This window comes from Tachyglossus aculeatus, chromosome 14 (assembly GCF_015852505.1).
Source record: "Tachyglossus aculeatus isolate mTacAcu1 chromosome 14, mTacAcu1.pri, whole genome shotgun sequence".
NCBI lineage: Eukaryota > Metazoa > Chordata > Mammalia > Monotremata > Tachyglossidae > Tachyglossus > Tachyglossus aculeatus.
The window spans coordinates 4274723-4493228 of NC_052079.1; the positions used below are offsets into that span (position 1 = coordinate 4274723).

Sequence of the window (218506 nt, forward strand, 5' to 3'; positions counted from 1 at the left end):
TCTGCACATAGTAAGCTCTCAATAAATACGATTGATTGATGTGAGGGGTAAGAGGGGTAAGCTCACCTCCTCCAGGAGGCCTTCCCAGACTGAGCCCCCTTTTTCCTCTCCTCCTCCCCATCCCCCCGGCCCTACCTCCTTCCCCTTCCCACAGCACTTGTATAGATATTTGTACAGATTTATTACTCTATTTTACTTGTACATATTTACTATTTATTCTGCTCATGATGTGCATATAGCTTTATTTCTATTTGTTCTGATGATTTTGACACCTGTCTACATGTTTTATTTTGTTGTCTGTCTCCCCCTTCTAGACTGTGGGCCCGTTGTCGGGTAGGGACCGTCTCTCTCTGTTGCCGACTTGGACTTCCCAAGCGCTTAGTCCAGTGCTCTGCACACAGTAAGTACTCAATAAATATGATTGAATGAATGAATGAAGTACTTAAGTGCTTAAGAGGAGCAGCGTGGCTCAGTGGAAAGAGCACGGGCTTTGGAGTCAGAGGTCATGAGTTTGAATCCCGACTCTGCCACGTGTCTGCTGTGTGACTTTGGGCAAGTCACTTCACGTCTCAGAGCCTCAGTTACCTCATCTGTAAAATGGGGATGATGACTGTGAGCCCCATGCGGGACAACCTGATCACCTTGTATCCCCCCAGCGCTAGAACAGTGCTTTGCACATAGTAAGCACTTAATAAATGCCATCATTATTATTATTATTATTAAGGGGGTACAGACCCAAGTGCACATGTGATGCAGGAGGAAGGGCAAATAGGGTGGTCATAGCCAGAGTTTAGAGGGATATCACCAACAATTGAAAAATCCAGCCTAGGGACTGGGTGGCAACTAAGAGAGGTGGGTTAGGAGTAGGGCAATAGGGATGGAGGCTATCTGACCCACACCTGCAAAAGCAGGTTCCTTCTTTCTCTCTCCTTGCCTCACGCCAGGTTGAGGGCCTTAAGAGCAACAAACTGTAACAAGATAAACTTAATTCCAGTCATCAATCATGGCACTAGGAGGGCATATTTGGAATGATGAACGGCAAAGAAGTTGGTCTGACAGGAGGATAGCCAGATGCCAATGCAGTTACTTTTTCACTAGCTAATCAAGCTGTAAAAGTACTGAATCAGCCTTGGAAAGCTTGACCAGAAACTCAGCAACCAGCCTCAGAGGCAAGATGAGTCCATTGAGGATTCTGGGACAGGGGTTCCCTTTTGAACCTTCTAGACTGTGAGCCCATTGTTGGGTAGGGACTGTCTCTATATGTTGCCAACTTGTACTTCCCAAGCGCTTAGTACAGTGCTCTGCATACAGTAAGCGCTCAACAAATACGATTGATTGATTGATTGAAGTGAGAATCTTGCTCCAATGCTCATAGAAGGACTGCCCCTGCAGCAGAGGAATTTCTAAAAAGGTGGAATTCTAAAATGTACTTACTTGAATAGGGGTACTGCTGGGGTCTCTGTCTTTTTGAAGGACAAAGGCAGTCTGCTACAAATACCATAATCTGTAGGAAAAAAACAAATAAGGGTTTGAATTCCTCCTCGTTCCTCACAAAACTACACTAATACCTCAAATTACGCCATTAACTTTTGAGGTAATCAGAAAAGAGGCTATACTCACAAGTCCCAGGACAAGTCCTGAACACAGAGTGACTAAAGCAAATATTACATATGATCCCCAAACTGGTATTCCAAGATCTTCTGTGAAATAGTTATGGCAGTGCTAGATGCAAAAGAAGAAAAAGAAGGGCACCAAGGAATTGATCATTTAAAAATGTAGAATCAAAACATTTTGCAGTGTTTAAAGCCATCTAGAGCTGCACAGGTCTTTCTGAAGTACCAAAGTACACGACTCCTCTCAAAGACCTTGGACGGCTGACCCCTCCTCACCAGAGTGCTGTCATCTACTTCAATGTGCCATCACCCTTGGCCATCCTGCCTCCTCTCTGTTGCTCAAGCCTTCTTCCTACCTGACTTGCCTAGAAAAACCTCTAGTTTTTCAGACCCCTTCTAAAAAGTCACCTTTTCTAAGCTGCTGGTTATTCTTCCTGCTTCCCACACTTGCACAGGGAATATGTCTTCTGCTTCTACTGCATCTCCCAAGCATTTAGGAGAGTACTGTGCCTTCTGTAAGCTTTTGATACATATTATTCCGACTACTACTATTTCCCTCATGTTCTTAACTGTTTATTTGTTCACCTCTATCCACTTAACTTTACTACTTGTGGGTGTTTGGTCTTTTGTATGGATTAAATGCTCCTTGAGGCTAGGGAGCATGTGTTCTCTAGTACCTAGTGCAATCCTCTGCTTTCAAAATTGTTACTTTAGAAGCCAAACTTGAGCACATACCCTAATCCACATAGATAGCTGAAAAAGAGCCGACATGCTGCTCATCCTGAAAAAAAAAAACAAAAAAAAAAATAGATTAGGAAACAAATAGTCTAATTCTGCACCAGAATGAAAAATAAAATGGATTATTTAGCCTTTTCTAGACTAGATTGTGGATTTACCACTGATTTTCATCACTGTAAGATAATGGCTTATAGCAGAACTTCTTGTAGACAAAGTTATTAACAACCACATAACTTTTCCATAACGTAAGCATGTGGGCCCAGTTTTATTTATTCTCTCTTTTCCATTAATGTAAGCTTTCCTGTCCTTCCCTTCCCATTCTCCCTCCTAAACTGTAGGTCCATAGGGACTGTGTCTAACCTGATTATCCCTTATCTACCCCGAGCACTTAGTACAGTATTTGGCTCCCAGTAAGTGCTTAACAAATACTACAATTATTACCAAGAAGTTTTAATACATTTAGGCCAGTCTCCTTTATCAAATTTTCCAGGTTTTGGGGCCGTGCCAAACGTTTCTGAAAATCTTGGGTACTAATCCCTCCTTTTTTCCTTTTTCCTGCCTCTCCTAATGCAATTCTCATCCCTGCATGAGGAAGCAAGTTCCCTTTATACCTGCAGAAACTCATTCAATTTGCCACCTCTGTTCCAAGCTGTTCATCCTGCCCTACAACCAAACGCAATGCAAGTAGCTAATAATAATAATAACAATTGTGGTAATTTGTTAAGCGCTTACTATTGGAGAAGCAGCGTGGCTCAGTGGAAAGAGCACGGGCTTTGGAGTCAGAGGTCATGGGTTCAAATCCCGGCTCCGCCAATTGTCAGCTGTATGACTTTGGGCAAGTCACTTCACTTCTCTGTGCCTCAGTTACCTCATCTGGAAAATGGGGATTAAGACTGTGAGCCTCCCGTGGGACAACCTGATCACCTTGTAACCTCCCCAGCAATTAGAACAGTGCTTTGCACATAGTAAGCGCTTAATAAATGCCATCATTATTATTATTATTATGTGCCAGGCACTGTATTAAGCACAAGGGTAGATCAGGTTGGACACAGTACTTGTCTCACCTGGGGCTCACAATCTTAATCCCCATATTACAGACGAGATAACTAAGGCCCAGAGAAGTTAAGTGACTTGTCCAAGGTCACACAGCAGGCAAGCGGCGGAGTCAGAATTAGAACCCGGGTCCTTCTGACTCTGAGGCCCATGCTCTATCTACTAGGCCATACTGCTTTTCAAGGAGATGAGAGATGCCCATGCCTGAATATTACTCATGGCTCAGACCTAAACGACATCCTCTTTGGGTTCCCTCGTAACCTCTGGTTCAACCCAAGCTCTCTCCACTCCAGCCTAGCAGGATGGAGTAGTTTTATCAACCAGACTGCTGGGAGACTCACTGGTGTAAAGAGATTTTTCTGCTAGTGCCACATATGGCCATCTCAACATAAACAGAGAGGAAATCTATTCTGCCTACGCATATAGAGTGCCTATAAATAATATATACAAAATAGATCCCCTTTTCTCCTGGGGAATTTTAACCTCTTCTTAATGGGCCTCTTGATTCCAGATCAGCTAAAATAAAACAATAATCTGACTTTATTCCCACAACTCACTCTGTAAATCAGAACAAAATTTAAATATGTTTCAAAAACACAAAATATTACCTATGGTCTTGCACTACAAAGCTTTATCCATTTAGTAATTTATATTTTCACTCCTAAATTTCAGTCCATACCAACTCTGTTACACTGTACTCTCCCAAGAGTGTAGAACAGTGCTCTGCGCCCAATAAATATGATTGATTGTGCCCTAGAAGGTGACTTAAGAACTGGACATAATAACAACGATACTTACAGAATAGAACGGGGCCCAAACCATGAAGAGACAGGTTCAATACTCTTCCATTCTTTATCGCTTATGAAGTTTATGAAGTCCTTTTTTGTTCTTGGACCCTGGTACCTCCTAAATTCTCCATCTTTACAACTACATTCAAGGAGACAGACTATGAGTATATTTGTCATACCTACTCCATAAGCTCTGCATAGAATACCATCAGTTGATGAAAAGATGTGTCCCTTCCAGTAACTTCTGTGACCCTTACTATTATGTTTCCCCCCAAACTTGATATTGAATTGTCACTTATTTGTAAAGCCTTTAGTATTATCCAAAAGGTCAAGTGTTTTGATGATCTTTTACAAATTAGCCCAAGGCTAAAGGGTAGCTCTGAAGAGCATTGTAAATGAAAAAAAAATCATATCTCTATGTCTATGTTTACATGAAATCTGAAAACTTCCTCATCTTCATTACCACTAATCTCACTTCCATTAAATGATAAAAATCCAAACTATACGAGGACCATATTTATTTTACTTTGCACATACTTACTGATAGATGGTGGGGAGGGCAGTTATGATGAATCGGCCACTCAGTCCTGCAAATGGACATAAAGGCTTGAGAAACGGAAAAAGGAGTCTGGCAAAAGAGAATTTTCTGGCCTTCAGAAAGACTTCACCACTCACCCTCTTCAAATGAATTATTTATTTCTCAGAGTCAAGGACTCAAACAAATTTTAAAAAAAGATCAAGTGATTTACACTGTTACATTTATCTGATTTCCTCTGTATTCCCTGAATGTTAAATGATTATATTTTAAAGGATGCCAAAGCCATACTGTTCAATTAAACAACAGAAGATAATCTTAGACAAAGTTTCCCTAAATTGCTTGTACCATGAAAAAATTTCTAGGTAAATCTAGAAGGAAAAGCAAAAGTAAGCATGCGGTAATAAAAATCGGTGGGTCGGCAGAATAAAATTCAGTAGGGTGCCCAGTTTGGAGGAGTAGGAAGACACACACGCTCACCTGGCTGCTCTGTGACATCCACCTTTGCAATGTTAACTTCCAGATCTTCACCCCACTCGGCAAAGTTTTCCCATTCTGGTTGAAGGTTCTGACAAGCAGGACACCACGGCGCATAACTAGGAGACAGCAAAAGTCTAAATCAAATGAAGCTTGAGGGAGGAGGCAGAGGAAAATGGCCTTCCCCCTAAATAGCACCTCGTGCGATAGAGTGGGTTGCACTAATAATAATCAGCACGGCAAATATTAATAGACACAGTATTTCACCCAACGAATTCTCTCCTTCCTAACCCTGTCAGATCATCCCGTTGGTGTGTGGCAAGGAAAAGGAAAATTTCCGGTTCCAATTTTTACTCCTGGGAAAACAAATGGTTCCTAAGTTCACAACAAAGCATAGTCAAGTGTCAGCTTGACAGTAAAGGCAGTTCTTAGGACTCGTGAAATTCAGCGTAGAAAGAGAGCACCCCTGCTGAGAAATCTGAAGCTAAAAAATCACAATGATTCATTCATCTGTGGGGGTGGAAGCTTGCAAAGTGCCAGGGCAAATCTTTGAGTACCATGAAGATCGGTGTGGTTATGTGGGTTTTCCTCATCCTACCAAATCTGTACTGCTTTCACGCTTGAACATTATGAATCAGCATTGGTTTCTCTTTGCCATTTCATTTTGAAAATGTTCACCTCCAACTCCACAATCCCTTCGGGCCATCCTACTCTATCTTCTACTTAGAGAAGCAGCGTGGCTCAGTGGAAAGAGCCCGGGCTTTGGAGACAGCGGTCATGGGTTCAAATCCCGGCTCCGCCACTTGTCAGCTGTGTGACTTTGGGCAAGTCACTTCACTTCTCGGGGCCTCAGTTACCTCATCTGTAAAATGGGGATGAAGACTGAGCCCCCCGTGGGACAACCTGATCACCATGTAACCTCCCCAGTGCTTAGAACAGTGCTTTGCACATAGTAAGCGCTTAATACCATCATTATTATTATTATTATTCTACTTTACTCCAAAGCTTACAGACTTTGACTTTCGTTAATTCTGAGTCACTTGTTCTGTTTAGGACATACAGAGCCGACTGTTGGGTAGTGACTGTCTCTATATGTTGCCAACTTGTACTTCCCAAGCGCTTAGTACAGTGCTCTGCACACAGTAAGCGCTCAATAAATACGATTGATTGATTGATTTTTTTTAAATCTCTCTCTGCGCTCAGCTTTAAAGGTTGACATTTTAGAAACAATCAGAAAATTCAGGCTAAACAAAACAAAAAAGACTCTCTTGATAAGAAACTCCCTATTCGTTCAATCTTATTTATTCAGTCAATCATATTGAGTGCTTACTGTGTGCACAGCACTGTACTAAGCGCTTGGGAAGTACAAATCGGCAACATATAGAGACGGTCCCCAACAAACAATGGGCTCACAGTCTAAAAATAATAATAATTACGGTATTTGTTAAGTGCTTACTATGTGCCAGGCACTGTACTAAACGCTGGGGTAGATACAAGCAAATCAGGTTGGACACAGTCCCTGTCCCACGGGGAGTTCACAGTCTCAATCCCCATTTTACAGATGAGGTAACTGAGGCACAGAGAAGTAAAGTGACTTTCCCAAGGTCACACAGCAGAGAAGTGGCAGATCCGGGACTAGAACCCATGACGTCCTGATTCCCAGGCCTGTGCTCTATCCACCACGCCAACTGTGTGCAAAGCATTGTACTAAGCGCTTGGGAGAGTACAATATAACAATAAACACATTCCCTGCCTATGCTATAATAATCCTAGAACGTAACTCTTCATCTAGCAGCGTGGCTCAGTGGAAAGAGCATGGCAACTGTGTGACTTTGGGCAAGTCACTTAACTTCTCTGTGCCTCAGTTACCTCATCTGTCAAATGGGGATTAAGACTGTGAGCCCCACGTGGGGCAACCTGATTACCTTGTATCCCCCCAGCGCTTAGAACGGTGCTTGGCACATAGTAAGCGCTTAACAGATACCATCACTATTATCTATGTACTGAGCACTCTATCCTCACAGTCTCGTCTAGGTTTGTTCATAAAGTTTCATTCCTTTAATAATAATAATAATAATAATGTTGGTATTTGTTAAGCGCTTACTATGTGCAAAGCACTGTTCTAAGCGCTGGGGGGAACACAAGGAGATGAGGTTGTCCCATGTGGGGCTCACAGTCTTAATTCCCATTTTACAGATGAAGAATGAGTATCCACCTTGTATAGGCAAGGAGTTCAAGGTAGAATTTACCCAGCGAATGAGCTAAATTTAGCAAGTAATTTAACAGTCATGAATGCAGACAAATATATCCCCTTAGCAATATATATCCTTATATATTAGCAATATATATCCTTAGGAAAATATATCCTTCCTGCTGTGGTACCTTCAAACTACTCCAACTTTATGCACAGTGATCCTGGTGAATTCCTAAAAGATTTACTGTTTTTGAGCCTGCTTATCCAAATAACTATTCTCTTTTTCAAGCTTACTAAGGCTGGATTTTGGTATTGCTGGCAAAGAGGGGGTGAAGTGGGTGGTGGGGAGACATGGTGGTCCAGATTCTTGCCAGTCTTTTTTGAGATTAACAGAGAAACAGGAGAAAATGATACTTTCTGCTTTCCCTCCCACTTGTTTGCAATTCATCATCACGCTTCAAAGGGTGTTGACACTCTAGCACTTGTGCCTTTTAACTAGGCACTTTAGGACGAGGGGTTTGGGGGATAAAATCCTTCTACCTTTACCTCGCTTTGAAAAACCCGATTTAAGATTTTGATTTTACGCTGTTGTGGCGATAAAGCTTTCAATTTCACAGCCACTAATTCCGGAGGACTGGCCTCACATTTCAGGTGTTTTAGATTAAACACTTAGCACAGTGCTCTGCACACAGTAAGCGCTCGATAAATACGATTGACGATGATGATTAACTACAATACAGGCAGAAGTGAGCAAAGTAACTGGTTGCCTGGTACAGATCAACTCACTCAATCACTCAATCAATCGTATTTATTGAGCGCTTACTGTGTGCAGAGCACTGTACTAAGCGCTTGGGAAGTACAAGTTGGCGACATATAGAGACAGTCCCTACCCAACAGTGGGAAGCCATAAGGTGTAGCGGTCTTCTTTCATTCACAGGTGCGGTTGAAAAGACCAGCGTGTGCCTGACATTGTAAGCACAGAGACAGTACTACATCGTGGTGATAAGTTTGCACCGTACAGCTCCTCCAGCTGTCTGCACACTGGAAACTTGAGAAGCAGCGTGGCTCAGTGGAAAAGAGCCCGGGCTTTGGAGTCAGAGGTCATGGGTTCGAATCCCGGCTCCACCACTTGTCAGCTGTGTGACTTTGGGCAAGTCACTTCACTTCTCTGGGCCTCAGTTCCCTCATCTGTTAAAATGGGGATTAAGACCGTGAGCCTCACGTGGGACAACCTGACCACCTTGTAACCTCCCCAGCAGCTTAGAACAGTGCTTTGCACATAGTAAGCGCTTAATAAATGCTATTAAAAAAAAAAAAAAAAAAACAGGGTGCTTATCTGTCTCCAACTCCCAATCTTCTGGAACTTCTGCTCACAGAGGGTAGAGTCCCTCTCCACATCAGGCTGGTCCACCTGCTGCGGCTGGCCCAACCAACAGTTTCACAGGGGGTTGTCTGAATTGGGGTTTTCACTTTGCTTCTAAAACTGCTTAACTCTCCCTCCTCTTCCTCCTCTTGCAGCTGCCTGGGGATCCCTGTGCTCAGCTTCCCGTACCACCGGTTCCACAACGCTGAGGAACTGATGATTTCGGCACCTTGTTGTTGGTCACCACTTCCTCTTTTACACCACTTTTAGACTGTGAGCCCACTGTTGGGTAGGGACAGTCTCTCTATGTTGCCAACTTGTACTTCCCAAGCGCTTAGTACAGTGCTCTGCACACAGTAAGCGCTCAATAAATACAATTGATGATGATGATGATGATTTTTGGACTTTAATAATAATAATAATAATAATGATGGCATTTATTAAGCGCTTACTATGTGCAAAGCACTGTTCTAAGCGCTGGGGGGATACAAGGTGTTCAGGTTGTCCCACGGGGGGGCTCACAGTCAATCCCCATTTTACAGATGAGGTAACTGAGGCACAGAGAAGTTAAGTGACTTGCCCAAGGTCACACAGCTGACAATTGGCTTTAAGCTCCTTAAGGGTAAGAATCATGTCTTTTACCGCTTTTTCACCATCCCAAGCACTTAGTATAGTATTCTCCACACAGGAGGCAGTCCATAAATACCACTGGTTGATTCTTTAGTGCAATGTGGGTTTTTCCCCTGCCTGGTTCACAGGCATTCAGGTTTCTTCTTTAGAGAAGCCTGTCTTTATTTACTAATCATATTTATTGAGTGCTATTCTGTTTGCAGAGCACTGTACTGCACGCTTGGGAGAGTATAACAGGCCCACCCCCTGCCCCTGCACAGTAAGTGCTCAATAAATACGATTGATGATGATGGTGATATGTATATATGTTTGTACATATTTATTACTCTATTTATTTATTTATTTTACTTGTACCTATCTATTCTATTTATTTTATTTTGTTAGTATGTTTTGTCTTGTTGTCTGTCTCCCCCTTCTAGACTGTGAGCCCACTGTTGGGTAGGGACCATCTCTGTATGTTGCCAACTTGGCCTTCCCAAGCGCTTAGTACAGTGCTCTGCACATAGTAAGCGCTTAATAAATGCCATGACATATGCATTACTCTATTTATTTTACTTGTACTTATCTATTGTATTTATTTTATTTTGTTAATATGTTTGGCTTTGTTCTCTGTCTCCCCCTTCTAGACTGTGAGCCCACTGTTGGGTAGGGACTGTCTCTATATGTTGCCAGCTTGTACTTCCCAAGCGCTCAGCCCAGTGCTCTGCACACAGTAAGCGCTCAATAAATACGATTGATTGATTGATTCTCCGTCTCCCCCTTCTAGACTGTGAGCCCACTGTTGGGTAGGGACTGTCTCTATATCAATCAATCATATTTATTGAGCGCTTACTGTGTGCAGAGCACTGTACTAAGCGCTTGGGAAATCCAAGTGGGCAACATATAGAGACGGTCCCTACCCAACAGCAGGCTCACAGTCTAGAAGGGGGAGACAGACAACAAAAATCAATCAATCAATCGTATTTATTGAGCGCTTACTGTGTGCAAAGCACTGTACTAAGCGCTTAGGAGGTCCAAGTGGGCAACATATAGAGACGGTCCTTACCCAACAGTGGGCTCACAGTCTAGAAGGGGGAGACAGAGAACAAAAATCAATCAATCAATCGTATTTATTGAGCGCTTACTGTGTGCAGAGCACTGTACTAAGCGCTTGGGAGAGTCCAAGTTGGCAACATCTAGAGACGGTCCCTACCCAACAGCGGGCTCACAGTCTAGAAGGGGGAGACAGACAACAAAACCAAACATATGAACAGAATAAAATAAATAGAATAGATATGTACAAGTAAAATAAATAAATAAATAGATAGATAGATAGATAGATAAATAAATAGAGTAATAAATATGTACAAACATATATACATATATACAGGCTTGCCCTCCCTCTGCCCATCCGCCAAGCTAGCTCTCTTCCGCCCTTCAAGGCCCTGCTGAGAGCTCACCTCCTCCAGGAGGCCTTCCCACACTGAGCCCCTTCCTTCCTCTCCCCCTCGTTCCCCTCTCCATCCCCCCATCTTACCTCCTTCCCTTCCCCACTGCACCTGTATATATGTATATATGTTTGTACATATTTGTTACTCTATTTATTTATTTTACTTGTACATATCTATTCTATTTATTTTATTTTGTTAGTATGTTTGGTTTTGTTCTCCGTCTCCCCCTTTTAGACTGTGAGCCCACTGTTGGGTATGTATATATGTTTGTACATATTTATTACTCTATTTATTTATTTTACTTGTACATATCTATCCTATTTATTTTATTTCGTTAGTACGTTTGGTTTTGTTCTCTGTCTCCCCCTTTTAGACTGTGAGCCCACTGTTGGGTAGGGACTGTCTCTGTATGTTGCCAACTTGTACTTCCCAAGCGCTTAGTCCGGTGCTCTGCACATAGTAAGCGCTCAATAAATACGATTGGTGATGATGAAGAGTCAGGCGAGCAATTTTCCTTCAGTCGCAACACTGCTATTTATCTGAGAACTTGTGAATAACAATTCACAAGATATCATCATCATCAATCGTATTTATTGAGCGCTTACTGTGTGCAGAGCACTGGACTAAGCGCTTGGGAAGTACAAATTGGCAACATCTAGAGGCAGTCCCTACCCAACAGTGGGCTCACAGTCTAAAAGATATGTACAAGTAAAATAAATAGAGTAATAAATATGTACAAACATATATACATGTGCTGTGGGGAAGGGTATGTATATATGTTTGTACATATTTATCACTCTATTTATTTATTTATTTTACTTGTACATATCTATCCTATTTATTTCATTTTGTGAGTATGTTTGGTTTTGTTCTCTGTCTCCCCCTTTTAGACTGTGAGCCCACTGTTGGGTAGGGCCTGTCTCTATGTGTTGCCAACTTGTACTTCCCAAGCGCTTAGTACAGTGCTCTGCACACAGTAAGCGCTCAATAAATACGATTGATTGATTGATTGATTACCTCGCATCATCATCATCATCATCAATCGTATTTATTGAGCGCTTACTGTGTGCAGAGCACTGGACTAAGCGCTTGGGAAGTACAAATTGGCAACATCTAGAGACAGTCCCTACCCAACAGTGGGCTCACGGTCTAGAAGATATGTATAAGTAAAATAAATAAATAAATGGATTTATCGCCTGTTGCCAGCTCGGACTTCCCCAGCGCTTAGTCCAGTGGTCTGCACACGGTAGGCGCTCAATCAATACGATTGATGATTGATTGATCGATTGACCCCCCCAACTCACAACTCGATCATCCACTCGCCGTCCAGCAGGTCCTTCCAGTTGTCGTCCGTGATGGTCCGCACGTCGCTCCGCCGCCGGGCCCGGACCCCCGCGGGGGCCGCCGACAGCAGCAGCAGCAGCAGCAACGGGAGCAGCCGCCATCCTGTCAGCTGAGGCGAACGGCAGCCGACGGCCGCCATCTTCGTCACCCTCCCTCCCGCCCTCAGGGCGCGCGCGCGCACGCGCACTTCCGCCCTCCCTGCGCGTCGCGAGACACCCACCTCACTGCGCATGCCCCCCGCCCTCCTGCCGCGTCGCGAGACACTCACCTCACTGCGCATGCCCCCCGCCCTCCCAGCGCGTCGCGAGCACCCACCTCACTGCGCATGCCCCCCGCCCTCCCTGCGCGTGGCGAGACACCCACCTCACTGCGCATGCGCCCCGCCCTCCCTGAGCGTCGCGAGACACCCACCTCACTGCGCATGCCCCTCGCCCGCCGGCGCTGCGCATGACAGGGGCCGGCCGGCGCGGAGGACGCAGCAGCCTGTCCGTCCCAGTGCGCATGCGCGCCCCCTTTCATTCATTCATTCATTCATTCATTCATTCATTCATTCGCATTTATGGAGCGCTTACTGTGTGCGGAGCACTGGGCTATTTCATTCATTCATTCATTCAATCGTATTTATTGAGCGCTTACTGTGTGCGGAGCACTGGACTATTTCATTCATTCACATGTATATATATTTGTACATATTTATTACTCTATTTTACTTGTACATATCTATTCTATTTATTTTATTTTGTTAGTATGTTTGGTTCTGTTCTCTGTCTCCCCCTTTTAGACTGTGAGCCCACTGTTGGGTAGGGACTGTCTCTATATGTTGCCAACTTGGACTTCCCAAGCGCTTAGTACAGTGCTCTGCACATAGTAAGCGCTCAATAAGTACGATTGATTCATTCATTCAATCATATTTATTGAGCGCTTACTGTGTGCGGAGCACTGGACTATTTCATTCATTCACATGTATATATGTTTGTACATATTTATTACTCTATTTTACTTGTACATATCTATTCTATTTATTTTATTTTGTTAGTATGTTTGGTTTTGTTCTCTGCCTGCCCCTTCTAGACTGTGAGCCCGCTGTTGGGTGGGGACTGTCTCTATGTGTTGCCACCTTGTACTTCCCAAGCGCTTAGTACAGTGCTCTGCACACAGTAAGCGCTCAATAAATACGATTGATGATGATGATGATGATTTTTGGACTTCAATAACCATAGTAATAATAATAATGATGGCATTTATTAAGCGCTTACTATGTGCAAAGCACTGTTCTAAGCGCTGGGGGGATACAAGGTGTTCAGGTTGTCCCACGGGGGGGCTCACAGTCAATCCCCATTTTCCAGATGAGGTAACTGAGGCACAGAGAAGTTAAGTGACTTGCCCAAGGTCACACAGCTGACAATTGGCTGTAAGCTCCTTAAGGGTAAGAATCGTGTCTTTTACCTCTTTTTCACCGTCCCAAGCACTTAGTACAGTATTCTCCACACAGCAGGCAGTCCATGAATACCACTGATTGATTCTTTAGTGCAATGTGGGTTTTTCCCCTGCCTGGTTCACAAGCACTCAGGTTTCTTCTTTAGAGAAGCCTGTCTTTATTTACTAATCATATTTATTGAGTGCTATTCTGTTTGCAGAGCACTGTACTGCACGCTTGGGAGAGTATAACCGGCCCATCCCCTGCCCACAGCGAGCTTCTCTTCCTTCTTTGCAGCCACTTTCATATTGTCCTTCTCAGCCAAGTGAACATTCAAAGCTCCCAAGTGGCATTTAAGTGTTTATTAGGTGGCAAGCATTTCCTCTGGTTCCTTGTCTGTGTGATTAAGCATCTCAAATCTATTTTTACATCAACAAATAAATGGGTTTTGGAGCAAATTAAACCAAAGTGGTCTTTGGAAGGCCAAATGACTCCGTTAGCATATTTTGGACACATAATCAGATGGACTGATTCTCTGGAGAAGACACTAATGCTAGGAAAAGTCCAGGGAAAACATGGAAGAGGCAGACCAGCAGCTAGATGGATAGAGGCCATAACAGCTGTGTGGCTTTGGGCAAGTCACTTAACTGCTCTGTGCCTCGGTTACCTCATCTGTAAAACGGGGATTGACTGTGAGCCCCCCGTGGGACAACCGGATCACCTTGTAGCCTCCCCAGCGCTTAAAACAGTGCTTTGTACATAGTAAGCGCTTAATAAATGCCATTATTATTATTATTAGAAAGGTTGCCGATTATGACAGAGGGCAGGACGTTCTGGAGAAAGTATATCCATGGAGTCGCTATGAATCGGAAATGACTCGGTGGCACTTAATAATAATAAAAATAATGTGGCAAGCACTGTACTAAGTGCTGGGGTGGATAAATCAATCAATTGTATTTATTGAGCGCTTACTGTGTGCAGAGCACTGTACTAAGCGCTTGGGAAGTACAAGTTGGCAACATATAGAGACGGTCCCTACCCAACAGTGGGCTCACAGTCTAAAAGGGGGAGACAGAGAACAAAACCAAACATACTAACAAAATAAAATAAATAGATATGTACAAGTAAAATAAATAAATAGAGTAATAAATATGTACACACATATATACATATATACAGGTGCTGTGGGGAAGGGAAGGGGGTAAGATGGGGGGATGGAGACGGGGATGAGGGGGGATAAAGTATAAAGAGATTGTTGATAAGAGATTAATCAAGGAAAGCCTTCTGGAGGAGATTAGATTTTACATGGTCAGTTTATAATAATAATAATAATTATGGAATTTGTTAAGTGCTTACTATGTGCCAGGCACTATACTAAGCACTGGGGTAGATACAAGGAAATCCGGTTGGACACAGTCCCTGTCCCATGGGGGGCTCACAGTCTTAATCCCCATTTTACAGATGAGGTAACTGAGTCAGAGAGAAGTAAAGTGACTTGCCCAAGGTCACACAGCAGATAAGTGGCGGGGCCGGGACTAGAACCCATGACATTGCCGACTTGTAATAATAATAATGATAGCATTTATTAAGCGCTTACTATGTGCAAAGCACTGTTCTAAGCGCTGGGGAGGTTAACAAGGTGATCAGGTTGTCCCACGGGGGGCTCACAGTCTTCATCCCCATTTTACAGATGAGGGAATTGAGGCCCAGAGAAGTGAAGTGACTTGCCCAAAGTCACACAGCTGATAAGTGGCGGAGCCGGGATTTGAACCTGTGACCTCTGACTCCAAAGCCCGGGCTCTTTCCACTGAGCCACGCTAAATGCTGCTTCTTCTTGTACTTCCCAAGCGCTTAGTCCAGTGCTCTGCACACAGTAAGCGCTCAAGAAATACAATTGAATGAATGAATGAATATATCCTCCCCCTCCCCATCCCCCCCGCCTTACCTCCTTCCTCTCCCCACAGCACCTGTATATATGTTTGTACGTATTTATTGCTCTATTTTATCTGTACATATTCATTCTATTTATTTTCTTTTCTTAATATGTTTTGTTCTCTGTCTCCCCCTCCTAGACTATGAGCCCGCTGTTGGGTAGGGACCGTCTCTAGATGTTGCCAACTTGGACTTCCCAAGCGCTTAGTCCAGTGCTCTGCACACAGTAAGCGCTCAATAAATACGATTGAATGAATGAATGACGTCCTGACTCTCAGGCCTGTGCTCTATCCACTTGGCCATGCTGCTTCTCAGTTGTATTTATGTAGGTTCTTTCCTATGAGAAGCTGAGTAATAATAATTATGGTATTTGTTAAGCGCTTACTCTGTGCGAGGCACTTTAACAAGCGCTTAGTACGGTGCTCCACACACAGTAAGCACTCAATAAAATACCATTTATTGATTTTAATTTCCTACCAGGATATTAAGTCGCAGTCCACCCCAGTGAAGTACAAAAAAAAAATCAGGTTCTTCATAGGATGCTAGCCAAAAATCTAAAAAATGAGAAGCAGCGTGGCTCAGCGGAAAGAGCCCGGGCTTTGGAGTCAGAGGTCACGGGTTCAAATCCCGGCTCCACCAAGTGTCAGCTGTGTGACTTTGGGCAAGTCACTTCACTTTTCTGGGCCTCGGTACCTCATCTGTAAAATGGGGATGAAGACTGTGAGCCCCCCGTGGGACAACCTGATCACCTTGTAACCTCCCCAGCGCTTAGAACAGTGCTTTGCACATAGTAAGCGCTTAATAAGTGCCATTATAATTTATTATTATAAAAATCCCTATTTTTTCTCCTTTCCTGTTCGTTGAGATTTCACTATGCAGTCTCTCTTGAAAATTTCTTTCTGTATGGGTCTGCCTCTGAATAATAACTAAGCAGTGGAGAGTATCTCCTTGTTTTTTTTTTCGTTCAGCCACTAGGTGGGAGAAAAGATGTTTCTCTAGGGAGAGAGCAAACAGTAGCAAGATGCCATTTGTTAAGCGCTTACTATAATAATAATAATAATGATGATGGCATTTGTTAAGCGCTTACTATGTGCCAAGCACCGTTCTACGCGCTGGGGTAGATACAAGGTATGCAGGTTGTCCCACGTAGGGCTCACAGTCTTTATCCCCATTTTACAGATGAGATCACTGAGGCCCAGAGAAGTAAAGGTCACACAGCAGACATGTGGCGGAGCGGGGATTAGAACCCACGACCTTCTGACTCAGGTCCGTCGTCTAGTCACTACACCAGGCTTGAAAAACTGGGTTGCCAAAACCTCGTCCCCCTCTCCATCCCCCCATCTTACCTCCTTCCCTTCCCCACGGCACCTGTATATATGTATGTATGTTTGTACATATTTATTACTCTATTTATTTTACTTGTACATATCTATTCTATTTATTTTATTTTGTTAGTATGTTTGGTTTTGTTCTCTGTCTCCCCCTTTTAGACTGTGAGCCCACTGTTGGGTAGGGACTGTCTCTATATGTTGCCAATTTGTACTTCCCAAGCGCTTAGTACAGTGCTCTGCACATAGTAAGCGCTCAATAAATACGATTGATGATGAGTACAGTGCGCTACACTCAGTAGGTGCTCAAATAATCCCAGCTCCGCCACTTGTCTGCTGTGTGACCTGGGGCAAGCCACTTAACTTCTCTGTACCTCAGTTACCTCATGTGTAAAATGGAGATTAAGACTGTGAGCCCCATGTGAGACAACCTGATTACCTTGCATCTACTCCAGAGTTTAGAACAGTGTTTGACACATAGTGAGTGCTTAACAAATACCATAATTATTATTACTACTTCTTTTCCCTTGCCCCACAATTAGAAGGTTTTAGATGGGACCTGTATTGCTATGAGCCATTTTATAACTGGCTCTTCTATTTGGGCGATATTAAATTTTTCTACTCAGGGGATATTTTGCAGGCAACATTCAAGTTCCAACTGATTTTTCAATCAGCAGGATGAAGACCGTGTGTCAGGGATCAATCAATCAATCAATTGTATTTATTGAGCGCTTACTGTGTGCAGAGCACTGTACTAAGCGCTTGGGAAGTACAAGTTGGCAACATATAGAGACGGTCCCTACCCGTCAACACGATAGTCAACACGATGTTGAGTTTAGCCATTTTCCATTAGATCCCATCTTCCTAAGACAGAGAAAGGTTTTGAATGAAAGTGGATCAATTTTTTGCTAGGAAACGGGTGTTCTTCCTCTGAAGAGGGAAACTTACTTTTTCCGTGTTTAAGCATCGCATAGAAGAGGGAACAGCTTGGTTGAACAAGAAGGGGCCGCTTTAGCAAAATGTGAACAATAAAACCTCTCAAGGGCCACTGTCCACTTACTAAACTAAGAGAAGTAGATTCAGAAGATCCTGGGTTCTAATCCCAGCTCTCCCACTTGTCCATTCTGTGACCTTGGGCAAGTCCCTTCGCTTCTCCGTGCCTCGGTTACCTCATCTGTAAAATGGGGATTAAGACTGTGATCCCTTTGCAGGACAGGGACTGTGTGCAACCCAATTTGCTTGTAATCCACCCCAGCACTTAGTACAGTGCCTGGCACAAGTAACACGTAATTATTTATTCTCTGTGCTTCAGTTGCCTCATCTGTAACATGGGGATTAAGTCTATAAGCCTGTGACCAACCTGATTATAGCATGTGTCTACCCCAGTGCTTAGTACAGTGGCTGGCACACATAAGCACTTTAACAAATCCCATTAAAGAGCAAAATTAACTAAAATAGGAAAGGTTCAATTGGGTCATTAACACAAGATCTTTTCTCTTCTACTTTGTACCTGCCTTCACAGATGCTATCCAGCCCAGAACAGGCCTGGGCCCACCCACCCCTAGCCCCAGAGACCCCCTCAGCCTTGGGATACTTGGTATGGCTAATATTTTAACCTTCCCCTACAATGTCAAGTCCTGCTCTGGGTTCAGGGGGAAGATCCCGGCTCTAGGAATCAGGAGGCCTGGGTTGTAGTCCCGATTTTCCAAGTAGGTGAATGCCCCAGCAGGGTTTCTGACTGAAGAACCACCGAGGGCATTATGGAAGGTGGGTTGGCCCAATTGGAGTCCTGAAAAACAGCCTGCTAATGTAGGTCAAGAACTCTGCAGCAGCTACACAGTCGACCATCTGCTAAATCCCGGTGCTACAGTGCAGAATTGGCACTACGCTACTGTCCACTCGGCCAGAACTAGGACCTATTAAAACTCTTCCTGCACAGTCGCAATGTCCTGCGCCCCTGCCTTCCTTCTCACTTGGCTGCACGCTTGCCCCAGTTGGAACCCGACGGTCAGGGAAGAAAGGATGCGAGGGGCATTGCACAAACCACCAGGCACAATAATCAATTCTTTCGTGCGTGTTCTTGGCAGCAAAGTCCCAGGACCAAGGCTTAACTATCGTTCTTGGTGAAAGACTCCATTTTACCACTGCCATCACCGTTCTATTTTCTAGCTTGGTCAGGTATGAGATGGGAGGGAAATAGAGAGGGAGGATGTAGAGAGGGAGGTAGTGATAAAGAGAAGGGCAGAGGGAAGACAGAGGAAGGGAGGGAGAAGGGGGGAAGAGAAAGACGGAAGGAGAACGAGAAAAAGGGAAAAAGGAAAGTAGGGAGGGGAAGAGAGAAGGCATATACCAATTGGGAGCAAACCTGGTTACATCTATGGGAAATGTGCCAAGCCAAACTAATTAGGTTATGTTGTAGCCAAATGCACAAAGTGGTAGTTTCATTAAACTCAGAGTGGATGGAAATTCTTTTTAAGCCTCCTTCCGAGAAAGAGATTGGATGGAGAACTAATTACATGGACACTAGATGGCCTGGAAACTGAACTTCTCCACAGAGCTGAAATATGATTTGTTTTTTAGTTATCTTAGAAATTGTCTTAGTGCAACAGTGAATCTAGTGATTAGAGTGGAGGATAAAATAACCATGAACTCCTTTGAGGGGATTATAAATTGTCTGGAGGGGTTTTTTTCCACGTTTTAACGTGGTAGTTACTATGGAGACCACTGGAGGAATAACCTTTACAAACTCTAAAGGCAAATGGCTTAACTAGAAAGAAAAAAAACAGTGTTGGTTTCTGTTCTTCCTCATTTGCTCTCATTCTGATAAAACTTTCTTATTTATTGAAAGCAAAATTGCTTAAAACCTTGCCTGAGCTTTGCAGACTAACGTCAAGAGTGTGCAAAGTTAATCTGTTAGTTTGAATTCAAAAATCCAGCAGTTACCAAAATGATATGTCACAGTGCATCAAAGAAGAGGGAAATTCTTTCTGTCAGACTCAACTTTCCCACTGTTGCTGGTGGGGAGGAGAGGGTTAAAGTATATCCACAGAGATTGTGTCTCCTCCTTCTGCTTATAGGTGAGTACTAAGACATCAAAGCAGCGTGGCTCAGTGGAAAGAGCCCGGGCTTTGGAGTCAGAGGTCATGGGTTCGAATCCCGTCTCCGCCAATTGTCAGCTGTGTGACTTTGGGCAAGTCACTTCACTTCTCTGGGCCTCAGTTCCCTCATCTGTAAAATGGGGATGACGACTGTGAGCCCCTCATGGGACAACCAGATTACCTTGTATCTACCCCGGCGCTTAGAACAGCACTTTGCACATAGTAAGCGCTTAACAAATACCAACATTATTATTATTATTATTATTATCAAAGAATGCAGATGGGCTTCTCATGGTGAGGTGAGGCTTTGGATTGGAGCCGTTACTTGTCCGTGATCACAGACTGCCCACCTTTTTTTTGGTCTGTCTCCCCCTTCTAGACTGTGAGCCCATTGTTGGATAGGGACCATCTCTATATGTTGCCCATTTGTACCTCCCAAGCGTTTAGTCCAGTGCTCTGCACACAGTAAGCGCTCAATAAATGCGACTGAATGAATGGAAATCGGATGAGAGAGTGTGGATGATTCTTTTAGACTGTGAGCCCACTGTTGGGTAGGGACTGTCTCTCTATGTTGCCAACTTGTACTTCCCAAGCGCTTAGTACAGTGCTCTGCACACAGTAAGCGCTCAATAAATATGATTGATTGATTGGATGATTCAATGTAAACCATCCCCACTGCAGCAAAAACAAGTCAAGCACATGACCTGCTGGCAATCAGACATACCTTGCCCATTCTAACCACCATGTCTGAGTGGGGTTCACCTTCATGGCAAGTGACCAGAAAGAGTGCATGGTTTTATGCTAACAGGCCTTCATCATCATCATCATCATCAATTGTATTTATTGAGCGCTTACTATGTGCAGAGCACTGTACTAAGCGCTTGGGAAGTACAAATTGGCAACGTATAGAGACAGTCCCTACCCAACAGTGGGCTCCTTCAGTGTTGAAGAACGCTCTTGAATGCAATCTTTTTGACGGGTAACTCTCTGTTAATGGTAGCAATCTTGCCGCCAGCAAGGCAGCTGTCGGCAAAAGTCCCGCCTTTCCCCGATCGCTCAGCTCTTAAGGTCTCCCTACTGGGGTGGGCAACAGCTTTAGTTTCTGTGCCAGGGTGGGATACCCTAGGCAGCCAGCCCCTCCCGAAGCTCAAGAGTATCTTGACGGGGCCTGTTCAGGCTGTGGGAACCCAAGGCCAGACCTGGGCTTGCTATCGGCCAAGTGCTTACTACGTGTCAATCAATCAATCAATTGTATTTATTGAGCGCTTACTATGTGCAGAGCACTGTACTAAGCGCTTGGGAAGTACAAATTGGCAACACATAGAGACAGTCCCTACCCAACAGTGGGCTCACAGTCTAAAAGGGGGAGACAGAGAACAAAACCAAACATACCAACAAAACAAAATAAATAGGATAGAAATGTACAAGTAAAATAAATAAATAAATAAATAAATAGAGTAATAAATATGTACAACCATATATACATATATACAGGTGCTGTGGGGAAGGGAAGGAGGTAAGATGGGGGGATGGAGAGGGGGTGTACTAAGTGCTGGAGGACATTCAAGTTAATCAGGGTGGACACAGCCCATGTTCCATGAGGGGTTCACAGCCTTAATCTTCTAGACTGTGAGCCCACTGTTGGGTAGGGACTGTCTCTATATGTTGCCAGCTTGTACTTCCCAAGCGCTTAGTACAGTGCTCTGCACACAGTAAGCGCTTAATAAATACGATTGATTGATTAATCCCCCTTTTACAGATGAGGTATCTGAGATACAGAGAAGTTAACTGATTTGCCTAAGATCTAATCATCAGTACAGTGTGCCAGCACTGTACTAAGCCTTTGGGAGAGTACAATATAACAAGAGTCGGAAGACGCATTCCCTGACCATATGGCTTAGTGGATAGAGCACAGGCCTGGGAACCAGAGGGACCTGGGTTCTAACGCCGGCTCCACCACTTATCTGCCTTGTGACTTCGGGCAAGTCGCTTCAATTCTGGGCGGCGGCGGAGGTGGACACGTTGGGCGAAGCGCTGCGCTCCGTCTCCCCCATCCCCCCCGGCCCGGACATGGACCCTGCCGGTGAAGGTACCAGGGCGGGGCAACAAACCGCCCCTCCAACCACTTAGTCCAGTGCTCTGCCCTTAGTAAGCGCTCAATAAATACGATCAAATGAATCCGACTCTATTTATTGAGCGCCACCGTAAGCGCCTGACAGAGGAGCGCTTAGGAGGCCTTCCCAGACTGAGCCCCCTCCTCCCCATCCCCCCCGCCTTACCTCCTTCCCCTCCCCACAGCACCTGTATATATGTTTGTCTGTATTTATTACTCTATTTATTTTATTTGTACATATTCATTCTATTTATTTTATTTTGTTAATACATTTTGTTTTGTTGTCTGTCTCCCCCTTCTAGACTGTGAGCCCGCTGTTGGGTAGGGACCGTCTCTATATGTTGTCGACTTATACTTCCCAAGCGCTTAGTGCAGTGCTCTGCACACAGTAAGCGCTCAATAAATACGCATGAATGAATGATTCTCCATGTCTCAGTTACCTCGTCTGTAAAATGGGGATTAAGACTGTGAGCCCCATGCGGGATAGGGACGGTGTCGATCTGATTAGCTTGTATCTACCCCGATGCTTAGAACAGTGCTTGACACATAGTAAGTGCTTAACAAATACCATCATCATTAATATCGTACCAAGCTTACAGCTCAGGCCCTTCCACCTCTGAGCTCCTTAGCAGCGCGACAGCGCGTCGAGGAGCAAAGGGAACGTTGGCCAGCTATCAATCCACCAACAGGAGCAAGTGGAAATAGATTGGGCCCGATGAGAGTCCCCTGCTGCGATTTTAATTCGTCCGAGCCATCCTACTACGCTCCTTCCTTCTCACCTCCAAGAGCTGAGGTTGACTCATTCAGCAGTGTGACACACTCACAAGGACGGGCTCCGTGGGGGTTCTGAGGAAGGTGAGAATTCTGTCCAAATGACTTATGACTTATTCATCGTGGAAGCTCATTTGTCTCTCCGGGACTAATACTGGAACACTCCCCGCTCTGGGCAGCGGGACACCCGTGGGTTATGCTAGGGCAGGAGGAGTTCAGTGAGGATGTCATTAGGAGCTCCTTCTGGAAGCAGGACAGAACTTTGACTTTTTTACCTCATCTGTGAAATGGAGATTAAGACCATGAGCCCCAGGTGGGACAGAGACTATATCCAACCTGATTAGGATGTATCTACCCCAGCGCTTAGTACAGTGTCTGGCACACAGTAAATGCTTAACAAATACCATAAAAAAAACCTCATTGTATTCCCTTTTCCCACGTGGCCTGAGGCCCAATTTGGCTCAGTCTTTGCTCTAGCCTCAGTTTGGCTATTCAGTCAGCCCTGAGATAATAATAAAAATAATAATAATTCCCGCTTAATAATAATAATAAGCATTTATTAATAAATGCTATTATTATTATTATTAAGCACTTACTATGTGCAAAGCACTGTTTGAAGTGCTGGGGAGGTTACAAGGTGATCAGGTTGTCCCATGGGAGGCTCACAGTCAATCCCCATTTTACAGATGAGGTACCTGAGGCACAGTGAAGTTAAGTGACTTGCCCAAAGTCACACAGCTGACAATTGGTGGAGCCAGGATTTGAACCCCTGACCACTGACTCCAAAGCCTGAATATGTTTGGTTTTGTTCTCTGTCTCCCCCTTCTAGACTGTGAGCCCACTGTTGGGTAGGGACTGTCTCTATATGTTGCCAACTTGTACTTCCCAAAGTGCTTAGTACAGTGCTCTGCACACAGTAAGCTCTCAATAAATACGATTGATTGATTTATTGATTTCCACGGCCTTTCCAGAGATAATCTGCTCTCATTCATTCAATAGTATTTATTGAGTGCTTACTGCGCTAAGCGCTTGGGAGAGGACAACACATCAATGAACAGACACATTCCCTGCCCACAATGACTTACTCTCCACTGAACCCTTGCTCTAGCCTCAGTTTGAATTTCCAGTCAGCCTTGAGATGATCTGCTCTCAACTCAACACGAGACAGGGGCAAAGGAATGGGGCAACACACAGATAGTTGTCTCCTCCTAGTAGCCTCTTCACAGCTTGAAGCGAGATTGATGTAAGCACTTAGTACAGTGTTCTGCACACAGTAAGCACTCAATAAATATGACTGAATGAATGAATCGATGTCTGCCTCAGCGGAACTGTGAAGGCACAGACTCCAGAGGCTTCCTTGGTGACTAGCAACCAAACTTCCAATAACGGGGAACGTCCACCCAAATTGAGTTGTCTGGTCACTTCAGCCTCTCCGTGGGAGCAGAGGGCACGACTATCCCGAGGGTGGTCTGACTATTTACAGATAGTGGGAGAGGGAGGATAGTAAAACAAATGCATCAGGAGAAAATAGCTTCGTAAAAACTTGAATATACAAATGCACAAATGTACATGAGAAGGTGGCTAATAAATACCTTTAAAAAAAAAATCTCTGGAGATGAGCTAGTGTGTAAATATTCTGTGTCCTGGACCACCTCTTGGCCCAGCTATTGGAGAACATACGTTTGGAAAGGTTAGAGTTTCATGTGAACTACTTCCCAGTCACAGGGGAAATTCTTAAAATCAGGCCCCTGAGTTCCTTTCCTGACCAGAGGCACTGGCTGTATCAAGCAGCATGGAAATAAATATTGAGTGGTGGGCACAGCTGGCTAATCAGGAAACTGAGTGTCTCATTCCTGACCTTCCTCAGCTAAGCGAGAAAATCTCCTTCTCGATTCAAACTGAATCTTGCGCTTGAAAATTGAAGGCACTTTCTCTTTTGCCCTCTGTTTGATCTGGTCTGTTCTACCTGAAATAAAGGCAGATAGTAATTAACGTCAGTAAACACAGGGATTTTACCCAGGGATATAGTGAAACCAAACAAAAATACCAAAGCCAAGGTGAGGTTTGGTCCTCCTAAATCATTGACAGGGGCAGGGGAACTAATTGCATTTGTGTTATTGGCATTTGATTTCTGTTTCAGCTGTTAAGGCAGTGTACTGTCAGAAGGTGTGAAAAATCGTCCCAAATACTGCATCAAACAAACAATAGTATTTCTTGAGCACCTATTATATACTGAGCATGGTACTAAGGACTTGGGAGAATACAATAAAGTTAGAAGATGGAGTTTCTGCCTTCTTCTGAAAGCCTTAAGGAGGGTTCCAAAAAGCTGTATGCATCTCACTGAGAAAAAAAGTTGTAACCAGAAACAGATGACTTGGGTAAATGTCATAAGAAAAAGGATAAAAATGGAAATCTGTATGAAAGCCAACTTTGCCATATTTGAACTCAGAGAAAATTATGCAGCCAAAGTTGTTGCAAGGGCAAAACAAATCTTCCCCCATCGGAGTGGGAATAGAAATGGCAAAGGGGGACTCTGGAAGGAAACAGAAGAACTGGAATCAAATGAGATTTGCTCCCTTTATTCATCCCCTCTCCAATCCCCACAGCATACATATTCATTCATTCATTCAATCGTATTTATTGAGCGCTTACTGTGTGCAGAGCACTGTACTAAGCGCTTGGAAAGTACAAGTTGGCAACATATAGAGATGGTCCCTACCCAACAATGGGCTCACAGTCTAGAATCAATCAATCAATCAATCAATCGTATTTACTGAGCGCTTACTAAGTGCAGAGCACTGTACTAAGCGCTTGGGAAGTACAAATTGGCATCACATAGAGACAGTCCCTACCCAACAGTGGGCTCACAGTCTAAAAGGGGGAGACAGAGAACAGAACCAAACAGACAGAGAACAGAACCAAACAGAAGGGGGAGGGGGAGACAGACAAAACAAAACATGTGGACAGGTGCCAAGTCGTCAGAACAAATAGAATTAAAGCTAGATGCACATCATTAACAAAATAAATAGAATAGTAAATATGTACAAGTAAAATAAATAGAGTAATAAATCTGTACAAACACATATACCAGCGCTTAGAACAGTGCCTTGCACATAGTAAGCGCTTAACAAATACCATTATTATATAGAGGTGTATATATAGATATAGCTGTAATAATAATAATAATCAGGTCAACCACAGTCCCTGTCCCTCATGGTGCTCACAAAGTTTTACTTGTTTTGATATGTGAGCCCGTTGTTGGGTAGGGACCGTCTCTATATGTTGCTGATTTGCACTTCCCAAGCGCTTAGTACAGTGCTCTGCACATAGTAAGTGCTTTCCACTTAGCCTGACTGCTTCTCTAAGACTGTTCACACATTAAGACTGTGAACCCCAAGTGGGACAGGGACTGTGTCCAACCTGATTATCTTGTAGGTACCATTGCACTTAGAACAGTATATATATATGTGTGTGTATATCTATATCTACATACAGCTAACAGTTGGTGGAGTCAGGATTTGAACCCATGACCTCTTACTCCAAAGCCCGGGCTCTTTCCACTGAGCTAAGGCATTACTCAACCTCCATGAGCCTCAGTTTCAGCCCATAAAATGAGGATAAAATACCTGTTCTCCCTCCCTCTTAGACTGTTTGTCTCTTGGGGGACAGGGTCTGTGTCCAATCTGAATATCTGGTATTCGTTCATTCATCCATTCAATCGTACTGATTGAGCGCTTACTGTGTGCAAAGCACTGTACTAAGCGCTTGGGAAGTTCAAGTCGGCAACATATAGAGACGGTCCCTACCCAACGTATCTGGAAGCAGCGTGGCTCAGTGGAAAGAGCACGGGCTTGGGAGTCAGGGGTTGTGGGTTCTAATCCCGGCTCTGCCACTTGTCAGCTGTGTGACTTTGGGGAAGTCCCTTAACTTCTCTATGCCTCAGTGACCTCATCTGTAAAATGGGGATTAAGACTGTGAGCCCCACGTGGGACAACCTGATTACCTTGTATCTCCCCCAGTGCTTAGAACAGTGCTTGGCACATAGTAAGCACTTAACAAATACCATCATCATCATTATTAATATTATCACAGTGCTTGGCCCCTAGTGGGCAATTAATAGACACCCTCATCATTAATGAGCATTGAAATTCAGTAGGGAAAGCCTTGGCCACTATAAACTCACACATCAAACTGAGATTAGGCAGATGCTGTGAAAAAAGTTGGATTCATTTCATTCATTCAATTGCATTTTTGAGTGCTTACTATGTGTAGAGCCCCATACTAAGTGCTTAGGAAGTACAGTTCAGCAACAAATAGAGACAATCCAATAACCCAAGTCATGACAACCCTACGGCCTCTATAAAAGCCGATGCACTTACACTGACTCTCAGCATGTAGGTGATTATGTATAATCCATTGTACATTCAACGATTCGTTCAGCTATTCTATCTTAATGTACTCACCCTGCCTCAATGAGTCTCACTCCAGCTGCATTTTGGTTCTCTTTCTTGCTCCTTATATTTGTAAATCACTTGCACCTGCATGCTACCCCAATAGATTGTAAGCCACCTAACAGAAGAGGGGCTTGTTTTTTGCTTCTGTGCTCATTCATTCAATTCAATTCATTCATTCATTCATTCATTCACTCATTCATTCATTCGCGCTTAGTACAGTGCTCTGCACACAGTAAGCGCTCAATAAATATGATTGATGATTCAATCAATCGTATTTACTGAGCACTTACTGTCTGTTTTTCTCCATGCTTCAGTAAAATGCCTCACCACAGCAGGCAATAAATCAGTCAGTATTTATGGGAAAATGGTTACCTTTAACTACCAAGGACTGCTAATACTTTGGGAATTCAGGGACCAATTTTCTATAAATAAAATAATTACCTTTAGAAAAACATTAATGTATGGTAATGTATTCCCCAGACTTAAATGCATAAAATGATAGCAATTACTTAGAGAAATTCAAAACATAAAGAACCATTCAGTGAAATTCAAACAGATGCACTAATTAACTTTGGAGTCGTCCCAGTTTACCACATCAAACCTACAGGTAGAGGTTAATTAAAACCTTGATCTTCGTGAGTGAAACGAGGGTCAATACCTTGCCTTCTTCCAATTTGCTCTAAACTGTTGGTACATATTTTAGCATCAATTTAACTACAATCAATAATATGGCTTAAAACAACTTCCACGCTGAGTGTTCGTTAGAAGGGGTCTCTGGTGAGAGGTGTCAGAAATTTGGCTTGTGGGAAGCTTCATAAGCTTTTTTTATGGGGGCTAATGTTCACCCACTCATTTTCTTACTGGAGCATCTTTATGACAAATGTGTCCTACTAAGAGCAATGTTCGATTCATTCAATTAATCAATCAATCGTATTTATTCAGCACTTACTGTGTGCAGAGCACCGTACTAAGTGCTTGGGAGGGTACAATGTAATAGGCTGGTAGACACATTCCCAGCCCATGAGCTTACAGTCTAGAGGGGGAGACAGATGTTAATATATATATAAATAAATTACGGATATGTATGTAAGTGCTGTGGGGCTGAGGGGATGGTGAATGAAGAGGGCAAAGCAAATCAGGGCGGTGCAGAAGGGAGTGGGAGAAAAGGAAATGAGGGTTTGGCCTGGGAAGGCCTCTTGAAGGAGATGTGCCTTCATTAAGACTCTGAAAGTGTGGAGAGTAATTATCAGATATGAAGAGCGGGGGCAATCCAGGCAGGACGTGGACGAGGGGTCGGCGGCAAGATAGATAATAATAATAATAATAATAATGGCATTTATTAAGCGCTTACTATGTGCAAAGCACTGTTCTAAGCGCTAGGGAGGTTACAAGGTGATCAGGTTGTCCCAGAGGGGGCTCACAGTCTTAATCCCCATTTTACAGATGAGGTAACTGAGGCCCAGAGAAGTTAAGTGACTTGCCCAAAGTCACATAGCTGACAATTGACAGAGCCGGGATGAGATCAAGGTACACTCCAGATACAAAAGACGAATCAATCAATCAATCAATCAATCGCATTTATTGAGCGCTTACTGTGTGCAGAGCACTGTACTAAGCACTTGGGAAGTACAAATTGGCAACATATAGAGACAGTCCCTACCCAACAGTGGGCTCACAGTCTAAAAGGGAATCACTTGAGATCTTTCACCGGTTATTCACCTATCGGTATGAGGATTCTTGAACTTTGGATAAGAATTTCTATGAGTATTTTTCTCCCCAGATCATATCCTCCCCACTTCTACCTTAGGCACTTGCAACCATAATCACCCATAGCACTTCTATACGTTTTGACATATACACTCTATTGAGAAGCAGCGTGGCTCAGTGGAAAGAGCACGGGCTTGGGAGTCAGAGATCATGGGTTCAAATCCTGGCTCTGCCAATTGTCAGCTGTGTGACTTTGGGCAAGTCACTTATCTCTGTGCCTCAGTTACCTCATCTGTAAAATGGGGATTAAGACTGTGAGCCCCCCGTGGGACAACCTGATCACCTTGTAACCTCCCCAGAGCTTAGAACAGTGCTTTGCACATAGTAAGCGCTTAACAAATACCACCATTATTATTATTATTTAAACACATACTCATTCACATAGCCATCTTTCCACTCCCCTCTTCCTCTTATTAAGAAATTTATTTGTGTCTGCCTCCCCTTTGAGATTGCCAGCTCCTTAAGGGCAGGGATCATATCTTCTAACTCTACTCTGCCCACAGTATGAGCTTGATATATATTATTTATTGATGGATGGATGATAAAAAATCACCAGTGGTTTCTGCCACACTTCCTATTCTCCCATCCTTCTGGAAAGTAAGGAAAACAAAATCATAGAATCAACAGCTGGATGTCTCATCACTAGAAACTAGTGGTGTTTAACAGTTTCATATAGCTTGATCTATCCACCCTTTGGGCAAGTAGATCTGAGAGGAAGCTAAACTAGTACTACCTCATCTATCCGATTAATGAAACAGAAAAGAAATGGGAAAGCAAAATGGATCTTCATTGCCCTGGATCAATTATGAGACTTAAGATGCAATTCTGCTTATTGCTACAGGACTCCAGAGAGAACAGGTAAACCAGCTAACTACAGATCAGCCCAAAGAGTTGTTGGAAATAGAAGAGAAATGATTCTAAAATGTATCAGGTCGTGAACACAAGCCTATAACAATAATAATCACATTCTTCCTTTCACTATTCCCAGAATGCTGAAACCCAGCAGTTAAAAAGAGAAAACATGAGTAAAGAAATTTCCCTCTAATGAAGTGCCTTTTGCTGTAATAATTGGATTTGCACTATGAGTGAAGTGATTATGCTAATTCCCTCCCTTGCTTTAAGAGAAGGCAATTGAGAATCAGCTGCAGTTTTTACCCATTACATGACATCCCAACCCTTGGATAATGAGGAGAGGATTTTGTCAAACCTCAAGAAACCAAGATATGACTCTGACAGTTCAAGGTCTGGGGAACTGCAGTTTCCCTGCCCCAAAAGATCCCTCAGACCATGACACCTCCGGGGTTGGGAGGGGATAGGAGGAGTTGTGTATGATCTGATTAGGCCTTCCCAGACTGAGCCCCTTCCCTCCTCTCCCCCTCGTCCCCCTCTCCATCCCCCTCATCTTACCTCCTTCCCTTCCCCACAGCACCTGTATATATGTATATATGTCTGTACATATTTATTACTCTATTTATTTATTTATCTTACTTGTACATATCTATTCTATTTATTTTATTTTGTTAGTATGTTTGGTTTTGTTCTCTGTCTCCCCCTTTTAGACTGTGAGCCCACTGTTGGGCGGGGACTGTCTCTATATGTTGCCAATTTGTACTTCCCAAGCGCTTAGTACAGTGCTCTGCACACAGTAAGTGCTCAATAAATACGGCTGATGATGATGATGATCCTGTAACAATCCCAGCACTTATTACAGTACTTAGCACTGTGGCACTGTATTAAGTGCCAAGTGCTGACACAGCACTGCCTAGTATATACAGCATGGGCCTAGGGGTCGGAAGGACCTGGGTTCTAATCCTGGCTCCGCCACTTGTCTGCTGTGTGACCTTGAGCAAGTCACTTCACTTCTCTATGCCTCAGTTACCTCATCCGTAAAATGGGGATTAAGACTGTGAGCCCCGTGTAGGAGAGGGGCTGTGTCCAACCTGGTTAGCTTTTATCTACCCCAGCGATTGACACAATAAGAAGTAGCATGGCTCAGTGGAAAGAGCACGGGCTTTGGAGTCAGAGGTCAGGGGTTCAAATTTCGGCTCCACCAATTGTCAGCTGTGTGACTTTGGGCAAGTCACGTCACTTCTCTGGGCCTCAGTTACCTCATCTGTAAAATGGGGATGAAGACTGTGAGCCCCACGTGGGACAACCTGATCACCTTGTAACCTCCCCAGCACTTAGAACAGTGCTTTGCACATAGTAAGCGCTTAACAAATGCCATCGTTATTATTATTATTTATAAGTAAGTACTTAAATACCATCATCAACATCATCACACAGTAAGCACTTAACAAATGCCACAACTACTAGAGAAGCCAGCTGCTGCATTTCCCTTCAGATTGATAGTTTATCCAGCCCCAACCATAGATCAATCAATCAATCATATTTATTGAGCTCCTACTGTATGCAGGCTACCATACTAAGCGATCAGGGCCAAGAAGCTGCTCCTTGAACAGATTCCTCCTGCTTTCCCTGCAGAAACCTCCTGTCGGCTACTCCCCAGACCCACTTTTTAAGCTATGTGTGGGAGTCAACCTCTTCCAAAAATCTGAGTCACCATGAGGAAAGAGAATTGGGCTCAGCGGGTGTTCTAGATGAGATCTGTCATCTCACTGGGAAATCAGGTCAGGAAATATTAACTTTTAAAAAGTGCAACTGGTCACTAGGTAGCTAGGAAGTTAACACATAGCTAGGTGGTGGGGGGAGACAATAAGCAATGGGTGAAGGAACTTTGGATAAGAATTCAGGAAAAACAGGATGAGGTGGAAAGAAATAATGCCAAATAAAGGTGAGGAGAAGTAGGTCTAGAAGAGTCCTGTGAGAAAATCCATTCTCTAGTTAAAACCCCTGGGCATATTAAATTTGCTAATTATTCTATTTGTGTCAGCCAAATAGGTTGTTATTTTGACTATGCCCTATTAGTGTCAAAAAATTCCTTTGGGTTTAGCAAGCTCTCAGGATTTCTTTTGAAAGAGAAGTAGCACGACCTCCTGGAAAGAGAATGGGCCTGGGAGTGAGGGGACCTGGGTTCTAATCCCGACTCTGCTTGCTGTGTGACCTTGGGCAAGTTACTTGCCCAAGATGGTATTTGGGCAAGTTAGAGAAGCAGCACGGCTCAGTGGAAAGAGCCCGGGCTTTGGAGTCAAAGTTCAAACGCCAGCTCTGTCGACTGTCAGCTGTGTGATTTTGGGCAAGTCACTTAACTTCTCTGGGCCTCAGTTACCTCATCTGTAAAATGGGGATTAAGACTGTGAGCCCCTCGAGGGACAACCTGATCACCTTGTAACCTCCCTAGTGCTTAGAACAGTGCTTTGCACATAGTAAGCGCTTAATAAATGCCATTATTATTATTATTAGTATTACTTCTCCATTCTCCTGTTCTCCCTTCTACTTAGACTGTGAACCCCATGTGGGACAGGGACTGTGTCCACCTAATTAACTTGCATCTACCCTAGCATTTAGAACTGTGTGTGACGCATAGTAAGCGCTTGACAAATGCCATATAAAAAAAAGACCTCCAAACTCACCCTCTCAGTAGCCACTTGTTTACCGTATGATTTTGGGCACGTCATTTAACTTCTCTGTGCCTCAGTTAGAGAAGCGGCGTGGCCTAGGGCAGAGAGCACAGGCCTGGGAATCAGAAGGTCATAGTTTCTAATCCCGACTCTGCCACTTGACTGCTGTGTGATCTTGGGCGTGTTACTTCACTTCTCTGGACCTCAGTTTCCTCATCTGCAAAAATGGGGATTCAATTCCTGCTCTCCCTCTTGACTTGACTGTGAGCTCCTCTCCTGTCGCCACTTGTCAGCTGGGTGACTTTGGGCAAGTCACTTCACTTCTCTGGGCCTCAGTTCCCTCATCTGGAAAATGGGGATGAAGACTGTGAGCCCCCCGTGGGACAACCTGATGACCTTGTGTCCCCCCAGAGATTAGAACAGTGCTTTGCACATAGTAAGCGCTTAATAAATGCCATCATTATTGTCATTATTATTATTATTATTATTATTATAACCAGACCACCGGTATCAGTAGTCTCCTGTCCCCGGCTTCCAGCTCCCGGCCACTGGCTCCGGCTCCTGACAGGAGGAAAAGGATGGTCCATCTCTGGCCTCTTTCCTCCCTCACGCCTAGCAGGCTTATGTTGCCATGGCTACCCACATTCACTCAGAGACACACACTCGGACACACAGGCTCACTCGCACGCGCACACAAACACACATATCGGCTCTATGTCAATCATAGACGATGTGTCTTCTTCTTGGGTTGTAATTCAACCCCTTCTACTAGGGATTGATAGGTCTGAGGAGCAGCATGGCCTAGTGGAAAGAGCAACGGCCTAGAAGTCGGAGTCAGAGGACCTGGGTTCTTATCCCGGCTCTGCCAGTTGCTTGCTGCGGGAAACTTGGGCAAATCGCTTAACTTCTCCATGCCTCAGTTTCCTCAACTGTAGAATACCTGTTCTCCCTCCCTCTTAAGACTGTGAGCCTCACAGGGGACAGGGACTGTGTCCGACCTAATCGACTTGTAGCTACTCCAGCACTTAGAATGGATTTTGACACATAGTAAGTGTTCAGCAAGTACCAAAAAATAAACAAACATCTGACGGGATGCCTAGAAACGTTTGTAATCCAAACAAATGCCGCTTGATGCCTTATCAGAACCATCCAACTTGTACTTCCCTAGCGCTTAGTACAGTGCTCTGCACACAGTAAGCGCTCAATAAATACGACTGAATGAATGAATGAATCCAGGAGATAGACCTTCTGAAAACCTGGTGTGCCTTGCCCAAGCTCCAGATTCCTGCTGCAATGGCTCCAGCTTTCTGAGGGGAATGCACAGACCTCTCCCTTTTCCCCCTCCTCACTTCTCGTCCTTGGTGTCGTTTGAGGAATTACTGAAGGGAGAGATTTGGAGCTGGAATGGTGCAGAACTCCCCGCATTTGCAAATGGAAGAGGGAAAAGGAACTGTTGGAAGGAAAGCTAGCGGCTCGCTGGAGTGTTTTGTTTTTTGTTTTTTGTTGATGGTATTTATTGAGCGCTTGCTGTGTGCAGATCACTGTTCTAAACGCTGGAACTTGTACTTCCCAAGCGCTTAGTCCAGTGCTCTGCGCACAGTAGGCGCTCAATAAATACTATTGAATGAATGAATGAATGAATTTATCCTCCCCACCCCCCCGCCTTACCTCTTTCCCCTCCCCGCAGCACCTGTATATATGTTTGTACGTATTTATTACTCTATTTAGTTATTTTATTTGCACGTATTCATTCTATTTATTTTATTTTCTTAATATGTTTTGTTGTCTGTCTCCCCCTTCTAGACTGTGAGCCCATTGTTGGGTAGGGACCGTCTCTAGATGTTGCCGACTTGTACTTTCCAAGCGCTTAGTCCAGTGCTCTGCACACAGTAAGCGCTCAAGAAATACGATTGAATTGAATGAATGAATGAACCTGCCTGTCCAGTATAAAACTGGATACCTGGCCGCTGGTAAAGAGGGTTAGAAGGCTGACTTTTCCTTCGGCCTTCCTTCCCAACCATTTGAGGTAGGAGCGACAGTGAAAAATCTGCTCACGTATTTGAGGTGCCGGCTCTGCCGGTGGAGAACACCAACACTCCCTCCCTCCCCACCTCACATGGAGATAGGAGGCCCGGCTACTGATTTAGAAACTTCCTTCTATTCTCTACTAATCACAGTCTCAGTACATTTGGGATCTTTTTTTTAGGAGAAAAGCATAATGTTCCAGTCCTAAACATCAGTTTCTGTGGCAACCTACGTCGTCTCTTTCTCGGTCCGGCTGAGAAGGGTTACATCTTAAAAGATGCCATTTTGCATCACTTAAGAGAAATCTCTTACGAAAATTGGTACGAAGAAAGGTCTCCATGCAGTCAAAGTAACAAGCAAGTATTAGCTGCTGTTATTCCTGAATCCAAAATCCTCTGTGCTAGGGTGAGGTTGACACACTTGAAGAATTTAGAACTTTCCGATTGCTGACCGGAATTACTGAAGGGAGAGGCTGGAGTTAAGAGGAAATAGGAATAGCAGAAGTCGCCCTGAATATAGTTTAGATTTATCAATAAATCGGTATGCGGTTTTATCTAAAATCTACTTATAGAATACAGCATGAACCACGGCTTTCAATCAGTCGAATAAGTGCTTGGGAGAGTAATAATAATGATTAGTGTAGCAGTGTGGCTCAGTGGAAAGAGCTCGGGCTTTGGAGTCGGAGGTCATGGGTTCGAATCCCGGCTCCACCACATGTCTGCTGTGTGACCTTGAGCAAGTCACTTAACTTCTCTGAGCCTGTTACCTCATCTGTAAAATGGGGATGAAGACTGTGAGCCCCCTGTGGGACAACCTGATCACCTTGTAATCCCCCCTGGCGCTTAGAACAGTGCTTTGCACATAGTAAGCGCTTAATAAATGCCATCATTATTATTATTAATAATAATTATGGTATTTGTTGAGCACATACTATGTGCCAGGCGCTGTTCTAAGCACTGGGGTAGATACAGGATAACTGGGTTGGACGCAATCCCTGTCCTCCATGGGGCTCACAGCCTTAATCCCCATTTTACAGATGAGGGAACTGAGGCCCAGAGAAGTTAAGCTACTTGCCCAAGGTCACACCGCAGACGAGTGGCAGAGCCAGAATTAGAACCCATGACCTTCAGACTCCCAGACCTGTGCTGTATCCACAAGGTCATACAGAAGACAGGATCTTTTCCCTCAGAGAGTTAATACTCTCCCAAGTATCAGTACAATGCTCTGCACATAATTGAAGTTCATTATATATCATGAATCATCATCAATAGTATTTATTGAGCACTTACTATGTTCAGAGCACTGTATTGAACGCTTGGGAGAGTATAATACAATAGGGTTGGAGACACGTTCCCTGCCCACAATGAGCTTACAGTCTAGAGGAAGAGGAAGACACTAGTATACATAATTTATAATATATAATTTAAAAATCTGTACATAAGTGCTGTGGGGGGGTACTACTGAATGAATGATTTATATAGATGTGCAATATTTTACATTTTTAGTCCATGAAGAGAGGTATTTTTAATTCTCTCCCCGTATGCCCCATGTTGAATAACCAGACACGACATTTTTACATTTTATATCTGGGAATATTATTCAAAAATCAGTTCTATAATTACCCCCTTTACGTTTTATAATTGGAATAACTTTCTCAGGGCTCTTTGATGTTGAATCTTCCTTTTCCTCACTGAGATCGAAGCAGCCCACCAGCTAAACTTCGTCTTTATTATTTTGAGAAAGGCTTTGAGTTTTAATTACAGTAATCTGTAGAGGGTTTCTTTAGTGACTGAAAACACGAACCGGAATATTTGCTGATGTGCTGTGACACCAGGCAGAGAGCCCTCCCACCAGACAATGCGGGAGGATAATCCAGGCCCCGCATCGCAGTGCGAATGAAATGAGAGCCTCACCAGAGCCACCGCTGCCTTTAATGAATATTTTCTCATTTGCATGGCTGGGCATCTGACAGACGGTGTGTTTACATGCCCGTGGGAAGAAAAGCAGAAATTATTTGGCATCAACAGTGGCTTCTATTTTCGTGGCTGGCAGAGCCTCGATTCAATGCATTTTAATAAGTTCCAAACAGAGCAGGAGTTCGAGTCAGAGGAACGCCGGGAAAAGCCAGGTGACATGTCCTTATTACAGGATAATATATGTGTTCGTCTTCTGGACCAGTCGAGTCTTTCGACTGAAGCCTCTCTCTCCTCCGAAGTGGACTGCTTGGATTTCCACTGGGTGCGATGCACTATGCCAAAAATTGTGGGTTCGCACTTCAGGTTTGGACGTTTGGGAATCAATCAATCATCATCATCAATCGTATTTATTGAGCCCTTACTGTGTACAGAGCACTGGACTAAGCGCTTGGGAAGTACAAGTTGGCAACATATAGAGACGGTCCCTACCCAACAGTGGGCTCACAGTCTAAAAGATCGCTCGATCAAAGGTATTCATTGAGCACCCAGTAGTGAAAGTGATAATATCTATTGAGTGTCTACTGAACACTATGCGTTTGGAAGGCTATTATAGAACCCCAAGAATGTTCCCTGCCCTAAAGGAACTGAGTTCGACTGAGTGCTAAGTCTTCTAGACTGTGAGCCCACTGTTGGGTAGGGACTGTCTCTATATATTGCCAATTTGTACTTCCCCAGCGCTTAATACAGTGCTCTGCACACAGTAAGCGCTCAATAAATATGATCGATTGATTGGACTAAGTACTTAGAGAAGCTGCATGGCTCAGTGGAAAGAGCATGGGCTTGGGAGCCAGACATCATGGGTTCTAAACCCGACTCCGCCACATGTCTGCTATGTGACCTTGGGCAAGTCACTTAACTTCTCTGAGCCTCAGTTACCACATCTGTAAAATGGGGATTAAGACTGTGAGCCCCACGTGGGACAACCTGATCATCTTGCCCCCCCAGCACTTAGAACAGTGCTTTGCACATAGTAAGCACTTAACAAATTCCATCACTGTTATTATTACTTGGAAGAGTACAAGAGGCACATATTATTACTAATGATAATAATAATAATAATGATATTTGTTAAGTTCTTACTATATGCAAAGCAGCTCATTAAGCCCTGGTGCAGACACAAGATAATTAGGTTGGACACAGTTTCTGTCTCAAATGAAGTTCGCGGTCTACGTAGAAGGAAGGACAGGTAATGAATGAAGGACAGGTAATGAATCCCTCTCTTAGTCACATACTTCTCTGTGCCTCAGTTACCTCATCTGTAAAATGGGGATGAAGACTGTAATTCCCACGTGGAACAAGCTGATTACCTTGTATCTACCCCAGTGCTTAGAACAATGCTTGGCACACAGTAAACACTTAACAAATACCAACATTATTATTATTATTATTCACTGGGCCCCACTTGTAAAATGAGGATTAAGACTGGGAGCCCCACGTAGTCAGGGATTTGCTTGTATCTACACCAGTGCTTAGTACAGTGCTTGGCACATAGTAAGCACTTACCAAATACATAATACATAATATAATAATAATAATAATTATTATTCTTTGTGTTAAGCCTAATCCTGGTGCACAAAGGGTTCATCGGCCATTTAGCAGATCCCCCTGCTCCCCACTGGATACAGCCCCGTGAGCAGGCTGAATCAGGAGGCTGCTTTCCATATGGGAAGCAGTGTGGCTCAGTGGAAAGAGCCCGGGCTTTGGAGTCAGAGTTCATGGGTTCAAATCCCGGCTCCGCCAACTGTCAGCTGTGTGACTTTGGGCAAGTCACTTCACTTCTCTGGGCCTCAGTTACCTCATCTGTAAAATGGGGATTAAGACTGTGTGCCCCCTGTGGGACAACCTGATTACCTTGTAACCTCCCCAGCGCTTAGAACAGTGCTTTGCACATAGTAAGCGCTTAATTAATGCCATCATCATCATCATTATTATTATTACAGATGAGGAAACTGAGGCACTGAGAAGTTAAGTGACTTGTCCAACATTACACTGCAGACAAGTGGCAAAGCCGAGATTAGAATCCAGGTCCTCGACCCCCAGGCCCGTACTCCATCCGCTAGGCCGTGCTGCTTCTCTGCGTGTGTGAGTGGCTGTGTCCACAAAAGCTCCCAACCTCCATGAGTGAGCAGGGCTTGCATTAGGCTCCAGAGGCTCCCCAACACCAATAGCCCAGCTAGCCTCCGGTGGCCTTATTGCTCAGATCTCTTCCCACTGGGAAGCACGGCAGAGACCAATCAATCAATCAATCAATCGTATTTATTGAGTGCTTACTGTGTGCAGAGCACTGTACTAAGCACTTGGGAAGTACAAGGCGGCAACACATAGCGACAGTCCCTACCCAACAGCGGGCTCACAGTCTAGAAGGGGGAGACAGAGAACAAAACCAAACATACTGACAAAATAAAATAAATAGAATAGATATGTACAAGTAAGATAAATAGAGTAATAAATATGTACAGACATATATACATATATACAGATGCTGTGGGGCAAGGAAGGAGGTAAGATGGGGGGGATGGAAAGGGGGTTGAGGGGGAGAGGAAGGAAGGGGCTCAGTATGAGAAGGCCTCCTAAGACCTTAAATCAATCAATCAATCATATTTATTGAGCGCTAACTATGTGCAGAGCACCGTACTAAGCGCTTGGGAAGTACAAATTGGCAACATATAGAGACAGTCCCTACCCAACATTGGGCTCACAGTCTAAAAGGGGGAGACAGAGAACAAAACCAAACATACTAACAAAATAAAATAAATAGAATAGATGTGTACAAGTAAAATAAATAAATAAATAAATAGAGTAATAGATATGTACAAACATATATGCATATATACAGGTGCTGTGGGGAAGGGAAGGAGGTAAGATTGGGGGGGATGGAGAGGGGGACGAGGGGGAGAGGAAGGAAGGGGCTCAGTCCGAGAAGGCCTCCTAAGACCTTAAATGCCACAAAGACCACAATGCAAAGCTTCAGAACAGCCTCCCCCAGGCTCGTCCCCACTAATAATAATAATAATAATGGTATTTGTTAAGTGTTTACTTTGTGCAAAGCACTGTTCTAAGCGCTGGTGGGGACACAAAGTGATCAGGTGGTCCCACGTGGGGCTCACAGTCTTAATCCCCATTTTCCAGATGAGGTCACTGAGGTCCAGAGAAGTTAAGTGATTTGCCCAAGGTCACCCAGCTGACAAGTGACAGAGCCGGAATTCGAACCCATGACCTCTGACTCCCAAGCCCGGGCTCTTTCCATTGAGCCATGCTGAACTAATGCGTTCCAGCTTCCGGCTCCCTCACCTGTTGCGGGATGGGGCTGCTCAGCCTGGTCCAGAGCCTCCACTCAAGGCCCCAGTATTCCAAATCTCGATCAGATGGGGAAGAGGTTCTCTCTAATTCTACAGCACTTTTATTTTTCCAAAGCTCTTTTGCATCTATTATCTCCATTAATCCTGACAGCCTCATTATTATTTGCATTTTAGATGAGGAAACTGAGGCACACATCATCATCATCATCAATCATATTTATTGAGCGCTTACTGCGTGCAGAGCACTGTGCTAAGCGCTTCGGAAGTACAAGTTGGCAACATATAGAGACAGTCCCTACCCAATAGTGGGCTCACAGTCTAAAAGAGTAAGAGATTAAGTGGCTTTTCCAAGTTCACGCAACAGGCTAGTGACAGAGCTGGGATTAGATTTGGGGTCTCCTGCCCTCCTCTCCCTCCCCTCCCCAAGTCACTCATTCATTCATTCATTCATTCAATCGTATTTATTGAGAGATTACTGTGTGCACGGCACTTCACCAAGGGCTTGGGAGAGTACAATACTACAATAAACAAATTCCCATGCTCTCATGCTGCCCCTCTGCCAAGATGTCCTGCTATCATCATCATCATCATCATCATCATCATCATCAATCGTATTTATTGAGCACTTACTAGTGCATGGAAAGTACAAGTCGGCAACACATAGAGACAGACCCTACTCAGCAGTGGGCTCACAGTCTAAAAGGGGGAGACAGAGAACAAAACCAAACATGCTAACAAAATAAAATAAATAGAATAGATATGTACAAGTAAAATAAATAAATAAATAAATAGAGTAATAATAAATAAATAGAGTAATAATATCCCATTACTATCAACCAATCAATCCTATTTATTGGGTGTTTACCTGGTGCACAGCACTGTATTAAGCACTTGGGAGAGTACAATATTACAGAGTTGGTAGACATGTTCTCTATCCACAAGGAGCTTTTCTGAGCTTCTTAATGAAGCTTTTAAATCTTACTACTTTAAGCCCAAAGGATCAGTCCAACCCTATTTTTTCCACTTAAACTCAGAGTTTTCTTCCTCTTTCTAGCATAGATGCAACTCCCTCCCTCTCTCTTTCTCTATACCTACACACACATATGTTCTTATAAACAGACAGCTATATTTGTGCATTTGCAGTCATTCTTGGTATATAACGATAACGGCCTATTCAGGCAAGGGCTGGCAGAGATTTATCATCAATTAGATCTTGTTCCCCAATAAGTGATGAGTCAGGCATCCTACACAGAAGTTTAGTAATGGCTTTTTCCCTCTCGGTTAATGAAAAGGAGCTATTATATGTTGTTTGCAGCTTGCAAATGAGAGAGGGAAGTTGAAGAGACAGGTTCTGCATAGGAATGAGTCAGGGGAAAAGTTGATCACAGTAGAAGGCAACAAAACCACCTCTCCATGAGACTTTTGAAAATCCCGGAGGGAGGATAGAGCACAGGTCTGAGTATCAGAGGACCTGGGTTCTAATTCTAGCTCTGCCATTTGCCGGTTGCATGTTGAAGTCACTTAACTGGACCTGGGTTCTAATCCTGGCTCTGTCACTTAATTGTTTTGTGTCCTTGGGCAAGTCACTTAACCTCTCTGTGCCTCAGTTCCTTCCTCTGTAAAATGGGGGTCAAGATTGGGAGCTCCATTTGGGATAGGGATGTGTCCAATCCAATTTGCTTGTATCCACCTCAGCACTTAGTACAGTGCCTGGCACAGAGTGAGCACTTAAATGCCACAAATATTATTATTATCTTTCCTGTGCCTCAGTTTCCTCATCTGAAAATACAAATTCAAACCTGTTCTTTCTCCTGTGCAGACTGTGAGAGTCATGCAGGAGCAGGACTGTGTCTAAATTATTATTATTATTATTATTATTATTATTATTATTATTATTATTATTATTATTATTATTATTATGGGCACCAAACTCCCTGTATAGGAAAACAACATTGTTTTTAGTTGTTCTGGACTTCTAATTAGATAGCACTATTGTCTTTAACAATAAACAGGCTTAGGAAAATAACCCTAGCCCTTTGCGTGCTCACATAGCTGTGTATACCTGTTTAAACTACCCACGATGCACCAGCACTTAGAACAGTGCTTCACACATAGTAAGCGCTTAATAAATGCTAAAAATAAAAAAAAAACTGGGTTTGGGAGGCTGAATGACTTGGAAAGAAACACCAACCTATCTATAGTCTTTCAATCAATCAATCGTATTCCTATTCGTATTTCCATTCCTGTTGGACCAATCATGGTGAAATCAGTCCCAGAAACAGAGTGTAACCATTGGCCAGAATCAATCAATCAATCAATCAATCGTATTTATTGAGCACTTACTGTGTGCAGAGCACTGTACTAAGCGCTTGGGAAGTACAAGTTGGCAACATATAGAGACAGTTCCTACCCAACAGTGGGCTTACAGTCTAGAAGAATGTTCCGAATGTTCCGAACACTAGTGTGTCCATTCAATTATCAATTAATCAATCAATGGCATTTATTGACCACTTACCATGTACTGTGTGGGAGAGTACAGTACAAGAGTTGGTAGACATATTCCCTGCCCACAGAGGGGGTGACAGTCACTGAATAAATTAAGGCTATGTACATAAGTGCCTTGGGGCTGAGGGTGGGATGAATATCAGTTGCTTAAAGGGTACAGATCCAGATGCATAGGCAATGCTATTCTATTTATTTTATTTTGTTAATATGGGGGTTTTTTTTGTCTGTCTCCCCCTTCTAGACTGTGAGCCCACTGTTGGGTAGGGACCGTCTCTATATGTTGCCAACTTGTACTTCCCAAGCTCTTAGTACAGTGCTCTGCACACAGTAAGCACTCAATAAACATGATTGAATGAATGAATGAGAGGGAGGAGGGAAACTGAGGGCTTAGTTGGGGAAGGCCTCTTGGAGGAGATGGGATTTTAATAAAGCTTTGAAGGTGAGGAGAGTGGTTGTCTGCTAGACAAACTATATAAAAGATACGTGAGTAGAATCCAAAGACTCCTCTCCGGTCCACTTTCTTCTCTTTCATTCAGGGGTCAAGGATAACACTTCCCTTCACCTAAGCCATAGGACATGCTCCATTACCTATTAATGACATGTTCTTTGACATTTGAGGTAAAGGGTTCTTCAAGAAGGACGAGATCTTTGCCCAGGAAAATTTTAAAGGTTCAAACCTCACCATTGGAACCAGGAGTCCTGACTGCCGCAGCCTGCTGAATCCCAAGGCCCTGGGGGAGTGGTCACCCTTGGTTCCAGGGAGAAGGGCCGATGGGGACTGGGGTGCAATTTAGGACACTGTTGTCCTTTGCCTAGTGTCTGAGCCATAGCTAAGATCCCTTTCCCAAATGCCTCCCACACACGTTGAACAGCTGCTCGGGCTCAACTTAGCACTAAAAGTACGACAAAAATCATGGTTTCATTTCTTCTTACCACACAGCTTGCCTATGTTCGCTGCGGACATCAGCACCGGCAGCCTCCCCTGACAGGACCTACCAGAGAAAATATTGTTCTTGGGCTTTGCTGGAAACTCGAAATTCTTATTTCCATAGCACATAAAAAAGGATCCAGCTGCAGTAAGACAAAAGCATCGTTAATAATCACTTGTGCAGCATCTTTTGTCTCAGAGACAACCTCCAGGCTTTTCTCTGACAAAACGAGCGTAGGCTGATTAATTGGGTCACCTTTTTTAGTTTGCTTTTGTTTCTTTATGGCATGGCTAGCACTGAGGAAGTACAACAGTAGCAAATCACTTGTCCCCTGCTCTCAAGGAGCTTATATTCTAACAAGAGAATATATTGACATTGATGGGTTCTTATTAAGCAATTAGCTGTCCAAGCACTGCACTAAGTGCTGGAGTCCATAGAAGGTAATCAGATCACACACAGTCCCTGCCTCACAATCTAAGAGGGAGGGAGAGCTAGGATCATCACCCATTTTACCGATGGGAAAACCGAAGCATCGAGAGGTTAAGTGACTTTCATTCATTCATTCAATCGTATTTATTGGGTGCTTACTGTGTGCTGAACACTGTACTAAGCGCTTGGGAAGTACAAGTTGGCAACATATTGAGATGATCCCTACGCAACAGCGGGCTCACACAGCAGACCAATGATGAGCCAAAGCTACAACGTGGGTCTCCTGATTCCACAGACCTACGCCCTCTCCATCAGGCCCACGCAGCTATTTCGTCTCCAACTCGCTCTTGTATTTAGATCCTGGAATGAAAGCGTTCTATAAAGAGGAATAGATTTTTAGGAGATGGGACAGTCTGAAACAGCGGGTTTGGAAGTGTGGAGGGTGGCCCAGAAACAGGACAGATCCAGACTTTGGGAACCTGAGGGATGGAGTCCTGAGCCAACGTGTATCTTCCTGCACATTCCACTTCCACAGAGGGGCTCTTCAGTGGCTTTGAAAAAGCAAAAGGCTTGTAGTACTTCCAAAAAACATTTTTTTTAATTGCATATGGAGTGGGGGGTTAAGCTGAATTTCATGAACAAAACCAACACCATGCTTGCTTCTTGCTACACAAACATGACAGGAAATAATCCAACTTTTCCGGGCAGTTATTCCTCTCTGCTGCTCATGCCCCTGCCAAGCCAGCCTTATGTGTTATGTGAGGGGGAGAGAGATAGGGCAGACTGACGTGGTATCCCTTCTCCCTACATTTCTCCAAAGACAAAGCCTACATTTCCCAGGTTCCGCTGGGAAGGAGAGTCAATCAAGCAGGAGGGGCCTTTTAAATGAAGGAGATGGAATCACCTACAATCTGTCTGCCTCTTCCCTTATCTGTCCATTTTGCTTTTGAGAGAAAACGAGGTAAGGAGGATTTTAGTCAAGCTAAAAGGAGGTTTGAACTTTAGGTCATTCATTCATTCATTCAATCGTATTTATTGAGCGCTTACAGTGTGCAGAGCACTGTACTAAGAGCTTGGGAAGTACAAGTTGGCAACATATAGAGACGGTCCCTACCCAACAGAGGGCTCAGGTCCAAACACTAAGTGAAATGCATCTATCCAGTTCAGCACCTTCCAGCTCTAAAAACCTACATTGGACTCACACTGTTCCCAGTTCCCAAATCCCAGCTGCGGATTTGGCTCCCGATCGTGGAACGTGTTCTCTCTGGAGCAGTCTAATGGGCAGGGCCCCTGCCCTCAGCTTTCAGTCTTTGATCTCCAAGGAGCTCAGACCCTGGGTCACTGGGGAGACCCATATTAGCAGCAGCAGTCCATGGTTCAGAGATTAGACTGTCCCAGGCAAACACCCTGAGGTAGACAGGATGAAACACACACCTGCACACACCACATCTCCACCTGCCGACCTCCAGCACTCCGGGGCTTAGTGAATAGAGCACTAGTGAATAGGACCTGGGTTCTAATTCTGACTCTGCCACTTGCCTGCTGAGTGAACGTGGGCAAGTCACTTCATTGGACCTCGGTTACCTCATCTGTAAAATGGGGATTAGACTGTGACTAATCGTCTAGACTGTGAGCCTGATGCTGGGTAGGGACCATCTCTATATGTTGCCAACTTGTACTTCCTAAGCGCTTAGTACAGTGCTCTGCACAGAGTAAGTGCTCAATAAATACGATTGAATGAATGAATGAATGATTAAGACTGTGAACCCCACATGGGACAAGGGCTGTGCCCAGCCTGATTAGCTTGTATCTACCCCAGCACTTAATACAGTGCCTGGCACATAGTAAGCACTTAACAAATACCATTCAAAGCCCCCTCCCCACAAAATAAAAAAATCCCTTCAGGGGAAAACCCAAGAATCCCATGGAATGATTACATGGACTCTGCTACTTCTCAACATTCTCTTTAAACTCTTAATTTAAGAAAATCATATCAGTGAAAAGAGAACTTAGAGTGGCACGGGGCCCTGCATCCAGCAGGAGCTCAATAACAATAATAATAATTAATAATAATAACAGTATTTGTTAAGTGCTTACTATGTGTCAAGCACTGTTCTAAGCACTGGGATAGATACAAGGTTATCAGGTTGCCCCACGTGGGGCTCACAGTCTTAATCCCCATTTTACAGATGAGGTAACTGAGGCACAGAGAAGCTAAGTGATTTGTCTAAAGTCACATAGCTGACAAGTGGTGGAGCCAGGATTAGAACCCACGACCTCTGGCTCCCAAGCCCGTGCTCTTTCCACTAAGCCAAGTTGCTTCTCAATCCTAGTGATGGATCGAGTCCTCCATGTTTCTGTCTTCCATTTCTTGGACACATCTGAGTCCAAGAGAAGAAGCATGGCTCAGTGGCAAAGAGCACAGGCTTTGGAGTCGGAGGTCATGGGTTCAAATCCCAGCTCCACTAATTATCAGCTGTGTGACTTTGGGCAAGTCATTTCACTCCTCTGCGCCTCCGTTTCCTCATCTGTAAAATGGGGATTCATTCATTCATTCATTCAATCATATTTATTGAGCACTTACTGTGTGCAGAGCACTGGACTAAGCGCTTGGGAAGTACAAGTTGACAACATCTACAGACGGTCCCTACCCAATGGCGGGCTCACAATCTAGAAAGGGGAGACAGACAACAAAACATATTAAGAAAATAAAATAAATGGAATGAATATGTACAGATAAAATAGAGCAATAAATACGTACAAACACATATACAGGTGCTGTGGGTGGGGAATGAGGTAAGGCGGGGGGGATGGGGGGAGGATAAATTCATTCATTCATTCAATCGTATTTCTTGAGCGCTTACTGTGTGCAGAGCACTGGACTAAGCGCTTGGGAAGTACAAGTCGGCAACATCTAGAGACGGTCCCTACCCAACGACGGGCTCACAGTCTAGAAGGGGGAGACAGACAACAAAACATATTAAGAAAATAAAATAAATAGAATGAATACGTGCAAATAAAATAACTAAATAGAGTAATAAATACGTACAAACATATATACAGGTGCTGTGGGGAGGGGAAGGAGGTAAGGTGGGGGTGATGGCGAGGATAAATTCATTCATTCATTCATTCATTCAATCGTATTAAGACTGTGAGCCCACCGTGGGACAACCTGATCACCTTTTAACCTCCCCAGTGCTTTAAACAGTGCTTTGCACATAGTAAGTGCTTAATAAATGCCATCATTATTATTATTATTATTGTGTTGAAGCCCGCCTTGATTGTTGCCCCCTGGAATCCCTGCAGAAATGTGACCCTCTGAAGTTGCATCATGTGAGGCCACCCCACTAAGCAACACAGCAGATAGACCCGCAGTCGGATTCTTCATGCTTTTTCCTAAGTACTAGCCACCCACGGCTGTAATTATCCCTTCGATTGGAGGCGTAGCACAATGAAACCAACAGCAGGCTTCACCACCCCTCCAGCTTATGTAAGCCGCCTCTCCAGAAAGGAACATCCTGCAGGCTTTGAACCGATCCCACATGGAGAAGCCTCCGGATCCAAAATAAGAAACTCGCTCTGAGCAATGAGGGGGAAAAAACATTTCCATACGTAATTCTCGGCAGTTAGAGCCCTTTAAGGATGCCAGAGACCCCAAGCCACGGACTCCCTGGGGATTGGACAAAGCTTGGAGTCTCCAATCGTATTCACTCCAGAATTGCGCTGGGGGAGACCCTGCTTCTTCAGCCAATCGCAGGAGGTGGCCAAGCCATAACCAGAAGCCCCAGAGGTTGCCACGGCAGTCCAGGGTCTCAGAGATCAATCAATCAATCAATCAATCATATTTATTGAGCGCTTACTATGTGCAGAGCACTGTACTAAGTGCTTGGGAAGTACAAATTGGCAACATATAGAGACAGGCCCTACCCAACATTGGGCTCACAGTCTAAAAGGGGGAGACAGAGAACAAAACCAAACATACTAACAAAATAAAATAAATAGAATAGATATGTACGAGTAAAATAAATAAATAAATAAATAGAGTAATAAATATGTACAAACATAAATACATATATACAGGTGTTGTGGGGAAGGGAAGGAGGTAAGATGGGGGGATGGAGAGGGGGACAAGGGGGAGAGGAAGGAAGGCCTCCTGGAGGAGGTGAGCTCTCAGCAGGGCCTTGAAGGGAGGAAGAGAGCTAGCTTGGCGGATGGGCAGAGGGATTGGGGGCATTCCAGGCCCGGGGGATGACGTGGGCCGGGGGTCGATGGCGGGACAGGCAAGAACGAGGCCTAACGGTGAGGAGATTAGCGGCGGAGGAGCGGAGGGTGCGGGCTGGGATGGAGAAGGAGAGAAGGGAGGTGAGGTAGGAGGGGGCGAGGGGATGGACAGCCTTGAAGCCCAGGGTGAGGAGTTTCTGCCTGATGCACAGATTGATTGGTAGCCACTGGAGATTTTTGGTGCCTATGCAACAATAATGATGGCCTTTATTAAGCGCTTACTATGTGCAAAGCACTGTTCTAAGCGCTGAGGAGGTTACAACGTGATCAGGTTGTCCCACGCGGGGTCTCACAATCTTAATCCCCATTTTACAGATGAGGTAACTGAGACACATAGAAGTTAAGTGACTTGCCCAAAGTCACACAGCTGATAATTGGTGGAGCCGGGATCTGAACCCATGACCTTTGACTCCAAAGCCCGCGCTCTTTCCACTGAGCCACGCTGCTTCTCTATGCAATGTCATGGAACAAGTCAGCGAGCTGTCCAGGGAAAACGTTTCGGCTTTTTTTTAAATGATACTTGTTAAGTACTTCCTATGTCCCTATTCTGGGGTAGGTACAAGCTATTCAGGTTGGACACAGTCCAATGTCTCACTTGGGGCTCACAGTCTTAATCCCATTTTGCAAAGGAGGTATCTGAGGCCCAGAGAAGTGAAATGACTTGCTCAAGGTCACGTAGCAGAAAAGTGGCAGAGCCAGGTTTAGAACCCAGGTCCTTCTATCTCCCAGGCCTGTGTTCTATCCACTAGGCACACTGCTTCCCATAGAGCACTTGCAGAGGTGAGTTAGGCGAATCCCCTGGCCCAGCCTTTTCAGCCTAAAAAAACCTCTCCAAAGGCACAGACCTGTAGGTGCAAAGGTTAAAATCTCCCCTCTTCGCCTCAGCCTGATCATGTTTAGCTATAAGCATTGCTTATATCTAATGGGCAATCCATCAATCCACCTCACAACTGTCTTGAAACTGACTAGCTGCAGCTCTTAAAATATAATAATAATAATAATGGCATTTATTAAGCACTTACTATGTGCAAAGCACTGTTCTAAGTGCAGGGAATCTTGGAACGTGCTGAGATGGACTGCGAAGGATCCTTTTCTCCAGAGTGCAGAATGCTTATCGAGATGCTTTCAAGCAGGCACAATGGCAAGGGCAAAACAGTAAGTCAGGTGACCGTCCTCACAGTGTAATTGTTGAGAAACCAATCTTATTATCATATTGGATTAATAATAAGAATAATAATAATGGCATTTGTTAAGCGCTTACTATGTGCAAAGCACTGTTCTAAGCGCTGGGGGGATACAAGGTGATGAGGTTGTCCCACATGGGGCTCACAGTCTTAATCCTCATTTTACAGATGAGGTAACTGAGGCTCAGAGAAGTTAAGTGACTTGCCCAGGGCCACACAGCCGACAGGTGGCGGAGCTGGGATTCGAACCCATGAACTCCTCACCCTGGGCTTCCAGGCTGTCCGTCCATCCCCTCGCCCCCTCCTACCTCACCTCCCTTCTCTCCTTCTACAGCCCACCCCGCACCCTCCGCTCCTCTGCCGCTAATCTCCTCACCGGACCTCATTCTCACCTGCCCCGCCATCGACCCCCGGCCCACGTCATCCCCCTGGCCTGGAATGCCCCCGTTCCCTCTGCACATCCGCCAAGCTAGCTCTCTTCCTCCCTTCAAGGCCCTACTGAGAGCTCACCTCCTCCAGGAAGCCTTCCCACACTGAGCCCCTGCCTTCCTCTCCCCCTCATCCCCCTCTCCATCCTCCCCATCTTATCTCCTTCCCTTCCCCACAGCACCTGTATATATGTATGTATGTTTGTACATATTTATTACTCTATTTATTTATTTATTTATTTTGTGCATATCTATTCTATTTATTTTATTTTGTTAGTATGTTTGGTTTTGTTCTCTGTCTCCTCCTTTTAGACTGTGAGCCCACTGTTGGGTAGGGACTGTCTCTATATGTTGCCAACTTGTACTTCCCAAGTGCTTAGTACGGTGCTCTGCACATAGTAAGCACTCAATAAATATGATTGATTGATTGATTGATTGACCTCCGACTCCAAAGCCCATGCTCTTTCCACTGAGCCACGCTGCTTCTCATGATTGATTGATGATAGGGCACCTGGGCTGATGATATGAGAAGCAATATGGCCTGGTGGAAAGAGCATGAGGCTAGGAGACTGAGGTCCAGGTTCTAATCCTGACTCTGATCTTGGGCAAGTCACTTAACTTCTCTGTGCCTCAGTTCTCCTCTTTGCCCCCCGACTTAGACTGTGAGCCCCATGCAGGACAGGGGCTGTGTCCAACCTAATTCACAGTTCCCAACCCCTCTGAAATTCCTGCTCTCTCTTCACTCCCACGTTCACCACGAAAAGCTGGCACCCATGCACTGACCTATATTATTTCATACACAAGACAACATTTCTCCCTAAGAAACATAGCTCATTTTTTTTTTCTCAGGTACTGGACATATCCGCCATTGATATCCCCAGAGGATAGCAGGGAAGTAGAGAGAAGATTTGTGGAAGCTGGGAAAAAAAAAAAGGGACTTGTTTTATCCCTTTGGACAGTTAACTAATAATAATAATAATAATAATGGTATTTATTAAGTGCTTACTATGTGCAAGGCACTGTTCTAAGCGCTGGGGAGGTTACAAGGTGATCAAGTTGTCCCACGGAGGGCTCACAGTCTTAATCCTCATTTTACAGGTGAGGGAACTGAGGCACAGAGAAGTTAAATGACTTGCCCAAAGTCACACAGCTGTCGACAATTGGCAGAGTCGGGGATGTGAATCCGTGACCTCTGACTCCAAAGCCCGTGCTCTTTCCACTAAGCCATGCTGCTCCTCTACCAGAAACTCCATTGCAGAGAAAAGTCACACTGAAACATTTAAAATCCTGCTTTGTCTGTTACGAGGCGAGAATGGTCATGTAGAAAAAAAACAATTAATAGTCATGAAAGGAAGTAAATGATGTTAATTATCTTTACCAGGCCAGCTCCCTCATAAATTATAGGTTTAATGAATGATTGGACCTTAGAAGAAACAGTAATAATTAGATGAGAGGAATGTAGTAATTCTTCCAAATCTAGTAAATTTGAAAAGGTCAATTTAAAATTCCTTTCTGTAACTTCCGTGACCTCATACTTTCTTCCAAAAAATTACCTCTCCTGGAAAACACACGTCCTCAGGAAAAAGAAAACTATTTCACAACCTTTTGAGGACCTGCTATTATAGTTATTTCCACCCAAACAACACTTATAACAAGCAAAAACGGACCTGAGGCCTTCTTCAGGCTCGCAACTTCATCTGGTTTTGGTTGGGGAAATGGTTGGCATGCTTCTGTCTTTCGCTCCCTGTGGGCCTAGCTGAATTTGGTGCTTCCTTCATCATGCCACCTCCTAGGATCTTTTCTTCTGGATTTTTCTATGGGAAGGGTTTTAACTATTCATCTTTAACAAGGGACATGAGTGCTATTTTTTCTACCAAACGCGATTTAACAGAATTAGGGAATTGTTATCTTCTGTTTTTTCTTTCTGTAATGTTTCATTGCCAGAGATTGTAAGAAACCGAAGGTGTTTAATACCTTTCAACAAAGAACTAAAATACCTGGAAAATATCCATTCATTAATTCTCAGTAGCCATAGGGTGGAGAGAGTAGGAGATATTAATTCTGTTTCATAGAGGGAAAAACTCGTATTCTCATGTGCAGTGATAATTTTATGTGGATTTGACATTGTGGTATGAGCTGTTGGATCATTTATTTTAGACCTTCCTTTTCTTTCTTCGAGAAGTGAGATCATTTTGCCCTTTTCTAATCTTGTATAATACACACCACCCGTGGATCAATCAGTGGCATTTGAGTGCTCACTGTGCTCACAGCACTGTACTAAGTGCTTAGGAGAGTGCAATAGAATAGAGTTAGCAGACATGTTCCTTTTCCACAACGAGCTTACAGTCTAGAGGATATAAAAAAGAAAAGACTTATTTACGTTCCACTTCTTCAGATCGGTTCCCTTGTTCTTATTTACGCGTATTGTAGTGCTTTGGGGTGGGGGTTGGTTGTGGAGGCTCTTGAGTTCTGATTGGTCTTTTCGATTTAAAGTTCTCCATCAAAACCTGACAAGCTGATCTTTAAGCCATTTTCAGCTCATCAATATTTATAAAGATGGTATCATTAGTCTAGTAGCCTTTAGAGAACGATAATGCATCCAGAAATGGGGCCCTTTGGCTAGGCAGGGATAGGAGCTATAATCTGTAGAAATGCTTCCACTAGGTTAGTTATCATGAGTCGATCTTCATTGTCTTCAGGCTCGGTGAGTGGAGAAATTACAGACTCTTCTTTTCCTGGGAGGATTTGAAATTAATAGTCGAAAGAGGGCAAGGAATTAGATGTCAAGGCCAATGCAGGGCTGAGTCTGTTTATTTAGGAATGTACAGCCCTGTCTGGAATTGGGATTGGACACAGTGACCTCTCGGTGATCCTTCCATCCTTAAAATCTTTTATCATTTAGCCATATTTCTACTGACTGAATCCATTCATTCCATACCACTTCAGTAGCCCTGTCTGTTTTGTCTCATTGGTTTCAATCCCCACAGCAATTACCTAAAAGTGAAGGCAGTTCACCTTGGCAGTACTTTCTCAGCACTTTATATATCCATTTTAAAGGACAAGTAAGAATCATAAACATCCATTGCTCCATCCTCACAAAACTCCAGTAAGTCCAGAGAAGCAGCATGTCCCAGTGGAAGGAGAATGGGCCTGGAATTCAGAGGATCTGGGGTTGAATCCCAGCTCTGCCCCTTATCTGTATGACCTTGGACAAGTCACTTAATTTCTCTGGGCCTCAGTTCCCTCATCTGTAAAATGGAGATTAAGACTGTGAGCCCCATGTGCAACAGGGACTGTGTCCACCCTGATTATCTTGTATCTACCCCAGCACTTAGAACAGCGCTTGACATTTGGTAAGCCCTTAAATACCATTTTAAAAAAGCTGATTCATTCATTCAATCGTATTTATTGAGCGCTTACTGTGTGCAGAGCACTGTACTGAGCCCTTGGGAAGTACAAGTCGGCAACATATGGAGACGGCCCCAACCCAACAACGGGCTCACAGTCTAGGGGGAGATGTGTAGGTCTCAAAACCTACTAAGGAAAACAAATCTATTTTTTTCTTATGCATTTTAAGGCTAACAGTATTCCACCTGGCTGTTCTTAAAACAGAAAGAACATTTAGGACCTCAAAAGTAAAAGCCCCAACATCAAGATATGGCGCTCATGAAGTCTGATTCTCTCCTTCATTGAAGAAAGGAGAGGGAGAAAGGGGGAGAGGGAGGAAGGGAGAGAGGGAGAGGCAAGAGGTGAAAGAGGAGGAGGAGGAAACACAGGTTAGGACAGAAATACTACATGAATCAGCACCAACTGAAAACACCTACTTTGTTTCTGTGGAGATTAAAGAAGGAATTAATTTCCATCGCCTCATCCGCTCAACAGTCACCCTTAACTCTTCTGTTTATTCACCTTATTCATAGCTCTTACATACATATACACATTTATATAAAATATTGATTTATGTTAATTTTCACTTATTCATCTATCCTCCCATACCTTTGCTGTCAACAATTATATCTCGTTCTTTCTCCCGCTCCCACAATTTATAAATAATTTAGGTCAGCCTGTCCCTCCCATTAGAGTAAAAGCTCCCTGAGGGCAGGGGCTTTGACTCTTAACTTTTATGGAATTCCATCAAGCTTTTAGTACAGTGTTCTGAAGACAATATAGACTGGTTTTTGGTGTGAAGACAATGCAACTGAATCCATGAGAATCACTTAAACGCTGTGTCCGTGAAAACAGTCAGTCAATTGTATTTACCGAGTGCTTACTGTGTGCAGAGCACTATACTAAGCATTTGGGAGAGTACAATATATCAATAAACAGTGAGTTTAAAGTCACAATAATGCATCTTTTCTGGGCTCTTGCCACTTGGGAGAGCACGCTCAAACACCAGTAGTTTAAAGTGGAAAGGTACATCCTGTCACGAGCAGGCCAGGCCCTGGATTTGTTTTTACAGTAGTGAGGATTCGCACTGCACCATCCGCATTCCCTCGTCCAATCCTACGTCCAATCGGTAGTATTTACTGAGCACTTACTGTGTACAGAGCACTGTACTTGTTGCCAACTTGTACTTCCCAAGCGCTTAGTACAGTGCTCTGCACACAGGAAGCGCTCAATAAATATGATCGATCGATTACTCTATTTATTTTACTTGTACATATCTATTCCATTTAGTTCATTTTGTTAATATGTTTGGCTTTGTTCTCCGTCTCCCCCTTCTAGACTGTGAGCCCACTGTTGGGTAGGGACTGTCTCTATATGTTGCCAACTTGTACTTCCCAAGTGCTTAGTACAGTGCTCTGCACACAGTAAGCGCTCAATAAATATGATTGATTGATTGATTGATTGTACTGTTTGAGAGAGTACTATACAACAGAATTAGCAGACATGTTCCCTGCCCACAACGAGGTTCCAGTAGCAGGATGCAATACCAGTTGGCTGGCTGGAAGAACTGGATTGAGTCTGTGATCACGGAACCAAGTATCCCTTTTAGACTGTGAGCCCACTGTTGGGTAGGGACTGTCTCTATATGTTGCCAATTTGTACTTCCCAAGCGCTTAGTACAGTGCTCTGCACATAGTAAGCGCTCAATAAATACGATTGATGATGATGATGAAACCTCAGTGGCAGCATTGGCGGCAACCTCCTGCACAACTAATGTGAATCCTGAGTATATTTTAGTGAGGAAATCATTCATCAATCCACCAGTGGTATTTATTGAGGGTTTACTGGGGCCAGGGTGTACTGAGCACTTGGGAGAATACAACAGACCTGGTAGACAAGCAGCTTTTCTGGGCTTCATAATAAAGCGTGGCTTAGAGGAGAACAGCGCAATGGCCTGGGAGTTGGAAGGACCTAAAACAGTGCTTTGCACATAGTAAGCGCTTAATAAATGCCATTAAAAAAAAAAAAAGGACCTGGGATCTAATCCCGGCTCTGCCATATGTCTGCTGGGTGACCTTGGGCAAGTCACTTAACTTCTCTGGGCAGTAAACAGTTACCTCGTTTGTAAAATGGGGATTAAGAATTATGACCCCCAGGTGGGACAGGGGCTGTGTCCAACTCAATAATCCTATATCTACCCCAGCACTTAGAACAGTGCTTGGAACATAGTTAGCACTTAAATACCATAATTAGTTTAAATCACACTACTCTGAGCCCAAAGGAGCAGCCCAACTCTAAATTTTCCCATTCATAAGAAAATCCCAAAGTTTTCTCCCCCTTTCTAGCATAGATACAACTCCTTCCTTCTCTTGTTCTTCCTCTATACATACACACACAAACACACACTCCTGTCATGTAAACACACAGGTATATGTATAACCATTCTTGGTAGATAACGGTGACAGTCTATTCATGTATGGGCTGGCAAAGATTCATTATCAATCAGGTCTCATTTTCCATTAAGTGATGAGTCATATTACAAAAGAGCAAGGGCTTGGGAGTCAGAGGTCATGGGTTCAAATCCTGCCTCTTCTGCTTGTCAGCTGTGTGACTTTGGGCAAGTCACTTCACTTCTCTGTGCCTCAGTTACCTCATCTGTAAAATGGGGATTAAGACTGTGAGCCCCACAAGGGACAACCTGATCACCTTGTATCCTCTCCAGCGCTTAGAACACTGCTTTGCACATAGTAAGTGCTTAACAAATGCCATCATTATTATTATTATATTAACTAGGAAGAGTTACTGATTTTTAAAGGAAACAGAATGTGTAACAATGCTTTTTATGGGCTACTCTTTTTAACCCCTGTACAGAGAGAGGTGTGAGTTTCAAGAGGACCCACTCGGCATTAAGAAAGGTGTTTTCAAGGGTTTCCTTTAGTCAGATCCCCAGATTTCAAAGCATTTCAGTGGTGAGTTATCATATCCATAACTGGGCCCATTAGACCAGGTGCTCAGCCTAGATAATTCTAAAAAAAACCACTGAGCATCTGGCCTATTTATTTTAAGAAGAGATGTGACTCTTTTCTAATTTGTGTAAGTGATCACAGCATCCAATATGGAACATGCTTTGGGTACCAAACTGGAGAGAAAGAAAGGAAAAACAGCTGAGGTTCCAGGAAGTCTTACCCAAAGTTGAAATGAGAAATAGGCCCACGATATCACTCAATCAGGGGGGTTTGGAATTGGAGATTGACAATGATGACTAGTCAGAAATGCTTGGCCCCAAGTGGACTGCGTGTGACTATGCCATTTTCAATCCATTGTATTTACTGAGCACTTACTGTGTGCAGAGCGCTCTACTAAGCACTTAGGAGAGTCCAATATGACAATATAGCAGACATTCTGGTTTTCAGTCAACAGTATTTACTGGGTGCAAAGCACTGTACTAAACTCTTGGGAGAGTACAGTAGAATTAGACAATGATCCCCCCTGCCTTACCTCCTTCCCCTCCCCACAGCACCTGTATATATGTATATATGCTTGTACGTATTTATTACTCTATTTTATTTGTACATATTTATTCTATTTATTTTACTTTGTTAATATGTTTGGTTTTGTTGCCTTTCCCCCCCTTCTAGACTGTGAGCCCGCTGTTGGGTAGGGACCGTCTCTATATGTTGCCAACTTGTACTTCCCAAGCGCTTAGTACAGTGCTCTGCACACAGTAAGCGCTTAATAAATACGATTGAATGAATGAATCTGTAGAGAAGTAGCGTTTCTCAGTGGAAAGAGCCCGGGCTTTGGAGTCAGGGGTCATGGGTTCAAATCCCGGCTCTGCCACTTGTCAGCTGTGTGACTTCGGGCAAGTCACTTAACTTCTCTGGGCCTCAGGTCCCTCATCTGTAAAATGGGGATTAAGACTGTGAGCCCTACGTGGGACAACCTGATCACCTTGTAACCTCCCCAGCGCTTAGAGCAGTGCTTTGCACATAGTAAGCGCTTAATAAATGCCATTATTATTATTATTATTATTACCCATGCCAGTTTTCCACTGTGGCACCCAGGGCCCTGCTTCTGACATGTCCTTTGGCCTTGACAAATTTCAGAACTTTGGGAAGGTTTGGTTGTGACTAGATTCTTGAGGACCTCGGGCAACTGAACTCTGAAGCCCCTGACAGCCAGGCCTGTTGGGCGCTGAACTTTGTCTTATATGCTGCTTTTGGCAATAAACCAATCAATCCTGTTTATGGAGTACTTACTGTGAGCAGAGCACTGTACTCAGCACTTGGGAGAATACAATATAATTTTGCACTTACATAATTTCCCTATTCCTTGTATTTCTGCCACCAAACACTTCCCCACCTTATTCTTAGGTTGTGAGGCCTTAAAGGGCCAGGGTCCATATCTAATTCTCCCCTCTGTATTTTTCCCCAGGGCTCAGTACAGTGTTTTGCACACAGTAGTAGGTGTTTTATAAATACTGCTACTTCTACTCAAGGAGTATGCAACCAAGGGGGCGAGATGGATACTAAAACAAATCACAGACAGGAGGAGGAAGGAGATGAACATGTGTCCTTGAGATGGTGCTAATAATAATGAATAATAATAATAATAATGATGGCATTTATTAACCACTACTATGTGCTAAGCACTGTTCTAAGTGCTGGGGAGGTTACAAGGTGATCAGGTTATCCCACGGGGGCTCACAGTCAATCCCCATTTTACAGATGAGGTAACTGAGGCACAGAGAAGTTAAGTGATTTGGCCAAAGTCACAAAGCTGACAATCGGCAGAGCCGGAATTTGAACCCATGACCTCGGACTCCAAAGCCCGGGCTCTTTCCACTGAGCCACGCTGCTTCTCAAGTATGCAAGGGTTTTGCAAGCTTGTGGCCTAGGGGATAAAGAAGCATGGGCCTGGGCATATGATCTTTTCACTAGGCCACACTTATGAAGATTCGGAGAATAACTAGTTATTTGTATGAATCAAAACATCTGTAGTCACACAACCTAGGAGGCAATTACAGGACTATGGACTATCAATCCTCTGGCTTCTGGGTTAGCGCTCAATAAATACGATTGATGATGATGATGATGATGGGCACGTGCTGATCACCAGATGGAATAAAAACGACTCTCCCTCATCTCTTCCCTCACCTTCCCCTTAGCAAGGTAAAGCATGACAGTGATTCACAGCTTTTCTCCATTGTCTTCAGTTACTTGGGGATTTTTATTTCCTATTAAATACAACCCAGTTGGGGGGCTGTTTTAAGCAAGCTATTATCAAGTTGTGCGTCATTAGGGGAAAAAAAAAATCTTCAAAAGCTTGCCAATCTATCTCAAGGAAATAGACTTGAGCTAAGTGTATGAGGAAATGGTGAAATTCACATCAAGAGATTTTGGAATTCATTTAATTACCTAAATCCTGATCAAATGAAGTTAGGGATTGGACCATCGGGGAATACTTCACAACGGAAGCTTTAGATACGGAATGGAAACATATTTGGTTCCAATCCCCCCTTTATCCACACAATACCACTGATTGACTTCCCAAGCGCTTAGTACAGTGTTCTGCACACAGTAAGCGCTCAATAAATACGATTGATGATGATGATTGACAAGTCATGTGCTCTTCTGGGTGAGGAATAGAGAGGAGCCACTTGAGTGCCAGACAGAGACAGCATTTAGGGCTAAAGTGACCACTGCCCATTGCCGTTGTTTTGCCACAATCCAGCAAGTTGTTCATTCATTCAATCGTATTTATTGAGCGCTTACTGTGTGCAGAGCACTGTACTAAGCGCTTGGGAAGTCCAAGTGGGCAACATCTAGAGCCGGTCCCTACACAACAACGGGCTCACAGTCTAGAAGGGGGAGACAGACAACAGAACAAAACATGTAGGCACATGTCAAAATCGTCAGAACAAATAGAATTATAGCTATATGCACATCATTAACAAAATAAATAGAATAGTAAATTTATACAAGTAAAATAAATAGAGTAATAAATCTGTACAAATATATACAAGCGCTGTGGGGAGGGGAAGGTTGCCTTGATACTGGCTGTTCTGGCTCGTGCGTAGGGAAAGTGTCTGTTGTTGTATCGTACTCTCCCAAGTGCTTAGTACAGTGCTTTGCACACAGTAATAATAATAATAATGATGATAGCATTTATTAAGCACTCACTATGTGCAAAGCACTGTTCTAAGCGCTGGGCAGGTTACAAGGTGATCAGGTTGTCCCACAGTCTTAATCCCCATTTTACAGTTGAGGTAACAGGCACAGAGAAGTGAAGTGACTTGCCCAAAGTCACACAGCTGACAATTGGTGGAGCTGGGATTTGAACCCACGCCCTCTGACTCCAAAGTCCGCGCTCTCTCCAGTGAGCCACGGTGAAGTAATACGATTGAATGAGTGAATGTGTAGAGCACTGTACTAAACACTTGATCAATCAATCAATCAGTCAGTCGTATTTATTGAGCACTTACTGTGTGCAGAGCACTGTACTAAGTGCTTGGGAAGTACAAGTTGGCAACATATAGAGACCTGATACAATACAACAGAGATGGTAGACACAATCTGTGCCCACAAGAGGCTTCAAGGGCAGGAAACAAGTGAGTTTCCCGTACCCAGAGGTAACATCCCTGAAATACTGTCTTTGAAATTCACCCCCTCCAAACTCCAATCAATCAATCAATCAATCATATTTATTGAGCGCTTACTATGTGCAGAGCACTGTACTAAGCGCTTGGGAAGTACAAATTGGCAACATATAGAGACAGTCCCTACCCAACATTGGGCTCACAGTCTAAAAGGGGGAACTCCACCACAGGTTGCCTCCCCCCTCAAAATGTAAAGTGCCAAGTGACACCCCTAGGCATTGTTTCCTCACCTTTAACCCTACTGCAACAAACCCCAGCAAACTCCATTCATTCATTCGTATTTATTGAGCGCTTACTGTGTGCAGAGCACTGTACTAAGCACTTGGGAATCAATCAACCAATCGTATTTATTGAGCGCTTACTGTGTGCAGAGCACTGTACTAAGCACTTGGGAAGTACAAGTTGGCAACATCTAGAGACGGTCCCTACCCAACAGCGGGCTCACAGTCTAGAAGGGGGAGACAGACAACAAAACATATTAAGAAAATAAAATTAATAGAATGAATATATACAAATAAAATAACTAGAGTAATAAATACGTACAAACATATATACAGGTGCCGTGGGGAGGGGAAGGAGGTAAGGCGGGGGAGATGGGGAGGAGAAATTCATTCATTCAATCGTATTTATTGAGCGCTTACTGTGTGCAGAGCACTGTACTAAGCACTTGGGAAGTACAAGTTGGCAACATCTAGAGACGGTCCCTACCCAACAGCGGGCTCACAGTCTAGAAGGGGGAGACAGACAACAAAACATATTAAGAAAATAAAATTAATAGAATGAATATATACAAATAAAATAACTAGAGTAATAAATACGTACAAACATATATACAGGTGCCGTGGGGAGGGGAAGGAGGTAAGGCGGGGGGGATGGGGAGGAGAAATTCATTCATTCAATCGTATTTATTGAGCGCTTACTGTGTGCAGAGCACTGGACTAAGCGCTTGGGAAGTCCAAGTTGGCAACATCTAGGGACGGTCCCTACCCAACAGTGGGCTCACAGTCTAGAAGGGGGAGACAGACAACAAAACATATTAAGAAAATAAAATAAATAGAATGAATACATACAAATAAAATAACTAGAGTAATAAATACGTACAAACATATATACAGGTGCTGTGGGGAGGGGAAGGAGGTAAGGCGGGGGGGATGGGGAGGATAAATTCATTCATTCAATCGTATTTATTGAGCGCTTACTGTGTGCAGAGCACTGGACTAAGCGCTTGGGAAGTCCAAGTTGGCAACATCTAGAGACAGTCCCTACCCAACAATGGGCTCACAGTCTAGAAGGGGGAGACAGACAACAAAATGTATTAAGAAAATAAAATAAATAGAATGAATACGTGCAAATAAAATAACTAAATAGAGTAGTAAATGCGTACAAACATATATACAGGTGCTGTGGGGAGGGGAAGGAGATAAGGCGGGGGGGTGGGGAGGATAAATTCATTCATTCATTCATTCATTCATTCAATCGTATTTATTGAGCACTTACTGTGCGCAGAGCACTGGACTAAGCGCTTGGGAAGTACAAGTTCCAGCGTTTAGAACAGTGTTTTGCGCATAGTAAGTGCAGCGTGGCTCAGTGGAAAGAGCCCGGGCTTTGGAGTCAGAGGTCATGGGTTCAAATCCTGGCTCCGCCAATTGTCAGCTGTGTGACTTTGGGCAAGTCACTTAACTTCTCTTTGCCTCAGTTACCTCATCCGAAAAATGGGGATTAAGACTGTGAGCCCCCTGAGGGCTAACCTGATCACCTTGTAACTTCCCCAGCGGTTAGAACAGTGCTTTGCACATAGTAAGCGCTTAATAAATGCCATTATTATTATTATTATTATTACCATAAAAAAAATACACTCCAGCGAGCCGCACTTAGTCCAGTGCTGTGCACACGGTTAGCGCTCACTAAGTACGATTGAATGAATGAATGTTGCCAGCTTGTACTTCCCAAGCGCTTAGTCCAGTGCTCTGCCCACAGTAAGCGCTCAATAAATACGATTGATTGATTAGTCCAGTGCTCTGCACAGAGTAAACTCTAAATAAATACGGTTGAGTGAATGTTGCCAACTTGTGCTTCCCAAGCGCTTAGTCCAGTGCTCTGCACACAGTTAGCGCTCAATAAATACGGTTGAGTGAATGTTGTCAACTTGTGCTTCCCAAGCGCTGAGTCCAGTGCTGTGCACACAGTAAGCGCTCAATAAATACGATTGAGTGAATGAATGAACGTTGCCAACTTGTACTTCCCAAGAGCTTAGTCCAGTGCTCTGCCCACAGTAAGTGCTCAATAAATAAGATTGAATGAATGAACGTTGCCAACTTGTACTTCCCAAGCGCTTAGTCCAGTGCTGTGCACACAGTAAGCGCTCAATAAATACGATTGAATGAATGTTGCCAACTTGTGCTTCCCAAGCGCTTAGTCCAGTGCTCTGCCCACAGTAAGCGCTCAATAAATACGATTGAATGAGTGAATGTTGCCAACTTGTACTTCCCAAGCGCTTAGTCCAGTGCTGTGCACACAGTAAGCGCTCAATAAATACGATTGAGTGAATGAATGAATGTTGCCAACTTGTACTTCCCAAGCACTTAGTCCAGGGCTCTGCCCACAGTAAGCACTCAATAAATAAGATTGAATGAGTGAATGTTGCCAACTTGTGCTTCCCAAGCGCTTAGTCCAGTGCTGTGCACACAGTAAGTGCTCAATAAATACGACTGAATGATTGAATGAATGTGAATGAATGAATGAATGAATGCGATTGATTGAATGAATGAATGCGATTGATTGAATGAATGAATGAATGAATGCGATTGAATGAATGAATGAATGCGACTGAATGAATGAATGCGATTGAATGAATGAATGAATGCGATTGAATGAATGAATGAATTCGGTTGAATGAATGAATGAATGAATGCGATTGAATGAATGAATGAATGAATGCGATTGAATGAATGAATGCGACTGAACGAACGAACGAACGAATGAATGAATGAATGAATGAATGAATGAATGAATGAATGAATGAATGAATGAAACGGGGAGGGCCCCGCCCTCCGCGCGCGCCCCCCTTCCCGGGCGCATGCGCGCCCAGCCGAGTGATCGGCGCGCCGGCCGGCTGCGGCGGGGGAGGAGACGGACAGGGGCGCCGGCCAATGGCGGGTCGGGGTCCGCCGTCCCCAACCAATGGTAGCGGAGTCCTGGGTCCGGGGGCGGGTCCCGCGGCGGGGGGGGGCGTGTCCAGGGCGCCGGCCAATGGCGGGTCGGGGCCCGCCGCCGCCGACCAATGGGAGCGGAGTCCGGGGTGCGGGGGCGTGTCCCGCGGCGGGGGCGTGTCCCGCTCGGGCGGGCGGCCGCCTCAGTCGCTCCGGGCCGCGGCGGCGGTCGGAGCGTCCGCGGGGAGCGGAGCCGCCCGCCGCGCCTCGCCGCCGCCGGTCCCCGATGGACGAGATGGAAGAGGAGCTGAAATGCCCGGTGTGCGGCTCGTTGTACCGGGAGCCCATCCTGCTGCCCTGCTCCCACAACGTGTGCCAGGCGTGCGCCCGCACCATCCTGGTGCGGACGCCGGAGGCGGGCTCCCCGCGGAGCCGGCGGGCCTCGGGCGCGTCGGACTACGACTCCCTGGACCTGGACAAGCTGAGCCTGTACAGCGAGGCGGACAGCGGCTACGGGTCCTACGGGGGCGGGCTGGCCAGCGGGCCCGCCACCCCGTGCCCCAAGTCGCCCGGCGGGGCCCGGCCCGCCTGCCTCACCTGCCCGCAGTGCCACCGCAGCCTGGTGCTGGACGAGCGGGGGCTGCGGGGCCTCCCCAGGAACCGCGTGCTGGAGGGGGTCATCGAGCGCTACCAGCAGGGCCGGGCCGCCGCCCTCAAGTGCCAGCTGTGCGAGAAGGCGCCGCGGGAGGCGTCGGTGCTGTGCGAGCAGTGCGACGTCCTCTACTGCGACCCGTGCCGGCTGCGGTGCCACCCGCCCCGCGGGCCCCTGGCCAAGCACCGCCTGCTGCCCCCGGCCCAGGGCCGCGTCGCCCGCCGCCTGGGCCCCCGCAAGATCTCCACCTGCAGCCACCACGAGCTGGAGAACCACAGCATGTACTGCGTCCCGTGCCGCCTGCCCGTCTGCTACCAGTGCCTGGAGGACGGCAGGCACGACAGCCACGAGGTCAAGGCCCTGGGCGCCATGTGGAAGCTGCATAAGGTCGGTTCCCTTGCCCCCGCCACCCACTGCCTTCGGCTGGGTGACTTGGGGCAAGTCACTTAACTTCCCTCATCTGTAAAATGGGGTTGAAGACCGGGAGCCCCCCCACATGGGACATCCCGATCACCTTGTAACCCCCCCAGCGCTTAGAACGTGCTTAATAAATAATAATAATAGATTGCCGGCTTTCTGACTTCGGGCCGGTCGCTTCCCTCATCTGTAAAATGGGGATGAAGACTGTGGGCCCCCCCACATGGGACATCCTGATCACCTTGTAACCCCCCCCCCCCCCAGCGCTTAGAACGTGCTTATTAATAATAATAGATTGTCGGCTTTCTGACTTCGGGCCGGTCACTTCTTCCCTCATCTGTAAAATGGGGATGAAGACTGGGAGCCCCCCCCATTAATAATAGATTGTCGGCTTTCTGACTTCGGGCCGGTCACTTCACTTTCCTCATCTGTAAAATGGGGATGAAGACTGGGAGCCCCCCCCCCACCATGGGACATCCCGATCACCTTGTAACCCCCCCAGCGCTTAGAACGTGCTTAATAAATAATAATAATAGATTGTCGGCTTTCTGACTGCGGGCCGGTCGCTTCCCTCATCTGTAAAATGGGGATGAAGACTGGGAGCCCCCCCCCCCCCCCCCATGGGACATCCTGATCACCTTGTAACCCCCCCCCCCAGCGCTTAGAACGTGCTTATTAATAATAATAGATTGTCGGCTTTCTGACTTCGGGCCGGTCACTTCTTCCCTCATCTGTAAAATGGGGATGAAGACTGGGAGCCCCCCCCATTAATAATAGATTGTCGGCTTTCTGACTTCGGGCCGGTCACTTCACTTTCCTCATCTGTAAAATGGGGATGAAGACTGGGAGCCCCCCCCCCCACCATGGGACATCCCGATCACCTTGTAACCCCCCCAGCGCTTAGAACGTGCTTAATAAATAATAATAATAGATTGTCGGCTTTCTGAGTGCGGGCCGGTCGCTTCCCTCATCTTTAAAATGGGGATGAAGACTGGGTGCCCCCCCCCCCCCCCCATGGGACAACCTGATCACCTTGTAACCCCCCAGCGCCTAGAACGGGCTTAATAAATAATAATAATAGATTGTCGGCTTTCCGCCTTCGGGCCGGTCACTTCCCTCATCTGTAAAATGGGGATGAAGACTGGGAGCCCCCCCCCCCCATGGGACATCCTGATCACCTTGTAAACCCCCCCCCCCCAACGCTTAGAACGGGCTTAATAAATAATAATAGATTGTCGGCTTTCTGACTTGGGGCCGGTCACTTCCCTCATCTGTAAAATGGGGATGAAGACCGGGAGCCCCCCCCCCCCCCCCCATGGGACATCCCGATCACCTTGTAACCCCCCCAGCGCTTAGAACGGGCTTAATAAATAATGATAATGGATTGTCGGCTTTCTGACTTCGGGCCGGTCACTTCCCTCATCTGTAAAATGGGGATGAAGACTGGGAGCCCCCCCCCCCCCCCCCGCCATGGGACAACCCGATCACCTTGTAACCCCCCCAGCGCTTAGAACGGGCTTAATAAATAATAATAATAGATTGTCGGCTTTCTGACTTCGGGCCGGTCACTTCCCTCATCTGTAAAATGGGGATGAAGACTGGGAGCCCCCCCCCCCCCCCATGGGACATCCCGATCACCTTGTAACCCCCCCCCCCAGCGCTTAGAACGGGCTTAATAAATAATAATAATAGATTGTCGGCTTTCTGACTTCGGGCCGGTCACTTCCCTCATCTGTAAAATGGGGATGAAGACTGGGAGCCCCCCCCCCCCCCCCGCCATGGGACAACCCGATCACCTTGTAACCCCCCCAGCGCTTAGAACGGGATTAATAAATAATAATAATAGATTGTCGGCTTTCTGCCTTCGGGCCGGTCGCTTCCCTCATCTGTAAAATGGGGATGAAGACTGGGAGCCCCCCGCCATGGGACATCCCGATCACCTTGTAACCCCCCCAGCGCTTAGAACGTGCTTAATAAATAATGATAATGGATTGTCGGCTTTCTGACTTCGGGCCGGTCACTTCCCTCATCTGTAAAATGGGGATGAAGACCGGGAGGCCCCCCCCCCCCTCGCCATGGGACATCCTGATCACCTTGTAACCCCCCCAGCGCTTAGAACGTGCTTATTAATAATAATAGATTGTCGGCTTTCTGACTTGGGGCCGGTCACTTCCCTCATCTGTAAAATGGGGATGAAGACTGGGAGCCCCCCCCCCCCCCCCATGGGACATCCCGATCACCTTGTAACCCCCCCCAGCGCTTAGAACGTGCTTAATAAATAATAATAATAGATTGTCGGCTTTCTGACTTCGGGCCGGTCACTTCACTCATCTGTAAAATGGGGATGAAGACTGGGAGCCCCCCCGCCATGGGACATCCCGATCACCTTGTAACCCCCCCCCCCCCCCCCACCAGCGCTTAGAACGTGCTTAATAAATAATAATAATAGATTGTCGGCTTTCTGACTTCGGGCCGGTCGCTTCCCTCATCTGTAAAATGGGGATGAAGACTGTGAGCCCCCCCATGGGACATCCCGATCACCTTGTAACCCCCCCAGCGCTTAGAACGGGCTTAATAAATAATAATAATAGATTGTCGGCTTTCTGACTTCGGGCCGGTCACTTCCCTCATCTGTAAAATGGGGATGAAGACTGGGAGCCCCCCCGCATGGGACATCCTGATCACCTTGTAAACCCCCCCCCCCCCCCCCCAGCGCTTAGAACATGCTTAATAAATAATAATAATAGATTGGCGGCTTTCTGACTTCGGGCCGGTCACTTCACTTCCCTCATCTGTAAAATGGGGATGAAGACTGGGAGCCCCCGCCCCCATGGGACAACCTGATCACCTTGTAACCCCCCCCAGCGCTTAGAACGTGCTTAATAAATAATAATAATAGATTGTCGGCTTTCTGACTTCGGGCCGGTCACTTCCCTCATCTGTAAAATGGGGATGAAGACTGGGAGCCCCCCCCGCCATGGGACAACCCGATCACCTTGTAACCCCCCCAGCGCTTAGAACGTGCTTAATAAATAATAATAATAGGTTGTCGCCTTTCTGACTTCGGGCCGGTCACTTCCCTCATCTGTAAAATGGGGATGAAGACTATGAGCCCCCCCCCCCCCCCCCCATGGGACATCCCGATCACTTTGTAACCCCCCCAGCGCTTAGAACGTGCTTAATAAATAATAATAATAGATTGTCGGCTTTCTGACTTCGGGCCGGTCACTTCACTTCCCTCATCTGTAAAATGGGGATGAAGACTGGGAGCCCCCCCCATGGGACAACCTGATCACCTTGTAACCCCCCCAGCGCTTAGAACGTGCTTAATAAATAATAATAATAGATTGTCGGCTTTCTGACTTCGGGCCGGTCACTTCCCTCATCTGTAAAATGGGGATGAAGACTGGGAGCCCCCCCCATGGGACAACCCGATCACCTTGTAAACCCCCCCCCCCCCAGCGCTTAGAATGCGCTTAATAAATAATGATAATAATGTTGGTGTTTGTGAAGCGCTTACTATGCGCCAAGCACTGTTCTAAGCGCTGGGGGAGATACAAGGTCATCAGGTTGTCCCACGGGGGGGCTCGCAGGCTTCATCCTCATTTTCCAGGTGAGGGAACTGAGGCCCAGTGAAGTGACATGCCCAAGGTCACACAGCCGACAAGTGGCGGAGCCAGGATTTGAACCCATGACCTCTGACTCCAAAGCCCGGGCTCTTTCCACTGAGCCACGCTGCTCTCCAAATAAATGCCATTATTATTATTATTATTATTATTATTATTATTATTATTACTGGGCGCCCACCGGACCTCCCCGCCCCGCCGCCGCTTGCCGGCTGGGTGACCGAGGCGCCCCCCCCCCCCCCCCCATCTCACCTCCTTCCCTTCCCCACAGCACCTGTATATATGTTTGTGGGACTGTCTCTCTATATTGCCAACTTGGACTTAGTACAGCATTCTGCACACAGTAAGCTCTCAGTAAATGTGATTGATTGATTGACACCTCACCTCCTCCAGGAGGCATTCCCACACCGAGCCCCCTCTCCACCCCCCCGCCTCACCTCCTTCCCTTCCCACAGCACCTGTATATATGTTTGTACCCAACAGTGTACTCACATAATATATATTATATACGTATATATACATATACGTATATATGTTTGTGGGACTGTCTCTATACGTTGCCAACTTGGAGTTCCCAAGCGCTTAGTACAGTGCTCTGCACACAGTAAGCGCTCAATAAATACGATTGATTGATTGACACCTCACCTCCTCCTGGAGGCCTTCCCACACCGAGCCCCCTCTCCATCCCCCCGCCCCCGCCTCACCTCCTTCCCTTCCCCACAGCACCTGTATATATGTTTGTACCCAACAGTGGGCTCACAGTCTAGAAAAATATGTGTGTATATATATGTATATATGTTTGTGGGACTGTCTCTGTATGTTGCCAACTTGTACTTCCCAAGCACTTAGTACAGTGCTCTGCACACAGTAAGCGCTCAATAAATACGATTGATTGATTGACACCTCACCTCCTCCAGGAGGCCTTCCCATACCGAGCCCCCTCTCCATCCCCCCGCCTCACCTCCTTCCCTTCCCCACAGCACCTGTATATATGTTTGTGGGACTGTCTCTATATGTTGCCAACTTGTACTTCCCAAGCGCTTAGCACAGTGCTGTGCACTCAGTAAGCGCTCAATAAATATGATTGACACCTCACCTCCTCCAGGAGGCCTTCCCACACTGAGCCCCCCTCTCCATCCCCCTCCCCCCCCCCCCCCCCCCCCCCCGCCTCACCTCCTTCCCTTCCCCACAGCACCTGTATATATGTATCAATCAATTGTATTTATTGAGTGCTTACTGTGTGCAGAGCACTGTACTAAGCGCTTGGGAAGGCCAAGTTGGCAACATATAAAGACAGCCCCTACCCAACAGCGGGCTCACAGTCTAGAAGAGGGAGACAGACAACAAAACCAAACATATTAACAAAATAAAATAAATAGAATAGATATGTACAAGTAAGATAAATACATTAATAAATCCGTACAAACATATATACAGGTGCTGTGGGGAAGGGAAGGAGGTAAGGCGGGGGGGTGGGGGATGAAGAGGGGGCTGAGTGTGGGAAGGCCTCCTGGAGGAGGTGAGCTCTCAGTAGGGCCTTGAAGGGAGGAAGAGAGCTATAAATGCCATCATTATTACCGGGGCCATGGCGCCGTCCCAACCGCCTGGGAGACTGCTCTAGCCGACCAGTAAACCGACCCAGGCCCTGCCCACGACGGGCTCTAAGAGTAATAATAATGTTGGCATTTGGTAAGAGCTAGCTCTCTTCCTCCCTTCGAGGCCCTACTGAGAGCTCACCTCTTTCAGGAGGCCTTCCCAGACTGAGCCCCCTCCTTCCTCTTCCCCTCCTCCCCTTCCCCCCCCCCCCCCGCCTTACCTCCGTCCCCTCCCCACAGCACCTGTATAGATGTATATGTTTGTACATATTTATTGCTCTATTTTATTTGTACGTATTTTATTTTGTTAATATGTTTTGTTTTGTTCTCTGTCTCCCCCTTCTAGACTGTGAGCCCACTGTTGGGTAGGGATCGTCTCTATATGTTGCCAACTTGTACTTCCCAAGGGCTTAGTACAGTGCTCTGCACACAGTAAGCGCTAAATAAATACAATTGAATGAATGAATGAATGAATTTGGTAAGCACTTACTATGTGCAAAGCACTGTTCTAAGCGCTGGGGGGGATACAGAGTGATCAGGTTGTCCCATGTGGGGCTCACAGTCTTTATCCCCATTTTACAGATGAGGTAACCGAGGCTCAGAGAAGTTAAGTGACTTGCCCAAGGTCACACAGCAGACAGGTGGCGGAGCTGGGATTTGAACCCATGACCTCTGACTCCAAAGCCCGGGCTCTTTCCACTGAGCCACGCTGCTTCTCTAAAGGTCCATATACCTGTCATTCTATTTAACAATAATGAGGTCCACATAGCTGTCATTCTATCTATTAATAATAACAATAAGATGGTGAGGGCATTTATTAAATGCTTACTATGCGCAAAGCTATGTGTATCCCCCCCAGCGCTTAGAACAGTGCTTTGCACCTAGTAAATGCTTAACAAATGCCATTATTATTATTAAAGCACCGTTCTAAGCGCTAGGGAGGTTATAAGGCGAGCAGGTTGTCCCACATGGGGCACACATCCCTCATCCCCATTTGACAGATGAGGGAACTGAGGCCCAGTGAATTGACTTGCCCAAAGTCACACAACTGACAGTTGGCGGAGCCGGGATTTGAACCGGTGATCTCTGACTCCCAAGCCCGTGCTCTTTCCACTGAGCCACGCTACTTCTCTATTTATTCTGTCGGTTTTGACACCTGTCTACTTGTTTTGTTTTAATAATAATTTTGGTATTTGTTTAGCGGTTCCTATGTGCAAAGCACTGTTCTAAGCGCCGGGGAGGATACAAGGTGATCAGGTTGTCCCATGGGGGGGGCCCCTCACAATCTTCATCCCCATTTTACACATGAGGTAATTGAAGCACAGAGAAGTTAAGTGACTTGCCCAGAGTCTCACAGCTGACAAGCGGCGGAGTTGGGATTTGAACCCATGACCTGGGACTCCCAAGCCCGGGCTCTTTCCACTGAGCCAAGCTGCTTCTCTTTGTTTTGTTGTCCATCTCCCCCTTCTAGCCTGTGAGCCCGTTGTTGGGTAGGGACCGTCTCTATATGTTGCCTACTTGTTCTTCCCAAGCATTTAGTACAGTGCTCTGCACACAGTAAGCGCTCAGTAAATATGATTGAATGAATGAATAGAGGGTCCCTCCCCGAATCTGCCTTCCCACACCCTTGCAGGCACACTGGACTCCGTCAAGGCGTTCCGGTAAGTGTGCATTGCCGGGGGAATAATAATAATTAATAATGATGGTAGCCGTTAAGCGCTTACTATGTGCCAAGCACAGTTCTAAGCGCTGGGGTGGATACAAGGTCATCAGGTTGTCGCACGTGGGGCATTTTTCAGATGCGGTAACTGAGGTCCAGAGAAGTGAAGTGACTTGACCAAGGTCACACAGCAGACAAGTGCGGAGCTGGGATTAGAACCCACGACCTCTGACTCCCGAGTCCGGGATCTTTCCACCGAGCCACGCTGCTTCTCTAGTGGGGCTCCCACCTCTTCTGGTGCATTGCAGGAAGCTGGCACTCTGTCACCAGGGAGAGTTAATATGTTTTGTTGTCTGTCTCCCCCTTCTAGACTGTGAGCCCGCTGTTGGGTAGGGACCGTCTCTAGATGTTGCCAACTTGGACTTCCCAAGCGCTTAGTACAGTGCTCTGCACACAGTAAGCGCTCAATAAATTCGATTGAATGAACCAGGGGGACCCTTCTATACTGGGAGCCCGTTTTTGGGTAAGGACCGGCTCTATATGTTGCCGATCCGTACTTCCCAAATGCTTAGTCCAGTATTCTGCACATAGTAAGCGCCTAATAAATACAAATGAATGGAAGGACCATAGCTTTAATTCCATTTGTTCTGACGACTTTTAGACTGTGAGCCCACTGTTGGGTAGGGACTGTCTCTATATGTTGCCAACTTGTACTTCCCAAGCGCTTAGTACAGTGCTCTGCACACAGGAAGCGCTCAATAAATGCAACTGATTGATTCAGTGCTCTGCTTGTAGTAAGCATCGAAAAACTACCATTGATTGAGACGACAGAATTGGTAGGCATGTTCTTTACCCACCACAAGGTTACAGTCTGAGAGGAAGACAGACATTAAATAATTTCTTCACCTGGGTCCCTGGAGAGGACCATATAACCCTAATTCCACTGTTACTGCACATTAGGTGCTTCAACCTTTTAGAGGCATCAGAGATACAGGCCCAGCACAGCCCATCAGTGTTCAGTGTTTGGCTTGAGCAGAAAGAGCAATTGCTGTTAATAATAATAATGATGGCATTTGTTAAGCGCTTACTATGTGCCAAGCACTGTTCTAAGCGCTGGGGTAGATACAAGGTAATCAGGTTGTCCCACATGGGGCTCACAGTCTTAATCTCCATTTTACAGATGAGGGAACTGAGGCACAGAGAAGTCAAGTGATTTGCCCAAAGTCACACAGCTGGTCAGTGGCAGAGCCGGGATTCGAACCCACGAACAGCAACAGCAATTGCTGTTCCATTTGCTCTGCAGAAGCTCTGTTTTTTGGTAAAGATTTTTTTGTTGCAATTTAGTGGCCTGAAATTGCTTCAGATTAACTGGTGGAATCTTAACAAATGTTGAGGCAGTACTACTTGGTAGTTTGCATTTTAATTAGCGTATATTTTACCCTCATGGCCAAATAACACCTCAGCTTGATTTTCCTAATTAAAATCCCGTATCAGGTCTTTCTATTTATTTTTGAAATATGTAAACCGTAATTCTTTTTTTATTTGAAGTGATTCCCCAGCATCAAATAGCATTTATTAAGCAACCAACTGCAAGTGATGTCATGTTAGATACTGTACGAAGGTAAGCACAGTCCCTACCCTCTGGTTTCAAGGCTTAATATCATCTAGTTCTACCTTACCTATTTGCTTTCCGCACCAGTTTTTCCTTAACTCACTGACTTTATTCCTCATAAGCCAAACCATTTTAGCTGCCCCTCGCTCTCACTCTGTCAGTCGATCAATCAGTCAATCATTTATCGAATGCTTACTATGTGCAGAGCACCGTACTAAGCCTTTGGGAGAGTACAGTATAAAGGGATTGGTATTCCTGCTCCCTGCCCACAAGGAGTAGTGTGGTCTAAGTAGAAAGAGCATAGGCCTCGGAGTCAGAGGACTTGAGTTCTAATCCCCGCTCCGCCACTTGTCTGCTGGGTGACCTGGAGCAAATAATAATAATAATGATAATGATGGCATTAAGCGCTTATTATGTGCAAAGCACTGTTCTAAGCACTGGGGAAAATACAAGGTGATCAGGTTGTCCCACTTGGGGCTCACAGTCTTAATCCCCATTTTACAGATGAGGTAACTGAGGCCCAGAGAAGTGAAGTGATTTGCCCAAAGTCACACAGCTGACAATTGGCGGAGCTAGGATTTGAACCCATGACCTCTGACTCCAAAGCCCGGGCTCTTTCCACTGAGCCACGCTGCGTTCTTGGTGCCTCAGTTACCTCATCTGTAAAATGGGGATTGACTGTGAGCCCTGTGTGGAATAGGGACTGTGGCTAACCCAATTATCTTGTATTTACCCCAGTGCTTAGAATAGTGCCTGGCACATAGCGCTTAACAAATACCACTATTATTATTATTATTATTTTCATCATTGAGGAGATTACAGTCTAGAGAGGGAGACAGATATTAAAATAAATTATGTATATGTGCTGTGGGGCTGAGGGAGGGGTGAATAAAGAGGGCAAATCCAAGTTCAAGGGCTATGCAGAATGGAAGGGGAAGGCTTTTTAGAGATGAAGTATGATCTAGTGGATAGAGCCCAGGCCTGGGATAAAGAAGGACCTGGGTTCTATTCCCTGATCCTCCAGTTGTCTGCTGTGTGACCTTGGGCAAGTCACTTTGCTTCTTTGTGCCTCAGTTACCTCATCCATAAAATGGGGAATAAGACTGTGCTTCACGTGAGACAGGGACTGTGTCCAACCTGATTAGCTTGTACAGTGCCTGACACAAAGTAAGAGTGTAACAAATACCATAAAAGAAGAAAGGAAATATGATTTTTAATAAGGCTTTGAAGGTGGAGAATGTGATCACCTGTCAGATCTGAAGAGGAAGGGAGTTTCAGTCCAGAGGCAGGACGTGGCAAGATAGACGAGATCGAAGTACACTGAGTAGGCTGATGTTTGAGGAGTGAAGTTAGCGTTCTGGGTTGTAGAAGGAAATCAGCCTAGTAAGGTAGGCAGGGTGACTGAGTGCTTTAAAATCAATGGTATGGGGGTTTTGTTGGATGTGGAGGTGAATGGGTAACCATTAGAGGTTCTTAAGGAGGGAGGAAATATGGGCTGGATTTTTTTATTCTTATTTTTTTCAAGACAATCGATCCGGGCAGCACAGTGAAGTATGGACTGGAGTGGCGAGAGGCTGGGTGACTCCCCTGACACTATCACCTCCCCTCACCTTAGGACTCCTTCCCTAATCGTATCAGACAGATCACAACTCTCTCCTCATTCAAAATTCTCCTAAAATCCCACCTTCTCCAAATGGCTTTCCCCAGTTAATTTCCAACACACTGAGCCAGATCATCCCTGCAGCCTCATTGGTATTCCTAAACGTATCTAAACGTAAATCCTCTGTAGCACTCATATGCCTACTCAACTCATTTATTTTGACTACTGTAATTATTAATATTTTCATGATTGTCTCCCGTGCTAGAGTGGAAGCCCCTTGGAGGCAGGGAAGCAGTATGGCTCAGCAGAAAGAGCCCAGGCTTGGGAGTCAGGAGGTCACGGGTTCTCAGTTCCATCATCTGTAAAATGGGGGTGAAGACTGTGAGCCCCATGTGGGACAACCTAATTACCTTGTATCTCCCCCAGCTCTTAGAACAGTGCTTGGCACATAGTAAGAGCTTAACAAATACCATTATTATTATTATTTCATTCTTCTGTATTTACTAAGCACCTTAGTACAGTTCACTGCACAGAGTGGTCACTGAATTATTGTTACAATTACATGACTCTGGAGTGTACACTCTAGTGGAAAACAGTTTTCTGGGTCAAGAAACAAGGATAAATGGGCAGAGATGAGAGTATAAAGTGAATGTAGAGCATTAATGCGAATGGCTTTGGAGCTAGAAAATGTGACCTACTTGTCAGAATAGGTTAGCATGGGTAGAGTCTTGCCTCAGGACCTTCTAGAGGAAAGAGGAGGAGAAAGTGGCATTTTAAATACTCCTTTGTCAATTTTTGTGTCAATTTTTAAATGCACATTTCAAAGCCACTTAAATGTTGAGGCAGCACTGTTTAAAGGATTGAGGGGAGAAAAGCCAGGGTATGTATGATTACAGAATAATTAATTCAACAATGTCACTGATTGGCACTGTGATTTTACAGAGGTTATTTGACTTTTACTCTTAAAGTAAATCTTGGACTTGCTTTTTTATCATTAAATAGATTTGTCTCAAAAATCAGTCTGAGTGTAATGATAGGCTTAACCGTCACTTGACTTTAGAATTATATTTCTGGGGAATTGAAAAATTAAGTAGTCTTGAGGCAGTTGATTTCTATATGTGTGGTACTTGAATTTAATTTTGAACAAAGCTTGATTGAAGTAGTTCATCTGGAAGACTTGGGAAATAATTTTGTATTTGGTAGCCATTAGTTTGCTGCCATAGCCTAGAGTTTCAACTGGACACATTTTGTCGCGAATCCTAAATTTTGTGAGATATTTGGTCACATTTCGTAATTGCAGTTTAATCGGAAACAGATTCCATTCAGTTCTTATTATTTTATTGCTAATGGGAAATGGGATTTGATGGGTTTGGTACTTTTCACAACCTTGTGCACAGTTGCTTGTAGGCATTTAATTAATTATTGTATTTTTTGTTGAGACAAGAAGTTGAGTGTGTATTGAGCCATCCAGTGGAATTAGTAAGACATAGTTTTGCCATGAATTTAGATTGCTTTCCAAAACGAAAGTGTAGTGAATGTGCCTTTTAAAAAAAAATAGGCAAAAGTATTTTTTACACTACATATTTCTTGTATGTTCTGTGTGTTCTGCCTTGTTATTGAGAACAAATGAAAAATATTGAGAAACATAGATAAGAAGATGCAATAGAAACAGTCTTAAAAAAAACCAGACACATGCCAAAATAAAGTGACAGAAAGAACCTGAGATCTATCTTTTCAGTCTCAATCTTTGACATGGTTAATTTTCAAGGATAAAGCTCCAGGCCCCTGCCTGTCCAGCTCATACTTTACTTTGTTGCTCAGACCATCTTTTTAAAATGTTCTGCACATGCTTCTCCATTCCTCAAAAATCTTCAAAAAGTACCCATTCCTGTCTTCTTCAAATATAAACTCTTGAGACCAACAAGATCCATCCCCCCTAGCTATCCATCCACTTGATTGTACTCCACTTGAGCTTGCACTGTGGTTCCTCATCACACTCGCTGTGCCCTGCTCCTGACTGTCTTACCTCCAATCCTTGATTTCCCCACGTCTAATCCTTGGCTGTCCCAACAAATGCGCCAGGCCCCAGCTCTTTCCATCTTCAAAGCACTTCTGAAATCACACCTCCTCCAAGAAGCTGTCCCCATTTCATGTTTCTTTGCTCCAGATTATATCCTCCCAACTCTCAGCTCAGCACTTCTTCATTCACAACTTCCCACTGCTCTTTTGTACAAATCAATGTACCTATTGTATAATAATAATAATAATGGTATTTGTTAAGCGCTTACTATTGCAAAGCACTGTTCTAAGCACTGGGAAGGTTACAAGGTGATCAGGTTGTCCCACGGTGGGATCACAGTTTTAATCCCCATTTTACAGCTGAGGTAACTGAGGCACAGAGAAGTTAAGTGACATGCCCAAAGTCACACAGCTGACAGTTGGCGGAGTTGGAATTTGAACCCATGACCTCTTACTCCAAAGCCCGTGCTCTTTCCACTGAACCACACTGCTCCTCCTTTCTGTGAATTATATTGTGTCTGCTTCCCCTTTTTGACTGTAAACTCCTTGTGGGGAGGGATCCCATCTCCTCCCTCTGTTGATCTCACCCGAGCATTTAGTACAGTGCCCTGCAGAAGGTACTCATTATATACTATTGACTGATGGATTTTTACATAACATTGTTATAGTACTAAGGGTGGGATTTAGAGCATCAAAGAAAAGCATCAGAGACAAGTTGATAAATAATATTTATAAATGGGTCAGATTACACAGAGCACATGTAGCATTTCTGGCTACCCCTTCAGTGCGGATTACACATTAGAGCACATGCAGCATTTCTGGCTACCCCTTCAGTGCGGATAGGTGTAGGTTTAAACATTGTAGGGAAACATTTGTAAATGTGCCCAACTGATCTATTCATTGTCGTATTTGTTGAGCACTTACTGTGTGCAGAGCACTGTTTTAAGCACTATATACTTGTGAATGGAAGCCTGAAGTTGTGTTGTGTTGGTATTAGGCGTGCAAGAGATTTAGAGGATGGTGAGAATCACCAGTCAGTTTGAGGAGGCTTGGTGGAGGAAGTGAGATTTAAGTCATGCTTCATCATTAACGAGTTTCTGTCACTTTTCTTGGGGGCAATAATACTGTCCTACTGAGAGCTCACCTCCTCCAGGAGGCCTTCCCAGACTGAGCCTACTCCTTCCTCTCCCCCTCCTCCCCCTCACCATCCCTCCGCCTTACCTCCTTCCCCTCCCCACAGCACCTGTATATATGTATATATGTTTGTATGTATTTATTACCCTATTATTTATTTTACTTGTACATATTTATTCTATTTATTTTATTCTGTTAATATGTTTTGTTTTGTTGTCTGTCTCCCCCTTCTAGACTGTGAGCCCGCTGTTGGGTAGGGACCGTCTCTAGATGTTGCCAACTTGTACTTTCCAAGCGCTTAGTACAGTGCTCTGCACACAGTAAGCGCTCAATAAATACTATTGATTGAATGAATGAATGAATGTTCTCATTTTGGAACTGAGATGTCACTCCCATGTGGTTAAAGGTGGAGACTCTGCCCGTTGTACATTCCTTGCCCCTTTGCATCACTTCCCTCTATTTAAATGTAACACCACTTTTATAACAAGCTTTTCAGGCCATCCAACTGGAAATGAAGTGTTTTTTCTTCTCAGACTGGACGCAAACTTGGCGCAAGTAGAGGCTGCGGGAGAGAGGTTTTTGTCTCCAAATCGTCAGGGAAACGGAGGGACTCCATCCCATCTAAATAGCTTGTAATTATTCCTGAACGTAGCACATAGAGCTTAATAAATACTGTACTACATGAAAGTAGGACAGAATGGAGATCTGTGGGCCTAAGTTCTGTAACTTTTAAGTAATCTATCTAGGGAATAGAAAACCCAGACCATTTGATTCCCATTTCATTGTTCTTACAACACCATCAGCAGTTGTTAAATTGATTCATTGTGGATGGGAATAATCCAGGGCTACATCGCCCTGTGGAGTTTTCCAAGTTAGAGACAACTTGAGGTTTAGTTTGCTTTTAAAATGTAGGAACTCCTAGGGAGAAAAAAAAATCTTAGAAATGACAACACAAGGCATGGTTTGTTCATACTTGCATAGCAAAATATTTGCTGAGAAGACAAAAACAGTGGAGAACCACTAAAACTTCTGGGCTGTTCCATTCTCAGCCGTATCAACTCCGGAACAGGTATTCTCATTCACTTCTCAAAATCATTTAGAAAATCACAAAGGGTTTTTTGCCTTTTGCTATTATTGATTACAGCTTTTCATTCCAACATTCCGATTTCTCAAACTGCCCCATAGCACAGTTAAATTCCCTCCAATCTTGTCAGATTCTATTTCCTCATTGTACTTTATTTCACAAAGATTCACCTCCATTAGCAATACGTTTAATATCAATTAGTGTTTCAGGATTTTCAAAGCATGCTGGGAATTTACATCTCTCTATAATCACACACATTCTGTTTGGCAGTGTTTGTTTAATAAATACCTTGTGTTATGTAAGTATCATAAATCATATTCGGTACCTATAGGCAATGGGGTCATGTTTTAATTGTATTCCTAAGGTAGGCAAAGGAAATGCCAATTGGAACATTCCATGTGAAAAGTAAACATTTCAGCAGTTCAGTAAAAGACGCTAAAGTGAAGCAAATGATGTTTACGTGTAAAGGTTGTGAGCTGCCAAGTGAGGGCAAACCAAGAACTACGCATTCATCTTTTAGGAAAATATGTTTAACTTTTACTTTGAAATGTTAAATCATAACGTTTTATGGTAACCTTTAAGCTGCTCCCAAGCTGTTTCTTCTCCCTAGCCAACAGCAATTAAAGTTCCTTGGAGGAAGTAAACTGAAGTCCAAGAAATAAGATTAGCATAATAAACTAAATGGGCCCGGCGCATCGTAGTTTAGAAGTTAACAAGCTAGGGATCTGTGAGGCCTCAAGAGCAAAGTAATTGGAAAGTAGAAGTCCCTCTAGAAGATGCTCTGATCCTGGCCTTATTGATAATCAATTATTCTTAGGACCTGGGATTTTAACTGAGAAGGAAGCTAAAGTTCCATTGTCAGAGTTCTGACTAAATCGTTAAGCACTCAGACAAGACATTTTCCTCTGGAAAGCACAATAAATGCAAATATTTTTTGTAATCAATTTTTCCCATTTGATGATAAGCAAATTGTTTTCTTACACACTCCTGAAATAACGTTGCTGCTCGGTTTTCACAGAATTGAGCCGGTAGGTTTATGCATTGAGCAGGTATGTTTATGCCTTTCATATCACCCCATATACAGTGCCAGCCTTCAATTACGTATTTTTACATTTCTCTGTGAATCCAGTTCTGAATTGAGTATCAGCCTCTAATTACCCAAATTAATATTTATAAGTGGGTCAGATTAAACATTAGAGCGCATGTAACATTTCTGGCTGCCCTTTCAGTGCATATTTTGTTTAACGGCACAGGGTATCTAATACTGATTAGGAAGCTCTCGTAGACTGTTGAATGATGTTGATATCAATCAGTGATTACTACCTGATTGCTTCATGTCCCAGAGTGCACCATGATGCATAGAGAAGCAGCGTGGCTCAGTGGAAAGAGCATGGGCTTTGGAGTCAGAGGTCATGGGTTCGAATTCTGACTCCGCCACATGTCTGCTGTGTGACCTTGGGCAAGTCACTTAACTTCTCTGAGCCTCAGTTACCTCATCTGTAAAATGGGGATTAAAACTGTGAGCCCCACATGGGACAACTTGAGTACCTTGTATCCCCCCCAGTGCTTAGAACAGTGCTCTGTACATAATAAGCGCTTAACAAATACTACTGCTACTGTAGACAGAGCAGCAATTCTAGGGGTTGCACCATTTTAAAATGCCAAACCTGTCTCCCACAAATTTTTTTGATCAGACTTTTACAGTGAATACTAGGCCCAGGCCAGACAGCCTGAGTTGAATCAGGCCTCAAAATTTAGACTATGAAAATCTCTACTATTTGGCCCCGGAGAGACTAGAGCCCATTCATTTTTAATCATGCACAGAGGCTTCTTTAAGGAGAGCAAAATGAAAATGGATTTCCTTTTTTATTCATGCATGGGAGGAAAAAAATGTATCTCCGTGGGGCATGGTACTTTAAATGTTGAAAACATTTGTGGGATTTGGAGAGCATCTAATTTATAACTTTTGGTATCAACTGAGGAAGTACAATTTAGTGGATATCCTTGAATTACACATTTCTCCCCCTTTGATTTCAGGATAAAAGTTGGAAAATTTAGTTTTCTAGAGTAGTGATGGATGATAGGACAGCAGGTAAACACAGTTTAGGAAAAGAATGGTGTTTTTGTACTTCATTTCACTCCACAGGTTGGATCTCTGATTCATTAAGAAGACTGGCCATAAAGGTAATTAAAAGCACTCTGGTTATATACATGCCACATCAGACTTGTTAAAAAATAATTTTGCATCCCATGTTGAAGAGCATATGTACAGATACTCCAGTTGAAACTCCGTTGGAGAATTGGTTGGTGAGTGGCAGATAATGAAGTCCAAAGGACCGCGATGTATTTATTTTATTAAGTCCTTGGGACCACCTAGTTCCAGTTGACCATTACATTTCAGTAATTTTTGAAGTTACTGGATGTACGCTTTATTCTTCAACACTGGTTTAAAAAAAAATCGCTTAGGAACCCTGAGTTAAAATAAAGATTGCAGGTGTGCCATGAGGGGAAAAATGCTGAGAACTCCTGGAAAAGAGAGAGAAAGGGAATTAAAACTAAAGGAGGAATAGGCTCACCCAGGTGGCATCAAAGAAGACATTATATATGCATTTCCATTATATGCATCGTGCCTTGGCTCTACTCTGTGGGGGTTAGAGTTAATGAAGTCAGGATTGAGGTCTGCCTAATAGGGAGTGAAGCACCCTTTTATACTGCATCTGTCTAAGGGGACTGCTTGAATCTTTGTTACAAGTAATAATAAAGCAGGGCTGTTTGGGGACACTATATGTTATTGAGCTCTTAACCTTATTAATAGTCTTTATGTGTTAAAAGGATTGCTGTTCACACATTAGCCTTTTCACTCACACCTGCACACATGAATAAAAAAGCCCATCATCAGTAGCATTACCGAAAGACAGCTATATAATAGCTCCTGGTTGAGAGCTTATATCACTATATCATTACTAATACTATACCCCACTTTGAGGCAGAAATGACAGAATTGTGAGAATATTTGTTTGGGAGCTACCCAGAGTTAAAGAGTTTCGGAGGAAATAGAAACCAATTTTGAGTGACAGCACTCTGCAATACCGTCTGATGACAGAAGTGAGGTTTTCAAAATAAAAAGATTATTTAAAAAAAAAAAAAAACCAAGCCCCAGCTGCTGGGATCCCCATTAATATCCCTATAATCTGCCCTTTCCTCTCCATCCAAACTGCTTCCAGGTTAATCCAGTCACTTATCCTACCCCGCCTAGATTACTGTATCAGCCTCCCTGCTGACCTCTCTACCTCCTGTCTCTCCCCACTCCAGTCCATACTTCACTCTGCTGCCCAGATCATTTGTCTGCAAAAACATTCAGTCCGTATTTCCCCACTCCTCGAGAAACTCCAGTGGTTGCCCATCCACCTCCTTATCATTCATTCATTCAGGCAGTTGTATTTATTGAGCGCTTATTGTGTGCAGAGCACTGTACTAAGCACTTGGGAAGTACAAGTTGGCAACGTAGAGACGGTCCCTACCCAAGGTCGTCCTCATTAGCTTTAAAGCCCTCCATCAGCTTGCCCCTTCTTGCCTCACCTCCCTACTCTTCTACTACAACCCATCCTTCACACTTCATTCCCCTAATGCCGACCTTCTCGCTGTACCTCCATCATGTCTATCTAGCCGCTGACCTGGAACGCCCTCCCCTTTAGGCAAGTGGGAATGTTCTTCCGACAGCCTGAGTCTGTCAGAAGCCAGTGAGCAGTGTTGAAAGCAGCAGTTTTGCGCACAGACTTGTGCGTATCATAACACGAGTTTTTCTTTATACAGGGCTTGTCGAGAATGTAATCCTCACATAGGAGAACTGGCTGTACGGTAAACGGAAACTGCTTAACACTCCTGCTGTCAATCATTCTCCTCTCTTATCCCACCCAGCAAAGATGTCGTGTGATGAACGTTGCCTAAATGATGATGAATTTGATTGCATTACAGGTCAATCCATCAATCGTGGTAGTTATTGAGTGCTTACTGTATGATAGAGCATTATACTAGGGGCTAAGGAAAGTACAATATAATAGAATCGGTAGGCGACAGTAGAGTTGGTAGTAATAATAATAATTGTAGTATTTGTTAAGCACTGGGGTGGATATCAGCCAATCAGTTTGGACATAGTCCCTGCCCCACATGGGGCTCACTATCTCAATCCCCATTTTATAGCTGAGGCCCAGAGAGGTGAAGTGATTTGCACAAGGTCACTAGCAGACAAGTGTCAAAGCAGGAATTAGAACCCATGACCTTCTGACACCCAGGCCAATGTTCTATCCACTGTGCCGTGCTGCTTCTCTGTCTTATACTTGTGGAGCTTAGAGAGCATTGATGACACTGATGAAATTCTTGAGAAGCCGAAAAAGCCTTGAGAAGTATAGGTCTAGATCTCAGTCTTATTAAAGTTTGGGTATTACAACAGATGGGGAGACATTTTTCGTGGTATGTGTTAAGCACTTACTATATGCCCGGCACTGTACTAAGCCCTGGGGTAGATACAAGTTAATCAGATTGGACACAGTCCTTGTCCCATATAGGGCTCACGGTCCCAATCTCCATTTTATATATGAGGTAACCGAGGCAGAGAGAAGTGGAGTGACTTGTTCAGGGTCACACAGCAGACAAGTGGCAGAGCCGGGATCAGAACCCGGGTCCTTTGGCTCCCAGGCCCATTCTCTATCCACTAGGCCTTGTTGCTTCCCATTTGGTGTGAAGTTAATGCCCTGTTGTTAGCAAAATCTATCACTCTCCCAAAGGACCTGCTGGCTTTCCTGATCTCAGCTTGTTGTCAATGGCTGGTTGTCTATCAGTGTATCATTGTTTAGGGTGCTGTCTAGTTTTGTGACAGCATTGAGTTCCTTGTGGCCAGTGAAAATCTTGGCCTGTGTAGTTTCCTGAGCGCAAACCAGTGCATACATTTTGGTTCTTCGGGCTTAAAGTGAGACCGTAGGATCGTTTTTTACTTCTAAGGTAGATTTAGGCATGCCCAAAGGCAGAAGGGAAAAAACCAGAAGGGACCGAGATTGAAGTTAGTATAAGAGGGGAGAGGAAACGCGGCACAAAGAGGGTAGGCTTTCAGAATTAGGTCAGGAGATCTTTTATTTGGAGGCATTTGGGAAAGAGGAGAATGTGGATGTCAGAGGAAGGGGAAATTGACAACAGGAACCAAACCTTTTCAGAAACTCTTGTCTGCTGGCACAATCGTTGTGAAGAAAGTTTGTGAGATCATTGAGACTTAGGAAGAAAGAGGTGGGGAAGCCCTGGAGGCCTTAGAAGTTAAGGCCTGGCAAAATCCAGTGGGGGCTATAGGCAAGGGAGTTGATGAAGACACAATAATAAGCATTGTTTGGTTAGTGAAAGGGCAGAGTCGGAACATGAAAAGCCGTATTTACAGTGGCCAAGGTTGGCCTGGATCTTGGATTTCTACCAAGATCGCTCAGCTGCATGAGCATGAAAGCAGAGGAAATGGACAATGGAAATGGTCCAGGATTGAGGGTTGGCATAATGGAGCAGCAAGAGGGCAAGAGAGTTGAGAAGGAGGGAGGGATAATGTTGAGGATCCTGACCTCTGGGGTAGGTGGGCCCTGAGCGAATGTTTATATTTTCAGGCTCAACCCACATGTAAACATAATGGGCTTCAGCTTATAGGATGCTACTTTAAAACATGTACATGTGCGCGTGCGCGCACACACACACACACACACACATCTAACCCCATTTTGAAATTAATGCCCAATTTGGCTAATGCCACTTTATCTTGTTTCCAAAGCCAGGTCCTGTTTAAATTGCAGCCACGATTTTGGCCTTTCAGTTTGAGGTGGTGTGGGTTCTCGGGCTTACAGTTATTTGAAAAGGGGTCTGAAACAGGGGTCTAAATTTTGTTGGTTTCATCTTGTCGCTTTTCTGATATCCTGAATTGAGCATTCCTTGCCATCATGATTGACTAAGATTCTTGACAGTTTGTGCCTTAGAATGATGAGCAAGCCCGGTATTTGGAAGAGTTTGCAAGTCCGGCACAACTTAGGTAGGCCCTGGAAGGAAAAAACAACTCTCTCTCTTTTTCCAAAGTGAAAGCGACAGCTTTAAAAAATGATTTGGAGAGAGCTGAGGAACTGAGCTTTCTCTGACTAAGATATCTTAATTTCACATTGATCGAAGGTCATGAGGTATGACGCTCCTTTTTCTCCTTCGCAGTATGTTCAATAGGAACACAACCCGCCATCCCAGGTTGTCTTGGTATTATTGTGGGTTGAAATAGCAATTTCTCTCCCTGTATTATGTGGATTACAAGAAGCCATCAAGCCTTGTTGATACCATCTGCTAAACCAGGGCAAATTGTGTTGCAAGAAAATGGAAATTCTGAAGAATGTGCTGTATCCCACTTAACGAATGTATTCTTGGACCTTGCTATTTCTTAATGTGGAGCCCTTGAGGGATAAATTCAGTTGTAAATAAATGCTGGGAGACCTAAGAGCAATGGCAGGGCAGTATGAGAAGTGACTGGCTCACTTTGGACCCCTGAAGTCATGGGAAAAGCTGGTCCTCCTGAGTATCCTTTCCCGCCAACCCTTGGCAATTTGCTTCTTTCGCTCCCTGAAAACCACCCAGAGTAAAATAAAATTTATCTCCAGAGCCTCTTTCCAGCTTTCACCCATCTTTCCCTCTTTCAAGATCTCAAAAACTCATCGACTTGGGTTCTCAACTTCTCCCACCAGCCTCATTCTGTCCCCTCCTTCCTACTCTCTATTATGAGCAATTGACAGAGTACAGTAGTTAGAAGACACAATCCCTACTCCTTGACCAGAGGAGACAGACACAAAGTCAGTAAAGATAGGAAGAAAGAGTGGAAAATGTTTATATAGAGTAAGCGCTTTAATAGTACAGGATGTAAATCAGTAGTCGAGTAGAGCCAACCCTACTCCAGCACCTTAGTAATTCCTCCAGGTGTTTTATTTATCTCTGCAGTGGTGGACAGGGGGTGACTGAAGGAAATTTATCCCCAAACATGGAGGGTTTTGTAGAGGAGGTGGGGGTTTAGGACCAATCAATCAATCAATCAATCGTATTTATTGAGCACTTACTGTGTGCAGAGCACTGTACTAAGCGCTTGGGAAGTACAAGTTGGCAACATATAGAGACGGTCCTACCCAACAGTGGGCTCACAGTCTAGAAGGGGGAGACAGAGAACAAAACATATTAACAAAATAAAATAGAATAGATATGTACAAGTAAAATAAATAGTCTGCTCTGTAGAGGAACTTTGATAAGACATCGGACAGCAGTTTTGTCCTTGTTCCTTTTTGTCTCCTGTTCCCGATGCTGTTCCATTAGATCGGTCTCATGAAGCTCGAAATTTATCATCCTGGGCCAACTCTGGCAGACGCAATGTACACTACACTCGGACTCAAGGACTAGCAGAGATGGGATCCCATTTACGGAATAGACTTGATACACTGGTAGAAAAACACACTGGCCTGACTTTGGAATCCACTGGGGGATTGTCCAGCCTCCAGTGCTCAGAGGAGAATGGCATGTGGCTGACTGTGATGAATGACAAAGACCGGGAGGGTAGATAGTGTGAAATTTTGTTTCAGTCTCTCTGCCAGAGATCCAACAGTGCCCTAAATCAAAACATGGGACTTCATCGGTCATGTCACAGCTGGAGGGAGGGAATCCGACAAATAAATGAAAAGGAACAGGAAAAGGACACGCTACACCACTCAATGCCATATCAATGGGTGGTTGGAGTTTCCCATTTTTTATTTCTAGTGGCGGGGTAGAAGAAACCAAGAGTTCGTGCTATGTCTGTCAACTGCTGTTTTTGTGGAAATGAATTCTGAAGTCATGGCGTAACCGTAGCAACTGGAAGGCAGGTTGTTGAAGTGGTCCTTGATGGGGAAGGAGGCATTTCAACACTTTTGGCTACTCCGTGATCTCTTTTGCTCCCTTGTCTCTCTCCCTAGACGGAGAGGATTCTCCACAGTTCACTCTAATCGGGACCGAGTCTGGAGGCTTTGCCCAGCCTTACTGGTGGTGTTGGCCATTTTCAGCCCTCTCTCTGCCTCCAGCCTCAAATGAGCTTCGAGACCAGAGGATCAATCAGTCAGCCTTTGAAGCTGGCACGACAGAATGGGCGAGGTGCCCTGTGGAAAAGAAAGTCACAGCTTTTGTTGTGATGCGAGCTCTTCAGTTTTCCCAAGTTACCCTCTGGAAAAAGTTTATAAATTTTTTCCTGCAGGATGACTAGTTGGAAGGCATGAAGTTACAATTGCAAAGGGCATAGGAAGCCTCATAATGTGCTGCTCAGAATAAGAGAATTGAAAGTTGTATGTTTATTTGTTTTATGGCATTTAATTGCTTACTTTGTGCCAGGCTCTGTAGTAAGTGCTGGAGTTGATACTAGTTAATCAGGTTGGACACCATCCATGTCCCACAGTGGGCTCACAGTCTTAATACCCAATTAATAGATGAGGTAACTGAGGCACCGAGAAGTGAAGTGATGTGCCGAAGGTCACACAACAGACAAATGGCAGAGGTGGAATTAGATCCCAGGTACTTCCAACTCTGAGGCCAACATTACAGGGAGAAGCTTACCCTCCCTTTCCTTCTTGTCTCACAGCCAGGCTCAGATCTCAGGATAATGGGGATGGAAGAATCCCTGGTGGAATTAACCCGCCACAGTGCTCTGAAACCAAGATGTCCCTTGTTTTGAGATATCAAGTAAAATTCAGTGCTGGTTAATGGAACAGTAATTTTTCACTGCAAATGTATCAAACATTGGAAAATGCCTCGAACGCAGTCCACCTCTTCCATCCAGCTTCTTCCCCCCGACCCCCTGCACAGTAGGAGAAAAAGAGAGGTCTCTAAATCCAGACATTAGGTAGCACCCTATATTGAGGGAAGAACTCTGGCCATGATCTTATTTACCTGGTCAGCCTCCAGCAAGCCCCCTTACATGGCCCTAATGGGTGAGGTCCCTCTCACCCGCTCTTGCAGATCGAGGCACTGTCTCCATGGAGACACATACATTTCCCCCCCCAGTCCCTATACACAAATCTCTGGTACTTGTGTCTGCTCTGCTTCTTGCTTACTCGCCTTATTACTCGGCCTTCCTTTTTAGTCATAGTCTAATCTTTAAAGGGACTAGGGAGGAGGTGGGGAAAGGAGTCTAGAGTTGTGAGGCAAGAGGGTAAGGAGCACAGCCCCAGTCTTAAGGAGCTAGAGATTTTCCTGGAAGCTTTTCCCAGGAAGGCAGGAGAAATGGAAGATCCAGATAAGAGACTCAGGAGAAATCCAGTCTCGGAATGGGAGCTGGACAAGGTATTCCAGGGCTACTTCTCCCAAAATAATGAGCCTGGTCCTCATCCTCCTACCTCCCATGTCCTTGGGAGAAAGAGGAGTGGGGTTTTGACTCTGCTTAGAAATTCAGCAGGCCCCGGAGGGAGAGGGTGAATTTCAGGTTTGAAGATGTTTGCAGCCGGATCCAACAGATAGGTAATCCTGGTGGTTATCGGCTAAAAAGGCTAATTCAGATGACTGCAGTGGGGAATTCAGAGTTATGTGATTCCCAGTCTGGGATGGGCTTGGGAAGTGTTGCTTAGCCACTCCATTAGAGTGTAAGCTCCTTATTGGCAGGATACGTTTCTGTTTGTTTCTGAGATTGCTTAACTGCCACATAATCTTCTGAATTTTTTTGATGTTTTGTTTTTAAATAATTTTTTGAATTAATGTGGGAAAATTAATGAATCATTACTGATAAATAATTTTTACATCATAAGCATTTGAATTTCAAATTATAAGAAGGGTTAGTTCTCTATAGGCATTGACTAAGTGAAAATAAGTTCAGTCGTTTCTAATTTTCTGTGTCAGAGCTATAAATCAAGTTCATAATATCGTTAGGGTCAAAACACATGGTGTCCAGAGAGAGATTAGCTGAGTATCTGACAATCTCTGGAATTTAAGAAACATATTTTTTGAAGGTAATGAATCTCTCTTTTTTTTTTTAGCAATGTAGGTTGGAAATCTCTATTAATGCACATATAGAAATCTGACTTTAGATATGGAAACTTCTATTAAAGGTTGCATTAATAGAGTTGAACCCTTATGAAGTTTCTCTTATTCACACTACACTCACCTTATATTTCGTGTCTTTTAGACTGTGAGCCCACTGTTGGGTAAGGACTGTCTCTATATGTTGCCAACTTGTACTTCCCAAGCGCTTAGTACAGTGCTCTGCACACAGTAAGCGCTCAATAAATACGATTGATTGATGTCTGTTAATTTCCAAGTTTTAGATATTGTGATAATCTAAAAATATATGTTCTGATAGATAAATCACCTGAAACCGTAGGTTTGAAACTCTTCCAAGGAATCTTCTTGCGTGAAGTCCAGATTGTTTCTTAAATGTAATAAATCATTTATTCCTGTTTAAAGTGTCCACTCCATAAGGTGTACATGGGCACACGTTGGGCACAGACGCACATATTCGCCCCTCTGCGCATTCCCACTTAGCCCTCACAGATTCACTCACGGAGACAGGAGAAGGTAAGATGAAGCACAGCTGGAAAAAGCCACTGCTGCCCTGGAAAGTCTGTAGGGTGAGAGAGCAAAGCTATTGCACCCTAACCCTCCTCTTCCTCCCTGTCAGAAAAGGCCCCAGTCCAAACCAGAAGCAGAGCGGGGAAGCCGAGTTACCTGCCTAGTACTACCCGTATCAGATGGCAGCCTGGGTTGAGGAGGGGCTGAGCAATACGTGTCTGTCCCCCGTACCCCAGCCCACCCCACCAGTTGTGCCATCTGGGAATCGGAGATAACCGGAGGGTTGGGTGACGGGGACACAGATGGCGAAAGTTTCCATTTTAGAAATATAAATTACAAAATATTTGGCTTTATTAAAACGTTCAGCAGGGAGTATTTATTAGCCTGTGGTGAGGCATTATTATAAGTAAACCAGTCTCATGTAAAATTAAGTGTATTGGAAGAGGCAGAATTCTTGAGGTAGGAGGTGGCATGATTTAATGGGAAGATCCCAGGTTTGAGAGTCAGGAGGCCTGGATTCTAGCCCGAGCTCTCCTGTTGTCTGACCTCAGGCAAGTCGCTTAACTAACTTCTCAGTACCTTGGTTTCCTTACCTGTAAAATGGGAAATGTTATCTGTTCCTACCTCACAAAGGTGGTGTGAGGATAAATGGGAACACTCCCGTCTTATGCTGTTGAGTCATCTCCGACCCATAGCGAATCCATTGTTACACTCATTCATTCAATCGTATTTATTGAGTGATTACTGTGTGCAGGGCACCTCTCCCAGAACACCCCACCACCATCTGCAATCGTTCCGGTAGTGGATCCATAGAGTTTTCTTGGTAAAAAAATATGGAAGTGGTTTACCATTGCCTTCTTCCACACAGTAAACTTGAGTCTCCGCCCTTGACTCTAGACCGTGAACTCACTGACGTTAGGGAATGTTTCTGTTTATTGTTGTACTCTCCCAAGCCCTTAGTATAGTGCTGTGCACACAGTAAGCGTTCAACAAGTACGATTAACTGGCTGATGTGGGATGCAAAAGAAACGTAATGAAATCTAAACAGTAGTCATTTTTTATGGTATTTTAAGTGCTTACATGTGCTGCGAAATGCACCGTTTACCTTTTTCCGTCCCCTTGGCGGAAACGTCATTGAAATTCACATCATGCCTTCATCCTGTGCTGCTCGCAGACGACCACGCATCGGACTGAATGTAGAGTGGCACGGACTGACCCCGAGAACAAATGGCTCTGTTTTTCCCTGTTGTGGTTGATATTGGCTCTGTAGTGTTACATCCATGTCCGGCTCCATCGTTCACGGGCTTGTCACAGGTTACCCCTCTGCAGTGATCGTGCACATACTCAGCAGGGCACCCGCAGCATCAAACTATTTCCACTGCCTTCTGTGTGGCCGCAAGAATCGAGCGGCGGGTCTTCAACGGTGGCGACAAAACCTGTTACCATGGGAACCGTTCCCATCTCACTGGACTGAGACTGCCGCTCACTCAAATGGAAATGATTGACAAAGCTGTTAAGGTGAAGGGTGAGATGAGAGCAGACTTGGTTTAAATATACCTTTCCTCTCCATACTGGTAAGGATAAGGCGTCTGTTTTTGGAGCAGTTTGGTGTTATAAATACCAGTTCCAAACAAACGTCAGCAGAGGAAGAAATATCAGGTTTCTATGGTTGCTCCAAGATTGTCTCCATTTCGAGGATAGTCATTATGGTAGCACATTCTATCTGAAAGGGCTGTTTTATCTTTGTTCATTTCCTCCAGTTGGCGTTATCCTTCTCATTAGAAGGAAAAACACAGGATGGGGAAGCAGTAAGTGGTTGGGTAGAAAAAGGCCCACTTAGTTGATGGCAGCGGAAATTATTTGCTTTTGTGTTGGTAGGTGACGTCCAACTATGAATGACCCACGTGAAGAAAATGAAAATGTTGGTCAGTAGATGAATATGAGGAGGACACTGATTCCCTCTGAAAGCATTATTTTACCATGACGAGCAGCTATGACATCTTCTGTGCTTCGGTTTGCAATCAGAGGCTTGGAAGAAAGAGGCCAGATAAGAATGGGTGGAAAGCGTTTGTGGTTTCCTGAGGATCCAAACCACTTTCCAAGTTGGTTTAATTAAACACCTCACGTGGCTCCACCCCTTTTCCATCACATCGTTAGCAACCGCAAAAGCATTTCTCTGAATTTCCATTCATTAACCAGCCTATGAATTACTAAATGAGGAGGTCTTGGGAAATACCGATCCTTTAGGTTTTCACAAGCTGTGATCCCCTGGCATGCCGTGATGCTTCAAAAATGAGCTATTTTCAATTCCCACTTAAACATAGAAGTAGTCACCTGCCTGCCTGCCTTGTAGTTCATATTTGGTTTGTTGCTGTTTCTCTATCAGCAGCATCATTAATTTTAGAATTGAACCACACAGCTGACTTGCATTTTTTCTTTCCATGAGCTTGTTGCCTTAAATCCTGAAAGAAGCACCAGGCCACTTGAGGGGAATTGTGTCTGGGTGTTGGTGCATTCGCATAAAGAGAAGCAAGAAATGTTGAAGGCTGTGATTAGGAAAGGTTAGCAGTTTTCTCGTTAGGCACGATTCTTGCTTCTCTTGAGAATCCTGCTTTTGTCATCACAGGTCCCATAAACTTCAGAAGAGACAAGTGACTATTTGACCTGTATCTTCCCCAGCAGCTGCAGAGAAGCAGCGTGGCTCAGTGGAAAGAGCCCGGGCTTTGGAGTCAGAGGTCCTGGGTTCAAATCCCGGCTCTGCCAGTTGTCAGCTGTGTGATTTTGGGCAAGTCACTTCACTTCTCTGGGCCTCAGATACCTCATCTGTAAAATGGGGATTAAGACTGTGAGCCCCCAGTGGGACAACCTGATCACCTTGTAACCTCCCCAGCGTGTAGAACAGTGCTTTGCACATAGTAAGCGTTTAATAAATGCCATCATTATTATTATTATTATTATTATGAGATTCAGGGGATGTGAGGAGAAAAGGGTTTCTAGTCACCCAGCCAGCTGCACTCCGATGCCTAAATAGAAATAGTGTCTAATGTTCTAAATCCCCTCATTGTGAGTTCAGCCAGAATTCGTCATAGCGGAGATCTTAATGATTATATATACTTTGCATATAAAACCCCGGTGCTTAGTGTAATTGAAATGTAGCATTAATTAATTCTGCTTAATGGACTGTCTAGGACAATATGGGACAAGCTTTCCCTTCCTATGAATAGTGTTCCTGCTGTAAATTGCGGGTGACAATCTCGACCGGTCATATTCCGATGCAGTTAAAAGGGAGCCCCTCAGGGCGCGAAGATGTTTGGATGTGAGTTGTTCTTTGGTTTAATAGCTGTCATCAGAATTAAATATGGTGGAGGGAGCAGTGAGGCCTTCTGTTCAAACCCATTGTGGTCGAATAGGGGCTTTCAAACCATCTAAACAGCTCTTCGGATAATTGAGTCCAACTTGTTATTTAAAGCCTTCCAGGCAGTGTTTTATTTGAAAAGACAAGCTGGGGTGCTGTATTGTGAAGTGTTTCTATAATCTTTAATTTGCCCCCATAGAATAGCTCCACTCTTTCAATTAAAAATCCTGATTTCTCAGAGTGAAAGCGATATGCGTCCGGGCCTTTAAGTGCAGAAAACGAATGTAAGAATCGCATCTTGGATCCTTACTGGGAAAGAATGATATATGTTTGTACATATTTATTACTCTATTTATTTATTTATTTATTTTACTTGTACATATCTATTCTATTTATTTTATTTTGTTAGTATGTTTGGTTTTGTTCTCTGTCTCCCCCTTTTAGACTGTGAGCCCACTGTTGGGTAGGGACTGTCTCTATATGTTGCCAATTTGTACTTCCCAAGCGCTTAGTACAGTGCTCTGCACATAGTAAGCGCTCAATAAATGCGATTGATGATGATAGCTGGTATGTTCACAGTTAGAAGGCTTTACCTTTGAACACTCAACTGTGGTCTCTATTCAAGTTTTTTGCATTCCATCCTGAAAATTAATCCATAAGCGTTTATCCTGCATTGAGGATGCTGAGTGAGATATACAGAGCTGTAGCAAATCAATTTTCCCCAAAGGAAAATGATCATCTGATGATGGGATCGTTTTACATCCTGACTAGAGCTAAATCTGTGTGGGACCCCCGGCTAAAATCCCGGCACTGGATTGACGAAACTAATGATGAGCCATTAGGAGACATTACTGAAAATGGGGATTTTAGTCTAATTGATAGTGGCCGTTTATCCAAATGGCCTGTAAGCCTTTTCCCAGAAGAGATGTTTTGTTTTGTTGTCTGTCTCCCCCTTCTAGACTGTGAACCCGTTGTTGGATAGGGACCATCTCTATATGTTATCGACTTGTACTTCCCAAGTGCTTAGTACAGTGCTCTGCACACAGTAAGTGCTCAATAGATACGATTGAATGAATGAATGATTTTATTCTGCATTTTCTTGTAAGTCAATAAATTCAAAAAATCTGCAAAGTGGAGATTCAGTACCCTCCCTTCTACTTAAACTGTGAGCCCCATGAGGGACCTGATTATTTTGTATCTACCCCAGTGCTTAGTAGAGTGCTTGTCATACAGTAAGCGCTTAACAAATATCACAATTCTTCTTATCATTCTTTCTCCTGCATCAATACCAACTCTTTATCAATGCCCTTTGCTTAGCCACCATGTGCCCTTGAATTCCTTACCAAGATGGCATGAGGCCATTGGTGTCCACTCCACAGGGGCAGAGGGGATAATCACCCCTTCATCTTTTTTGTGCTTAGACTTCAGACTTGCCCTTTTTAGGTCTCTGACAAAGGCTGAGACAGGCCGACCTTCTGGACTAGTAGTCTTTTGAAGACTCCCCCTTTCCATCCCTGTCCCCTTTTCCCCCTCTGACCTCCCAAAATTTGAAAAGTTGGCACTTCTTCATGATGTGTCTCCATTCCTGATTATTTGTTTATTAGCAGAAACCCACAATAATTGGATAGAAAGCTGAAAGATGCTGTATTTGAATTCGGGACCACTGAGAAAAATGTCTACAATACTGCCATACTTTGCTTGAAGGCAAGGAAGTCTGCTACTCAGAGTGAGTTCTGAGCCCAACACTAGTTAACTAGCTATCTGTCAGACATTAAAGCTAAATTGTTTATGGTTTTCTCATCTTATGAGAAATGTCTGGTTACAGTACCTCACTTATCAGTGAATTATCAAGAAAATGTCCAAGAAACCTGACTCATTTCTGCATTAAAGACTTTAGAAAGTGCTTTCTGGAATTTTATCCCTGCCAGTTGACTAGTAATGTGTGTGAAATAAAGCTATTTTAGCATAAACACATAATGAATATGCATACTTTCAGAGTTTACAGGAATACAGCGAGTTATTGAATATACAATAAATCACAACTCAAGGCAAGAATTAAGTGTGCAGTCAAGCTAAACCAGCCAATAATAATCCTTTGACAGTAGTTGTATTTCCTTGCATCTGGAAGCACCCCAAGTGTAAATATTGGTATTGAAAGCTTTCGTCTGGTGACAAAATAGGTCTTCTGGCTTGACTGTCACACAGAAAGGAAGCCTGTCAAACCTCTCTCCATTCTTCTCCTGGGATGCAGAACTTTGAAGCCCTAGAGCAATAATTAGCCACGCAGAAACTGTTCTTATGACCTGAAAAAGAAAATAAAAATTTTCTGCCAATAAAGACTTCCCAGAATGCTTTTCTTATAAGGTTCTCTCCCTTTTCATTGCTTAATTCTGCTACTAACCTGGTCTTCTTCACAGACTGAACTCCTAGGTCAGGCACGCCGGACTCTTTGCCAGCTCTTTATTTGCAATTGTAGAAGTAGTTGGTTACAACGGGAGTAATATGAGCAAGAAATTTTACAGCTTTTGGTATTTTTTGCTGAGCAGATCTAGCTGGCTGATCAAACTGACCACTGCCTAAAGGAACAAAATGGGATTTGCTTTGACTAAGTAAAAAGGGCAAAACCTCGGGAATGGGTTAGCCCATCTCCATTATTTGTTTCCAGAAGAGGATTTGTAGAGAGACCTTTCATAGCAGTAGTAATAATGGGCTACTTTCTCCCCCTCTGCATGGAAGAGTGGAAGAAGATGGGTTGATCTGGGAGTATCCCACGCTCTATTTTTCAGCTGCACCCACCTCCTGTGAAGAAGGAGGTTGGAGGGTATGGGACCTTTCAACCCCTCCCCATAGAGAGGCAGTGGGGAGATAGTTTCCTTGAATGTGGGGAAGAGCCATGGGTAGCTGGACAAACATCTTCCTTCCCCCATCCCTCCTCTAAATCTTTTCAGGTGCTTTTGTATTGGGTGCATTTGTTATGGTATTTATTAAGCGCTTATTATGTGCCATGCACTATACTAAGCACTGGGGTAGATACAGGATAACCAGGTTAGACGCAGACCATGTCACACGTGGGGCTCAAGGCTTTCACTCCCATTTTACAGATAAGGTAACGGAGGCACAGAGAGGTGAAGTGACTTGCCCGAAGTCACGGAGCAGACAAATGGCAGAGCTGGGATTAGAACCCAGGTCCTTCCAACTCCCAGACCCGTGCTCTATCCACTAGGCCATGCTGCTTCTGCTTTCCTTAATAATCCAAATGTTGGAAAGAAGTAGTTTGCAAAAACCTAAGGGACCTCTTCCACATTTCCCCCTTTTCCCCTTCTATGCCCAGGTGCCCTCATACTCTTGGATGAGAACAATTTCCCTCCAAATTCTGTGCCTTTGAATTCCCATGGGGAACCCACTCAGCATTATTCCATACGTGTCTGCTCATGGATTCACTCATAACCTTACTTCATTTTCTAAAATAGAAAAGCAGTATATTCCTTCTTCAGTAAAATCCCTGGAGTCTATCATCTTTGACAAATGCTCCTCTTTCGGAAGTGTCCAGACTCGCAGATTGTACCACACTGCTCTGGGAATCCCCTGCTTCTCCGTGTAAGACCCCCCCTCTGGGGAAGGTTGCCCCCTTTGCCCCCCGGGCTCAAAAGTTGTCCATTGGGCTGTTTCTTTGTCCCCTTCCTGACACTGTTTCTCCTTTCTGCTTGCAGAGCCAGCTCTCCCAGGCACTAAACGGGCTGTCGGACAGAGCTAAAGAAGCCAAAGAATTCCTGGTCCAACTGCGAAATATGGTTCAGCAAATCCAGGTACCATTACCACCTGCTAGAGAAAAAAAACCCCAAAAGGTTAATAAGCGATTGTTCTTTTCTGGGAGTTTGTCCATTGCCTCACCATATTGTTATTGTTTCAAGTTCCTCTACAGTGCTCTGCACACAGTAAGCGCTCAATAAATATGATTGAATGAATCCCTTTCTATGCTGTCCTCCACACCCAAACACACCCTCCTCTCCACCTCTGACTAAATGCAAACATCTATCCTGGGGAATTCACTGCTATCTTAACAAATACCACTGTTATCATTATTAATAGTAGTAACAGTATTACCTGCTCCTGATCAAATCCTTCCTGTCACTTCACTCCTGCTGTCATCATCATCATCATCATGAATCGTATTTATTGAGCGCTTACTGTGTGCAGAGCACTGTACTAGGCGCTTGGGAAGTACAAATTGGCAACATATAGAGACAGTCCCTACCCAACAGTGGGCTCACAGTCTAAAAGGGGGAGACAGAGAACAAAACTGCTGTCCCAAGACTTGTTCTGGTCCTCATATTCATCTTCCTTGGAACTAAGAAAAAACAAGAATAAACCTACCAGGACCCTTTGCCTATGAACATATGTGGTTAATATAAGCATTAGTATTTTTGGAGCCCCCAGTGTGTGCAATTCAGTGCTCAGGCACAAAACAAAGATGTCTCGTTCACTGCCCATAAAGAACTTTCATTCTAATGGGGGAGAAAAACATAAAAAATATGTACAAATAGCATACTGAGTAGACTGAGCTGTTCAAAATGTTTTTGCTGAACATTAGATAATCTAAACTCATCATCCCTACCCTCATTTTTTTTATGGTATTTGTTAAGCGCTTACTATGTGCCAGGCACTGTTCTAAGCACTGTGGTAGATACAGGGTAATTGGGTTGGACACAGTCCCTGTCCCATGTGAGGCTCACAGTCTTAATACCCATTTTGCAGATGAGGGACCTGAGGCACAGATAAGTGACTTTTCCAGGGTCACACAGCCAAAAAGCGAGGGAGCCAGTATTAAAACCCAGATTCTTCTGACTCCCAAGTCCAGGCTCTATCCACTAGGCCACACTGCTTCTCATTTTAAGAGAAAGCTGTGGAATATGATTTTTATTTGGGGTAGTTTACGATTTCCACCCGAGATCTGACAATGACTGTAATGTCATTGGATTCAGTGGCACCCGCCAGCCTGGCCCAGAAACAAAGAGCCAACTGGCTGTCCACCCTAAGCAGGAATGGACAAAACAGCATAAACTACAGTTGAAGCCATCCTGGACCCTAAATCTGCCCCAACTAGTTCCCTTCTCAGATCTTTTGGGATGGCGACACACCAGTGAGACTTGTTCCCCGATACTGCCCACCATGTTTTTTAGGACACTGTTGACCAGACCTTCAGGGCGGAAATGACTCAAATTGGAAACTTGAAAGTCTCGTATCCTCTTAGATTCTATTACTTTGTTTCCTTTCAGGAATCAGTGTCTCTGCCCTCATTTTTCTCACTGAATCATGGTAATTTTTCATTTGGGATAGCTATGACTTTCATGCCAAATCCCCTTTTTGGTGCTCTCCAGAGTTTCAGTAACCTTAGTAAACTAGAAACTAATCTATCACTTTCTGTGATTGAAGCCACAAAATTTTTTTCCGTATTTCCTTCTCAATCGGCACCCACATTTTCTGACTCCAAAATAATAATCAGATAGTATTATATATATCCTAATTAAGCATTTACTCTATGCCAAACATTGTGCAAGGTGCTAGGTAGATAGAAATGCAACAGATCAGACACAGTCCGTATCCCACACGTTTCCCCTATCTGTAATTTATTTTCATGCCGGTCTCCCTCCCGAGGCCATAAGCTTCCTTACGGCAGGTATCACGTCTCCCAACCTCATTGTCTTGTATTTTCCCAAGCTCTGCACGAGGCAGATGCCCAGTAAATACAATTGATTGATTGCTAGGGGCTCACAGTCTAGGTATCACTATGAGTAATCAGTACACGGAAGAGCATCTCACCACTTCCAGTCAAACCGTCCTTAGGATACTCTGCCATAGCCTTCCTGCCATTCTGATCGCTGTAGGGGGGCTTCTGCTGCCCTCTGCTCCTGTGTATGTGTGATGGGGGGGTCTTGGAGGCCAGTGTGGGGCAGAAGGGTGCCAGCCTCAGCCCTCGAGCCTCCTCCTGTTGTCTCCAGAGCCCCAGTTGTGGAGGAGCTCCAGGTCACATAATAATAGTAATAGTAATAATGGTGGCATTTGGTAAGTGCTTACTATGTGCCAAACCTTGACCTAAATGCCGGGGCAGATACAAGTTAATCAGGTTGCATACAGTCCAAGTCCCCTCAGGGGGCTCACAGTCTTACTTCCCACTTAACAGTTGAGGTAACGAGGCACTGAGAAGTTAAGTGACTTGCTCGAGGTCCCACAGCCGACACATAGCAGAGCTGGGCAACTCCGAGGCTGGTGCTATCAATAGTTTTCTTCAGCAGAAATTCCCCTTCCCAGCTTATTCCATGTTGGATATAGAAACCTCTAGAAATGCCTTTGCCAGAAGGACTTCTCTGGGAATTTAAGAGCATTGAATCGATAAGAGCAAAAATAAAGGCAACATTTGGCATTCCAGAATTCCAACCTCTTTCCGTTCTCCAAATTGTCTGAGGAAAAGCTTGAATTTCAGAGCAGAAAGCACAACTCTGATAGTGGACTGTTGCCCAGAAAATACACATGCACACATACTTTTTGCTCTATAGGGCTTTGGAAATCATCAGGCCATTAAAAAGAAATCTTTTTAAAAGCTAAGATAATCCCCTTTAAAATATCCCCATTTTGTTCAGCCTTTTGAGAGTCCTCTTTTGGCTTTGCCATAATCCAAGATGAGATGTGCAGTTGAGTGTTACATTCCTGTTTTGCCTGGTAATTGCGCATGTGACTAATGCTTAGTCAAGTATGAAAAATAAAAATGATGACTGATAGATGCTTGTATATTTCAGTGAAGTATGTGCTCAAAAGACAGCCTATTGAAATATCTATATGACGGCATTCAGGTCATAGTTCAAATCCGACACTCTTTAGATGTCTTAAGACGTATTGATACATCCCGGAGCCTTTTGCCCAAAGCCTTCCAGTAGAAGTTCACGTGCGACTTTTGGTACAAGGAGAATTCCAGTCCAGCAGAGGACTCCTGTAGTATAGTAAACTGAGCATTAGTATTCTGTATCTTCTGTAAAATAACTGTTACTGTACAGGCTGAGAGGTTTTTTTAATAGACTAATCAATATTTGCTGTTTAACCCCAAGGGCAAGAATCCCTCCTCAGTATGGCAAGGTACGGAAGCCCTCTTCTTTGCCGTTCCACTGCCCCTCCAAGCTCTCCCTGTATCTACTAATGTCTCCCTCCCGTCGTGCCTCTGGGCTTTACTCTGCCCAGTGGAATCTCCCTAGCTCTGTGCCCCCCGCTGCCCCTTCTTAACGTGGGGCCCGCTTTCTTCCTGCCGAAAATTTGGTCTTGCCTGATTCTCATCATCATCATCATCATCAATCGTATTTATTGAGCGCTTACTATGTGCAGAGCACTGTACTAAGTGCTTGGGAAGTACAAATTGGCAACATATAGAGACAGTCCCTACCCAACAGTGGGCTCACAGTCTAAAAGGGGGAGACAGAGAACAAAACCAAACAAACTAACAAAATAAAATAAATAGAATAGATATGTACAAATAAAATAAATAAATAAATAAATAAATAGAGTAATAAATATGTACAAACATATATACATATATACAGGTGCTGTGGGGAAGGGAAGGAGGTAAGATGGGGGGGATGGAGAGGGGGACGAGGGGGAGAGGAAGGAAGGGGCTCAGTCTGAGAAGGCCTCCTGGAGGAGGTGAGCTCTCAGCAGGGCCTTGAAGGGAAGAAGAGAGCTGGCTTGGCGGATGGGCAGAGGGAGGGCATTCCAGGCCCGGGGGAGGACGTGGGCCGGGGGTCGATGGCGGGACAGGCGAGAGCGAGGTACAGTGAGGAGATTAGCGGTGGAGGAGCGGAGGGTGCGGGCTGGGCTGGAGAAGGACAAGAAGGGAGGTGAGGTAGGAGGGGGCGAGGGGATGGAGAACCTTGAAGCCCAGGGTGAGGAGTTTCTGCCTGATGCGCAGATTGATTGGTAGCCACTGGAGATTTTTGAGGAGGGGAGTGATATGCCCAGAGCGTTTCTGGACAAAGATAATCCGGGCAGCAGCATGAAGTATGGATTGAAGTGGAGAGAGACACGAGAATGGGAGATAAGAGGCAGCAGCGCCCGTCTGGCTCCTGCTGTGGAATCCAGGGGAACTTTCCCGAGGTCCATAGAATAATCCATTGAAATCGCTGGGGGATCTCTCTGCTGACCTTTTCCAATTTCCCAGCCGATCCACTTTGCGGATCCCACAGTTTCCAGGTACCCATTTTCCAGGAAAGACGAGCCAACTTTTGAGGGAATTGACACCAATTCTATTTAGAAGGCCATTCGGCTATGGATAGAATTGGGCCCCATTTGATGATGATGATGATGGTGGTATTTGTTAAACACTTACTATGTGCCAAGCACTGTTCTAAGCACTGGGGTAGGTACAAGGTAATTAGGTTGTCCCATGTGGGGCTCACAGTCTTAATCTCCGTTTTTCAGATGAGGTAACTGAGGCACAGAGAAGCTAAGTGACTTGCCCAGGGTCACACAGCTGAGAAGTGACGGAGCCAGGATCAGAACTACAACCTCTGACTCCCAAGCCTGGGCTCCTTCCACTAAACCATCATGTACCCCACCAGGGTTATTAATATCTCCCTATAAATAAGTAAGGTGATAGTGTCCTGTCACATACACTGTAAATTTTAACCCAAGCCCTGATACGTGCCATGATCTAGTTATAAAAACAACCAAAAAAACCCACAATAAGAACACTTTAGTACAGGGAACCGTTAATTTTAGCACCTGAGGCCAGATTTTTGTTCATGGCGAGTCTCACTTGGTCGAGGCAGAGCAGTCCAGTGGGGCTGAAACCTGGAGGCTGTGAGATGTGCTTTATCACACAGGAGAACAGTGTGGAGTTTGAGGCCTGCCTGGTGGCGCAGTGTGATGCCCTCATCGACGCCCTGAACAGAAGAAAAGCCCAGCTGCTCACCCGGGTCAACAAGGAGCATGAGCACAAACTGAAGGTGAGTTCTGGGCTCGGAAAAGAGAAAAGAAATGGAGGGGGGGAAACAAAGGGAACTTCCTCACTTCAGGCAAGTTCATTTTGATATGAAGCAAACAGCCGGGACCTCCTGCTGGATTAGATCTGCTCTCTCCAGACAGAGAGATGGGTGATAGAATTGAACTGTACAATCCAGATGAGAGCTATTACCCGGTGAAGAATTCCCTCCAGCAAGAATTTGTCAGCCAGAGAATAATAATAATTAATAATAACTGGCATTTGTTAAGCGCTTACTATGTGCAAAGCACTGTTCTAAGCGCTGGGGAGGATACAGGGTGATCAGGTTGTCCCATGGGGGACTCACAGTCTTCATCCCCATTTTACAGATGAGGTAACTGAGGCTCAGAGAAGTTAAGTGACTTGCCCAAGATCACACAGCAGACATGTGGCGGAGCCGGGATTCAAACCCATGACCTCTGACTCCAAAGCCCGGGCTCTTGCCACTGAGCCACGCTGCTTCTCTATGAAAGAATGAATGAAAGAAAGAATGAAAGAAAGAATGAAACCCCAGATGTAGCCGCCTCTTCTTAAGGCTTTCTCCAGGTTGTAGTAAAGGTATTTTTTGAGGGCCCACTGCCCGTATTTCACTTTATTAAGCGCTTGGGGAAGTGCAGTGGAAGCAGGGGCCGTATTACCTGCTCACGAGGAGCTTACATGCTCGTGTGGAAACACACAACAATAGTTATAATTAGGGAAAGCAGAATAAATATTTATAATGGTATTTAAGTGCTTACTATGTGTCAAGCACTGTTCTGAGTGCTGGGGTAGATACAAACAAATCAGGTTGGACACAGTCCCTGCCCCACGTGGGGCTCACAGTCTTAGCCCCCATTTTACAAATGAGATAACTGAGGCCCGGAGAAGTGAAGTGATTTTTCCCAAGGTCACCCAGCAGACAAGTGGCAGACAAGTGAACAATACCTGTTCTCCCTCCCACTTAGACTGTGAGCCCCATGTGGGACCCGATTATCTTCTATCTGCCCCAGTGTTTAGTACAGTGCTTGATGTCTTAGCCCCCATTTTACAAATGAGATAACTGAGGCCCGGAGAAGTGAAGTAATTTTCCCAAGGTCACCCAGCAGACAAGTGGCAGACAAGTGAAAAATACCTGTTCTCCCTCCTACTTAGACTGTGAGCCCCATGTGGGACCCGATTATCTTCTATCTGCCCCAGTGTTTAGTATAGTTTAGTTTATAGTATAGTTTAGTGCTTGATATATAGTAAATGCCTAACGTGTACCATAGTTATTACGATTATTGTTATTATTACTGTTGTTATTGTTGTTACCCTAGAGCCCATTGGGGAGTCCCCCCACAAGGACTGATGAGGTATCCCTCAGTTTTCCAAGCATGGAAACCCAGGGATAACTCCAGTGGAGACCTTCTTGTAGCTCAGCCTGTTGTGTCATTGCTCTTCAGTGCCCACCCAGTAACTGAGCCAGTCAGCTTGCAGCAGTAAGAGTGGGGAGGCACGGATGGCAGAATGGAGAAGCAGCTTTGTATAATGGAAGGAACAACCTGGGAATCAGAAAACCCGGGTTCTAATCCGGGCTCTGCTACTTGTGTGTTGTGTGACCTTGGGTGAGTCACTTCACTTCTCTTTATTCCAGTTTCCTCTGTGTGAAAACTGGGGATGAAATACCTATTCTCCTTGCCCCTTAGCCTGTGAGCCCATGTCTGATCTGTGTGATCTGATTCTCTTGTATCTATTGTAGTGCAGAGCACAGTGCTTGGCACATTGTAAGCACTTAGAGCTAAACAGTGATGGCTTTTATTTTATTTTCCTTGGCTGGATTGAGCTTTCATGTTGCCCCTGTTTGACTAATGATCCAGTGCTTGTGCTTTTATACATTCAGACTTCATATCCTTAGAGGTTATTTGAGGTTTGCAGAGATGCTATCTCGCCTCTGCCATATTGGGAGCTGTGTAGCATAAAAAGGAAGAATGGCAAATTTAATTTTTTTCCTCCAAGGATTCCCCTGAGGCTGCAGTTCTTGAGCTGGGGAATTATTACAAGCTGCTTGGGAACTGCTTCTATTAAAAGAACATTTCGACTTTAACAGTAAGGCCAGTGTAAGCAGAAGAATCTTCTAGAGCCTTTACATTTATTTATTTATATTATTTATCTATTTACATTAATGTCTGTCTGCCCCTCTAGCCTGTGAACTTGTTGTGGGCAGGAATGTGTCTGTTGTTATATTGTGCTCTCCCAAGCGCTTAGTACAATGCTTTGCACACAGTGCACAATAAGTATGATTGAATGAACGAACGAATTCTGATTTCAAACTGAAATCAGTGTCGAGGATTGTGCCTTAAAATGGAAACACCTCAGCTGTTGGTAACCTAGTTATTTTTTAATAGGTGTTCTATGGGTGTAACAGAAGAGTTGCCCTGGTCAATACTGAGATGGGTTTTTCTGTTCGGGAGGATCATCATCATCATCATCATCATCGTCATCATCATCATAGTAAGAGGAAACTGCAGGGTAACAATGGTGATGGAGTCTCCTTTCAAGAGCAGCGGACGAGCCTTAGTCCTGAATGCTCGGCACCAAGAATGGAAGGAAGAGAGAAGCGTGGGAAAGAGCACAGGGCTAGGAGTCAGAGGACCTGAGCTCTAATCCTAGCTCTTCTATTTGCCTGCTGGGTGACCTTGGGCAATCACTTTACTGCTCTGCTCCTCAGTTTCCTCATCTGTAAAATGAGAGTTCAGTTCCTGTTCTCCCTCGTACTTAGACTTGCGAATCCCATGTGCGACAGATCTCCAATCTGATTTTCTTGTAGCTACACTAGTGCTTAGTGCAGGGCTTGACATGTAGAAAGCACTGAACAAGTATTATTATTATTACCATCACTTAATAATAGCAGTAATAATACTGTGATAGTAATGGTGGTTTGCATAGTGCCACTCATGCTCTCGTTCATCAGTGGAACGCAACTGAAGTGAATTATAATCGTAATAATAATAATAATAATGAGGTATTTAAGCTCTTACTATGTGCCAAGCACTGTTCTAAGCACTGGGGTATGTGCAAAGCACTGTTCTAAGCACTGGGGGGGATACAAGGTGATCAGGTTGTCCCACGTGGGGCTCACAGTCTTCATCCCCATTTTACAGATGAGGTAACTGAGGCACAGAGAAGTGAAGTGACTTGCCCAAAGTCACACAGCTGACAATTGGCAGAGCTGGGATTTGAACCCATGACCTCTGACACCAAAGCCCGCGCCCTTTCCACTGAGCCCCACTGAGAGATGCCATTAGCACTTCTGTCTCTTTAGTCAGGATTTTCGATTCATGTTGTTACATCAGACCCCAGTTTTAATTACATGTGTTTGAAAACTGGCCTTCCCTATTTGACATTCATCACATCTCCAGAGCCTCACAATTCCATGGGGGCCAAGCACTGGTCCATCATTTTCATGAAATGGTTGGAAATCATTTACTGGGAAAGGGTGGGGAGAAGGTCCCCCCTCAAATTTACTTTGGCAGCCCGTGCCAATGTGATTGTATTTTGGGAGTTGTGTTAAAATGCAAATCATAGTCTTTTCTATAGAAAACAATAACTCTTGGGAATAAAACATCTATTTTAGGACTGTAGGATGTAATGCCATATGGCAAAAGCAATACATAACACGGAGCAGTTAGTTGCAGCGTGTTAGCATGGGCTGCCCTTGCAGTACCTTGACGAAAAAATTACTTTGAGCCATCAGCTAGATTACGGATTTACATTTCCTACTCTGAAAATTCCCAATGCTCTGGATGGTGAGTAAAATCCCCACAAGGATCTGTCCAATCAGTCACCTCTTGTTAGCCTTTCTCCAAGGCTTCCTATAATTAACCAAGGGTGGGATTGGCCCGAAGATTTTAATCTGTCAGCTTGTGGGAGGTGGGGTAGGGTGTGGGGGTAGGGGTAAAATGAATGAGTTCCAAGTTTGTATCAGAAGACTTATGAAAATAGTATTTTGTTTAAGGGAGTACAAAAGAAGGGCGGCTCCTGGAAATGACTCTGACTTATGCAGAAGTCGGTTTTTATGATCATCATCATCAGTCGTATTTATTGAGCGCTTACTGTGTGCAGAGCATGCCTTTGCAGTCTGACTTTTTCTATTGGTTTCCCCAAAGGATGGAAAGAAGCAGTGACGAAATCCACTTTCGTGGTCAGAAATACCTTGGAGAGGGGATGTTGACAGTGTGTGGAAGTGTTTGTGAAGTCATGTCAAAAACAGAGATAAACTTAAGGAGCGAATTGCTGGTGTTCGTAAACTTGCAGAAATCAGTTCCATCTGTTTCATTGCCCCATTGTTATAATTTTCTAATTTACTTAACTTCAGTATACAATTATAAAACTCTCATAACAGAATTTTTAGAAAGGTAAGTTTGGTTCTTGAGTATTGGGTTGTAAAATTGTGTGTGGTAGTCTGGGGCATTACTTTGCTTACCAGTAATCACTCTCCAGTCTTCATCTGCAAAGGAAATGCAAACCCTTAAAACCCCAGAAAGAATGAAAAATAATTAATTACCCAATATGTTGTGACAGACTGCAGCCATAGCCGGCACAGAGAAAGTAACAGTTAGTCCCTTGTTAGTGTGCTGCTAAGAGACCGGTCGGCTAACGGCGCAGACTCAAATTATTCCATTACTCTGCCATGAATTATGAAAAATTAAAGTGCACCTAACAGGAGGACTCAATTTTCTTTAGCAAAGATTTGCATGGTCTAATAGTTTTAGCCCATATTTATTATTAATTGCAAATCCATCATGCACCGAAAACCCTTTTCAGATTTGGCGTCAATTTAAATCATACAAATGATTGAAAAATGCACCTCTAATGAAAGCAACCAGTGGGTATGGTGAAAACCATCTTTCAGCTTGAAAGCACAGAAATGGGAACCAAATTCAATACCTGCCGTAATGACTGTGATTGTCATCGAAATGAATTTGTGAGCAATGCTTATGGGTCATGATTTATGAACGTTGAAGTTATGTATTATTGTTCCTGGGTCCCTGAAGAGTGGCAGGCAATATTGTTGGAAGGACAGAGTGCTCAACGGCCTTGGCTCCTTCCCTCGGGGAGTTTCCATTCCCAAATGAATCATTTAGTTTTTTTAATGGTATTAAGTGCTTACTATGTGCCAGGCACTGTACTAAGTACTGGGGTAGATACAAGCTTTTCAGGTTGGACACAGTCCACGTCCCACATGGGGCTCCCAGTTTAAATCCCTATTTTACAGATGAGGTAACTGAGCCTCAGAGAAGTAAAGTGACTTGCCCAAGATCACACAGCAGACAAGGGGCAGGGCCAGGATTAGAACCCAGGCCCTTCTGACTCCCAAGCCTGTGCTCTATCCACTAGGCCTTGCTGCTTCCTGCATTCCAGCCAGTGGGGTTGCAGTGCAGTAGATGGAGGAAAAAAAGTCTTTCTCGCGTAGAGCATAGGGCTTTATTCGTGCATTATTTCATTTCTCACAACATCCCTGGGAAGTAGTGGCAGGAACCTAAGTGTATGACCTCTTTGAGATCCTACCTCAATGGCTCTCAGGTTTTTTCAAGATAGAATGTACCACTTTGTTGTTCTAACAGTACTCCCATCTCAAGCCTATAAAGGGCTTCATTCTGTCATTGATTCATTTAATAAACTGAATAACAAGCACCTTTCTTCCAGCCAACTCCACGTGCTCAACGTGCTGGGTGTTTGCCATTTTTTAAAGGCATTTGTTGGGCGCTTACTATGTGCCAGGCATGTACTAAGCGCAGGGGTAGATACAGGATTGTCAGGTTGGACCCAGTCCCCGTCCCGCATGCGGTTCACAATTTTAATCCCCATATTACGGATGAGGTAACTGAAGCACAGAGAAGTTAAGTAACTTGCCCAGGGTCACAGAGCAGACAAGTGTTGGAGCTGAGATTAGAATCCAGGTCCTTCTGGCTCCCAGGCCCGTGCTCCAAGCGCTTAGTACAGTGCTCTGCACATGGTAAGCGCTCAATAAATACAATTGAATGAATGAATGAACGGGCCATGCTGCTTCTCTTTGCTCACTTTGGATGCTAATGTGAAGAAACATGTCTCCTGAGATCTTCAGCAAGACAGTGAGTGGAGGTATTGCCTTGAAATAATAAAAATGTCAGGATACATAAAGAAAAGTAGTAGAATTTAAAGGAAGGGGAATATGAAGTTCAAACCATCACCTCCCTGAATCACATAAAACTTAACCCCAGAGGTCCTAAAATTTATAGTCTTTGTACTCTTAGTGTTGAATGTGTAGATAAGCAGAATTTACATTTTGCACCACCAATTTTGACATCGTCGAAAACCCTATTTATGTCTCGTATTTTATCTGCCCACTGTCAGGGGCATCATATCGGTGCCTTTGAGCCTGCGGAGGACAGGCTGGTGTTGGGGAGGAAGCCATTTGGCCAGTGGGACAGTGGAGAAGAGATTGTCAGCACTCAAAAGTGTAGTGTGGGAGATCTAGGGCCACTCGCCAACAAAGAAAAGTCCCTCGGTTTCTGTGTCCTCCAGACTTCATTTTCTCCCCCTTTGGCCAGCACTGCCTCTCAACAGCATTTCTGTGGTAACTAAGGAAAGATAAAACCTTGGGGAATCATTTGGAAATCGTCATCCCTTGATTTTATATAATATGGTCTTCACGGTGTCTCCAGGAGGTAGGGAGAGGTAGGGATCGTTATTCCCATTTTACAGACGAGGGAACTGAGGCCCGGAGAGGTTAAATTGATTTGTCCAATGGTCCAGAGCAGCCAGTGGCAGAGCCTGCCAGAACCTCCAACTCCTAGGTCCAGGCCCTTTAAGTCGTTACCTCCCTATTGACAGTTTCAAGCACAAGAGGATATAATTGGTAAGTGGCAGCAGAGCAAATTAGGGAACATAAAAGGAAGAGCACTGTCATTCATTCAGTCGTATTTATTGAGCGCTTACTGTGTGCGGAGCACTGTACTAAGCAAGATGGGAGATACTAACCAGGAAAATAGATTAAAAAGTGAGTTGTGAAATCTCGCTTGTTTTCAAAGAGCATGGTGGAGCGCAGTTGTTGCTTGATGGCGGAAGGATGGACTGGTTGAAATCAGCCGACTGGTTGGTCCCTACCGGCCTTGGGACTCGGGAAGAATTGTTTTCTAAATAGCGGCCTCCATTTCCCATCTCCACGCTTCACTGAAATTCACGGCCGGCTCAGAACCCCATCTCCGGACCTCGGAGATGGAGGTTGTACAGGTGGGCGGCTCTCCTTAACGCTTCAAGCAGATGGGATGGAGCTGCCATCAGATTCGCGAGAGTGGAGTGCTGCGAACAGGGCCGATTGCTTCTTCAAGCAGGCGCAGCTTTGCTGTTCCTTCTGCCTCCATCTGTGTGGGCACAGCTAGTTCTGGCTGAGAGCAAGTCTTCCATCAGATGGGGTGAGCTGACTGCATTCCACAGTGAATTTCTCTTCTGCAAATGAGGGGAACTGACTAGTGATAATGTCTGCCGGGTCTAAAGTCCGGGAAGGTAATTTATCAGAGCCGATAGAAACACCAATGGAGATCTGAGGGATCGATTGTAAATTTATTCATCCCTTTGCTCTCCCTCCCTCCCAGCCCTAAAGCACTTAGGTATATATCTGTAATTTTATTTATTTGTATTGATGTCTGTCTCAACCACTCTAGCCTGTGAGCTCACTGTGGGCAGGGAATGTCACTGTTTATTGTTGTATTGTACTTTCCCAGGCGCATAGTACAGTGCTGTGAACACAGTAAGTGCTCAATAAATACGATTGAATGAATGAAGGAGATGGTTTTGCCTAGACAGTGTAGCTTTCTTGGTCCAGATTCCATGCCCATGTATGGAATTACATTGTGGGAGTATCTGTGGAAGTTGTACGTATTTATTACTCTATTTTACTTGAACATATTTACTATTCTATTTATTTTGTTAATGATGTGCATTTAGCTTTAATTCTATTTGTTCTGATGACTTGACACCTGTCCACATGTTTTGTTTTGTTCTCTGTCTCCCCCTTCTAGACTGTGAGCCCATTGTTGGGTAGGGACCGTGTCTATGTGTTGCCAACTTGTACTTCCCAAGCGCTTAGTACAGTGCTCTGCACACAGTAAGAGCTCAATAAATATGATTGAATGAATGCATGAAGATCTTGAAAGGCAGTCCAGCCTGTCCTCTGGTTTTGGTTTTTTTTATGGTATTTAAGTACTTACTATGTGTCAGGCACTGTACTAAGCACTGTGGTAGATACAAGATAATCAGGTTGGACACAGTCCTTGTCCCACTTGGGGTTCACAGTCTTAATCCCCAATTGACCGATGAAGTATTACTCCCCGCTTACCTAACCTTTCTGTTTTGAACCACTAGAAACCACGCAACTCCTATAGTAACTCCAAGGATAGGAAGCAGACATACAGGTCGACTTTTCAGCAGAGCAAATTGAAGATGTGAATGTTTGAGGATGGAGACATTCAGCCAACTAGATTTTAGCATGATTCTGGCCGGAATCTGGCCTGGAGATTCGGGGAAGAAAGTTAAAGGCCAAGATATGTGTCAGCTTGAGCCGTGAGAAGGCTGGCCCAGTCTATAATTATCACCCAAGAGATTTTCCTCCGGAGGCAGGGTGATAGCTTTATAGTGGGAAAATTTGTGCACTGTGGTATTCTCGTTCCCCAGAGTTCTCAGTGAGGTTTTTGTTTTGGCTTGGTTTTTATTTTTTTACTTATGATATTTGTTAAGCGATTATTATATGCCAGGCACTGTACTAAATGCAATCAGTTGGGCGCAGTCCCTGTCCCACGTGGAGCTCGTAGTCTTAATCCCCATTTTACAGATGAGGTAACTAAGTCACGGAGAACTGAAGTGATTTGTCCAAGGTCACACAAGAGACAAGTGACAGAGCTGGGATTAGGCCCCAGGTCCTTTTAACTTCCAGATCCATGCTCTATCCATATCTGAAGTGTAGAGCAAAGGCAGAGATGCAGTTTAGAAGCTCCTGACCCAATAAATGTGGCACAGTTAATATTCTAGAGGCTGCATTTGACATCATAGGTCAGAAAACTACAGTTGGCAAAGCATGGAAATTAAATTTGGGAATAAATTTACATTCACCATTGATTCGTTGTGCCTTGCACTCAGCTTTCAGCAGGTCAAATAGCTTGTCAGCTCATTCATCATTATTTTTATCAATATTCCATCTGCAAGCCATATTCTGTTTATCCAGTAGCTGAAGCCTTCGGGATCACTGGGTTTGTATGCGAGACTCTGTTTAAGTATTTTTGCTTAGATCAGATTTCAGACTCCAGAAATGCTTGGAGCATCTGCGGCAGAATTTATTTTTAGAGGAACAGTGAAAGGTGCCAACCTGGGACAGGTCCTACTGCCTCAGTACTCCTGCTTTTAGGTTTTTCTATGGGAGAGCACATCAATCAATTATATTGAGTGTTCAGTGTGTGCAGAACACTGTAATAAGCACTTGGAAGAGTACAGTATAACAGAATTAGTAGACATACTTTCTGCCCACAATAATAATAATAATAATAATAATAATGGCATTTATTAAGTGCTTACTATGTGCAAAGCACTGTTCTAAGCACTAGGGAGGTTACAAGGTGATCAGGTTGTTTCACGGGGGGCTCACAGCCTTAATCCCCATTTTACAGTTGAGGTAACTGAGGCTCAGAGAAGTTGTGACTTGCCCAAGGTCACACAGCAGACGTGGGGGAGCTGGGATTTGAACCCATGACCTCTGACTCCAAAGCCCGGGCTCTTTCCACTGAGCCACGCTGCTTCTCCCCAATGAGAAGCAGTATTGCTTAGTGGAGAGAGCACAAGCCTGGGAATCAGAAGGACCTGGGTTCTAATCCCAGCTCAGCCACTTGTCTGCTGTATGACCGTGGACAGGTCACTTCACTTATCTGTGCCTCAGTTACCTTATCTGTACAATGGGGATTAATACTGTGAGCCCCATGAGGGACATGGGCTGTGTCCAACCTAATTAGTTTGTATCTGCCCCAGAGTTTAGTACAGTGCCGGCACTTAGTAGTGCTTAACAGGTACCATATTAAAAAAAAAAATAAGAAAAAACGAGCTTACACTCTAGAGCTCTTCTGCTTACAGCCTTGGTGAGTCCCTCCCTTTGCAGTGAAAAGCATGTAGATCCTGCCATCCCAGCTAGCCAAATCAGTGCCTAGTCAAAGCCTCCCTCAGCATTGACTCAGCCTTCAGCAGGTGGCCTAGTGAATAGAGAAACCAACTGGCAAGCCAAGGAAACTTGGTGTGGTTACCCCACTCTCTTTTGTACCCCAGTTTCGTTATGTATCTGATGGGAATAGTCACATCTGACCTCCTGCCTGTTCCCCAAGAAACTATGTTAAGATAGTGAAGTCAACACCATAGGCAGGGCTACAGTCAGGTTTGGAAATAAGTATTGGCCCATTTGCCTTTAGTGTAAAATAAATCATGGCAGACCCGAAGGAAACCAGCGTATGGGCATCCCCGTTCTCATCATCACTGACTGGTCTTTGAGGAAAGCCACACTGGATTGTGGAGTCCGGAAGAGGGTGGTAGGGTTTTTTTTGTCTTGCACTAAGGGGAGCAATCTGAGAAGGGTGGAGGTGTTGGACGGGAGGTGGGGTAGCGGGCTCTGACAAGGCCCAGGCCAGGGGGAATTGGCCTGAGACACAGATGGAGATGGATGAAGGAGACTAGTGAATTTTGAAGATTCTTCAGAAAGCAGACATGGAAAATGGTTGCTAGGACCGTAGATTACCGAGCATCCCCTAAAATTCAGTTGTCCTCAAAAGTCCCCAGAGAAAAATAGAGGAGGAGAATTGGGAGAGAGAGTATTTTTTCAAGGGGAAAAATTGAACAGAAATATACCCTCCAGTTAGGGGCAACTTTTGAACAAGTTGAGGATCCAATAGTCTACCCATTCCAGGTGTTCCCAGCCAGCTGAACAGGCTGACCTGGGGTCGTCCATACAGGGAAGGCCTGAGAGCCCACAATTAGTGCTCAATAAATATGATTGAGTGAATGAATTGATTGAATTTACCCTGCTTTGGGGCTGATCTGCTGTGGAACCCCTAGCAAGTCATTTTACCCCTCTGGGCCTCTGTTTCTGCATCTGTAAAATGGAGATAATAATACTAACCTCACAAGGATATCCTGAAAGCAAAATGCATTGATGTGAAAGTGCTTTAGAGAAATAAAAGCATTCAGCTAATCCAAGGTATGATTGTTATCTGATGAAAGCCTTACATCTCTCTTCCATGCAAAATAGAAGGTTAAGAATTCTAGGGGATGCAGTACTGGGAGCTACGGGTTTTTTTTCCAGGAGTCAGTGTGCCAAGTTGACATGGAAATAACCTTCATTTCTCTTTGATCACAATTTTCTTTGTGTTTGACACCTAACCAAAATAAAACTGTCCATGTGATGTATAGGCACTTGGCAGCCAAAGCAGATGGTGATTTTACTGATAATATTCTGAAAGCGTTTGACACTGGAGAGCAAATTCATTATCCCAAGGGAATTGAATATAGATTTTTTTACTTTAAAGCAAATAAGGTAAAAAGATTGGTTTTCCAAGCTCCCTATTTGCCTGTATCTTTTCAACTTTTCCATTTCTGTAAAGGCAGATTTCCCAAATCCAGAATTCTGCCAGTGCTTAGTGAACATGTCCTAGAGACTTAGAAAAGGGCCATACCAAGGGAAAAATGGACAAATCTCCCAAGAAGAGAATTCATTGATGTTTGAGATAAATAGCCTAAGAAATCAATAATAATGAAGAATGGTGGCAGAAGGCAAGCTGCAAAGAGAAGGAAAGGGGAGAAGATTCAGTGGGTAGACTGAACTGGACAGATCTTTTTTTTTTTTTTAATGGTATTTAAGCACTATGTGCCAGGCACTGTACTAACCGCTGGGGTAGATACAAGCTAATTCATTCATTCATTCAATCATTTATTGAGTGCTTACTGTGTGCAGAGCACTGTACTAAGCGCTTGGGAAGTACAAGTTGGCAACATATAGAGACGGTCAGTCTAGAAGGGGGAGACAGAGAACAAAACAAAACATTAAATGAGGTTGAACACAGCCCCTGTCCCATATGAGACTCACAATCTTGATCCCCATTTTACAGATGAGGTAACTGAGGCACAGAAGAAGTGAAGTGACTTACCCACATTCACACAGCAAAGTAGCAGAGTCGAGATTAGAACCCAAGTCCTTCTGGCTCCCAGGCCCGTGGTCCTTCTACTACACCAGGCTGCTTTTTCATAATTCTAGGAATGGCTCAGTGGTTTCCATAAAATAGAAATGGCTGTTAAGCAAATTCAGAATCGAGGCAACAATTAGTATGCAAGGATTTAACCAGAAACTCTAGTGCTCCTGGGAGCCAGGAGCTTGATTTGCTCTAGCAACAGTGGCACCATTTCAGGTTCAGGTTATTGTAGTCCCTGTGAAATGGGAAATGATTGGGATGGCTCAGTGTCAAATGGGCACAAGTCGGGAGAGGAGAGGTGGGATGGCACTCTGCCTAGAGACGGTAGAGTCATTCAGGAAGCCGTGGGCTAAATAATTCTGGAGACACTAGACCCCTCGCAGCTGAGAGTCATCAGCTATTTGGCAGCAAGACACTTCCCACTCCATAAGGGTGGGCAGGTAGCCACCATGGCCAGACAGCTCCTGGAATCCTCGCTGACAGGGGGATAAACTGGGTTTTAGTATTTGATTTATAGAAGCAGGCGGGGAATTTTCTGAGTGTGTCATGAATTCATTCCGGCTCACTTGGGCAGTAGAAATGAACGTTGAACTGGGTGTTGTGGAAAGGAAAGGGATGACACCATCAGTCATCACAAGCAGAACTGCCTTTGGTCACAGTGCCTTGACGAGTACCTTTAGCTGGGGTTTAGAATCAGGCAAGTGTTTCTTTCTTAGAAAGCTTCCCAGAAACGTTCCCAATGCCCGATAAATGGGGTCAGTGGAATCTCTGAGGTTTAGGATTGGGGTCTGGAGTGAAGGCAGAAGCCCACTTGGGAATGACTGCATTTTCACTCATACAAAATCTCTCTTCCAGCCCTTGAAGTGTGATTTTTAAAGACAAAATTCTAAAGAATTTGTGCTTAGCATTTCTTTTATTTCATCTCTTTGGATTTGCTGGGCCAGTTATTCCTGGGTTCCTTGTAGTTCTTTTGAAACCTCCAGTGAAGGAAGAGAGTGAGCCCAGCCACTGGAAACTCTTTGTTCACTGCTTCCTTTTATGCTGGGAACCTGGAAATTTCTGGAAATACATTTCATTTGCCATTAAGATGACAACTTGTCAGATATAGATTTGGTGCATTAAGGGGCCTTCCCAGAATTAGGTAAATAGGGGAGCCTTGTCAGCTGCATAATAATAATTTTAGTATTTGTTAAGCGCTAACTCTGTGTCAAGTACTGTTCTAAGCACTGGGGAAGATACAAGATCATCAGGTCCCACACTGTATGTAGGAGGGAGAACAGGTTTTGACATTTTACAGATGAACTGAGGCACAGAGAAGTGAAGTGACTAGCCCAAGGTCACCCAGCAGACTAGTGGCAGAGCTGGGATTCGAACTCAGGTCCTCTGCCCCCCCAGGCCCCTGCTCTTTCCACTAGGCCATACTGCTTGAGTCAAAACACGGGGCTGACCTGATCTCACTGGAGGAGCTCCTTGAAAATGAATGTGGCTGAAGGAGTGTGTTTGAGGTTGGTTCGCGGGCACTTCCCCTACTACTAAGTGTTTACTAAGTGAGGTAGTTACAAGATAATCAGCTCATACCCATGGGAGTCCCACACAGGACTCACAATGCAAGAGGAAAGGAGAGCAAGGACCCCTTCTACCTCTTTTACTGATGATGAAAATGAGGCACGGAGAACTTAAACATCTTGACCTATGTAGAGGGTGAGCCCTATGTGGAACGGGCTGTGCCCAACCTGATTAACTGCTCCAGTGCTTGTGAGCACCAGCTTGGCCTGGCAGATAAAGCTCAGGCCTGGGAGTTGGATGGACCTGGGATCCAATCCCACCTCTGCCACTTGCCTGCTGTGTGACCTTGGACCGTGTGGGAATATTCTCCATTCTAATTGGCAGGTGGTACGAGACCAGATATCTCACTGCACCGTGAAGCTTCGCCAGACCACTGGCCTGATGGAATACTGCCTGGAGGTCATTAAGGAAAATGACCCCAGTGGCTTTTTGCAGGTGAGAATGCATGTATTTCTTTTTCAGTTTCTTTGACTACTGTGTGCAGAGCACAGTCCCTACCCAACAGTGGGCTCACAGTCTAGAAGAATATGTATATGTATACGTATATATGTTTGTGGGACCGTCTCTATATATTGCCAACTTGTACTTCCCAAGCGCTTAGTACAGTGCTCTGCACACAGTAAGCGCTCAATAAATGTGATTGATTGATTGATTGATTTCTTTAATGGGACTGGAGAGCAGAATCCCCGTAAATAATTATTTGTATTTATTGAGTGTCAACTGTGCAAACTGCTGAACTGGACTGTAAGCTAGTTGTGGGTAGGGAACATATCTACCAAATCTCTTATGTCGTACTCTCCCAAGAGCTTTATTTCTATTTATTCTGGTGACTTGACACCTGTCCACATGTTTTGTTTTGTTGTCCGTCTCCCCCTTCTAGACTGTGAGCCTGTTGTTGGGTAGGGGCCGTCTCTATATGTTGCCAACTTGTACTTCCTAAGCACTTAGTACAGTGCTCTGCACACAGTAAGCACTCAATAAATACGATTGAATGAATGAATGAACTTAGTACAGTGCTCTGCACACAGTAAGTGCTCAATAAATACAATTGATTAATTGATTGATTTTCTGAAATGTCAACCCTTGTATCTTCTTGGAGCCCATAACGTCTTTCGTCAGCACCCTTTCATGGCTGGACAGTTGAAAGCTAGCGATCCCCAGAGGCCAGGTGTTTCTCTGTAAAGCCAAAGGTCGTTTCCCATTTAAGCGGGTAATTTGGAAACCTTCTTTTCTTCTACCTTACTGGGTAATGTTTTCGTTCCTCTGGCACTAGGGTCATGAGTCTATTAATGTCAAATCAAAGAAAGAAGCAATAGAGAAACACAAGATAAAATGAAGAGAAAGAACCTTTGTAAAAGAATAAAGTGGCAGTCATTCGATGATGGGAGGCCTAAAATAGAAAGGAGGTGGTGTGAAGGTTCTTCCATGTCTCTGAGTACCTAGAGAAACCAGACTCTGATGAGAAGTTAAATCCTCAAGTGAGAGGGGTCAGAACAGAGTTTGATTAGGAGCATTACGTAGTAGCATTCCTTTCTCAACCTAAAGGCAGCTCTCATCAGTCTTTAAGGGTTCCTCATCACCTGTTACAAGATGGTCTCTAGTGAGACAGCTAAATGACAATAAATCACAGGACCTAACCACTTCAAGCTTGGGTTTTTACAGTAAAAGTAATTTCTCATCCTCATCGAGGACCAGAGAAAATTTAAGATTTAAAGCCAGGGATGTTTAGAGAGATGTCAGAACTGCTTGATAATGGGTAAGAAATTATTTCAGTCCTTCTACACTCTCCGTGGAGAGAATGCTGTTCGCTCCAGGGGCTGATTTTCCGAAAAGAAGAAAAAGTGAGCAGAGATGTCTCGGGATGGATGTGGTGGTAAATCCAGCCTTTGAATGGTGGGGGGGGGGGGGGGGGGGGGGGGGGGCGGTCAACTCCTCAGTCGCTCTGTGATGTTTAATTCCCAAACTGTGGTCTTTGATGTGATCAGATTTCTGATGCCCTCATCCGGCGAGTTCACTTGACTGAGGATCAATGGGGGAAAGGGACGCTCACACCCAGGATGACCACCGACTTTGACCTGAACCTCGACAACGCTCCTCTCCTGCAGTCCATCCACCAGCTCGACTTCATGCAGATGAAAGGTAAGAGTTGTATCGGGGCCAGAATGAGAACAACCGATATCGTGAGGGAAAAGCCGTGCTGACTGGAAGGACCCCAGACCTTCTAGCTGTAAATAACCCGGCTTCTGCCTGGTCAAGGGACGAGAATCTTTTTTGTAAAATGGTACTTAAGCTCTTACTGTGTGCTAAGTACTGGGGTAGATACAAGAGAAACATTGGGGGCACAGCCTCTCACATGAGGCTCACAGTCTAAGTGAGAAGGAGGAGGATTTAATCCCCCTTTTGCGGATGAGGAAACTGAGGCCCAGAGGAGTTCAGTGACTTGCCGAAAGTCACACAGGAGGCAGAGCCAGGATTAGAATCCAGGTCCCCTGACTCCCAGCCTGTGCACTGCTTCCTGTGTCTGCTAGTTCATCTGTGTGGACCTCATTCTCTAGTAGCCCAGGAAGGAGTTCTAAGGTTTTCCCTACTCCCCCTAATAGCCCGAGAGATCCAAGGAATTGAACTCTTCCCTGACTGGTGACTCCTTGTAGCTAGACAAAGGGCATCTTTGTATCTGGGTAACATCGTTGCTGCAATAAGCATCCTCCTAGAACTTGAAACTCAGGACCGGGAGAATATGACCAACTTTAGGGGAGGATGGAACGCTTGTCAACTAAGACGAAGAGAAAATGGCACCAGAGCCTCATTCTGCCTGTCTTTTGGGCAGCATTTGGCATTGAACCAAAGCAACTACTTTGGAAATTGGTGGGAAAAGAAAAAGTAAAGGGAAACAGCAGATCCCATCAGATTGTGAGTTGAATGAACTCAGCTCTTTGGTGAACAGCCAAATGATATCCAGCTCTAGGAGACTAAGTAAAACTAAGTTAATTAAAGTGAAATAAGCTCTACTTCAGAAGAATCGATATTTCAAATCTGATGTTCCATGTGTGGAACTTGATCTGGAATCTTGCAGTGGAGGGCAGCCTCCTCTTACATAGAAATATTAGATTCCCCTTTGGAATTTGGAAATTTTCTGTTCTGTTTCCTTCTGGCAGCTCCTTGTTTGTTTCTATGGAAACCCTATTTGAGAGACCCACACTTTGACTCTTGGAGAAGCAACAAGGTTTTTATCTTTGTTGGACTGTGAAAAAACTTAACTCCTGGGGTATAAGCCAGACCCCAAATAGGCCAGATAATGTACCTTGGGTCTTATTCTCTATTTCTAAAATTCTCATAATTGAACTGCTGTTCACTTGCCTTTATAGTTGCACACAAGCATATATGTGCATATGGTCCTAAAGTGCACATGTTGCTGACCTGCAGAATTCTTAGACCTATGACACCATATTCTGAATCCCTATTGTGTCAGTGTTCTTAGGAGAGAGTTTTCCTAAGGTAGGATGGGTTGGATAAATTTCATTTTTCCCCTTACTTCACACTCCATCTAGATTTTAATTTCTTCTGATTATTATCCCACAACATAATTTGCTATGCTTTGCCATTTCCCTCTTGAGCTTAATTAATTCAGCCAGAGCACTAATCTGTCAAAGTCTGCATTATTTATTTACCATTTAATGCTGGTGATTGAATGGTGCATCTAAACCATTCTGCTCTAACCACCATTGACTGTTTTGATGCTAGTAGCTATTCCCAGCTAAGCTTTTTGACGTTTTGATGAATTTCTTAAGGCTGCCTAGGTAATTTAACAAAAACACACTTTGGCAGCCAGCTCCAAGAAGACTGCAAAAAATGCAGTCTGAATTCGGGGGGCAGATTTTAATTGGCAGCCCCTCTGTTTCTAACACCATTGCTTCTTATTTCATTAACATTAATCGTGAAGTCCCCAGATAATAATGGGAAGATCTTGTCCCATAATACATTACTAGCCTGCTAACTAGACTATTACATTTCTAGTTTTTCATTTATTTGACAAAGGAAACTCTGCTTAGATCCATTTCTAGGTGAAATGCCTTTGACTTTTGCTCCCATTATGGAGTCTTAACAAGCTCTGCCTTGTCTTTGAAAATTTCACCCTCAGGTGATTATCTTTTCCTTTTCCTTTTGGCTTTTTATATCAATGAAGAAAGATTTACTGGTAGGCTCTTTAAAAATTGGTGATAACATAAATCTAGTTCCTATCCCTTGTAAAAAAAAAACAAACAAAAAAAACCCTATCTTCCCCCCTAAGTGCAATTAATGCCCCATTGTCAAAGATCTGATAGGCCAATTTGTAGATTTTGCAGACTTGTCCTTTTTGCCTTGCCAGACTTCCTCCTAGACATTTCTTTGTTCATTTGTGCCTCCCCAAAGGGGAAAAAAAAAAACCAGTGACCCTCTAAACCAACCAGTAGGATTACTATCTTAGAAAGTATGATAAAAGTGGAAAAGATGCGAGTTAAGGAGCGTGACAGTAGCTCTTACCATATGCACAATACTGTAGTAAGCACTGGGGAAAAGTGCACTGGTGAGACAGTTGTTGGAATTAGATTTTTAGACATTTGGTGGAATGAGATTTTTGGATTTAACCTGGATTTTGTTCATTCAGACTACCCCTGTGTCCTTTCATCCAGGATAATTGAGACTTGGCTGATGAGTCATAAAGCCACGTTTGTTCGTGTAATTTCACAAATGAAAAGAGATGCTTTCTAATTATATTTTGACCACCGAATCTTCATCCTGAATTTCAGTGACACTGAGAGCTTTGTAGGACAGGTCTGGCTTCCTGCCAGGTGTTTTTATGAGAACATGATATAGCATAGGCTGACTTTTCTCTTTAGGGGTGATAATCATGCCCTTATATTCTTTAATACTCTGAGTGGTAGAATGAGTGCAACCGTGTAGCCAAACTCCATGCTCACTCAGGGGAAGGAGAGGGTAGGTTAGGGGGAGCAAACCAGCCTTCAGGGAGCCAGCTGCACGTGGGAGGAGAAATTTAGTTAAACCAAGAAAACCCATTCCCAGGAAGTCTGCATTACTAAAACAAGGTATTTATATATTTTTTTTGTTTATATATATTTTTTGGTCATTATCTGGGCACATTATAGCACAGTAACCTCTGTGTAGGGATTCCTTTCAGGACAGCGAGGACGGCTCAGGCACAGTCTTTTAGACTGTGAGCCCACTGTTGGGTAGGGACTGTCTCTATATGTTGCCAACTTGTACTTCCCAAGCGCTTAGTACAGTGCTCTGCACACAGTAAGCGCTCAATAAATAAGATTGATGTTGATGATGATGATGGCTCAGGGAGTGAGCCGCCCCATGGGAGCAAGGTGGTTGAGTACGTGAGGAACTTTTTTTATTTTTTAATGAAGTGGTGGTCATAAACTTATGGGCACCTTAGTGATGAATTCCCCTATAGACTGTAAGCCCCTTGAGGGCAGGAATCATATCTGCTAACTCTGTTGTATTGTACTTTCCCAAGCGCTTAGTACAGTGCTCTGCACGCATTAAGTGTTCAGTAAATACCACTGATGGACTGATGGACCCACCCATGGAGATGGCTCTAAATGTATTCATTATACAGGACGCGGTGTGTCGAGTAGCGGGTGGGTGCTTACTGGGACCAGAGCACTCTACTAAACTCTTGAGAAGTTCAAAACAAAGTGATATGATCCCTCACACGGAGAGCTTAAACTCTTTTGGGGAGACAGCTCCCACTGATGTTTAATTGCTGTCTATGATTAATTACTGTCTCTGTAAGGTCTGTCACATCTTAAGAGAAAAGCCAGCCTATACTCCATCATGTTCCCATAAAAGCACCTGGAGTAATTATTAGCGATGTGACAAGCTAAGGGACTTCATAAAGGGACTAAGATTCATAAACCTCTCAGTTGGACTGTAAAACTTCAGTCAATCAGTGGTATTTATTGAGCACTTACTGTGTGCAGAGCACTGCATTAAGCACTTTGGAGAGTACGGTGTGCCATTATAACAGACACGTTCCCTGCCCAAAGCAAACTTTGTGTAGAGGGACTGTAAGCTTCAACTGACTTCTCCAGGGAGTCAGTTGAAGAAGAAAGTTCATGCCCTAGTATTTTCAGAAGCTATTCTGGTGTAGGTGTTTCCTTGTTGAGAATCAATCGATTGATCAATTTATTAAGCATCTCCTGGGTTCTAGGAAGCATACTAAGCACTTGGGAGAGTCACCTATACAAGCAGGGCTATTTATATGATAGACTGATCAATCAATCAATCAATCAATCGTAGTTATTGAGCACTTACTGTGTGCAGAGCACTGTACTAAGCGCTTGGGAAGTACAAGTTGGCAACATATAGAGACGGTCCCTACCCAACAGTGGGCTCACAGTCTAGAAGGGGGAGACAGAGAACAAAACAAAACATATTAACAAAATAAAATAAATAGAATAGATATGTACATGTAAAATAGAGTAATAAATATGTACAAACATGTATACATATATACAGGTGCTGTGGGGAAGGGAAGGAGGTAAGATCAATCAATAAACTGTATTTATTGAGCACTAACTGTATGCAGAGCACTTACGAAGCACTTAGGAGAGTACAACATAGCAGAGCTGGTAGTTACAATCCCTGCCCGCGATGAGCTTACAGTCTAGAGGGAGAGACAGACAATATAAATAAAGTATGGATATGCATATAAGTGCTATGGGAAGATCATTGTTGCTGTGTAAAAAAAACTTGCTTTTTAAGGAAGGGAATGGAGCCGTCATTCCAGCCTATGAAGTTATGAGTTGCCTGGTGAAAAGAGACCATACTCCCTCCTACTGTGCCGCCCAAAGCAATTTGTTTTTTCAGGGATTCCTCTAGTCCAGCAGGGAAGAAGCACCGGTGAGTTGGCCCATTAGTAGGAGATAGAGAGGGTGTCTCCAATATGCGTGGAGTTTGGAAAGGAAATCCTCAGATCCCTCAATCCCGTTGGTCACAGAAGCCAGGCTTACAGTAATTTATGTTTAGCTTCTTCTCCAGTGCCAGCACCCCCCATCCTGCAGCTGGAGGAATGTTGCAACCAGAACAACAGTGCGACCTTGTCCTGGAAACAGCCGCCTCTGTCGACCGTGCCGGCGGAAGGATACATCCTGGAGCTGGATGACGGGAACGGCGGTCAGTTCCGAGTAAGTAGGAAGACCCGCCCTACCGGACAGGCTTTTTGACAGGTGGATGGTGCAGCCAGCCAGAGGTAAACATGGTAAATTAACCTGTTGCTGAAAATCTGGTCTTGACCGTGTGGAAACCAACCCTTCTGGGGAAGCAGCATGGCTCAGTGGAAAGAGCCCGGGCTTTGGAGTTAGAGGTCAGGGGTTCAAATCCCGGCTCTGCCACTTGTCAGCTGTGTGACTTTGGGCAAGTCACTTCACTTCTCTGGGCCTCAGTTCCCTCATCTGTAAAATGGGGATTAAGACTGTGAGCCCCATGTGGGACAACCTGATTACCTTGTATCTACCCCAGCTCTTAGAACAGTGCTTGGCACATAGTAAGCGCTTAACAAATTATTATTCTGGGGGCACGTGAGTCCTGGATCTTGTGTGCTCGGTTAAACGGCGTGACGTGGTGGGGAGAGCATGGGTTTGGGAGTCTGAAGGTCATGGGTTCTAATCCCGTCTCCTCCACATGTCTGCTGCATGACCCTTGGCCAAGTCACGTCACTTCTCTGGGTCTCAGTTACCTCATCTTTAAAGTGGGGATTAAGAGTGTGAGCACTATGTGGGACAGGGACTGGTTCCAACCTACTTTGTATCTACGCGCTTAAAACATTGCTTGGCACAGAGTAATCAATCAATCGTATTTATTGAGTGCTTACTGTGTGCAGAGCACTGTACTAAGCGCTTGGGAAGTACAAGTTGGCAACATATAGAGACAGTCCCTGCCCAACAGTGGGCTCACAGTCTAAAAGGGGGAGACAGAGAACAAAACCAAGCATACTAACAAAATAAAATAAATAGAATAGAATAGATATGTACAAGAGTAAGTGCTTAACAAGTACCATAATAATAATAATAACCTCGTTAGAGCCCGTTCATGACAGAACTGGAAAATGCGGTGCCTTGGAATATTTGCTGCAAGTCGAAGGTGTAAAGTAGGAGCCAGGAAACATATATTTAGGGCTAAGCAGATAGATCGATACTCAAAAATCCCCAAAATGTTGGAGAAGAGAAGATTGTTGGTGTCGGCTTTCACGGGCTGGGAGCAAGCATCACTTTATTTTGGTGAGTGACTCTTTTTTTTATGGTATTTGGGGTAGCTACAAGGTAAGCAGGTTGGACTCAGTCCGTTTCTCACATGGGGCTTACACTCTTCATCCCCATTCTACAGATAGGTGACTGAGGCACAGAGAAGTTATGTGATTTTCCCAAGATCACACAGCAGACAAGTGGTGGAGTTGGGACTAAAACCCAGGCCCGTGCTCTGTCCACTAGTCCATGCTGCTTCTCTGGACTAAAGAGTTCTTCGTCCCTTCCTCAGCCAGAAACCTGGCCAGGAGAGGAGGAAGAACAATTAATCTGAGATCTTCTACTTCTTTTCCATATCCCTTTCTTCTGGCTACTGAATCAAGGAGCAGATTCTCCTTCAAATGCAGCTCATCTTTCTCTTTCTTTTAGACTGTGAGCCCACTGTTGGGTAGGGACTGTCTATATATGTTGCCAATTTGTACTTCCCAAGCGCTTAGTACAGTGCTCTGCACACAGTAAGCGCTCAATAAATACGACTGATGATGATGACAGGGAACCTGAAACAGAGATTCCAACAAGGCTCCACTTCTACCCTCAAATAATTGTGGGAGGTATCTTCACCCTACACCCATTATATTTATTAAATAAAACAGTAGCAGAACACTTTGAAGATGTATAGCGCCACATAAATGCCAAGACGTGAAGGATTATCAGTCAATCTGGTATTTATTGAGCATTTACCGTGTGCAGAGCACTGTACTAAACGCTTGGAAAAATAACAATACGGTGGAATCGATAGATGCGATCTCTGCGCTCAGGGAGTTTAGAGGGGGAGACAAACATTAAAATGAATAATAGTTATAAATTATTGTTATAATTATCAATGGTTATTATACAGTTACATCATCAAAGTATTATATATTATAATGATTATTGTTGTTAATGCATCTTTTAAGCACTATGTATCAAGTTCTAGTCTAAGTACGATTATTGTTGTTAATGCATCTTTTAAGCACTTATGTATCAAGTTCTAGTCTAAGCACTGGGGTAGATACAAGGTAAAAACACATAGGAATTACAGTGTAAAGAGTGGGGAGGATAGGCTGTTTGTACTGGAAATTCCCCTTGCGTGATTCACTTAAAACCAAAAAGAATACTGTTATTAAAAGAGCTCACTCTTGTTTCTTCATTAGGAGGTGTACGTTGGCAAGGAGATGATGTGTACCGTGGATGGCCTTCATTTCAACAGCACCTACAGTGCTCGGGTCAAGGCCTTCAACAAATCGGGAGTCAGCCCGTACAGCAAGACCTTGGTCCTTCAAACCTCTGAGGGTAAGGCACCCCAGCAGAACCGCTCGAAGCGAGAACTGCGTGGCATCTAAACAGCTGGCGAGGTCTCACGATACTGACGTGGTGGCGGTGGGTTAACCAGGGGGATCCGCCCAAAGCCTCCACAGTAGTCCTTTTGATGGGTTTGAATCCTTCCTCATCCTTGGAAGGGAATTAAATTCAGGAAATGAAAGGAACGGTAGGAGAGAGGCCAAACCATGACAGTCTGAATTGACTTTCCCTCATTCCTAATTAGAATTCAACTAGGCATCGGAACAGGTACCCATCTCCCGTCGATACGTGTCATTTGCAAGTTTGGCGTGGATGTTTCTGAGTGTCCCTGGAGCCTCTGTTGTTTTGGAACAAGGGCGGAAAGTTGGTCCTATTCATCCAGGAAGCAGTCACGCTCAGCGTGCTGGATTAGAAAATCCCATTCAGAAAGGCTCTGTGGAAGAGCCCTGGCTTGTAGACAGAAGTAAAGCTGTTTCAGTTTCACATCTAAAGCTCATTACTGTAATCCATATCGGGACTGAAACATCCTGTAGGGGCTGTGTAAGGCAGGGAACAGGATGGCTGCATTAAATCGCCATCTGCATCTGTTTCTGTCTTTATTAAACTGTCTAGTCCCTCTTCCTGAAATTTACCTCAAAGGACTTTTGTCCTCTTGCCCCTGCTGAAAGAATTTTGGTCAGGCTGGGCACTCAATCAGGCTTCAAGAAAATTGCCCTAGTCTTTGAAATAATCCAGATTCAACAGCCTGTAACCCATGAAGAATGATATGGTGGCGGTGGTAGTAGTAGTAGTAGTAATAATAATAGAAAGGGCATTTATTGAATACCTATTGAGTACAGGACTGTGTACTAAACACTTGAGAAATATGCTGCAGGGCCCATCATCTACCCCGTATTTAGGGACAAAGCCTTTTCAGTTCCTGTCGGTACAGTTTTCAGAATATAAGTAGAATTTCTGACCTTCTCCCCTCTGAAATGTCCAAACCCAGTTCCTCAGTTTTTATCTCTTCAGTCATTATTGCAAACCCAACCTGGTTCTGGAATCAGTAGAGCTGGTATGCAGCGGAGGTGCCCTCTCTCCCGCCAGCTTAGATTTTGCAGTGCAGCCTGACTCCCAAGAAGAAGCCTTTTCCCAATCCACCCTCCGGGCTTTCCCCAGCACACCCCATTTCTGCAGATCCTTGGTTTACCCTGCCAGGCTTTCCCTCTTCCTCGAGTGCAGGTCCGGGCATGGAGGGAGACATTGAAAAGAGCAAAAAATGGAACTTCCTAAAATGACAACTCTGTCATAGAGCACCGCAAAAACAGCAGAGGCTGCTCAGCCAGTCTCGTGATTGTTGGTAATTTGCTGGAACAAAGCACTTTAGCCAAAGTGCTTTTCTAGCTTCATTTAATAGTGAGCAGCCTTGTCCCCCAGTTTACAGGGAGAGACCTAAAGGGAAGAGAACATGGGTCCCCTGGATCTCTGAAGAACTTGAAAGGGTTTAGGGGAGTCCCCAAAATGATAGAAAGTTGGGAAATGAAGTAGTGAGTAAAGCTCAAGGGACTAAGGATATTCAAACTGGAGAAAGAGATGTCTGAGGGGCAAATTATTAACTGTCTTCAATTGCAATTTAAGGTGACGGGTTTTTTGGGGGGGTACTAGTGAAGTGCTCACTGTGTGCCAGCCACTGTTCTGATAACTGGAGTAGATTCAAGCTGATTAGGTTGGACATGGTCCATGTCCCACATAGGGCTCACAGTCTTTATTCCCATTTTACAGATGAGGTAACTGAGGGACAGAGAAGTGAAGTGACTTGCCCAAGGTCAGACAGCAGGCAAGCGGAGGAGCTGGGATTAGAACCCAGATCCTTCTGACTTCCGGGCCTGTGCACTAACCACTGGGCAATGCTGCTTCTCACCATACCCTAACAGAACCCTTATGTAAGGGTTCTTACATAAAGGATGCTGATAACTGTGTAGGCACCTTTCAGGGCGGGATGAGACGGTACAGAAGGAAATGTGGCTCAGATGCCCTTTGGCAGCAGCCTGTGAGAATTTTCTTTCAGCAGTGAGAATCTTAAAGGCCAAATAGCACATCCAATTTTTTCAACTACCAGCATTTCTTGTGCAGAGCATTCTACTTGAAGAGCATACAAACGAAATGAAAGGTCTGATCCTTCACTAAGGAATTTACATTCTGAAGGTTAAATGTGGGTAAATCAGTGGTCTCATATTCAGTGTCAACAGTCTCAGACAGCTAGTCCTCACTCTAACCCCTTCCTAGTCCTAGCCCTAACCCGAGCTCCTGAACCACAGGAAGGTTTTTCATGGATAGGGATTGTTGATGACTCGATTTTGATTCTTTGAAATAACTTGCATTCTCATTTAGTTGATGTTGGACTAAGGTGATATGCGGCTTCCCGTTGCTAAACATTGGTTTGGAGCCATGGGGAATTCCATAACCTTTTCCCAGGAAGGGTTTTTATAAACAGGGCAGAATTCCGCTCACCTGGGATGAGTTAAGTGCAAAGGCAGTGGGAGGGACTAGATAACCTTCACAAGGTCAGAGTCCCCTGTAGACCTTGGATCCGTTCAGACTTTATGGTTCTTGGTGGCATTGTAAGACTGATTCTGTGGAATAACCAGATTCTCCGGATCAGCCAGATCAGAGAAATTCCTGATGCATCTTCCCAATTATCAATGGTGGAGCTGCTGAGAAAATTCCATGTTCATTTTTTTCTTTATTAGTAATATATTTGCCTCTTAGTCATGTCTTCTCTAAGGTTCCCTTGCCCAAGTTGCAATGGGTGAAATGATAAACTGTATTCCTTTGTCTGGCCTAGAGTTTGGTTTTATGACAAACTAATTAAATTTGAGAGCGTTACTCCATAATTAATTTTTAGTGGCTTCTTGAGTCTGGTATTTATTAAGTGCTTCCTATGTCCCAAAGCACTGGATAGATATAAGATAATCAACACGTTGCATAGGGAGCTCACAATCAAAGCAGTAAGGAGAGTGGGGATACCTTATCCTCATTCTACCAATCGGTAGTATTTATTAAGTGCTTATTATGTGCATAGCACTGAACTAACCACTTAATACTGTGCTAAGCCCTTGCACTTAAGAAAACTAAGGCCCGTAAAGGCTGATGTCCGGCCCAACGTCACACAACAGGTCATTGGCAGAGCTGAGATTAGAACCCAGGTCTCTTGACTCCCCCTCAACCCCCCATCCTCTTCCCACTAGGCCATGCTGGCTTCCTTTAAGACTCTTCATTAGATAATGCCAATGCCATCTGCCAAGAAGGAGCTGTCCCCTCAGATTAAAGTCATTCATTCATTCAGTCGTATTTATTGAGCGCTTACTATGTGCAGAACACTGCACTAAATGCTTGGGGGAGTACAGTAATAAACTGACACATTCCCTGCCCACAATGAGCATGCAGTCTAGAGGGGGAAAGATTGGGTAACTTTAGAGCACAAATAATTCTCAGCTCAGCAAGATTCCGAATGTCCCGATATAGTAATCTTCAGGGATACTACTCCATCAGTGAAGGAGGAAGCCACTCACTTTCTGTGACTCTAGAAATAAGTGAAGGGGCTGTTCCTCCTTCGCAAAGGGACTTGCTTTCAGGTCTCCAGAAGTCTACATGTCAAAGGAGTGAACTGCTAGTAAGTCAGGCTTTAGCGTGTAAGCATGACATGAATCACTTGAAACACTTAGTGAGGTCCTAGCAAAGGGTTCTCCTGAGAAGAACAAGAGCTGTCATACTCAGAACAAAAGAATAGTAACCAAGGGAATAAATTTATGACAGACATAGTAATGCTGGTGATATCTGTTAAACACATATCTTTGTGCCAAGCACTTGGGGGGGAAACAAAGTAATCAGGTCAGGCACAGTCATGGTCCGAAATGGGGCTCACATTCTTAGAAGGGGAACAGGGATTGAATCCCCGTTTTTGAGGTGAGGACACTGGGGCACAGAGAAGTTATGTGACTTGCCCGAGGTCACACAGCAGACAAGTGGCAGAGCCAGGATTAGAACCCAGGGCCTCTGACTCCGAGGCCTGTGCTCTTTTCACTGCGCCGCGCTACTTCTGAAACATAACTTCAGAAAGGCCCTAACATGAAAACTGCAATAACTGAGAGGGAAGCGTGACTGGAATGTTGGGATAAGTAAACAGGGAGGAAGTGGCTTTTTAGAAGGTCTTTGAAGGAGAGGAGGAATGGAACTGGATGAGAGCTGAAAGAAGAGGGGGTGCCATACTGTTTCTTGGGCTCAGAATTTTATCTTTTACAAAAGCTGTGAGTTGAAACAAGAGAACCTAACAGTGTGAATAATTACCAACAGATGAGTTGGTTTGAGTACTTGGCCGTGCCCGCTGTATTCCATATTTTGGACTGTACTGGTTGAAAAACATGAATTACATGTATGCGGTAGCATAATCCGTGAAAGTTCCTAAGGTGGCTACAGTGCTTTACAGACCTCCTCCCATTCATTCCCCACAGCCCACTGAGAACACAGATGTGTTATTATCTGCAAGACAAAAGTGAGGCCCTTACTTCAATGTGTCATCCAATAAACCACATTAAATTCTCCAAACATTTCTGCACAAAGGAAACCTCTCAAGAATAGTCTGCAGTTCAAAAATGATTGCAGTAAAACTCTAGTTTTTAATGGTATTTGTTTTTGTTTAGTTTTAATGGTATTTGTTTAGCGCTTACTATGTGCCAGGCACTGTACTAGGCACTGGAGTGGATACAAGGTAATTAGGTTAAACACAATTTACAGTCTTAATCCCCATTTTATAGATGAGATAACTGAGGCACAGAGAAGTTAAGTAACTTGCCCAAGGTCACACAGCAACAAGGGGCAGATATGGATTAGAACCCAACTCCTCTGATTCGTAGGCCTCTTTCCACTTTCCAAGAGGAAAGTGATTCCTCTTTCCACTAGGTCATGCTACTTCCCGTCAAAAAAATAAACTTTGGAGGAAAGGGGGAAATTATGAATAGCTGGTATAAATTCAAAGTGTGACTGTATCATATAAGAACTACATATGACATATGAGGATGCTAAATATTTCTCAGATAACTGGTCTGGTCTTCTAATACGTCTAGATAGAACCCTAAGCGTGTTTAAGTCAGGTGGGACTTACAGAAGTAATTTTTAGCGATGATTGACCAGACCGATATTTTCAAAGAATGAAAGCCACCGATTGGATTGCACTGAAAGGAAAACGAGGTCACTGTGGTATTCTGGGTGTCGTCTAGAACTGTGCCTGCTAATGTCTCTTTGCCTTCTCTTGCCCCCAAAGATGGCTTTGCATAAATGCTCTGCAGGGCCAGGAAAAATTAAACCCATTCCGTGATACCGGTGGCGAAGACGAGTCTCGGGGGAGTAGTTGGTGCTAGACAGCAGATTTCTGATATTTAGTTTGCATTGATCTTACGTTTAGAAACAGAGTCAGAAGAACAGACCCTCCCTTTTCCAGTGCCTTCGGAAAGATTGCAGCTCCGTAGGATGAGTCCTTTCTCCTCCACCCTTAACCTGCAACCCAGCTTCCCTGGAAGATCCTACTTTGATTTCCGATCCTCATCCCACCAGCTGAGCTTGCATTCTTCTTTACAGTCTCTGAATGCACCCGGTGAGCTGAGCCCGTCTGACGTTTCCTCGTGATCTCTGTGCCTGTAGGGCTTCTCTGAAATACTTGTTGTGTTCTTGCCGTTTGTGTGGACAGCCAGGGGATAAACTCTGACCTGTGTCCTGTGTGAAGAGACCTGGGGCGAGGGGGTTTTGTGGCTTCCGTGTCTGTGTGGTGTAACGATACCATTTTGAGCTGCTGTTCATGTATTACTGTTTTGGCATTGGCGAGCAAGCCCCACTGAGTGAAATAACCCCCTTTGCGCCAGCTAACATACCATGGATAACCCATACTGCCATCACATGCTGTGGCACGACGCTGGCACAGACCGCTGAGAAAAGGCCGTGGCAACATTGTGGAGGTTTGCGACCCTGCTGTATCCGGGCTGGGGGCGGTCAGAGCATCTAACCGTGGGATGACCCGATTAAACATAGACTCAAGAGATCTCCGTAAGCCACACACCCTGGCTGCATCCTGCAGGCTGGTAGAGTGGCACTAAAAATAATGTGTGGGGTGAGACTAGGCCCACGGCATTTCTTCCCTGTTGGGTTCCTTCAGGAAAGAACTGCGCTAACCAAACTGGAAGCTGCATGTGGCGCAGCTGGTGATCAGTCAATCGGTGCTATTTGTTGCACACTTACCGTGTGCAGAGCACTGTAATAAGTGCTTTGGAGAGTACAGTACAACATATTTGGTAGGCACGTTCCCTGCCTCCGATGAGCTTACGCTCTAGACGGGGAGAATGACCCAGTTGAACTGATACTCTGGTCTGCCCCTGTTCACCTGCCCACGTGGCCCGTGACGCGGTTTTGGCCAATTCAGCGTGCAGGTGCAGACAGGCAGGAGTTAACTTGACCGTGAATTCTATCTAGCAGACAGTGCCCGAATAAAAAACCGGTCTCAGCTGCAGTCGTAGTCGATCTCTTCAGGACTATTTTATAATCATGAAGAAACATTTGGCACATTTCGCACTTCCCAAATTCCCTCTCCTTCCCCCCCCATCCCATATCCCGGAATGAGGAATTGCACAGCATGGCAGTGCCACAAGGATGCGGGGTCTCCGAGCTCTTTAAAAACAACATTTTTCTCTGTGCTTTCGTGTTTCTCATTGGGTCTGTGCACTACTTGGCTTTCAAACCTGCTTTGTTACCGAATTTTTCTCACCCTGTGTGTGATGTACTGAGATACTGTTACAGTCGTGATACGTCTTGAGAATAAAATGGACTGTGGCTTGGAATGTTTAGTGGATATGTATTACTCAGCATTGTTCCTTGTGGCATCATTGAATTTGAAATGTAATGTGGTGAATTTATAAATGGAGAAACAGCACCATTGGAACACCCGTTCCACAGATACGACCCGAAAAATGGACCAGGCGTGGGCATGATTCATTAAAAACAATTTCGGCAGATTTTGCATCGTTTCCTGGAAGGGAAGGGAAGATCCTAGATTTGCTAGAAAAACCCAGATGGCCCCTATATCCAGAAAAGCTCAAACATATGGGTGGGGATTTAGGTGACCACCAATAGGCGCTAAGCGAATGGACTGCAGATTGATTAAATGCACAGATGAGCAATAATCTCCATTTTTGTGTCCTAAAAAGACAACCCAAAGGAACACCGGATTTTCCATTCGGGTGCCCGTGCATTCATGCTTTCCCCTTTCAGTTGTTCAGTGTCGTGACTTTGCTTTGCCTTGAGAAAAATGTGGATTGTTTCTAAATCGTTTCTTTAATTTTAAAATAGGTAAATATATTTTATATATTCTATAAATATCTCCATTTCTTCTCTTGAAAAGATCACGGAAGGTGTTATCTATTTTTATCGGGGAGTTAATAATTTTTAAAGGGGTCTTGCGTTATCCCTTCCCATAGCCAAACAAGGGTGATTTCAAGGATGTTTTCAACCACTCTCACACACCGTTTAACTCCTATATTCCACCCAACTATCCATTAACGTGCCCCGGATAGTTGTCAGAAATACCCAGCGGTTAGTATAAATAAATAGCATGTAACAAATCTAATTTTACATGAATAGTGTGGCACAGATCTAGGCAAAGCAGAGGCTCAGCTAACTACGCACGTAGCAGTGTTGTAGTACTGAGGTTATCAACATCATGGCTGTCAGCCATGGACTCTCTTCATTCCTTCTGAAAGAATTTTGGTTTTTCTCCTGCAAGCTCTTTGATGCAGAATTGAAAGGCCCTTAGGGAAAAGGAGTGACAGACAGGGAGAGGGAATGGCTGAGGAAAGGAGAGTCGTGCCGCTCGGGAACAGATAGACCGAGGGTTTGCGGAACGATCAAATCTCTGCTTTTCATTGCAGAAGGACGCCTAGCAGTTTTTGCTCGGTAAAGTCAAGCACACGCTGATGTAAACAGGGTTTTGGTTTTTAATGAATCAGGCCTCAGCTGACATTGTTCAGAATGATTCTTTGTAAAACGTGAACAACTACAATTGATTGTGTCTTAGCTTTGATGTATGAAATATAGTATCTCTTTATAGGATGCAATTTTGAGACCCAGTCAGCGCCTTACTCTCAATTAGGCAAGTATACTTCTCATAATTAAGTGGAATTTTACTTTGTGTGGTGGGTACCTCATCGTATTTCCTTCACAAAAGAAATGACTGCTCACTTTCAAGGCAAGAGGATCGTCTCTTTGAAATCAGACCCCTTACAGCAGTGTGGGAGTTGAACTGCTTTAACTGTAATGGGTGTTTTCACACTGCCCTACAGGGAAGCTTGAATCTCCCCAGTTTTCATGATAGAGGTCTGGAATGAGGGGAGTGTAAATCAATAGCTCTAGTAAAAGAAGATTGGGTGAGAGCATAACCTATCTCAACAGCCATGCCTTGAATCTGTGTTAAGTCTGGGCCTCTCTAGATAACACGTTTCCCTCCTCTCCCAAAGAGAGTGCCTGAAAAGAGGGACTGTTCACCAACTCAGAAAAAATTTTAGTTTTCTCTTTCGTGTGTCAATTTCACTTCCTGTTTCTCTTCTCTATGCCTTTCATTTGGAATGACAACAGTTGACATTAAAAAACTGATGGCAGGTATGGAATAATCTCTATTCTGTTACAAAATGCAAAGGTCTAAGAGCATGTGAGCTGACTTGCAAAGACGTTCAATAAATCAGTGACTAAATCCGTTGTAGAGTGTGTGGTTTTTAAGTTATCGTGAGGATTTGGGACGTACAGCTCTGTTACAATTGTGCCATCTCATCTGCACCCAGTTTTCAGGAGACTTGCTCCTCAGCAGAGTACAAGGGGCTTGGGTAGTGACGTATGAAACTTGTTTGTTTGTGAAGGAAGTGGTGTGGTACCTGCCTGTAGCCAAGCCGCAATTACTCCTAAAAACCAGCCGTAATGTTGATTGCTAAGCGGCTCCTTAGCTTTGACCAGAGCTGAGCAAAACTGGTCTTTACCAAATATCCCGGAAGGACCCCTGTGGATATTTCCTGATGTGATTCGGTACGTTTTATCCTTCCTCCATGAATGGTTCTAATTTCTAGCCCGCCCTCTCCCCTTCCCACCCCCAGGTGAATTCTACGTGTGTTTTAGCTTAACCTCCCCTCTCCCTTTGCGTCCCTGGCGGCACTGACCTGGCCCACGGGAGATGGGATGCACCCTTCACTCCCTTCCCCCCCGGATCCCCCAGCCCCAGTGCGACTCCACTCCCGGATCGGCCGGCCGGGAGCGCAGTGTTAGTGAGCGAGGAGGCCCGTTTCCCTCGGGGAACCCTGCCGCTTCGGTCACGTATCCTCGGTGTCCGCCTCTGAGTGCGGAGGGGGCCGCCCCCATCACCCTTCCTCAGTCTCTCCTCACTGAATCCCCATCTTGTCTTTGGACGCCTCCTGCTTGCATGGCAGCATGATGCCCGGACGTGATGCCGATCACCTGGCTCGGGAGTCTCTTGCGGTTGGCAGGACCGGGCTGAGCCGCGGTAACTGAACGCCCTTCTTGTCGTGTCCCCCCCTCAGTCGCCTGGTTTGCGTTCGACCCCGGCTCCGCCCACTCCGACATCATCTTCTCCAACAACAACCTGACCGTGACCTGCAGCAGCTACGACGACCGGGTGGTGCTGGGCAAAACCGGCTTCTCCAAGGGGGTCCACTACTGGGAGCTGACGGTCGATCGCTACGACAACCACCCCGACCCGGCCTTCGGCGTGGCCCGCATCGACGTGATGAAGGATGTGATGTTAGGAAAGGACGACAAAGCCTGGGCAATGTATGTGGACAATAACCGGAGCTGGTTCATGCACAACAACTCGCACACCAACAGGTACCCTGCGGCCCGGGAAGTCGAGCCTTCTCTGCCCTGGCATCCAGCCGGAGCCCGAGGGTCTCGGAACTCTCGTTCAGAGCCCCTTCCCCACCTCCTCTCCCGAGAGAGAGTCAGGCAGGACCCCTGGTAGCCGCAGCCTTGGCTACTAGGCCTCTAGGACCAAAATGTCTCTTTCCCTCACGCTGATTATGATTCTTCTCTGAATCCGTCGGTGTTCCCATTGGAATATCTGCTCTCCCCTCCACCCTCCAGAGGGCTTCACGACAAGTACAGAACCCAAAATGGCAGGGAAGACCGAGAGGTTACCAAACAGACAACTGAGCCGATAAGCACTTCAGGTCCACTCAATACCTTCATTCATATTTACTGAGCGCTGTGTGCAGAGCACTGTACTAAGCGCTCGGAAGTGTACAATATAACAAACAGACACCTATGAGAAGCAGCATGGCTTAGCGGATAGGGCACAGGCTCCACCACACGTCTGCTGTGTGACCTTGGCCGAGTCACTTCACTTCCTCAGGTACCTCACTTGTGAAATGGGGATTGAGTGTGAGCCCCACGTGGGACAGGGACTGTGTCCAACCTGATTAATTTCTATCTACCCCAGTGCTTAGAACAGTGCCTGGCACATAGTAAGTGCTTAACAAGTACTATTATTATCACCAACTTCTCTCTGTGGCAACTCCCCTGGTTGTCCCCTTTCTCATATAATGGTAGCGATGGGTGTTCATTCTTCTGGCTTTCTTCTGCCTATCCTAATGTGATGTAATGGTCAAGGCATCAATCAATAGTACTGGTTGGTCGGTAGACCTCTGTACTAAGTGCTTGGTAGAGGAAGTAGTTCAAGGAGCCAGAGAGACTGAAACAATTTACAGACAAGAGGAAGAAGAAAAGGGAATGTGTGCATGGCAAGGAGCTGGTATAGCCAAGCCCTGTTAATTCCAGATGGGAGGAAGTTGGGCACTAAGTGTATAAGCCTAGAACTGTCATTGTTGGTCAAGCTCTGTTAGCTTCGTACAGTGCTGTGCTCACAGTAGGTGCTCAGTAAATGCCATTAATTGAATGATAAAATTTTTAGGGGAACTGTTTCGAATAAATTATCGGTGGATTCCTCTGGTCACCAGCCACTGTACTGTTTTCCAAGTGGCTTCACTGAGATATGCTATTATACATCTGGGAAGGCAGAATAGTAGCAAGACACCCATTCCTGGTCCTCAAGCAGTTTACAGTTTAATAGGAGAGATATCATTCATCATTTAAAAAAACAAACCCACATTATCAGATCTAAACCCCAAATCTTTGGTGAGACTTTCATACTTGAAATGCTTTTATGGTTTTCCAATTGTTAATCGAAGGGTGGAGTTATTTCCCATCAGCTCCACCCAGTTCCGGTAACAGATACATCATCATCATCAATCGTATTTATTGAGCGCTTACTGTGTGCAGAGCACTGTACTAAGCGCTTGGGAAGTACAAATTGGCAACATATAGAGACAGTCCCTACCCAACAGTGGGCTCACAGTCTAAAAGGGGGAGACAGAGAACAAAACCAAACATACCAACAAAATAAAATAAATAGAATAGATATGTACAAGTAAAATAGAGTAATAAATACGTACAAACATATATACAGGTGTACATACAAACAGATACATGTTTGTGGTCGGAGAGAAAAGGGCTTAACTATCAGCAAAAGGTAAGTGTGGAAAACTCTCAAGATCCCCAGTTCATTACAGAATCAGCTTTAGTGCAACTCTGCTGATGCTCTGGATAGGTTCATTGCAGCTCAGTCAGGAACAAGCCGTAGTATTTCTCCATTCTAGCAGAGGGAGGCCCTCTACGGAAACTGCCCATATCCTCCACTTTATCCCCACTTGGAGGGGTTAGAGTTAGGAGCCAAGCCCCTCAAAACACTAGGGGAGGGCTCCCTCCCATTATGGGGGTCCTGTAGTTGATTCCTCCAGGCACACAACCTCAGATGTCATCCCCTGTGAATCATACCCGGCCTTCCTTGTATTTACCTTTGAGCTGCTCTGCTTGGAAAGCGGGGGAGAAGACATTACACTCGCGGCCCGCAGATCGTGCCAGGAAATGTGCTTTTTAAATCAACGTTTTTTTGAGCACAAACCGCATGTCATGTGTCGATGTCTTTGTTGAACTGTGTGTGCTAATGAGATTAAGGGTACTGCTAAACTGGATGAGCATTATGAATCAAATACCCGGCTCCACCACTCGTCAGCTGTGTGACTTGAGCAAGTCATTTAACTTCTCTGTGCCTCAGTTACCTCATCTGGAAAATGGGGATTAAGACTGTGAGCCTCACGTGGGATAACCTGATTACCTGGTATCTATCCCAGCGCTCAGAACAGTGCTTGGCACATAGTAAGGACTTAACATATGCCATCATTATTATTAATAAATACCACCTTCATTCTTCCAGCCGTGGGCCCCTTCGCAAATTTTAAAACACTCTCTACCCTGCGAAACGGAGAATGAAACTCCAAGTGGCAGATGGCAGAAAGAGAAAAGCCGAAGTCTAACCTCTACCGCTATTTGCTCCCTACCTTCCCGCTCAGAGCCTCAAAACCCATCGTTTGTACCGTGATATTTGCGGGCAGGTTCTCCTGCGGTAACTTCAGTTCATCCAGTTTAAGTACTCCCTTTTAAAGGAAAGGATCCTTTTCTCGGTGGCTGTAATTTTGCAGCATGATTCCCACTGAACTTGAAAAGAAATGATTTTCATCTTAAGAGCCATTATCTCTACATTGGGCAACACAAAGGCCAAAGCCCAGCTCTCCAAGTTCAGTTCAGCTACCTGCTTGGGATCTCAGATCTAGGACCATGGAATTCCTGGAGCTGATCAAGAATCCTCAGAAAGTCTTGTCTGTGGTGGAAGCGGGGTCAATCAATCCATCGATCGTATTTATTGAGTGCTTACTGTGTGCAGAGCACTGTACTGAGCACTTGGGAGAGTATAATATAACAGAGGTGGTTGTCTCATTCAGAGGCAAGTGAGAGAACTGACCTCATCCCTCATCCCTTCTTCTTCTCGCAGAACTGAAGGGGGGATCACCAAAGGTGCCACCATTGGCATCCTTCTCGACCTGAACCGGAAAACCCTGACCTTTTCCATCAACGATGACCAGCAGGGCCCTGTGGCCTTCGAGAACATGGAGGGCTTGTTCTTTCCTGCCGTCAGCCTGAACAGGAACGTGCAGGTAGGCTTGTTGTCCCAAAACCCGGGAGAAGCGTTCTTGCGGCGGCCGAACCTCCCCAGGCCAGGAACTCCTAGCCCCAGGGCCCAGGCAGTGCTGCCCTTTGCCCGACTTGCCGGGCTTGATTCCGAGCACTAGGGGTTTTTGGTTACCAGAGATGACGGGGGTGTCGGCCTGATCTTTTCTGAGCCCTAGCCAAGAGGATCGGGGCTAGGAGAAAGCAAACAAAAAAAGATTTCCATTCGAAAAGAAAGGGGTGCATGGCTTAACAGAAAGGGCACCGGGCTGGGAAGAATGAGAACCTGGTTCTAGCCCTAAATCTGCGCCTCCCTCGCTGGGTGACTTTGGGTGTGTCACTTAATCAATCAATCGTATTTATTAAGCGCTTACTGTGTGCAGAGCACTGTACTAAGCGCTTGGGAAGTACAAGTTGGCAACATATAGAGACAGTCCCTACCCAACAGTGGGCTCACGGTCTAGAAGGGGGAGACAGAGAACAAAACCAAACATACTAACAAAATAAAATAAATAGATATGTACAAGTAAAATAGAGTAATAAATATGTACAAATATATATATACACATATATACAGGTGCTGTGGGGAAGGGAAGGAGGTAAGACAGGGGGATGGAGACGGGGACGAGGGGGAGAGGAAGGAGGGGGCTCAGTGTGGGAAGGCCTCCTGGAGGAGGTGAGCTCTCAGTAGGGCCTTAAAGGGAGGAAGAGAGCTGGCTTGGCGGATGGGCAGGGGGAGGGCATTCAAGGCCCGGGGGGTGACGGGGGCCGGGGGTCGATAGTGGGACAGGTGAGAACGAGGCACAGTGAGGAGATGAGCGGCAGAGGAGCGGAGGGTGCGGGCTGGGCTGGAGAAGGACAGAAGGGAGGTGAGGTAGGAGGGGGTGAGGGGATGGACAGTCTTGAAGCCCAGGGTGAGGAGTTTCTGCCTGATAAGCTTCTGGTCTGTTTCCTCCACTGTAAAGTGTGGGTTAAATGGTTTATGATGCCTGTGATATGACGCCAGCAGGACATCAAAGGGAGGGCATGGGCATGTGAGCTTGTTGTGGACAGAGAACACATCTGTTTATCATTCTGTTGTACTGTCCCAAGCGCTTAGTATAGTGCTGTGCAAACAGTGAGCACTCAATAAATACGATTGAATGAGTGGCAGACGGCCAAACCCTCACAACTCTGTTGCCACAGGTGACACTTCACACCGGGCTCCCGGTGCCCGACTTCTACTCCAGCAGAGCGTCAATAGCATAACGGAGCCCCCGCTGAGAAGTCAGCTGCCTCCTCTCCCCCCGGACCCAGCCAGCGGCCGCCTCTGTAAACGACGGCGAGGACCAACTTGCGACTAGCTGGCCGCCAGAAACCAGAAGGTACCAAAAAGGAGAGGAAGAAAAGAGAGGATGGAGGGAAACAGCTGGTCTTCTCCGGTCCGTGTGCCCCATAACCATGCCGCATCTCCCCTTCTAGACCATCCTGCCCGCGTTGGCTTCGGTGTATAGCTCTTTCAGCCGACAGATGACCTAGATAGCCTCTGCTGTTCGGCTGCGTCTGCTTTGTAGGCTTTACCTCGTTCATTTCCTTTGCCTTTAGTTGAGGGGAGATTTCTTTGCCCATGAACGATGCCAGTGCCGTTGGCACCCACTGCCAAGGATGAAACCTTCCCTGGGACTTTTTTGCTTAGTCGGAAGTCAAACAAAAGATGCTGTGAGGTGAAGGAGTCCTTCAAAGGAAAGTGATTTGGAGGTCATCATCAGTTCACCTCCTGGGGCATCTCTCTCTGATGCCTTTAATTACTTCAATTATGGTGTTTATTAGAGGCTGGCTAGGTGTTAACTGCTGGGGTAGATGCAAGCTAATAATAATAATAATAATTGTGGTATTCGTTAAGCGCTTACCATGTGCCAGGCACTGTACTAAGTGCTGGGGTGGACATAAGTAAATCGGGTTGGTCCCTGTCCCACAAGGGGCTCACAGTCTGGACCCCCATTTTCCAGATGAGGGAACTGAGGCCCAGAGAAGTGAAGCGACTTGCCCAAGGTCACACGGCAGACGAGCGGCAGAGCCGGGATTAGAATCCATGACCTTCTTACTCCCAGGCCCATGCTGTATCCACTGTGCCGTGCTGCATCAGATTGGGAACAGTCCCTGTCCCGCAGCGGGACTCAGAATGCCAGAGGAAAAGAGAGCAGGTACCTTAGTCCCATTTTACAGTTAAGAAGACTGGGGCCCAGAGGGAGGTTTATGGGGTTTTCCCAAGATCGCAGGAAGCCCAAGGTGGAGCTGGACGTAGAAACTGAGTCTCCTGGGTCTCCCGTGCTCTTTCCTGTAGGCCATATTGCTCTCAGGCAGAACACGCTCAGAGATGCTGATTTGGATCGGCAGTTAATGCGTGTGGAACTAGTTTGGGTAAACTGAGCATTAGCGGGTTTGGGGTCTAATCAAATAGCATTGGAGCTAAATCTGGACGAGTCTTCAGGTTGGTCAGAGCCCCGATAATAGGGTAGACGGGTAGCCTTTAGTCCCTTAGCATAGGAAAGGTACCTGACTGTTTCACCAACGGGCAGCAGTCCTAGAATCAGAATATTCTCTTTAAGGTCCTCAGCGAGGCCTAGCAGGAGGGTAGTCACAGTTTACCTCCACACAGAGCAATTCCACAGCTTTCTAACCAGAGTTTTGTCTCATTCATTCACCGAGCCCACTGCAACAGTGCTGCCATATACACGGGGACCTTTCTTGGTCCCGATGATATTAGAATTTTTTTATAGCTACAGTGAATCCTAGCCTTAAAAACTGCTCTGCGAGGTCTTTCACTCCCGGAAAGCAGCGGGTGGTGGGGACCGGGACAAATTCCCCAGCAGGGAAGGTGATTCACAACCCATGGCATTCCCATTCTCAGGAATAAACACGCTCTTTGCCGGGTGCGTTTGCGCTCAGCCCTTCCCGTGCCTATTGCAGACGAACCAACCATCCATTCAGCCGCCACTCACAAACTCCCTTTCCTGGTCTTTCCGACGACGTTAGCGAGAAAGACCGAATCCCAGGGTCTGGCTCTTCTTGACCCCAGAATGGAAATGACTGCACGAGGATGAGTCTGGTGGCACTGCGGTTTCCTTTGTTTGACATATCAAATTAGTCCAGGGAGGCGGAGGTTGATTACGTTGATTCACCAGACTGCCCGGTTAGCTGAGAACCCGTAGTGAATCCTCTGGGGCGGGAGGGAGGAAGGGTGGGAAGGGACGGGGAAGATAACCAATTAATGTTCCGGCAAAAATGAATTTGTTGTAAATAGAGAAATCACTGACTCGGGGTGCTCACTTTATTTAGATTTGTCCTTGTTTGTTACAGTTCTAGTACTCAGTTTCCTAATTTATTGAATGAGTGCTAGCTCATTCACGGTCATCTCAGTGTGTTTGGGTTTTTTTGTTTTGTGTTTTGGCTATAGAAATCTGTTGCAGGGCAACACGGGTTTGTTATTTGTTTTAATTTCCAATGAGATGCAATGGCTGGCCCACTGTGGACTCATAGTTACTCCTAGTTCTTTATTACATTTATCCTGCTTATTAGATTTCCAGTGACTTGTAACACCTAGTTTACACTGTACTGTGATTAGAGCTGCACACAGCTGCTGTACTAAAGGACATTGTCATGTTTGCTGTACCAATAAATAAGTTTTATGAGGGAGTATTAGGTGTTCCCTTACCGCTTCTCAAGTTTTTTTTTCTGCTCTTTTGGGTCAGTGTAATCAAATTGGTTTATTGTGGGAGCTCAACAGTAAGAGCGGGGAGCCCCTAAGGACTTAAAAGTCATCCTCAGAGAGACTTGCTCACCAGAGAGGAGCAAGAGCCAAGACCAGTTGAACTGTTCCGCAATTTCCAATGGATCCTCTGGAAACCAAATCATCCTGGTGCTAAATTTGGGTGGATTGTCATCTTGGGGAGCGTTAAGTTCCCTGTGGACAGGATCCTTGTCTCTCGCTTCAGGCGTACTTTCCCAAGAGCTTAATATAATGCTCTGCACCCAATAGGTGCTCATTATTACTAATAAAGCTGCTACTACTACCAGTACTATTTCTGGGAATCCAGGGTATTAGCTCTACCACATCCCTGAGTTGCTAATGGACTTGGAACGATTAGACTGGAATAATAAACTGGAATGTAATCTGCAAGTGGATTGTCCCAGAGGAATGTTCCCAAATGAATCTGGAATGTGTTTCCACTGGACAAGGGTAGACTGCCAAAAGTTCGGGAAGAGTCTAGCCAGGAAACTCATTTGCTGCTGCTGCTACCTGCCCTGAGAAATTAACTGACTGTTACACTGCCGGAAAAAAACAAGATGCCCCCCCATCCCAGTCAGCAGTGGGTTTTTGCCAACATGCCCCCAAACCGTCACACTGGTCACCCAGAAACACATTCACACGCCCAACCCTCACAAGTACACAACCAGAGAGCCACATTCCCCATGGAGCTGAGCAGAAACCAGAGGAGGTAGGAAAGAACAGGAGCCAAGTACCCCTGAAGGAAGATGGGGGAGTGAATGCCTGCGTGTCCGAGTCTTTGTAGGAGCACGTTACCCTGTGTTTGAGTCCAAAAGCATCCAGAGATTTCACCTCAATACAATGTACCCAGTTACTGCCAACACTTGGGAAACAATGCCTGAAGCCATGATGGGGAAGAGGGCCTGGTTCTGTGACTGTCTCCCCTCTTGTCCATCCTTGTTTCTGGGAGGGGAAAGACTGCCGTCAACTGTGGGCCCCTTGGCGATTTGCCTGCTTAAAGGACAGCGTTTCCATGGCTTCCCAGGGGTTGGGATGGCCAGGGGTGAAACGCTTTGATTTTGCAGGGAAAAGATCGGTATTGTTGCCATGGAGTGGGCAAGGACCCAGTGGGTCCCTAAAAGCAAATGCTCCCACCTCACTCAGCCCCTTCCCACCAGAGAGAGCAGGGTCAGACCTGCTGAGAAGAAAGCTGTGGCAACAACTTTACTTTGGCCCACCTGGGAGAGGAGCAGTCAATTAATCAATTCTATTTACTTTGTGCTTTCTGTGTGCCCAGCACTGTACTAATTGCTTGGGAGAGTACAGTACAAAAGAGTAGGTATAGACAGTTCCTCTTATGCTTTTTCACATATGCCAGTTAGGCAAAAAACCAGAATTCAGAGCAGGGAATAGAAAAGTGACTTTACTGTTACAGTTACTTACCGCTTCAGGGAAGAGCAGAATATAATGGGGAGGATGAAGTGGGACGGGTGGAGAACCAGATTGGAAAGAGGAGCAGTGCTAATCTGTAGTGGGGAAGTAGATGGGCCCCAATCTGTGCTGGTAACACCACCAAACAGTAATTTAATTAATGATGGCATTTATTAAGCGCTTATTATGTCCAAAGCACTGTTCTAAGTGCTGGGGAGGTTACAAGGTGATCAGGTTGTCCCATGGGGGGCTCACAGTCTTAATCCCCATTTTACAGATGAGGTAACTGAGGCCCAGAGAAGTTAAGTGACCTGCCCAAAGTCACACAGCTGACAATTGCCGGAGCCGGGATTTGAACCCATGATCTCTGACTCCAAAGCCCGGGCTCTTTCCATTGAGCCACGCTGCTTCTCAGTAGTTTGGAGCTCCACACTTCCAATCAATAGGACTTTAAATAACTTTTCCTCTTTTTCCCACTTCATTCCCTTCTCCATCCTTCTGATGAGGGTGTCTCAATATACGCAGGGAAGGCCACTAGAGCCCTGTCAGAGAGGTAATTCCTTGACAGAACAGACTTTCTGAAACGTTGCCATAGCTGCCACTTTAAGGAAGGAGACTGGTTTGCTTTACAGACTGAGGCCTGATTCGTGTGGCTCAATGGTCCTGAAAAAAAAATCAATCAATCAAAGGTATTTATTGAGCGCTTACTGTGTCTAGAGTACTAAATCCTTGGGAGAGTACAACAGAGTTGGTAGACACGTTCCCTGCCCACAATGAGTCTATAATCTAGGGAAGCAGTGTGGCGTATTGAAAAGCGCAAGGGTTTGGGAGTCAGGACCTGAGTTCTAATCCTAGCTATGCCAATATCTGCTATGTGACCTTAGGAAAGTCACCTAACTTCTCTGGGCCTCAGTTTACCCATCTGTAAAATGGGGATTAAATCTTGCTCCCTCCTACTTAGTCTGTGAGCTCCTTGAGTCCAACCTAATTTTTATCTCTTCCAGTGTTTGGCAAATAGTAAGCACTTAACAAGTGCCATCATTATTATCGTTATTGGAGGACCTGTAGAGGACCAGCTTATTTCAAGCAGTGGTAGTGGCAAAGCTTTGGCTTCTCTGAGTTTATTACAGGCCACTGTCAGGAGCTGCGAGGCACCCTTCTGAGCAGCAGAAATGGGTTTGTAGACCAAAAGAGTTAGGTGACTATTCCAAATAGATGCTGCATTCTTGTCTCTTCTTGGAAAAGCATTAAGCCAAAACAAACCCAATAAAATTGCTGGAGGTACAAATAAAACCACAGTGAGGGCCTGGGTCAAAGACCAACACAAGGGCATCCTAGGATTTCTCTCTCTTATACTCAAGAAGCAAGCGTATCTCACCAACCACTCATTAGCATGCTGGTGTGACTCCATCGATAGTATTGTGTGTAGATATAAGGGTCACCACCACATACCACATCGAAAATTAAATCATGCACTCTCTCCCTGCCTTCTAACCCTTTCTTTGGCTGGGACTATAGCAGGGGTTTGAACGTCCAACTTGAACCATAGATTCATGCATGGAATGCAGTAAAATCCAAAAACTTTTGCTCTATAGGAAGCAAACAAGTAAATTTTCAGATGATGTTTGCACAGTCCATTCCTTGTATTTCAGTAACTACAGTTAATAATTGTGGGTTTTGCGAAGTGGTTACTATGTGCCAAGCACTGTACTAAGCGCTGGGGTAGATACAAGATAACCAGGTCCCACATGGGGATCCCAGTCTAAGTAAGAGGGAAACGGGTGTTGAATCCTCATTTTGCAGATGAAGAAACTGAGACCGAGAAGTGAAGTGACTTGCCCAAGGTCACACCACAAAGTGGCAGAGCCAGGATTAGAACCTGGGTCTTCTGACTCGTAGGCCTATGCTCTACCCACTAGGCCAAGCTGCTTTTTTGAGAATTAGGACAAAAGATGAGAGAGCAGCACCGTATAGACCAAATCAGCTGGAAAATCCAGACAAGGATGAAAGGTAATCTGTACTTGTGCTCAGATAATCCCCTGTCTCTGGAAGTATAAAATGAAATGAAATTTCTATAATTCTATTCGTTGTGACGATTTTGACACCTGTCTACATGTTTTGTTTTGTTGTCCGTCTCCCCCTTCTAGACTGTGAGCTTGTTGTTGGGTAGGGACCGTCTCTAGATGTTGCCGACTTGTACTTCCCAAGCGCTTGATACAGTGCTCTGCGCACAGTAAGCGCTCAATAAATACGATTGAATGAATGAATGAATTTAAGTCCTTTCCGGAGACCTCTCCTAATTCAGCTTAATCCTTGTGTTTATTGACGTTACTGTTTGCATAAAGGATAATGGATCAAAGTGTTTACAACAGAGCTGCCAACTTATGTGACTGAGAAGTAAAAGCATTGTTACCACTTCCCTCCAGTGTTGAATCTCTGCTTCCCTTCCCCCTTAGCTATTTCCGGGGTAGCAAAGTGAAGAGAATTATAGCTATAATTCTGTTTATTCTGATGGTTTTGATACCTACGTATTTTGTTTTGTTGTCTGTCTCCTCCTTCTAGACTGTGAGCCCGTTGTTGGGTAGGGACCGTCTCTAGATGTTGCCAACTTGGATTTCCCAAGCACTTAATACAGTGCTCTGCACAAGGTGTGCTCAATAAATATGAATGAATGAATGAATGAAAGAGGGGGCCTGGTTAGTGTTGAGTGCACCTAGGCCACCTCGCTAATTCAGTGGTAGCACCAGGACTCGATTGAGAAGCAGCGCGGCTCAATGGAAAGAGCCCGGGCTTTGGAGTCAGAGGTCATGGGTTCAAATCCCCGCTCCGTCAAGTCAGCTGTGTGACTTTGGGCAAGTCACTTCACTTCTCTGGGCCTCAGTTCCCTCGTCTGTAAAATGGGGATTAAAACTGTGAGCCCCCTGTGGGACAACCCGATCACCTTGTAACCTCCCCAGCGCTTAGAACAGGGCTTGGCACATAGTAAGCGCTTAACAAATACCATTATTATTATTGGAGAAGCAGCGTGGCTCAGTGGAAAGAGCCGGGGCTTTGGAGTCAGAGATCATGGGTTCAAATCCCGCCTCTGCCAACTGTCAGCTGTGACTTTGGGCAAGTCACTTCACTTCTCTGTGCCTCAGTTCCCTCATCTGTGAAATGGGGATTAAAACTGTGAGCCCCCTGTGGGACCACTTGATCACCTGGTAACCTCCCCCAGCGCTTAGAACAGTGCTTTGCACATAGTAAGCGCTTAACAAATACTATTATTATTATTATTATTATTATTATTATTGAGGCGTCCTCCAGCCCCGTTTGTGAAGCCAGGCCCACTGCACATGCGCAGTGACCTCGTCCAGAGGACATCCCCTCAACTGCCCACGCTTCCCTCGGCCGGGCAGGTTGGGGGCGGAGCCTGGATGACGGGGCGGAGTCAGAGGGGGGCTGAGCCAATAGGAAAGTTCGGAGCCCAAGGGGCGTGGCCCAACGGCGTGGGTGGAGCCAATCACAGAGGCGCGTGGTCGGTAGGGGCGGAGCCAGCGGGAGGGCGTGGCCAATCGGAGTGGGCGGGGAACTTTCATTCATTTAATAATTCATTCATTCAATCAATCAATCAATCGTATTTATTGAGCTATTACTGTGTGCAGAGCACTGTACTAAGCGCTTGGGAAGTCCAAGTTGGCAACATATAGAGACAGTCCCTACCCAACAGCGGGCTCACAGTCTAGAAGGGGGAGACAGAGTACAAAACCAAACATACTAACAAAATAAAATAAATAGAATAGATATGTACAAGTAAAATAAATAAATAAATAAATAGAGTGATAAATATGTACAAACATATACACATATATACAGGTGCTGTGGGGAAGGGAAGGAGGTAAGAATGAAGAACGCAGAAGGCCCTGCCTTCCCTCCATCCTACGTGCCAGGACTCAGGTCTACCAGTTCATTCATCCATAGAGAAGCAGCGTGGCTCAATGGAAAGAGCCCGGGCTTGGGAGTCAGAGGTCACGGGTTCGAATCCTGCCTCTGCCAACTGTCAGCTGGGTGACTTTGGGTAAGTCACTTAACTTCTCTGGGCCTCAGTGACCTCATCTGGAAAACGGGGATTTAAAAAGTGAGCCCCCCCCCCGCCACGTGGGGCAACCTGATCACCTTGTAGCCTCCCCAGCGCTTAGAACAGTGCTTTGCACATAATAAGCGCTTAACAAATGCCATTATTATAAGCAGCGTGGCTCAGTGGAAAGAGCCCGGGCTTGGGAATCAGGGGTCATGGGTTCTAATCCTGTCTCCGCTGCTTCTCAGCTGGGTGATTTTGGGCAAGTCACTTCACTTCTTTGGGCCTTAGTGACCTCATCTGTAAAATGGGGCTTAGCACTGTGAGCCCCAGGTGGGACAACCTGATCACCTGGTATCCTCCCCAGCGCTTAGTACAGTGTCTTGCACATAGTAAGTGCTTAACAAATGCCGTTATTATTATTAGTAGTAGTAGTAGTAGTATCCATTCATTCAGTCATTCATTCAATCAGCTTAATCAGGGTGAAAGAGCAGACCAGTGGCGGGGCTGGGGGGAGAAGGCAGATCAGCGCTTAGAACAGTGCTTTGCACATAGTAAGCGCTTAATAAATGCCATCATCATCATTATTATTATTATTATTGTTATTATCCTTCTGGCTGCCTGGCCTTGCTGGAGGACGCAAGGGGGGTATATTATAACATATTTATTACTCTAATAACAATAATAATAATTATGGTTTTTGTTAAGAGCATACTATGTGCCAAGCACTGTTCTGTACTTCCCAAGTGCTTAGTTCAGTGCTCTGCACACAGTAAGCGCTCAATAAATACGATTGAATGAATGAATGTTCTAAGAGCTGGGGTAGATACAAGGTAATGAGGTTGTCCCACGTGAGGCTCACAGTCTTAATCCCCATTTTACAGATGAGGTAACAGGCACAGAGAAGTTAAGTGACGGAGTAGGGATTCAAACCCACAACATCTGACTCCCAAGGCCGGGCTCTTGCCACTAAGCCACACTGCTTCTCCATACTATTATTTTATTATAGTACTTATTTATTTATTATAGTGCTTCTATTTATTTTATTAATAATGTATACGTAGCTATAACTCTATTTATTCTGTTGGTATTGCCACCTGTCTACTTGTTTTGTTGTCTGTCTCCCCCTCCTGGACTGTGAGCCCGTTGTTGGGTAGGGACCGTCTCTAGATGTTGCCGATTTGTACTTCCCAAGTGCTTATATACGCCGCTTCTGTATATAATAGAAGAAGAGAAGCAGTGTGGCTCAGTGCCAAGAGTCCGGGCTTGGGAGTCAGAGGTCATGGGTTCAAATCCCGACTCCGCCAAGTGTCAGCTGTGTGACTTTGGGCAAGTCACTTGACTTCTCTGGGCCTCGGTTCCCTCATCTGTAAAATGGGGATGAAGACTGTGAGCCCCCCATGGGACAACCTCATAGAGAAGCAGCGTGGCTCAGTGGAAAGAGCCTGGACTCTGGAGTCAGAGGTCATGGGTTCAAATCCCGGCAACGCCAATTGTCAGATGTGTGAATTTGGGCCAGCCACTTAACTTCTCTGTGCCTCAGTTCCCTCATCTGTCAAATGGGGATGAAGACTGTAAGCCCCCCGTGGGACAACCTGATCACCTTGTAACCTCCTCAGCACTTAGAACAGTGCTTGGCACATAGTAAGTGCTTAATAAATGTCATCATTATCACTATTATTATTATTATTGTATCCTCCCCAGTGCTGAGAAGCAGCGTGGCTCAGTGGAGAGAGCCCGGGTTTGGGAGTCAGAGGTCATGGGTTCAAATCCCGGCTCTGCCAATTGTCAGCTGAGTGACTTTGGGCAAGTCACTTCCAACTTGTACTTCCCAAGCGCTTAGTACAGTGCTCTACACACAGTAAGCGCTCAGTAAATACGATTGAATGAATGAATGAATGAACTTCTCTGAGCCTCAGTGACCTCAACACACAGTAAGTGCTCAATAAATACGATTGAATGAATGAATGAACTTCTCTGAGCCTCAGTGACCTCATCTGTAAAATGGGGATTAATAATAATAATGGCATTTGTTAAGCGCTTCCTATGTGCAAAGCACTGTTCTAATCGCTGAGAGGATACAAGGTGATCAGGTTGTCCCACGTGGGACTCACAGTCTTAATTCCCAATTTACAGGGGAGGGAACTGAGGCACAGAGAAGTGAAGTGGCTTGCCCAAAGTCACACAGCTGACAGTGTGAGCCCCACGTGGGGCAACTTGATCACCTAGTATCCCACCCAGCGCTTAGAACTGTGCTGTGCACAGAGTAGGCGCTTAACAAATGCCATCATTACTGTGATTATTCTCTGGGCCTCAGTTCCCTCATCTGTCAAATGGGGATGAAGCCTGTGAGCCCCCCGTGGGACAACCTGGTCACCTTGTAACCTGCCCAGCGCTTAGAACGGTGCTTGGCACATGGTAAGCGCTTAATAAATGCCATCGTCATTATTATGATTATTATAATACGATTGAAGGCAGGCCCCGGCCTCGCTGGACACTCCCTCGCGGGGCGGGGCGGGGCGGGGCGGGTCCTGCCGCTGTTTTTACCTCAGCGAAGGCCGCGGCCATCGCCCTTCGACCCTCGCCGTGGTGGTGGTCGGCCGAGGGTCCCCCAGGCCCCACTTCTCCTCCTCAGCCTCCCCGTGGTGGTGGTGGTGGTCTGAGGGCCCCCCGCCGCCCCCGCCCCCGCCATGGCGAAGCCCCTGACGGACCAGGAGAAGCGCAAGCAGATCAGCATCCGCGGGATCGTGGGGGTGGAGAACGTGGCCGAGCTGAAGAAGGGCTTCAACCGCCACCTGCACTTCACCCTGGTCAAGGACCGCAACGTGGCCACCCCCCGCGACTACTACTTCGCGCTGGCGCACACGGTGCGCGACCACCTGGTGGGCCGCTGGATCCGCACCCAGCAGCACTACTACGACAAGGACCCCAAGGTACCGGCGGCCCCCGACTCCCCCTCCTTCCCCTAAGCCTCCCCCCCCTTCCCCTTGGCCTCCTCCTTCTTCCCCTTTTGGCCTCCTTCTTCCCCTTCGCCTGCTCCCCGCCCCCGGGCCCAGCCGCTCCCAGCCAGCCCAGCCCAGCCCAGCCCAGCCGGGACCGGCGCACCCCACTTCCTTAACTTTCAAAGAGTTCACCTCCCTCTTTCCTCCCCTCCCTCTCTCCCTAGCTCTCGCTCCCCCCTTTGCTCCCCCCTCCCTCCTCCTCTCCCCCTCCCTCCTCCTCTCCCCCCTCCCTCCTCCTCTCCCCCCTCCCTCCTCCTCTCCCCCCTCCCTCCTCCTCTCCCCCCTCCCTCCTCCTCTCCCCCTCCCTCCTCCTCTCCCCCTCCCTCCTCCTCTCCCCCTCCTTCCTCCTCTCCCTCTCTCCTTCCTCCTCTTCCCCCTCCTCCTCTTCCCCCTCCTCCTCTTCCCCCTCCTCCTCTTCCCCCTCCTTCTCTCCCCCTTCTTCTCTCCCCCTTCCCCCTCCCACTCTCCCCCCTTCCCCCTCCCACTCTCCCCCCTTCCCCCTCCCACTCTCCCTCCTTCCCCCTCCCACTCTCCCTCCTTCTCCTTCTTTCCCCCTTTCACGCTCTCTTCTCTCCTCCTCTCCCTCCTTCTCTCTTTCTCTCACTCCTCCTCTCCCTCCTTTCCCTCCTCTCTCCCTCCTTCTCCTCCTCTCTCCCTCCTTTCCCTCCTCTCTCCTTCTTGTCTCTCGCCCTCCCTATCTCTCACCTTCTCCTCCTCCCTCCCCCTCCCTCCCCTCTCCCTCTCCTCCTCCTCTCCTCCTCCCTCCCCTCTCCCTCTCCTCCTCCCTCCCCTCTCCTCCTCCCTCCCCTCTCCCTCTCCTCCTCCCTCCCCTCCTCTCCCTCTCTCCCCCTCTCCCTCCCCTCTCCCCCTCCCTCTCCCCCCCTCTCCTCCCTCCCCCTCCCTCCCCCTCTCCCCCTTCCTCTCCCCCTCCCTCTCTCTCCCCCTTCCTCCTTCTTTCCTCTTTCCTCTCTCCATCCTCTTCCCCTCCCTTCCTTCCTCCTTCTCTCTGTCCTTCCCCTTCCTTCTCCCCCGCTTCCCTTCCTTCTCCCCCACTTCATTCCCCATGCTCAAAGAGGTGCACCTTCCAGCAGCCAGGAAGTGAGGAAGGGGAGATGGGTGCTCACCCAACCAGCAGTCAATCAATAGTATTTCAATGCTTGCTGTGTGCAAAATACTCTGATAATAATTATTACAATACTTAAGTGCTTACTATGTGCTAAGCACTGGGGTAGATACAAGCTAATCAGGTTGGACACAGTCCCTGCCTGTCCCACATAGGGCTCACAGTCTTAATCCCCATTTAACAGAAGAGGAAACTGAGATACCCAGAAGTGAAGTGACTTGGTGAGGTAGAATTAGAACCCAGTTCTGGGCTCTATCCACTAAACCATGCTGCTTCTCTTAGCCGTGAAGAGCATCATCATTATTATTATTATTATTATTCCTCTATTTTACTTGTACTTATTTATTCTATTTATTTTATTTTGTTAATATGTTTTGCTTTGTTGTCTGTCTCCCCCCTCTAGACTGTGAGCCTGCTGTTGGGTAGCGACCGTCTCTATATGTTGCCAACTTGTGCTTCCCAAGCGCTTAGTACAGTGCTCTGCACACAGTAAGTGCTCAATAAATACGATTGAATGAATGAATAATGCAACAGAGTTGGCAGACTCCTTCCCTGCCCACAAGCCATTTACAGTCTAGAAGGGAGAGATGGATATTAAAATAAATGTGCGTAAATGCTGTGGAGTTGAGGATGAGGTGAATATCAAGGGTGCAGATCCGAGTGCAAGAAGGATGCAGAGAGGAGAGGGAGTAGGGGAAATAGGGGGTTAGTCAGGGAAGGCCTCTGGGAGGAGACGTGACTTTGGTAAGACTTTGAATTTTGGGGAGGGGTGGGGCAGCCAAGTGACTCAGCTCATGGGGACTCCCTGGATGTGGTTTGAGGCTGTAATGTCCGAGGACGTGCCCTAGGGTTAGTGTAAGCACTGCCCAGCCCTTATTATTGGTTTCACGTTGTCCTGGCAATAACCAGCCCAGCCCTTTTCCCCTGGACACCTTAGATAGATTTTTAAACTACAATCCCGTTGCGAAATAGGCCTGGGACCCGATAGCTGCAGCCCCCCGGGGGATAAAGATGATTGACCCTCATCCCCTTCCCCCCTCTTCTAGCCCCACAATTCAAGCCTTAGCAGGCGAGATGGGTGATCTCAATTGTTCGATTTTTGGTGGCTCGGACTTCTCCAAAAATAAAATTAATGGCCATTTTCCAAGAGCCTGGTGTGAGATGCCTGTGCCAAAGGTAGCACTGCCTAAATATGCTGGCTTGAGAGAACCTTCCTTGGGAGTCTGCTGTAATGACAGTAATGACCGTACTATCTCAAAGTGGTATAGGGCTAATTTTTTCCACTGTACATCAGTTATTTTAGCTTCAGCATCTCATGGAGCTGGGGAGAGACAGGTATCTTATTTTACAGATGGGGAAATTAGGGCGCAGAGGGATCAATATTTATAAATAAATATCAATATTCATTTTATTTTGTTAGTATGTTTGGTTTTGTTCTCTGTCTCCCCCTTTTAGACTGTGAGCCCACTGTTGGGTAGGGACTGTCTCTATAGGTTGCCAATTTGTACTTCCCAAGCGCTTAGTACAGTGCTCTGCACATAGTAAGCGCTCAATAAATACGATTGATGATGATGATGATCAAGCAGGAGAGTGGTAGAGGTGGGACTAAGACTTGGGCTTTGCTCTCTAGTATTTGTTGAGTGCTTACTATGTGCGAGACATTGTATTAAGAGCTGGGGTAGATAGTTGCTAATCAGGTTGGACACAGTCCGTGTCCCACATGGAGCTCACGATCCCAATCCCCGTTTTACAGATGAGGTAACCGAGGTACAGAGAAGTGAAGTGATTTGCCCAAGGTCACCCAGCAGACAAATGGCAAAGCTGGTGTCAGAACCCAGGTCCTCTTGACTCCCAGACATGACAGCTTCTCTGATTCCGGGTCTCTTGATTCCCGGACTCCCCTCCTCACCCCCCAAACAGCTTCCACTAAATGGCCAAGGACAGTAGAAAGATTCCACTCAGTTCTTCCAACTCCTAGGGTTTGCCTTCTTACAAAACCCCAAGTTAAGAAAAGCTCACACTGTTGTTTGTGCACAAACTCACTGTGTTTGACCCTGCCTTTGTGCACGCACACTGTTTCTTTCAACACTTTGGCGTGCTGTAGTCAAACAGGCGCGCGTTGTTGGACAGACATTCCTTAATCGTCCTAGGCTACGTGTGGGGAAAACCCACCTTTCAGCAGAACGGAATGTACTAGTTTTGAAATCGAGCTTTAGGGGAAGTATGGGGGTAGTGGATGTTCTGCACACAGTAAGTGCCCACTAAATACCACTGATTGGTTTAATTTAATTTAAATCCCAGGACTGCCAGTCAGAGATCTGGGCTCTAATCCCAGCTTTATCACTCACCTGCTATGTGACCTTGGGCAAGTCACATAATAATAATAATAATGTTGGTATTTGTTAAGCGCTTATTATATGCCAAGCACTCTTCTAAGCACTGGGGTAGATACAAGGTAAACAGGTTGTCCCATGTGGGGCTCACAGTCTTCATCCCCATTTTACAGATGAGGTAATTATGTGACCTTGGGCAAGTCACATAATAATGATAATAATGTTGGTATTTAAGCGCTTATTATATGCCAAGCACTGTTCTAAGCACTGGGGTAGATACAAGGTAAATAGGTTGTCCCACGTGGGGCTCACAGTCTTCATCCCCGTTTTACAGATGAGGTAATTATGTGACCTTGGGCAAGTCACATAATAATAATAATAATAATGATGTTGGTATTTGTTAAGCGCTTATTATATGCCAAGCACTGTTCTAAGCACTGGGGTAGATACAAGGTAAACAGGTTGTCCCACGTGGGGCTCACAGTCTTCATCCCCATTTTACAGGTGAGGTAACTGAGGCACAGATAATTTAAGTGACTTGCCCAAGGTCACACAGTTGACAGGTGACAGCTCTGAGCCTCAATTTCCTCCTTGTAAAATGGAGATAAAATGCCTGCCTCCCCCACTTTTGTAACTGTAAGTCCTGTGTGGGAATGGGACTGCGTTCACTTGGATTGCATGTATATACCTCAGCATTTAGCACAGTGCTTTGGCACATAGGAAGCTCTTAATCCCATTAAGAAAAAATGAGGCCCCTCTGGCTGAATCCTTTCCTCACTTAATAATAATGATGGCATTTATTAAGCGCTTACTATGTGCAAAGCACTGTTCTAAGCCCTGGGGAAGTTACAAGGTGATCAAGTTGTCCCACAGGGGGGCTCGCAGTCTTAATCCCCATTTTGCAGATGAGGTAACAGAGGCACAGAGAAGTCAAGTGACTTGCCTGAAGTCACCCAGCTGCCAATTGGCGGAGCTGGGATTTGAACCCATGACCTCAGACTCCAAAGCCCGGGCTCTTTCCACTGAGCCACGCTTCTGCTGCTATAAGATTGTCACAGTGACTGCTGTTGAGGGCTGTGAAAGGAAACATGACCCTGTAGAGTTCTTCAGTTAGAAGATGAAACCCATGATTCCTTTATTCACTTCATTTTACTGTACATGGGGAGAGGAAAAACTGCTGCTGCCACTGATGACCTCCTCCCCATCTTCACCCTCCCTCTCCCCACCTCCCTTTAGAGTTCATTCATGCTGAGGGGTTGGCCAGGAAGACTTCTTACTGCACTTGAGGCAGAGACATTCATTCATTCAATTGTATTTATTGAGTGCTTATTGTGTGCAAAGCACTGTACTAAGCGCTTGGAGAAATCCATCATGGGGCCAGAGAAGGGGACTGATTGTATTTTCAAGGACAAAGAGTGGAAGACGTTCTCAGTCTGACACTTGTGGGTGTAACCTCAAAGGACAGCTGTACTACTGTTTTTTGTTTTTTAAGAAACAATCTATTCCTGCCTAGATAGCTAAACAAAGCAACCTGCCCCAGGTGTTCGACCTGTTTTCTGGGAGAAAGCTCTGAGCTTCCAGTCTGGCTATTTTGCATGCCCATATGTCCTGAAGAGAACTTCTTTCACGGGGCAGATGTGTATTAACCCAGTTCAAATTTGCATTTGATAGTCTGTCAGAGTTTTGGTATAACTAAAATTTGTGGGAGATTAATTTTGGGGTGCAGATGTTTGTAGTTGTAATCAGCAAACCTTGGTAAAGCCAGGTGTTCTGCATTCTCTAGTATCAGTGTTTCAGGAGAAGCAGCGTGGCTCAGTGGAAAGAGCCGGGCTTTGGAGTCAGAGGTCATGGGTTCAAATCCCAGCTCCACCACTGGTCAGCTGGGTGACTTGGGGCAAGTCACTTCACGTCTCTGGGCCTCAGTTCCCTCATCTGTAAAATGGGGATGAAGACTGTGAGCCCCCCATGGGACAACCTGATCCCCTTGTAACCTCCCCAGCGCTTGGAACAGTGCTTTGCACATAGTAAGTGCTTAATAAATGCCACCATCATTATTATTATCCTTGATTACTTTAACCTGATTATATAAACACTTTAATGATCCTTGCAGAAATGGGGCTGAAAAGATAGCCCCTTTCTTTCTGCCTATCCACCAACTAACTGAAAGACATTCATTTCAGAGTTAGCACCCTCAGAGAAGAGATCCACCAGACTAGAGCTCTGAGTTGAAGTTAATCCATCAATCAGTAGTATTTACTGAGCACTTACAGCGTGCCAAGCATTTGAGATGGTACAGTAGATTATGATGATAATAATTGTTGTATTTGTTAATTGTGTACCCTGGGCCCAGCACTGTACTAAGCACTCAGGTAAATACGAGGTAATCAGGTCAGTCAATCATATTTTTTGCACACCGACTGTGTGCAGATGACTGTATTAAACGCTTTGGAGAGTACAGTACAACAAGATCAGTCACAGTCTAAGTAAGAGGGAGAACAGGTATTGAATCCCCATCTCACAGATGAAGAAATTGAAGCCTAGGGAAGTTGTGACTTGCCCAGTGTCATACAGAAGCTTACAGTTTAATGGGGGCGACACACACTATAAAGTTTTACCGAGAGGAAGAAGTACTCAAATAATAGAAATTTCACTGGGTTTAATCCAGAACTCATTGTGCCCAAACAGCCCCTTCCTCCATGCGTATTAACAACGGAATACTTTGTCACCACAGGGAGATGGTGGTTTTCTCTACAGTCTGCTCTCAGACATGACTCATCCAGGATGTAAGAAAACCCACATTTATTTGGGCAATTTAGGAGAGGACTCCCCTATGGGAAGGCACAGGGGAATATACCCGGGAAGTAGTGTGAGCTTTGCGGTGGGTGACGGAGGTGAGGCAGCATCTCTAGTTGAAAAAGCAGAGCTCTGGGAGCCAGACGACCTGGGCTTGAGTGAATTTAAATTTGATGACCACTGACCTGCTGTGTGAACTTGAGCAAGTCACTTTACCCATCAGGGCCTCGGTTTCCCCATCTGAAAATGAGGTGAGAACTTGTGAGCCCCATGCGAGACAGGGATTGTGTCCAGTCTCATAACTTTTTCTTTATCTCAGCCCTCGTTGGGAAGCACTAAGTGGGAGGCAGCAAAGCTGGGAGGCAGAAGGATCTGGGTTCTAATCCCAGCTCTGCCACATGTCTGCTGTGTGACCTTGGGCAAGTCCCTTAACTTCTCTGGGCCTCAGTTACCTCTTCTGTAAAGTGGGGATAAGAGGGTGAGCCCCATATTGTACAGGGATTGTGTCCATCCTGACTAATGTGTATTTACCCCAGTGCTTAAGAAGTACCATAATAATTATTATTAATTACTCAGGCCTATGCCAGTGTTATTATCTCTCCCTATCTCATATCTATTATATGTTGCCAATTTGTACTTCCCAAGCGCTTAGTACAGTGCTGTGCACACAGTAAGCTCTCAATAAATACGATTGATTGATTGATTTGAAAACCAAGAACACTGGGCGAAGGCAGAATCGCTAACATTTTGCTTTGTTTCAGAGGGTTTACTACCTCTCCCTGGAATTCTACATGGGCCGCACCTTACAGAACACCATGATAAATCTGGGCCTGCAGAACGCCTGCGATGAGGCGATTTACCAGGTAAGACGGGGAACCTTCCTCTCATCCCCCTGGACGGCGAGGAGTTTTCTTGCCGGTGGACGAGAGGGCCAGGAATGAAACTTAAAGCTGCAATGCTGGTAATCTGAAGTCACCGAAACATCAAGTTCCAACACCTGCTCACGTCTGCTGACTTAACTGCCAATCCAAGAGAGAAGTTAGATGGCTCATTAGGTTTTTGGGAACCATCTTTTGCAACCGTGAAGTGTGTCTCAGAGAACAAGAGTCCACAGGAAATTACATTTCACAAACGACATTGCGCACTGAATGTGTCTTTGAAAAGACTCCATATTCCCCTCTTACACAGCAGCCGAGAACTTGTTGCTGACTCGTTATCCATTTTCTTTAGACAGATTTGTTCTCTGATTGGCCAAGCTTTATGAGGCCCTGCCAAGCTTGCCGTAGATGTGTTTGCATATAAATGATAGAGATTCTTTAAATATCTGGAAGACAGAACTTCCAACATCTTGCTAAGCAATAACACTGCCTTGTTGAAGGAAGCCTAAACACAGGCTATCATGGCTGTCCTTCCATGACCCCATACTGCTTCACTAACATAAAAAATAGACCTTTCATTCATTCAATCATATTTATTCAGTGGAAAGAGCCTGGGCTTTGGAGTTAGAGGTCATGGGTTCAAATCCCGACTCCACCAATTGTCAGCTGTGTGACTTTGGGCAAGTCACTTCTCTATGCCTCAGTTACCTCATCTGTAAAATGGGGAGTAAGACTGTGAGCCCCCCGTGGGACAACCTGATCACCTTGTAACCTCCCCAGCGCTTAGAACAGTGCTTTGCACATAGTAAGCGCTTAATAAATGCCGTCATTATTATTATTTATTGAGCGCTTACTGTGTGCAGAGCACTGTACTAAGTACTTGGGAAATACAAGTCGACCTTAAATTTTAGCAGCCAATTGAAGAGGGAAAAAATATTTGGGCCAAGCTTTTAGCTCAGATCCGACTGGGTGATCTCTCAGTTGGTTCCAGTTAGCGGACACTTCCAGTTTTGAGGGTGGATCGGTCGTATTTATCGAGCGCTTACTGTGTGCAGAGCACTGCACTAAGTGCTTGGGAGAGGGTGGTATGACAATGTCACAGTTGGTAGACACGTTTCCTGCCCACAATGAGCTGGTCAACAGGCTGTTGGCCACCAAAGGCTGCCTCCTTGGCTTCCTCAGATGGTTGAACAAGCATTTACAATAGTCTCCCATACCCACCTATCTCCTGACTATCCCATGAGGGTGAGCCCCACCACAAAGAGTAGGAGGCAGTGTGGCTGTTGTTCCCAGTTTCTCTGGCAGTGATGTCCTGGTGAGGCCAATGGGCCTGTGGAAACCAGTCTCAACCCAGTTCTGGACCAGATGCTTGCCAGGGCTCTGGCAACATTACACGGTGATGATTCGAGCGGGCCGGACTAGTGTATTTCGCTAAGATTTCTTACGACCGTCAAGGCTTAACTAGGGTCAAGTGTGAGAAGGGCCAGAAAGTGAATCGCCTGAACTCTGGACTTTGACAGTGCTAAAAGGGCCTTTAAGTGGAGGCAATGCCTAGATTTCCTTTCCTGTCTTTCAATCCGCAGCTTGGACTGGATATTGAAGAGCTAGAAGAAATTGAGGAAGATGCGGGGCTTGGCAATGGAGGCCTTGGGAGACTCGCTGGTAAGTGATCGTTGGCTGTCTCCCTCCCGGTCATTGGAACAAATAGTTTGAGGTTATGTGAACTTTGACGATTACTTATTGATTGCAAGCATTGGGTGTTGTTCTAAGTGCTTGGGAAAGTACAATGGGAGCCTGAGGCACGGTCCCTGCCACCAGGAACTTACACTCCCGTAGGGAAGACAGACAATAAGCAATCCACAGTGGGAGAGCAGATACTCAGCATGGGAAAAAGAAGGGGCCAGAGTAGGTTTTTGAAAAAAAGAAAGCCATCCAGCCTCTCACTGCCAGACAGCTGATCAGAGTCCTCGCCGCTGATCTCTGGGATCAGGATTATTGGAGAACTTTACCTTTCTTCCCCCTCACTATAATCTCAGGGCCAAGCAAGGACCTGGTAGGAATAGGGTGTGTTTTCCTGGAGTTTAGGCCTGCGACTTGATTAAAGCTGAATAGAGAAGAGGGGAACTTGACCCAAGAGAGATTGCCTAAACCCCTCATCTGAGAAGATCCTTCCTGTGTACTTTGGGGTTTCCGAAAATTCTCCTCAAAGGCCAAAGTCCTGCCCCCATTATTTGTTCAGAATTGATCGATGCCATGCTGGCTTTAAATGAGTTAGTGTTTACCCACTGCATTTAGAAATTTCACACGGGTTGTTTTTGACTTGCTAGTAGGGAAAATGTACCTATGCTTTGGGAGGAAGAATTAATTAATACTCAGTTATTTGTGAGAAACGATTAACCCCCAAAGTGCCCTGTTTCCCAGAGAGGAGAGTAAAAGCATTCAGGTGAGTTGCCAGAAGTGTGTTAAACCTGGGACGAGATCCAAAAGGGCCTGCAGTGTGCCTTTTCTCCCAACTAGAGCCGCATCAAAAATTTCCCACATTTATTTTACATTTGGGGAAAGTTTCCACTGGGGCGATTTCCTTCAGTTGGATTCTCTCAGAGTTGAGTTGGGGATATAGGTATTTGGGGCTGGAAAGAGACAACCCTTCGGATGGATGTGGGTGGGCATAGTGTGGTCTGGCCTGAAATGAGGCCTCCAGCCCAAAGCAGCCTCAGCTGTCTGGAATGTAGAAACCATCCCCACCCTTCTCTCAGTCAGTCAATCAATCAGTGGTAATTTATTGAGCCCTGTGTGCAGAGCACTGTATCAGACACTTGGGAGAGTACAGTACAACAGCGTTGGTAGACACGGTCCATTTCCACAAGGAACTTACAGTCTAAAGGGAAGACAGACAACATAAGTAAATAAATTATGCATAAATGGGACTGAGGGTGTGTGACTATCAAGTCTTTGAAGGGCACGGATCCAATCAATCAATGGTATTTACTGAATGCTTACTATGTGCAGCACACTGTTCTAGGCGCTTGGGAAGCAGGGGTGGGGAAGCAGCGTGGCTCAGTGGAAAGAGCATGGGCTTTGGAGTCAGAGGTCAGGGATTCAAATCCCAGCTCTGCCACTTGTCAGCTGTGTGACTTTGGGCAAGTCACTTAACTTCTCTGTGCCTCAGTTACCTCATCTGTAAAATGGGGATTAAGACTGAGCCCCCCGTGGGACAACCTGATCACCTTGTAACCTCCCCAGCGCTTAGAACAGTGCTTTGCACATAGTAAGCACTTCATAAATGCCATTATTATTATTATTATTACAATACAAGAGAAATTAGCAGTCACGTTCCCATTCATTCATTCACTGATATTTATCGAGCCTTTATTGTGTGCAGAGCACTGTACTAAGCACTTAGGAGAGTACACTATAACAATAGGCAGGCACATTCCTGCCCACAAAGAGCTTTCAAGTCTAGAGGGGGAGACAGACGTTAATATAAATAAAATAATAAATCGATACAATTCCTGCCCATAATGAGCTTCTAAGTACAAAGTGGACGCAAAAGGGAGAGGGAGTCGGGGAAAATAGGGTTTAATCTCAGCAGGCATTCACTACAGTGCTCACATCCTTGGAGATACACAGAGTGCAAGTTAGGCGGCTGATTTGTGGATATAATAATAATAATAATAATGATGGCATTTGTTAAGCGCTTACTATGTGCAAAGGACATTGACATCTGTGGGACTTTGTGGCCTGCCACGGGCCTCAGGATCATTCAGCCTTGGGTATTACGCCAACTTAGCCTCAGCTCTGGAGTTGAAGACTTCGTGGCTGATACCCACAAACCCTGTCCCCTGTCATGTACAATGGCGGAAACCAGTGACCCTGTATTTGAGGGTCCACTCTGCCCTTGACCTTGTGTAGAGCCTACAGAGGGCTTTGTCCCTGCCCTCTCAGAGACCACCATAAATCAGTGCTCAGGGGAGCGGTGACCCATGCTTCATCATCTCAAGTGGCAGTGAGCTGATTTTTCCAGGTATCTGTCAGTCAATCAATCGATCAATTAGTGGTGTTTACTGAGTGCTTATTGGGAGCAGAGCCACTAAACTAAGCGATTGGGAAATCACAGTACAGTAATAATAATGTTGGTATTTATTAAGCGCTTACTATGTGCAAAGCACTGTTCTAAGCCCTGGGGAGGTTACAGGGTGATCAGGTTGTCCCGCGGGGGGCTCACAGTCTTAATCCCCATTTTACAGATGAGGGAACTGAGGCCCAGAGAAGTTGTGACTTGCCCAAAGTCACACAGCTGACAATTGGCAGAGCGGGGATTTGAACCCATGACCTCCGACTCCAAAGCCCATGCTCTTTCCACTGAACCACGCTGCTTCTACAGTAAGATTCTACAGTATCTTCTACAGTAAGATACGTGGACACAATCCTTGCCTATAAGGAATCGTGATCAGTTGGAGGTCCCTGTCTGATGATGCTAAGAGAAGCGGGTGGACGGGAGGTCAAGGTCAGGTCCAATCAGTGTCTTTTCTGGTGCAAGCGCATCTTACCACCCAGGACTAGTGCATGAGGTGGCAGAGGACAGTGCAGCTGTACCATTTCTCCAGAAGATCTTGGTGAAAAAGACCTCCTATCTCTGTCCCCAACACCCTCCCTCACTAACTACCTGAATTTCCCCAGGCTTGCAGTGTCCCCAACCCTTTAAAAGGACCACTGACTGGCTTCTCTCCATGGAGCAGGTTTCAGGATAGCTTTTAAAACCGACTTGAGCATAACATGGTTTGCGTGTGTGTGTGCTCTGTCTCAATTAGCCTGCTTCCTGGACTCCATGGCAACCTTGGGTCTGGCGGCCTATGGATACGGAATCCGATATGAATATGGAATTTTCAATCAGAAGATTCGAGATGGATGGCAGGTAGGCTTAAACCCATTCATGCCCGGAGAATGGCATTTAATTGTGGAAGTGGGGTATGACTTGGTCCCCATATCTGTCTGTTCTCACTCTCCTGTCACCTTGGGTTTTACTGGAGACTGAGCTGTGTCTTCTCTTGCCCATTCCATAGGAGTCACTAGTGGGAATCCGCCCTCCATTCACCCCCTTGTACATGCTGCCTGACCCCTGTGTTTTGCTGCTTGGGGCCTGGGCCTTGCTTGGGTGGATGGAAAATCACCTTTCCAACCAGGCAGGCCTGGGAAATCCACAGCCAGAGGGCGGGGAAAAGCCAGAGGGTCTCTATGCTCCCGGCCGAAGCTCAGAAGCTCACACACAGCTTCTAACAAACTCCAGAACTGTCCAAAGCCGAGCTTTCTAATTGCTCTGGTACCCAACTGGCACCCCATAGGGATGCCCTGAGGCTGCAGCAATGTCTCCGTCAGTCCTTGTGGGTCTGCCCCCCTGGGATTACCCCAGAATCTTTTGGGGCCTACTCCAGAAACTGCTGCTGGTTCAGCTTCCATACCTGTTCCTGAGCGTGCTTGCTTTTGAGGGCAGGAAAGTGGCGGATTTTGAAGAAGGGCCTTCTCTGACCAATTCTAAAGAGCCCAATGAATCCAGCCTGCTCTAAAGAGGAGTTTGCAGCCTTTGCCATTCCCAGACAACTTCCCGAACTTTTTTCCGTACCGTATATATTCTGAGTTCCAGGGAAAAGCCCTTGGGGATAGAACAATAGGCTCACCATGCTCACCATGGCCAACACTCAGGCACAAATGATGGCTCAGTTGAGTAATTCTCCAAGCTGCTCTAAAATTCACACAGACCCTTGCCCCTTAAGCGGTAGTAGATTTTTGTCTTAGCCCTTGGCCATGGGAGGCCAGTTTTAGGCATGGCAAAATTGCATCTGTAGCCAAATCTCCTCAGCCACCCAGTTTCTTCCATTTGGGGCAGCTGGCTGAGCCTGGACTGCACTGTTGCCTAGGGAGCTGTCAGCTACATCATCCAACAGCCCCTGCTCTCCTACTCTGACACAGACACACAGACACACACACAGACACACACACTCTCTCTCTCTCTCTCTCTCTCTCTCTCTCTCTCTCTCTCTCTCTCTCCCTCCCCATCCCTCCCTCTCCCTCCCTCTCCCTCCCTCTCCCTCCCTCTCCCTCCCTCTCCCTCTTTCTCTGTCTCTCCCCCCCACCCCCCATGACTCTAATGCCTTTCACCTTCCTCCTCTCCCCTCCCCTGGCTCCACCAGTGGCGTTTAAGGAATCCCGATTTGTAGCTTTAGCTTTTCTGATTCACCTGGAAAAAAGAAGGTGGAAAAGGGTTTGGCAGTCAACCTCGATGCCTATCCAGCAGCTGAGAGAACTTCCTGCGAGTTTTGCAGGAGGGAGTGCCCCGGGTGATTGTGGAAGGATTTTTCTGTTTTCAACATCTCTTTCAAAACTTCGAAACGGGAATTGCTGAAGTTGAGGAAATTATTAACTGATATTTTGCAAAGGTACAACCAGAGATGGGAGATAAAGAGGGCCAAACAAACAGGGCACCCTGTCAATCTCATTCACTCATTAACATCCAAACGGCAGGTGTGAGGGGGCAAGAGGAGGCGTGCCTTTGAGGGCTTGCTCCCCCCCCACCACCCCCAATCCCTGAGGTGCTACTCCCTCCCCACCCCTGGTCGTAGTTTGACCTTAGTCTAAGAAGGCACTTTCACCCTTTCAGGCTGCCAGGCAGGCAGTCTTCACCCCACTGCTGCAGGAATGTACCAAAAGGTCTCTTGGGGCGGGAGGATTGAGCCCATACCTGAGGACAGTGAACCCTGGTCTTTGTTGAACTCAGTTCTCCCAGAGACAATAGCTTGAGGGATGAAGATTGCCGTGCAGAGACAAAGCGTCATTTATTAATGTGTCTCTCCCTGTAAAAACACTCTGTCAGCTCCCCTTAGGGAAGGTTCTCCCACTAGAAAATGGCTTCTGCTGACTCCTGCAGACTTGAGGCAAGCACCAAGTAAAGCCTCCTGTTGCATTGATTTCCTTTCTGTTGCAAGACATCCTGAAACAGGGTGTTTTCATGGTGCCTCTGTCAACTGCCGCAAAACACCACAATGCGAACCCTCCCCACCCTGAAGGCACCCTAGTCTTGTTGGTTTTTTGAGGGGGGCGGGGGGGGGGGGGTTCCTTCCCAATTTGTGGTAGGATTCTTTGGTCTCAACACTAATCCGGGAAGGTTGATTGTTCTGGTTGGGACCCTTTAATGCCTAACTTCAAATATTCTCAAAGGTCAGTGACACTGCCTGAATTTAAAAACAAAATCAGCTTTAATGTTCTCCATCTTGTGAGACTGTGAAAAGCAATTGGCTCATAATATCACACATTATGGGTAAGGGGGTGGTCTGAAATCCTGAATTTTTTTAACCTTGTGCTTTGAGCATCTGGCTGTGATTGGGGTAGACACTTTTCTAAGAAACACAATTGCCACAAGCCGTGTCTGCTGTCTTGGGGCAGTAATGCTGAGTCTTTTGAAAAGGAAGGCAGTTCAGGGGCTCTGTTGGGTGCAGGTTGTTGTCGTCGTCCGTCACTCAGAAAGTGCCTTTGGGTTAGGCTTGGGTCTCTTGTTGCGATGCCCTCTCTGAGAGAGCAAACCCAGCGTTGCACCTCTTTTCCAGGTGGAAGAAGCAGATGACTGGCTGAGACATGGCAACCCCTGGGAGAAGGCCCGCCCAGAGTTCATGCTTCCAGTCCATTTCTACGGGCGAGTGGAGCATACCAAGAATGGAATCAAATGGGTGGATACCCAGGTACTCCGCCCTTATGAACAAGAAGTGACAGGAGCTCCCCTCCAGGGGAAAAGGGATTTTTCCTGTAATACCATTTGTGTCTGCCTGTTTTGTGAATGACTGATGCAAGGAAGGGCTAAGCGTCTTGCCCCAAAGCACACCAAAATGCTCCACAGTCCACGGATTAGAGTTCCCCAACCCTCCAGCCCCAATTTGTTTTAAAATTTTGAATGGAACTCAGATTCTGCCACCTCAGAATTTTATTTACAAAAGCATGCCATCTCAAGACCGTTTGTCATATCCATTATTAACATCCTCACAAAATTTGTATCATTCGCGAATTCAGGCAGAATGAGCGGAAACTGATGGCATTTATTTGGTTGGGTCCATCCATCCTAGGGTAGGAATGCCAGTTAGTCTGGATAAACTAGAACTAGAAATCAATCAATCAATCAGTCGTATTTATTGAGTGCTTACTGTGTGCAGAGCACTGTACTAAGCGCTTGGGAAGTACAAGTCGGCAACACATAGAGACAGTCCCTACCCAACAGCGGGCTCACAGTCTAGAAGGGGGAGACAGAGAACAAAACCAAACATACTAACAAAATAAAATAAATAGATATGTACAAGTAAGATAAATAAATAGAGTAATAAATATGTACAAACATATATACATATATACAGGTTCTGTGGGGAAGGGAAGGAAAATGAAGTAAGACCTCTTCTTCCCGCACCTAGTCCTTCCCCTTTCTCCCCTTCTCCCTCCCTTCCAGTCAGGATTGGTTGAACCTCCGGAGATTTCTCCCAAGGGCTCATGAACAATTCACATAGACCTTGTAATAAGCACAGTCGCAGTGAGAGTTGGGCAGTCTTCCCACTTGAAATCACTCTTTGGTTTAAGTGACCGCACTGCTGAACTCACTAGAAAGGCCCAAGAAGGAGCTGTTATCCTAGATTAACCCAGCCCATGAAGATTATATGTGGACACTGTCGGCTTCCAGCTAAATAATCTCTACTCGTAGTTCTTGGCAGGTTTATGTTTAGGGAATTTCTTTGATCAAGGGAATTATATTTTGTGTGATGATAACCTACTTGGTCAAAGAAACCATCTCTCCCCACTGCTTTTTAAAAAGAGGCTAGGATTCACTGAACTTCACTGAGCCCAACTCTTAGTTTCTGTGGGTCAGCCCTGTAAAGACACTATTATTAATGTCTTTGTTATTATTATTAATGTATTCAGCTCTTTCTATGTGTAAAGCACTGATCTAAGTGCTGAGGTAGATACAAGACAATCACGTTGGACACAGTCCCTATCCTGCATGGAGCTTGCAGTCTAAAACAGGAGGAAGAATAGGTATTGAGTCCTCATTTTACGGATGAGGAAACTGAGGCCCAGAGAAGTTAAGTGACTTGTCCAAGATCCCCCAGCAGGCAGTTGGCGGAGCTGAGATTGGAACGCAGGGCCTCTGATTCCCAGGCCAGTGTTGTTTTCTCTAGGCTGTGCTGCCTCTTTGGCCTCGACTAATTCTTAAGTTTAGTTAAGGATAGTGCTTCACTCTGGGAATTCCATGGGAGCTAGACACACGTGGGAAAGAAGGTTTTCTACATCTGTTTGCTTTTGGAGAGGACTCTTTAGGCTTGATTCAGAAGGTTGTGGAATGGCATTAAGAACTCAAATAAAAGATTAAGAGATGTGTGAGTAAAATAATGTGGTATCCAGGCTAAAATGCCTTTGCTTGTTTGGGTAAGTACTAGATAGGCCATAATTTTTATTTTGATCGTAATGAAGTGGGAATAGCAACATTAGGACACAACAAACGCATCATAAAAATGATCAGTAGCTTCAACTCTGCATTTAATACTAAGTGTCCAGGGACTGGGATGAACTCATTTTGGAGGTCGATGGCTGGAACAGTTATGATACAGTCCACACCGTGAGTAGATAGGTTTCCTGCCCACATTAGATCAGATGAAACCACGAAGTCTCTATGAGGTTCACAGTCTTGTTCCCATTTTACAGTAGGGGAAACAGAGGCCTAGAGCAGTTAAGTGACTTGCCCAAGCTAGAAAAGGCTGTCCCGCTTGACCTTCTTTGGCCCGTATCCAGACATTCAAATAAATAGTGAGGATGGGAGTCAGAGCGTCTTTTCTTGAGTGCAGAGGAGGGTGTTTGGGACAAAAGCCACGGAGGTCACCGGGAGCTTAGACTCCCAGGTTCCTGTTTTCTGGGTTTGAGCCCCACAGCCTGAAGCCGGGCAGTGTCACCCAGGGACAGCGGAGCTGACATTATTTAGGCTAAGTCTTCTTCTCCCAGCTTCTCCTCCAACCCCTGGAAATTGCTTTAATTTGATTCATCGTAACTGGCTTTTTGAACACCTCACCAAACTTTTCCTTTTTAATGTTGCCCTTCACTCGATCCTGAAAACGGGTCCAAGAGCGCACAGTTTCTCTTGTAAAACCTGCCTCCTGACCCATCGCCCCATCCCCCCAGCCACGCGTCATCTCACTTGGCTGGTAGGGGAGGGAAGACAGCTTAACTCTTGTCCAAACAAACAGGTGGTCCTGGCCCTGCCCTATGACACGCCGGTGCCCGGGTATATGAACAATACCGTCAACACCATGCGCCTTTGGTCTGCTCGCGCTCCCAATGACTTTAACCTCCGAGACTGTAAGTACTGACTCCGGTTTGCACAGCCCGCCTCCCTTGCCCTCCGTTGCGTGAATCGGATGGGAGCCTGTGGAGAACTGGATTAAGTGTAGGTGAGGGAGCCCCTAGGGAGATGGCGGAGTGGAGAAAAGGCCTGCATTCTTGCCATCCTTCACCATGACACAAGAAACCTTTTAAAAGCTACACGGGAACAGCAGGGAGATTTATTCAGCCCACGATCCGGCCTTTGCTAGCGTGGAATTTTTGCATGTGAAAGTGGGGTTTGCACTTTGGCTTGGGGTTGGTGGGTGTGCTTTTAAGCTTGCCCCTTATGCAACTTGGTCAACTCATTATCAGTCAATCAATGCTATTTACTGAGCACCTACAGAGAATGCATCACTGTACTAAGTGCCTGGAAGTGAACAGCAGAAATGAGAAACACTATTCCCACTCTGAAGAAGCTTCTAGTCTAGTGGGGAAAACAGGCAGCAAAATGTTTTACAAATAGAGTGAGCAGGAAGATGATCTAATAGGAAGCAGTTCAACTCAACCAGGATGAAATAGAAAAAGTCATTGAAAATACGTATGTGCATACTTAGGATAGGAATAAAATACATAAATGCTAAGGGTGGCTGTTGGGCGGATGTGACGGGTTGTGTGACTGTTTAGAGAAGTCTTCCTGTGGGAGGTGAGATTTTAGAAGGTCTCTGGAGATGAAAACAGGATTTCAATTTTTTTTTCTCTTTTTGACCATTCTTTTTAGTTAATGTTGGTGACTACATTCAGGCAGTACTTGATCGCAACCTTGCGGAAAACATCTCCCGGGTCCTGTATCCCAATGATAACGTAAGTGGTTGAGCTATAAAAGTCAAATCTTCCTTGAAGGGGAAGCGAGTCTCTCCAGAACCAGCTATTTCAGGGTAACTTTCCGACCAACCCACAGATCAGATGTTCAGAATGCTCTGTCTCCATGAGCAGGCTCAGTTGATTTCCTCTCTTAGGGAGAGGAAGTTTGCCCATCCGAAACTAGGAAATAAATTGATCCTCCTTCAAAAAGTCAAATATGGCATCAAACATTTAATTCTTGTGGCAATATCTCTTACCCCACAGAGCTCCATAAATGTTTGTGAAAGAATATCATGTGGCTACAAAGTCAAGGAAAAATCATCTTTATATTTGTAAAGTCAGAAGGGCTGGTCTGAGCCTTTATAGGATTTCAGACCCCTCTCAAGGATTATTGTAGTATCTCACCTTACAAGGAAAGAATTTTCTCCCAATGCTTCATATTGATCTTTATTAATCCTCTGTTTGAGCGTAGTTTAAAGCAGTATGGCGTCAATCCACTGTAGATTTTGAGGCAGATACGGAGAAAGGTCCCCGAACATCAGCGAGTGGAACATTTTTGAGCAAACCACTCGAGGGACCCATTTCTCCCCTATAGTGGTCAGGCAGCGGATTCCTTTTTGATATCTGGAAGGGTCCCTGCCTCTGGGGTCTGGATGCTGGTGGCGAAATGAGGATGAGCTCCGAGTTATGCTCATCTCTAGACTGCGAGCCCGTTGTGGGCAGGGAATGTATTCATTTATTTTGTATTGTACTCTCCCAAGTGCCTAGTGCAGCACTTTGCACACAGTAAGTGCTCAATAAGTACGACTGAATGAATGAATTAGGGTGAAAGCCCTCCTGGCCAGTGGTCTTTAAACTGGTGGATGTTTTGAGTTGCTTTCCCAATTACTAATCAGTGTTCTCTCAGCTGGTCTTCACTCTAGCTGCATTTGAAATACTCAGCAAAGCAGACCCTTGGTTTCATTGTGGACCAAATCCAGTCCCCTCTTGGCTCTTGGATGAGCAGAGATGTTATTAAAAAAAACCAATACTGTCTCAACCCCTTAATTCTTGGCATGAGAGGTGACCCCAAATTTGGGAAAAAAATACTGGCTTAAATTGCTTTACTTTTTCTGGAGCTAGCCTTTTTCTGATTGTGTGGTTGGTGTTTTTTTAATATATTTTACAAATGGGCTCAGCTGTAGTTGACTGTCACTGTGCAGAAGGAGCTGTGTGGTCGGCTGAGAGGTAGGGAGGATGAGGAAAGAGGAGAATCATCGGATGAAAGACCTTGATGATAAGGCAATGGTCAACCCCAACCTGCTGAGCCTGGGCCAAGTTCCTGCTTCGTATGAAAACCTTTCTTCAAGACCGGAAGGTCCTGGGTGTTATTGGGCTGAAATATCTTAAATGATCAGTGGAGGTTCACCTCCCCGCCTCCAGGAAGGGCTGAGCCTGGCCTTAGAGACTGCCTCACCCAATCCCCCCAACCCAAGGCAGTTCATTAGGCTGCAGAGGACAAGTGAGTTGGCTCTTGTTACCTACTGCTGAGGGACTAAGGCAGTGGTGGTTGAGAACTAGGGTAGGCGGGGAAATCTTTTGTACAGTAATTTTTCTTTCAGTTGCAATTGTGTTCACTATATACCACACTCTGGGGTAGATCAATTAATCAGTGGTGTTTATTGAGCACTTACTGTGTGCCGAGCACCGTACAGAGTACTTGGGAGAATACAACTCAACAGAATTGGTAGATAGGTTTCCTGCCCACATTAGATCAGATGAAACCACGGAGTCTCTATGAGGTTCACAGTCTTGTTCCCATTTTACAGAAGGGGAAACAGAGGCCTAGAGCAGTTAAGTGACTTGCCCAAGGTTACCCAGCTGGGCAGTGACAAAGCTGGGACTCTTGATTCCTAGTCCTCTTCGCCTTCCAGCAGACCACACTCTCTCTCCAGATCTTGTGGAGGTGGTCAGAGTCCCAAAGAGGCCTCATTCAGGCCGCCCCCTCTCCACCCAAAAAGGGATCCCACAGCCTCTTGGGTACAGTGCTCTGCACACAGTAAGCGCTCAATAAATACGATTGATTGATTGATTTTGTTGTCTGTCTCCCCCTTCTAGACTGTGAGCCCGTTGTTGGGTAGGGATCGTCTCTATATGTTGCCAACTTGGATTTCCCAAGCGTTTAGTACAGTGCTCTGCACACAGTAAGCGCTCAATAAATACGATTGATTGATTGATTGATTTTTGTTGTCTGTCTCCCCCTTCTAGACTGTGAGCCCGCTGTTGGGTGGGGACCGCCTCTATCTGTTGCCAACTTGTCCTTCCCAAGTGCTTAGTACAGTGCTCTGCACACAGTAAGCGCTCAATAAATACGATTGATTGAGGTATTTTTTTTTATGGTATTTGTTAAGCACTTACTGCGTGCCAAGCACTGTACTCAGGTTGTCCTGCGTGCAGCCCTCTGAGGTGCATGTCTGGCTTGTAGTTTTTTGAAGGGAAGGAGCTGAGGCTGAAGCAGGAGTACTTTGTGGTGGCCGCCACCCTGCAAGATATCATCCGGCGTTTCAAGGCCTCCAAGTTCGGCAGCACCGAGAGCGTCCGGACCGTGTTTGATGCTTTTCCAGATCAGGTGCGCAAACTGGCGGAGGGCAGTCGTGGATCAAAGGGAGGACTGAGATCTCGTCTCCAGCTTTACCTCTTTTCCCCAGTGACCACCTGAGGGAAGACCACCCACCGGCTCCTTCTCCCTTCCCCCCTCAACCCCGTCACCCGGCCGAGCTGTGTTGCTAGATCCTTTTTCTGTTCAGGGTGCAGTTTCAGCAACATAAAAATGACAGGGGATGAAACATTTGGGCTGTTGAGGGAGGGAATAAAAAGAGATTAATGATTTGGTAGACGCTTGGGAAAAAAAGAAGCATCGAGTTTATGGAATTTCCGTAGTCAGTCGTGAGGGGGGATGAGGATCAGAGCAGTGAGTGTTGCTCAGAGTTGTAACTGCTTTCTTGCAGGTAGCCATCCAGCTAAATGACACTCACCCTGCCCTTGCTATTCCCGAGCTGATGAGGGTTTTCGTGGACATCGAAAAGCTGCCCTGGGCCAAGGTTGGGAAAACACTTTTCTTTTTTCTTTTGTTTCTTTCCTTGCCTTTCCGCTCACAATCGTGAAATTGGGCTAAGACATCCTGCCAGAAATATATTTTCAATTTTAAATCAGTCTGCCAGCTGATCGGTGTTTAAAAAGGGCACCTCAAAGTTGTGATGCCCTTTGAAGGCCCAGATGGTGCTCTGCAAAAAATAAATAGCTGAGGTTGTTCACTGGGCTGTTCCAATCGGAATTCCCACACAAAGGACATGCGAGGATTCAGTGCTTGATGTTGTCTCTGGCCTTCCTGGTTCCCGAGGATAGCCTTAGTTTTGGAAACTAATAGGATCAGAAAGACAGAAGAAGAAATCCCAGTATTCCCTGCCCCTTCTATTAGTGCAAGGAGCATTTAAAACTCTTTATAAAATCTGCAGCCCGAGCTGAAAAATGCGGAGTTTGGGACTGGATTAGTGATCGGGAGGATTTTGTGGCCTTCTCTAGCCGTGGACAAACCACTCGGTGTCCCAAGATCGACCTTTCCAATCCCCAGGAATTTTGCAGTTCAATCCCATCCTAGGAAAGAAGGAGTTCGGTGATGGTAATTTGCGGCCCCACTGAATGTGTTGGCCTGGAGCGATAAACTGGTATCTGTCGAGAGCCGGGTGCGTGTTAGAATCGCCCTTTCGGTCAGGGGAGGGGAAACCGAAACTTCTCTGGCTCCTTCAGGCCTGGGACATCACCAAGAAGACATTTGCTTATACCAACCACACGGTCCTGCCCGAAGCCCTGGAACGTTGGCCCGTGCATCTTGTGGAGAAGCTGCTGCCTCGGCACCTGCAGATCATCTATGAGATAAACCAGCGCCATTTGGATGTAAGTCACCTTCGGGTCTTCCGCGTCCCGCCCTCACTGGGTCGGGCCTGGGGTGGGGAGGGAGTGGGTTCTGCTGAGAACTACAGCGGGGGAAAGGGAGGGAGTCTTGGCCATCCGCACATAAGCCAAGGACCCCAGAGTCCAGGCTATCGACGGACATGGTCCCCGCCCCCCGTAGCACGTCTTCATGTTCAGATCGAGCTCCCTCTTCTCTGAACTGTGAGCCCTTTGAAATGCCATGCCAGGAAAATAAATATTTTCAAACACTCGCCAGAACGATGGTGTAAGTTAAGTGGATCTTGAAGCACGTGTAAGATTGTGTGTATGTGTGTGTGTGTGTGTGTATGTGTTTAAATTCCCATGTTTGTACCGAGCTTTCCCTTCCTTTGGCTGTGTGTGTTTTCTGTTTTCATTCCCATGTTCGTACCGAGTTTTCCCTTTGTTTGGCTAGGAAATTGCAGCCTTATTCCCCGGGGATGAGGCTCGGCTACGGAGGATGTCTCTGATAGAAGAGGAAGGAGTCAAAAGAATCAACATGGCCCACCTCTGCATCGTGGGCTCCCACGCTGTGAACGGGGTGGCTCGGATCCACTCTGACATAGTGAAGAACGAGGTGTAAGCCCCGTTGTCCATCCCCTGAGGGGCAGGGGTGTTGGGGGGGCTCTCGGACTAACAGGTTCGTGGAAAAAATGGCAGAGCTTCTTGAACAAGCTGGCCTGGTGGGAGAGGGGTGGGGATGAGATCCGGTGGGGCGACTGAGAAGTTCTAGCAGCATGGTAGAGTGGATATACCCTGGGCCTGGGAATCAGAACATCATGGGTTCTAATCCTGGCTCTGCTACTTGTCTGCTGTATGGCCTTAGGAAAGTCACTTCACTTCTCTGTGCCTCAGTTACCTCCTCTGTAAAATGGGTATTGAGACTGTGAGCCCCACGTGGGACAGGGACTTTGTCCAACCCAAATTGCTTGTATCCACCCCAGCACGTAGTACAGGGCTTGGCTTGTAGTCAGCGCTTAACAAATACCACAATTATTATTATTGTTAGCAAAAAATGCATTGAACACCGGGGACTCAAACCTCAAGAGGACCATCTGTCCATCCCCTGGGCCCATTAGGCCCTGCTTAGGGTCCAACGGGAGGGACACTAAGGGTGTCCTTTCAAGAACAGTCAGGTGGCCCTACGCTGCCATTCTTTGAAAAGAACACAAACTGGCTGATCAGATAGGTCCTGCCCCCTTCATCGGGGAATGCAGAGACCTGTGTGGCCTCGCTGCCAAAGAAGGACCAAGCTCTTGGCACGCGTGGGCATTCACTCGAGGTGGCGAATCCCTCGCCCAGCAGTTGGAGGCTCAGGTGGGCCTAGGCTGAAGGGTGATGTCCCTGCTGGGCCCCAAGCAGGAGCAAATTGGCCTCAGCCACTGCTGCCCCTGGGATTACTTGGATTTACATTCAAAATGCACCCCCGCTTCCCCACCTAGGTAGCTCATCGGGCGTGCTCGGCCCAATTCTAGCCCTCCTGCCCGACTGGCCACAGTCTCATGCAGAACCACGGCTTCTGAGTTGAGCCCCTCGACGTTTTTCCTTTACCCACAGGTTCAAGGACTTCAGCCAGATGGAGCCGGACAAGTTCCAGAATAAAACGAACGGCATCACTCCGAGGCGCTGGCTCTTGCTCTGCAACCCAGGCCTGGCTGAGCTGATAGCCGAGGTACTTCCGCCCTGGTGGGGAAAGGGTGGGTAATTGGGCGGGTGAGAGCCGTTGGGATGCCGTCAAACCAGTGGTCAGGAGTTTCTGCTTGCCTGCCTGAGGTGTCCACCTCCTCACCTCCCCGCTTTGTCTGACCTCTGTGACAGAGAGAGAAAGAGATTCCTGAACCCAAAATTCAGATCAGACCAAGCCCCAAGCAGCTTTTCTTTTCATTCTGAAGAAAATAGGGGAGGACTACGTGAAAGACCTGAGCCAGCTGACCAAGCTGCACAGATTTGTGGGCGACGACGTCTTCCTCCGCGAAGTGGCCAACGTTAAGCAGGTGAAGGCCGTGGGTCCCTCTTCCCCCTCAGGACTCCCATCCCGGCCGGTGGAGCCAGCGGGTGGCTGATGCCCCGGGCTTGTCTCCTCAGGAGAACAAGCTCAAGTTTTCTCAGTACCTGGAGAAGGAGTACAAGGTGAAGATCAACCCATCCTCCATGTTTGATGTTCAGGTGAAGAGGATCCACGAGTACAAACGGCAGCTCATGAACTGCCTGCACGTCATCGTTATGTACAACCGTAAGTGGAGGGAAGCCGGACACCCCCCTCGCCCCTGGCTCACCCGCCCCACTGACCCCTCCCCCTGACTTTTTTCCTCCATCTCTTCAGGTATCAAGAAGGACCCTAAGAAGTTATTTGTGCCCAGGACTGTTATAATCGGAGGCAAGGTAAGGTATATCCTGGGGCTAGGGTCTTTGTTGTTGTAGAGAAGCAGCGTGGCTCAGTGGCTTCAAGCTCTGCCAACTGTCAGCTATGTGACTTTGGGCAAGTCACTTAACTTCTCTGTGCCTCAATTCCCTCATCTGTAAAATGGAGATGAAGACCCTGAGCCCCCCCCGTGGGACAACCTGATCACCTTGTAACCTCCCCAGCGCTTAGAACAGTGCTTTGCACATAGCACCTAACAAATGCCATTATTATTATTGTTTCCCTCTGCCTCTGTCATCCTTCCTCCCCACCCATCCTGTCCCCTTTTCCAATGGCATTTCATGAGCACCAGTGTTTGGTCATTTCTCCAAGGCTGCACCAGGATATCATATGGCAAAGATGATCATTAAGCTCATCACATCAGTGGCCAACGTCGTCAACAACGACCCGGTGGTTGGGAGCAAGTTAAAAGTCATCTTCTTGGAGAACTACAGAGTGTCCCTGGCCGAAAAAGGTAGCATCCTAAACGTGAGCTGAAAGGGTGGAGACTTCCACGTGCCTAGCAAAGTTCTAGGGGCTTCCGGGGCTGCGTGGTCCCGGAGAAGCATCTTCCAGGCCTGGCTGCTTCGGCTGGATTTGAAGAAGTAAATCCTTCCTTCCGCTCAGATACCAGGTGCCCGGGGGATGTCATTTTGGGGTAGCTCGAGAACTTACGGCCCTGTGGCACCTCTCAGCCCCAGCTTCCCTGAGGTGGGGTTGGAAGGAAGCGCCCGGGAATCCTGTCCTAGCTGTGGCTGCCTTGTTTCCTCCCTTCCCCCCCGCCGCATCTTCTTGCAGGACAGCTTTCCAGCTGGCTAACTTTCCTCTGGGAGGAGATGCCACCACTAACACGGTGGGTGGGACCGGGGCCGGCCCAGCCATGCTGCAGCGGCGGGGAAGAGGGCCAAGCCGTGGGCCGGTCCGGGTGGCAGGCTGGCACCGTGCAGCGGAGGGAACCGAGTTGTAACCTGCAGACTGGCTGGCAGCCAGCCTCTCCCTCCTCGCCCCAACCCCCGGAGCCTGTTACGTGTTTGCCGTCCAGCACGCCCAAACCACAGCCCCCAAGGAGCACCATTTCCTTTCATACCCACTCCTGAGGTGCTGCCACTCTCATTGAGAGGGTTCCAGTTCCTTGGGGTGGGTAGTTGGAGAGATGTCTGAGGGCGGGCTGAGACAGAGACAGATCCGTAAGCCGTGCTCCTGGGTTCTACTGAAAAATGGAACTCACACCAAAAGCAAGTCAGCCTTGACGTGAGATTATCATGTGTACATGTGGGGAGTCTGCCGGCAGGGTTGAGCATAGTGGGGCTGAAGGGCAGAGGTGTGGCCCGCTCTTCCTGCAGCGCACCATTAAAAATTGTTCCAGTACAGAAGGTCCTGAATTGTAACAATTTGGACAGATGACAGGGCCTGCGACTGGAGGCCGGGGAGGGGGATGGAATCTGGAAATCCTCGCCCCCGCCTCCAGCCAGGAGGGAGAGATGAGGCCAAGTGCCCATTAGGGAGGAGCTGTGCGGGGGGACTGACTAACCTTCCACAGCCTGTTCCAAAAGAGAAGCAGCATGGCCTGGTGGATAGAACACGGGCTTGGGAGTCAGGAGAACCTGGGTTTTAATCCTGGCTCCCGCCGCTTGTCTGCCGGGTGACCTTAAGCAGGCCACTTCACTTCTCTGAGCCTCAGGGACCTCATCTGTAAAATGGGAACTAAGACTGTGAGCCCCATGTGGGACAGGGGAACTGTATCCAACCTGAATAACTTGTGTCTCCCCCAGTGCTTAGAACAGTGCCTAGCACAAAGTAAGCACTTAACAAATACCACAAACAAAACAAAACGGTGTTGGGGGTGGGGCGGGGGTGGGGAATACTGAGTTGGACACCTAATTGGCCTCCCAGCTTGAGCCCCAAGATGACTTTTAGACTGTGAGCCCACTGTTGGATAGGGACTGTCTCTATATGTTGCCAACTTGTACTTCCCAAGCGCTTAGTACAGTGCTCTGCACACAGTAAGCGCTCAATAAATACGATTGATTGATTGACTTCTCCTCAACTAGCCCTGGAATGGCCTACACTCCTTAAAGGAACTTCTTGGAAGTGGAAGCGCTCAATAAATACGATTGATTGATTGATTGACTTCTCCTCAACTAGCCCTGGAATGGCCTACACTCCTTAAAGGAACTTCTTGGAAGTGGAATTCTTTCTGAGCCTAGGGCAGTTCAGAATTCCCAATTGTAAATGAGTCAAAAACAAGCATCTGAGACTGGCCGTGTTGCATCTCAGCCATGCTGTAGTGCACAGACCAGGGAGCCAAGAGATCTGGGTTCTAATCCAGTTCTGCCATCTGTCTGCTGTGTGACCTTGGGGAAGTCACTTCCCTTCTCTCACCCTGAGTCTCATCATCTGGAAAATGGAGATGCAGTACCTTTTTTCTTCTTTTATGGTATTTAAGTGCTTACTGTGTGCCTGGCACTGAACTAAGTGCTGGGGTAAATCAGTCAATCAGTGGTATTTCTTGAGTGCTTACTATAATAATAATAATGGCATTTATTTAGCGCTTACTATGTGCAGAGCACTGTTCTAAGTGCTCGGGAGAGTACAATACAAGAGAATTAGCGGACACGTTCCCTGCCCATAATGAGCTTACAGTCTAGGTACATGCTAGCCAGGTAGACACCGTCCCTGTCCCACATGGAGCTCAAAGTCTTAATCCCCGTTTTTTTACAGATGAGGTAACTGAGGCACAGAGAAGTTAAGTGACTTGCCCAAGGTCACACGACAGACAAGTGGCGGAGTCAGGATTAGAACCCAGGTCCTTCTGATTCCAAGTCCTGTGCTGTCTCCACTAGGCCATGTTGCAGCTCTACCCGTTCTCCCTCCTACTTAGATTGAGGGCCCTATGTTTGACCAGAATGGTGCCCAATCTGATTATCTTATATCTACCCCAGTGCCCAGGACAGTTATCATTATTGTTGTTAGGGATAATAATCATTCACAATGCTCCGAGAAGGGTAACTTCTGAGGTGGGTCGGAGAAAACCTGGGTCAGTCCTAACGTACCCCATTGCAGTGATCCCAGCCACAGACCTGTCGGAGCAGATCTCCACGGCCGGCACCGAAGCTTCGGGGACGGGCAACATGAAATTCATGGTGAACGGCGCCCTGACCATCGGCACCATGGACGGGGCCAACGTGGAGATGGCAGAGGAAGCTGGAGAAGAGAACCTGTTCATCTTCGGCATGAGGGTCGACGACGTGGCTGCTTTGGACAAGAAGGGGTGAGCTGATCTGCCATCCTGAACCAGTGAGAGCTTGGGGAGCCCCTTGGGTGACCCAAAGGCAAAACTGTGGGCACTTGTGGTGGCACTAAGATGTGCTTAGTTGCATCCCCCTCTTCAACAATCCCCCTCCTCCCGACTCCAACACTACTGAAATTTGGTCTTTTTTTACCCTGTGACTAGAGCCATTCCTGAATTCAGCCTTTGGAGACAGGGGCTCAAATGCCGTTTAAACAAGAGAAGCAGCGTGGCTCAGTGGAAAGAGCACGGGCTTTGGAGTCAGAGGTCATGGGTTTGAATCCCACTCTGCCACATGTCTGCTGTGTGACCTTGGGCAAGTCACTTAACTTCTCTGAGCTTCAGTTACCTCATCTGTAAAATGGGGATTAAGACTGTGAGCCCCCCGTGGGAAAACCTGCTCACCTTGTAACCTCCCCAGTGCTTAGAACAGTGCTTTGCACATAGTAAGTGCTTAATAAATGCCATCATCATTATTATTATTATTATTAAAATGGAGATTAAGACTGTGAGCCCCCCGTGGGACAACCTGATCACCTTGTAACCTCCCCAGTGCTTAGAATAGTGCTTTGCACATAGTAAGTGCTTAATAAATGCCATCATTATTATTATTAAAATGGGGATTAAGACTGTGAGCCCCCCGTGGGACAACCTGATCACCGTGTAACCTCCCCAGTGCTTAGAACAGTGCTTTGCACATATTAAGCACTTAACATGCCATTATTATTAATATTATTATTATTATTAAGTGATTGGTCCTTCAGACCCTGGTGGGGGAAGGGGCTGGGAGGGGAAGAAGCAGATATCTCCGGGGGTCTCCACAATCATTAGGTTTCTCTATTTAAACCATGGCTAGGGCAGTAGTCTCCAAGATGTTGCTGGGTAGATTATAGATGGAACCAAATGGCTCAGGTTTTCTGCACTGTGCACCCTCTGTGAAACAAAACTTAAATCATCGCCGGGGCTTTCTGGACAAGGGAGAGTGACAGGGATTGGTGGGTCTCTTCCTTTTACCGTGTGCTCTCAAGCCTGTAGCGCAGTGCACACACATACTAAGGATACGGTGGCCAGGGGCAGCAGTGGGGCCTAGTGGGAAGAGCGTGGGCCTGGTAATCAGAGGATGTAATCTTGGCTGCGTGACCTTGGTTACTTCAACTTGGTTAACTTCTCTAGGCCTCAGTTTCCTCATCACTAAAATGGGGCCAAAATTCCTGTTCTCCCTCCCACTTAGACTGTGAGCTGCTTATGGAACAGGGACTGTGTCTGACCTGATTATCTCGTATCTACCCCAAGACTTAGTACAGGGTTTGGCACACAAATGTTTAAGAAATACCACCATTATTAGTATTACCATGGTGATGTGGCCCTTTTAGAAATACTATTCAGAGGCACTTTGCCTGAAACGCGCCCTCGTGGGCCGTGTCGGATGCAGCTGCAAGCGGCACGTGACTTGACCGTCCCCACAGTTTGCTGTAATTTGTGTTCTTTGAGTTACAAATCACATTTCAAAAGCAGCAAGAAAGTGCTTAATGGCCTGGCTTCCCACACTTAGTGTAAACTCCCTGGGTATCTGTTCTATCTTGTCAAGCAAATAGCTCAGTGCACTGCACCCAGTGGGCGCTCGGTAAGTACCACTACTACTGTTACTAAAAGTCCACTGGGGCCACAGATTGTTTCAGTCATGACAGGGGCATCATCATTTCAGAAGAGCCGCAGGGAAGTTGGGTGGTGCTCTGGGGTATCTCATCACCTGTCACGAGAAACATTGTCATCATATCTTGCCATGTCTCCAACCAGGTACAAGGCTGAGGAATATTATGAAAAGCTTCCAGAGTTGAAACAGGCCATCGACCAGGTCGCCGGTGGCTTCTTTTCTCCAAACCAACCTGACCTCTTCAAAGATGTAGTCAATATGCTGTTCCATCACGACAGGTTGGTAAAATCAGGTCACGATAAAGTGGCGTAGAGGACGCTTTATGAGCATTAAATGTACTAGCAGCACTTAGGCGGTCACGTTACGTAACCATCACTTAAGCCCTTATTCGGACCCAAACGCTCTTTTTCCTTCTTCCTCCTGTCTGCAGTTGATTTTAATGTCTTTCTCCTCCCACTCCTTGAGGCCAGAGATCTTGTCGTCTTATTGTATCATACTCTCTCAAGTGCTCGGTGCAGGACTCTAGACACAGCAGATGCTCAGTCAGTTTGCTTGACTGATTAATCCCCCCTGTTTTAGGACCTGTAGAGGAAAAGAAATCAGACTGGACTTGGGGAAAACTCAGGCTGGGGGGCAAATAAGTATTCAAAGAAATGTGGAGAAGCAGCGTGGCCTAGTGCATAGAGCACGCGCTTGGGAATCAGGACCTGGTTGCTAATCCTGGCTCCACCGCTTGCCTGCTGTGTGGCTCTGGGCAAGTCACTTCACTTCTCTGGGCCTCGGTGACTTCATCTGTAAAATGGGGATTAAGATTGAGAGCCCCACTTGGGCCATGGACTGTGTCCAACCTGATTAGCCTGTGTCTGCCTCAGCACATAGTACAGTTCCTGCTTCACCCCTTGTGGCCTTGGACAAGTCCCTTCACTTCTCTGGGCCTCCGTTACTTCATCTGTAAAATGGGGATTAAGACCGAGAGCCCCACCTGGGACATGGACTGTGTCCAACCTAATTAACTTGTAGCAACTCCAGCACTTATTACAGATACGTGCTTAAGAAATATCGGAAAATAAACAAGAACAAACTTGAAAGCACACAGGCCCAGGGCTCGGCCACTTCCGATCCAGCGGCCGGGGCCGTAATGTGGAAAAACCGGGGAGGGGAGGTGGCTGCCAGTTAAGATTCTCCTCTGCTGACACACATCTGACCACAGAGGGTGAAGTGGTTTCTGCAGCTTTGAACCGTTTCTTTATTCTGACCTCAACTCGGCCTGAGTCTTTGTTTTCTCCCACTTGCTACAGGTTTAAAGTGTTTGCAGATTTTGAAGCCTATGTCAAGTGTCAAGAAAAAGTCAGTCAGCTGTACATGGTAAGCATCTGTCTTTTTTATTTATTTTTTAAACCATGGATGAAGAGCATGCAGTGCCCCTACTGTGACCACTCTAACCAGGTCTCCAAAGGCAGATGATGCAGATCCTCAGACCCACACCCCGTTTTTGCTTCACTGAAGTAGGAAGCTCAAGCTGAAGAAGCAGAGACTTCCCTAAAAGATCCGGGTCATTGCTTTCACTCCCCACTTCACTTAACCCAAGAGTTCTGGTGGGGGCCCTTCTAAATTCCAAGTTATTTACCCCCTCAGAGCAGCAGGGCTGCCCGGCTCCTGGGGCAGACAGCAGAATCGAACATTTTACCGCATCGACTGAGTGAAGAAAAACATTTAACTACTGGGCTTCAGGGATGGGGGCTTGGCTACCAAGAACCCCATGGTGGCATTTGGGCTTCCTGAAGGCTGCTATAAAACCTTCGCTGCCTCCGTGATCGGACTGTCAAAGAAAAGTTGTCATCCTGAGAACTAACGACTGTGCTAGCTGGTAGTCGAGGCCAGAGGGAGTTATAGTAATAATAATAATGATGGCATTTGTTAAGTGCTTACTATGTGCAAAGCACTGTTCTAAGCGCTGAGTCAGTGGTATCTTTGCCCAGCTCTAAAGGGGTTACCATGGGTGCTTCCTGGCCAAAGGTGCGGCAAGCAGGCATTTGGCCCGGAGCCAGTTGGCCACTGGCCTGGTTATTTCCGTCAGACTCCAGGTTGAGCTGGCTGCAGAAGGGCAAAACCAGATTTTTCCTCTCTGCCTTGACACAGAGAGTTTGTAGGGAAACTGTGTCTGGGGGTAACATCCCCCCACCCAACCTGGTCCTTTTCCCCCAGCCTCTCAGTCATTCTTGTGATAGGCAGAGGACTGGACCTGGGGAAGATCTTTCTCTTCATTAGTTATTAATGCCACACTGTGTGAGACTTCTTCTTAGGAGGCTGAAACTGATTTTGAAAATGCCATTTAAGAGATCAATTAATTGAATCAATTACTGAGGAAATCTGGCTTTCATGTGGGTTTCATTTTAGAGTCATCACATATGTTTGACCGACTGCATTTATATAATGGGTTTTCCCCCCCATGAGGAGGTGATGAGGCTCTTTTCTCCTTCCTCACAAGTTCTTTCTGAACTAGGTGGCTCCACTCTAAGCCTCTTGCCTGCTTAGGACAGTGCCTGGCACATAGTAAGTGTTTAACAAACACCATAAAAAAAAAATCAAAGTGGAAAGCAGTGGGAGCATGGATTCTCTAATTCTCACATCCCTAGGAGGGTAGAAGGCATTTTAAAGGCCAGAAATTCAGACCTTAAATCTATTTCCCCCGCCTCCCCCCAAATCCAGTGCTATTGAGTGTTTCCTTTGTGCACTATATTGAGTGCATGGGAGAGTACAGCAACAGGTGACAGACACATTCCCTGCCTACAAGGAGCTTACGCTTTACAGTGGGAGACAGACATTAAATAAATGTACTTGGCAGCTGTGGGGCTGAGGCTGGGGTGAATATCAACTGCTCACAGGGCCCAGATCCAAGTGTGTAGGTGACAGAGAAGGGAGAAGGGGAAGTGAGGGCTTAGGGAAGGACTCTTATTCTTGGAGATGTAATAAGGCTTTGATTGGAGGGGGAGAGTGGGATTGTCATGGGGAGGGAATTCCAGGCCAGAGGGAGGATGTGGACAAGGGGTTGGTGGCGAAGAGAGGACGCGGGGATTGTGGGGAATGACTCTTAGGAGTCCCGTGGCCACCTCGGCCAGGCCTGAGGCCTTAGCGGGAGCCGAGCGGGGAAGGGAAGGAAAGAGGGTTTGGGGTAAATGCTCCAGTTGGCCCGATCCTAGAGGTAGCCCTGACCCAACTTGTTGTGCATTCATGGTCGTATTTATTGAGCGCTTACTGTGTGCAGAGCACTGCACTAAGCACTTGGGAAAGGACGACACAACGATAAACAGTGACATTCCCTGCCCTTGCAGCCCCTGAACCGGGGGCTGGCAACAGCAGAGACCAAAGACAGGGTCCAGCCCAGACCCCACTCCCCCCGTCCCCCTGATGTAGCCCGGGTTCTTTCCACAGTGCTTAGCTGTAGGATGTGGGAATGAAATGGCGTCGGTCTGCTGGTGCCCATGCCCAGAGCAGCATTTGAGCACTGAAATATAAAAGTAGTTACCACAAACCTTCTGCTCCATTCTCACCCCTCCTCTTTTGCGTTGTTCCAACAAATATGTGACATTCGTCTCTCCCTGCGTATGATTGGTTTGACAATTGGGGCTTCAGGGAGGCTGAATTTGGGAAAATAAGGATGGATGTGATAAGTAGCTTTCATCTCTTCAAGGACATATTGGAATCTTTTTATTGTTGTGTTGGAATGTTCTGGTTCACTTAATGTTTTAAGATAGGGCAGATCTGGGGAGTAACCACCCCACCCTCATCTTCAGGTCGTGTTTCTTACATACCTGCCCATGCCAGGGTCATGTTTAATGTTGGACCATTAAATTGTAAGCTCCTTGAGGGCAGGGATTGGGTCTATCAATCATTCGTATTTATTGAGCGCTTACTGCATGCAGAGCACTGTACTAAGCGCTTGGGAAGTACAAGTTGGCAACATATAGAGACAGTCCCTACCCAACAGTGGGTCTACTTACCCTGTTGTACTCTAAGTGCTTAGTATATGGTCTGCCCTTTGTCTGTATGTGGTATATGATCTGTCTGAATTTTAATAGATTCAAAATCATATTTATGAAGTAGAGCTGAGCCAGAATGCCAGAATTATGTTATAGTGTCATTTAAACAGTTTTCTTCATTCTGGTTAACAATTTTTTCCCCAAGTAGTTTTTTTTTCTTCAATCGAGAACTATGTTTTATGGTAGGGGCTGCTTCCTTTTCTCGCCTAAACTTCTTGTAGTGGGAATTGATTGCTCTGTTATCAGTGATCTGCTGTTGTATGGCATGCTAAATGTTCACATTAGCAACTGCAGTGAAGAAGTACACAGAGGGAAATTAGTTCTAAGCTATAAATGAGAACTCCAAAACCATTCATCTAGATAGAGATCTTCGTATCATCGCTTATGAAATGGTGTTGCAATTTCCAATGAGTGGAACTTTATTCATAATAATAACAATAATTGTAGATTTAAGTACTTACTATGTGCTACGCACTGCAGTAAGGGCTGCATAGATACAAGGTAAGCTCCCCCTCGTCCCCCTCTCCATCCCCCCGTCTTACCTCCTTCTCTTCCCCACAGCACCTGTATATATGTATATATGTTTGTACATATTTATTACTCTATTTTACTTGTACATATCTATTCTATTTATTTTATTTTGTTAATATGTTTGGCTTTATTCTCTGTCTCCCCCTTCTAGACTGTGAGCCCACTGTTGCATAGGGACTCTATATGTTGCCAACTTGTATTTCCCAAGCGCTTAGTACAGTGCTCTGCACACAGTAAGTGCTCAATAAATACGATTGATTGATTGATTGACACAGGCATACCCGTTGTTGGGTAGGGACCATCTCTATATGTTGCCGACTTGTACTTCCCAAGCGCTTAGTAAGTGCTCTGCACACAGTAAGCGCTCAGATACGATTGAATGAATAAATGCCCCCAGTAAGTGCTCAATACCACTGATGATAATGATGACAAGCCCTGGGCTGGCAAGTGCCTTCTGGGAGCAAAGGAGGTGTTTTTCTTTGGCAATAGGCATTGAAGATGTGTGGTGTCTTGTGTAGCATGAGCCAATAGTTTGCCAGTAGACTTTTACTGTACCTTCTGGAGATCAGTGTGTCCTCTCCACCCCCTTACTGAACCCCCACCCTGCAGCAGAAGACAAAGGTCAATATAGCATTATCGTTCAAGTGAGCCCAGCTTTAAGGGTGGCTGGGGGTAGTGCCTTTCCTTAAAGCCCTATCCACCCATCTGTCATGATTAATGAAACTTGGGAAAGTTCATTCATTCACTCAATCATATTTATTGAGCGCTTACTGTGTGCAGAGCACTGTACTAAGCGCTTGGAAAGTACAATTCGGCAACAGATAGAGAGTCCTAAGCAATGAGTGAATGAATGGGTGGGCCAGTCTTGAGTCTGGCTCCAGTCAGTTTTACAAAATCAAATAATTCCCCACTGCTTCCTGGCCCTGTTTAAAAAAAAAAAAAAAAAAAATCAAAACAACAAAAAACCAAGCAAGCTTCTCTTGGGCCAGAGCTGCTGCCTGCGTCTCTGCTTCCATCTGTTGGTGGATGCCTATGTAGTAGAATTGTCAGCTGTGTGACCTTGAGCAAGTCACTTAACTTCTCTGTGCCTCAGTTACCTCATCTGGAAAATGGGGATTAAGACTGTGAGCCCCACGTGGGACAACCTGATCACCGTGTATCCTCCCCAGCGCTTAGAACAGTGCTTTGCACATAGTAAACGCTTAACAAATGCCATCATTTATTATTATGTTCCGAGGAAAGACTGTGCTAAAGTCCACGTCTGCCTTGAAGATGAAGCCCAAACCATGGCAGGTGCACCTAGGGAGGGGAATAAGGGCCCACTGGAAGGCCTGCTGCTCTCCTGTAGTAAATGTGGGACCCACCAGTCAGTCTATTGTAGCTATTGAGCACTTACAGTTTGCAGAGCACTGTACTAAGCGCTTAGGAGAGTACAATATAAATTGAGAGCAGACTTCCATCAGCCTTCCCTATTTCTTCTTGAGCCTGAGGTGCTAACTCACTCCATCCAGTCTCTCACTTTAGAAATTGCCAGTTAGGCAGTTAAGTTCCTGATCACCCAGGAAGTCGATAGCAGTCTAAGCCCATCAGAGACACATGGTGCTGTCAGAGGGAGGGGGTTTGGGGGTAGGTGGCTGTGCTGCTTGTGTTTTTCTATCAGGCTGACTTATGAAGGCCCATCTCCTCCAGGATGCCTTCCCTGACTAAACTCTCCCCTTCTCCCGCTCCTTTCTGCGTCACCCTGACTGGCTCCCTTCATTAATCCTCCAGCCCCACAGCCCATCTGTATATATCTGTAATTTATTCATTTATTTAATGTATATTAACGTCTGTCTGCCCCTCTAGTTCGTTGGGGGCAGGGAATGCATCTGTTGTTGTATTCTCCCAAGAGCTTAGTACACAGTAAGCGCTCAAATACGATCGAATGAATAAAAGGCTGCCGTGCTCCCTCACTTTCAGAACTCGAAGGAGTGGACCAGAACGGTCGTGAAGAACATAGCGGCCTCGGGAAAGTTCTCTAGCGACCGAACGATCAAGGAGTACGCTAGGGACATCTGGAGCACCGAGCCTTCGGACTTGAAGATTCCTCCCCCTAACGAACCTAGGGATGAGGTGAAACAAGTAAATGGTAACAGAGTTGACAAGCTAAGAAAGTAAACTGCTTAAAGGGAGAGAGTCCGCTATTTTATAGACCTTGCCTTTTTGTGATGTGCTAATAACGTGTAATTACAACTATCTCTAGGGGGTGAGGGTACTTTTTATGGGTTGAAGTGCTAAAATAAAAATGCCAACTTAAAAGAACTACACGCCTGAGTGGGTTAGTGGCCTGCCCACATCACGTTCGACAGTTCACCAGCAAGAATTTGAAAAGCTTTATGGACGCTGATTGGAAAACTGAACAGAAGTACCAAATTTGCTATGATTCATCTCAAATCAACCATTTTGAGCAGTTACGGAGGAGCAGACAAAAGCACTCCTACAGTTATCGAAAGCAGTTGGTTAGTTTTAGCCGTGATTTATTGAGTGGGGTGGTCAATATGAGGAAACATACAAATGTCCGGAGTCACCTTGGGCCCATCTCTGCCCACTTAGCTACTGCACCTGGTTACTTCCACTGCTCACTCAGAAAATCCCTGCAAGAGAGGCTCCATGTTAGTTCGTGCATCCTTCTGCTCCTTTAAAGGAATTTTAAACTGAGTGAATTGCCTTTAAAGAATTGGCAAAGAAATTTGGCTAAGCAGTCTCACCTCACAATCCACGGCAGGCTGGGACTGTTACACAGAAGGTTGTGCTGGAAGCCCCGGGGGAAAATAACGATCTTGACCCGCTCTTTGTTTCTGTAGGCATTGTGGGCAATGTCGTAGAGCTGTTGAGGAAAGTTACAGGTCCTGACTAAGCTTCACGCATGGTAACTTTGCACCGAAACCCGATTAGAAAGACATGTGGTCTCGTTGACGTGCGGTCTCCCTGAAACCACTTGTTCTGTGGAAGCCCTGTGGTGGAATTTTCAGGAAGCCGACTCCAGATGGGGCCTAGTCTAGCTCTCTGTGGGGGCATGGTGTGCAGAAGGGAGTCCTCAGACCATACCCTTTCTCTAATGTGGAGATTTCAGAGACGGCTTCTCTCACATCTAGCTCATCGCTCATGAAGGTGGGAGACCAAGAACCTTGTCCTGCTCAAGTCCCCTTCTAGGGGTCTTCTAGGGGGAACGAAGGAAATATAGCCCATGTCAGGAACACATCGGCCGCACCAGAAATGACAACGAAGAGTGAGAGAGAAGCAGTGTGGCCTACGGGAGAAAGCATGTTCCAGGGACTCAAAAGGACCTGGGTTCTGATCCCTGCCCTGCCACTTGTCTGCTGTACCAGCTTGGGTAAGTCACTTCACTTCTCTGTGCCTCAGGTACCTCATCTGTAAGACTGAGCCCCGTGTGGAATAGGGATTGTGTCCAACCCCGGTTGGTTTATATCCATTCCAGTGCTTTGCAAGTGCTTAAAAAGCCCACTGTTATTATTACTAGAGCAGCAGAATCAGGACATTTAAACACCTCTTCCTATAATTTGGTTGTGGATCTTGTCTGAAGGTAAAGAAAAAGTTACCCTTTTCCCTTGTTCCAGTGGCACGATATTGTCATCCTCTCCTTGTAAGATCAGAAGGGGAGAAGACAGAACCTTAACGCTGAGGGGAGGAGGGGAAGAATTAGTTGAACCAGAGGGTAGGGTGAGGATGCTCTCCAGAGCCATGCCCCAGGCCACAAAGTCTTCTCTGGACCTCAAGGCCACCTCCCACTCCTGCAACACATTGGCTCAGATCCTCCCCAGCCCAGCCTCCCTCCCTCCAAACTGAGATTCGACTTGGAGGCTCTCAGCCCCATCCCCCGGCTACAGCCGCCTTCATATTTCCAGCAAGGCCTGTGCCCGAAGGAAGGTCATGAGCCATACGTACTTCTCGTCATTGGGGAACACGATTTTATCCTTGTTCAGGGCATCCAAGAACAAGTGTAGAAACCCTGGCAGATTGTGGTACATCTAAGGGGAAAGAGTTAGTGCTTGCAGGATAAGTCTAGACACACGCTCCACTCTCACCAATGGTGATTTTTCCACAGACATAAGATGCTCCAGCTGGAGTAAGCCCATTCATTCATTCATTCAATCGTATTTATTGAGCGCTTACTGTGTGCAGAGCACTGTACTAAACGCTTGGGTCATTCCGCCTCCAACCACCCTCTCTGCCTTCCTCAACATTGGGGATTTCTTGGACTAGAGCGGAAAACTCTCCGGCTTGAGGCAACACCCGGTCTCCGTCGAATGGTACGGTTTACGGCCCAGCCCCACAACCCGACATCTTTACCTTTAACATCGGGTGACTGACGATCGCGTCCCGCATGTTGGTAAACGGAGCCTCCAGGATGATGGCAGCAGCGGGACGACCTGGAGAGACATGACAGAGAATAATAATAATAGTACCTGAGGTATTTGTCGAGCGCTTAATATGTTCCGTGCACTGTACTAAGCCCTGGGGCGGATTCAAGAAAATCGGGTTGGACATAGTCCCTGTCCCACGTGGGACTCAGACTCAATCCTCATTTTACAGATGAGGTAACCAAGACCCAGAGGAGCGAAATGACATGCCCAAAGTCACACGGTAGACAAGTGGCAGAGCCGAGTGACGGAGAAGCTGATACTAGCTCACAATGTCATGGCTCTGTCCTTACACTGCTCTAAGATGGTTATGGGAACTAATCGGGGGAGGCTTGTTGTGGGAGGTGGGACTGTAGGAGGGCTTTGAATGTGGGGCTGTGATCTGTCACACCTACAGAGGGAAGGAGTTCCAGGGCTGGGGGAAGAGTGTGGGGAGAAGTGAGTCAGAGGATCTGGGTTCTAAGCCATCCTGCTGCATGATCTTAGGCAAAACAACTCCTGTGACTCAGTTTCCCCAACTGTAAAATGGGTGAAATTCCTATTCTCCCTCTTAGACTCAGCCCCACATTGGGCAGGGACTGTGCCTGACCTGATTAGTTTATATCCACCCCATTGCTTAAGACGGTGTGTGGCACATAATAAGTGCCTAAATGTCACAGTTGTTATTAGAGATAGGGTTAGGTTCATCTGAGAATGAGAAAAGCTGGAGGGGGTGGGTGAAGAGCTGATTTGTAAGACGGGGCGAGTTAGGTAAGAACTTCAAAGCTCAGTGTGAGGACTGGGTTTGATTCGGAGGGTTATGAAAAGTCTCAGGCTTCCTGAGCACCATTTTGTGTGAGCTGCGAAGGAAAGCCAAGCCCAAGACAGCTAGATTGAGAAGGAAAATGATTGTTTTCTCTTCACCTACCACAACCACCCTGTAAGCATTTTAAAATTACCACTTTCTTCCAGTCTTTTGCCGGCATTTGTGGCCACTCTGTAAACAAACAAACAGCAGGGTGAGAGTGACAGCCAAAGAGCATTCACAGGAAGCTGAACAGTTCCAAGTGGCAGATGGCCCTTAAGAACTGAGGCCTTCCAGAGACAAGGGGTCCCTTCTGTGGGAAGTCCCAGCCCAAGAAGGAGGAGCAGCACAAGGCAATCTACAAATGGCTTTTTGAGCAAGGAAGTTCATCCAGAAGTTAGAGATCGTGTGATCCGGCAGTCTGGCTGGGCAGTGCCTTCCTCCCTCAGAGAGCTTTGCCCCAATCACTGATATTTATTGAGCACTTGCCATGTGCAGAGCACTGCACTAAACCCTCAGCCAGGCAGGCACGTCCACTGGCCGGCGTCCTGGGCCACCGCAGCCCTGGGTCTGGGACTCCACTGGACACGTGGGACCTTTGACGCTGTGTTCACCAGGCCGGCTCCTGAGGGGGTCTGCTGGGGCTCTGACTGCCCCCCTCATATTGGCCCAAGAAAGAGCACAGGCCTGGGAGTTAGGGGACCTGGGTTCTAACCCTGGCTCCGCAACTTGTCTCCTGTGTGACCTTGGGCCAGTCACTTAACTTCTCTGTGCCTCGGTTACCTCATCTGTAAAATGGGGATTGAGACTGTGAGCCCCACATGGGCCAGGGACTGGGTCCAACCTGATAAACTTGTATCCATCCAAGCGCTTAGAACAGCGCCTGGTGTATAGTAAGCACTGAACAAATACTTTAAAAAAAAAAAAAGACTCGGGAAGTTTGTTTGGAAAGAAGGAAGGAAGGAAGTGCTTGGGCTTCAGGCTACTCCAGAGCCAGCAACCATTCATAATAATAATAATGGCATTTATTAAGCACTTACTATGTGCAAAGCACTGTTCTAAGCACTGGGGAGGTTACAAGGCGATCAGGTTGTCCCACAGCAGGCTCACAGTTTTAATCTCCATTTTACAGATGAGGTAACTGAGGCCCAGAGAAGTGAAGTGACTTGCCCAAAGTCACACAGCTGACAATTGGCAGAGCTGGGATTCGAACCCATGACCTCTGGCTCCAAAGCCCATGCTCTTTCCACTGAGCCATGCTGCTTCTCTCATTCATTCAATCGTATTTATTGAGCGCTGTGTGCAGAGCACTGTACTAAGCGCTTGGGAAGTACAAGTTGGCAACATAGAGAGACAGTCCCTACCCAACAGCAGGCTCACAGGTCTGTAACCACTCGGCAACGGGTGGCCGAGAGGTAAGCCGCTCAAGCTGGGTTCGGGGATTCGAAAGCATCTCCCGACCATGGCTGAAGCCCGAGCTCTGTCAGACGGGGCCGTGTAGGAGAGCTCCACTCTGTCTGCCACTGTCAACTCCCCCCAAAGTGTTTCGGCTCATGCCACCAGGACGCCAGGGGACATTTGCTGATGACACGGGCCCATTCGCAGCCGGGAGATTCTGTCGAACGCCCGTGTGGGGCATTGGGTGGGGGCTGAGGCCAACGCATGACCTACTTCCTGCAATGCAGGATTTGCGGAAGCGGCAGCCCCAGCTTGCAGGAGAACCGGGCGTGATTATGAAATCTTTGCCCAGTAGAAAAACTACAAGAATCCAACATCCAACCTGTGTCTTTCAAGGGGATTTTTAAAAGGGGTCCTAGCTGAACACCCGACACCCATCATTTGGCGCAGGCCTTATGCTACCTGTTGCCCACGGCTCGCGTCCTCCAGCCTCAGGCCAGAGTCAGTCAGCCATCCCCACTTACCCCGTGCCCAAAGAGTGACCCCAGAGGCAGACGGGAGTGGTCTCGCTGTGGGCTTTGGCCCAGTCATAGAGGTACACAGCATCCGTGGTCAGCCCCTCCTCCGTCGGATTGCCGGTCGAGTCCCCAAAGCCTGGAAGCAAGTTGGAGTCCAGAGTCACCCCTCCTGGGGTAGTTCAAAGCCACCACCACCACCGCTAACCCCTGCCAAAGCGAGATGCCTGCTAATCAATAGTCACCTCTGTAGTCCACAGCCAGCACATGAAAGCCACCTTCACTCAGGACCTGAGGAAGAAACAAACCGACAGCACCCAGTCGCACAGTATTGACTCACACAGGATTTGGGCAGGAATTCCCCCAGCCCTGCACTTTTTAGCAGAGAGACAGGATCCTCCCCATCCTGTCAGTAGCCGGGGGGGGGGCCCAACTCTACAGCTTCTGGGGTTGGAGTAGTGCAAGGTGAGAGCCTCCCTCAAGTCTCCTTGGAGCTTGCCTTGAGAAATGGAGCATGGATGAATGTGGATGAAGGTCACATGATTCTGAGAGACAAGCTCTCCTTCCAGCCTTGGCAGAGAGCTAGTCTGGCCTGCCTAGTGATAGCCAGGGGCCCAGAGGGTGGGTTTAGTGCTACGGAGGGGGACTGAGTTCAGTCTCCACCACAGAGAGCTGTCAGCTGGATGCTAACAGGAAGGAGAAGAACAGCCTCCAGGAAGGGAGGCTGGGAGCACTGGGTAACAGCCCAGGAGGCCAGAATAGGCCTGATCAGGGCAGAGTCCTATCGCTGAAGCATAGCAAAGTCAGGGCCTGAGAGACCACCGGAAGGGCTGCCCGATAACGGCAATGGCCTAGGTCCAGTCCTATGAGCCCGGGCATGGCCTCTCACCTCCGTTCCTTGGGAGTGAGTGAGGGAGTGCAACACTGCCCTGCGTTCCCGGACTGATCTCAGATCCCACCGGGAACAGTCACTGATGGATTCTCTGCTCTCTGGAAAAGTGTATTTTTTGTTTGTTTGGGGGTGGGGGTGTGTGTGTGTGTGTGTGTGTGTGTGTGTGTGTGTGTGTGTGTGTGTGTGTGTGTGTGTGTGTGTGTGTGGTGGGGGCGGGGAGGGGAGGATGACGGGGGATGGAATGGGTTAGAGGACAGGTTAGGAAGTATTAGCATAGCAAGCATGTCTAAGTCCTGCACCAAAGCCAAATTCCTCAACTGGATCCATCATTCTACTTCCTCCTGACGAATAGCAAAAAAGGTCAGGCTTTGAAAGCTGTCTTTCTCCCCACTTTGTAGGCTGGAGAAAGTCCAAACTTCCCCCCATCAGCCTGGTTTCTCATTGGCCCTTCTGCCTCTTCCCCTCCAGCTCCCGGCCCGACGGTCACCGACACAGCACGTTAGCAGAGGTATAATTCAACCGACGTAAGTACGAGTGCCAAGAGGATGCCAGAGCCAGAAAGCCGGGGGAATTAATCCAGGAATGCCTCGTGGAGGCAGTGACAATGTAGAAGGGCTTGGAAAGCGGGGAGGGGTGTAGTCTGGCAGAGCTGAGAGGGAAAAGGCACAAGCAGTGGGTTGGAGAAGAAACAGCTGGCATCACCCCCTCCATTTCCCCTAAATCTTGCTTCCCCACCATCCGGGAGCACCTAAACAGCTCCTAACATCTGCCATATCTCCCCTGACCTAGAGAGGTGGGAGGACAATAGACATACCGTGTGGAGAAATTACCTAATTGGAATGAGAAAGGAGATAGGCAGATCATCTTAGCTTGCCCAACTTCCTGTGAGTCAGGGACGGGGGAACCTGAAACATTTGGCATCATCTTGGAGTTGGATAAGACCTGGAGGTGAGCCCAACATCTGAGTTTATCTGGCCGATTAGCTAACTCGATTCAGGGGGTGGAGGAAGGGCTGTCATTCCAACCCGCTCAGACAAGACAAGCCCCGCTCCGAGTGACCTGAAAAAGCCACAGCCCCCTGACACCCAAGTTCTCCTCAACTAAACACACTTTCCTTTGAGATGGTTAAAGGCTCCCCCTCAGCCCAAACCAAACCGTGAAAGCCCAGGTAATCGTCAGGCCTCTCTGCTCCGTGAACTATATGCAAGTGTGAAGCCCCAGAAGCTCCCTCCACGCCCCTGGCTTCATTCCTCTAACCCCAACATCTTCAAGGATGTCGGGGGGTTGGAAGGGAATAAGGCTTTAGGGCAAACCGTCTGCTACAGTTTAATGGAAGTAGGAATCTCAGGGCCCTCCGCCCAGTGGTACCTTCATCAGCTTAACTCTGTGACTGGAGGCTCTGTAGAGGGAGAGAGAGAATGAGACAAATGGGTTATAAGAACGACTTCCATTTTGGGCTTGGGCAGTGATGGGGAGCGGGAGGGATCTTGATTTAAGAAATAATCAAAATGAGTGGGTTGGAGTAACCAGACTAGCGCCGGGTTGGGAACACTGACGTTCTGCCAGCAGTGTGGCCTAGTGGAGAGAAGCAGCGTGGCTCAGTGGAAAGAGCACGGCCTCTGGAGTCAGAGGTCATGGGTTCGAATCCCGGATCCGCCACGTCTGCTGTGTGACCTTGGGCAAGTCACTTAACTTCTCTGAGCCTCAGTTACCTCATCTGTAAACTGGGGATTAAGACTGTGAGCCCCACATGGGACAACCTGATCACCTTGTATCCCCCCACCCCAGGGCTTTGAACAGTGCTTTGCACATAGTAAGCACTTTAAAAATGCCATTATTATTTTAGACTGTGAGCCCACTGTTGGGTAGGGACTGTCTCGATATGTTGCCAACTTGTACTTCCCAAGCGCTTAGTACAGTGCTCTGCACACAGTAAGCGCTCAATAAATACGATTGATGATGATGATAAGCCTGGGAGTCAGAAGGACCTGGGCTCTAAACCCAGCTCTGCATTTCTCTATAAAATGGATATTATGACGGTGAGTCCCATGTGGGACAGGGACTGTGTCTAACCAGATTAGTTTACATCTATCCCGGAGCTTAGTACAGTGCCTAGCACATAGTAAGTGCTTAACAAAAACCATTTTTTTAAAAAAAGACTCATAGTATTCCCTTTTCCCAGGCAGCCTGAAGCCCACTTTGGCTCAGCCTTTGCTGTACCCAGTTTGGATATCCAGTCAGCCCTGAGATAATCTGCTCTCAACTGAACCTTTGCTCTAGCCTCAGTTTGGATCTTAGAACAGTGTTTAGTACTTAGAACAGTGCTTGGCACATAGTAAGCACTTAACAAACACCATCATTATTATTATTATATCCAGAGATAATCTGCTCTTGACTGAATATGGGAGAGAGGAGAGGGAAAAGGGCAAAGCGAAGGTAGTCGTGCTACTGGCCTCTTCACAGCTCAAAGTGAGATCAGCGTGGGTGACCAACCCCTACATCTGCCTCATTGGAACTGTGAAGGCCCAGACTCTGCAGGCTTCCTTGGTGACAAGTGCCCAGCGGTGAAGGGATGGCCAGTTCACAACTCAGAGATCAAGAGTTATCTTTTCCTGAGTTTTATAGTGCTGCATGGTCTAATCTGGTTTTTAATAACATCTTCACCTTGGGAAACTTGTTCTAGAGCAGAAAAAACAGTTAATTCAGCTCTGTACTTTGGAGGGTCAAAAAACTCATTTCTAAGAATTATACACATGCACATACACACACACACACTCTCTCAGAAAAAGCTAAGGGCTAAGAGCTGGGGAAGATTTTCATCAGAGGTGGAAATTAGTCACCTAATCAATTTAGCATGTTGATGAGCCTGCAACCATCAATCACTAGGGAGAGAGGACAAAGATGAGGCTGAACCAAAATGGCGGCTCACTTGAGTTTGCCCTCATACTCCTGTAGGATTTTCCAGAGATACTGAAGCACCAAAACCATCTGCCCCGTCATTAAGCCAATCATTCTGAAAGCATAGGGAACTGACAGCCAGACAAGAGAAGACACCTGTACTTTCCCTCAGAGTCCCGTGAACAGTGTCTCTGTCCCAGCTGTTGGAGCACTTTTTCAGACTGGGCAGCTTTGTGTACGGGTGAGAACTAGCTGGGTGTTTTTCCAGGACTCCACATATGTAAGCCCTTGTGAGAGCTGCAGACTGGTAAAGACTTGGAGAAGGGAAGCAAAGTTGTTCACCTTGACTCGCTAGAGGCAGAGAAGTGGGAAGTTCTGGATTTCTGAAGCCACCTGCATTCCTGAGCTTGTGGCCGCCCCTTCTAGCCGCAGATGACAACACCAGGGCTGATAGTCATCGACTGACCTAATTCTACAGCCCCAGTGGCGGCTCTGCCTGTGAAGCAGGAGAAAGGAGGGAACTCTGGGTGACGTTTTTACCACAAAGCTGTTAAGGACTCAGGGAGAACATGGAAACCCCTGCCCTGAGAAATCAGGGTCTCCAGTTCCTATTCAAGTCTTCCCTCAAGAATATTATTGCAGATTGCTCCTCTTAGAGACGTGACCCTGACCTCTCAAATGGTCACTATTCCCACAGATCCTCTCCTTCCCTCACCACCTTCCGTCCACCATCTCTGGGCCTTATGGCCTCAACCATTTCCTGTCGGCTTTCTCCTATTTCTGTCAAACCATGGGTCACCTCACAGCACTTAGATGGGCCATGACCAGCCTCTGCTAAGAACTACACAAATTTCCATTTGACCGGTGTACCCAGTCCTCCACATTATAGAATGATCCCACATTTAGAATAGAGGATGGTATCTGCAGGTGAGGAGACCCCTGGGAACCCTGAGGAGCACAGCCGTTTAGTAGGCCCAGCCTCGCATGGCTCTAGCCCATGGTGACGACCTCCCCTTTCTTTCCCCCAAGTCTGCTGCCAGGCTCCAATCCCTCCCCGCAGAGCCTGCTGACCTGTTTTCCGCGCTGCCGTGGAGATAAACTATAATCGGGTTGCCGTCACGGAGGGCTGCTTCGTACCATCTGAGGTCCTTCCCTCTGGCTTCTTCCCCCCTGCTTTCTGGGACAGTGTGCCTGAAGATCAAGGATGGGATATAATGGAAAGTTCTCAGCCATCTCTAGCCCTTGAGAACTTACGTAAACCCATTTAGACGTTTATTCAGTTGAAAGCCTAAGTGTCGATTTTGATTACTCTATTTGTGAATATTTTTTATGATCATCTCTGTAGGGAATAAAGCAGCCCTCCTCTAGTCCTCCCTCCCCCATTTCAAGCTTTAGGGGTGGTCTCTCCCAGAATCCAGCTCTTTTCCAGAAACCGGGGGTTTCAGGGAAGAGAAGAAAGGAGAGAGGGGCGATAAGGGTCCTTCCAGATTGCCCACTGCCTTTGCCTCGTCTTACTTAGTCTTGGGGTCATCAATATCTGGGGGGTTTTCAGCAGCCCACTCCCCACTAACCTCAACTTTTCCATAAGGCACACATCTACCTTAAAGAAGCATGGTCTAGTGGAAAGAGAATGCGCTTGGGCTGAGAATCAGAGGGTCAGGGATCTAATCATGACTCTGCCATGTGTCTGTTTTGTGGCCTTGGGCAAGTCACTTCACTTCTCTGTGCCTAGATTACCTCATCTGTAAAATGGGGATTAACCCCTACTCCCTTCTACTTAGACTGTGAGCCCCATGTGAGACAGGGACTGTGTCCAACCTGATGGACGTATCTACTTCAGCACTTAGAACAGTGCTTGGCACATAGTAAGTGTTTAAAAAGTACCATAATTATTATTATTTCCTATGGGAATCTCACTGCTCAAACAGACACACTCACCATACTCCCAAGGTCACCCCAGGCTCAGGCCTCACGTAGAAGTTCACTGTATGCGGAATCCGCGATTCGGGATTCTTCAGATTCGCCAGAAAGGGGGCATTCCCTGGAAAACAGGAAATCATTACTGTGCTGATCTCAAATACAATGGAAGGGAAAGTTGTTCCTGTCTTGAACCGGCTGCTGAACTCCCACCCCTCGGGTCCGGGCTACAGATCGGTCAGACAAAATGTGAAGAGGATGAAAAGCCATTGTTTGATGATTGCCTCAATTTCACCAAAGAACAAATTTCAGCATAAAGTACCCTAGAACTGAACCTTTTCTTACTTAAGATGAGAGGGAAGGAGATAAGAAAATAAAATCACTTACCTGTACCAGAACTTGGTAGAAACTGCTGAAAGCTAGTTTTCTTTTGTGACTTGTTTGCTACCGCTGGGAGTGTGGCTACAGCAGAGAAGAACCCTCTTGGGAGGGGCAGGGGAGATCGGGGACTCTGTATAATCTGCTTTTCCCAAAGCTTAGTACAGTGCTGTGCAACCCAGTAGGTGCTCACTAGATACTACTGAATGAATGCCACAGAGAACTGCACAGACTGGGGGAAACCGTGAGAAATGTGGAGCAACAAAGCTGCCTCCATGCAGTATTAATAGAGTATTTACTAAGCACCCATTAGGTGGAAAGCACTCTAGTGGACTCCTACTGATATCGCTAACTCTTACTGACTTGCTTCTCAGCATCAACCTGCTAGAGCATGCCAATGCTTCTGGAAACTGCCACCAAACCGGGACTGTGATCAACATAATCTCTCCCGGCCTCCCCGTTCTGCCCAAGACTTTTTCCATGGAGTGGAAGGTGCTGGATTGGGATCAACATAATCTTCCCCAGCCTCCCTCCTCCATGCAAGATTTCTTCTATGAAGCAAAGGGCACCTCACCTCTCAGAGCCGAGCACGGGACACCCCTTCTGGATTACACCTGAGAATTCAGCCACCTCTGATTAGGAGAAAATATCTGTTCCAGAGGCAAACCCGACCATTATTCTCCTTTGCCCAAAGCAGATCTTCTGGCTCTCTCTCCCCTCAGCTACTTTGTTCCTACAGGCAGATGGCAAGGATACCAAGTGATTCCTCGATAGCACTCAAAGCCACAGTTTAACACTAAACAATATTGTCCCACAGGTCACTTTATCTTCTACATTTTGCAGGGGCTTCACAGCCAGGAAATACATTCTTTATTCAGTACGAAACACCAAACACGCTTGCTGAGTTTTTAGTCATTCACAACAGGAACATACTCACAAAAGTTAAAGAAGACCAGCTTCTCCATCAGTGAAGGGAAGAAATGATCCTTTAATGACTTCATTACAGTGTCATATAGCTTCACAAATTTTCTTCTAAGTTTTGGCACTGAGCATGAGAAGGACCTGCAAGAGATTATGAAATACATAAGGTTTTTCAAAATCTTTCTACCTCTTGCCATCTTTAGGAGTTGCACTTTTGTTTTAGCCTGACTGTGGGGATTCTGGGTGACTTTAGGCAAAATCATCACCATCATCAGTGGTATTCATCGAGTGTTTACTGTGCGCAGGGCACTGTACTAACCGAGTACAACCGAGTTGGAAAAATGACCTGTCCCTGAGGGTGGGTGAGGAGACAGTGCTGGAATTCAAAGATAAAAGGGTGGCTGGGGAAGACGTCTTGGAAGGCCCTGCCAACAGGGGACAATTTTCAATTTGGTAATCAATCAATCACTCAGGCGACTACAATAGGGTAGGGTAGACACTAAGAAAGTAAGTAGACAATCCCTGCCCTCGAGGACCTTACAATATCTAGTGGGGGAGGCAGATGCTAAAATAATTTAAAGATAGGCAGGGGGACAAATGGAAGTGTTCTTTGCTGTAGTTCCTTATTTCCTAGTCAGCTATCTCTGTGGGACTGAAAGCTCACTTTACAATATCTAGTGGGGGAGGCAGATGCTAAAATAAGTTAAAGATAGGCAGGGGGACAAATGGAAGTGTTCTTTGCCGTAGTTCCTTATTTCCTAGTCAGCTATCTCTGCGGGACTGAAAGCTCTTGTGGGCAGGAGCTGTGAGTCTTTATAAAACATGACTCCGTAAACAAGCCACATCACCATCAAGTTCTCATTTGTCACTTTGCCCCCCACCCCCCACATACACCTCCCCTTCCTGTGTACCTCACCTCACCTGCCTAGTGAATAATGGGAGAACGGTTCAGAAAGACACCTGCAGCACGGAGAGACTGAAACATCCTCCTGGAATGTCATGCTGGGCCGAGGGAGGCAGCGGCAGAGAGGAGGAGGACCTGCTCTCACAGACGGGTGTCTCTGCCCTCCCCTGGGCAAGGCTGCTGGACTCATTGCCCCCCAGGGCTCCTGGCCCTCTAAAAGGGGGCCAATGATCCAGTAATGACTGGAGAAGCAAACAGACCCAATCCTCAGGGGCCCAACTGCCAAGCCCCCCAGAAAAAATGCCCTCTAAGCCGTTGGAGTAGCTGGATTCAATTGGGATAGGAGGCCAGGGACTGCTAGCCTTGGCTGAGGAAACTCCAGCTCTGGAGAGCAGAAACCGCCATCAACTTTTCCAGCTCGTTAAGAAAAATAATGGGGCAGGACTCGGTTTCAGCCTGTGCAGAGGGACTGATCGAGAAACTTCACGGCCAAATGGAAAGAGCAATGGCCTGGAAGTCATAAGGCGTGGGTTCTAATGCCAGCTCGGCCACTTGTCGGCTGTGTGACCTTGGGCAAGTTGCTTCACTTCTCTGGGACTCAGTCACCTCAATTGGAAAATGGGGATTAAAACTGTGAACCTCACGTGTGTCCAAAATGATTAGTTTGTATGTACCCCAGTGCTTGGAAGAGTGTTTGACACATAGTAAGCGCTTAGCAAATACCATTATCATTATTATTATTTTGCTCCTGGTTTATTCTTCCAGACACTCAGTCTAGTGCCCTGTGATCAGTGGGTGCTCGGGAAATACCACAGATGAGGAAGAGCAGCAGACGAACCAGCCTGCTGGGCCATGTGGGCAAAAGGACCAGGAGACACACAGGTGGTTTGCAGCGGATTGAGCAGATTGAGGTAACTGAGGCACAGAGAAGTTAGGTGACTTGCTCAAAATCACACAGCAGACATGTGGCAGAGCCAGGACTAGAGCCCACGACTTTCTGACTTCCAAGCCTGTTCTCTATCCACTAGGCCATGATGCTTCTCAAAAGATCTGGTCCCTGCCTTCAGGGGGGGTTTATTCTCCAGTGTTTGGTGCCCCTGCAGAACCTGCAGGGTGGCAGGGAAAAGTCTCAGGGATGGATGATCACCCGCATCCAATTCTGGGAGACCCCAGACCACCATGCTTTGGGGGCCCAAAGGATTCAGTGTCGGACTCAGAATCCGACACCGATCCTATAAGAACAGAGGAAACGCTTCAAGACAAGCGTTTTGAAGAACGTTTTAGAGAAGCAGCGTGGCTCAGTGGAAAAAGCACGGGCTTTGGAGTCAGAGGTCATGGGTTCAAATCCCATCTCCACCACTTGGCAGCTGTGTAACTTAGGGCAAGTCACTTAACTTCTCTGGGCCTCAGTTCCCTCCTCTGTAAAATGGGGATGAAGACTGTGAGCTCCATGTGGGACAACCTGATCACCTTGTAAATTCCCCAGCGCTTAGAACAGTGCTCTGCACATAGTAAGCGCTTAATAAATGCCATTATTATTAAGACAGCAAAGCTGTTTGAAAATAAATGTGCAAACCCCCATTACAATTGCTTAGCTGGCTTCTAATGAGTATCCGTCACTAATAAACACTTTAGTAGTGGTGGAACCGCTTCAAGACAGCAAAGCTGATTTGAAAATAAATGTGCAAACCCCCTATTACAATTGCTTAGCTGGCTTCTAATGAGTATCCGTCACTAATAAACATTTTAGTAGTGGCGGAAAGCCCTTTGGGCAATATGGCCACATCAGCACAAGGAGGAGGCCATAATTTACAGCTGGAATGAGGTGGCCCAGCCACATACACTCAGCCGTTCAATCCCATGGGGTCAAAGGGGTCACGGCTTCCCATTCCGATCATCGGTCTTATCGGCCGTGTGACCTTGGGCAAGTCACTTCACTTTGGGCCTCAGTTACCCCATCTGTACAATGGGGATTAAGACTGTGAGCCCCATGTGGGACGTGGACTGTGTCCAACTGGATCTGCTTGTTTCTACCACAGTGCTTAATACAGTGCCTGGCACATAGTAAGCACCTAAATACCATTAAAAAAAAAGACCTGTTAGGGAAGAACTAACTATTGAACATTCACTTCTTTCATGAAACTTAATCATTGAAGAGCTACAGCATGCAGAGCTCTGTACTAGGAGTTTGGGAAAGTACAGCAGAGGGGAAAGGTTCTAATCCCAGCTCCTCCAGTTGTCTGCCGTTTGGCCTTGGGCAAGGCACTTGACTTATCTGTACCTCAGTTAACTCATCTTAAAATGGGGATTAGAGCTGGGAGCCCCATGTGGGACAACAACTGTATTTAATCTGATTATTTTGTAGCTATCCCAGTGCTTAGTAAAGTGCCTGGCATAAAAAAAAATCCCCACCCTCCATTTGAGCTCTCTCTTCGAGGGGGACGATAAAGATGGAAAACTCATCTTCTCCACCACTAGACCAACACCAGTCCAGGTGATTTTTGTCCCAGAACCTGCTTCCGGACAGCAACAGCGAGAGAAAACGTAAGTCCCCAGAGAACAGGAATTGAAGTCTCTTCTTTGGTTCAGTGCCTGACACTCCACTTAACCAACATTGAATAATAATCATTATTAGCCAACTTTAGTAAGCACATGAAAAAGACAAGCTACTAGACCTCAAAGTCTCTTCCCCAGAGAGAACTGAGATCCTATCAGATGGTAAAATGCCTCAAGAAATTTAAGTTTGACAAGTGGAAAGCCATTATATCCCACAAGCGATCAAGAGGAGAGATTGAGCAATTCAGCGCAACCAGGGTGAAATTATTTTAGAATAAAATGAGAATGATGAAACTTGCAGCCCAAATTCATTCATTCAATCGTATTTATTGAGCGCTTACTGTGTGCAGAGCACTGTACTAAGCGCTTGAAAAGTACAACTGGGCAACAGATCAAGACTGCTTTCCTAGGTATAGCACATAGCATCCAGGGGATGCTCAATAATACAACTATCACTACTATTAGCAATTGGGAATGTGTGAACAGAGGCCCAGAGGGTGGGGGAATGGACTTTAGCAACCACAATAAAAAAACTGGAGAATACCCCACACCACAGGACTCTAGACTGTAAACTCCCTAAGGGCAGGGCTTATGACTACTAATTCTACTATATTCTCCTAAGTGCTTAGCGTAGTGCTCTGCACACAATAGGTGCTCAACAAATATTTTGATTGACTGATGGAGTTGTCCAATCTGCAGGATGTAGACACTTTCAACTGCTCAATATCAGTGTCTCTGTGGAGGATTTAAAATGGAGAAGAACCCAATGATAAGAACAAGCGACTCTGTGAGGGGACCCAAAATGCCAGACAATTCTAATGAAAAAAATTAGTTCAACCTTGACAGGGGACAGCATTACTGGAAAATTCAGATAGCCTCTTGGGATTCATGCTTCTCATGTTTAAGTGAGACAAAAAGGAATACTGAACACCGTGAAAGTACATTAATTCAACATGCAAGGAACTGGAAAAAAAAACAGATTTTAAATCATTTTTTCTGGACTAGCCCATGTTTTTTATTAACACCTGGATGACCTAGCCAGGCGAGAGAGAGGAAGTACTCAAATTACACCTTCATCTTAAATAAACCAATATATGTCCCAGTTTTTGTTGAAGAGTTTGAAAGCCACCAGATACAACTTAGAAAGAAAAATTTGCTCTTCAGTAAAACGAGGTTTTAGATAATAAAAAAATTATAAAAAATAATCAGAGAGCGAACTGCCTGACCACTTACAAACTTGTTGGGTTAATCAGGCCAATGTGATTAAACTCTACCCTTCCTCTATTTGCCGGCACTAGCTAGTTGGCTGGCATGACCCGGGAGCTGGCTGAGGTTATAGTATCATTTCTTTCATTTTGATTTTTTAATCTCTAGTGTAGACCGTGAAATGAGAAACAGCAGGGGTGTTTTTAACCACCGGACCTCAGCTTAAATCCCTGTCTTCTTGCAACTTCATCTGACTCGCCATTAAACCTCTTGACTAACTCGTTGACAGGGAATGTGTCTTCCAACTCTGTAATATTGTGCTCTCCCAAGCGCTTAGGACAGCATTCTGCACACAATAAACGCTCAATAAATACCACTGATTGATTGGATAGCTGGTCGGTTGCTCTCTTCTCTAGACTATAAGCTCCTTGTGAGGAGGGTACATGCCTACCAACTCAAGCCAGCTGTGCGACCTTGGGTAAGTCTATTAACTTCTCTGTGCCCCAGTTTACTCTTCTGTAAAATGGGGATTAAGACTGTGAGCCCTATGTGGGGCAAGGACTGTGTCCACCCTGTTTAGTTTGCACTTCACAGAGCGGCTGACACATAGAAAGTGCTTAACAAATTCCACGACAGAAAACAGAACAAAAAAAGCTGTTGTACTCTCCCAAGCGCTTAGTACAGTGCTCAATCAACACAATTAATGATGATGAAGCCCCAAGCTGAGATTGATGCCTTCGGCGGGGACCCTGGGGTCCGGGGGCTCCGTGCTCGGGGCAGAGGCTGCTCGGTTCCTTTAGTCAGTGGTATTTATTCATTCATACAATCGTATTTATTGAGCGCTTACTGTGTGCAGAGCACTGCACTAAGCGCTTGGGAAGTACAAGGTGGTAACATATACCGTGGCTCAGTGGAAAGAGCACGAGCTTTGGAGTCAGAGGTCATGGGTTCAAATCCCAGCTCTGCCAACTGTCAGCTGTGTGACTTTGGGCAAGGCACTTAACTTCTCTGTGCCTCAGTTCCCTCATCTGGAAAATGGGGATGAAGACTGTGAGCCCCCGAAGGACAACCTGATCACCTTGCAACCTCCCCAGCGCTTAGAACAGTGCTTTGCACATAGTAAGCGCTTAATAAATGCCACCATTGTTATTATCATTATATAGAGACCCAGTAGCGGCTCGCAGTCTAGAAGGGGGAGACAGACAACAAAACAACACATTTTAACAAAATAAAATAGAATAATAAATCTGTACAAGTAAAATAAATAGAATAATAAATCTGTCCCAACATCTATACAGGTGCTGTGGGGAGGGGAAGGAGGTAGGGCGGGGGGAAGGGGGAGAGGAAGGAGGGGGCTCAGTCTGGGAAGGCCTCCTGGAGGAGGTGAGCTTTATTGAGCACTTACCGCGCGCAGAGCACTGCACTGAGCGCTTGGGCGAGGACACTGGAACGATCAAGAGGGACATTCCCACCCCGGACTCACCGCAGCCCCCGAAAGCCCAGGGTGAACCAGGAGTCCGTAGGGGCGGGGCGAGTTGGGGCTGGGGCTGGGGCCTCCTCCTCCTCCTCGTCCTCCTCCTTCCCCATCCTGGCGAGGCGCCTCTCCGCCGGCCGGGCCCTCCCTGAGGCCCTGAGGAGGTCCGAGCCATCGGCCCACCAGCCCCCGCAGGCCCTGGGCAGGCTCCCTCCGCCCCAGCCCCCGCCCCAGTCCCTCGCCCCCACACCCCCCGGTCCCGCCCACAAATCCCTCACTCCCGCACCCCCAGCCCCCCATTCCCCTCACTCCCTCACACCCCCATTCCCCTCGCTTCCTCACCCCCAGCCCCCCACATTCCCCTCACTTCCACACCCCAGCCCCCCATTCCCCTCGCTCCCTCACACCCCCATTCCCCTCGCTCCCACACCCCCAGCCCCCCATTCCCCTCACTCCCTCACCCCCAGCCCATTCCCTCCCTCACCCCCGGCCCCCCACAGTCCTCTCACTCCCACACCCCAGCCCCCCCATTCCCCTCACTCCCTCACCCCCAGCCCCCCATTCCCTCCCTCACCCCCAGGCCCCCACATTCCTCTCACTCCCACACCCCCAGTCCCCCATTCCCCTCACTCCCTCACACTCCCATTCCCCACGCCCCCACACCCCCAGTTCCCATTTCCCTCACTCCCACACCCCCAGTTCCCATTCCCCTCACTCCCACGCCCTCAGCCCCCCATTCCCCTCACTCCCACACCCCCAGCCCCCCATTTCCCTCACCCCCACACCCTCAGCCCCCCACATTCCCCTCACTCCCACACCCCCAGCCCCCCATTCCCCTCACTCCCACACCCTCAGCCCCCCATTCCCCTCACTCCCACACCCTCAGCCCCCCACATTCCCCTCACTCCCACACCCCCGGCCCCCATTCCCCTTGCTCCCTCACCCCCAGCTTCCCACATTCCCCTCACTCCCACACCCCAGCCCCCCATTCCCCTCGCTCCCTCACACCCTCATTCCCCTCGCCCCCAGCCCCCAAGTCCCTCCCTCACCCCCCAGCCCCCCACATTCCCCTCACTCCCTCACCCTCATTCTCCCCTTTCCCCTCACTTCCTCACCCCCAGCCCCCCATTCCCCTCACCCCCCAGCCCCCTGAGTCCCCTCACCCCCAGGCCCCACGGCAAGAGCCTGGGCTTTGGAGTCAGAGGTCATGGGTTCAAATCCCGGCTCTGCCAACTGTCAGCTGGGTGACTCTGGGCAAGTCCCTTCGCTTCTCCGGGCCTCAGTTCCCTCATCTGTCAAATGGGGATGAAGACTGTGAGCCCCAGGTGGGACAACCTGATCACCTTGTAACCTCCCCAGGCTTAGAACAGTGCTTTGCACGTAGTAAGCGCTTAATAAATGCCATTATTATTATTATTTGACCCCAAAGCCCGGGCTCTTTCCACTGAGCCATGGTAGCCAGTAGACGCTCAGTGAATATCACTAAAGGAATGAATGAGTGCACAGGGTGAATGGGGCAACTCCCTCCTTCTTCTCCCCTCATGGCTGCTGAGTTTTGTGAGGGAGAAATAGCTCCAGCCTTCAACCGGCTCTGTCTCCTGTGACACCCAGGAGAGTCCAGGTAGGGCTGGAAAGCGCTAAGAGTTCCCCGGGTGGGGCTGAAGAGAGACAAAATTAGGTCCATTAGCTCTTCAAATCCAGGCCTGGAACCAGAGTGTCCTAAATCCCAGCCCCACGCTCTTTCCATTAGACCACACTGCTACCTTTCCCATCCATGCCCAACCCCACCCCGGGTCTGTTCTGCAGACCGGGCATCCCTCTCCCCTTCGGCATCGCTATTTACCTGAACTTGGACAAAATGATCCCTAGAAATCGAGAAGCAGCGTGGCCTAATGGAGAGACCGTGGGACTGGGAATCAGAAGGATCTCTGGTTTTGTGATTCTGTGACCTCTCCGGGGAGCCCGGAACCACAGTCTCTCAGCTCCAGCATGATCCAGGATGGCCCGCAACATGGGCAGGGATGATAACCCGCCTGGGAAAGGAGTGGTTTTGACCCCATGGACCCCCGACAGGAAAAGGACTAACAGCCAGACATTGTTCAGTTGGCTATTTCGAGCTCCGAGTTAGAAAACAGGAATGCCAAGTGGTTTTGGGGTTTTTTTAAATAGTACTTGTTAATTGTTTACTATGAGCCGGGCACCGTACTAAGCACTGTGGTAGTGTAAACTAATCAGGTCGGACAAAGTCTGTGTCCCACATGAGGCACGTGGTCGTAATCCCCGTTTTCACAGAGAATCAATCAATTGTATTTATTGAGTGCTTACTGTGTGCAGAGCACTGTACTACCCTCTTGGGAAGTACAAGTTGGCAACATATAGAGACAGTCGCTACCCAACAGTGGGCTCACAGTCTAGAAGGGGGAGACAGAGAACAAAACAAAACATATTAACAAAATAAAATAAATAGAATAGATATGTACAAGTAAAATAAGTAAATCAATCAATCAATCGTATCTATTGAAATAGAGAAATAGAGCATGGGTCTTGGAGTCAGGATTTCTTGTCTGCTACGTGACCTTGGGCAAGTCACCTCACTTCTCCGTCCCTCAGTTACCTCATCTGTAAAATGGGGATTAAGGCTGTGAGCCCATGTATCTACCCCAGCGCCGAGAACAGTGCCTGGTACATAGTAGAGAAGCAGAGAATAAGAGAAGCAGCGTGGCCCAGTGGAAAGAGCCCGGGCTTTGGAGTCAGAGGTCATGGGTTCAAATCTCGGCTCCGCCAGTTGTCAGCTGCGTGACTTTGGGCAAGTCACTTAACTTCTCTGGGCCTCAATTCCCTCATCTGTAAAGTGGGGATGAAGACTGTGAGCCCCCCGTGGGACAACCTGATCATTTTGTAACCTCCCCAGTGCTTAGAACGGTGCTTTGTACATAGTAAGCACTTAATAAATGCCATTATTATTATTATTATTATTATAGTAAGCACCTAAATACCATAAAAAAGTGACTTGTCCTCCTAGGTCACACAGCCGACAAGTGGTGGAGACAGGATTAGAACTCAGGTCCTCTGACTCCTAGGCCCACACTCTATCCCTTGAGTGTTGCTGCTTTTCGTTCAAATGGGAAATGTCCAATTCCAGTTCTGATCCTGCCAGTCACTTTCCTTGCCCCCTTGATGCTGTCACTGATCTCTCCGCTTCTCTCTCTTCCCGGCAGCAGTGCAGGCGCTCCGAGACTGCCCTGAGCCATGGAGGTCTGGTGTAGTGGCCACAGGGAAGACCTGAAATGGCACAGCCACCCCGAGGGCTCATCTTCCATCCCCGGTGGCCATTTCAAGCCCTGTTTCTGATGTGATGAAAAAACCCTGGGAGATCTATTGGAAAATGGAGGTAAGGTGGGAGTTGGTTTGAGGGGAGTTTCCCCCGATACACTGTGGAAGATTGACCAATTGGGTCTGTTCTCCCGACAAGACTATAAACTCCTAAAAGGCAGGGATTATGTCTTCCAACTGTGTTGTACTCTCCCAAGTGTTTAATACAGTACTCTGCTTACAGTAGGAGCTCAGTAAATCCGACTGATTGAGGGAGCTGTAAATATGAGTTATGTAGCATGTATTGAGCACTCACTGGGGGCAAGGTACTGCACTGAATGCTTGGGAAGTACAAAAGAAGAAATGACAGGTGCCCTGGCCGCAGTGGACTTCCACTCCCAACAAGACTATAAACTCCTAAAAGGCAGGGATTATGTCTTCTAACTGTGTTGTACTCTCCCAAGTGTTTAATACAGTACTCTGCTTATGGTAGGTGCTCAGTAAATCCAACTGATTGAGGGAGCTGTAAATATGAGTTACGAAGCATGCATTGAGCACTCACTGGGGGCAAGGTACTGCACTGAATGCTTGGGAAGTACAAAAGAAGAAATGGCAGGTGCCCTGGCCGCAGTGGACTTCCACTCCCAACAAGACTATAATCTCCTAAAAGGCAGGGATTATGTCTTCAAACTGTGTTGTACTCTCCCAAGTGTTTAATACAGCACTCTGCTTACGGTAGGTGCTCAGTAAATCCGACTGATTGAGGGAGCTGTAAATATGAGTTACGTAGCATGTATTGAGCACTCACTGGGGGCAAGGTACTGCACTGAATGCTTGGGAAGTACAAAAGAGAAATGACAGGTGCCCTGGCCGCAGTGGACTTCCACTCCCAACAAGACTATAAACTCCTAAAAGGCAGGGATTATGTCTTCTAACTGTGTTGTACTCTCCCAAGTGTTAAATACGATACTCTGCTTACAGTAGGTGCTCAGTGAATCCGACTGATTGAGGGAGCTGTAAATATGAGTTACGTAGCATGTATTGAGCACTCACTGGGGGCAAGGTACTGCACTGAATGCTTGGGAAGTACAAAAGAGAAATGACAGGTGCCCTGGCCACAGTGGGCTTCCACTCAGGGCTCACCTGACATGCAGGGCTAGAAAATAGTGCCAAAGAAGCATTGACATTTTACAAGCCAACAGGCCCTGGTACTGTTTAACTGCATCCCTAGACTGAAAAAGCTGCTTTTCATTCATCAGTGATTGGAGAAAGAGAGAGAGAGAGAGAGTGTGTGTGTCAGTGTCAGTGATGGGGTCTCCTCAAATCTAAGATTCTAATTGGAAATGAGAATCATTAATATTCTTAATTTACTTGCATGAAAGGCTTTTATAATGGCACATCGGTTATAAAGATTAGAAAATGAATATTGGAAAATATTAGTTCATTAGAAAATAAAATTGGATTCTGGCTCAGATTAATGCAAAGGTCATGTGGTCTCCCAGGAAGAGGTATCTCTATCTGAGCTTTTGCATTAATAAAGTCGTATCTATTCTAGAGAAGCAGCGTGGCTCAGTGGAAAGAGTATGGGCTTTGGAGTCAGTGGGCGTGGGTTCAAATCCCGGCTCCGCCAGTTGTCAGCTGTGTGACCTTGGGCAAGTCACTTAACTTCTCTGGGCCTCAGTTACCTCCACTGTAAAATGGGGGTTGACTGTGAGCCCCCCGTGGGACAACCTGATCCCCTTGTATCCCCCCAGCGCTTAGAACAGTGCTTTGCTCATAATAAGCGCTTAATAAATGTCATTATTATTATTATTATTATTTATTCCCTGCAGGGATTAAATTTATTTCTACAGCAACAGCATCATGGGTTGCAAAGCCAGTGTAGTGATTTCTTGCTGAAGGGACCCGGAGGTGAAAAATTCATCTTGGTTACCCAGGCGACTCTAACAAAGAGGAAGCTTAGTTTTATGGCAATTAAATGGGGAGGGTGATTGATTGTTTTAATGCCTCTGGACAGGCAGGAAAAATGGACAGGCAAGCCCAAAGTGTGCTACCTAGAGCGAACACGTCGTGGCAGCAGAAAACCGAAGAGGAGTTACACCAGTGATTATTACCAACTGGATTTCTAAATTTTATTTAGAAATTCACACGTCTTCTAGCGGATTTTTTAAGGCAAATCATCATCATCATCATCAATCGTATTTACTGAGCTCTTGGGAAGTACAAATTGGCAACATATAGAGACAGTCCCTACCCAACAGTGGGCTCACAGTCTAAAAGGGGGAGACAGAGAACAAAACCAAACATACTAACAAAATAAAATAAATAGAATAGATATGTACAAGTAAAATAAATAAATAAATAGAGTAATATGGCAAATGTCAAAAAGACTTTTTTCTTCCCTCTATCCTTTAATTTACTACTGACCTGCTTTTTCTTTTATTGTGGCCTAGTGAAAAGAGCATAGTCCTGGGAGTCAAAGGATCTAGGTTCTAATCCTGGCTCTGCCAATGCTGGCTGTGTGCCCTTGGGCAAATCACTTAAATTCTCTCTGCCTCAGTTTCCTTATATGTAAAACTGTGGTTCAATACCTGTCCTTGCTCCTACCTAGATTGTGAGCCCCATATGGGACAGGAACTGTGTCTGACCTGATGAATTTGTATCTACCCCAGCGCTTAGAACAGTGTTCTATTTATTTATTACTCTATTTATTTATTTATGTATTTATTTATGTATTTATTTATTTATTTATTTATTACTCTATTTATTACTCTATTTATTTATTACTCTATTTATTTATTTATTACTCTATTTATTGATTACTTCAGTTATTTATTTATTATTACTCTATTTATTACTCTATTTATTTATTTATTACTCTATTTATTTATCATTACTCTATTTATTTATTGCTCTATTTATTACTCCATTTATTTATTTATTTATTTATCATTACTCTATTTATTTATTTATTTTACTTGTACATATCTATTCTATTTTATTTTGTTAATATGTTTGGTTTTGTTCTCTGTCTCCCCCTTCTAGACTGTGAGCCCACTGTTGGGTAGGGACTGTCTCTATATGTTGCCAACTTGTACTTCCCAAGCGCTTAGTACAGTGCTCTGCACAAAGTAAGCGCTCAATAAATACGATTGATTGATTGATTGCCTACCACCTATAAGCATTTAGCAAATGCCATCATCGTCATCCTCATCATCATTATGATCGTTATTTCCCCATTTAGTGTTTAACTTCCTCATCTTTCTATCATCTGTGTGTTTTTATTTGTTTCCTTTTGGAACTTTGGAACAATATTATTCAAGTTGAAGTTAGTTATTTGGGGGATTTTCTCTCCCAGGAAAATAGAGCAAAATGGGACAGCTCCCTGGTGAGGGAGCTGAGTTTCATCATTTCTTCAAGGGTCACAACTCCACAGGGTTTTTCCGGGAGGCACATAGTGAGCGCTTAGTAAATAACATAAACAAACAAAAAACGAACACAAAGGGAGGGGTGCAGAGCAGCAGATTATGCGAATGGAAAAGAAAAAAGAGAGTCTTCCTCTCATCTCAGAGATCCCTTTTCCCCGCTGACAATAATAATGCTGGTGACTTTATTAAGTGTCAAAAATGCTGTACTAGGGGTAGGAAGGAAGTCATCCGATCAGACCCAGGCCCTGGCCTATGTGGTACCTTCAATCTAAGAGATGGGGTAAGCAGCTGCTGTCTTATCCCCATTTTGCAGAAGAGAAAACTGAGGCCTAGGAAGGTTAAGTGGCTGTGATCGAGCTGGGACTAAAAGCCTGGTCTCCTGGCTCTCATCCTGTGCTCTTTTCACCAGGTTACGCTGCTTCCCAATGGCTGTTCAGGGCCACCCACCTCTGGCAAACGAAATAAGTATCGAACATCTGTCCTCCTCCCCATTGCCAGGCTCTGAGAGCAGAGTTCCCCAGTTCCAGCCCTTTTCTGAGAAAGGCGAACCCGACAGCCTCCCGAACCAACGAACACAAAGGGAGGGGTGCAGAGCAGCAAATTATGCGAATGGTAAAGAAAAAAGAGAGTCTTTCTCTCATCTCAGAGATCCCTTTTCCCGCTGACAATAATAATGCTGGTGACTTTATTAAGTGTCAAAAATGCTGTACTAGGGGTAGGAAGGAACTCATCCGATCAGACCCAGGCCCTGGCCTATGTGGTGCCTTCAATCTAAGAGATGGGGAAAGCGGCTGTCTTATCCCCATTTTACAGAAGAGAAAACTGAGGCCTAGGAAGGTTAAGTGGCTCTGATCGAGCTGGGACTAAAAGCCTGGTCTCCTGGCTCTCATCCTGTGCTCTTTTCACCAGGTTACAGTGCTTCCCAATGGCTGTTCAGGGCCACCCACCTCTGGCAAACGAAATAAGCATCGAACATCTGTCCTCCTCCCCATTGCCAGGCTCTGAGAGCAGAGTTCCCCAGTTCCAGCCCTTTTCTGGGAAAGGCGAAACCCAACAGCCTCCCGAACCAAGGGGAGCTGAAATAAGCCGAGTCAAACGCAGGGCTTTAGTGTCAAGGAAGGGGGTAGAGAATTTAGGGCACCCCTGGGGTGAAGCTGGAGGATTTCTTTTCAAAGGGAGAAATGGAGTGGCACAAATAGCTCCCCTCCCACTCCAGAGGGTCGGTCAGTGTGTCCCCGTCTGGCCGCATACCAGCATTCTGTCGTGTCAGATGTGGCCTCTCCTCCCTCCCTCCCCGTCCCCCCCCCGGACAGGCCTCTGCTCAATCTCTCACCTCCAATCCCAAGGAGAGGCAGATAAAGGATACAAAGTCTGTCCATCTTTTCCCCAAATTAAGACTGCTGCTCCCAGGCTGCTTCTCTTCACCTCCTCCAGGAGGCCTTCCCATACTGAGCCCCTTCCTTTCTCTCCCCCTCGTCCCCCTCTCCATCCCCCCATCTTACCTCCTTCCCTTCCCCACAGCGCCTGTATATATGTATATATATTTGTACATATTTATTACTCTATTTATTTATTTATTTGACTTGTATATATCTATTCTATTTATTTTATTTTGTTAGTATGTTTGGTTTTGTTTTTTTTTTCTCTGTCTCCCCCTTGTAGACTGTGAGCCCAATGCTGGGTAGGGACTGTCTCTATATGTTGCCAATTTGTACTTCCCAAGCACTTAGTACAGTGCTCTGCACATAGTAAGCGCTCAATAAATATGATTGTTTGATTGATTGATTCTCTTTCCACTAGGCCACAGATGAGGACTCGTGCCAGGGTCTGGGGGATATGGGGGTGGATCCGTGAAGTAATTCCAAGCCTGGGTTTTCAGCCTTTCTTAAGAACCGTGAGTGAGTGGCAGTGAGGCCTAATGGATACAGCACAGGCCTGAGAGTCAGAAATCAATCAGTCAATCGTATTTATTGAGCGCTTACCGTGTGCAGAGCACTGGACTAAGCGCTTGGGAAGTACAAGTTGGCAACATATAGAGACAGTCCCTACCCAACGGTGGGCTCGCAGTCTAAAAGGGGGAGACGGAGAACAAAACCAAACATACTAACAAAATAAAATAAATAGAATAGATATGTACAAGTAAAATAAATAAATAAATGAATAGAGTAATAAATATGTACAAACATATATACAGGTGCTGTGGGGAAGGGAAGGAGTTAAGATGGGGGGATGGAGAGGGGGACGAGGGGGAGAGGAAGGAAGGGGCTCAGTCTGGGAAGCTCGGGGGGGTCCCAGAAAGACCTGGGTTCTAATGCCGGCTCTGCTATTTGTCTGCTGTGTGACTTTGGGCAAGTCACTTAACTTCTCTGTGCCTCAGTTACCTCATCTGTACAATGGGGATTAAGACTGTGAGTCCATGTGGAACAGGGACGGTGTCCAACCTGATTGCCTTGTATCTATCCCAGCGCTTAGTTCAGTGCCTGGCATATAGTAAGTGCTTAACAAATACCATAAAAATATAATAATAATAATAATGTGGCATTTAAGCGCTTACTACATACCAGGCTCTGTTCATTCAATTGTATTTATTGAGTGCTTACTGTGTGCAGAGCACTGTACTAAGCGCTTGGGAAGTCCAAGTTGGCAACATATAGAGACAGTCCCTACCCAACAACAGGCTCACAGTCTAGAAGGGGGCAACAGACAACAAAACAAAACATGTGGACAGGTGTCAAGTCATCAGAACAAATAGAATTAAAGCTAAAAATAGAATTAAAGCTGCTTGGGTGGATATAAGCAATTTGGGTTGGACACAGTCCCTGTCCCACAAGAGGCTCACAGTCTCAATCCCCATTTTACAGATGAGGGAACTAAGGCCAAAGAGAATAATAATAATAATGATGGTATTTGTTAAGCACTTACTATGTGCCAAGCACTGTTCTAAGCACTGGGGGATACAAGGCGATCAGGTTATCCCACATGGGGCTCACAATCTTAATCCCCATTTTACAGATGAGGTAACTGAGGCCCAGAGAAGTGAAGTGACTTGCCCAAAGTCACACAGCTGACAACTGGCGGTGCGGGGATTTGAACCCACGACCTCTGACTCCAAAGACCAGGGTCTTCCCACTGGGCCAGGCTGAAGTGAAGCGACTTGCCCAAGGTCGCACAGCAGACAAGTGGCAGAGCTGGAATTAGAACCCATGATCTGCCGACTCCGAGGCGGTGCGTACTATACCACGCAACAAAAAACTGTGCCACTGCAGTCGTAGAATTTCACCCGAAATTTTTCTCCATTTTATAGTCCCTCCCTGGCTCCCATCTTCATCCAGACCCCTCCCCAACTCAACTGCCTCCCCACCACACACAAACACACACCACACACGTACACACTTGCCTTTCTTAAGCGGATAGCTGGAGCAGGTGTCAAAAGAAAACAGTGGGCTAGGGAGGAGAGCCCCCCATCCACCTGCTCCCCAAGAGTCTCCATTATCCCTTCCTGTTGTCTGCATTAATGGATGTCCACCCCCCAGAGCAATTTGAAGTACCCTGGGTTGCTAACCCCGGTTGACAACCTCTTCTGGAGAGGAAGAAACTGCCAGAATTGGGGGCAGATTGAATGGAGGGAGGAAGGAAGAAAGAGGGGCGGGACCAAGTGAGAGAGGAGTCACAAATTGCACCCAATTTGGGGGCTTTTGGAAGAAGAGAATGGAGGGACCGTGGACAGGGAGGGGAGGGTTAAGAAGAGAAGGTGGCCGGGAGAATAGGAACTCAGTTTGGCCCATATTAAGTGCTGTCAGCACATCATCTAGTTGGATGAAACACTTGATACGTCGTCTCTTACCTAACATTGGTTTCAAATTTAGACCATCTAGTGTTTTTAATTTGCTAATTGCGTACATTTTATCCGCTAAGTGGATACAACAAACCCCAGTGAAATACAAACCTCATAACTGAAGCAACCCTGGCCCTTTGAAAATTACTTGGCAAAAAAAAAAAATCAATTTAATAGGATTGGGGAAAATGTTAACTCTCAGATCTCTTGGGTCCACCTTGAAACTGACCCCTGGGTTCACTCGGTGGTATTTATGGAGCGTCTGCTGTGTACGCGGCACTGTTCTTAACATTTGGGGGAGTACAGTTAGTGATGAGCTTGGGCCTGGTAATAATAATAATAATAATAATAATGGCATTTGTTAAGCGCTTACTTTGTGCCAAGCACTGTTCTAAACGCTGGGGTAGACACAAAGTGATCAGGCTATCCCACGTAGGGCTCACAGTCTTTGTCCCCATTAAGCCACGCTACTGATCTGTACTTCCCAAGAGCTTAGTACAGTGCTCTGCACACAGTAAGCGCTCAATAAATGGGATTGAATGAATGAATGAATGATCTGGTCGGACCCAATCCCTGTCCCACAGGGGGCTCATAATCTAGGTAGGAGGGACAATAGGTTTTGAATCCCTGTTTTACGGATGAGGAAACCGAGGCACAGAGAAGACACGTGATTTGGCAAGGTCACACAGCAGACAACTGGCAGAGGCAGGATTAGAACCCAGGTCCTCTGGAGAAGCAGCGTGTTTCATAGGAAAGAGGCCAGGCGTGGGAGTCAGAGGTCATGGGTTCTAGTCCCACCTCCGCCACTTGTCAGCTGTGTGACTTTGGGCAAGTCACTTCACTTGTCTGGGCCTCAGTTCCCTCATCTGGAAAATGGGGATGAAGACTGTGACCCCCACGTGGGACAGTCTGATCACCTTGTAACCTCCCCAGCGTTTAGAACATTCATTCATTCATTCATTCAATCGTATTTATTGAGCGCTTCCTGTGTGCAGAGCACTGTACTAAGCGCTTGGGAAGTACAAGTTGGCAACATATAGAGACGGTCCCTACCCAAAAGCGGGCTCACAGTGCTTGGCATATAGTAAGTGCTTAACAAATGCCGTTATTATTATTACCCCAGCGCTTAAAACAGCGCTTGACTCATATTGGAGAGGGGGGTTCTAATAAATACTGTCCCGAGGACGCCGATAAGGCAGACTCCCCAGGCTCAGCTGTGTGACTTTGGGCAAGTCACTTAACTTCTCTGTGCCTCAGTTCCCTCATCTGTAAAATGGGGGATTAAGACTGTGAGCCCCACGTGGGACAACCTGATCACCTTGTATCCCCCCCTCCAGCGCTTAGAACAGTGCTTTCCATTTAGTAAGCGTTTAACGAACACCAACATTATTATTATTATTATTCGGTTGTGTTTTCCGCTGCGGTTAGTGCAGGGCGGCGCCGGCCGCTCGGTAGATGCTGTGGGTTGAGGGCGGGAGGGAGATAGCATAGAGCTTTAATTCTATTTATTAAAAAATAATAATAATAATGGCATTTATTAAGCGCTTACTATGTGCAAAGCACTGTTCTGACACCTGTCTCCATGTTTTGTTGTCTGTCTCCCCCTTCTAGACTGTGAGCCCGTTGTGGGGTAGGGACCGTCTCCATCTGTTGCCGACTTGGACTTCCCAAGCGCTTAGTCCAGTGCTCTGCACACAGCAAGCGCTCAATAACAGTGCTTTGCACATAGTAAGCGCTTAATAAATGCCATTATTATTCATTATTACTATTAATAAATACGATTGACTGAATGAATGAATGAGTGTGAGCCCGTTATTGGGTAGGGACCGTCTCTATCTGTTGCCGACTTGTACTTCCCAAGCGCTCAGTCCAGTGCTGTGCACACAGCAAGCGCTCAATCAATATAATTGAATGAATGAATGAATGAGTGAATGAATGAATGAATGAATGAATGAATGAGAGCGGGAGGGGCCGGGGGTCGACGGCGGGACAGGAGAGACCCCTTTTAGACTGTGAGCCCACTGTTGGGTAGGGACTGTCTCTATATGTTGCCAATTTGTACTTCCCAAGCGCTTAGTACAGTGCTCTGCACATAGTAAGCGCTCAATAAATACGATTGATGATGATGATGATGATGATGAGAACGAGGCCCAGTGAGGAGGTGAGCGGCGGCAGAGGAGCCGAGGGTGCGGGCTGGGCTGGAGAAGGACAGAAGGGAGGTGAGGGAGGAGGGGCTGAGGTGATGGATGGACAGCCTGGAAGCCCAGAGTGAGGAGTTTTTGCTTGAGTCGTAATAATAATAATAATCATAATCATAATAATGATGATGACATTTATTAAGCGCTTACTGTGTGCAAAGCACTGTTCTAATTCGTAGGTTGACAGGCAACCACTGGAGATAGAGAAGCAGCGTGGCTCAGTGGCAAGAGCTTTGGCTTTGGAGTCAGAGGTCATGGGTTCAAACCCCAGCTCCACCAATTGTCAGCTGTGTGACTTTGGGCAAGTCACTTCGGTTCTCTGGGCCTCAGTTCCCTCATCTGTCAAATGGGGATTAATAATAACAGTAATAATGGCATTTATTAAGCACTTATGATGTGCAAGGCACTGTTCTAAGCGCTGGGGAGGTTACCAAGTGATCAGGTTGTCCCACATGGGGCTCACAGTCTTAATCCCCATTTTACGGATGAGGTAACTGAGGCCCAGAGAATCAATCAATCAATCAATCAATCATATTTATTGAGTGCTTACTGTGTGCAGAGCACTGTACTAAGCGCTTGGGAAGTACAAGTTGGCAACATATAGAGACGGTCCCTACCCAACAGTGGGCTCACAGTCTAGAAGGGGGAGACAGAGAACAAAACCAAACATATTAACAAAATAAAATAAATAGAATAGATATGTACAAGTAAAATAAATAAATAAATAGAGTAATAAATACGTACAAACATATATACATATCTACAGGTGCTGTGGGGGAGGGAAGGAGGTAAGACGGGAGGGATGGAGAGGGGGACGAGGGGGAGAGGAGGGAAGGGGCTCAGTCTGGGAAGGCCTCCTGGAGGAGGTGAGCTCTCAGTAGGGCCTTGAAGGGAGGAAGTGAAGTGACTTGCCCAAAGTCACACAGCTAGCAAGTGGCGGAGCTGGATTTGAACCCACAACCTCTGACTCCAAGGCCCGGGCTCTTTCCACTGAGCCACGCTGCTTAAGACTGTGAACCCCTGGTGGGACAGCCTGGTCATCTTGTATCCCCCCCCCCCAGCGCTTAGAACAGTGCTTCGCACATAGTAAGCGCTTCACAAATGCCGTCATCATCATTATTATTATTATTACTATTATTATTTCTTCTTCCCCGCCCAATCATTGGCTCCTCCCCCGGCCTTTGGCCCCGCCCCTTCACCTCCGCTCCCATTGGCTCCTCCCCCTGGCCTCGACCCCGCCCCCTTCCCGCCCCCGGCTCCTCCCCTGCCCTCGGCCCCGCCCACCGGTCCCCGCCCAATCACTGGCTCCTCCCCCCGTCCCTCGGCCCCGCCCCTCGCCCTCGGCCCGGCTC

General features: G+C 46.0%; 4 protein-coding genes across 13 annotated transcripts in view; 2 read left to right on the plus strand and 2 right to left on the minus strand.

The window, feature by feature from the left end:
- The window catches only part of TMX1 (thioredoxin related transmembrane protein 1), a 15014-nt gene extending 2710 nt beyond the window's left edge, over positions 1-12304 (minus strand). The window contains exons 1-7 of the mRNA XM_038756730.1: positions 12126-12304; positions 5208-5323; positions 4734-4779; positions 4203-4331; positions 2349-2394; positions 1621-1722; positions 1435-1504 (exon numbers count right to left, since the gene is read on the minus strand). Coding sequence (XP_038612658.1) covers positions 1435-1504; positions 1621-1722; positions 2349-2394; positions 4203-4331; positions 4734-4779; positions 5208-5323; positions 12126-12304 — 688 coding nt within the window. The remainder of the gene's footprint in view (positions 1-1434; positions 1505-1620; positions 1723-2348; positions 2395-4202; positions 4332-4733; positions 4780-5207; positions 5324-12125) is intronic.
- Positions 12305-63055: 50751 nt separating this feature from the next.
- On the plus strand, positions 63056-139520 carry TRIM9 (tripartite motif containing 9). Of its 10 annotated transcripts, none has more exons than XM_038756840.1 (13): positions 63057-63855; positions 95847-95942; positions 101001-101123; positions 115261-115371; positions 116922-117075; positions 121972-122129; positions 124379-124517; positions 129967-130155; positions 132655-132696; positions 133179-133202; positions 134129-134378; positions 137491-137653; positions 138852-139520. In XM_038756840.1, exons 1-13 carry the CDS (start codon positions 63103-63105, stop codon positions 138912-138914), a joined length of 2265 nt encoding a protein of 754 aa, XP_038612768.1. In that variant the 5' UTR covers positions 63057-63102; the 3' UTR covers positions 138915-139520. The 10 variants fall into 10 exon arrangements, with proteins under 10 accessions (XP_038612774.1, XP_038612768.1, XP_038612773.1 ...); XM_038756837.1 differs by having other exon boundaries at positions 63059-63855; positions 134129-134432; XM_038756838.1 differs by having other exon boundaries at positions 63059-63855; positions 121984-122129; positions 134129-134432.
- Positions 139521-149497: 9977 nt separating this feature from the next.
- Positions 149498-186421, plus strand: PYGL (glycogen phosphorylase L). Its single transcript, XM_038756323.1, has 20 exons — positions 149498-149835; positions 156915-157016; positions 158615-158693; positions 161843-161946; positions 164630-164761; positions 167297-167408; positions 168151-168233; positions 170698-170841; positions 171221-171313; positions 172020-172166; positions 172618-172781; positions 173760-173874; positions 174095-174196; positions 174288-174435; positions 174526-174584; positions 174937-175078; positions 177667-177874; positions 179690-179824; positions 180845-180911; positions 186077-186421. Exons 1-20 carry the CDS (start codon positions 149593-149595, stop codon positions 186272-186274), a joined length of 2577 nt encoding a protein of 858 aa, XP_038612251.1. The 5' UTR covers positions 149498-149592; the 3' UTR covers positions 186275-186421.
- A 146-nt stretch (positions 186422-186567) lies between these two features.
- On the minus strand, positions 186568-208949 carry ABHD12B (abhydrolase domain containing 12B). The gene is made up of 18 exons (XM_038756731.1): positions 208837-208949; positions 202561-202664; positions 201558-201658; positions 200207-200377; positions 199291-199387; positions 199163-199166; positions 198258-198382; positions 196964-197066; positions 196097-196216; positions 193496-193526; positions 191481-191526; positions 191245-191374; positions 189477-189514; positions 188468-188547; positions 188063-188145; positions 187717-187795; positions 186865-186983; positions 186568-186750 (listed from the first exon to the last, which is right to left on the minus strand). Exons 1-18 carry the CDS (start codon positions 208947-208949, stop codon positions 186723-186725), a joined length of 1572 nt encoding a protein of 523 aa, XP_038612659.1. The 3' UTR covers positions 186568-186722.
- Between the last annotated feature and the right edge of the window lie 9557 nt (positions 208950-218506).

Excerpts from the sequence above, each read along its gene's own strand:
- TRIM9 (XM_038756837.1), top strand. The coding sequence starts at position 63,103 with ATGGACGAGATGGAAGAGGAGCTGAAATGCCCGGTGTGCGGCTCGTTG. Across the intron at positions 132,697-133,178 it reads AGCGCCTTACTCTCAATTAG|TTGACATTAAAAAACTGATG; the intron begins GCAAGTATACTT and ends GAATGACAACAG. Across the intron at positions 134,433-137,490 it reads AACAACTCGCACACCAACAG|AACTGAAGGGGGGATCACCA; the intron begins GTACCCTGCGGC and ends TTCTTCTCGCAG.
- ABHD12B (XM_038756731.1), bottom strand. The coding sequence starts at position 208,949 with ATGAATGAAAAGCAGCTTTTTCAGTCTAGGGATGCAGTTAAACAGTAC. Across the intron at positions 202,665-208,836 it reads TTTCTAGCCCTGCATGTCAG|TTCCTTGCATGTTGAATTAA; the intron begins GTGAGCCCTGAG and ends TTTTTTTTCCAG. Across the intron at positions 188,548-189,476 it reads CAAAAGACTGGAAGAAAGTG|GTCGTCCCGCTGCTGCCATC; the intron begins GTAATTTTAAAA and ends ATGTCTCTCCAG.
- PYGL (XM_038756323.1), top strand. The coding sequence starts at position 149,593 with ATGGCGAAGCCCCTGACGGACCAGGAGAAGCGCAAGCAGATCAGCATC. Across the intron at positions 167,409-168,150 it reads TGACTTTAACCTCCGAGACT|TTAATGTTGGTGACTACATT; the intron begins GTAAGTACTGAC and ends CATTCTTTTTAG. Across the intron at positions 172,782-173,759 it reads GACATAGTGAAGAACGAGGT|GTTCAAGGACTTCAGCCAGA; the intron begins GTAAGCCCCGTT and ends CTTTACCCACAG.